The 288,358-nt window shown below is 34.0% G+C and overlaps 2 protein-coding genes across 5 annotated transcripts; both read right to left on the bottom strand.

Annotated features, from left to right (window-relative positions):
- Positions 1-84,297: 84,297 nt before the first annotated feature.
- Positions 84,298-193,353, bottom strand: CALCRL (calcitonin receptor like receptor). Of its 4 annotated transcripts, none has more exons than XM_057746673.1 (16): positions 193,016-193,353; positions 174,355-174,422; positions 125,700-125,790; positions 125,440-125,528; positions 124,299-124,386; positions 121,923-122,058; positions 119,786-119,896; positions 119,574-119,686; positions 118,082-118,173; positions 102,808-102,934; positions 99,806-99,959; positions 98,426-98,486; positions 98,276-98,342; positions 92,752-92,970; positions 92,555-92,596; positions 84,298-87,397 (listed from the first exon to the last, which is right to left on the bottom strand). In XM_057746673.1, exons 5-16 carry the CDS (start codon positions 124,347-124,349, stop codon positions 87,182-87,184), a joined length of 1,389 nt encoding a protein of 462 aa, XP_057602656.1. In that variant the 5' UTR covers positions 124,350-124,386; positions 125,440-125,528; positions 125,700-125,790; positions 174,355-174,422; positions 193,016-193,353; the 3' UTR covers positions 84,298-87,181. The 4 variants fall into 4 exon arrangements, with proteins under 4 accessions (XP_057602656.1, XP_057602657.1, XP_057602659.1 ...); XM_057746674.1 differs by having other exon boundaries at positions 125,440-125,523; XM_057746676.1 differs by lacking the exon at positions 174,355-174,422.
- A 26,209-nt stretch (positions 193,354-219,562) lies between these two features.
- TFPI (tissue factor pathway inhibitor) lies at positions 219,563-284,441 on the bottom strand. The gene is made up of 7 exons (XM_057745832.1): positions 284,280-284,441; positions 253,313-253,435; positions 238,787-238,984; positions 233,567-233,611; positions 230,185-230,361; positions 229,427-229,522; positions 219,563-219,729 (listed from the first exon to the last, which is right to left on the bottom strand). Exons 2-7 carry the CDS (start codon positions 253,431-253,433, stop codon positions 219,602-219,604), a joined length of 765 nt encoding a protein of 254 aa, XP_057601815.1. The 5' UTR covers positions 253,434-253,435; positions 284,280-284,441; the 3' UTR covers positions 219,563-219,601.
- Positions 284,442-288,358: the final 3,917 nt, after the last annotated feature.

The following is a 288,358-nucleotide window of genomic DNA, read 5'->3' as shown; positions in this document are numbered from 1 at the left end:
ATGTTCCTGTAAACAGAGCCAGTATTCACAAACAGGGGAACATGTATTCTCAAAACGATACTGAACAAAACAGTGTCATTAAATATTTGAAGAAAGCAATGAAAGAGAGACACCTGGGACTTTTCCCACTACAATTCATTTAACAGAAGAAGATATTAAAGTATCATGTCTACAAAATGAGAATAGAGGGAGAGAATTAGAGATCTTAGAGATAAAATAAAATCATTAAAAGAAGGGCTGAAAGGAATAGCTATAGCTGCTGAGTAAATTGTTAACTGAAAACTGAACTGTAGGCATCTCCCAGAACAAGTTAAAAAAAATGCAAAGTTGGCAGTGTGGCATAAAAGTTAAGAGAAGTGGAAGTAATCTCTAAAAGTTTCAACACACCTTTAGTAGGAGTTTCAGAAGGAAGTAACAGAGAAAAATGGTGGAGAAGAAACAGATAAATCATAGAGAACATTTCCTAGAACTGAAGAAAGATTAGAAGGCATTAGCTTTGGGAAAGGGGGTTGAGCAGTCCTGAGCAAGTGAGTGAAATATGAGGCCACCCCAAACTAAAAGAGATATTCCTCATAGCTTTTGGAAGGGAAAATCAGGTTACCTACAAAAAAATTAAAAATCAGGTTGGCATCGATGTCTCATCGTTAAGACTGGTGATTAGAATACAATGGAGAATTATTATCAAAGAATTAAGGGAGAAATTATGTTGGACCTAGTTTCTCATACCTGCAAAAACATTAGTATTCAGGTGAAATGGGAAAATAGATATGTTTCCAGAGTTTACCCACTCTCAGGCCTTACTTGATATAATTACATAAATATGCACACTGATAAAATGAAAAATGAATTAAAGACAGGATGATGTGGTATTCACGGAAGTGTACTGAACAAGAGCAACAACAACAGCAAATGAACTGTGAAGTGAATCTGTGGTTAAGTCTAAGTTACTACTGCATAACATTAAAGCAAAACAAGATAATAATTAACAACTAAAATCTTGGAAGTTTGAGCGCAGGAGTGTGTGTATGCACGAGTGTGTACAGGTGTGAGTGGAGTGAAGGATTTAAAGGCCCAAGAAGACTCTTGTCTTATTTAAGGGGAAGTCAAAGACTGATTGATGGTAGATTTTGATAGAAAATATAATGTTAAATGGGTGTGAAAAATTTAGCATAACCACTATTAAAGATTGAAATAGAATATTTCAAACTATTAATGCGGAGAAGCCAAACTACTTCCAGCTAACTAGAAGAAACCACACAAAAGACATTCTATAGAGTACATATAATTAATGGCTAGAACTAATGTAAATAAATTGGTATTCACAATAAAAAAGTGGGCTGTTTAATTCCCATAAGTCAATAAATCTTACGTGGGATAAAATTATAAACTTGACTATAGTTTATAGGCAGGCAGGGTTAGTTCAGGAAAATCTCACTTTACACCTGTTGCCAGATTTCCTTCATAAAAGTTCTGTGCCTTGGGGAGATATTAAACAGCTTATAGAAAGAGAAGAAAGTTTCAATATTTGCATATTAACAAGGTGATTCTAGCAATATATGAAGGAGGAATTGAAGAAAAGGAGCAGTTGAAATACTCTGGAAATTCTGAAGTTACTGTTTCAGTAACTAAGACAGTATGTTGAGTAACAGTAATACTGAAGAATGCTTGTAGATGTTACTTTAAAAATTCCATGAAAACAGTGCTATTAAATGCTGTGGTGGGAAAGTATGCTATGTGGGCTATAATGGTATATAAAAGAGGGAGTAGAATGACCTGTGGGATAAAGAAAGTTTCCCAGAGAACCTAACTTTAGATTGTCTCCAGCATGATAAATAAGCATTAGCTGGGGGAAATGGGGGTTGTAGCAGGGAGCAGAGTGCCCCAGGAAAGGGAACAGGAGGTAGAAAGAAACATGGCTCTGGGACTGAAAAATTACCTCTGTGACTGGCATGTAGGAAAAAAACGTGCCATGGGATTAGGGTGGAAAGATAGGCAGCGTTTGTGTTAAGGGTTTTTTTTTAAATTAATTTTTATTGGAGTATAGTTGACTTACAATGTTGTGTTAGTTTCTGCTGTACAGCGAAGTGGATCAGTTATACACTTACATATATCCACTTAAAAAAATTTTTTTAGTAGTTATTTTTTTGGCTGTGTTGGTCTTCATTACTGCGTGCAGGATGTCTCTAGTTGTGGCGAGCAAAGGCTTCTCTGTTGCAGTGCTCGGGCATCTCATTGCAGTGGCTTCTCTTGTTGTGGAGCACGGGCTCTAGGCATGAAGGCTCCAGCAGTTGTGGTTTTCAGGCTCTAGCGCACAGGCTCAGTAGTTGCGGTGCACGTGCTTTGTTGCTCCATGGCATATGGAAATCTTCTCAGACCAGAGCTCGAACCCATGTACCCTACATTGGCGGGTGGATTCTCAACCACGGCGCCACTAGGGAAGTCCCTATATCCACTCTTTTTTTAGATTCTTTACCCATATAGGCCATTATAGAGTATTGAGTAGAGTTCCCTGTGCTATACAGTAGGTCCTTAATAGTTATCTGTTTTATATATAGTAATGTGTATATGTCAATCCCAATCTCCCAATTTATCCCTCCCTCCCGTCCCCCTTGGTAACCATAAGTTTGTTTTCTATATCTGTTGAAAAACTTTTATTTTGAGAGTAATGAGAAGTAATTATAGGTTTTAAAGCAGAGAAGTGTTGATAATCATAGAAATGTGTCTTTAAAAGAACTCTCTAGTTTCTGTGTAAAGAATGGAGAGTTTAGAGGATGTGTCAGCAGGGCTATTAGAAGTCTAGATAAGAGATGATGGTGACTTGGACTAGGATGGTAGTTGATGAAATGGAAAGAAATAAATTTAATAAGTGCAAAATAGAATTAACAGGAATTGGTGATGCTGGGATGTGAGTATGCTAGTTTTCTATTGCGTAACAAATTACCACCAATTTAACAACCTAATACCGATTTGTTTGCTCACAGTTCTGTAGGTCAGAAGTCCAGCAGAATGTGGCTAGAAATTCTATTTAGGTATCACAAGGCTGAAATCAGGGATTTCTTATAAGCTTTCTGGAGTTTCTAGGAAAAAAAATGCACTTTCAAGTTCACTCATGTTATTGGCAGAACAACTTTTCTCGAGGTTGTAAAATTGAGGCCCCATATTTTACTGGCTGTTAGCTGCGAGCTGTTCTCAGCAACTAGAGAACGCTTGTATTCCTTGCCAAGTGACATCCCTTATTTCAAAACCTACATTGCAGAATCTGCCTACTATGGAATCTGTCTACATTTCAGATCCCTTTTGGCACAAAGTGCCTATCCTTTTTAAATACTCACGTGATTTGATTTGGCCCAGTGAGGATTAATCTCCCTTTCTCATAGTCAACTGTGCCGCACAATATAACATAAGCATGGGACTAATATCCCATTATACTCACTGTTCTCCTCCACATTCTTAAGGAGGTGATTTTAAAAGGGGCTGGGTCATCTGGGACCTTTTAGAATTCTACCTGCTACAGGGAGATTTAGGGATGGGTCTAGGATAACATCAAGCTATTGGCCTTGGCTCATTGGTCAGATGATGGTGCCATTTCTGGGATATTATTTGATAGCATGAGTCAGTTTGGGACATTTTTGAATTTGAAAATTCTTGTCTAAAGAAACATTCAGAGTAGTCATATTGATATGAATATGTGAATCAAGTGCTTAGAATTCTTAGAATACAAATGTGCACTGTGAGTGTTCACGTGTATACCACCTTTCCCAAACATGGTTGATTAAATTTCACAGAGCATTGAAGGACTAGTGCTATATGGGGAAAATCACCTTAAGGTATAATTCAAAAGAGAGAATATAAAGAAAGTCATCAGTCACAGGGAGTCTAAAGATGATTTTTATTATCTATAAAGGATGTGAAGCAGAAATGCTACATTCTATCACAAGAGGTTTGCAAGAATACTGTGTCATTCAGCAAGAAGTATTAGAAAGGAAGCATGCTCTCAAGAATTGTATTGTGTTTTGCATTATCTTGGTTCATAAAGTGAATATAGTTCTAGAGTTTATTTTGGAAATTTTCTGAGATTATGGAGGGAAAGAAATTTCTGGGTTTTTTCTTTCCCTTTTATGAAGCTAATATTTTGTTATTTAGTGTGACCTTTCATGTAATTGCTTATGGTTTATGGAAATATGCTGAAGTGACAACAGAAAAAAATCCTAAAGGATAAGCTTTGTTAATTATGAGAAATTTACGATGAGTGATATGGAATAAAAGAAATCAAGTAAGAGGAAATGAGAGCTCAGGGATCTGTTTTACTCCCCTTAAGCCAGTAAATTTCATGTAGAAAAGAAAACAAATATACAGAGAGAAAAGAGAGAGGATGTTCCAGCAATACTGGAAGTGATACTGGCTTTTGTGAGTGTGAGCCATGGAAGTCCATAGGGATGTAAATTGCATGATTTTTTTTCTTAACACAACCAAATACAAATTATAGAAGGTGTTAGGGAGAGTTAGTGAACCCTTGATAGGAATGTAAAGCAGCAAGGAAAAAAAAACAAGTTCTCAATCCCAAAAACAAAAAAATATTTGCTTCAGTTAAGATTCACATTCAATAATAGCGAATCCAATGAATGTTTCCAATGCAACTCAATAGTCAGTTCACATTCAATAATTGTGAATCCAATGAATGTTTCCAATGCAACTCTTCCATGGTTTATGAGGAAAAAAATTTTTAAATTACCAGTATATATGTATGGTCATAAGTTTTCCTCTGTTATGTATGCTAAATAAGCAAGTAATAGAAAATCATGTAATTTGTAACTGCTTTTTCTTAAAAGCCAAAGGATTGAGAAGTGTTAAAAATTTGTTTATATTAGATAGCCACACTTTTGTTAGAAAATTAGAAAAAGGCACATGAATTCACAAAATTATTTTTCACAGTTCTGAGATTCTATGCCTATAGATGACTGCTGTCACATTTCATTAATGTGTCATTCATAAATAGAATTGGTAATAACCTTGTTAAACGAGTCGTCTATGTCTACCTAAGCACCAGTGGCAGCTTCTACCAATGTTAAGGGAGGTGATGCCATTGATCCACTTTCATTTTATTGAATCAAGTAATCAAAAATTGTGCAAGCAGTTTTAACTGTGTTCATGTGTGCCCAACATTTTTTCTTAACAGAAGACTAGTGTTTCTGTGTCTTAATGAGTTGAGACAAATTAAATTAACTGAGACTCTTTCCCTTCCTCCAATAATTTAATAATTTAGGATTTAATATTCCTATGAGTATATTGATCTGGGCAAGAAAAGAACAAAAAATGGAAAATATGTCAAGGATTTTGAGACCAGCAAATTATATTGAATTACTGATGTGAGTTACTGATGTGAATCATCCTGTAGCCAGGTCTTTATCTTGTAGGCAGAAAAGATGTTTTAAGCAGGAAGGTCAATGCTTTGGTATTAATGTTCTTGCAGGTATGTAAACTTTGTGTTTTTACTAATGTGACCTTCTTTGGACAGATGGTGTTCAGAGTGGGTATAAAAAAAAGATTGTGACTTCACATAACATGTATTAAAATTCTGGAAGCTGCATTTACAAATTGCCTAAACTTATGAAATATTTTTAATCTTTTGGGTATAGGTTTCTTTGCACTGAATTTGGAACTCACATGGTTGCTATAGGAAATAAATAAAAAGTAAAGAAGGAAAACCAGGAGAACTAGAAACAGTGATGTATAACAGTACTTATTATGATAGGCCAGTTTTTTATCTCCAATATATTATGCTTCTCATCCTACACATTCTTCCTGGGTGATTACATACAAGTCTAATTACCATATATATTTTGATAATACTCAAATTTATATCTCTAACCCAGATCTCTAAGAGTCCAACTGTTATAAATACATGTATAAATTTCCATTTCTTTATAAACACATCTTTTTTTTTCCTGCCAGGAAAAAAATTAATAGTAACAATAAGTTGTTTTTTTTGTTTTTGTTTTTTTTGTTTTTGTTTAGCAGAAAGGCTCAGTCCATCTCATTAATAGTATCCAAAGTTTCCTAGAAAGTTCATTGAGGTATCTTATTCAGGGTGACAGAACTGACTCTTCCTTCTTACATATTGCTTTTTCTGGTATTCTCTCTACATTTTTTTTCTTTAATGCTAGAAAACCTGGATCCCTCTTGATTGTCTTAAGTGCTTCATCCATTGTACATTATTGGTCCCTGTCGTTTGTTCAGAGTTGCACATGTGATTTTTTGTTGATATAATAACCAAAGAAAATTTCAAGAGCTTTTTGAAATTTAGGTATACAAATGAAGCTCTTGTTTGAAATTACTAGGATGTGAGACTGGATCTGTTATTGCCACTTTGTCACTATGAGAGAAAAAAAATGCCTGAAGATAGAGCTAAGTTGGGGGAAGCAGGTCTGGGATACGGAACCAAGGCAATGCATGATGGTGACTTCATTAGTGCCTCATCAATTTGTGATTATACTTAGGCTTTTTGTTCCTTTTTTTGCTTGTGGCATTTTGAATTGGGTTCCCCGGCACTTGGAACTGAGGGATTCCTGGTTTACGTGCATGATTCTCCATCTTCATCATTTCTACTTTAGTTCAGGATTTCATCATCTCTTTTATAGTTTGCTCCAAAGCATCCCCTATTGATCTACCCTGCTGTCATATTTCCCATCTGTTCTATAAGCCACACAGGTCTATGAATGACCTAGTGAATACACAAACCTGATCGTGTCGTGTCCCTGCTTAAAATATCTTTTCTGGTTATAGAATAATGAGCAATATCTTTAACCTTGTGTTTGAAGCTCTACAAGATGAAGCTCTGCCTAACTCTATGACCTAACTTATTATCTTTTTTCCCCTCTCAATATTTGTGTTTCAGCAGCACTGAATAACTAGTGTATTTCCCTTACAAACACACTGCAGTGTTTTTCAGTGCTTTGGCTTTACTCATGTCTTCTTTTGTGTCGAATACTCTTTCATTTTGCCTATTGCGGATGCTAACTGCTACTTTTCATTCTCCTGTTAAGAATCAAATTATACTTACGAAAACTCTCCTGACACCTCACATTCCTCCAAACCCAGGTGAGTTTCTCTTAATCTGTGCTTTTCAGAGACCGATTGTTACTTTTACTATTGTATTTACTATATTATACTGAAAGCATCTGCTCATCTCTAATAAACCCCCTTCCTTCCACCATCATCCAACCCACATATATGAACATGTCCTATTTTTCTTTGAATCCTTAGCACCTTGATAACTTCCTGGCAATAATGACCAATGAATATTTACTGACCAAATGAATGTATGAAAAAAGCACCACCTTGCTTCTTGGTTCTTACATTAAAGGACTTTGTAGTTGAGCAGAGACCATGCAAATATATTTAGGAAGACAATATTAAGAGAACACTATTTCAGTATATAAAATATAGGATCAAAAGAATTATTTTTCTGGTCCAGGGGTAAAAAACATGATTACTACTGTTTCTTTCAACCACCTCAGAAACTGTGACATATAATTCTACTGAAGAAGAGAATTAAATATCCTGGCCCAGTCTGACAGAAGTTGAATTTGTACATCAACTTAAAAACCAAGTTTACACTAATCTTCCATTACAGATGAATATATCTACGGTATTCATCTATTAAAATCAAATTGACACTTCTGTTTTCAATTGAACTAATGTATTGCATTAAAATTTCCTAACCTTATTATAGCCTGCTGGTGGCTTAATGACTGCAGTATATTTCAATTTCATAAGAACAGAAATTACAGGAGGCTATTCTAAATTTTATTTGATACACCCTTTCCATATGGCCACAAGAACTACTTTTTCCCCTATTGCTCCAGTTGGGATTTTCTTCCCTCTTCCTTTTTATTTCCTCCTTTCATTCACAACAAAAGCCATTGATGCCCTCTCTCCAATTCTCCCAAATCCCCGCTCATAACACATTCAATCCTTATTCTTCACTTCATCTCAGTATTATTTCAGCACCTTGTAGATTAAGGTTCAGTGTCAAAGGACTGACAGGATTTCTGGGTGAGGTGAAAGAGGAAGAAACCCTCTGTGGTGGTTGATCCTTGTACTGACCTTTCCTCCAATGCTGCCCCAACCTGACTCCAGTGCTATATTCACCGGGAGCATTCAAAACATCACGCTCTTTGCATTTTGATTCTTAGAAGATTGTGGATGGACTAATAGGACTCTTAAACTGAAGTCAGCTGAGATCAAAACATCATCCCCTGTTTTCTAAGCTGGCTGTATGAATTTATAATCACCCCAACAATCTATGAGAGTTGCCATTGCCAAATCTTCACCAAATCCAGCTACTATCAGATTTTATAATTTTTGCAAACCAAGGGTGTATAAAAGTTGAAAATTATCCTAATGGTCATCTAAATGTGCTTTTCTTCTCTCCCTTTGTTTTAATGATAAAAACAAAATCCACAGACTATAAGAGACACACAGGTAGTATAGTGGGTTGAATAGTGACCCTCCAAAAGATATGTCCGCCCTGAACCTGTGAACGTGACCTTATTTGAAAAAAGGGTCTTTGTAGATGTAATTAGGGTAAGCTCTCAAACTGGGATTATCCTGGGTAAGTGTGAGCTCTAAATCCAAGGACAAGTGTTTTGATAAGAGAATGGAAGTGTAAGGGAAAGAGAAAGGGAAAAGAAAAGGGAGGAGGAAAGGACACATAGGAGAGAAACCCATGTGAAAATAGAGATAGAGACTGGAATTAAGCAGCCCCAAGCAAGGAAAGATTCTCCTGTAGAGCCTTCACAAGGCTGCCCTGCCAAAATTTTGATTTTGTAATTCTGGCATCCAGAATTGAGAGAGGAGAACTTTCTGTTATTTTAGGCCACCTAGTTTTTGGTAATTTGTTGTGGTAGCCCTAGGAAACTGTAAAGCAGTTAGTGTCTGAGGACTAGAACATTATCTCATGATTTCTAGTTGATGGTTTTCCCCGTTACAAGACCTAAAACTCCTTTTCCTCACTCCAAATTCTGCATTCCAGCACTTGTGACAAAACACAGCAACAAACAACACAATTAAGTTTTCTTCTAAATTAGAGGTGATGAAATGCACTTCCATCCTTTGTTTACTTAAATATGCACCATTAATTTCTCATTAGTATTTTGAGTTTCCTTATAGAGGTTTAATTGGAAAACAGGTAGAAGAGAAAATTTTGTATTCTGTTTCATTTTTATGAAAAAATCTCTAAAATATGTTTATTTCAGATATAAGGAAGCAAAGAGTATTAACTTCTATTACTATTGTAGCAAATTACCACAAATTTAGTGGCTTAAAAGAACACAAATTTATTATCTTACAGTTCTGAAGGTCAGAAGTCTGAAATAGTTCTCATTGATTAAAATCAAGCTATCAGCACGGCTGAGTTTCCTTTAGAGTTTTTAGGGAAGAATCTTTTTCCTTGGCCTTTCCAACTTCTAGAGGCTGCCTGCTTTCCTTAGCTTGTGGCCCTCTTCCATATTGAAAGCCAACAACGGCCAGGTGTCTTCTCACACTGTATCATTCTGACATTGACTCTTCTGCATCCTTTGTCCACGTTTAAGGAATCTTGTGATTACAGTGGGCCCAAGTGGGCAGTCTAGGATAATCTCCTCACATCAAGACAGCTGATTAGTAATATTAATTCCGTCTGCAACTTTAATTCCCCTTTGCCTGGTAACCTAACACATTCACAGGTTTTAGAGATTAGGATGTGGATATCTTTGGAAGACCATTGTTCTGCCTACCATGCTGTGAAACTTTTTTATATTCTAAGGAAATAGGGAAGGAGATACATTTCAGAAAAAGCAGAGGAAATGACAACAGAAACAGAAAAAAGGCAAATAAATCCACAAAAAGAAACAAGCCTGGGACCATGAACACTGGCTGGAAGCTACACCCACCATGGTCCCCACTATGAACTCATACCCTCCTGACTTGTAATCCCATGATGCTAGAGGTCCTGTCCTGCTATATAATACCTGCCACCTATGTTTAAAGTAGTCTTTATTCCCACTAAATAATTCCATGAAAATTGACCTTGAAAAAAAATCTTGTATAATTGAATAAAAGAAAACTTTACTTGCATTATTATTTATATTACCTTATGAATAGGTACCTTCTTGTTTCAAGTAATTATTTCAATATATTTTATTCAAATATGGGTACATGGTGTGCTTTTGTGATTTAACTTAATTTGGTTTTTAATAAGGTTCTTCAAAGAAATAGAAAACCAACTCATTCTGGATTTAATCATCACAGGTTGTATTGTTATTACCTCTGAGGATAGGAATAATAAATGAACATTTTACCTACTGGGTTTTTTTTCTGCCTCTTGAGATATAAAACAAAAATTATGATGTTATTAGATAATGTTTAATCTGAAATATTAAACTACAAACAAGCATATAGAACTGTAATTGATAGAAATGTTGGTAATGAACTCTCCAGATTCCTTCTGGAAGAAACCCAAAGCACTAGCTGTTAATTAAAACACAATTTTCAGCCATATTCTTTTCTTGTATGAGTGCTAGAAAGGAAACAGTGCTACAGAATGCAAAGAACATTGCATGTGGAGTTAAAAGACATGCCCTGCATTCTAGGACATTGTTGGGCCAATTTTCTCTTCTATAAAGTGAAGACCATAATACCCACCATATCTGTGTTGCAAAGTTGCTCTGTGAACTACATAAGATAAAGAATGACAAAGTATCTTATATTTATAAATGTGTTATAAGGAGTAAACTTTTACTGTGTTGTTTTAAGAAATTCTGAATTCTGATATTAAATTTGTAGGTCTGAGATCTGAAAATGTTTGAATAAGGATGTGTGCAAACTAATGTAGGAAGAATGTCTACTTAGTAGTCATTAGAGATTCTTCCCTTTTATGCAATTATATGTAAGTATACGGTTTGGAAGGTGCATTTGGCTTATGAGCATCCACATATGAGACCAAAGTAAGTCTGAATAGGTGATGGGTGACTATTTTCACACCATTACCGTCATTATCTCTTGTGGAAATGATACCTTTACTGCAGGGAATGATGAGATACAAATGAGTCATCTCTCCTTCTCATGAAATAGGGAGAAGTTACACAATAACCTTTATTTGTCCTGCTGCACTAGGAACTATCTTTAGGTGGCTTGACTTCTATGGAACTGGGAGACTCATCCACTGAAACTGAAGAGATGAAGAGCTTGTGATTGCTAGAAAACTAGTATTTCCTCTCATCTCCCCTCCTCCTACCCCAAGAACTCCCCAGAAACTTGGGGGAGAAAGAAAGATCTGAGTGTCCCAAGGTTAAGTAGAAGTTGCTCCACTTGGTTTAGAGCAATAGCAATAGCAAGAGATCCAAGACCTTAACCCATCCCTTTTTGCTATCTATCAGATTGAAGAAAATGTACAAAAACATGTTGATAACTGATACCTGAATGTCCCTAATTTTATATACATTTTTAATAAAATATTTTGAGACAAATAAAATAGTTATATTTGGGCTTTTAGTATATTTTTAGATTATTCATGTAATGATATCTTTTAATAAAATTTCATCTTGGCATAATCTTGGCATAATATAGATTAAATATCTTTTATTGGGATAATCATAAACAAATTACTATTTGTTGCATTGTTTATAAAGAAAATTATATACAAAGTTTCACATAAATAATAATTAAAATATTTTTTGAATGTGACCTGTTTGTAAATTGGAAAGTATATGCTAGTTGTAATTTTCAGTGTATCTGATTATTCCTGTTGCATACTACAATGTTTTTAATTAAGATATTTTATATTTTACAGCAGTTTTAGGTTTACAGAAATTGAGTAGATTGAACATAGTTCCCATATACTCCATTTTTTTTCCCCTGCTCATAGCTTCCTCTGTTATTAACATTATGTTGGCCAAAAAGTTCATTCGGACTTTTTGGAAGATGCTACAGAAAAATCTAAACAAACTTTCTGGCCAACCCAATATCTTGTATTAACATGATACATTTGTTAAAATCAACCAATACTGACATATTATTATTAACTAAAATCCATAGTTTATATTAGGGTTCACTCTTTGTGTTGTACACTTCTATGTGTTTTGACAAATGCATAATATCACATATCCACCATTACAGCATTATACAAAATAGTTTCACTGCCCTAGAAATTCCATGTTCCGCATATTCATCTCTCTTCCCTTCTCTTCAAGCTTCTGGTAGCCAATGATCTTCTTACTGTCTCTATAGTTTTGCCTTTTCCAAAATGTCATGTAGTTAAAATCATATATAGCATTTTCAGACTGGTTTTCTTAGCTGTAGACATAGGTTATAGCAATAGGCATAAGGTTCCTCGGTATTTTCAAGGCTTGATAGCTCATTTGTTTATATGGCGGAATAATATTACATTGTCTAAATGTACCACAGTTTGTTTATCCATTCACTTATTGAGAGACATCTTGGTTGCTTCCAGTTTTTGACAATTATAAATAAAGCTGCTATAAAAACACATGTGCAGATTTTTGTAAGGTCATAGTTTTCAACTCAATTGGGTAAATACCTGGGAGTGCAAGTGCTAGATCCTATGGTAAGAGTCTGTTTAGCTTTGTAAGAAATTGCCAAACTGTCTTCCAAAGTGGTTATATCATTTTGTATTTCCCCCAGCAATGAATGAGTGTTCCCGTTGCTCTATATTCTCACCATTATTTGGTATTGTCACTTTTTGGCATTTTAGCCATTCTGATAGGTGTGTAGTGGTAATCTCATTGTTTTATCTTGTAATTCCCTAATAATATATGATGTTGAGCATCTTTTCATATGCTAATTTGCTATTCGTAGATCTTCTTTGGAGACATGTCTGTTCGTATATCTTTTGCCTTTTTAAATTGTTTTGTTTGCTTTCCTATTATTGAATTTTGAGTTCTTCAGATATTTTGTACACAAATCCTTGATTAGATATGTATTTTGCAAGTATTTTTTCCCAGTCTGTGGCTTGTGTTTTCATTCTCTTACAGTATCTTTTTCAGAGAAGTTTATTTTTTAATTTTAATGAAGTCCAATTTACCAACTTTTTTTTCTTTTATGGATTATGCTTTTAGTGTTGTATCTAAAAACTCATCACCAAATTCAAGATCACCTAGATTTCCTTGTATGTTATCTTCTAGAATTTTTATAGTTTTGCAGTTTACATTTAGGTCTGTGATCCATTTTGAGTTAATATATGAGTTTTTGTGAAAATCATGTCAGTGTTTAGATTAACTCATTTATTTTTGCATGTGGATATCCAATTTTTCCACCACCATTCTTATTGGCAAAATCTAGCCTAGAACTCTGCTGGTAAACATTATGGGAATTGTGGTTTCTACGCTTCCAACTCTTATAATAAAGGAGAAAGTATGGATGGTGACTACTAGCACACAGTTTATTTTTCTTAAAAATATTCAAAAAATATTCCCCAAATTATCAAATGTAAGATAGGATTATTTGATGATTAAAAACACAGAGGTAGGTGTTTGAAATTAGCTTTGAACCATCTCCTCACCCTTCTGTCTTTTCCTTTCTCTATTCTCCTCCATCTTTTTCTACCATCCTTCTTAACTCTTAACACCCTGCTCATTCCTGTCCTGTTTCCCCAGTCCTGCCAAAGTTTTCAAGGTGAGTGGTGTTAAAGGGTACTGAGCCATTTTAAACATAAAAGCCAAAACCAAGCTTGGAACATGGTTTTATGGAGAGTAGGGGTAAATTTGGTAGGCGCTGGCCTAGAATGGGTGACCTGTCCCAGAATTTCACTTACTAATGCATTTTTCCATAAATGAAAACTAGACAAGGTGAAAGGAGATCCAGTTCATTGTCACTGGCTACTTGAATGAAATTCAAGCTAGAGTTCTGGTCAGAGAATGGAGTTCAAGGCACTCTATAGGAGCAGGAGACACAGATCAACTGGGAACAGAATACATGGGATTACCAAGATCACTGCATGGAATCACCATCTTGGTGATCTTTATACTCTGGACCCAATAGTCCTGTCTCTCCTACTCTATATGCCAATGCTTATATTTTTATGAAATAATTTTACTAGATGCTTTATAATATATTTTTACCTATATTTATTAGAAATGTATTAGCTATTTGGTTTTACTGTTTTATAAACTCTGAAGAGAATTACATCAAATATGGCACATTAATACTGATATCTTGGTATAGCCTGAAATAAATTATGCCATTCATATAATATTGCCACTTGGCTCAAGTTGGAATTACTAAACAAAACTAAGGCCCATCTGTAACCCTAAATTGCAAATACAATAGAGTAAAAAAAAAAAAAAAAAAGGGAAAGGGAAAAATGGCTGAATATACTACCCATGACTGAAGGTTTGAAACAAATTCCTCAAAGCAAACTTTTCGGTAGTAGGTGACATACACCCTTGAACAAAACTGACAATATTTGGAATAATGGGAATAGAAAAGTGAGAACAGCTGGAGTTAGGAAATTCTCAGCTCTAATTTGGCCCAAAGGAAGCAGGGTAAATGCAGTGGATGAAAAATCACACAGATAAGATATGTTTGCAATCAGCTAGTAAAGGAGAAAGAGATTCTGAGCTATATACTCTACAGTCTCTTTTGCCTGGGAGAAATAAATGCAAAAGCTGAGACGAAGTGAGAGAGTAGCACAGACATATATATGCTACCAACTGTAAAATAGATAGCCAGTGGGAAGTTGTTGTATAACAAAGGGAGTTCAACTAGAGGATGGAAGATGACTTAGAGGACTGGGACGGGGAGGGTAGGGGGGACTCCGGAGGGGGGTGTCAAGGGAGGGAGGGAATACGGGGATATGTGTATAAAAACAGATGATTGAACTTGGTGTACCCCCCAAAAAATAATAAATAAATAAAAAAATAAAAAAATAAACACACAACTGCTCAAACGTAATCATAAAATAAAATAAAATAAGACTAAGTGATTAAGCATTACACTTAGGCACATAGAAAAAGACTGAAGGATGAATTCAAGAAAGCAGAAAGAGTTATTAAATATAGAAGCTGAAAATAATTGAAAAATAGAAATAAAGAATAATTCAAGAAGTGATTTTTTGAAAAACAGAAAAAAGTAGATAAAGATTTAACTAATTGAATTAAAACACAGCTGAATAAGTATCATGTAATATTGTTTATATGTGGAATCTAGAAAAATAGTGCAGATGAACTTATTTGCAAAGCAGTAGTAGAGTCACAGATGTAAAGAACAAATTTATGGTTTCCATGGGGGGAGAGGGGGTGGGATGAACTGGGAGATTGGGATTGACACATATACACTAGTATGTATAAAATAAGTGACGAATGAGAACTTACTCTATAGCACAGGGAACTCCACTCAATGCTCTGTGGTGACCTAAATGGGAAGGAAATCTAAAAAAGATTGTATGTATGTATATATATATAACTGATTCACTTTGCTGTACAGGCAGAAACTAACACAACATTGTAAAGCAACTATACACCAAAAAAAGGTTAAAACAAATAAACAAACATAGCTGGGAAAGTGTTAAGGATAAATTGCCAACCTAGGAAATGAAAATAAATAAAAGAATAGTAAGATCTGTCATCTCTACCCTCTACAAATAAAGTTGAGACCATAGTGCATAGTTACCATCTTTGTTTTCCTCACTGTCCAATGGAGAAAGCATTTAATATTTCATCATCATGATGATGATCCCTGAAGGTTTTTAGTAGATAGTTTCAAGTTTAGTAAGTAATTTTAGTGGACTTTACCAAACTAAGGAAGTTCTATTCTATTCTAGGTTTGTGTGTTTCTCTAATGTGTTGAATTTTATCAAATATTCACTTTGTATCAAGTGAAATGATCCTGTGGTTTTCTCTCTTACACTGTTAGTGTGGTGAATCATGGTTACTGATGTTCAAATGCTGAACAAACCTTGCACTGGTGAGATAAGCCCCACTTTTTATGAACTTTCTAGAGTCTCTGAATTCAATTTGCTAATGCTTTAAATATTTGCACTGTTTTAAAAGGTATATAAATATGTGAATTTATTTTTGTTATACTGTTTAAAGTTTGGTATCAGAATTTTATTGGACTTCTACAGAGTTTTAAAAAAATTGGAGGTGAAGAGTTCACCATGAATATACCCCACACTGGATTTTTCATTTGGGGAATTTCTTAATTACAGAATTAATTTACTTAACATATATAAGACTAATCAGATTTTAAATTGCTTCTTTTGTCAATTTTTGAATATAAATTTACTCAATCATTTAATTATGAATGAATGAAGTTTAGTAATGAATGAAGTTTATCTTTATTGTTTCTAGTTTAATTCCACTATAATCAGAGAATATGATTTGTATTTCATTTCTTTGAAAATTCTTGAGGCTTTCTTTATGGGCCAGCATATGTTTCATTTTAGCAGCTGTGTGATATATACTTGCAAAGAAAAAAAATGTTTTGCTGTTATCAAGTGTTGTATTCTATATGAGTCAACTAGGTAAAGTTGGTAAATCATAATGAGCAAATTTTTATCCTTGCTAAGTTTTTGTCTGCTTATCCTGGCAATTACCAAGAGAAATGGGTTAAAATTTCCAATTACAATTACCATACGTTTGTCTGTTTTTTAAAGTTATATTAAAATTTGCTTTAAATATTTTGAAATATATGAAATTTTCTTTTATCCGTAGCGTTATGTATTACTTTAAAGAGCAACATAATGCAATGATCAACATAATTTATCTAGCCTTTACTTTGTCCCATGCATCTTCTAAGTTCTTTGCAAATATTAGCACATTTAACCTTTAAAACAACCCTAAGAGATAACTATTTTCAGTTTTTCAATTTTACACATAAGTTAACTGAGGTTCAGAGCAACTTGTAAGTTCACATAAGTAGTGAGTCACACTGATGGTATTTGAACCCAACCAGTCTAGATCCAAATTCTTTTAATGGCTATAGAATACTGAATTAAATTTTCATGCCACATATTTGATAGACTCTGAAATTACATTCTGGCAAACTATTTTTGTTGTTATTTAGGATCAAAAAGTAAATATTTTAGGCTTTTGTGGCACATGCAGTCTTTTTTTTAAATAGCACTTTTAAAATATAAAAAAATTCTTAGCTCACAAGCCATAGGAAAATAAATCATTTGCCAGATATATCATGAACAACTTTTTATTGGAGGAAATAAACTACCCATCTACTCTCTCTCTCTTCTCTTCTCTCTCTCTCCATATATATAGATATGAATATAAAATGAATATATATGTATATATGTGTATATTCATATATATATATTTGAAATTTTAGAAAAATTAACTTGTCATAGGAAAACACAAATAACCAAATTTTAACCCTGGAAGAGAGAAATTCTAAATAGAACAATTTTTATGGAAGAAAAAAACATTAAAGCGCTACATTCCTAAAAGGCAGCAGGCTCAAATATTTCATCAGTTAGCCCTGTCAAAACTTCTAAAACAGATAATCTGGTGATATTTAAGCTACTGCAGGAATAAGACAAATAGATATATTTATTTGTGCTGATATTAAGTCTCACCAAGATAAATTAAGTGTATAATAAAGATTCCTGACAGTGCTTACAGTATGCTCCCACTTGAGTTTTCAGAAAGGCATATTTATATACACTTGTAAGTACAAAAAAATTTCTGGAATTTTACAAAAAATAATCTGTTCCCAGTGGTTGCCTTTGGGGAGTGAGCTTCAGAAGGAGACTTGCTATTCACTTTATACTCTTTCATTCTCATGCGAGGCAATGTCCACTTTTTATCATGGCACATTTAACTTTTTCAGTAAACACAATGTTTTAAAATAAATGTTAAAATTCTGACAAACACAATGACAAGAAGTCAGATGTTTTGGGAAATGCATTTCAGAATAAAAGAGCTATACAGATAACAACCAAAATCATGAAATACCCAAGTAGGAAAGTGAACAATTCAGTTCATCATTCAGATGTATTCTTTTCATAATGCTACATCTAGACATTTTGAAGCCCTTGACAATTCCATACTTTGGTGTCATGTAGTCTTAAAATTAGTAATGTTTTAAACATTAAAAATGTATTATGATATATTTAATACCCTCAAGATGATGAAATAATATCACAAACACACACTTTCATCAACCCATCACAAATTTTAAGCAGACCATTACCAGTTTAACTGAAGTATCCCCAAATGTATCCACTTCTACCACTCTCCTCATCAGATCTAGCCTCCATCCTAGAATTCCCCCTTCCTTCTCTCCTTTTCTTTGTGATATATGTGTATGTATATAATATATATTTCTAAACATACACTTCTAAGTAAACTATTGATCACTTCTGCTGTTTGAAATGTACTAGAAGGTATTTGCTTTTATGTTACTTCAGCATTATTAACATTCAATATTACTAGCTTGTGAGAGTCATTCATGGGGGTTGTTCAAGAGATACAAGTAGCACTACTTAATTTGTTTTCACTGTCCAATAGTTTCTATTATGCTTCCTTTCAAAATTGAATCCTCTTTCTCTTGAAAATGGATATTTGTGTTATTTCAAGAGTTATTGCTATTAAAACAATTCTGTTGTAAACATTTTTTAATATGCCTCATTCATTTGTGCAAGAATTTCTCTAGCCAAAGCAATTTACAGTTGGGTTGCTGGGATATTTTATCTTTATATAGTATTTCATGAAGTCTAAGATGCCATCTGTTGTAGGATATTATTATTTTATATACTGATATAAAAGGAAAAATACCAACTACTGTGGTTTATAAGATGTATCCTGATTACAGAAATGATAAAATGTGAAGTATGCATCTTAAAATTAATGAAGTATAATTGATAATACCAGAGTGCTAAAGAAAGAGTATTTACATGCATATTTGCAAGAAGTTTGTGAGAATATCTGTTGCTCTACATCCTCACCAATATTTGGTATTATCAGATTTTATAATTTTTCCTGTGTTGTGAGTATAAAGTGGTATTCTGGTTGTAGCTTGCATTTCTTAATTAATAAGAAACTTATTTGACAACTCATACAAATCATGTATAATTTCTAATATTTTCTTTATTGACCTTCCCAGAGAGTCTGTTATTCTTTTCAAAAGGAGATAAATTTAGGAGAATTAAATTTTTTTTTAATTTTATGAGTTTAAAATTATGTTACTGTGTTACTGCATTCTAACCATGGCATAGGGGCAGAGAACAAATTCTGTGTAAAACCAATTCTCTGAATTTTGTTGAATCTTGTTTTATAGCTTATGCTTGATCAAATTTATATTACAAGTTTGAGTCAAATGAATATTATCTAGATATAACATTCTATATATATCTGTTGACCAAGCATGTTAATTGTGTTATTCAAATCTTCTATAGTTTGAGAAATTCAAAGACATTTTTATACAACAATGCAAGGTTATCCTTCTTCAAGATTAATTTGGTCAAACTACAAAGTATTTTTGTAAATTCAAAGTATTTTTGTAAATTCAAAGTATTTTTGTAAATTCTTGCACAAATGAAGGAGGTATTGTAAGACTGGCTTTTAATAAATTTTTATCATACAACGTATAGTTATTTAGTATTTCCAAGTTTCATTGTTGTTAATACTTTTTTTGGAAAAATCAATAATTGTATTAAATTTCCAAAATTTATAAAATGGCAAAATTGATCCTTTTTGGTGAAAAATATAGTTCATGGTTTATTTTTTCATGTGTTAGCTCTTTTACATAACCCTTGTGTTTTGTTTCAAATATTGAAGATTTATTGTTGTTTTAAATTACATTTATACTACTAAGGTTTTATCATGAACTGTTTTAATCATAGATTGAATAGCTCTTTCTGAGAATTATCTACTCAATCTCTTAATGAGATGAGTAGTCAATTCAAGCTTGAAAGGAGTCAAATTTGAGATATCTACGATTTTATGTCACTCTTCTGCCCAGAGACCCAAAACATTTTACAAATGACAAATATAGATCAGCAGAAGATTAAATGTAAATTCAATAGCTTAAGAGCCTAATAATTTTGAAGGACATTACATATATCAACTAAACACAATACATGTCATTATGGAAACAAGAAAGCAGACTGGAGCATTGGTGCTAATTATATTTTTTACAATCAGCTTTCAACATAAATGGGTTAAATACTGATAAATTCATTCATCAACTTGATATGTTCTTAATTTTGAAAAATGATATAAGACAAGAAAAATTGTTAAACTATAATATCAGGAAATTACCTCATCTGCAAACAGCATCTGGTGATAAAAAATGAGTAATATCCTGGACAGCCTGTATTGTGGTTTAGAAGTATGTTGTTACATAAAGTATTTTATCACATGTTTCCACTTTCTTGAACTCTTAGCCAATCTATCTTCATTGTTACATTGCAGTGCTAAACAATCTATGGAATAAGTGTTATATATTATGTGTTATATATTATATATTATAAGTATACAATATAGTATATTTTATGTTATAGTGTTTATTAACTTTCATAAACTCCTAATTATTCTCCATGCCTTAACTGTTTTTTCTACTAGATACAATTTCCATTTTAAAGTACCCTATATAAGATGACTATTCCTTTAATCCCCATTGCTTGAACAATTAAATCCAAACATACTATCCTAGGATTAAAGATCTACTAGAAATAACATGATCATACTTCCTGGTATGCCTGAGACAGTCTAGCTTTATACCTGTTGTCCTGGCACAGTTATTAGTAGTGTCCCTTTCACTCTTGAAAGTGTCCTGTTTCAGAATATATAGCATCCTATTCAAACCATATTCCAGCCAACTTTCCCAGTGTTATCTTACATTAGAGTGTTTTGTGCATCTCATTCTAAACCCAGAGTAAATTGCTTAATGCTCCCTATGTATTTTTCCTTCTCTTTTCTCTTCTTGTGCCTCTGCTTTTACAGTTCTTTTATGCTCTCTGAAATGACCTTCACCCTCAATTGTTTTTGTCTCTCCAACATTTATCCTAGATATTACCTCTTTCAGAAAAGCTTTTCCTGAGTCCCATTTGGAGGCAAGCTTTTCTTTCTCCAATTGGTATAGTATTTTATCTAGATGCAATTAATGCTACAATTTCCATTTTTACTTGAGGTTATTTAGTAAACGTCTGATCACCACTACTTGATTTGATGTTTCTTCAAGGCAGAATCAGTGCCTTCTTGTTTTATCATTCATAGTGCCTGACATCTAGCACAGGCTCAGCAAATACGGTTGATTAAATGCATGAAAAATTTAAAGTATGTTGAAAAGGTTTTACATTCAATCAATTACACTAATCATTGTAAAGGAATTGTGGAAAAAATAAAATGAAATTTAACATTATTGAAGATTATATTAATTAGATTTCTATCTCTTAAATTAATGGGGATTTGACCTTATAATTCATATGATATAATTACATAATTCAGAATTTTGAAACTCACATCTTTTAAAATTTGTAAGGCCTATGAACTGCTATTATTATTTTGTGATAGTTTTAACTTTCTCTGACTACTGACCTTTAAACCACTAGATTCTACCCCAAGTGATTACTTAAAATCAACAGCTTTATATAAATAATTTACAAAAGATTTGAAGTCCTTCATCAAGCTTAGAAATTATTCGGTATTCTCTTAGCCCATCTATGTATTTTCAAAGTTGTTTTCCAAGGAAAACACTATAATAGTATTTATAAATGTAACAAAAACAAACAAAAGCAAAACCCCTTCTCTAGCAAAAGGAAACAAATTTTTGAGAAAAAAATGCTTTTTTTCCTATTCTAACATTGACTTACCATTAAAGGGTTAATGCCATTGTAGATCATGTATTTGGAAATGAAATGAAAGAAATACAATAATGAAAGACATTTTCTGAAAGGTGAGTATTAATTTTAAAAGTACATCCCATTAAAGAGAGGTTTGTTGTGGACTATTTTACAATATTTCTAAGGCTGTAATGCTATATATATAATGTTAGAGAAGAATTTACTGTTCTTTAGGCAAATGGAGAAAACCTTGTAATGAATTATGTTGTTTTTAAACACGTCATAAAATGTATGAGACAAATCATTATTTTAATATTACTTTGTGATGTCATTTTCTTATTTGCTCCTCACAGGATATTATAAATAAAAATCTTTTAAAAAGTTAATTCATATCTCAAGCAAAAAGGTAGATATTCTAATTTTTAAAATTATGACATTTTACATATTACTAGCATTAGAAAATGCTTCCTGAGCTACTGAAAAGAACTTCTACCCTCACTTTGAAACCTACTGTCTGAGGGAATTCCAGCCAAACCCAGCATCTGTAAGCTTTACTTTTCAAGCCAGGTTTCTTCAAGCTTTGTGCTTTAAAAACTGCTCAAGATAGAGCCTCCACTGTAGACCTGGGATTGTAACAGTAAATTCACTGATTCTTAAAGTCAATGAATACTAGACAAGTAAGAAATCAGATCTTTTGAATTCTAATTTGTTGTTTTTGTTGTTGTTGTTTTTCTATGTCCAAAGTCCTTCTCACACTGTAGAGTCTGAGGAAAATTATATATAAAGTCAGAGAGAAATTATTTTGTATTTAACTAAGCCAGCCCCCCAAATCAAGAGATTTGATAATAAAAATCCCTTGGCACTAGATTAATGAATCAGTGGCTACTAAAAAGATGCATTGTGATAAGATCCATAATGAGATTCAGAGTGAAAAAAGATGCAGTTTATTCAAACGTTTCAGCTGTTTCATCAGGGACAGTAGATAAAAAGGAATTACAAGCCTTGGTTCTTGGACTGACTGTCATTTTGCCAAGGCGATTAAACCTCTTGACCTCTTTACGACTGGCTTTTTGTACCTTCAGCCGACATGGACACAGGGGGAATACTAATGTGAATATTATTGTAACTAAAATATGATCAAGTGATGATATAGAAATATCATTACTTTACAAGAAACTTTTCACATCACTCAATAATTTAGATTAAGTATTTTACAAGTTAAAAAAATCATGGCCAGAGGTTTAAAAAGTTTAAATTTATTTTACATTTCTTATGCAATGAACTGATATTTTCTATATCCTTTACACATCACTTTCCATACATATACTCTTCTATGTAGTCTATACTCTTCTTATAACATGAAATTTCATCCTGCATGCCAGACAGGATTAGAGAAATAAAAGCTCTAGTCCAAAGACTGGGAGAATGTATTAAATTTAACCAGTATTGTTCTGTTTTTAAAAACTGATTGTTAAAAAACATTTTTTTAAATAACAAAAATTAATTATGGGCGGTGCTTAAAAGGTGTTGTTTATCATTTCAGATATAGTAATATATAGTCTGTTTATAGGTGTCTATAAATATTCTTAGTGTTCTTTTTGATCAGTTAGCTTCCTTTCTGCTTGAATGATACTATGCGTTCCTTACACAAGCTGTTGATCTTTCTACTGTAAGCCACGGTGATTCCTTTTACTCTGTTTTTTCCAGCTTTTCTGTAAAGCCTTCCTCTTTTCGACTACTTCTTCACCTCAGTCTTGCCTTTCTCTTTTTCTATACGAAACCATTCAGCTATATTAAGTCCAGATCAATTTCTATTTATGGAGTATTCACTGTTGATTCAAAGTTAATTTAATTCAGCAGTATGTGTTGTGCATATTATGTATTTATTTCCTAATTATATTCAAAGTAGCACTCCATTTTATACTATCTTGCACTGTGCTGTAAGTCTTCCTAGCACATGTATATCTTCTCTTTCAAATCAGATTATAAGTAATTAGAAGTTTGGAATTAAAAACAGCAAACCACATATAGATAGATTTTTATATGCTTTTTATATTTACAGATGTGTTTGACATATTACAGAGAATTTGTTTTATGCCAGAGGTGGTTCTTTAAGACACCATTCTGTGCTTTGGATAAATTTCTGAAAGATACTTTTGTAGAAATTTTACTTAGCAGGTAACAGCAAAATGGTGAAGTAGGAGAGACCAGCGGTCTCCCACACACACACAAAAATAATTGGATTGCTCTCAAGTAAGAAAGCAGCTGGGATGATAGTTGAAAATCATTTTTAAATTCAGTGACAAGTATTTTGAGGTCTTATTCTTTGGTGGAATTGAGAATTTTCTTTTTCATAGACTTGTGTACAAATACTCCACCTAACAACTACTTGTATTTCCTGCTAGTGACTGTGTAAGGTTAATTCCTGAAAGTTTAAAAGTCACTTTGTTATTTCAAAGCATTTGTCCACAATATATACCATCTGTGAAAATGTGACTAGGGAATGATCTAAGTACTTTAACACTGTGACAAGCAAATAATATCTATGAAATAAAAACTTTGGTATACTGGCCGTATTTTTGAATATACAAGGGTAAGTCAAAAATTATCTGCACTCTGGCTGTAGAATTTATAGATGTTTTACTGTAGCCAAAGTGCAGATTATTTTTGACTCACCCTCCCACATTAAATAAACGTATAAAGTAGCATAATAATGTTTACCCTTTAATCACCCATAATTATTTTATTCTTATCTGCATTATAACAGCCATGAATGTTTGGTAATTTTATTTCTCTGATAGTTGAAGAAATATGATTTGCTTATTATATTCATTCAGTTGTCTCCCAATGAGACATTCGAGCACTGTCCCAGCGATATGTAGGTTCAAAAGTTAAGTGAGATACAGAATCAACAATAATAAGTAAGACTTACAGATACCTTATCTGAGACAGAAAAAAACAATTTTGTACTCTTTATCCTCTATTTCCTTCATGTCTTGGTTATTCAAGCTTGTGCAATGGCCTGCTGTGCACTGTGGTTTGAGGGCTTTGAGGACCTATTAATCCCCAAATATTTGTTTTCTAGATCCACACAATGCAGTTGTTCCAACCCACATGGCCTGATAGCTTCACCATTAGAACAAGTAGGTAATGAAATACAAGAAAGTGCTTCGTATTGTGGGATGGGAGTGAACATGGACAGAGTTTGGAGAAGTACAGGCCATTTTTAAAGCATGTAAAATCATGAAGAAGGATTTTCCTTGAGATATAGCATAGCTCAGAAATAAGATGAATACACCATTTACCCAGGTATGAGGTGAGAAGGGGAATTGGGAGAGCAGCTCAAATGAACTTTTCCTCAGGCTGGATGCAAATACTGTACTAAGGAAACATTTCTTTCAGACATCTAGGATACTTATGGTATCTGGCTCAATATCTTTAGGCTTAATATTTTAGAAGGATTGACCAAACTAACAGTGATTGAGGGCAGAACATCCTAAGCACCACATATGCAGTCACTGGGAAAAAGCATTGTACTGCTTATTTCTAGAAGATAAAAACTTTGTCTCTTTTCTTTCCTTGGGCAGGAATGACTTATGTTCTACACTGTATATACCTTGCATTCCAGTCAGCAGAGAAAGGGGGCATTGGTGCTCTACTACTATAGAGAGTTCTCATGGGAAACAAAAAACATTGGCCCAGTGAATGAGAACAGCCAGATAAAGCGATTAAAATCTATTGTATCACTCTCTGAGTCCACCCAGTTATGTCATGGGACAGGAAATACATATGTATACAATGGAATTGGTATTCAATATAAGAAGCATTTTTTTCTTGACTATTTTGAGTATATAAACAGTAGAGGTTCGTTTGTGGATTTTGTTTTGTTTTGTTTTGTTTGCTATGTGTGTCTGAATACGTACACAGAGATTGCTAGAAAAAATATCTAATCTGATGTAAGATATACTAGGTCAAAGGGTCATTAGAAATTTTGTTCCTTCCAAAATTGTGTGTGCAAACTTTTAGAAATTATATTGGCTATATTGTACTGATCTTTGATATATTAGTACTTTAAAGAAAGATTTTCATTGTGAACAATGGTATTCATACTGTTTTTCTTTCCTGGCTATATCAAGAGCTTTTGTTCTTTTCTATTAGGTGGAAAGAGCAAACAGACTATTTCTATTTCAGCTAATAAAGTTGTACGTGCAGACTTTCACATCATTTAGAAGAAGTACATAATGGGAGTCAATTTATTTTGCTGTCTTTTTTCCAGTTGAATTTTTAAAAGTCTGTGCCAAAAGAATACTATGGTTTATTTCATAAGCATATATATTTCTTTCTTAGAAAGTTAATGTTTTCCCTACATTTTTATTGGCTACTCTGTGTTCTGATGCCTAAAATGCATAGAAAGCTCAGTTTAATTAAGCTTTTTAATTTTATTTATTTATTTTTGATTTCAAGAAACTAAGTCTCAATTAATTTAGCAGATTATAGGTTTGTTGGAAACACACATATCCATAGAGAATCCGGAAAAATCTGGACACAAAATAATTTGTTAAAGTTGAGCTACACATAGATCTTTGAACTAGTGGCTTTTTTTTTTTTTTTTTTTTAACAATAATTGAGACACAGCTACACATTTCCATTTTCCTGTCTCTACCATTTGGCTTCTTTATCCTCTTCTTCATATCTTTTCTCTACATTATTAGTTTTGATTACTTATAATTTTGATAGCCTTATAACTTCAATTTATTAAGCCCTTCACAACCCGCCCCTCATTCTGCATTCTCTTCCTTAATACTGTTTAGTTTTTGCATCTATTGATGCCCTGATACCCTCATTTGACACACTTGGGTCCCAAACCTAATAATCTATTGGCTAATCCCGCCTTTCATTCCATCACAAATGACTGTTCAATATGAAGATTACCACCTTTGTTGTAGGTTAGTTGGCCATAGGTGCATGGGTTTATTTCTGAGTTCTCTATTCTGTTCCATTGTTCTGTGTGTCTGTTTTTGTGCCAGTACCATGCTGTTTTGATTACTGCAGCATTGTAGTATAGTCTGATGTTTGGGAAGGTGATACCTTTAGTTTTTTTCTCAAGATTCCTTTGTCAATTCCGAGTCTTTTGTAGGTCCATATGAATTTTAGGATTATTTGTTCTAGGTCTATGAAAATGTCATGGGTATTTTCCTAGGGATTGTGTTAAATCTATAGATTGCTTTAGGCAGTATAGCCATTTTACCAATATTAATTTTTCCAATTTAAAAGCACTGGATGTCTTTCCATTTCTTTATATCATCTTCAATTTCCTTCACTGTTTTATACTTTTCAGAGTATAGGTCTTTCACCTCCTTGGTTAAGTTTATTTGTATGTATTTTATTTTTTTTGATATGATTTTAAATAGGACTTTTAAAAAACTTTCTTTTTCTGACAACTCATTATTAATATATAGAAACACAACAGATTTCTGTATATTAATGTTATATCCTGCAATTTTGCTGATTCATTGGTTCTGATAGTTTTGGAGTGGAGACTTTAGGGTTTTCTATATAAAGTATCATGTCATCTGCAGATAGTGACAGTTTTACCTCTTCCCTTCCAATCTGAATGCCTTTTATTTCTTATTCTTATATGATTGCTGTGGGTAGTATTTCCAATACTATGTTAAATAGAAGTGGGAAGAGGATATATTTGCAAATGATATGACTGATAAAGGGTTAATATTCAAAATGTATAAACAGCTCATGCAACTCAATATCAAAAACACAAGCAACTCAATTACAGAATGGGCAGAAAACCTGAATAGACATTTTTTCAAAGAAGACATATAGATGGACAACAGAAACATGAAAAGATGCTCAATATCACTAAGCATCAGGGAAATTCAAATCTAAACCACAATGAGATGTCACCTCACACCTGTCAGAATGGCTATCATACAAAAGAGTACAAATAACAAATGCTAGAGAAGATGTTAAAAAAAAATAAGGAACTCTTGAACACTGTTGGTGAGAATGCAAATTTGTGCAGCCACTATGGAGGTTTCTCAAAAAACTCAAAATAGAACTGCCATATGATCCAGCATTTCCACTCCTGGTCATATATCTGGAAATAATGAAAACACTAATTTGAAAAGATACATGCATCCTGATGTTCATAACAGCATTATTTACAATAGCAAAGATGTGGAAATAATCCAAATGTCCATCAAGAGATGAATGGATAAAGAAGATGTAATACACACACACACACACACACACACACACACAATGGAATATTAGCCATAAAAAGAATGAAATTCTGCCATTTGCAGCAATGTGGGTGGACCTAGAGAATATGTTTAACGAAATATGTCAAAGAAAGATAAAAACTATATGATATCACTTATATGTGGAATCTTAAAAATAATACAAGTGAATGTACATGCAAAATAGAAACAGACTCACAAATATAGCAAACAAACTAGTGGTTACCAAAGGGGAGAGGGAAGCAGAGGTGCAAAAAAAGAATGGTATTAATAGATACCAACTACTATGTGTAAAATAGATAAGCAACAAACATATATTGTATATCAAAGGAAATTATAACCTTCATCTTGTAATAACTTTAAATGGATCATAATCTGTAAAAATACTGAATCACTATGCTGTACACCTGAAACTAATATAATACTGTAAATCCACTACAATTAAAAATCTGAAGATTGTCTGCCCTTGAATCATACATTGATTTGTGGTCCAGTCCGTGGCAGGGGCTAGGTCATGTGAGTTTAAATATGGGTTAACATTTTGTCGGTGGGAAAGCTAGGGCTTTTTCCTTTAGGAGAAATTGTGGGCTTGGAAGGAACAGTAATTGGAACATCTGAGATAAAAGATTCGGTCTTGTGTAACACAAAGGAACTGTGCTCCAATATAATGCATCATCTTTTATGTATATTTTCTTATTTGGCAATTCAATTTATACATGATATACATAAACTATTAATTTAGGATAGAATATATTCGATTTTATACCTTTTCCTCATCCAAGTATAAGGATACTTTATGAGAGTGGTTTATTAAAGTAAGTTATCAATGAGACTGACTGATGTTATGTCCCCTGAAAATCAGCTCATATAACCTTATATGCTACATTTTATTAGAGGACCCCCCCCCAATCCCATCTATAATCATCAAGAACTTTGCCTGCTGGTAGGCATATAGTTCTTTAAGGATCACACTCCTTGGTATTTTGCATCCTAGGTATATCAGTAAAGACTTCGGTAAGTGCCCTGGTGCAGAGGGAATTATAGTTCCTCCTAGTCCAGATTTTTCTTGGTATATTTGGAAGTGACAGTATGTTGATGTTCGTATCCCATTTTCTCATCATAGTTATCATTTCAATATCTTCTTGATACTCATTGCTGCAATGAGATTTTTTTTGTAATAAATGGATGACAGTTTTTAATTGATCTTTACTTATTTGTTTCCCATAAAAAAGAGAATAAATCCTCTATGCAATATGCACTCTGATTTTAAGATTTAATGCCAAGGCATTAATATAAACATTATTAATATGATGGAGTTACATAGCTATTATTAGCAATTGTGTGTGGCAGTCTAAGCTTTGTATAAAGTAGACATATTACACAGCATTACATGTGCTTTAAGGTTAATGTACAGTTTTACATTAAAAATGTAAACATGTAGTCACATAATTCCACAACACTACCAAATTTTAATCTGAATTTATAATTATAATCTCAATTTGTAATTCATTCATTTACTGATCCCTTAAATATTCTTTGAAGCCTTATTGTTTTGGGCCCTTATACTAGATGTTGGAGATATAGATATAAAAATGAGTATTCCAGAGTTTTCAGGATTCATAATTTGCTTAGTGCTTGGCAAGACAATAGAATAAGTGCTGAGAAGAGACTATATGCATGTCATATGGAATCACATATGGCCACTTAGCCCAGGGAGAGAGAAGTTACTGAAGAGTTTCCATATGGAATCATTTTTAGTTAATTTATTGAGGTATAATTTATGTACAATAAAATGGATTAATTAACTCTACAGTTGACTGACAAACATATACATCTGTGTAAACTCGACCCCAATTAAGATATAGAACTTTCAGTATTTAGCAAAATTCTCTTGACCCTTTTCACTCATTCCTTGTGGACCCTTCCCCATCAGCCCTCCTAGCATGGGTGATTTTTTTTTAATAAATTTATTTATTTATTTATTTATTTATTTATTTATTTATTTATTTATTTATTGGCTGTGTGGGGTCTTCATTGCTGCACATGGGCTCTCTCTAGTTGTGGCAAGTGGGGGCTACTCTTTGTTGTGGTGCTCAGGCTTCTCATTGCCGTGGCTTCTCTTGTTGCAGAGTACGGGCTCTAGGCACGTGGGCTTCAGTAGTTGCAGCACATGGGCTCAATAGTTGTGGCTCACAGGCTCTAAAGCACAGGCTTAATAGTTGTGGCACATGGGCTTAGTTGCTCCGTGGCATGTGGGATCTTCCTGGAGCAGGGATCGAACCCATGTCACCTGAATTGGCAGGCAGATTCTTAACCATTGCACCACCTAGGAAGCCCCTAGCATGGGTGATTTTTGAAATGAGTTTTTAAGAGGTCTATGAGTAGTTAATTAACTATGTCAGAAGAAGGAGAAGGGAAAGCACCCAACTGAAATTAGGGCTTCTACAAGAGTGTGTAGAAAAATGAGACTAGGGCAGTTAGTAGGATTAGATTATGGACACCCTGAAAGCCATTTCAAGGTTTTCAATTTTATCCTTATGGTAATGGAGAGTCTTTGAATGGATTTAAGCTTAAGTGAGTCATAATAATAGTGGTAAGGTTAAAAGTTACTGATAATAATAACAATAATAGTAATAATAATGAGAATTGTGAGTGCTTACCAAAGGGTAAACACTTAAAGGCATGACAATTTAATTCTGTAATGAAGATACTTATCCATTAAAAATGTGAGAAGATAGAACCTCAGAAATATTAAATGAAATGCAGATTCACAATTAGTAAGAACTCCTGGGAAGATTTTGCACAAAAGCCCATGTCAGTTCATTTTCAATATCAAGTGTTTTTAAAACATTAACAGTAAATGGACAGATAAATCGAAATCAGCTGGGCTGTAATATACCTTTATTACAGCCTGGGCTGTAATTATATGTCTTGTAGCAGAGGTGTAATACAAATGAAAAGTAATGAGGCCTGTACAATGGAGGGGAGGAAATGTCCAGTTGGAGAGATAAATAGGAGATAGAATATACAGGACTTAATGATAAATCATTGGGGGAAGGATTTAGTGAAGAGAGTACTAAGGGTCATTCCCAACTTAGGTGATTAGATGGTATAATTACCTAAAATACTGAGAATAGAAAGAGAAACTAGTGTGCAAATGACCAGTTCAGTGTTGGCATTGCTGATTTTGGGTACTTTATGTTGACTTCCAATCTTAAAGGCTGGCAGGAAGTTGGAAATATAGGTCTAAATATCCAAAAAGATTTCTGGACTATTGAGAAAGATATAAAAATCATTAGTTTATAGACCTTGGTTAAAGCCAGGGAGAAAGTAAGTGATTAGCATTAGAGTGCAAAGAATAGAATTGGGAAACATGAGTTTTTAAGAAATGCTGGGGAAAAGCAAAAGAGGATATATAGCAGCAAAACAGGAAGACGTATAATAGAAAACAGCATCTCAGAAATCAAGGCCTGGTAGGTTTCATAATAGTTCAGTGATACCACAAATAGCATGGAGTAGTGAAAAGAAAGAAGGGATTAAATATATTCATTGCATTTTGAATGCAGGTAGTCACTGACAATTTGAGTAAAAGTAAATCCTTTGACAGGGGAAGAAATCAGATTGAAATGCAGAGACATGAGTGGGGAAAAATACAGACAATGCATGTGGAAAATTCAAGATGCTTGACTATGAGGGAAGGGAACAGATGGGAATATGGTTATAGGAAATCATAAAACTGAGGGAGCTTCTTTTTTCCAATGGGAAATAGATGATGGATTTTTTACAAAGGGAATAGAGACAGGAAACAAAAGAAAAAAAGAAAAGGTGGTGAAAAAGAATACTTAGTAGAGCAAAGTCCCTGAGAACATAAGGGGCTCTAGCATTTGAGCACAGATGGAGGGAGCGGCAATGAGGGCACTGCAGCTCAGTCATTGGATAGATTGACTGAAAGTGGGTTGGAGAGCAGGCATTTGTATTTGAGGCAATTTCCCAATCCTGTGTTTATGGAACTTCAGAGTGTGACTATCCTCCTTTGGTGGCAGTGGGGTGGGGAGCTTCAAGGAAAACTGTGTACTCTGAGGTTCACTTAAGGCAAATGTTGTGGACAGCACTTTCTAATGAGATGCAGATTTAGAGGCAATAATTATGATGAAATTAGCATCATGGTGCAGTGAAAAATTTTTGAGAGGGAGGAGTCTTATTCAAAATGGAAACTTCTGTTTTAAGTTTTACTTCATGAAGCATCATTTCCAAGTTCAGAACCCTAGATGGCCTCTAATTGTTATTAATCACCTCTCAAGAGCCATGCCTGCTTCCTCCTATTAAGTGTGTGTTTTTGCTTGTGCTATTCTGTTGCTTAGACTATTTTCTGTGGTTCTTCTTATTGCTTTTTCATTGAATTTTCTTATCTTTTCTCACATTTGTTTCCTTGTGATAGAGCAGGGCTCAGTCCTCCTGATTCTTTCAGTAGCTAGCTACATTATACTTCTTTCAATGAAGACATTTTTTTTTTTATTAAAAATTTTTTTTTAGTTTGGGGTGAGGGTTTTTTGGTAGGGGGAAGAAAAAGTGTTTCTAGAGAAGGAGAGGGTATGGGTAGAAATGGAAGTGGGGTTCTATCAGTAGGTTTTTATCTTCTGTCACTTTTTTTTCCTGAAATTTTAGTGATGACGTTTCTGATAATGTTGGTAAAAATTTTATAGACCCATTTTTCCCTAATTTTTAATATATGTAAACATCAGTAAATTAATGTTTCAAGTAATACTATAAGTTCGAGAAGTTAAAAAAGAGGACACACTTCCCTAATAAAACTTGAGAAAATTTGAGAGCTTAATTTCAATTCCAGATGGAAATATTCTTTTTGTGAAATAGGTAAGAGTTTTCTGTAACATGTAAAATGAACTATTTTATATAAGCATGGCAATAGACAGATTTTCTAATAGCATAAACATCATAAAATAAGTAGAATACACAAATGTTGTGTGAGAAAAGTCAATGCCAGCTAGAAATCATGAAGAAAGTTAACTTACCCAAGTTACTTTACTTTAAAAATTTCAGCTAAATTTTTAATTTTGGTTATGTAGTCTTCTCAGAGCAGAATGGGTATTTTTCTTTTGAGAACAGGCAAAGATTTTACCACAGTATATCTCAGAAGACATGGTACAAGCTTTTTTTTGTATGAAAAATAATGTAATTTTTTAATAGTGTATATATTTGTTTGAAAGTATCTGCAATTCTGAGTGACTATATTTGGATCATATAATGTGTCTACATAGAAAACAATCAAGAAAGGTCCTGCCCCACCAATTCCCACCCTTTCTTACCACTTCTGTGGCAATTCTTCAAAAGATTCTTGTTTTTCTGAAGAATAGTACTCTGATTTATTTATTTATCCTCAACATTTAGCACAGTACCCATGAGGTAATAAATTCTCAACAAATAAATGTTTGTTGAATAAATGAATAAAATTGGAACATACTGTTCTAACTTAATTTGGCAAGTTTTTAGGTAGAATTTTTAGAGATGAATGAGGTTTGATTTTGAGTCTCAGAAAAAACTAAACATAATTAAAACAATCTTAGTTTTTAAGTTTTATTTGAAAATGCTAATTATATAATTAGTTCATGTTCAATTCAAGGAACTGCCTGTTTTACTAAACAATGGTTACGTGTTTGGAAAGCAGTAACTATACCATTTCTTTTAGAGTGAAAATCCGCACTGAACTGTTATAACTTTCCCACCTCATGACCAATGCTATAAAAATTATATATATATATATACATCTCTTCATATTTCCAAAAAATACATTCCCAGAGGAGATTTTCTGGGAAGAAGAGTTTTCCATATTAATGTTTTTGATGCACATGTGGTTCACAAGCTCACTTTCTTTGCTTTTTCAACCAGCAGTTAAATGGGGAAAGAACCTAGAAAAAGCTTATTACTGTCTTTAGTTCACCATCTATGAAGTGGCACCCATCAATTCTGCTCTGAGCTTCTAGCAATTCTATGGTAAAAAAAAAAAAAAGACTCATTTGCATGAATATTTTTCTTTGTTTTAAATGATGAAGAGTCTGCAGTGTGATGGGTAAGAGATATCGGTAAGGAATAGTTAAAAAAATGAATTTATAAACAAGTTCTAGCTTAAAAATTGAACTATTGCAATTGGCTGCCTATTGTGACTTTTCTTGTTTAAGCTGCTAAATTATCTAACTTCAAGCTTGTAGACATCTTCATGAAAAAATGCTTTGTTATTATGTCCCTACATTTGTACTAACTAAATTAGCTATCTCTCTCTGTCAAGAACACTTTTCAGTACAAATTATGTCATAATTAAAATAGTTAAAATAGGTGAAAATAGGTAAAAGAAAAAACATGATTAAGGACATATCTCCCATCAACTGTGACTGTATTTAAATGGGACCATAATTCAGAGTATCTGTTTTTCCCTTTATGCTTTGATGTTTTTGTTTGTAGTTGCCTTCTTTAAAGTATATAAGAATATGCAGATAAACTAGAGTAAAATTAATGAGCGTAACAAGTTTTAGGTAATTAGTCTAGCTGGATTTTTTTTCTAGGAATAGTCTGTGAATATACTTTCACAGTCTTAAAGTTTTAGTAGTTCAGCAGGAAAGAACAAACTTTACCACATTAAATTAAAAATAGAATCATTTGTAAATTAGTTTTCAGATTATTTTTACTGATTTTAATGATGCAGATATTGTCCCTAGTAGTATACTTGAATAAACTATATCTTACATAAGCAAAGCTCAACAAAGATTTTTTTTGTATCATAATTAAACATTTATGTACAGAAATGTTTGGTAATCAAATTAGGCTAGAAAGTTTAATTCCAAGTAGCAATTTGTTTTCTGAAAATGTCTGATAGGTTTTTAAATCATACTTCCCACACAACTCCTTAACTTTGATATTTTATTGACCAAACAATATCATGTAATAAGTAATATTGTTCAGGTAATCATATCCCCTTGGATAATATAAGCAGTATAGTTATTTCTGTTTCCGTGAACTTTATGATTATTAATTTCTAAGACTATCAGATAGTCAAAAAGCATAACAGTCATTCACATTCAATTGTTCCCATAGTATAAGGTCTTAAGAACTCTCTCTCATATATATATATGGCTATATTAAGGCAATTAAGCTTGGCACTTTTGGAATTCATTTTGTTAGCTTTTAAATTTTTTTTTGAAAAATAACAGAGGATCAAAGGAACCTAATCTGTTTCCTTTTCTCCTGTAAGTAATACAGCCAAACAGGGGAGCAGGGGTATGGTTAGGTGGTGGATGGAATAATGCCCCTGTACCATCCTCATGCATGTTGCATCTCCAGAAATCATACCATCTATCTATGTTAATTCCATGAGACTCTATTGCCATTCTTTGTGAAAGTTTCATGAAACAGAGCACTATGTCTCTTCTTTCTTCCCAGGAAAAAATAGCAAAGATAGTAAACAATATTTTGTATCAACCGTCATGAAAATGAGAGAGGAAATTTTGACGATAAAAATAATCTCCAGTGTTTGTACCTCCAAAATAGGTTTGGGATGACAATAGGTATAAGTATAATATAAAAACTATAAAAACTTTGCAAAAGAATATAAAAAAAAGCAAAAGAATATCATATTTGAAATGTTTAAGCCTAGAATTGTTGATCACATTGTGATGTGAACACCAAGAAATAAGTTTTGATACAGATGTTACTCATTAATCAATCCTGCTATTAGTGTCTACATTTCCTTAAAATTCTTTTTTAAAGAACAGAAACTATCAGAGTGCATCTCACATGGAAAATCTAGTAATTGTAATATTTTGTTTCAGATATAGTGGATAGATAGATAGCCTAGTTATATATTTCTACACTCAGTAGTAGTTTCATAGTTTAAAAAGTTAGAAAAAATTCAGTTGAGAATTTGTTTCATTTTTGCACATGATGGTCAATTCAAATGGAAAAATAGCTATGCACATCATTCATATATTTTATGTGAGGAGCAAGCCACTGAATTTTCAGGTTTGCATAGAAAAGATGGTGACTAGTTGTGAATATCCCTCTGTTTTGAATCTTAGTTTTATCCTTAAACATGGAATGTCATACTGAGAGGAAAGGAAAAATGGACTTGAGATAATCTTCAGTATTATAGAAGGAAATTGCTCATTTTTCTTATAAGGTAACATTCTGGTTCCTAGAAATATATATTTACATATATATCTTTTTACTGTTATGTAAATATATATTTCTAGGAACCAGAATGTTACCTTATAAGAAAAATGAGCAGTTTACATTCTACAATACTGAAGATGATTGTCTCAAGTTCCTGATCACACTGATGAGAATGGTGCCTATCACACAGTAATGCAACTAAGTTTGAATCTTCTATAATTAACAATACTATACAGAAATAAATTCTTATTCCATAATACTCTGAGTTATTGTAAATGCATCTTTTGCTTGAAATAAATTAGCTTCTTGTAAATCATAATGAAATCATATTGCTTGTATATGATGTGTGGAGAAAAATGTTGCACAAAGCTCTTTCAAAGCACAGAAAATTTGAAAAACATGACTGTTGAGAATGAGGCAGTGCCCTTGTTTACAAGATGAGAAGCTCAATTCTACTTTATTACCATCTTTAATCAATTTGTTTTATTACAGCAAGAGATACTGGGATTTATTTAGTCTCAACAATAATGAGAGAATCCTGGCTCAGGATATCTTTTCCCTCTTTAACCTTTCCTGTGTAGGTACAGTGTCCAAGCAGAAGCTGTACTAAGTATGTGTTAATGCTTTGCTTCTCAGAACTTATTAGATCAATAGAGATGACCCAAACTTTTTCCATCCCCAAATTACCTCTAATAAGGTGGAATAAATATGATAATTTATGAAGGAGATTTGATTCATAATACTTGGTCATATCAACACATCTACAAGTTAAACCTCTCTTATGTGCTAAGCACATAATTCCCTGCTGAGGGAACTGCCTATTCTCTCCTTAAACATTCCCCTGTGTCTTTTTCCTTCATCTCTTTATCTAACTTAAAGGAAATTGCTAATCTTTTGATTTTGATTAATCTTTTGGTTAATTTCTCCAATCCTACTTTGTTTTGAATTCATTAGGCCAGTTTTCTTCTCAGTGTCTTCAACTTCTTACTCTTCAGCTCTCTCTTCTAAGATTAAATGTTTTTAAGAGTTCTCATCCTATAAAAACATTTTTTTGTTTTGTCTATAATTTTAAAAAGTACTATTCTATGTGTAAACTTTTATTCTTAACTAAACCTCTTGATAGTCTACAGTCACTTGTTTCTGCTTCCTCACAAATCATAAGCATCTTGAATTTGGCTTTTACTACCACTTCTCTACTGAAACCTATTCATGAAGGTTTAACACATTTTACTCTCAATTGTCATCCTCTTTGAATTCTTTTTTTTAATATTTAATATTTTAATCTTTTTTTAAAGAGCTTTTATTGAGATACAGTTAACATACAATAAAATGCGTATATTTTGAGTGTACAATTTGGTATCCCAATCTCCCCATTCATTCCCCCCCAACCCTCCCCGCCTCTTTGAATTCTTAAAGCATCCATTACTATTAGCTGTTTGATACGTGGATGATTTGATGGGACTTGATAATGTTTGACTAGATCCCTAACACGCTCAAATTCTGCTTTGCCAATCACTTTTCTCTTGATATTTTCTAAACGAGGGACATCTAATGAATGGGAAACAGATTATTACATTATTTTTAGCTGAGCCAGTGCCAATAATTTCCATTTCTAAGCACATGTAGAGATAGATTATTATATGTCCCAGTCCAACAGTCTATAATCACCTCTTTTGACCACTTCAAATTCAAAAGGAAAAATGAAAAAAAAAATCCCAGATATCACACAGAGATATTAAAGTTCTCAAAAAGGAACTTCTCATCTGTGGATAAAGTTCCAAAGTAACTGAAGTTCACTGTCTGTTCTTATTGTCTTATTTTGTTCAGACAGATTTTTCATTCAGATGTCTGGGTGGTCTGAATTCTTTCTATACTATTTGCAACAAGGGCCATTTTCACTGGAATCAGTGTGGCCATTTCAGTGCATCCAAATTTGATTTATTTAATCCCATTTCATATGTGTTCCACTCTTCCAAAATTTCAAGAATATCCAGGTTCACAAAAATATCCCTATGCTCAATAAATTTAGAATGCAAGAAAGACGATAGAACTGTATTATCTAAACTCCAATTCTATTATATCAATGCAAAATAATGTACCCAGGGCCCAATGACCATTACATGGTCTTCTTATTTTAGTCAGTCATAGATCACAGCTAAGGCTCACAGTTATTTGAAATGAACAGGATACAGAGAGAACATGTAAGACAACAGCAACAATCCAAACAAACAAACCCTAGAATCTTCTTGGTTTCCTATTCTTTGGGATACTGGTCGGTTCATGCCACTTTTCCAAAAGCCATAACTTGTGGACTTAAACTACATTGGGTGAAGTCTCCCTTCAAAAAGCTGATTATCTTGTTATAGAAGTTTCTGGTTTTCTTAGCTTTGTAGTGACTACCATAGAAATATTCCAAACCCAGAGACTCAGAGGAAATTCTGATAAGTAGCATTACTTCCTCCCAAAATCTGTTTATCAGAGTTTTAATTGCCTAGGTTCTGATTAATTTTCAGTATGACCATCCTTTTCCATCAGCTTTTCTTTTTTCTTCAGTTGTAGAACCTCATGGTCTAACAGAGAAAAATGTCATCCTTTAGTCCTGTCTAAATACTGAAGGAAGAAAAAAGCAAGAAACCATCTAAAGCAATTTTGGAGCATCCATTCTCATGTTTCTTATCAATCCACATCCCTATAGAGATGCTGGTTGAAAGCTCATGAACTAAACTTCAGCTAAAGATAACTTTAGTCAGTGTGGACAGTAGCCATTGTTGAGAATACATCCCTATACTAAAGACAGGTGTATTTTAAGGTGATAATTCCTTTTCTTATCAAGGTCTTTACTTTTCCACAAAGAGCTACAAAGTCCCAAAGAAATGGAGCTTCCATTATTACCAGAATCCCCAGGCAACTAGCTTCCATCAGTACTCTTTTACCACAAATACTAACTGCGATCACACCTAATATTAGTTTTAACCCAGACTACTAAACACTTTTGAGCCTTAAATATACCTGTGTAGTACTACTACACAGATAGTAGTCTATGGATATGACATTAGTGAGACTATTTGGATATATATAAGAAATAAGGATGAGATTTTGACGGAATTTAAGCCATCTCAGAATTATTCTGTGTGCTGGATAGTGTATCCATTTATACTCTATCACTGGGATGCAAGACAGAAAACTAATTTAACACTACCTGATTCCTTCTTATTAGGGTTAGGGTTACACTAGTAGGTGGCACTGAAAGAAGATTGGAAGGAGGCAAAAAGAGACATTTCCTTTCATTGGTTTATAAAATGCAAAGCTCTTATGTTTTTCTAAGAAAAGCAGAGGAAATAACAGCTGTCCAGCAACTCAGCCTCACACTTGATAAGCTTTGCTCCCTTTTGCTTTTGCAGTACCATTTATACCATGTGGTCTTTCAGTACTACCAGAAGCTTTGTAACCAGTTTTATGACTTCAATCATCACTGTCTACTGGATTTGCAATTACTATTTTTCCCCTGACTGAACAATGACTGATAGAGTTCTTAGTATCAGAAATGGAATCAAGAAACATATCCACCCACAAAGATAGGCATCCAGGAATTGTGATTTGATTTAATCAGATTTAAGTGAAGTGATAACCTCATTGCTAGTGGAAAATTGGAGGTTGGTAGTTAAAATTATGCAGTGGAACAATAGCCATTCAAATAACTTTCTGTGATTGTCTTGTATGAAGTTCCTAATGAAGACAAAATTTTGGGAGACCAAGAGTCTGCTGCACTTGATCATAATTGAGTAAAGGATAACTAAATGGAGGGTTAGGGCAACTGCCTTTGACTTAACTTGAGAGACTATGGAAATAAAATGTCAAGCTGAGTATTTTAAACAGCTCAAGTCATTGTCAGACAACCAGAGAGCTTCTAACATTGCCCTAAACTTATTTATTTTCTCTAATAATTGCAAGGTTGCTGCAGAGAGAAAGGAGACTCAAAAGTTGATTCTGTGGATCAAAGATAACAAAGTAACTTGAATTCACAGTATTGCCGGTTTTTATTTGAAAGTGTAACCTAGGAAGACATAGCTTATACACAGTATAATGGCACTAATTTCTGCAATCAAAAAATGTCCAGTTTTTATTTTGGCAGGAACTTTGAGAATATGTATGGGAATTTTTTTCTAAGGCTATTAGACCAAAGAGAGTAAAACATAACATTTGAGTCAACTTTATCAACGTTAGTACACTTACCAGAGATTCTTGGATTAATATGTTATCTTGAGCAGCAGCTCTAATGTTTTGTTCAGTTGATTGATTGAAGCTATAGCCCATCTTCAGTGAGGTGTAGCTCCCAGTATATTCCTTCTATATACCTCTTTAGAATAACAGAAAAGAGAATCTCCAAAGACTTATGTTCATAGGAACATTAGAGTGAATTTATCATGTGTGACTTTTCACTCTGATCCACCAGCAGGTCTAGAGGACATTCCCTTTAGCAATGCACTGAAAAATCTTAAAAATCTTTTCGTTGCTTGCTCTCTGAAATTTAAGGGTGTTGATGGAAGGTCAAGGCAAAAAATGTATTTCATGATTTCAACGGAAATGATAGAGATGGCAAAGACTAAGTGGTGGTGCTTAACTGACAAGAGTCAAGGTGGGCATGGTTACTACAAAGAACAGAAGGGCTTGGGTGGCTATCAGAATGTAAGAATGTTTTTTCCTTTAGCACTGGCTAATTGTTCAGTTTCTAGGACTGAAATAGATGGGCAGCCTTCTAAAATATATATTAAAACTATTAATTAATTCATTAATATATTAAAACAAAACCAAACACAACCAACTCTAGACCTTACTTACATCATCAAAATTGGCATAGTCCAGTTTCAAAAACTTAGCCATCTTACGTACATTTGCCAGAACAAAATACCCAGAATCTCTTGAATGAAAGTGAGCTTAGTCACCTTGAAAATGGATGTGAGATATCACTACAAGTATGTACTGTTAATTTTTGTCTGTGCTTTTCCCAAAGGGACCAGTGGCCATTTTTCAGAATTATTTTTACATTGAAAAAATGGAAATACTCAGACCTTTATAGGATTATTAGAAGCTATGAATTGGCTTTAATCACTGGAGATCTGAACCATCATTATGGTCCATTGATCAGCGAGAGGAACTATTGATGACAGGTAATAAATGTTGCTTGGAACTAAGTCCGTCTCACAGTGGATCCAGTGGGTCTGTGGTGACAATGTGTGGCTATTTTCCCTATCTGTAATGAGGAGTTGGAAGACATACTTAGCAGCTGGCACTGCCCACATGGCTTCCCAATCTGTGGAGTAAGAACTATTACAAAAAGAAAGATCATGTAAAAAGCTTTGAAATGACCCTTCTTACATGAGTAATAATAATGATGCCTGCAGCATGACTTTTCCTCTCCTGTGCTGTATTGAAGTGATGGTGACTGGGCCGTATTACAAATATATCATTTGTTTAAAAGCAAATGCAACCCAAAACAGATGTAACCAAAACCAATATTCTCTCCTCAGTAGAATTGTAGAAATTAGTGCCATCCTTGAAAACTTGAAAGATGTATGTATGATTACAATCACGTTTCAATTTTGCTCTTTTAGCATGAAAAATAATTACCTGCAAAATAACTACATGAAAAAGGTGTCTTCAAAAATTACATCAAATTATCACAAAATTAACCAAATTTCAGATGCTATTCTAAATATGATCTCTTTACTAGACAAACCAACACTGTCTTATTTGTATATGTTATTTTTTCTTATTCTCATGATTCTATTGCCTGCATTCTTGAACAGCACTAGTGGCAGAACCTCATTTTGCGAAGATGTGTCTCTGGGTAGTCTATCTGAAGCTAATTCTTTTATTTCCTTTTCTTTCTTTTTGAGTTTAATTATTATTATACTGTCTTCCTTGCATTTATAAAATATTTCACAATTTGCGAAGTATTCTCTCGTATATTTGCTTTGTCTTTAAACATATTTTGTAGTAGATATTTTCTTTTCATTTTCCCAATAAGTGAACTAGTGTTACATATATAAAATCTCCATAGTTTTCTTATATATATTTAATAACTTTCCCAAGAGCAAACATGTAGCTAACTAAGAAGAGGAAACTTCAATTCAGATTTTCTTAAGCGAATCCCAGACACTGTATTCACTGATGAAAGAGCAAAGGGCAGGTGAAAATACATCTCTCTAAGGAATTGCAAATTAGGAAGAACCAGAAAGACTTCAAGGATCCAACCCACTCATTTTACAAACAAAGAAACTGTTACAAACAGTTTGAAAAGCATTACAAATAAACACCAAGGGGACAAAAGTTTCTTTTCCTAATCTAGTACATAAAATTCTAGAAGAAAACAAAAGGTTCATTTTTTCAGTGATTCTGGTATATGACTCATTTATAATGATAGTATACTTTTAATAATGTATCATCTCTGAAATATTTCTTAAACTTTAGCTATTATTATTGTTATTTTGGCTATTTCTAACCCTATGCAAGTAAAGGAACACAAGTGGCATTGAAGAGATCAAAATAAAGCAATTCCAACTAATTTTTGTGGTTCAATATGTCAGGGTGTCACCCCTTTCCCTCTTGAAATAGTTGCAAGAAGCTAAGGCAAATAAATAGCAATTAAATGCTGTATGGAGTCAAGACAGCTGGTATTTGTTAACAGTATTCATGGGCTGTATTAAAGTCAGTGGGAAGAAGCAATGGGTGGGGAAATTTCTTTTTTCCAGATGGCTCCTGTAGCTTAGCCTGTCATAATTAAAGCCTGATGATGGAATATGAGTGTGTACATTGAGGCTTAAGCTTACCAAAGCTTTGAGTGGACAGGAAGATGTTCTTCAATACCTTGGGCCCATTCTTTATAGCCTTTGTCCATTTTGCAGAGAACACAGACATAAGCATTAAAATATTTAGGTTCCAGTCCTGTCTGTGTGGTATTGGGCACATGCTTTCTGCTTTAGGCTAAGCATCTTAATCCATAAAAGAAAGGAAAAAAATAAAATTAATAGAAATATTATATACCCAAGACTAGACAGTGATAGTGAAATTGTGAACTATTAATTGTTTCTTAAATTTTAATTTAATAAATATTACATATATATATATATGTACATAGTGGATAGAAATCAAGGATGAGTCTTTTCTAATTATTTCAAATGTATAATGACAACTTCTACTTTTGGAAATAATTAAATAGCTGGTTCAAGTGGCTGCCCACCATAAATAATTTAAAAATTGTAGTTAATATATTAAATAATTGTTTTCAGATTTTGAACAAAAAATTACAAAACTACAATAGCTAAGATAAAGGAAATGAATGGGATAAACTCCAGAGTAGCTGTTTTTCTGCCTGGAAGCACTTTCTAGATGTCAGCACAGAGATGGGGAGTTCAAATAAGAGCATGGCAGCCATGCTAAGCAGAGGAAACAGAGATTGGTCATTTATAGCTTCTAAAGTGGCTGGAAATGGTGGGACACCAAAATAAAGAAAATTTTGCAGAGAAACAGCAGGAGAATTGAGAATAGGAAGTCGTCTACCATTGATTCTGTAACCTGCTCCAAGTATTTAAGTCAATCACATACCATAGGGAAAAAAATCTATCTGAACAGTTTTTGATTTAGGCATCATTGAAATATTTCAGAATATCCACTCTTCTGATTCTTTCTGGATTTGGGACATCTAAATCTCATATTGTTCACTCGTACATTGACTGTTAAGAAAATCTCTTACCACTGTTCTAAAAAAAGATGCATAGGGTGAAAAAAATACCCTAAGGCTCTAGGTCCAAAGAACAGCTCAATCAATATGTTAAACAATCAGAATTCAGATATTTCTTATGAAAATACTCAAAATCCTAGTTTTCATGTCTCTTAAAGATGTGCTTCTATGAAACAGTACCTAATTTGTGTCATGAGAATGAGTGTCATAACAAATGTCTGTTACTAATATTCTTTATATTCACAGATCATAGCACAAGTGCCAAAGCTTCTATGTAAACATTAAAGAATGAATTTTTTCAGCTTAACTAACATTTATGATTTTTATGTTTTCGTATTCATTAAAAAATATGAATTACTTCAAGCACACAGGGAAGTAAAAGAGAAAACAAAATAAAACAAGTTGTGTAATGCAGTGATTAAGAACAAGGCCTCAAGAGACAAAATGCATGGGTTCAAACCCAGTTCAACATTTTATTTACTGCGCAATTTTGAGGCAACTTATTTATCTTCCCTGCCTCAGTTTTTATTGTATAAAATGGAAAGAACATAGTACTTTTCTTATAGATTGTTATGATAATAGATATAAAGCACTTAATGGTCTTAGTAAACTTCAATAGATAAGAGCTGTTTTAATACATAATATTCAGTTTTGTCAAATCTTTATTTGTTTATTTATTTATTTATTGGCTGTGTTGGGTCTTCATTGCCGCACATGGGCTTTCTCTAGTTGCGGTGAGCAGGGGCTACTCTTCATTGTGGTGTATGGGCTCCTTACTACAGTGGCTTCTCTTGTTGCAGAGCCGGGCTCTAGGCACTCAGGCTTCAGAAGTTGCGGTACAAGGGCTCAATAGTTGCGGCGCACGGGCTTAGTTGCTCCGTGGCATGTGGGATCTTCCTGCAGCAGGGATCAAATCTGTGTCTTCTGCATTGGCAGTTGGATTCTTAACCACTGTGCCACCTAGGAAGTCCCAGTTTTGATAGATCTTTATATTTGGCTATATTTGTTTTAGATATGTCTCATTTTTAAGAATTAAAATATAATATATAGTTCAAAGTCCCTCAATTTTTCCTCTTTTTATTTCCCTACAGGTGGCAAATGAGTTTGGCTTTTATCATTCCCATGACTGTTAATGTTTTTATATTTTATGAAACTGTAATTAATTTATATTGTTTTACATACTAAATTTAAAATTCCACACTTAGTGCCCAATTTTAATAAATGAGGATGTTGATTTTTCAAAATGCACTTTGTTTAAATCACCCTTAAAAACAGGAATTGGGCAATTATATCTTCTATTGAACAAAAGTTCAGCTTTTTATAACTTGGTGTACCAGATAAAAAGTCAGACAAATAAATAGTCTTATTTATCAGAGGATATATGTTTCATCTGTTAAAATATGTCCCACAGTTATAAAATTATTAAACACAGGCTATCAGAAATAACATTTTAGTGACTTAAACCTGGAAAGCATTTGTTTGTAAATAATCTTGGGTTAATATAGTTGATTCCTATCCAGCTGAAAGATGGGTTTGAATATTGAGTTGCATATGAGGAACTGATAAGAAATTGGATATTGCTAACTGGAAAAAATCAATAAAGTACTATAATACTCTTAAGTAACAGCTGAGAGAGAGAGGGAGAGGAAGAGGAAAGGTGGAAGGGGAGAGAAAGAGAGAGAAGGAAAGGAGAAACAGCTTCAGTTAGACTATCCAGAGACGTGTCTTAGCAAAATGAGCTTCTCTTACTAGTGCTGTTCAAGAATGCAGGAGATAGATATCATGGGAATAAGGAAAACAGTGCCTGAATGGTGCATCAGTTAGACTTGATGGACCCCTAGGGCTTTCTTGTTCTTGTATGAGAATGTGCTTCTGTGTTCATTCATCAAAGGTGGTGCTATAGCATTTCATCATAACAGAAACATGGTATTTTAAAATTGACCTCTCAGAGAATTTGTTATAAATGGTCTCTTCATAAGACACATATGGTTTTTCTTTCTGTTTCCAAGGTAATTGTCTTATGTAACCCACCTTGAATTTTATTTACTCTACTTAGCCGCAATCACATAATATATGGGATTTTACATGCCAGAAAATAGTTGCCTAATGAGATCTTATGAATCAAAACAATCAAAACAGACATTTATTTTCTCAGTTTCTCCCATCATATTAAATGATTGTTCAGAATTATTTTAAAATTAGACAGCTTTATTTTCTCCTTCCATCTCTTCTTTATTCTCCTTCTTTCTCACTCTGTTATTATTTTCTGAAAACTATTTTGGACAAAGACCTGTGCTAGGAAATTAAAGTCGTGAAAAAAAAGCAAGTGGTATAAACCAGGTATTCAAGTATATTTTAATCTAAGTAAAGAGGGTTCAGACAAATAAAAAAAGAATTGTATATAAAATGTAAAGATGTATATACAATAAAGAATAAACAAGCTGGTATGAGACCACTCAGAAGGGGTAAATCATATGCACTGAGAACACTATAAGATTATGAAAGAAGAAAAATTAAGATAGTTTGGAAAAATTGATAGAAATTTAGTAATTGAAGATGGAAGAGAAGTAGGAACATAGTGATTTGGGGTGGGGGGGATGAAATCCACTTTGGCTGCTGTAAGAGATGTGAGGAGTAGGAAGAGAGTAAAATGAAAGTAGATCATCCCTCTAAGATCAGGAACAAGACAAGGATGTCCACTCTCTCCACTACTATTCAAAACAGTTTTGGAACTCCTTGCCACAGCAATCAGAGAAGAAAAAGAAATCAAAGGAATCCAAATTGGAAAACAAGTAAAACTGTCACTGTTTGCAGATGACATGATACTATACATAGAAAATCCTAAAGATGCCACCAGAAAACTACTTGAGCTACTCAATGAATTGGGTAAAGTTGTGGGATACAAAATTAACACACAGAAATCTCTTGCATTCCTATATACTAACAAGAAAAGATCAGAAAGAGAAATTAAGGAAACAATCACATTCACCATTGCAACAAAAAGAATAAAATACCTAGGAATAAACCTAACTAAGGAGGTAAAAAACCTGTACTCAGAAAACTATAAGATACTGATGAGGGAAATCAAAGATAACACAAACAGATGGAGAGATATACCATGTTCTTGGATTGGAAGAATCAACATTGTGAAAATGACTGCACTACCCAAAGCAATCTACAGATTCAATGCAATCCCTATCAAATTGCCGATGGCATTTTTTTTTTTTTTTTTTTTTTACACAGAACTAGAACCAAAAAATCCTAAAATTTGTATGGAGACACAAAAGACCCTGAATAGCCAAAGCAATCTTGAGGGAAAAAAAAAACAGAGCTGGAGGAATTAGACTCCCTGACTTCAGACTATACTACAAAGCTACAGTAATCAAGACAGCATGGTACTGGCACAAAAACAGAAATATAGATCAATGGAACAGGATAGAAAGCCCAGAGATAAACTATGGTCAACTAATCTCTGACAAAGGAGGTAAGGATATATAATGGAGAAAAGACAACCTCTTCAATAAGTGGTGCTGGGAAAACTGGACAGCTACATGTAAAAGAATGAAATTAGAATACTTCCTAACACCATACACAAAAATAAGCTCAAAATGTATTAAAGACATAAATGTAAGGCCAGACACTATAAAACTCCTAGAGGAAAACATAGGAAGAACGCTCTTTGACATAAATCACAGCAAGATCTTTTTTGACCCACCTCCTAGAGTAATGGAAATAAAAACAAAAATAAAGAAGTGGGACCTAATGAAACTTCAAAGCATTTGCACAGCAAAAGAAACTATAAACAAGACAAAAAGACACCCCTTTCTGGGAGAAAATATTTGCAAACAAATGGGAGAAAATATTTGCAAATGAATCAACAAAGGATTAATTTCCAAAATATATAAACCATTCATACAGCTCAATATCAAAAAAACAAACAACCCAATCAAAAAATGGGCAGAAGACCTAAATAGGCATTTATCCAAAGAAGACACACAGATGGCCAAGAAGCACATGAAAAGCTGCTCAACATCACTAATTATTAGAGAAATGCAAATCAAAACTGCAATGAGATATCACCTCACACCAGTCAAAATGGCCATCATCACAAAACTTACAAACGATAAATGCTGGAGAGGGTGTGGAGAAAAGGGAATGCTCTTGCACTGTTGGTGGGAATGTAAATTGATACAGCCACTATGGAGAATAGTATGGAGGTTCCTTGAAAACTAAAAATAGAATTATTATATGACCCAGCAATCCCACTACTGGGTATATACCCAGAAAAAAAAATAATTCAGAAAGACACATGCACCCCAATGTTCATTGCAGCACTATTTACAATAGCCAGGTCATGGAAGCTACCTAAATGTCCATCAACAAATGAATGGATAAAGAAGATGTGGTACATATATATAATGGAATATTACTCAGCCATAAAAAGGAACAAAATTGGGATAATTTTAGAGGCATGGATGGACCTAGAGACTGTCATACAGAGTGAAGTGAGTCAGAAAGAGAAAAACAAATATTGTATATTAATGCATATATGCAGAATATAGAATAGTTCTTTTTTTTAAAGAACTTTTATTGAGATACAGTTAGCATACAATAAACTGCATATATTTAGAGTGTACAATTTGGTATTTTTTTTCTTATTAGTAATGTATATATGGCAATCCCAATCTCCCAGTTCATTCCCCCCCCCCAACCCTCCTGGTCAATAAAAGTTCCTAAAAAAAAAAAAAAGAAAGCAGATCATAGGGAATCCTGAACACCCAAAGTCTGAATTTCAGTAGGCAATAGGGAATATGTTTAGAATTTGGTAACTGACTATTGGACAAGCGTTTGAAAAAGCTTCCATTTTGAAAACATTTGAAATTTTCTTTATGTCTTCCAAATTTAGAAAATTGCATGTTTATATGTGGATATGGATGTTTCCAAGAAGTCTGTATTCTGTTCATTATTTTGTTATTGATTTCTAGTTTACTGCATTGTGCAATATACAATTCTGGTCTCTCTCTTTGTTTTGCATTCTTCACTGTTTCATTTAAGGCTTAATGTACCTTCTCGATGTGTCTCAATTATTCTGCATTTGTACCCCTAGTTTAATTGCCACTGTCCTATCATCCCACACTTTAGCCTGTCAGCCAAGCAGTAGTTAGAGATTCAATTCTAAAATGCTATTCTGATCACATTACTCCTCTACTAACAATCATTTAATGATTGCTCCTTGCTTAGTTGCTTACAGATTTAAATCAAGGTCTTTTACCAAGAATTCAAGTACCTTCATGATCTGATTCATGGCTTTCTTTCCAGCCTTATTTCCCAGGTCTCAGACATTTTTTTCCTATGTAAAGGTCATAAAGAATTAATTTCTTTCAATGGCATACATTTATGTCTTTGAATTTGCCATTGTCTCTACCCAAAATATTTTTATCCTCTTTGTCTGTTACTTTATCTTTTTTCCTTCCTTGGTAACGCATTACAAGTATCCAGGAAGGTTTGTTTTTTTTTTTTTTTTTCTACTTTTGTAGGCATAATTACTTAACCCTCCTCTGTAATTTGTTCACATAACTGTCTTATTTTGGTTTTTGAAATGCAACTGCTTGAGGACCTATGTATCTGCTTCACTAGACTGTAAGTTCTTTGAGTCAGTGCCTTCCTTACTACAGACATATAGCAGACATATAGCAAACAGAAATTTTTGTTGGTTGGATGAATGAATAAATTATCCATTCTACAGGATAGTAGTGGGTACATAATAAAAATAAATATCTGTTGAGTGGATGAATGAATATATCCATGGCATATTAGGATTTTTGTAACCCCCAAATAAGAAACTTATATGTGTTTATTATAATTAGTATATGCCTATTTATACTTTTATCTTGAATCCTCATTTAATTATGGGTCATTTCTGAAATTTGTCACAGTTGAAATGATCATGAAGATAGGATAACTTTTTTTTGCTACCATAAATTTAGACAATTACAGTGCTTTATCCTATTATTGTATATATTCAGCATGCTTCAATAGACTGGGAATAGCAATTATTACTATAGGCAAGGATATAAAAGATGGCTATAGCAGACCTGAAAAGAGTTAATTCTAGAGAGAGCCTAAAAATTGATTCCTTTCTGCCAGATAAAAACCATGACTATAGATCAGAAGAGGGCAGCAAAGTGCAGCCCAGGTCAGAAATACAGACTTGACAAAATGGCCTGAGATGAGGTGGAGTGTATGCCTGGAAGAACCCTGGAGGGTGGGTGCAATTTATCAGTGCAGAAATATAGAAGACCCAAGAAACTAATCTGCTGTATTTGTATCAGGGAGAGTAGCTAATACACTAGATAAAATAAAAAGAATATAACACTATTGCTTGTACCCTCATTACCACATTTTAATCTTTGGAAAATTCTCTGTGGTATAGATAAGAGGAGGGAAATAATACCCACAGAGGGAATCACTAGGAAAGAAAAGAGCCAGGACTTCTCTCATATAACCCAACTAAGACAAACATGAGAAAGTCAGATTGATAGAGGCAGAGGCAGTAAGGTTTCAACCTAGAAAGCAAAGGCCAAGAACAGGGTCCAAGTAGAAGAAGCAAAAGGAGAGCAGCAGGAGGCCATAATTAGGATACTGACTGAGAATCTTCATTCAAGATAGCTTTTTAAAGGGATGGTGGGGATGGAGTCTGAAGCCTTGAATAGCATTCTTCTTGATTAAAGATGCTTTGTTATGCCCTCAATCAGTGTGAGACCTTACATGACCAGCAGATTTGTCTTGTTGGAACTCAAATCTTTTGACATCTCTTCAATGCCCAAAGTTGTAGCATGCTTTAACACCTCAAAATGAAGTTTTTGCAGTGTGGGTAGAAGTGTGCGGACATGCACTGTCATGCAAGATCACAACGCCCTTGGATAGCATTCCTCTGCATTTAATCCAAAGTTTAGGCTTCAGCTCTTCAATAAGCATCTCAGTGTAATGAGCACTGTTGATTGTTGAACTATGTTCCAATGCTGGCCCTTGAGAATCCTAGAAAACTGTAAGCATCAATTTTCCAGCTGATGGTTGACTTCTGAAAATTTTCTTGGTCAGCAGTTGAGGATATTTCCATTCCATACTCTGCTGTTGACTCTCAGGCTTGTAGTGATGAATCCATGTCTTGTCACCAGTAATGATTCTCTTTAAGAAACTTTCACCTTCCTTAGAGTATTGGTCCAAATTTTGTTTGCAGATATCCAAATGCTTCTGTTTACGCTCTTCTGTGAGTTGTTTCAGTACCCATATCACACAAACTTTTTGAAACCTAAGTTTGTCATGATTACTTCTTTTTGAGGTGTTAAAGCATCCTTCCTATAGTCCTGATCTTGTACCATTGGACTTTCATCTGTTTGGTCCCCTGAAAGCAGACCTACGAGGATGAAGATTCACTTTTAATGAAGAAATGAAGACAGCAGTGCATTCGTGGCTATCAGCTCAGCCCAGAACATTTTTTATTGAGGGAATATAAAAGCTTGTTGACAGATGGACAAAGTGTATTGAAAAGCAAGGAGATTATGTTGAAAAATGATGTATTTGTCCTTTCTAAAAGTTAATTAAAATAAATTCTACAGAGTGTGGATAATTTTTGACTCACCCTTGTATATTAACATGGACAAATAACTTTAAAGTAAAAAATTGACCTAAGGAAAGGAAAATAATTCTCATTAAGTTTCTTTCCATTCACATCTTTTGTAGTATATTTAATTTATATTGATATAGAAACATATCCATCCACTACAATGTGTATTATTTTTAGATCTTTGATTTGGCAAGACTTCTTTGTAGTTTTTTAAAAAGCAAAATATTATTTGGAGTATGCATGTGGACAACAACACCTCCATTTAGAGAAAACACAAACAGGTGACCCTCAAAGAGTGCTTTTCTGTGTGTACTAGCTTTGCATGGCAAAAGTTCAAAAGCAGCAGGACTCTCTCATCTGTTTGCAAGCTGCGCTGGACAATTTGATTCACAGAAATTCCATTTTCTATTGGGAAATTGCACACTTCTCTAAGATTTGAAGAAAAATTCCAGTGGTGCTCAGAAGGAGAAATAGGTACACAATAGTAAAATGAATAATCCTTTATTTGGTAATGCTAATAATTTTACTTTAAAAACAAAATACAACCACTATTAATGTGGTTGATTGAAGAACTCAGAATAAGCAAAAAAAAATGAATAATTTGGAGTTATTTGAAATCACAATATTCATGTGATAAAATGGATTACAAAATATATAGAGGATTCAATCAATCATTGACAGCTTTTTGGAGAGATGTACGCACATGCACATACACTGACACACACACATTTCCTTTACACAGTGGAAATATTGCCCTTGTGTTTAGTACCCAGTTTTATCCCATTGTTTTTGAAGACCAGGATGTGATTCATTCTAAAAATAGCCCTCTTCAGTATAAAGTGTCTGAATAAAAATAGTTTGTTGTTGTAGTATTCAGGAAAGTCTAAAGACCGTGTGTGTGTGTGTGTGTGTGTGTGTGTGTGTGTGTGTGTGTGTGTGTGTGTGTTAACACTTAGCAGCCTCATAACACTGGTAAAGAATCACCAGGTAATAAAGTACACTATACATAGAAGAATGATTTAACGGCTTAAGATGTTAGGGATTTGAAAGAATATATTGATTTTTAGATATAATGGTTATCTGATTTATGTATCAGTCTTTTCTATTAACAAATAAACAGAGTTTACTTCATTTTATATAATACCTTTTAATAATAACCTGGTCATATTTTATATAAACTTTTAAAATATTACATTTTCCCACTTTTAAGTATTTTGTATGTTTTAGGCAAATCAATATTCTGCTAGGGAAGGTTTCCATATTTAATGTCTCTCATTATTATTGTTTATTGTATGATTTTGTAGTGATTCTTTACTTTTAGCAACTTTTAAATATAAAAGGAAAAAGACTTTATGGCAAAAAAAGGCAAATAAAATGAGAAATTGCTTATCTGTGAGTACTTCTTTTTTACTTGTTTATTTTGTTTTAAATGAGATTGTACTTAATTTTACTTATGGCAAAAGATTTTTTGAGCTTTCTTTTCCAAATTCAACAAATGTGTTAACCAGAAGCCTAAATTATGTTAAATAAAATATCCATGTAGTGGGAGTTGTAAAAAAGCTTTTCACCTCATACCAGGAATCATAATTTATCTGAAAAAGACTCTACTCAGCAAAACAAAAAAAACTTTAATGTCATCAAGAGCAGGGTGTTGACAATGAAGCTCATCTTCTTTTCAGTGATTAAGAGAATACTATCCTAGCAGTTTTTTCTGCTGAGGTCCCAAGTGACCATTTCTTTAGTCTAATTCAGAATTCATTCAAGGGATTTTAAGATGAATACATACTAATACTAATGCAATAAATTGTATTCATGAGTAATGGCACAGTTCTGGAGCAAATGGAATATTATTTGAAACTAAAATTTTGTGACATTAAACTTCTTGAATGATTTTTATAATTACAATTTCATACCCCTCCAATCATTTTCCCCCCTCACCTTTGCAGGGAAGTTTTCTTTCGTTAATACCCTATTAGTGTAATTCAGTGTTCAAACACAGAAAGCAATCATTAACAGTTGGCCAAATTGTCATATATGAAAAGAACTGAGAGTTTTCCTTGTTATTCTATCTTTGCAAATGGCGATGAATATTCATTAAGCTAGGGAAAGATTTACCAGCTGCAAATCTTTGCAAGGTGCCCTAGTGCTCCAAGCCAAAAGGAAGACAAAGATGATAAAGAGTCTATTTATGTGCATCATAAAGGATGAAGAAAATAATCTAAGAAAAGTATTCTCAGGGAGAAAGAATGTTCTACCACATATTTTAGAAAAACGTACTTTTTTTTGTGAAACTGTGATTTTCAGGTTTTTTTTCCCAAGATCATCTTAAAATGACAAAATGGGAAGGATATCTTATAATTATACTAATCTTTAATTTTATCTCCCTTCTGTTATACAAGGGATCTAGATAAAGACTAAGGTTTTTGTGTTTTTCTTAACAAATTGTGAGACTCTTCAAAGTAGCCAACACCTTATATTATATTTAATCAATATGAATGAGGATGGAGCACTTTTGGCTTATAGGAACCATATTTTTCTTATAAAAATCTGTGTTAAATTCTTGGATATTAAAATATTTGAGTTAATTGTGTCATCTTGTGTTGAAATTACCACATTTAAACTGAAAAGAACTGTGCTCATGCGTTTGAAAGATATGACATGTATTTGCTGAATCATAGTGTATTTTCAGATTCTATATTTCCTTAGCTAAGAATATACATTTTAGGGAGAAAATATTTGTGAAAGAAGCAACAGACAAAGGATTAATCTCCAAAATATACAAGCAGCTCATTCAGCTTAATACCAAAAAAACAAATAACCCAACCCAAAAGTGGATGGAAGACCTAAATAGACATTTCTCCAAAGAAGACACGCAGATGGCTAACAAACACATGAAAGGATGCTCAACGTCACTAATCATTAGAGAAATGCAAGTCAAAGCCACAATGAGGTATCACCTCACACCAGTCAGAATGGCCATCATCAAAAAATCTAGAAAAAATAAATGCTGGAGAGGGTGCAGAGAAAAGGGAACCCTCCTGCACTATTGGTGGGAATGTAAATTGGTACAGCCACTATGGAAAACAGTATGGAAGTTCCTTGAAAAACTAAAAATAGAACTACCATATGACCCAGCAATCCCACTACTGGGCACATACCCTGAGAAAACCATAATCCAGAAAGAAACATGTACCACAATGTTCATTGCCACACTATTTATGATAGCCAGTACATGGAAGCAACCTAAATGCCTATCAACAGATGAATGGATAAAGAAGATGTGGCACATATATACAATGGTATATTATTCAGCCATAAAAAGGAATGAAATTGAGTTATTTATAGTGAGGTGGGTGGACCTAGAGTCTGTCATACAGAGCAAAGTAAGCCAGAAAGAGAAAAACAAATACCATATGCTAACTCATATATCTGGAATGTAAAAATTGGTACTGATGAACCCAGTGACAGGGCAAGAATAAAGATGCAGATGTAGAGAACAGATTTGAGGACATGGGGTGGGGGCCGAAGGGGAAGCTGGGACAAAGTGAGAGAGTAGCTTTGATATATATACACTACCAAATGTAAAATAGATAGCGAGTGGAAGCTGCTGCATAACACAGGGAGGTCAACTCGATGATGGGTGATGACTTAGAGGGCTGGGATGGAGGGGGTGGGAGGGAGTCGCAGGAGGGAGGGGATATGGAGATATATGTATAAATACAGCTGATTCACTTTGTTGTATAGCAAAAACTGGCACAACATTGTAAAGCAATTATATTCCAATAAAGAGCTTAAAAAAAGAATATACATTTTAAAGTATCAGCCTAAAATGCAAAATTTAAAAGTTTTAGCTTCCTTTTTCTCTATGCTTCAGACTGAGTTAATAATTCTTTAAAATCTATGCTAATTTGTATTAAATAAGCATACATTCACTTTAAGTCATAGTTAGGAATAGTAAAACAATTATTTTGTTCTCAAAATACTTATTTTTTAATTAAAATTATTAAAAAGCTTTCCTTTTGGACAGAGAAGAAAAAGGGGAGTTTCCCACAAGCTAACAGTAGCTTACTGATTGCTTGGAGCCATTTGGTTATACCACCTCAGGCCATGGTCCTTTTTTTGGCAATTTGCATTAAGGTACTTACATAAAATAGACAGTGTCTCTTTTCCTAAATCATTACTGTCCAATTGGTTATTCTTGCTAAACTTCTCCATTTAGGAAATTATTGTGATATACTTTACACAGAACATTGTGCAAGTTTAAGGTATACACTTGATATACTTATATATTAAAATATAATTATCATCATAGCACTAAATGACGCCTCTATCATGTCACACAATCACCATTTCTTTTCTTTATGGTGGAAAAAATTAAGATCTAGTCTTTTAGCAACTTTGAAGTTATAGTACAGTGTTGCTCTCTATCATTATTATGCTGTATATTAGATCTCCAGGACTTATCTACTGGTGCAAGTTTTTACCCTTAAAGAATATCTCCCCAATTCCCCCACCCCCAACCACTGCCCCTGGTAACCACCATTCTATTCTCTGTTTTCACAACTTTTGACTTTGATAAACTGCTCAGTCTTAAAGAGGATTCTCTGACTGTCTACAATTTTGTGCGAATTCCAAGTGTCAATATCCTCCTTTCATGAAAATGAAAAATAGATTCATTTCTGAAAAGAGTGGAGACTTCCTGTTTGTAAAAGTATGCTGTGTGTTCTAAGATGATACATTAGATGATCCTTTGGCTATAAAATCACTGTAGTACAATTAGGTCAAAAGGACTCAACTCATACTTACAAATATTTTTACTTTTATAGGATATTTGGAAGATACTACTGATAAATTGTTTTTGTTCTCTATAATGTACTTATATCTATACATAAACATTTAGAGAAAGCATATTGAATTTAGTATAGTATATGTTAAGTAGATTTCAAATTTAACTGAATTTTCAAATCTGAATCACTGGATTTGGAACAATCTCCCCTCTACCTCTCACCTGCTTGTTTGGCTGCCTTAGAGCTCGCTCTAACTGTGACTTCCTCAGGGAGGCCTCTCCTAGCCTATGTGAGATATCACCTGTATTTCCTCTTTCATCGCACTGGATGCAATCTTTATTGTTTGGTTGGTAGTTATATTCCACCCTTCCCACAAATAAATTGTAGTGATGGTACATACTCTATGTATTCTATCCATCTTACCCATACTATATCCCAAGCACCTAGCAAGTTGATTGACATGAGGTACTCAATAAACATTTGTTGAGTCAATGAATAAATATGTTGTTTTTAATCTTACTGTTGGAAGAAGTCAATCTGTTATATTGATTTTTAGTTTCATGCTCATACACACATATTACCTGATTGCTATATCTTTACAAGTTGCCTCCAGTAATTGATGAAACTGAAAATAATAGATAATTACGGCCACATCAGCAAATTAGAATAACATCAGATAACTAAACAAATAAGTATTCCATGTGATTATTACCAATCATTATTACATGCATTCATTCAAGCAATGTTTACTGAGTTTCTATCTCTAAGCACAAGGGACATAGCAATCAGAAAGATAGAAAATATCCCTGACCTCATAGAATCTACATTTTAATGGAAGCAAACAAACCATTAGTAGGTAAGCAAATAAATGAAAACATAAAAATAATTGAAGAAAAAGTAAACCAAATAGGCTAATAGGATGAAGAGTAACTAGATGGGGAAGAGGAATGGGAGGACACTTTGGGAGACTGCTCTGAGGAAGTGATATTTGTGCTAATTCATGAAAAGCCAGTCAATAAACTTGTTATAGCAAAAAATTCTACTTTTTTCTAAGATCTTTAATAAAATGATTGATTGCATGAAACACACCTAAAGAACAAACTTTAATCATTCATTCATTAAGTTCACAAATTATGGTTTTTTGGAATAGAAACTTGAGAGTAATAGATTATAAATTAAAAACAATTAATTTGTAAATTAAATTAGGTGAAAAATTTTTCATTATTTTTCAGGATCTTAGCAAAGAATATGAGAAATCTTCTTGTTATTAGTTTCAAAATTGTTACTGATACAATATAAGACCTATAAAAACCATAGTAGATTTTAGGAGATTGAGATAAAGCTAGAGATACTATTAAAAGCTTCTTGACTGATTTTTTTTTTTTTTTTAGTATTTCCTCGACAGCCACGTTGTCATCCATAGGAAAATGTTTTTCCTTAAATGCAGAGAGTTGAGAATAATGATGTTATCATTTACGGGATTTGCTTTGTGTAGTAGTCATGTGCAGAGGATAGGAGTGGAAAGATAATCCGGTCAGTTTAGTTACTGCTAAAAAGTGGGAAAACTTTAATATGGAGTTAATGGAATTAATGACATCAAAGGAACTTCTCACAATGTCTAACTCACCGAAGAACTGAATTGTAATGTGTATAGTATTGCTTTGTCTGATATTTTTTGGATCCCAAGTGTTCATTATGAATAGAAATCCAAGTGTTAGCTAGCATGTTTCAATTCTGTCAGTCTATATTTAACAGAAACAGTTTTTATAAGAACCATGTCACTTTTTGATGTTCTTAGTTACACCTACATAAAACTGTGATTCAAAATTTTATATCATTATTGCAACACAAGAAAGAAGCACAAACTGATAAAGAAATATAGAGTTAAACATAAAACCACAACTCTTTGCCTTCAGAATGTGAGAAAAAATTTTTGGAATGGTTTTATATGGCTATTTTTAGCTAGTATTAATTTCATTGATATTTGTATTTTCAAGAATTATAATGCTTCAGACTGTATCAGGGAACAAAAGGGCATCTTCCTCTCTTCCTCTTCCTTTTGTCTGCATATTTAGGTACATTCACCCTCTGAATGTCTGAAATTAGATATTCTCACAGTCTTTCTTGGCATTTCAATGCTAGATATGAAAATATCAACAGTAGTTATCTGTGTTCTTAATGTAACTGCTCTTTGATTTGATACTTGCAAAATCTTTTTCCCCATATACTTAAATTATAAAATATGAATATAAACATAAATATATGTTTTGTTTTGTTTTGTTGGTAGGGACTGGTTTACAAACAAAAACATCTGCTCTTTATCCTGTTTTGATTTTTTGTCTCTTTAAATGGTGAATGCTTTCTTTACTCCAGACCTCTGCAGGCTTCTAGAACCATGATGGGGGCACTAAGTCTCCTTTATTAAGCTGTACAAGGTCAGTACAATGTATGTACTAGTAACACAGGCTTCAGGGGCAGAGGACCTCCATTTGAATCCTGGATCTTTGACTCTATATCTCTGCAAATTTCTGGAAACTGCCTCCTCTGTACCTTTCTTCACTTATTGATAAAATGAGGATCATACTATTGCATTACCTTCATTAAGCTGCTGTGAGGACTGAACTAATGTATGTAAAGTGCTTGGAAATACCCTGGTATAGAGAAGCACGACACTAAATGTCACCTGCTGCTCTTACTCTCACTTCCCTCCATCTGAGAGAAGGGAAATATATAGAGCATGTTATCCCATTTCTATTGGTGAGCCCATGGGTAATGCAGTGACACATTAGGGAATGAAATTGTTGTAATATCAGAGAAATTGTAAAGATTGTGTTGCAAAGTACTTAGGAGAGAACTTGATATGTAGAACATGTAAATAAATGTGTTCACCTAACTTTTTTTTTCTTAGTGCATAGAATTTATAGATTGTTTTTTATTGAAGAATAATTGACATATAGCATTATATTAGTTTCATGTGTGCAACGTATGATTCAATATTTGCATATATTGCAAAATGATCATCACAAGTCTAGTTAATATCATTCACCACAGTTACAAATTTTTTATAACTATGTATAGATTATTTTTGATTCATTTACGTTTTAACCAAAATAGTACAGTGCTGAATGGCGAAGAAACTTAATTTTTGTTACTGTTTCAAAAAAGTCCCCCAGCATTTATTGACCTAGGATTTTTTTTTTAAATATGTTAAATGTTCTGGCCAGTCATGTCTGGGATGAATGCTAGCTCTGCTGTTTCCTAGTTATGTGATCTTGGCAAATTGCAAAAGCTTTGTGAATCTCAATTTCCCATCTGAAAAATGGAGACATAATAACTGTTTGAAAAATTTATTGTGAAGATTAAGAAGATAGATTTAGAAAACTTAGCATCATGTCAAGCACATAGAGTAACACTGAATAAATGGTATTAGCTGTTCTCTAATTTTTTCCTAACAGTCTAAATGATAATTTACTGTCTGGTTAACCTCGGCTTTTCTTCTTGCTCTTACATGGCCATTCCTCTTCCCTATCAAGTCAAATGAGGTAACGTGCTTGTGAAAACACTGATGACACAAAATGCACTATACACATGTTATAATTTAAAATTAGCATTAATAACTTCTCTACTATGGCTATTATCAAGTTTGACCTTAGACCATCTGTTTTCCTTTAAATGTTCTCTCACTATTCCTTCTCTTGCATGACTTCAGTGATCATCTTTCCAGGCCCTTGGGCATAAAATTTCAGTCTTCCCTATCCCCTCCTTCTCTCTCTTTTCATAATCAAAATCTTACAAAATATTTCTCTGTATTCCTCTGAGAAAAAATTTTTATTTTATTTGTCCCCTTTTATCTATCCTAGCAGGATGATCTCTGGTGAAAGTTTAGTCGCATCATGCAGTTTTCTTTCCAATCAGTGCTCTTTTATCCCTCATAAAAATTCTCCACCTAACCCACTGATTCTCTTATTCCTAGACTTTCAAGTTCGTTGCTGAGCACCTCAAGGTCTTATATTTCCTCGTTCTCTATATGACTTTTCTTTTTCTCTCTACTGACGCACACACACACCTTTTTTCTTCAACTTTTTGTTCGAGAATTGAGTAATTTTAAGATTCATTGGGATTATTGACCATTTTCTATAGTCACCAGTGATATAAATATGATTTTAGTTTGTATTACTGAATTAATAATATTGTTTTGAAAATTGAGAAATATAAAGATCAACAATTTTTTATTTGTTCAAATCTAGTAAATTATAACTCAGGGCATAATTATTTTAACATCAGTTAAACATCTCTCAGAAACTGCCATCTAGAATAAATGTACATAAATATGTTTATAATGATGTAATAACCACAGTTTTTAAGCAAAACTAAAGGAATTATTTTAATACAGATGAAAAGCCACATATACAAAAAGAAAGTTGTTTTCTGGCTACGTATGCGTTTGCTTAACTCAGTGGACAAACAGTGGCTGGGAAAGTACAATTCAATCTGTGATTCCTTTGAAATCGTGAGTGATTCCAATTTGATGAAACAAGGAAGGGGAGTGGGGAAATAGGAAGTGTTTGAAAAATATTTTTCCAGTGGCATTTGTCTTTTTTGCTAATCTTAATTTTTGCTACAACAGATTCATAAATTTATGACTTTCTGGGTTGGATTGAATTCAGCTGTTTAGAGGAAAGTACTTATGACTATTGTCCTCAAGCCAAGATAACAACACATCAATTGTGACTAGCCAAGAAGCCTGGAATTCACAAACCGCCTTATATTTATTTATTTCTTCGTGTTGGCTGTTTATCAGGAAGTGACTTCAGTAAAGAAGAGCTGTAATTCATTTATTAAGTAAACTCTCAAAACTCTGAAAAGGATGGTACATATGCTATATTCAAAAACTACTCCTTCAAAATATATAGATGTTATTGCATTTAATTTGACTAACACCTTTTAATCATTTGGAAAAATAGGTCAGAGTGACGTGGGTGAATTTGATTTTAATCTCTTTGCTTCTGAAACACCTTATTGATCCATGTACAATACTTAATTTACATTATAATGATGACATAAAATACAAATTACAACTTCAGGCATCCTTAAAAGCAAAATTCAAAGTAAAGTTTTTATGAATAAACCGAAGGCAAGTCTTGACTGAGATGATTTTGATAATTGTAGATGTAAAAATACTTTCCTGAAAGTTGTTTGTAGCAAATGCTAAAACATCTAAATGACAGAGGAAGTTTTCTCTGTTTCAGTTACCCCTTTATCTCTATTCCAAATAGTAAACAAAATAGCAACATTTTTGAGAGCTAATTATTTTTTAAATATCCTGTTTTATTTTGGAATTCTATAAACTTTAAAAAAAATTGGACTCTCAAAAGTACTCCTAATTATTGCCTTGGACTTATTTTATCTCTGATGTATTTCCCTCTCTCTCTCTCTCCCTTACTTTCCATCTTTTTGGGTTCTTAAACTTCTGGGTAATTATAGGTTCCTTGGAGAATCTGATGAATGTTACTGACTCTTTCTCCATTAAAAAAAATACTGCAAATTATTTTCATGTCCTAAAGTCCATTTGTGGGGCCCACGTTAAGAACCCTTGTTTTTCCATCTCACTCTTCTTTCTCATCTGTATACCTAAATGCATATTAGTAGACAAAATAATATCTAACAACCGTTCATCCTAATCACCATAGGGCGCAGGAGCATGTTGATCATGTTTATTAGAATTGCCTTGAAAACTGCTTTATTGTAAGAGCTTCTGTATTACAGTTCTAGACTGTATTTTACATGTATATTCACACTGTCATGGACAATTTATTATTTGGGGGTGAAGAATAAGAAAATGGATGTCCTTTTCCTTTTCTATATTTCTAATATGAATTTGTTGAATTTGTGAAGGTTGCTCTTTCTTTAAGATAGATTACCTGGTGGTGTAATTGCATAAATAAAACTTTCCCAATCACCTCCTATATACCTTTTAAAACCTTCACATCCCACTTTTTTAATAGCTACCTTAACTACTGAATTTCCTAACTTCTTTCTCTTTCATCATACATAGCATGCTGACTTCTTTTTATCTAAAATTTTTGTTAATTACAGGAATTTTTAATGATGCATTTTTAGCACTGCAGTGCTTTGCAAATCTCCTGGCCAATAGACCTAATAATAGTAGACTGTAAATGCTGTGAGGACAGGCACACTGTCTATCTTTGTTCACCATTGATTGCATCTGTGGAACAGTACCTTGCACAGTATAGAAACTGAATAAATATTTTTGAATACATGTGTGAAGTAAAAATAACATAATTACAAGTCAGGCAGGATATTGCAACTGAATGGAAGTTAGTTACTGTAGTTCCTAGTAAACATCAGTATTCCTAAATATTACCTTTGCAAGGAAGTAGAATAGATGATTGAAATACCCACAATATCTTTCATAAAATTCCATCTGTAAAGCCATAGATTTTATTCTCTAAGGCCAACAGATTCCTCCTTGAGGGGTATTTATTCAATTATAACTTACTTATAATATTCAAGCCAAATAAATTTTAAAAATTATACACGAATAGGCTGTAACTTGTAGACTTAGCAATAGTAAGAGAAACTGTAACTAATAACCTATCATGAAGGCTGGCACAGTAAGACTAAGAAGCAGATCTATGGTAAGAGATGGAATTCATATTGATGAATCTATGCATGCCTGAAAGGTGGCATGCAGATTATATTAGTGAACATCATTCTTAAAACTATAAAATATTTAAATAAACCATTTATTTTAAATAATTAAAATTACATTAGGGTTTATTTTACCAATATTTTGAACTAAGTAAATCATTATTACACTGACCACTATAACATTAAGCTGAAAGGACAAATGAAATAATTTTAAAAGCATATTTGAATGAAATTTTGGCCTGCAAATATTCATATATGTGTGCATAAATTCAAATTACTGTACAATTATTATATTAGAGATGGAGGCACAAATGAATAAAGCAGTGTAATGGAGAAGACAGATTTCAAAACCAATTACTGCTATAGCATGTAACCACTGATATAATCACTGTGTGGGCATGACTCCTTTGGGAGAGGAAATCAGAACAACTACTTGCCTGAGGGAGTGAGGAAAGGCCACGGATGAGATGCATTTGAACTGGCGCTGAGTGAAGGGCAGGAGTTTGCCAAGAGGAGGAGATGGAGGGGGGTATTCCAGGCACAACATTCTGAAAGCATGTTGTGTGTTCAGGGAACAAGGAGGTCAGTGTGCTTGGCACAAAACCATAGAGAAGGGAGGAAAAGGTGGATAGAGAAATAAGTTGTAACCGGGTTACAAAAGCCTCCCTCCCTCCATGTCTCCTTTCCTTCCTCTCTCCCTCTTTCTCTCTTTCTTCTTTCTTTTCTTTTTTCTTTCTTTCTCTTTCTTTCTTCCTTTCTTTCTTTCTCTCTTTCTTTCTTTCTCTCTTTCTTTCTTTTTCTTCCTTCCTTCTTTCCTTCCCTCCCTCTTTCTCTTTAACACCCTCCCCCCTCCTCTTTCTGTTTTTTTCTGTTTCTTCAAATATAATACTTGAAACCATGGCACTGATTGGGGTCACTCAGAGAGTGAATATAATTGAAAAAGGTAATTGAGGGCAATCAGCAAAAAGTTGAGCTTATGAGATGGTTACAAGAGGAACAGTCAGTAAAAGTGACAGAGAAAACAATGATCACAAAACTAGGTAGGGAAACAAAAAAACCAATAACATCATAGAAGTTAAAGAGAGTTTAAAGAAGTCAACTTGTCAAACTTAGCAAATTCTACAGAGGTGGAGGAGTAAGAGGACAGTAGTGCCCTTGGTAAAAGCAGTAAGTGTGAAAGATTTTAATCAACCCATTTATTTATTTATTTAATAAGCATTTTTGAAAAGTCTTCTATGTGCTTGGGATTGGCACACAAATATCGACAATATATATCATGATATATATTGCAGTGAAATGAGGAGATTTCTCCAGTATCAATAATTTTGTCAGCAAAATAGTCCATTACAGGTAGGCCACTATGCTTAGGTTCAGGCTTTACATTGCAACCCTCTCTCTAAGAATGACATTTCTGTTAAAGATGCATTTCATATAACATCTATCACCATCTGGTCCATAACCTCTTTTTAGCGAATCAAAAACCTGAACTGAATGGGATTTAGTTCTAACAAAATGGGGATTTCCATCAAAATGTTTACCAAGAGCTGGTTACTTGAAATGACAGTTCTATAGAAAATTCTCCCAATTATCCCCACCACTCACCCACTATCAACAGCCACACATTATTACCTAAAATTCTTATATAAAATGGGATTTGCATAAGTGAATTTTTAAATGCATCAATTAGAAACACAAATGTTCTCTTCATGTTTTAACTACTAATCTTTAAAAATAAGTAATATGGACTTCCTAGGTGGTGCAGTGGTTAAGAATCTTCCTGCCAATGCAGGGGACATGGGTTCGATCCCTGGTCTGGGAAGATCCCACACACGGTGGAACAACTGAGCTGTGTGCCACAACAATTGAGCCTGTGCTCTAGAGCCCGTGAGCCACAACTATTGAGCCCATGTGCCACAACCACTGAAGCCCATGCACCTAGATCCCATGCTCTGCAACAAGAGAGAAGCCACCACAATGAAGAGCCCGCACACTGCAATGAAGGGTAGTCCCCACTCACCACAACTAGAGAAAGCCCATGTGCAACAACGAAGACCCAATACAGCCAATAAATAAATAAATAAAAATAGAAATTAAAAACAAAACAAAACAAAACAAAAAAACAAATGATACATCCAATTGTAAGCAGTATGAAAGTCTGGCCCCAGATATAATCCTTCACTTTCTCACTTATGGCTACATGACTTTTAGACAAATGACTTAATTTCTCCACAATTTCACAGTAGGTAAACTAAGAATTAAAATACCTGCCTTGCAGTGTTATGAATTAAGAAGACATGAACTAATATTAAAGAAATAGTTAAGAAAGTTTGGCACAATTTTGATATAGTAATTATTATAGTAATTATAACATAATGTGTCTAGCAAAATACATAATACAATAGCAGCTATTTACCAAGCCTAATTCTAAAACTGTGTTCACTAAAATATCCTCCAGTTCTTAGCACCCCACTAGACATTATAAATATCAACTAATTTAATTCATACAAAGTTCTAAAAGTTGCCATTTATGCCTTCTTGCTGAGGACCAAAAGAAACAAAGATACAACCCAAGTTAATCAAATTGGCTAAGGTAGAAAATGACAGAACTAGAATTAGCACAGTGGCCTTTCTAACGTGGAATCCTGTGCAGCTGAACACTGCATGACCCAGCCTGCTTCTCCTTTAAAATTCCTCCTCACCACTGCCTTCATCTTTTGATCTAATTTCTCTTCTTATATTTTGCATTTCCCACCAATTGTTACCAGGCATCCAGAAAAGCAATTGTTTTCTGAAACTCCTTTGGTATGTGCTTGCTCTCAAGATCAGTTACTTGGGAAGCCTCAGCTTACAGTTTCACATAGAGGTACTCAACCGTAAAATCCCTTTAGGGGTTTCAGTGATTTTTATTAGATTTATTAAGATTTGTATATATCTAATAGTTCAAAATATTTTCTGCAAGATTGAGATTTTCTCCCTTTATGACAGAAACACTAAGTATTCTCTATTTCACTGAAGGCAATCACTTTAAAAAGTGGATTCAATGGACAAGAAAATGAGAAAACATGAAATGATAACTAACCCCAGCCATTTTGCAAGTTTCAGAGCTACATTATCTTTTCCTTGTTTTTCATGAGAAAGAGAAAGATATCAAATTAATCAAGTGGTGAGCTATTATCATTTACTACCTAATAAGTGTTCATCTTCCTTTCAACACTTGGAAAAATCAGAGATGATGATTCTACTAATACTTTTCCCAGCTCCTTATTCTCTGAACTAGAATAGTCTTGGAATGTCTTAGAGATTTTGGATGCTAATGAAAACTTTCATTTATTTTGATAAGAAAGGAAACTAAGAAGTCATTTTCCTTTATAGTTTAGCATCTGCATTTCAGACATTTTCCTTGTTGCTTCTTTTGTCAGTAAAAATTAATGTTTAACAGTGAAATGATCCAGGCCTTATCCTTTGAGAAATCTAAGTGATTTTCTACTTGGGATTCTCAAATTCTAAATGCCTGCAGTCAAATTTGGCAGGACTTATTTAAATTTACTAAACCAGGAGCGAAAGATGGTGGTGGAGTAGAAGGATGTGGAATGCATCCCTCTCCACAGATGCATCAGGAATACACCAAAAGACACAATAATTCCCACAGAAAACCAGCTGAACACCAGCAAATGACCTCGGACACCAGAAAGGACTGCAAAGATCCTAACATAACCAGGTAGCACAGAGGGGGAAAAAAAAGGAGAAAGAGGAGAAGAAAGGAAAGGGACAGGTCCCACACCCTAGGGTGGGGGGATCTAAATCAGAGGGGAGATTGCCCAATTTGGGGAAACATCCCTTATCTGATGGGGAAACCCCTTCTCCAATGGGGAATTTCCCTGGGTCAGAAGGGAAGCATTTAGGACTGTTCAAAGAGGGTGAAGTGACTGAGCTGTGGCAGACGGGAAAGAGTGAGAAACACACAGAGTGTCCCCACCATGGCTCAGCATGCCTGGAATGAGATGTCGATTCACAGCTGAACAGGGAATCTGGGAGCTGGAGAGTGGGAACTGGAGAACTGGTTCAGGGTGAGAAACGTTGGCAATGGGCAGATAGACTGAGAGGACAGGAGGGGAGAAATCTGCAGTGGAGAGTGCCTACCACAGAAAGCTGAGAGGCCATAGTGGCAGCTGGATACTGCTGACTCACAAGCAGGGGGGAGGAGCTGTGGGCATAGCCTCTCTCTCTGTGCCTGCAATGGACAGAGGAAGGACACCTGTGGGCCTAGCTAATGCACTCAGGGATAACAAAGGCCCCCGGGCGCGGCTGGCCTAGAGTTCCTGCAGCTGAGAGCCAAAAGCTCTCAGAATGGCCCAGCTCTGGAGACATTCTTTTTACACCTGAGCCACTGGCATTCCTCTACAATAGGCACCACCATGGCCGACTGAACCACTGTGACCCAGGCAGGGCACCTGGCAGAGTTGTAGCAGGGGGAAGGAGCTGCAGTTGGAGTCGCGCTCTCGGCCTGAGCCGCCCAAGCCGCCATGACCCAGGCAGGACGCCACTGTTCACTCACTCCCAGGGTAACGAGCCACTACTGTACCCTCTCTCTCACCACACACCAGTGCTTACAGACAAATAATAAAGGAAGTTCTGCTGCTTGCAGAAAAATACAAAAAGCCCAAGGCAGGTAGAATGACACAGCAGAGACCCCAAGGAAGCAGAAATATTAGTAATAATTCTATTGATCTGATGCATTCTGGGGTCAGTTCTAGTTTTTTGTTATTTTTTTTATTAATTAAGATCATAGTCCTAAGGGATCTACATGTTTTATAACATTTTTTTATTTTATTTTTTATCCTATTTTTATTTTTAGCCTTTTTATGTATTTCTATTTCTAAGTTTTTTGTAGTGCTGACTGTATCTCTTACCTTCTTTTCATCTATCTTTTATACATTTCTATTTCTTTCTTTTTCTTTTCATATTTCCAGTCACACTATGCTCTTCTGTTGCCCTGTCTTCTATCCTTTTTTAGTTTATTTATCTTAATGTACTTGTAAGCAATATTATCAGTCTGCTCTGTTTCCTTGCTTTATTCTCCAGATGACACACTGCTTTGGTATTTACTATTAGGTTTTTGCCTTTATCTTAGTTCTAAGTATAATTGTCTGATTTCATTCTGATAAGCTTCAGTCCATCTGGCAGTACTCTAGCTCTTTATTATGTTTGATTCCAGCTTTCTGTGTCTCCCTGGATTTGTGTTTGTGTGTGTGGTGTTATTTTTTTGTTTGTTTGCTTGTTTTTGCCTTTGTTTTTGTTTTGTTCTGTTTTGGTTATGAATTTCTGTTGTTTTCCTCTTTCAATGTCTGATAGCATACTGGGGTTCTTCAGTCAGATCTTTGTAGTGACTTATGTTCTATTGGATTCAGTATTTGTGTGTCTTATACATGTGTATGTTTCCTTGACTTAGTATTTGTTTGACTCAACACTCTGCCATTAGTCTGGGGCTTGGACAGTCTTCTTAAAACCACTTTATTGCCAGGTCAAGCAACCTCTGAAGGTTGGACTACTATGAGAAAACAAAGAAACACCATGTAGGCAAAGGAACAGGAAAAAACCCACAAGAACAAATAAATGAAGAAGAAAAAGGAAAATTGCCTGAAAAAGAATTCAGAGTAATGATAGTAAAGATAATACAAAATCTCAATAACAAAATACAGAAAATACAAGAAACAGTTAATACAGATTCAGAAGAACTAAAGAGCAAACAAACAGTAATGGAAAACAAAATAACTGAAATTAAAAATACTCTAGATGGTATAAACAGTAGAATGACTGAGGCAGAACGAATAAGTGAGTTGGAAGATAGAATGGGGGAAATAACTGCCACAGAGCAGGAAAGAGAAAAGAGAATTAAGAGAATGCAAGACAGTCTCAGAGACCTTGGTGACAACATTAAGCACACCAACATTCAAATCATAGGCATCCCAGAAGAAGAAGAAAAAAAGAAAGAGTCTGAGAAAATATTTGAAGAGGTTATAGTGGAAATCTTCCCCAACATGGGAAAGGAAATAATTAACCAAGTCCAAGAAGCACAGAGAGTCCCATACAGAATAAACCCAAGGAGAAAGACACCGAGGCACATATTACTCACACTAATGAAAATTAAATGCAAAGAAAAAATATTAAAAGCAGCAAGAGAAAAGCAACAAGTAAGATATAACGGAAAACCCATAAAGATAAAGCTGATCTTCCTGCAGAAACTCTGCAGGCCAGAAGGGAATGGCAGGATATACTGAAAGTCCTGAAGAGAAAAACCTACAGCCAAGAATACTCTACCCAGCAAGAATCTCATTCAGATTTGAGGGAGAAATCAAAAGCTTTCCAGACAAGCAAAAGTTAAGAGAATTCAGCACCACCAAACCAGCCTTACAACAATTGCTAGAGGAACTTTTCTAAAAGGAAACACAAGAGAAGGAAAAGACCTACAAAAACAAACCCAAAACAATTAAGAAAATGGTAATAGGAACACACATGTCAATAATCACCTGAAATGTAAATGGATTAAATGCTCCAACCAAAAGACAGAGACTGGCTGAATGGATACAAAAATAAGACCCTTCTATATGCTGCCTACCAGAAACCCCCTTCAGACCAAGGGATACATATAGACTGAAAGTAAAGGGATGGAAAAAGACATTCCATGCAAATGAAAGTCAGAAGAAAGCTGGAGCAGCAATACTCATATCAGACACATTAGACTTTAAAGTAAAGACTATTAAAAGAGACAAGGAAGAACACTACATAATGATCAAGGGATCCATCCAAGAAGAATATATAACAATTGTAAATATCTATGCACCCAACATAGGAGCATATCAATACATAGGGCAAATGCTAAAAGCCATAAAAGGAGAAATCAACAGTCACACAATAATAGTGGGAGACTTGAACACCCCACTTACATCAATGGACAGATCATCCAAACAGAAAATTAATAAGGACATACAAGCTTTAAATGACACTTTAGACTATCTTGACTTAATGGATATTTATAGGACATTCCATCCAAAAACTAAAGAATACACTTTCTTCTCAAGTGCACACAAAACATTTTCCAGGATAGATCACATCTTGGGTCACAAATCAAGCCTCAGTAAATTCAAGAAAATTGAAATCATATCAAGCATCTTCTCTGACCACAATGCCATGAGACTAGATATCAATTACAGGAAAAAAACTGCAAAAAATACAAACACATGGAGGCTAAACAAGATGCTATTAAGCAACCAAGAAATCATTAAAGAAATGAAAGAGTAAATCAAAAAATATCTAGGAAAAAATGACAATGAAAACACAACAACCCAAAACCTATGGGACGCAGCAAAAGCAGTTCTAAGAGGGAAGCTTATAGCAATAGAGTCCTACCTCAAGAAACAAGAAAAATATCAAATAAACAACCTAACCTTACACCTCAAACAATTAGAGAAAGAAGAACAAAGAAACCCCAAAGTGAGCAGAAGGAAAGAAATGATAAAGATCAGATCAAAAATAAATGAATAATAAATGAAGGAAACAATAGCAAAGATTAATGAAACTAAAAGCTGGTTCTTTGATAAGATAAACAAAATTGATAAACCATTAGCCAGACTCACCAGGAATAAAAGGGAGAAGATGCAAATCAACAGAATTAGAAACGAAAAAGGAGAAGTAAAAATGTATACCACAGAAATACAAAAGATCATGAGAGACTGCTACAAGCAACTATATGCCAATAATTTGGGTAACCTGAAGAAAGGGATAAATTCTTAGAAAAATACAATCTTCCAAGACTGAACTGGGAAGAAATAGAAAATATGAACAGACCAGTCACAAACACTGAAATTGAGACTGTGATTAAAAATCTCCCAACAAACAAAAGCCCATGGCCAGATGGCTTCACAGGCAAATTCTATCAAACAGTTATAGAAGAGCTAACACCTATCCTTCTCAAACTCTTCCAAAATATAGCAGAAGGAGGAAGACTCCCAAACTCATTCTGCAAGGCCACCATCATCCTGATACCAAAACCAGGCGAGTGTCACAAAAAAAGAAAATTACAGACCAATATCACTGATGAATTTAGATGCAAAAATTCTCAACAAAATACTAGTGAACAGAATCCAACAGCACATTAAAAAGATCAAACACCATGATCAAGTGGGGTTTATCCCTGGGATGCAGGAATTCTTCAATATATGTAAATCAATCAGCATGATACATCTTATCAACCAATTGAAGGATAAAAACCATATGATAATATCAAAAGATGCAGAAAAAGCTTTTGACAAAATTCAACATCCATTTATGGTAAAAACTCTGTATAAAATGGACATAGAAGGAAATTACCTCAACATAATAAAAGCCATATATGAGAAACCAAAAGCCAACATCGTTCTAAGTGGTGAAAAACTGAAAGATTTCCCTCTGAGAACAGGAATAAGACAAGGGTGTCCACTGTCACCATTATTATTGAACATAGTTTTGGAAGTTTTAGCCACAGCACTCAGAGAAGAAAAAGAAATAAAAGGAATCCATATTGGAAAAGAAGAAGTAAAATTATCACTCTTTGCAGATGACATGATATTATACATAGAAAACCCTAAAAACTCTACCAGAAAACTGCTAGCACTAATCGATGAATTTAGTAAAGTAGCAGGATACAAAATTAATGTGCAGAAATCTCTTGCATTCCTATACACTAACAATGAAAAAGCAGAAAGAGAAATTAAGGAAACTCTCCCATTTACCATTGCAACAAAAAGAATAAAATACCTAGGAATAAACCTGCCTAAGGAGGCAAGAGACCTGTATGCAGAAAACTATAAGACACTAATGAAAGAAATCAAAGACACACAAACAGATGGAGGGACATACCATGTTCTTGGATTTGAAGAATCAACATCATGAAAGTGACTGTATTATCCAAAGCAATTTACAGATTCAATGCAATCCCTATCAAATTACCAACGGCATTTTTCACAGAACTAGAACAAGAAATCTTACAATTTATATGGAAACGCAAAAGACCCCGAATAGCCAAAGCAATCTTGAGAAGGAAAAATGGAGTTGGTGGAATCAGGCTTCCTGAATTCAAACTATACTACAAGGCTACAGTGATCAAGACAGTATGGTACTGGCACAAAAATAGAAAGGAAGATCAATGGAACAGAATAGAGAATTCAGAGATAAATCTAAGCACATATGGGCACCTTATCTTTGACAAAGGAGGCAAGAATATACAATGCAAAAAATACAGTGTCTTCAATAAGTGGTGCTGGGAAAATTGGACAGCTACATGTAAAAGAATGAAATTAGAACACTTCCTAACACCATACACAAAAATAAACTCAAAATGGATTAAAGACCTAAATGTAAGGCCAGACACTATAAAACTCCCAGAGGAAAACATAGGCAGAACACTCTATGATATCCATCAAAGCAAGATGCTTTTTTGACCCACCTCCTAGAATAATGGAAACAAAATCAAGAATAAACAAATGGGACCTAATGAAACGTAAAAGCTTTTGCACAGTGAAAGAAATCATAAACAAGACAAGAAGACAACCCTCAGAATGGGAGAAAATACTTGACAATGAAGCAATGGACAAAGGATTAATCTATAAAATATACAAGCAGCTCATGAAGCTTAATACCAAAAAAGCAAATAACCCAATCCACAAATGGCCGGAAGACCTAAATAGACATTTCTCCAGAGAAGACATACAGATGGCCAACAAACACATGAAAAGATGCTCAACATCACTCATCATCAGAGAAATGCAAGTCAAAGCCTCAATGAGGTATCACCTCTCACCTGTCAGAATGGCCATCATCAAAACATCTAGAAACAACAGATGTTGGAGAGGGTGTGGAGAAAAGGGAACTCTCCTGCACTGTTGGTGGGAATGTAGGTTGGTACAGCCACTATGGAAAACAGTTTGGAAGTTCCTCAAAAAACTACAAATAGAACTACCATATGATCCAGTAATCCCACTACTGGGCATATACCCAGAGAAAACCATAATCCAAAAAAAAACATGTACCATAATGTTTATTGCAGCACTCTTTACAATAGCCAGGACATGGAAGCAACCTAAATGCCCATCAACAAATGAATGGATAAAGAAGATATGGCATAAATAAACAGTGGAATATTACTCAGCCATAAAAAGGAATGAAATGGAGCTATATGTAATGAGGTGGCTAGACCTAGAGTCTGTCATACAGAGCAAAGTAAGCCAGAAAGAGAAAAACAAATATTATATGCTAACTCATATAAATGGAATATAAAAAAAAATGATACTGTTCAACCCAGTGACAGGAGCAGAATAAGAATGCAGATTCAGAGAACGGACTGGAGGACATGGGGTTGGGGGGACGGGGCGAAGGAGAAGCTGGGACGAAGTGAGAGAGTAACATAGACACATATATACTACCAACTGTAAAATAGATAGCCAGTGGGAAGTTGCTGTATAACAAAGGGAGATCAGCTCAATGATGGGTGATGCCTTAGAGGGCCGGGACATGGAGTGTGGCAGGGGAGTCACAAGAGGGAGGGGATATGTGGATATCTGTATAAATATAGCTGATTGACTTTGGTGTACCTCATAAGCTGGTACAAAAGTGTAAAGCAATTATATTCCAATAAAGAACTTAAAAAATAATATAAAAATTTACTAAACCTATTTGCTGATTTTCCCACATATTTATTGATGTGTCTTCCCTCTGAGCTCTGGCAGCTGCCCACCATCCTGGGAATGTTGTTTGTGTATATACATTTCATCTCACTAGCACACATTAATGCTAGTCCCCATATTTTTTCTCACTCTAGCTCCATCTATACTCAGTCAAATGTTACCTTTTCCTTTCTTTTTTTAAATTAATTAATTAATTTAATTTTTGGCTGCATTGGGTCTTTGTTGCTGTGCACGGGCTTCCTCTTTGTGGTGACCAGGGACTACTCTTCGTTGTGGTGTGCGGTATTCTCATAGCTGTGGCTTCTCTTGTTGCAGAGCATGGGCTCTAGGTGCATGGGCTTCAGTAGTTGTGGCATGTGGGCTCAATAGTTGTGGCTCGTGGTCTCTAGAGCGCAGGCTCAGTAGTCGTGGCACACGGGCTAGTTGTTCCACTGCATGTGGGATCTTCCCAGACCAGGGCTCGAACCCATGTCCCCCTGCATTGATAGGTGGATTCTTACCCACTGCACCACCAAGGAAGCCCCTACCTTTCCTTTTAATATGTAAGCTAAGTTTGAATAGAATGGTAGTATAGGCAAAGAGCTTGTGTACACTGGGTCCAGGAGAATGAAATGGTGTTAGAATTCTGAGCTGGACATCAATTTCTAGAACATAGTGTGTAGAGAATACCATGTGTATTGATTCGCACCATCTTGTTCCCTTTTAACTCCTGTCTATGCATCTGTCTCTTCCTTCTGCTAGGAAAAGTTGTTAAATGTATAATCTTATCCATTAACACTCACAAATATAATTCAGGAGCTAATGTTAATTAAAAATCTACAGTTACAAGAAGAGGCTGTAAAACAAGAGTTTATCACCACCCAAGTTTTTAAAGTTACCTTTGCCTAAGATGAAATAGACATGCTCAAGAGGAAATTAAAGACTCTAGAGGCAGCTAATCTAATTTGGAGCAAGACTAACTCTGAATTATAAATACAAAATCAAACTTCAGCATTTAAATGAATTATAAATGTAAAGCCCCTTCATTATTCATCAGTTTATATTAAGATATGCAATTGGATTTAAAAATATCCTGTCTTGGACAGGTTTCTGAAAAGTGACCTGGGTAAGAATAAGAGGAATAGAATGAGTTCTCTATCATCACAATGGATCTTTCATCACTCAGAAGCTAGCCTTCACATGCATGGTACATTTAGAGATGCTGTGTTTTGAAGGATATACATTTGGATGTACGTCTTAACTTTCAGATTTCTTTCCTTAATCAAGGAAAGGTAAAATTGTGTTTTATCTTTGTTAATGGTATTGATGTTTTCTATTGATTTATATTGTTATGAGAGAAAATAGCTGTTTAAGATATAAATCTTCATACAATGGATTTGCTGTGCTCTGATAGCAAGAAAATCATCTGAACATTTTAATGTGTGTGATTTTCAAGTTTTTCTGAACTGTTCCTTGCCAACATCCCTATAATATTTTTAAACAATCCTAGGCTTTGATTTTAAGAGCTGCCCATTCTTTCTTCCAAGCAATACTGTTGCATTCATTTAAAAAGTATAGTCCCTGGACCAATTGAATCAGCATCACCTGAGAACTTGTTTGAAATGCAAGTTCTCAGGTCCCCCCAGACTGGCTGAATCAGAAAGTCTGGGGATAGGGCTCAGAAATTGGTGTTCGAACAAGCTCTCTGGGGTTTTTGAAACATGTTCAATTCTGAGAACTACTGCTCTTCTAAACTATGGCTTGTAACTATTTTGTGTATTTTTTAGCCCTTTTGCAACACAATAAAGCCTATGGATCTTTTGTCAGAATAATATTTTTAAATATCTGAGATAAAACACATAGTGTACTAAAGAAATAAATTATATGGAAATTTAGTTATCCAAATATTAAAAACAAATTTGTAGTACCATAATACATGTGCTTCCTTATTAGTAAATTTAACAAGATCCAAGAGCAGTTGTTAGACTATCCTAGTTTTAAAATATTGGTGATCAAAAGTTCTTCCAGATATCTGCAACAATTGCAATATAATATGACAATATCTGTGATTTACATTGTGACAAAGTCACAGATACTACTAATGCTATTGTGGTTTATACCTACATTCGTAATTGAAGGAGATACTGAATTTCAGCCAGCAGTTAATGAAAATAAAGATGCATCTAAATTCGTGTATCCCCTGAATTCTACCCACAAACCCCAGGGCCATAGAAGCCTTGCAAGAAGGGTGGTTTTTAGCCCATCTAAAATATGCTTATCTTGTAATCAGATAAATATAATATTGGGTTGGCTAAGAAGTTCATTCGGTTAGTGCATATGTCGTTCAATAAAGTTCTTGGTGAAAATGAAAAATATGTCTTTTATTTTTACTTAAAAACTGAATGAACTTTTGGGCCAACCCCAATACATTGTGAAAAACAACATAGGAGACAGGATGTGAATCAAATGTGTTCTGGAAGCCATAGAATAAATTGTTCTTCCCCAGGGTACCTTGTGGGCTAACACCTGTGACAGTTAAAGCATGGCTTATTTAATAGTTTACTGGAAGTTACCAACAGTACTACATATTTTCCTGCTTAATCATACAACATCTTCATATTCATTAGAGTTTAAAATTTCTTTCCACGTGCTTTGCAAATCTTTACCTGTCACTTTATGTCTTAATTGACACCTCTCGATTCTTTAGAACTTCTTAGAAACAGTGAGTTTTCTACTTTTTGTATTGTTACTGCTGGCTTCATTTGAGGAAATGTATATTCAAAGATCACATAAAAAAGTCAAGGTCATGGAGCACAGTTCAGGGTCATGACTCCCACTTGGTTCCATATTTCTGGTTCTATGTTCTGACCTTGCTGCGCATGGCTCCAGAGTTAGGCAGCCAATGAGACCTGACCTGGCCACCATGTGAGAGAGCTGAGTGGCCATATCAGTTGAATGAAAAGAACAGCAAAGGATTCTTTCTATTTCAGCCACTGATTGACTACTCAAATAGGAAGGAATCAGTGTATAAAAGGATGAATGTACTTTCATTGTGAGATAGAAGAGACAATAGACTGTCAGGAAAAGCAATGTTCCTGTTTTGCAGATGGGACATTGTACTAAGGAACTTTTGCCAGTTCCTTATTTTGGAAGCCATTATTTTAAAACCATGTCTTTGCCTTTTGGCTCCTTTTTATTTGACAGATTCTTCCCCTAAACCCTGATTATCAAGTGACAGCAAAAGGTCTTCTGAGGGACTTTCTTGTGAAATAGTTTCTTCTATATTGTCTCTTTTTGGTATGAGCAGTTTGATACTGTTTTTAGTATCAAATACTGACATTGATTTCTAGTCTTAACTTTATATTTTGAAAATAGTATGATATTGACATAATTTTGCAAAGGTTTGATTTTATTAATCAGCTGAGGATTACATTTGCCTTACTGCTTCAAATATATATTTTTAAATAGACGAGGAAAGAGAAACCATATTTATTGAGTGCCTTCCATGTGCCAAGTTCTTACAATATAGAGGAAGCAGAGTAATATAGGGAATAAGGTAATGCATCTGATTGGGCAGGTAAAGTAGAGCAAAAGAAAGTCTCTGCAATTGTTACAGCTATTCAGGGAGCCTGAGGCAGTGAGGAGCCACAAAACAAGGAGACTACAGGGCAGAAAGAACCCATGAACATCTTAGTGGGGTGTAAGTGTCTGCAAAGGATCAGCAGTAGCAGGACTCCAACAAAGTATTTTGGTCATGCAGAGTGCTGTGTTTTCTCCTTTAGCTTTAGACAGGGGTATAGAAAAGTCTGCAGACAGCTACAGAAGGAAAGTTTAAGAAAAATAAAAGACAGGGCAAATCTGTCTCACATGGAACAGAACTGAGTGCATTTTTTTACAGCAGAAAGGGAAGGGAAGGGAAAGCAGTGTTTTCTGTTAGTTTCTATTTATCTTACATAACATCTACATTTAGAGCTTGAACACAGGCATAGAGGAGGCACAGTTTCTGTGCAGGAGGGAGTGGGAGGATCCTTTGAGGAAGAGCCTTCTTCGTGAGAACCAGTGTCTCCAGAAAAAGAACAACAGCCCCCCAAATTCTGATGTTTAAGTCAATGTTTAGGAATGCAGTAGATGTTTATTATTGTGTTAATACCAGGGAATAAAGACTTTTCAACCATCTTTAGAATAGCAGTGAATCTGGTTTTAAAAATATATCAGTGGAAGCAACATGACTTTTGGAGGAACCCTATTGCAATTCCACTTAGCAAGTCAAAGACAAAAATTGTTGGTTACCTTCAGAGGTGGCCCACATGTCACAGGACCATGCAGATATAATATTTGATCAATAGAGTTATTAGAATAACGTGAGTAAAACTAGCTGTTTTCATGGTTATTTTCAAGAATTATTAAGTTATGACTGATTGAAAATAATGGGAAATTGTGTGGTTTAGTGTGCATAATAAAAGGATGAAATACATTTATGGGTAAAATAGAAAAGGAAAAGAAAAGAAAGGTTTAACTGTTTAATATGTACTTCTCAATTGGGGTCAGGGAAGGTTTAGAGTAGAAGTGAATAAAGGAACATGTAATTCATATCCAAACTAATAAATGTTTATTCTAAGAAAATTGTTCAGGCTTTTCCCTAGTATCTGTGGAGACTGAGGCAAGGGTACAAATTAAAGCCTGTATATTTGACATATTCCAAGTACATAAAGGAAGCCACAACATAATTTGGTAACTTCCTATACCTATATTTACACATAAATATTCAAAACATCCAGGAAGATATATTCAAATTTAGGTTTCTCAGAATTCTTCGGATCCTTGGAGTTTTGTATAGGAACATGCTGGTATGGGATGAACTGGCACCTGGCCCTCAGAAGGCCCTTTTTTTGTCCATCCCCAATTCCTCCTTGCACTGATGGGGCCTCTCATGTGGATGTAAATGCTCATTTCAGCTTGCACATCTGAGTTCTGTTCACTTCTCAGTGTAAACACCCTCCCATGGCCCCTTCTTGAGACAAGGGATGGGCACAGAAGAGGCAAGGTCCATCATATGAAAGGAGAATCCAGCCAAAAGACTCATGCAGTTCCTGGATATGAGCATACACCGCTGGGGCTGGAAGCTCTGGGGTCCCAGGGTTCTCAGGGTATGTTAGAAGGGGAGGGTTAAGCTTTAGATGGACATGTTTCCTTGTCACATGGGAAGGGATCAAGCTAGAGTAAAGCCAGAATTAGAGTCTCTAAAGTGCTAGAAGAAGAACATAGCTCCTTTCTCATGGATCTGAGGCCAGTACTGCAAATGCTAAGCTGGAATTGATGCCAGGACAATAAGCAACAAACCTAGACTTGAGCAAACAAATGTATATGGTTACCCTAAATTTATGGAGCACACACTGGAGTGTAAACTGCAGTCTAGAAAGCTATCCTGGATGTGTAGACCTGGATCAAATAGTTTTTTGTGTGTGTGTAGAAAGAGCTCTTTGTACATCCTCAGAGATGAAGAACATTCTTATACAGACTTTGTATGACTAAGTAACAGTGAAAATAAGACTGATACAGCTGGGCAAGCTCCATGGACACAGAATCCAAAGGAGAAAAATAATAACTGGCTGCATTTGTTACATGAACACAAAGAAATAAAAGTTTAAAGTAATCAAAATGAATCTCAAAGGAAAGAGAATTTGAAGCCTGTGAGGAAACTGGTCATCCAATGAAGAAGATCAAGTAGGTAGCCATCAGCAACTGTCTGGAAATAGACAAGAAATGACATAATTTTTGCAGAACTCATTTCAGAAAAGGGGGCACTATCTGATTTACAGAAGGAATGAAAATTTTAGTTTGTTGTTATGTTTTGTTTGCTTTATTATGAGGTAATGGGTTTTACACAGAGAACTTGTAATGAAATAATAGCATGTTAGCACTGAGTGTTTGTGTCCCTCTCAAATTCATACGTTGAAGCCCTAACCCCGAGTGTGGCTGTATTTAAGATGGAGCTTCTAACAAGGTAATTAAGGTTAAATGAGATCATAAAGGTGGGGCCCTGAAAAAATAGGATTAGTGTCCCTGTAAGAAGAGACATCGGGTAGCTCACTCCCTCCACATGCCCAAAGAAGAGTTCATATGAGCACACAGCCAGATGGCAGCTGCCTACAAGTTAAGAGAAGAGGACTCAGAATGAAATTTTAATCTTGGCACCTTGCTGCACCTTGAACTTGGACTTTCCATCCTCCAGAACTGAGAAATAAATTTCTATTGATTAAACTATGGTATTTTTGTTATGGAAACTGACCAGACTAAGATGTAACAAACAGCAAGAGACTAGGGATTACATATATAAATGTGTTTCCAGAAGATTTAAGACAATAATGGATGGAATATAATATATAGCCTGAGATAAGATAAAGAAAAAAAAGGTCAAAGGAAATTTAAAATCTAAAGGACAAATTGAAATAGCAACATATAGAAACAAATAGAAACATCTTAAAACAAAGTTGTATGATGAAAGTATTTGAGCTTTCAGAAGGCCTGAGAAATTGCTCCTAGCTGGGGTCTGAGAAAAGAGATTATAGATGGAATTCAAAAACAAAATATCCATTCAACTTTGCTGAAAATGTAGGCTAAAGGGATTTATTTAAGGTTGAAGTACTCCTAAGTCATTTGCAGGAGTAGTTTGGCATCCATGAATCTATGAAATCACTGAAATTATATGCTTATAACTGTAACTTGAAGAAACAAACAACTGGTAACTCCACTTTTTTCCCAGGCAAAAATTAATGAGGAGGATGGTTTTTTTCTACAGACTTTTATACTTAACAGGTGATAGTTTCAACATGTTTGCTGTTTTAAAGCCAAGAGAGAAACCATTACCTGTTATGCCCATTTCTTATACCTGGTATTCCAGAGGTGGGTCATTTTTAAAGAAGAGAAAGTGAGAAAGGACAAGAATTAATGATTCTCTGGGTGATAATGTCATTCCACTAGTTTCTGCTTCAAATATACTAAAGACCTTAACCAGGAATGTCATTTTTGAGAATTATGGTTGTTAAATTATGGTAATTTGGGAAAGAAAGTGTGATTATTCTTATGGAGCCAATGACTATAAAGCCCTCCTAGGAACACTGGCTTGGTGCTTGACTTATAGGTCCCACCCAGGCTTATAGGTGGTAAGGAAGGTCAATTCCTAGCATGCTAGGAATTGTATCACATGTGGGGGTACCTTGAGAAAAATGGAATTCATCCAAATTTATAGATATAGCAGGTGAAATCTGTCATAGAGACTTTTTTTTTTTTTGGTGTGATTTATTAGTCCCAAGATGGCAAAAAATATACAGGTTTTAAAGAATCCAATCCAAGATTCCTTATAAAATTTCCAGGCAAAAGTTAAGTTTGTGGCCTTAGTGGTTGTTCAATACTGTGTGGTTAACAAATTTGACAAATTATATCAGGCGGACACAGTTCTAGAAAAACATCAATTACCAAAACTGACTCAAGGAGAAATAGATAATCTGAATTGACCTATACCAAGTGAAGACATTGAATCAGTAATCAAAAAACTGCCCTTATCTGGTCCAAGTCCAGATGGCTTTGCCACTGAATTTCACTAAACATGCAAAGAAGATTTAATACAAACTCTTCAAAGAATTCTTCTTCACAAGCTCTTCTAAAAATAGAAAAGGAGGGATTACAATCCAAATTGTTCTATGAGGCTAGTACTATTGTGATACCAAAAGCAGACAAAAACATCACAAAGAAGGAAAACTACAGGCCAATATCTCTTATGAATATGGATGCAAAATTCCTCAACAAAGTACTAGCAAACTGAATTTAGCAACATGTTAAAAGAATTAAACACCACGAACAAGAGAGGTGATCCCAGGGATGCAAGATTGTTTTAACATCTGAAAATTAAATAATGTAATACATCATATCAATAAAATATAAAACAAAAATCACATGATTATCTCAAAAGATGCAGAAAAAGCATTTAACAAAATCCTTTTCATAGTAAAAGCTATTACCAAAGTGGGAATAGAAGGGAACTTCCTCAACTTGATAAAGGGCATCTACAAAAAACATACAATTAACATACTTAAAGATGAAAGACTAGATGCTTTCCCCTAAGATAAGGAACAAGACAATGATGTGTGCCCTCGCTGCTTCTATTCAACATTTTACTGAGTGTTCTAGCAATGGCATTTAGATTCGTGTTCAAAAGGAAGAAGTAAAACTATATTTGCAGATGGCATGATCTTTTGTATAGAAAATCATAAGGAATCCACTAAAATATATTGTAACTAATAAATATATTATAACTAAAATATGTAACTAATAATTAAATACATTGTAACTAATATAAATTAATATTGATCTTACATCCTGCAACCTTTAATAAAGGTTGCAGGATGTAAGATAAATACACAAAAGTTAATTTTATTTCTATACACTTACAATAAGCAATCCAAATGTAAAATTAAGAAAACAATTCCATTCATGAAAGCATCAGAAAGAATAAAGTGCTTAGGAATAAATTTAACAAATGAAATGCAAAACTTACTGTGAAAACTACAAAGCATTATAGAAAGGAACTGAAGATTTAAATAAGTGTAAAGTCATCCAATGTTCATGAATCAGAAGATTTAACATTAAGATGGCAATACTCCCCCAATTATCTACAGATTTAATGTAATCCCTATCAGAATTCCAACAGGCTTCTTTGCACAAATTGACAAGCTCAGTCTAAAATGCATATGGAGTTGCAAAAGACCCAGAATGGTCCAAACAACTATGAAAAAGAAGAACAAAAATAAAATGACTCACACTACCTGATTTCAAGACTTTCTACAAAGCAAAGTAATCAAGACGTGGTTTGGACACAAAGATAGACCAACAGAATTGTTCAGAAATAAACCCATAAATCTATGGTCAATTGCTTTTTGCTAAGGATACCAAGGATAGTCTTCAATGCCAAAAAATTATATTTTCAACAAATATTACTGAGACAAATGGATAGCCACACGCAAAGAATAGATTTGGCCCCTTATCTCACACTGTATACAAAAATTAACTCAACATGGACCAAAGACCCAAATGTAAGAGCAAAAACTATAAATTCCTTAGAAGAAACCATACGAGTAGATCTTCATGACCTTCAACTTAGCAAAGGATTTTTAGATAAGATACCAAAAGCCTAAGAAACAAAAGAAAAAAATAGATAAATTGTATTTCATCAAGATTATAGACTTTTGTGCAATGAAGGACACCATCAAGAAAGTGACAAAACCCACAGAATGGAAGAAAATACTTGCAAATTGTATGTCTGATAAGGGACCTATATCTGAAATACATGAAGAACTCTTTCAACTCAGCAATAAAAGGCAAGCAATCCAATTAAAAATGGACAAATGATTTGAATAGACATTTCGCCAAAGATATACAAATGGCCAATAAAAATGTGAAAAGGTGCTCAACATCACTAGCCACCAAAGAAATACAAATTAAGACCACAAGATACCACTACACACCCACTAGGATGGCTAAAGTATAAAAGACATAATAACAAGTGTTGGGAAGCATGTGGAGAAACCACATGATGGTGGAAATATGAAATGGCCCAGGTGTTTGCAAAACAGTCTCAGACATTTTTAACATATGACCAAACATTTCCACTTCTAGATGTATAACCAAGTGAGATTAAAATATATGTTAAAAAATATCTTGTAAACAAATGTTTATAGCAGCACTATTCATAATAGCCAAAAGATGGAAACAACACAGATGTCCATCAACAGACAGACAGATAAACAATATGTGGTACATCCATACAATGGAATAATTTAGTCATAAAAAGGGATGAAATACTGAAACAAGTTATGAAATTGTGAAAACATTATAGGTGAAAGAAGTTAGTCACAAAAGATCATATTCCATATGATTCCATTCATATGAAAATCCAGAATAGGGAAGTCTATTGAGACAGAAAGTAAGTTAGTGGCACTTAGGGTGTGGGTGGGAGCAGGGATGGAGGATAGAGGGGTGATAGCTAAGGATACATGGTTTCCTCCTAAGGTCATGAAAATGTAATAAAATTAACTGTGGTGATGTTTATACATATTTGAATATATGTAAATATACTATACCAATATAACACACTAAAAACAACTTTAAATGAGCAAATTATATTTTAAAAAAGTTCTTTTCCTTCTTTTTCTTTCTGCTGTTCAACACAAAACTATACAGTGGAATATAATGGAGAAAGAAGACAAATCTCTGTGCATTTTTCTATTTCTGGGCATCTTTTCCTTTTTTTCAGTCTAGGAAGGAATTTGCATACATTGTACTTTATATGGAATTTTTCTAGCTTACAAACCAAATTCATAATTTTAACAAATTGGTTTATGGAATAATTTACAGGTTTATGGAAGACTTCAAAGAGGGTAATGGTGATTAGTCATTGATTTTAAGTATTCCACTGATTGCTGTAAAGAAGTATATTTGTAATTTAGATTATTCCGCACTCCAGTAAACATGAGTGAAAATCAACTTTAGCTCGTGACTTTAATATTTTCATACAATCAAAATATAGAGATATACATTAGGCATAACACAAGTTATTTTAATTGATCAGATTATCTTGGGTATATTTTAGAAATAAAAGAAATGGTGGTTTTTATTAGCATATTAAAACCAAGAGAAAATATAAGTTCACATTTAAAAAAATAATCAAGCAATAAATACAGCACTATAGTTACCACTATTTCTATGTACATTGGATTACATTTGAACAAACACTAAATTCCAGAATGAATATTTTATGAATAAATGCACTAAATAACTTTAGAGATTAAAAAGAAATGACAGACTACAATTTTTTAAAAATTAAAATGACTTTCACAAGTACTTACAGAATAGTAGCAGATTTGCATTTTAAAAGTTAGAGATTCCCCAAATAAGTTTTTAGATACCAAGAAAGTTTGCTTTTAAAAAGTACTGATTTTACTCTTTCTTCATGAGCAAGATACAAAGAGGATCTTAATTATTAGTGCTTCAGTTTTAGAGAAGTCTAATATTTAAAAATATTACTTCAAAAAAATATGGGTACAAAACCAACACTGATTAATCATGGACTGTCTACACCTAAAGATGTTACAATAGATAAATCCTGGCCACAAAGGTAATCTGATCTAAACCTAATATGATACAATAAAAAATACTTGAAAGTTACAGTGTTTTTTTAATACAATGCTCACTGATAATTTGACATTTTCTACTGTCATTTATGGTTGAGACTTGACAGTTTGTCTGGAAGAATGCTGAAATATAAACAGTGCTAACAAAGGATTTGAATCTGTGTCTTTGAATAATAAATAGCTAAAAAGTGAGTTTATTTAGAGGAGTTATTGTATAATTTAGGCTTTAGAAAGTCCAGAACAGCCTGTGTTTCTTTTTATGACAGATTGTTTTGAAATCCATGAATCTGAAACTAACAATACAGCTTTTTACATAGGTATAGATAAATCACAAATCTATTGACTAGATCCTTTAAGTTAATTCTTACTAATTTAGATAATTTACCTGGACAATTTCAAATGACTTCCAAACTTACCATCTATTGACAGCTTAAGAAATAACCTATGATGACTAAAGCACTAGTTTAATACATTTTAAGCAGATTGACACACTGCAAAACAAAACAAAACAAAATACACATAGATCTAATGAATTCTCCTGCCAAAACTGACTTACTAATTAAAGGCATTTTGTTTTTCAGAAATTTCAGTGGAAAATGACATAAGGGACAATGAATCCCATTTAAATATCATTTTAATTCATTAGCGAGGATTTCTTCCATCTTAATTTAATTACTCCATAAATGTTCTGACAACAGTTCTTCCTTACTGATACATTCAGGTCTTTCACTATATTGTATCATCATACATAGTATCTCTATTAAAATATTAAAACATTGTATATGATATATATTGTATTCCTCTCCTTTTAAAAAATAGCCTGCAGCAATTCCAAAGCTATATAACTTCATACAGTAAGTCAGAAAAGTAGTATTTCTAATGGGGTAAAAACCATAAGAGTAGCAGATTGGCATTTATTACAGGAGTCGTTTAAATTTTCTGGATTAGAATGAAAGTTCATCGTCAAAATAAAAGGAGAAATATGTTGAACATACCTATTATTAAGGTATGAATCACCAAAGCTAATACATGCAATAAAACAATGGTCTTGAGTATTTCTTAAATAAATATTTTATATCTTATCCTAGATATTTCTCAAAGTTAGTTCTCAAACTTCTGATGCTGTCATCTGGTTGTCTTTAAAATATTTACCAAATATAGAATTCCAGATTCTATTTTATTATAAAATCAGCCCAGATACAGTATCAGATATTAACATGCACACATTGTTACAGTAAATATTTTTTTAAAAAAATTACCTAGATTGTATATATTTGAGGCTATAAAATAGAATAACAGAGTATTTACAAGCTCATTTTTCACAATTTTTTTTACAAAATTTTAAGAAAATAAGAAATCCTTCATTGATTTCCTTCACGTAAAATAATTGCGAACTTGTCCACATAGTAGTAATGGAAGGGGCAAAGTTTCTATTTACAGGTACATGGACATGAATTCCTTCCCGCTTGTGTAGTAAGATAGGAAAGTATCAATGGTTGACAACATGTTTTGTAGTAGCAACCAAGATTTCTCCCTAATGATACCAAAGTAGGGTCACATATCTTACATACTATTCATCAAGTCTCAAAAATGAATATGACAAGGGGTATAACTGTGCTGAATCACCACAGGAATAGCCAACAGCAATTCTGCTCAGTTATTTTTTGGGGGGAGAAGAAGGTAAGCAAACAGGAATAATTAATTCTTTATCTGGTCCATTTGAAAAAATAAAAACAAAAAAGGCTAGAATATTGTCTGGGCAAAAAATGGAAACTTCACCAAGGAATACGGGATAAAGATTTTAAAAAACAAATGAAAAGCTCATTTTCCCTCCAACTCTCTAGGCCTTAGCTAGGTCTCTGGAGTTGTGCTCATTGTGTCTATGAACTTACAGTTGATTTGTGGATGCATACAGTGGTGTACTGGAGCTGGCTCACACCAACCTACAAGAATTGATTGTGCTCATTTTTACCCAATTATACATTGAGAGATGTCAAGTTGATAGTTTGAAATCAGCCATGATGGGAGTATTTACACCATAAAAACTGGCAAAAATGACAAATCAGGACTGTTTATCCCCATGGAGCTAGTGTGAAACATTTATCAACACACTACTGAACGCATGTGAGGGTTTTCTTTGTTGCCTTCAAATATGTAATTAATATTGAAGTCTTCTGGTTGTAAAGTCATAGATCCAAGTCCTTGAGTTAGGAGTGGCACAAAACAGTTCAGTGATACATGCTCTATTATCAATCGTATAACTTTTCCGGTTTTATGACAAGGTTATCAAAATCATGGATGCTTTTTCCATTTGAGAGTTCACTTGGACAGTCATGACTGTACCCTGCCCCATCACTGATTGTTGACACTGTGTAAGATGCACTGCGGAGAGCATCTGAGTGGGAAAAGCTGTTTCCAAATTGGATTTTATATTGATTCCAGTTTCTTCTCAGAATTGCTTGAACCTATAAAACAAAAAGAAATAGAAAGGGTAAGACTAATTCATGAAATGAAATTAAGATAATATAATAGTATAATAAAATAAGTTATGTACAAAACCTTTTTAAAAAATTAATATTGAGTGAATAATATTACTTTGTTTTCTTAATTAAAAAAATGAAATTGAGTAAACCATCTTTCTATTAGGAAATCATTGCAATTATTCTGTACTTTAGTACAGACTACAGAAAACTTCATAGTTTTCTTTCTGTGCCTTCTCTTTGAAGCTCTAAAAATGCACTTGAATGTCTTATCAAATACTTAATCTACACCCTCACTTACAAACTGGCGTGTGCAACATTTAGTTTTGTATCAATATTTTTATTAAAACAATGAGATAATTAGTGAAATAAAAGAAGAGAGAAAGGAGATAAAAGAAAAAGGGATACAGGGAATATAAATCCATCGTCATCATCAACAGCCTCAGCAACAACTTTTACTGTGATTAGTGTATGCCAGGTACTGAGCCAAAACAAAGCAGGGTTCTTGTCCTCATGGAGCTTACCCCCAGAGGGAAGAAAGTGTTGAACAGATAATTACAAGTGGGATGTGTATTGTGAAAAAAAGTTTAGGAATGTCACCACTCCACCTTTTTGTATTTAGATCCCCCTCTGCCTGGATAAATTTGAAGTTTAATGACTCTTCCGTCTTTTCTACTTGGGGCTAGAGATCGGAACTATATACAATGGGAGGCCATATATCATGATTTCAGTTTTAATTGAAAGTAAGACAGATGATTTTCTTCCTATTGACTCAGTGGGCATAAATGAGAATGTTCAAATACATCTCCAACTCGATCATCTGTACATTTCAATGTCTGATAAGTGAGCAGAGCTGCTTGGGGCTGTCTGCTTCTAGGTTAAGAATGTATTAGCCTCATGTTGTGACCTGATCTGTGTCTCTGCAAAGCATGTATAGCTTTGAATTATCCTCCCCAAATTTCTACTGCTCTTTGACCATTTGATTGTTTTCCTAAAGGGAATCTGAGCATCCAAAAGCAATTTTCTAGTAATTCATGTCTTACAAACATACTCATGCAATATTGTTTAACTTTCTACTAATTACATAAATTCAACTTTTTATTCATTACATTCATGTGTACAAATCAATATTAAACTTTAAAATAGGGCTGCTTATTTAAGTCTTTTCATTTTCTTGTCTCTTCTCCAAATTACAAACAATCTATAGCAAATAGGTATTCCCAGGATGTCTGCAGCTCTGTGGGATACTCCTCTACTCTGTCGCTTAAAGTGAACACAACATTTTACTGTCTCATATCATGTTTTGACATGTAGAAAAACAAAAGAATGAAGTCAATGAGTTTCTTAGCAAGAATTCAGAATGAATTATTAGAAATTCCAGGAGGCTTTTCCCTACTTTATAATTCAAAAATTACATATTTAGAAACGCAATGCATTGGTTTATTAATACGAAATTCAGAACTTCAGGAATTTCAAGCTTACTTCTTTACATATGGTAACTATATCTGAAAGAAATAATTTCTATTCATACAAACTTTCTTTGACATAAAAGCAATTATAGGAAAGTAAATACATTTATCTTATAAAAAGTATACTTTACTTCTCTCATGGTTTAGTAATGTATTTCTAAATTTTCCAAATAACATGTTTAAATTAAGGTAATTAAAAAATAACATCTGCATCTGTAATATCTTCAAGAACATAAGCAAATGACAAATGAAATGGCTTTAGAGTGTGACTTTTAAATAAATATTCAGAGATTTAAAACAAAAATGACATTTGGCCAATTTTCTAAGCATTTCTAATGGGAGTTGTTTTTGATCCAGATTTTATGCTTAATTAACGTCTCACTTTGTTCCTAAAAGCTGGACTGATTGAATCCATGTGCTATATAGTTTCTGGTTGAAAGGAAGTGGAATGTAGCTTTCTACAAAAGATTCTACATAAATGTTGGGAAGAAGCTGACATGAAGAAATATTTTAACTGTGGAAGTAGTACTTATAGTCTTAACAAGGAAAGCTTGAAAAATTCAATTCTAAAAGAAAAATGGCTTTTGAAATATCTCACTGTTTGCTCTTGAAATATCTACTTTAAGATCATCACTCTATTTCTTCCTTGCAACTAAACTGTCAGAAAAACCATGAAAAGCCAATTTCCTGACTTATTTACTGAAGTTAAATATAAAGCTAATTAAAGACCCATAGGCTTTGTAGACATCTGTTTGTTTATGTTACTCTCTATAAGGATGTTATTTTTTTCATCTGCATTCCCTAATACAACATCACACCTGTTCAACAGAACATCAAAGTAGTACTCCTAGTAAACTTTCAATGAGAAGAATGTAATAGGGAAAGATAATAAAGAAAATTGCCATTGGAAGGGAAAAGAGCCTGCCTGGTGTTATTAAGGATATGAAAATGTTTTCATTGATTTACACATAAGTGTTATATAAATAGTAAGGCCAACTTTTTACAATGTAACACTGCAATATATAACTTTATACAATATACAGAATATGGCTTTATATGACCATGAGTACCTGATAAGAAACCAACTCTATACTGCTTAACCTAAATCAATTAAAATATGTTTAATAGAGCTTTATATAAAAATTCTACTTACTTCTCATCACAGAATGCAAGTTATTCTCAACAAATCTTTTTGTTCACGATGTAAAAATACCTACTCTCAGGTGTTATTAAATATACACTTCTGATGATGAGTCCCTAGTTTATACTAACAGTGAACATTTTTTTGATTGAGTGAACTAGAGATGAGATGAAAGTGACCTGAGTACTTGTCAAGCCACAGCTATTTAACTAATCAGAAATGCAAATAGGAATATTTTGTCTAAGAAATAAAAATAAAGCATAAGAATAAAAAATAGAGAAATTAAGATAAAGACAAGCTATTTGAGCTAATGTGGAAAGCAAGAAGAAAACTAAGCCTGAGCAAATGATTTTGAGGAGTACATGACATAGTTGGAACCACACAAAATGACTCTGGCAGCTGTGTCTTCATGTTATGAGAGGGAAAAACTAGAGGCAATGAGACAAAAAAGGAAGGGTTATAGTATTTCTTAAGATGAGAAATGAATCATACACAAACAGGGACTGTATCTAGAGATAAAGAAAAGGGGACAGATATTGGAGATGTTGTGAGGAGCTGAAGGATTTGGGAACAAATTGGCTCAAAGATTTTGTATTATTGTAATTTTCCAGTGCCAACATTTTCTCAATTTCAGGACATGGCAAAAAATCAAGGCCTGTCTCTCTCTTGCTTATAAGACAGAGTATAACAAGAGTGTTAGGCATTAGTTTAGATATTCCCTGAGTACTCTTTCTAAATATAAGGGCCAATTTGAGATTTGATTCTGATATGATTAATATTCCCATTTGTACATATATGTTTGTAAATGAGTGATTTGACAAATCTAAAAGGGAATCTATGATGTACTGAATATCTACTGAGGGTGGAACATGGTGCTAAAAACTTCATATTCCTAGCTTATGTTAATCCCTGTGAAATTTGTGTAAGGAACTTGCTTTTACTTCCCTGTAATAAAAGTACACACTGAGACTCCTGGAAGTTCAGAATATTTCCCAAGGTGTTATAGCAGGAAGAAAGTGGCAACTGGGTTTAAAAGCATTGCTGTGTCAGTGCCTTTATTCTACACTGCCTTTCATCACAAAATATTTTACTAGTGATTATATTTTGTACATTTAAAAAATACACTTTATAAAAATCAGGTGTTTCTGCCGATGCAAAGTTGTATCTTTCTTATTTCATACATGCTTTACGGCATAGTCTATAGTTTTCTCGTCTATTTTTAATTGTAAAATCCTATATAGGCAGAAATTGGATTGTCTAATTCAGTTTATACAATAACAGATTTATGGAATTACACAATAAATGCTTATTTGAATTTTATTATCAAAACAATGTATCTATTCTTCCTAATTGCATTCACCATCCATACTTCTCACTGGCTTCAGAAAAAGTCACGCTTGTCCTCTACACAGCAGAAGAATCATGGAGACACCACTTAAAGATATGAAAGATAGTCTACTATGTTTGATAGTTCAATACACCATTATAAACAAATATATAAAATAAATATCTCTATCTTAAAATTTATTAAGAAATCAAATATGAAATTTATTGTATGCTGAGAAAGAAGTAAAACATTACATAAACAAGGGAAAAACAATATTTTATAGTTTTTCATGACTTGTACATGATTTCTGACATTGATTAGTTGCATAGAAATGGTTCTTATGAAGTTATGCCAACTGGTTCCATGTGTTGCCCATCTGACACTTTGTGATAAGCTTCACAGTTACCAAGTACATCAGTTGCTGTCTGAATTTCTAAACTTTGTTGAATTTTGCCAAAATCCTCCAACAGGTTAAAATTTGTCAAGTAGAGTAAAAACATATAAAGAATTAAACTAAATCAATATAGCTCAAACCACTGAGTTATAACTCTATTCATACGCATAAGAAATATGATACCAGTTTCTAAGATGCCTGAAACTTCCCCATTAGAAAAAATACCTTGCATAAAAATATTGAACTATTCAAGAACACATTGCCATGTTATGAATCAGAATGCTCCATTCTGTTTCCTAACCCACTGCAGCTTTTCCCTGCGTAACTAGTTTTAAATCTTTTTAATCCTTTTTATTCACCATAAAAGTGTTTCCAACAACCATGTTGTGGACGAGGAGAAAAAAACAAAAGCAAAAGCAAAGAAAGGGAGAAAACAGAAATGAGCCAATTTTATTTCCTATGAGAGTGTGTGTTCTCTGAAGATAAGGATTGCCTAACACTGTACCTAGGAAAAAGTCCAGAATTAGTAGGATTAGTTCAAAAGGTAGGTTGAAAGGCTAGATGAATAAAAGTCATTGATGGAATATTTTAAAGTGAGGCTGAATTTGCCCTAGGCTTGAACTCCACTATGACCTGAGCTTTTGGGAAGGAGGGTTGCATCTAGTAAAAGAGATTCCATGTATTTTTTTTCCTGACAGAAATAGAATTTGAAATACTTGTTCCTAGGGAATTTAATATTCTATCTCATTTTTTAAAGGAAAAAATGTATTGCAAATACAAAATGACAAGAGGAATAAAATCAACACCATACCTCTCCATTAAAGAAGCAGAAAATTGTGGATACCAAAAGACCCTGTAAAAGAAAAATAGAATTATCTGATGCCAAATGGAAAAGATACATTATTCGTAACCAATTTGCTGCATATATAGTTAAAAATAAAACCAAAGCTTTATGTAAGTTTAAAACCAAATTTCACAAGGTGCCTTCCTGATGCAAGGACATCATACCTGATAGTGCATGAGGATGTGGATGATGTAATCATATACCTCCTCTGCAATCCTTCCTTCAGGTTGCCATGGAAGCAGCACAAATTCAATGCCAAGTAATGGCACCAGGATAAGCGTAGCTCTCACAGCTTTCATGTACAGATTGGATTCTGCTTGGTGAGTAACTTTTAACTTGGTGATAAGAACACGTACAATATTTAATAGGAAAAAAAGATTCACCTAAAAGAAAATAAAACAGCATATGGAAATTATTTCACATTTAATATTAAGAATCATTATTGAAGGATCTTTGATTTTATAAATCTTAGCATATTTTCAGTACACAAGAATATGTTCTATTGAAGAGAATATTTGTCTAAATATTAATTTGTATTTCTGCTATTGAATTTTTTTCATTTTTTTCCCAGTTTTACTGATATAATCGACACTATATAAGTTTAGGTTGCATAACATAATGATTTATCTTACATATACCGTGAAATGATCACCACAATAAACTTAGCTAATGTCAATCATCTCATATAGATACCAAAAATAGCATATATATTTTTTTTTTTCCTTATGAGAACTTAGTATTTACTCTTAGCAACTTTCGCATGTATCCTACAGCAGTCATACAGCAGTGTTAACTATAGTCATCATGTTGCACATTACATCCCTTATTTCATTTATCTTAAACCAGGAAGTTTGTGCCTTTGACCACCTTCATCCAATTCCTCTTCCCTCACCTCCTGCCTCTGATAACTGCAAATACAATCTCTTTTTTTCTATGAATTTATTTGTTTAGATTCCACATGTAAGTGAGATCAAACAGTATTTTTCCCTGTCTGACTTACTTCACTTAGCTTAATGCCCTCAAGGTCCATCCATGTTGTCTCAAGTGGCAGGATTTCCTCATTTTTTATGGCTAAATAGTATTCCATCGTGTGTGGTGTAGGCAGATAGATAGATAGATAGATAGATAGATAGATAGATAGATAGAGATCATAACTTCTTAGGTTGTTTCCATGTCTTAGCTATTGTGGATAATGCTGCTATCAACATGAGGTGCAGGTATCTCTTTGACATAGTGTTTTTGTTTCCTTTGGATATTAGACTTGTGATTTATTAGTTTAAAAATACATCAATTTTAATGGACTTGGGTTTTAAAAAAAATAAAATTATTGTGGACCACATTCAGTTGAGTAATATCTAATTGTTTTGCTTAGTTCATTTTCTTATGCAACATTTTAGAATTTTGCTCTGATTAAAAAAACCAAAGCTTTTGAACATTTTCAGCTCAAAGAAAGGAAATAATTGTTTGTAACAAAGGCTAATTATTTTAAGTGTCTACTCTGTATTAGTGTTCACAGTAGGCACTTTCCAAATATGTATTATACCATAATAACCATTTTCATCTTTTTGGTTTATCCTTCCTGAGTGTTGTGTGTGTGTGTCTTTATGCAACAACAATCATCACAATTCCCAGTAACAGTACTGTAATCCTCTCTATCCTTAAGAGGAGGCTGAATCACACACTTAAACCAGTTGACAGTCAACCTAGATCATCCTAGAGTTAAAAAAAATTTGGCACCCAACAGGGCCTTCTGTCAATTACTTTCTGTAATTATAAACTTACTATGAGTTAACAACTTTCCCCAAGAGAGAGCATTCTCTTTGAAAGGGAGACATGAAACTTTACAAGTACAGTGTTCAGGAAATGAACAGAGTTCTCCTGAAATGCATTTTCTCTCTCTCTTCCGGAATACTGTATTCTCTCTTTCTTATCTTCACCCATGTCAATATTTGTTACTTTTATCTTTTTCCTCTATGCCCGTTGCTTATGCCTTCCATAGAATTATGGACACTAGCCCCAGAAAAGTCCCTTTGGGCTCTTATTCTACCATGCTGTTCTCTTTCCTTTTTTCTCACCCTGACTTCTAGCACCTGTGCTTTGTTTAATAATCTAAAAATTTCAAACTGCATACTAATATGCAATTTATATCCACATACCTTGATTGGAAAAATACTGGTAGTATCATGTTTAATACAGAAAGCAATGAACAAATAACATACATTTGCTGATTCAAGGCATGTGTTATGAAAATAACTGGGCCTAAAAATATTCTACTACTATTCTTTTAAAGAATTCAATGGAACATATGCTTCAAAAATAAACAGCTAACTATAATCCTGATGGAAACACATCTATGAAAAGTAACATGGTTACAGACACAGGAATGTCTCTGCTAAAGACAAAAGCAGAATAAGCCATTTCAACAGGTGTAAGAATGAAATATGATGAATCAACACATCAGCTGTTATTCTACCCTCCTACTGTATTTCCTTCCTAAGTATTCATTGCCGTTTTAAAAGTTTTGACTAAGTGGAAATTACTACCAGCTCATAGAAGAAGAGTAATAATGCCATTTTATCTGCCTATAAACTTAGAATTTAGAATATTTTATATACTAATATGCAAAAATTATAAATTATAAAAATTAGTATAAATGTTGCAATTTAAATGCCCATTATATGAAAATTTCTAAATGCAAAGTGCTTCTCCAAAATGGCAAGTCGGATTTGAAATGTGAAACTAGGGACTTTCTAGGTGGTGCAATGGTTAAGAATCTGCCTGCCAATGCAGGGAACACGGGTTCAATCCCTGCTTCAAGAAGATGCCACATGCAGGGGAGCAACTAAGTCCGTGCACCACAACTATTGAGCCTGCGCTCTACAGCCTGTGAGCCACAACTCTTGAGCCTATGTGCTGCAACCACGGAAGCCCATCCGCCTAGAGCTGCACAACAAGAGAAGCCACTGCAATGAGGAGCTCACACATCACTATGAAGAGTAGCCCTCTGCTCACCGCAAATAGAGAAAGCCTGTGTGCAGCAACAAACAACCAATGCAGACAATCAATAAATACATTTATAAAAAAAATAAAATGTGAAACTAGAAACTAGAAAGTCATCCTGCTTTATTTTCTGCAAATAATTCCATTTATTATAAATACAAATAGAACAAGAATTGTGAATTTCAGATGAATTATATCTAAATCTCATCTACGTTAGAGAAAAACTAGGTAAAGAAAAGAGAAGAAACTTGTTTTTACTCCAACACTCAGAAAACTCACATAGATGGTAGGTACAACAGGACATTTTCACATCATGATACCACCTAGGGTCTTGGCAGGAAGCCCTGTGAATCAGCCCAGGGGCAGTATTCCTGGATTTCAGGATTCCTGGAAGCCATTCCCCTATTAGCCAGGAATCATTTAACTATGCACTGAAGTGAACTAAACATCTCTCACTAAACACAAATTAAATGTATCCCCTCTCAACTTCCCCTTAGCAAGATCTCAAAAGTGCTGTACACACTCCAATACCACCCTGCTCAAGGGGAAATGGCACAGAGGAAGTCTGAGTGGAAAGAAACTGATTGTGGTTAAAATATCTTATTTATAAAAATCGTACAAAAACATGTGACCATAAAAACAATTGCTAGAGCTCCTCCCAAGACCTTGGAATTGGCCAGGACCAGTGAGGAGACCTAGAGCTTAAATAAGGACAGAACATTTTATCCTGGTAGAAAAATAGGCTCCTACTATTTTGTTAGGCCAGAAAAATGGAAAAAGCTTTATGCAAATAATGTGGATTTTCACTTCCTTTCTTACTGAGCAGCTTGATGGGTTATATTCCTATGTGACATTTTATCCAAACTGCACAGTCTACTCTTCCTTCCCAAAGTTGTTGTGGACAAGCTCTTCCAAGAATTGCATTAATTGCTGTCACATTTTTCATTTGTTAGGTGCTTTTACTTATTTCCTGAACCTCTCTGATTTAGGAGTTTGAATCACACACCCCTCTCTCGAGTCAGATCTCTTATATTTTGCCTTGTATTTGTTCTGTAAGCTCCTGAATGGCCCCCCAAAATAATCTTAATTTCTTTGTATTTTCCTTAAAGCAGAATCACGGTATCATGTAGAAATTACAAGTGAAGAATCTTTTAAAAGCATTTTTTGAGAGTTTATTATATTCTAGGTGCTGTGTTAATTGCTTAACAGGATACATTTCATTTAATTCTTAGGACACCCTGCGAGGTATTTATTCTTATTATTGCATAGTCATAGATAAGAAAACAAAGGCATAAAGAGGCTCAAAACAAAACAAAACAGAATTTGCCCTAAGATACACAACCAGCAATAGTAGAGCTAGGTTTCAATGCCGGTTCTTTCCAAGAATACAAAGCTAGGACTTCTCAGGATACTGCTTAAACAGTGTGTTATACATGTTCCTAGTATGTGCAGGTAGCAAGGGAAGAAAATGCTTCTGCCTCTGAAATTTTCATGGAGTCTGCATTAAGGTACATTAAAATTTCCTTGAGGTAAAATAAATTCCATGTCTTGATTTTTTGAACTGGCTGTCTTGTGTAGCCAAGCACAGACCAGAAATTTGACACTTGCTCCATGCTTTATACATGCCAGGCTAAGCACTTTTTGTGTATTAACTCATTCAATTTCTTGTTAAAAAAAAAAAGTCTCTGTTATTACATTCTCTATTTTGCAAATAAGGGACTTGAGGACCAGAGTGATTAGTTTAATTGCATAAGGTCACACAGCAAGTAAGAGGCAAAAGAAGAATTCAAACCCAGGCAATCAGCTTGTAGAATTTACCCTCTTAATTATGACACTCTTTTGAAAATAACAATGATACACCTGAGAATGGCTTGAACAGTGTTCTAACATAGCCACATACTAAATTGCAGCTAGCAAATATAGTAAAATAATAGAATATTTCTCTAAAAAAAACATAAGAATCTGAAAACAAGGGTTAGGAAGCTTTGAATTTTGACTGAGAAACATGCCACCTTCATCTTTTTATATATAATTAAATATGAGCTGTAATTACAGCCTTAAAGACTGTAATTGCATTCTGGTCTCTAAAGCTCTATGAGAGAAAGCATGCTAGTTTAGATTAATTTATTTCCCCATTGAAACAATGTAATAAAAGCACTGAATCTGACTTCTGTTTCCCTGCAACCACACTTAAAAATGTCCAGCTGGTGCGCTTGGAATAAGTGCTGATCATTAACATGGTAAAACAACAGTGTAAGTAAGACTTTCTTTTTCCAAATTAAAGTCTTTTCTTTATGGGAATATTAGTTTTATTACCATCAGAGGTGTGTGGGTTTTTCCTGTTTGCCATGCCTACTCACTAGATCCATCCTTTGCCCTTCTCTGCTCAGCTCTGCTCTGTGCCCCAGGAGGCTCTGAGGCAGCTCTGAGGACTGTATCATTACAAGGCTTTCTTGCCGTTGGCATTTGCTGCATTTGACCAATGGGAGGAACCAAGAGATCAGAGCATGGGAAGAGAGAGAAGTCTGAGTATTTCTTTTTCCTCTTCATTAAACCCTCTTTAATCAAACACTGTGAGTATGCCATCTATGTCCACTGAGATCCTGAAGGATACCATAGGCCAGATGTTTCAGGAAATAAAGTTGAAATATGAACAATGATGAAAAAAGGATCATTTTAATTACATACCAATAAAGCAGCACAAATTGGGCCATGGATAATGTAGAGGAGGTTGGTAACAGAACTGATCCAGCAGCTAGGGGAAAAAGCAGGGAAATTATGTTGAAGATTTTCATTGTAATTACTTCCAATTGAAATCAAAAAAAGAGATTTTCTTACTTGTCATTGTAATATAAGCTTCTGGCAACAGCATGTATACAGGCGGGAATCAATGGAAATCCTGTAAATACCAAACAAAAAGAAAATAGGCAGCTTTCTCTATAGATGGAATTCCTAAAACACATCATGAAATATGAAACTCAGAGATAATCTAGGAGCAAAAATAACTGGTCACTATATGCTTATTAAGTAAATATTATCTGTCTAGTCAAACAGTAAATATGGTAAAGTATTAGGTATCTATATTTTCAGGTTTGTGTGTATGTGTGTGTACAGTTTCTTCTAACATGAGTCATTTCGAATCAGTGGACTCCAGGGCCTAAGTCTATAAGTGTGCTGCCTATGCTTAAAAGTTTAGAAGACATTCAGCGTCCACATATTTTCTGTAAGATGGAATTGGCCAATATTTTGTAGATAATCGTAGATGTAGATATTTGTATATGTGGGAAGAAGTTGAGACAGACTATGTGAAGAAGAAGAGAAGGAAGAAAGTTGGTTTATATTTCAGAAATTTTGCATGTTCTTAGCATTCTAAGTCAGATTTTTCAAATGTAAAATGAATGTGCTAACAGCCTCAATATATACACACATATAATTGAGCAAAACTTGGACTCAGCAAACATATATCTGACATTTTTATTATCAATAATATCAAACAGCCAATAGGAACAATATTTCAGTAAAAAAATACAAAGATGGGGTGTGTGTGTATACATACCTCTATATATCTACATGTATTATCTGAGTGGATAAATAGGTAGATAGATGGATAGACAGATGTGCAAGTATAATTTCAGTTATGTTTCTGGAAACTGTCCTATTGAATTCATTTTCAGCATTTTATGTTTTGCATTATTCTGGTTTTTTAAAAAATATGCTAGAAGTGTATTATTTTTTGCTTTGTGAATAATACCATGTCAGGAGATTGTGTGGAAAAAGCAGATTTTTTTTTTTGGCTGTCTTTATTCAATTACTGATCCCTCTATTCAAAATAAAATAATATTTTTTTTAAACAAGCATTTTTAGAATGGAACTTCAAAGCTGGTTAAGCCCAAAGCCCTCATTTTATACATGAGGAAAAAGGAGATTCAGAATAGATCCCTAATTTATGATTCTAATTCTATTGTTTTAGTCACTACATATTCAGCCAAAATATACACTGGAATATCAGATAGAAAAAAATTGTATTAATAATTGACCTGTGGTTACTGAAAACAGTGAGTCAGTGGTACTTTAATTTACAGCAATAAGCAAAGGTTAATCACTTGATATTGTGTAAAAAATGATTAATAATAAGTCTATTTTTATTACAAAGGAACTCTGCATCCTCCAAAAGCTTTCTTAAAAGATGAGTCAGTAGATATGCATGATGGCACTTACCCCAGCCAAGAAAATAATACCACATCAAGTGCTGCTTCTCGGCAAACACAGCCACCACAATAAGTGTGTGTAGGTAAATGCCTTCACAAAGCATCCAAAAGTAGTTACAGCCCATCAGGTAAAGATGAATGAACTGGAACACTTTACAACTAACCTATGAGGAAAAAAAAGAAAGCAATCTATAAATAAATTAAATATATATTTTGGCCATGCCTTGCGGCTTGGGGGCCCTTAGATCCCCAACCAGGGAATGAACCCAGGCCCTGGCAGTGGAAGGGCGGATTCCTAACCACTGGACTGCCAGTGAAGTCCCAGAAAGCAATCAATATTTAGTTGTTTATAAATGTACATGTAAAGGAATATTTTAGTTTAGCTTAGTTGCACAGAAATACAGAATTTTCTCTCCTCTACACAAAATTCTTCCCACTAATGATTCAGATTTATAAAAGCCAGTCTCCATCCCCATCTAATGGTGCCTCTAAAGTATTTAGCCACTGACTTCAGAGATTTATAATCATACATCTCCCAGGAAATGTGTAAATTCCAAATTTACTACATTTAGTAGGTGTATATTTTCTTAATATTATTTTAGTTACTTTGTAATTACAAGTATAAAAGTTTCGCACATGAATGAATTTACATCTATTTTAACTTTGTCGTGAACTCCTTGATTGTTGCATTCTGCTGGAAAAGTCTTAATAATTATCTTAATAATTTTAAAAGCAATTCATGAAAAGTGCCAAATACGTAGGAAGTCTAATATGCTGTATGCGACCAGTGCAGATACTTCTTAAATAATAATCTAATGAGACCATTCTTTGTTTTATTTAAATATGGGGTTGGAGGGTTTCATGTAGGTAAAAAGAAGAAAAAGTTACTGTTTTACTTCCTCTTTTCCTGAGGTCTCCATTTTCTTTTTTTTACTCTTAAAGAGACAGGAAGAGGGAGGTTTAAATATCGGGTAAAGAAAACACAAAGGAGTAGGAGATATAGTTTACTCCCTTAACAAGGGTAGTAAATTTAAAGCTCTCCCAGACGTACATGGTCAATTACTCCCATTAGCTCCAGTTTCCAGACTGGAAATCAAATATTATCATTGTTTTTGAAATAAATATCTTTTTCACTAGGAGGAAAACTGGAAATTAAATGCACTAGAAAATAAATATTGTATTATAGAATAGTAGTAATAAATGAGTTAGCTTAAAAATATTTTAATATGTATTGTTCTCAGTAATTCCTAAAATAATTCTGTGAGGCATGATTTATCACCAGTCACCTATTTTATAGGTAAAAAACTGAGTACTGGAGAAGTTAAATGATTTTCTCTTATTCATACAACATCAATCAAAGCTATACCCTGAACACAATTTTTTCTCGACCATACATAATGCCTTCTGACTGAGGATATTTATAAAACTATTCTTTTATTAAATACATCTGCCTAATGCATAATATTAAATTTTAAATATTGTACATTAATGTCAAACACATTATATGAAAAAGTTCTCTCAAAAATAAAGCTGAGTTATTTAACTACATATTATATAGAAATGATAGGCTTCAGCTTCCAAATTTCATCTGTATAATTTTTAGATACTACACAGATCTAATTGGGCTTCCAACTCCTGATTTCATTTAAAAACTAATCTATAAACTATTACGATAAAAAGAACTTAAAGCATGCTTTAGAAAAATATTTTTATGATGGCATTGATGATATAAACAGACAATAAATTTTCCAAGAATATATTAAAAGTAACTATATTACATTTTGCAATTGGTGTGTTAAACAGAATATCCTTGTATATACATGTAAGATTTAGAGTCTCTTTCTCTGAAGCTTTGTGACAAAACTCCAAATCTCCTTGCTCTAGAAAAATGCACTCTAAAATGGCAGGATATTCGCCAGTTTTTTATATTGCTAATTATACCCCAGTGTTTCCTCACCCAGTGACTTTAGAGTAGAACACATACAAGATTAAGCAATCCGGATGCACACATGAAACAATGAAGGGAATTTTAGAATTTTGGAAATTACCATAAAAACATACATAAAACACATATGAGAGTATTGTTTAGTGACCAATTAAGTGACAAGTCCTTCCCTTCCCTGATTTTAGTAACTAGATAACTTAATCTTTAAAAAACTACTTTATATATACATATATACACACCCTTCCCCAAATCTACATCCAAAACTGTAGTATAGATACTACAAATACTACAAAAGCAGGCAATTAAAAAAACTTGAATATATGATTACTATTTATGCAGGTATTTTAATTTAAATATAGCTTACATACATATATAGCTTGCATAAAATATATACATTTGTATAAGTAAATGTTAGGTTATGTTTTTAAAATATAGCTTTTATATTGTGATCGTATCTGTGCTTGTTTTTGTGTGTCTTTGGATATTTATCCTAAAACCTGTGTTTCCAAAGGGATTGTAAGAGAATAATTTATGAATGTTTGCTGAGACAATTAGGATCTGGTAGAGCACTTTAAAAATTTTATGTTGATAAAGTTTAACATTATATAGGTATAATTCATTTTCCCCCTGGTTTTATTAACTCTTTAAAGTAAGCCTGATACCAAACATATAATTTAAATTGTTTTCCATTTTCATGTGCTGTCTTTTTTTTAAGTACACAGAGTGAATCGCTTAGATTTTTTAAAACTTGACTGAGTAAATGTTATGTCCTACCAGCAGCAAGACTCTAACCATAAAATGAGGTGAAGACATGTAACATATACAGATAACTGAAACAAAGAAAGTATTCTTCCTTTTGCTATTCGTTATTTACAACTTGGGGAATTTAAGATATATTTACCTTTCTAAATTGGAATATAGCTACATATACATACTCTTTACACGTCAGACATAAAATATACATATATTAGTACTTAATAACATCCGTATACATGTATCTATCCCCACCCCCACCTCTCCTGTTTCTTCCCCACTAACCCCTTGAACCTAAACCTCATTTTACTTACGGGATTCGTGGCCACTAAGGCCGGGTTGTTGGCCACTGCAGTGAGATGAATCATTGTTACAATAGAGTTACAAACAAAAGAGAAGAATAAATTTTTGTGCAAGGTAATCCTTTGGCAACTTAGGCTCCTGAAAGGCAAGAAAAACCAAAGTGTGTTGACATCATAAAATGTTTCCATATTTTGTATTAATAATGATTCAAATAAGATAGATTCACAATACATAGCAGCTGATCCAAATTTGGAAGAATTATTTTTTCTCCCCAATATTCACTTATGATAAATCTTAATTAGGGAAAACCTAACATTCCTTAAAGCATAGAGACACATGAGCTGCTTCAGTGCAGGTAGACATATATAAGGACAGGAAATTTGTCTGTACAAGGCCTCTACATAAATTTCTTCCCTTAATCTCTCATCATGATTAATACTCTAATTCATTCTGAAGATGTAGAAATTGAAATTCAGTGAAGATAGATAATTGATCAAAAAATCATGCAGCTAATTAATTTGAAAAATTTGGATTTATCATCAGATTCTCACATTGATAATGCTCTTTTCATTATTTCATATAAGCTGTTCTATTTATATAGCCTGTTTATGGTTATTTACGGTTGTTCTGTTTATATAGCTCCTGTGTGGTAGTGGTGATTATGTAGACCAATCATAAGAAAAATAACACTGTATTTAGAAGAAATGATAAAAGTATAGATTCAGCAACCAATAAGGTTTGCTCAGCTTTACTGAATTTTTTTTCAGTTGGCCCAGCCATACATAAGATATAAAAATATTACCTCCTTTTACGGAAGGTCCTTATGTGTAAAACAAAATAAAAAAACTGGCTAAATGGAGTTCATATAGAAATAGATTTCAGGAGCAGATGTCATTAATGACAAGTAATGCTGCTCTTCATGTTGAATCCACATCTGCTCTACAAGACTGTATATGACTGCCTTATCTATGATCAAAGACCAACTCAAGTACTACCTCTTTTATGAAACATTACTCAAGGGCTTACTATGGGTAAGGTTTTAAAATAATAGAAAGGAATCCATTTGAAATTGAATATTTAATAGCAAAACAAAGCATATATATGTAGGAAGACACGAGGAATCATTTCATTACAAAGATTTAAAAGCAAATTTTGAGTTTTACACAATTATGCAATTAATATGGTCAACCTAGATAATCTATCCTCTGTAACTCAAACCAATGACTGCTACTTTGGAAACTTTAAGGAGATTTTAACCTAGTTTTACCACTACATAAACCTTATTCTAAATAGACTATGTGCCCAGGATATTATAGTTAGGCTGGGATGCCAAGGTTTTGTATATTTTAAAAGGCAAAGTTTAGGCTATATTGTCTATGAAATTTCTTGCAGCTATAGGTCTGTGATCCTATATGTAGCTCTACTATTTCAAAGGATCTGAGAGTGAATCCAATCCAAATCAAAAGTTATAGAATTTCAATATATGCCTCTCACAGAAGTGTGTTATCAGGGAAACTTCTTTGAAAGGCTTCATGAACAAGACAGCCCTCAGATCAGTCACTGTGTGTGAGATAGTCATATAACAATAATTGTGAAGTCCAGCTGGAGTCCATCCAAATAGAAACAGCTTAGGGCTGCGAGTATTTTCGTATTAAAGAGTCTTTACTTTGACTTGCCTTTGCAGTACATGACAGTGGTGAGAAGCAGGCAGGGATCAATGAACAGTATAAAAGTGATACTCTATAGAAGAGAATCTTTGAAAGTTTTTGAATAAAGGAGTAGCATGAGTCCTGCTATTTAAGTGAAGGCAACATTGAAGGCAAAGATGGCTCTATTGTTGATACAATGCCACAGCGGTGACACAAGTGCCTTGTGTTCACTGAGAGTGAAGAGAATTAATGACTATGAAGAGCTGTCTAAGAAATACTTTCAAGTCATTTATACATATTATGTGTAGTTCATTTCTTGTAATTGATCACTCTTCTGTGTTGAAAATTATGAACACATAGAATGTGTCCACATGGTCTTATTTTAAAATGCCTGTCTTGAGCTTACCCTGTGTCTATAGGGTGCCCACTATTGTTTAGGGAGAAACTGCTTACCCATGCAAATATAAAACACCCGTGCCCTTTTTTAGTAACAGAATTTAGATAACTCAGCGACCATCATGGGAAAAAAAAATAAGATGGTTTTCTTAACTGCGTTGTTTTGCCCTTTTCTGCTGAACACATTTATATCCAGGTCCATTGGTTAAGACATACCTATATAAACAAAATTTCATAGTTTTCAACTTATGACCAAAAGACTGGAAGGATTTGCTTAGACAGCAAGTCAGAAATATTTGTAAAGAGCAAATTGGAATGAAGGAAAACAAACACTGAGGAAGGCTTTCAAAATAGCAATTCAGGATAGAAGTAACAACGGAAAGATATGAGCTGAGGAACATAAAACAAACAGCATTTATATTATAAATGTTGATATTTATAATATTCACATGTGAAATGCTTGAAAATAAGTAAAATTAAATCCCAACTGTAATTAGTTGAAAAACAAGTTCATTTTCCTTGTGTTCGTTTAAACTTCCTACTCTTCTTTATGATAGTCTGTACCTCTGTTCATCTGAGAATTCCCTCTTTTCTAATGACTCTGCTCCCACCTCAATCTGGCCTGAAAGTTAAAGACTTAAAAATGAGCTGCTGGACTTCCCTGGTGGTGCAGTGGTTAAGAATCAGCCTGCCAATGCAGGGGACACGGGTTCGATCCCCGGTCCGGGAAGATCCCACATGCCACGGAGCAACTAAGCCTGTGAGCCACAACTACTGAGCCCACATGCCCCACCTGCTGAAGCCCGCCTGCCTAGAGCCCCTGCTCCACAACAAGAGAAGCCACAGCAATGAGAAGCCCACAACGAAGAGCAGCCCCCACTCTCCACAACTAGAGAAAGCCCACATGCAGCAACGAAGACCTGATGCAACCAAAAATAATAAATAAAGTAAATTAATTAATTTAAAAAAATGAGCTGCTGGTATCTATTCTCTTCTAAAGATGTAATTATTGTGAGTATAGTCACCAAAAAATTGTTTCTTATTCTCTTACTATGTAATAAAAGAATATACCTCATTTCCCTCTTTTAGACCCAAACCCACCATATTATGGGCAAAATTTTGAAATGATAGAATGAAGTTCTATTGTAAATGAATTATTGGATATCAAAACCAAACAAATATTTAAGAGGATACATGAAATCATTCAATAGACACATGAAGCTTATTTTGAGTGTATTACAAAATTATCCAAATAATATGGTCAATATAGATAATCTACCATATATAACTCAAACCATATACTTCTGCTTTAGAAACCCCGATATCCCATTTAGCTGTCTATATTGTTGTAATATACTGAACCATTGACAAATTATTTCACTTTGTATTGTGCAAAATATGTCCTACTATCTACAATACTAGCCTATAGCTTTGGTTTCTTCTATTTCTTCCTCCAGGTTCTGTGCAACTTAAATGTAGACAAATGCTATCTGACATGGTTTCTATTAATGTCTAGTGGTAAAAATGGTTCAGATTTTTCTAGTGATGTGTATTGTTTCCTTTTAAACATATTCATTAATACATATAAGTACATTAGGACAAATAAAATCAACTTGAAAATGAAAACCAAAATATGTACTTGATAAACACACTGGTTTACTTAAATGAAATACTAAAATATTTGGGTATTTCTTCAAATGCTAACCTGCAACCAATTTAACCTATCCTAAATTTTTTAATGTGATTATTGTACTCAAAATATTTTAAAACTTGTTTTATAGGCTTAGAGAATGTTTTACAAAAATCTCTGTCTGCTTTCTTTAAATATTATCCTAGCATAACCACAGAATAGAAAATGTGGTTTGTGTGTCTGGATTATTTCCATTTCATATTCTCTACATATAATTATTTTAGAACACTATTTCAATATGCAATTTTGACAAGCAGAGCTATAGAGGCAGTTGGCATAAGTGTGTCAACAAAACCATTACACTTCATGTGTAATATAACCATGCCTTTCAATTCTCTTTTGGAACAATTAGAAGCAGGTAGCATCAAGTCAGTACAGGTTGTTCAGGGTGGGTTTTGAAACCTGACCTGAGACTAAATCTGGACTGTGCCACCTCCTGAAAGTTTGACTTTGGATAAGTTATTTAAAAACTCTAATCCTCAGTTTTAGTTATCTTTTCTGAAATAATATAGAGATAATAATAGTATTTCATAGGATTGGCTGGAAGGTTAAATGGGTTAAATCATGTCTAATGCTTTGAATAATATCTAACCTATAGTGAACATTACAAGTTAAGTTAACTATTAGTTTTAACATAGTTTTCATATGGCTAATTTTAATAGAATTCTCTAATGGTTTTCTCTCACAAATGATAAAATAGCATCAAGGTTCGTGTGAGTAATATAAAACTGCCCATGTTTTAATTAATGCAATGAAATGGTACATGTCATCTACATTGTTAGAAAACACAAGAATTTAGCATCAGAAGGATAATTTCCATGTGATGAAGGGCAATAGATAAAGCAACCTAAATTATCTGCCCAAGGAATTTTATCCTTCCCAGAGTTGTCTGCAAATTACCACTTTCTTTATCATACTGACACCAGGTATTATACTGCTCTGCATTCAAAGTTCTGCCACAGTATGAACAAAATACTTGCCTTTGCTTCCCACTTGGTTTTGACATGAGGTAGAAATTTCCAAACTACTTTCCTCAGTACTAATCCTAAGCAAAACTAGTCATAGAGGGAGGAAATACAAGCAATAAAAGAATAGCCCACTCTACAATGTACTGCTTCCTTATGCTAGTTTATCTAACTTAATTTCCAAGTGCTCAGCTTTTTCCGCAAGAAAACGCAAACCATGTATCCGAAAGCAAAGCCCGTGCCAACCGGAACACTGCCAAAAACAACAGGCAGAAAGCAATAAATGTACTAAAAGAATAAGATAAGCAGTATGGCTATCTTTTGTCTACTGGGAATGGAACTTTGAGTTGATGGAATCACCTGGTTATGTGTGACACAAAGTGGACATAACCTCTAGCATTAGCTCTCTTTTGGAGGCTACTGGTGATCCATCAGCTAGATTAGAAACAGTCCAAGAGTGTTTCAACCAAGGTGCTCAGTCAAGTCCTGCTAGAGAGGAAATGACTGCTCTTTTCCCATCATGCTCCCTCCTCCGCTGCCCATGCATTTCAAAGTTGCTCATTTAGTATTACCTATAAGTGCAGACTGCATAAGGAACAGACATGCTCATTTTATGTGGCCAAATGGTTTGCTCTCATGTGTGAGCTGCCCCAGTACAAGTGTGCTTCCTGGTCTCCTAATGGGCAGACAACTAAAGAGGAAATAGTCTGGCCTTCTGAATGCCTGTGATTCTTCCACTCAGAAACAAAACAAAACAAAAAACAAAACCAAAAAACCAAAAACCAAAACCAAGAAACAACCCTTTTAGAGATAAAATTCATAATAATATAGCAGACACCATAATATTGAGCCTTTAACAATATCCCAGGTACAGAGAGTACTTTACATTCATTATCTCATTTAACAACTCCCTGGAGTATCATTATCCATTAATAAAATTGAGGTAAGTTGCTCCAGGTCACAATCCTAAGTGATCTTTTGAATTTGAATGTTTAAGTTTTTAATAAAGTATCAATAATAAGGCTTTGGTCTCCTTTAATATTCATTTAGTCACTTATAACTATTTTTGATGCATAATAATATATTGTACACTGTTTCTAGATCCTGGGGAAACAGTTGTGAACAATACAGAGCAAGATCCCGATCTCACGTTACTCATGGGATAGTGGAGGGTAAATAGACACACACATTACGTGCTGTTATTCTGGATAGTGTTGTGTGCTTTTTAGAAGTTAAAATAGGATGCGGAGATAGATAAAGACGGCGGCCACGGTGAGGGGGATACTCAAGATAGAGTTGAAACAGGAGAAGATAGGGGAGAAAAGCATTTCAAGCAGAGAAGGCGTCCTGTGTGGAACTTTTTTTAAAAAAGTTAAAGCTTAAGATTTTTGAGGGGCATGAAGGACAGACAATGTGAATAAAGCATACGGCAAATCTCCACACTGTTTTTTTTTTTCATACTAAAATGAGGAAAATTAAATTCAAAGAGCATAACTTAATGACTTTTTAATTCTGCAGCTCATACTCTTATGTTACATCTTAATGTTCCATCAGCAAATGTTAGCAATGTAATATCCAGTCATTCTTGGGTTTTGTTTTTCCTAACTACTAAAAAGATGCTGTAGTTGGGAGGGTTTACTTTGCTTTCTCCTCATATACAGTCATATCAATGGCTACAGTCTAGGAAATAAACTATGTCTGCAAGAGTGGAAAACCAGAATTGCAAAACGTATTATGATTTGGGAAGAAAGATGTTATATTATTTATGTTATGTATTTCAACTTACAAAATTTCAATCCATTCAAATAACTGTATAGTTTTTATAACAAGCAGTGGATCATTAGCATTCTTAAGATGATTTGTCATTTTGTTCCTATGAAAATTTAATTATGCTTAAATAGTACTTATGTTTAAATATACTTTATAAATATACTTAAAAGAAGTTGCATATTTTTAAAAAATCAACAGAAATATGTGATCTTTAACATTTAGTTACAGTTGAAATAATAAATTTACTCTTTAAAATAAGTCCAAATTCTTTAATTCAGTTGTTTACTTTATATTTCCATGCTTGGGACCCTTCTCCACAAATCAGTACTAGCAATTACATTATAGAGGAACTGGTTTTTGTTAGAGTAAATCCATTACTTCTTGCACCAATTTGTCCTTATTTAAATCTGATACTCTAATGTGGAGATGGAATGCTTTTATTATATAATTACAGTGGACATATTTAAAAAGCTTTCCAGCCAAGACTCACATTATTGAATAGGAATGTTTTCAGTTCTCATCATGTTCCGTTTGAGAGGGAAGGATTTTTAAGCACATTGATTAAATGCATTAATTTGGAAATAGGCTCAATGAATATGCTTTAATAAAACATTATATGAAAAACTATAGTTAATTTAACAATATCCAATGTTAAGCTGAAGGAAGCCTAGGAATCATAAAATAGAATAGAATGTATATCAGAACTATAGTGCACAACAAACTTACAATGGACACACTCTTAACACAAGAGTGGAGAAAACAAGGATGGTCCTGGGTAGGCACTCAGAGGTATATTATTCAAGGACCATTACGTGACTGTTTCTGAGCTCAGCCACTGTCAAACTTCTGACAGCTCACACTTGTCAGGTTTTAAACAACTTATTTAAGTGATAATTCTGATTTTCAAAAACAGGTACATCAGAATATGATTTGTAGAGAAAGACTATTCTCTGTTTCAATGCAGGATTTCTTTAAATAGTTAGCTTTATTTAAAACCAATTTAAAGACTGAATTATGAAGAGTTTTCAGGAGAATAATTATAGCTTAAAGAAGAAAATCATACTTGTTCTAATTCAAGATATATATGAAGAAACTGGAAATGAGATAAAGGTTCACAATATTGATTGAATATTTTCATATATTATCTAAAAAAGGTGAGAATTTGGTTTACTTGTCCTGAAAAGCAGAAATATAAGCATTAAAGGATCAGTTTATTAAGTTGAGAAAGCTTTGGCCTACCAACTGAATAGATTTTCTTTCTGAATTTTATTCAGGACTACTGAGAAATGATATCATTGTCCATATAGTTGCAAATATGCAACTTGTCTTAAAATTATTTAGAATTACTGTTTAAAATGTCAGCAAAATTAAGATGGTTAAAAAAAAAAGAACTACCTTTTTCCCCATGCAAGTTACATGTGCTCTTCTATGTGCAAGAAGATGGAGCCCTTTGTCTGGGTTCAAAGTAAGAGCAAGATTTGCTATGCTCTCAGATTTTAAACAGTAATTAAAATATAATTTATAACTAATTCTGGTAAAGCTTATTTATTTTTTTTATCTAAAGGGTTCTGCTTTGTTTTTCCAAGGATCATTATGAGTAAGAGTCATTGCCTCTCAGGGCTTGGCAAATCCCAAAGTTCTGTCTCTCTCTCTTCCCCTCCCTTTCTGTTCCCTTTCTTTTTATCTCCCACTCTGACTCTTTCCTTAAATTGGCTCTAATATAAAACTGAAGTATATCTGGTAAATAGTGTTTCATGTTCTCTGTTTCTAATTTAAAGCATGGATAAGTAGTAGACTTTTCTTTTCTCTAAATAAAAAATAACAAACAGTACCCTAAATCAACTTTTTGTACGGTCTTTTTATTAGGGTGGATCAGTGACCCTCAATTAACAAATGAAAAAAAAAAGTTGCCTCTACCCTAGACTAAGCAAGAATGACTGCAGTGTGAGGAACTGGGTTCAGAAGCAGAAAGGAGATATTGATAGATTTTTGTACACACAATGATTTTATGTGAAACATCAGTTCTCCTAGGAATTGTTTCCAGGTTAGCTGGAAGAAAGCTAAGATTTCTATTGTTCCTGACTGTATGAACAGGCTTCATTAACCATTCAGTTAAGCATTTTTTGAGATGGCCTTGGTCTTCTTTGGATCTAGCTGCAGGGTATCCTATATTATTTTACACAGATGCTTCTACTGGTTAGAATTGTAAAGCGTCTTAGTCTAATGTCTTTCTTTGTTGATGGAGGCCAAACTCAAGGGACTTGTCCAAGGCCACAGATAAGTCATGGGAAAGTCTGTCCTAGAATGTTTCCAAGTCAGTTCATGTCTTCATTCTTTGAAAATGTATTAAAGTGCCTACTATGCACAAGGTTATGTACTAAGCTCTGGAATGTATAAAGAAACAAAGCAGTGATGATTCCTGCTCTCATGGAGCTAACTGTGATGTTCTTTCCATTATTTCCTGTTTTAGCAGATAATTGTTTTGGGTTGATAGTGGCTTTTCCTATTTTAGTAGATAGTTCTGGGGAGTATATATTAAAAGTGCCTTAAAATCAAAGACTACAAATTCTTTAATACAATTCAAGTACTGAATAAGTTATGTGGTATCTTGTGGGCATTAAAAAAAGTTTTATTATCTTTGACTAAATTACTTAACCACAATTTTTTCTGATATAATTATACTATTAATTTGGTTTATAAAATTTTTCATGCAATTGTATACTTATTTTTCTATGTGAATGTTATAACAATATCTTTACAAATGTGGTCCACATAAAACTAGAAATTGAGTTCTTTAATTATGCTTTTAAAGAGCCTGCTGTTAAACTATCCCTATCAGGGCTAAATATTGATATAAAATCTTTTTAATGGACTAATAAGAAATAGCAAGAGTGATAACTATGCCAACAATAGACAGTGTTTTCCAAATGAGATGCTCCACTTAATAATGCATACGTATGTATTACTATTTATATAAGGGTAATGTTAGATGACTAAGTGAGTATAGTCTGTGTGCCTATATGATTGATATTGTCTAATGACAAAATCAGTACCTTTTACCATTTATTGAAAGATCACTACATGCCAGGTACTATGTGAATCTTCTCTGCCCAGTATTTTAACCAATGTTATGGCTCATTATAAAGAAACAGGCTAACTGAAAAACAGAAATCAGGATAAGTCCATACTATTAGTAAATAGTGAAGGCAAGATTTGCATATATCCCATGTTTTTAATTACTGTATTACTCTATCCATTAAAATTAACTTATGCCTGAAATCAAGCATATATCTATCATGCTAACTCACCTTTAAAGATTTTTTTTAGTTCACTATAGAAAATGAATAGTTAATTGTAGTTTCAGGATAAACTCTAAAAATAAGCAATGCAATTAGTTGAAAACCTTAATTTTTCTTTTATGTAGAGGCAAAGAACCAAATTCCATATATTGGCAAGATATTATTTGCTTTTGTAGGTTTTGTCTATGTAGCACGCCACGAATCTTTTTTTAAAGCATGGAAATTTTTAGAAATTAGCATGTATATATATCAAGAATATTGTATGCAATAATATATATGTTGCATATAGTATTCTTGATTAAAAAAAAAGAAAACCTGCTCTTTTTTCTGAATTAAAAAAAAAGGCCATTAATATGTTGAACATAAAGACAGTGGGGCAACATGAAGTTTTTAGCCTCTCTTTTAAAATGAGAAAAGTCTACAGATTGTATCTTTAAAGCTAAAGTAATTTGCATGTATATACACAATTTCAGTTTTTTAAAAAGTGTTTTTCTATGGAGAAAATAAATTAATTCTGAAGTTTAAAATTTTAAGACTTCAATTTAAAAATACCTGTGAGTATTGGTTGAATAGCATTTGCTTTTTTAACATAATTATGTAAATACAGATACAAAAATATTGAACTAGATTTTCTTTTAATTCCTAGTCAATAATAAATATACTTTGTGTAGGTTGCTTTCAGCCTACAAAATACTTTCACAAATGCTAACTTTCCTGATATTGAAATTATATATTTTGTTCTAAAAAATTAACTCTTTCATTCTAGTCTTCTTTCCTAAATTATAGACTTGGGCTTGGAAGTAGCAGTAAAGATCATTAGGTGCAGCTATGAACCCAGTATAGAAATCACCTATTTCAAAATTCCTGATACGTTGACATCTAATATCTGAAAATCTTGGGTGACAGGAAAGTCAACTATTTTGACCAATTGGTCAAAGTGAACAGTTTGTCCATCGTTCAGTCTATTTTGTTTAGCTATTAGAATTTTTTATTTTTTTAAATTGAGCCAACTATTTTTTCTCTCTATGTTATTATACAAACTCTATTCCCATTTTTAGCCTTTGGATTATTGAAGTCATCTGTTGTTCCCTGGTTATTTTGTCATTTAGCCTAACATTGTTGGTACCTTGACTTCCTGATCAGCAGATATTATTTTCTTCAATTTCCTCACTGTCCTGATAAGTCATTTCTTATGACATCCTCTTTTCCTCTTACAAAGTCAGTCCATAGTGGACAGAGTAAATGACTGGTCTAATTACAGATCTGAAACTCGATACTTTGCATTTATGTATAGTCTCACTTGCAATATTGTTTTCACTTGGCAGTCCCACTATAGCCTCCTTAGTCCACAGCAAGCATCTGCTCAGTTAAATCGTGGCTCTTTTATAAAGAAACTGTTAATTTTGCATTTGGTTTTATTGAATTAGCTCAGAACTTTATTTATATCCTTAAAATTCATACTTGATTGGAGCTATAGGGCTTGGAATTCTAGGACACCCTTGTTCTCTTTTTAACTACTGATTTTGGCATGCAATATAATTGCTACACAACTTTGTGTCCTTCAGAAATTTAACGACGGAATATTTTGGCTTATTACATGCAAAATAAAAAGATCCTTTAATCTGAAGTGTCTCAGCTGTATTAGTATTAAATCTGCAGAGATAGTGGGCTTCTAAATGGTAATCAAAAATTTAGCACAAACTACTTGTAGTTTCAAAAATACTACAATAAAAAAATCACAGAGATTTCACTGAGGAAATGATGCTAAAGTTTAGATCTGAAAGATAAATACATTTAGCTAGACTAGAGGAACAAGGAAGAGAATGGACAGAATATTCAATTATAGGATACATTAATGACTTTGATTTTATATAAATTACAATAGGAAGTCTAAAATTTTTAAAACAAGGGATGATAAAATCAGATCTATATTTAACATAAATCTTTGAAAATATTCTGGCTACATTGTTTAGAATTGAATGAAGGTAGTGAAAGTGGACTTACTGAGGCTAGATAAGACTAGGTTGGTGGTGGTGGCAGAAAAGATGAAACAAATTGGATAGATTGGAAGGCTGTTAGGAGATTTTATCCACAGGGTATGAGGAGAGAATGATAGGGAGGAAAATTGAGGAGGTATCAAAGATTGCTCCTAAATTTATGGGTTATGCAACTAGATTTCTGGTGGTGTTATTTGTAAAGATGGGTCACTCTGGAAGAAAAACTGCTTTGGATTAGAAGAAGGCAGATACTATGAATTTGTTTTGAATATGTTGATTTTGAAATACTTTTGAGATGATATGTTTCAAGAGTCATAAAAAGATATATACCCTTTCAGCAAGAAATCACAAATCTCTGGGAATGTAGCCTAAAAATATAGTGTAAAATATGGGAAAAGTTATGGCTGAAAATGTCCATTGCAGTGTTTTATATTAATAGGAAACACTGGAAGCAATATTAATTTTCAAAAATAGAAGAATGATTTAGTAAATTTTTGTCAACTTACTAAATGGAATATTAGTTAGCCAATTAAATGGTTGTTTAAAAACTTCTTAGTGACATGGAAAGAATTATATAATGCTAAGTTGTAAAAATAGTTAATTTGTACATTACAAATAAAACTGAGTAAATACAAATGAGTATGAAATAAAACTGGAAAAATACATGAAATTGCCCAACAGGGTATTAGAATTATAGGTGTATATATTTCTTTTCTTTATTTAAAAATTTATTTCAAAAAATTAAATTGTTTTCAATTTTTTAAAATAGTGCAAATTTAAGGGCAATTCTTATTTCTCAAGTTTACAGTTTGTTTTTAATTAGTGGTTGCATTCTTTTTCCTGAGGTTAGAAATATTTAGACTATAGCCTTTTTCCAAAAGGATTTTTAAGATAGTCTTAAATAACTCTTATTATTTCTATTGTATGCCTTTAGGGTAGAGGCTGATCTACTTTATACTAAGTCATAGTCATAAAAGTCTCCATGTTAAAAAAAGAATCTTAGCTGATATTAGTTATATTTAAATGAATCCTCTCTATGTGTGGTAATATGTAATTTTAATGAACTAAAAATCTGAGTTCTAGAGTACTGCATAGATTTTAGGGAATTACTTGCATCATTTAGTTCTAAGATCCAAGAAAGTCATTTTTTCAAATTTAGATACTTTCATTTTTAAATTGTAAAGATTTTGTTTTCAGGAATACAGAAGAAAAAAGAACGATATCTTTCTTAAACTTATACTAAGTGAGATTTTGAAATTTTAATTTCATTTTGTGTTTTTAAATTTACTAAATTAAATGTTAAGTGGGTTTTAGTGCCATATTTTACCAATAAGTTTGTTAGCATCATTAGCATAATTTCACTTTATCAATTAGTGTAAATAATTTATCACTGTAGACCTGAGGACTTTATTTAAAAATTGTCACTTTGGAAAGTTATTTTCCATTTTTAATCTATTAGGCAGTCATAATGAAGTTTTATGTACTCCAAAATATTCATTTCAAAAATCTTTCATCAGCTAAGAGTATATTCAAGAGTAAAAACATGAAGTTTTATTAAACTGTATATAAGCAACTGGTACTATGTAACTATTTAAAAAGGCAGTGACTGAGAATTAACCGTTTGTTTTAAGCAAAAACATTTTGCAGTTTGTTACAAAAGAGTAAATTTAATTCTTTAAGCAATGTTTTCCATATTTTAGGATGGAAGAGAACTTTTATTATCTTCAAATTATTTCAATGCATTTTTTACATAATTTGGTAAAAAAATAAAGTCACATTTTACAATGTACACAAATGTTGAATTAGCTTTATTCAGAGTGGAATTTTTTTAGTCAGTTTCTAATGGTGCCTAGATAATGTCATAAATCCAAAGTGCCATTAAAATTCCCCAAAGTCATAGTTAAGGAGTATGGGATGAACAGATGTACAGACTGCTATATTTAAAATGGATAACCAACAAGGACCTACTGTATAGCACAGGGAACTCTGCTCAATGTTATGACACAGCCTGAATGGAAGGGGAGTTTGGCAGGGAATGCATACATGTATATGTATGGCTGAGTCACTTTGCTGTGCACCTGAAACTATCACAACATTGTTAATTGGCTATATCCAATATAAAATAAAAGTTTAAAAAAAATTCCCCAAAGTAACTGATATTGAAGATTCTTAAGAATGCGCAAGTTTCTAAAAACAGCAATTATGATGCAATCTCTAGATCCCATGATTTTGAACCTATGAAAGATAATTGTTGGTTGGTTTTTATATTATTTCATGTACTTTGAATATGTGCTGAATTGTGGGCTTAAAGCTGGTACTCCAGTTACAAATGAACCTAACATCCAGTTGTCTAATAATTTCTGGATTTGGATTATTTTGATATGCTACTACTTTTGTTGGTTCTGAAGCTGCTAATGTTCCAAGGTGATTGTTGAAGAAAAAGAAGGAGAAGGAGGAGGAGGGGAGGGGAAAGAACAAGAGAAGGAAGAAGAGAGGAAGAGAGAGACAATGACAATGGCAGTGGTGATGAAGATACAATAAAATATAGCTACTCTCTCTTTACACTGCATTATGTAATTACTGGTGGTGATCAGAATTATGAAGACCATGTTAATGCATAAGATACTATATTCATGTTGTAGAATTTACTTTCCTATCAATTTAAAAAATCACAGTTGATCGGTTGAATCAAGAAATTGGAGGAGGGGAGATAAATTGGGAATTTGGGATTAACAGATAACACTACTATATATAAAATAGATAAACAACAAGGTCCTACTGTATAGCATAGGGAACTATATTCAATATCGTGTAATAACCCATAATGGAAAAGAATCTGAAAAAGAATATATATGTGTGTGTATAACTGAATCACGTTGCTGTATACCTGAAACATTGTAAATGAACTATATTTCAATTAAAAAAAAAAGAAATTGGAGCTGACTCTCTTTCTTGCCTCAAAAAAGAATAAACTTCAAGTAAAATACAAAATATAATTTAACCATTTTAAAGATGACCCCCCCACCCCCGCAAAAAAAGCAGTAAAATTAACCTAACCATAATATATTGAAATTATTATTTTTAATAACATATATTAAATGTCATTGCTATTTTTGCACAAAATATCAGTTCTTGTAATGTTCCACGTATACTGATACTAAAATTGACCAAGAAGCTGAAGATTTAATTGGGAAGGCCTATAATATTTGGCAGTTTCCAAAGCAAATAAGGATAGGTTTACATATTGATTTTGGCTCCCTTCTTTCTGCATGACTTCATTCTTATATGAGTATTTATTTTGTAAAGTTAGCCTTCAGATATTTAATCAATCTCCTTTTTCTATATTTTATAAAGTCAAGATAAAGTCAACATATTTCAATTTATTTCAAACATTTATTTTAAACATTATAAATCATCTATATTTCATATATTTTATCAGCACATGACATAAACATGCATATGACAGTGCATTCACCAAAGATAATCAGTAAATTAAAAAAATATTTTATATGTACTTACTTGAAATAAAAGAATATACCAAGTGAGATAAGCAATGATGCAATAGATAATCCATGTCCAATTATAGTCAGGTAAAATAAATTCATTGCAGTCTGTAATTTGCATGAATAAAAAAAGGGTCATATTAATACTATAATTCTACATATGTATAGGCTCAGTCAATAAAATAACTTACTTTTTAAAAACATGTGATCTGGTAGCCTTACCATTCAGCTTGCAAGCCAATAAGTATTTGAATACATTATGGAATGAAGAATATCTATGAAAATTTATCAGGTGATATCAAAATTTATAAATTGCTCTTTTTATTTAAGAAATTAGAAGTCATATTAAACACATAAAAAAATAAATTTCTTGATCTAGGTTGTATAAAATTTGAAACCAGCCTTTATAATTTTGGAGGACATTGACAACTTTCACTCAATTTATGTACCTTAAATGATTTTTGTTTGTTTGTTTAGACTTAAATGCCAGATAAGGCTTTCTTTCCCAACTGGCTTTTTTTTTTCCTTTGACAAATTTGAGGCTCCAAAACAAATCTCAATATAGTAATTTATAGGAGCCTCTGATCTGTACAAATAAATTATTTATCTTGGTTTTGACTTTTTGATTTTTGTCTTTATTCTATTCTAACTTACCATTTTATTATGTATTTTTATAATTTTCTTCAAACCCTTCCCTGAATAAGCAAAGAATACATAGTTTATAATTATAATGATAGCTGGCAGTTATCAAATGCTTACTATAGGCTTGTTAGTTTTCTAAATATTTTCCTTGTATTAAGTCAATTCTTATGAAAACCTTGAGGATGGATTTGGTATCCTCATTTTACACAGGAGGGGACTGAGGCAGAGACAGTTTACAGCTTGCCCAAGGTCACAGCTGGTAAGGAGCAGAAACAGGAAGTCAGAAATCAGAACTCAGTTTTAATCATTGTTGACAAACTACCTCGACAAACACAAAGGTGCAAATATATGTAGGCACTTTGTATCAAAGCTTTGTTGTTGTGACAAACTGTGACTAACCTTGACTTTAATGTATGATGTTAAGAGAGGGAATGCCAGTGAGGGTGACCTAACTGCCAGTCAGAATGAAAGCCTTCTGCTGAGGGACAGATAGAACCGCATAAACCCCACTGGGCTTATCTTGCTTCCTTGAGCACAATTCCTGATCGTAATTATAGGAATTCCACCACAAATGAAATTTTTCTCTTTTCTTACACTTTTTAAGTATGTTTACTTTAGAAAATTCTAAACTCCAATACTGAGACATTAAATTGTAAATACATTATTACCAAGCAGAATTGCTTCCTCAGTGTAATGACTGAATCAATAATAATTATTTCTACGAAGATATTTTTCTTCATTGTTTGCATTATGATAAGGCTTTACAATGGAATGAACACTAACTAAATTTTCTCCAATATTGTACCAGTAACTAACTTTTTAAATAGATAGTGTAAATTAAATTTGAATTTATAATTATTACATACCTTCACTTTCTCACGTGTGTTAATATTGCATTGGGTATAATTTGTCCATGTTCTGTTGCTCGCTGGATGTCTAAACCAGTTTCCATCTTGGTCACAGATTTTTGTAACTTTTTCTTTCAAATTAAAAAGGAAAAAAGGAAACAGTAATTTAGTTAACCTAGAGTTTATTAAATAGATGTCAAGGATATTTGTATGTAAACTTCTGCTTTTACCTGAAGGATCAAAGTCCTGAAAGTAATCAGGGCAGTGCTGCATGGATTCCGTTCCTGCAGCAACATCATTCCAGCACAGCCATCCATCCCAGGTTCTGTTGCAATAAATGCCTTAAGGGGAGAGTAAAAATTAAGACTTACTAACTCCCTCTAGTTATACAGAAAGACATAAAGTCTTAATGGTGGACTCACACTGACATGGAATAAAGACTGTCTACTGAAAATGAAGACATCATATAAAATCTTTATAACAATTAAAATGACCAAAATATTCCAAAGTTATAACAGTCTGTAATCAAAGAGTAATTTTCAGTCTTGTTAGATAAGCACACATAGATAGAAACTTGAATATTGCATGAGATGTTTATTATTATTAACAGATTTGTACAGCAATCTCAGAATAAATCTAGGCTTCATGGATGTAGAAAAAAATTCCATTGGCCTGAAAATCTAAATAATTCTAGTTAAAAACCCCTCAAAACTCAATAGTCTGTTTTCCCTCCTGTGATTTTCAAACTTATTTAAATAGCTTGCATCCACATATAACTAAATAAAATGCATTTTGTGGCCTATCAGAGAAAATTTTCCTGATACCATTTTAGGAAGTTTTTCAAACAAGTCCTTATACCACTCCAAAAGATTCCACAACACTGGCTGCATGATAGATTGCAAGGTCTAGAATTTTTCCAACTGTGTTGTACGGCATTTAAGTGAGACATGAGCAGGTAGTCCATTAAAAAAGTTTCTGTGGTCAAATAGATTTGGAAAACATGAAGTTAAACACATTTCTTTATTACAAGATTTTTAGAGTATTTAAAATTACAAAGTGCATTATGAATCTCCAAGAGGAAGATTTATTTTGCAGTGATCCTGAACTTGTTTTATCACAAAATTCTTTTATAATTAAACCGTCGTAATTATATTCCTATTGTTAAACAATTAGATTTGACACATATCTAGATGATTTGGAAGGCATTAATTCAATAATTTTAAACTAGTTAGATTTTAGTGGAATAAAGTGAGAAGCCAGATCAGTTAACACAGAATTTGTATACAATTTTAATTATCTGATAATTCAATCCCTATTGAATATGTAACTAATATCAGATAGTTTGTCATAGTCTGGCATATTTTAAAGACATGTTTTAACTGGGTGCATATTGTAATAAAAATATTTGGGCAGATATATCTAAGTACTTCTCCAAAGATGAACAAATTATGTTGTTCAGTTAGATTAAGATTCCAAGAGTTGACCAATGTGGGAAAATTGCTTTTTTTCTCTTTCTCCCAAGCAAGTTCATTTTGACAGTTACAAATATTAATAACAACCTACTTTTAACATTTCATGTATACAACAAACGTATTTTATACTATCACATATTTTCCCCAAAATTTAAATTCTTTGTTTCCACTGATGGTTTAAAGATTTAAAAATATCTGAGGTCTTCACATTTTGCTTTGTTTCACTATGAATTCAGCATTTTACATTTTGAAGATAACCCTGCCTATAGGCTTGCCAGATAAAATACAGGGCTTCTTTTTGTTTATGCTTTTGGTTTAGTTTTTGGGTTTTGGTTTTGCTAAACTTGGCAACTCTACTTATGCTACTCAGAATTGAGGCATATATATGGCACTTAGTAGGCCCTCAGTAAATGTTTCAGAAATACCTTAAAAATATCTTATTGGAAACAGAAACTCTTGGATTTCATTAGCTTTGCTACCAAGTGTATTATACAAAATGTGTTATGCAAAAAAAAATTATTTGTCATCTTATTAAGCTATCAAGGAGCTTGTGAAAAAAAGAAATACAAATCACATAAACTAAAGACCAACGGTCACTGATTTAATTCGACATTTCATTCAAGATACTTATTTGATATTTTAAATATCTTTATACCATAAAAAATGTTACTAAAAAATCCCTGTCACACATATTTTTATTACAATTTTTAAAAAGAAGCAAGATAAATTACATCATAAAATGTTCTTTATAAATACCTAATTAAAACTGCACATATACCAGAAAAACTAGCAACTTACCCATTTTTAAGAATGGACCTAAGGGACCTGTAATAATGTGGTGGTGTAGTTTTCTTTTAAAAATATATCAAATGCATTTAAATTTAGTCATGTTTACCTTCTATTTGTTGAACAGGGTCTTGCATAATTTTTTGGTAACATTCATATTGAGCTGTCATGATTTTATTTCTAGTAACAGTCAACTGAATTAAGTCATCAGGGTTCTCTTCTTCTGATTCTGCTAAGACAAGAATCTAAGGGATGAAAGAAAATAAAATTTCAGAATTGTGAGAATATCTTTCAGAGGCAGTCTGTCACAGTGGAAAACAGTAAGTGCAGTGATGTACTGTGTGGTCAGCAGGCTCTGGGGGGAAATTCCTGATTCATGTTTGCCAGTTTCCTTGGTGCAAATATCCCCACCACATCCAATTTCAAACCACCACCAAGAGTTGCCAATGGCAGCATTGGGAAGCACAGTCCACAGTTCCCTCTCAGAAGCCTGTGGGAGCCAGCTCCAGGCCATGTAGTCTGGAATGCAGACAGCTGTATTCAAAACCCACCTCTACTTTTTTACCTGGGAATGTGGACAAGATGTTAACTGCTCCCACCTCAAAACCTCTGCTTTCTTATTATAAAATGGGATAAAATAGTATCAAGATAACAGAGGGGAAGTATCTGGCCCATGGTAAATGCTCAAAATCATTGCCATTTTTATAATTACATTTTGATAATCAAAATAATGACAAGTTCATTTATGATGTTGGTAAACAGAATTTTTATTGTATGCACATCAATAAAGGTTTTAGACAAGATATGTTTATATTCTTCCATTTTAGTCGCATTATTTTAAGCTTCGCTTATACTTCAATTTCCACTTGACTTTTTTTCCTGTTTTGTTGCGTGAAGCCTATGTAAACCTCTCTTCAACCTTATTTCTTCTTTGCTTTCGCATTATTCCTATTAATTATTTTCCATAAACAGTTATCTTTCTACTCCTATTTTGTTTCCTTATTCTTGATTTTCTGTTCTCTAGCAGGAAGTTAATTTAAATTTAAAATAAATAGTAATAGTCCCTTAATGTGTGGTACCACTCAAGTTTCACCATCACCTCACCACCATTTAACATTAACTTTTTTATTCTTTGATTGGTTTTAATTTCTTAATAAAGATTTATGCAGCTGTTGTGCTGCACAAGTAGCAAATGGAAATTTATAACATCAAGAAAAAAATGTTTTCCTCCTGTTCTCAGTTTATAGAATTGCATAAAATCAATTTATTCTTACTTCAAAACACAAATTTGCATATTGTCTGAGTGAATTCAAGAGAAACGGTCACAATTGCTTAAATTACAATAATCAGATTGGTCATCTATTACAGAATTACCTGCAGGGAACCAACTTTGGCCTGTGCAGCTCACTGGCATGCTCAGTGGAGGGTGGGAGCTGAAGAAACAGGAATCCTATTTCTTGAATTCTAGTTTATTTACCTAAGATAACATCTAAGAAGTGCAGGATTTGGACTACTCCTACACTTGAGAATGTTTTAAAATACAAATGCCGACAGGAAAGTATTTCCCCGTTTCGATTTTCTATATTTTTCTCGAGTTTCTTTGTTTAAATCTTTGTAGGGTTTACTTGGAAACACCACAAGAAAATTATTTGCTGGCACAGAATTAGATGAGATTATGTCTGTGAGTTTCTCATACATATAATGAGATTAGTCCCTGTTTTAATGTGAGACAGAGAAAAATAGGAACAAAATATCTGTAAATAAAAATAGAATTAAATGTATAAGACCTATGATGCCTTCAAGGATAGCAATTGCTTTTTAGTCATCCTTAGTCTACCCTACACTCCAGCCCCACCTGCTCTGCGTAAACAAGCAGAGGCATGCAGGAGTGCACATACTCACATACACATCTGCCCCAAACTTAGCATCAATGCCTGTCTGAAAATGGACACAATACTTATTTGAGTGAATGGATGAGGAAATTTATTTAAAACATAGTGCAGGGTTCTGAATTGCTTTTCAGTCAATACAGGTCAATCAGTTGGCAAAATGGGAGAAAAATCAACAGGTTGGAATTGCTTTTTTAATAACTCTAACTTGGGATCAGCATGTCTGGTTGAAAATATTTCATCTATTATGTATGACTATACTATAGAGCCATTCCATTTTTTTTTTTCAAACTCTGGTAAATACTTTTCTCCAGTGTCTGCACTTTTGTATGCATCATCCTTCCTCACTTTGACACCCCCACCGACACTGCACCATCATACTCTGGTGCCTGTCATAGGACTAAAAGCCTAAAAAACATACACTGAAAGGAAACAAATTATTGCTGTGTTGATTAGATACAAAAATGTACTTAACTTATGCATCAGATAACTACATGTGATTTTGTGTTATTAGCCTTTATCAGTTATGGATATACTGGAAGTTAAAACAGAAATAATCATAGATAGGGAGATATATTACAGAAATTTACACTTACCATAAAAAAAGGCAAGAGAAACAGAAAATACAGGATACACTTTTTCTCCATCACTAAAGCCAAAATGAAATGTGCTATATAAATCAAACTGCAATAGAAAATAAAAGAAATATAATTCAGCAATATTTATGAAATAAATATAGATGGCTCTCAATGGAAAATTTATTTTAAAACTACACAATAATTTTGCTTTAAGGATTTGATTAATAGTCTTAAGTATTACAAATATTAAGAGCATCATGGCTTAAAGTACTAAAGAGCTTAATTAAATACATTTTTTAACTTAATTAGACTTACAAGCAGGAAAGCTTCTTACAGATGTATTTTTAAGTAATTAGAAAACATTTCATTTTCTTTACCTTTACCAAAATTGAGATAAAATGATAAAAGTATCAAAGTAGAGAGTTTCACAAGAATATAAAAGCACAAATTTTGATAGCATATTTTACTATGAAGTTTACCTTTATTTCTGCTAAGTATTAATCTTATTCTTAATTTTATGATTCTTCAACAATATAAGGGAAAAATTTGTATGTGGGCCAATTCCTTGAGAGTTAACATCCATAAGTCATAAAAATGGCCTTATAAGTTAATAGAAATTATTCTTCACTGCAGGATTCAATTTTTTTAATCAAAAAATAAAAGATTCCCTAAGTCATCTATATTATTAAAATAAGTTTACAGGAGATGGGCAATACCAAATAAAAGTATTTCTGTTAAGTATTTCTAATGATAGATACAGTTCCCTGATAACTTCTTAATTCTGAGACAAACATTGCAGGAGTAAAGTGTATAATGCTTACTCCCTGTAAATTCCATGAGCAACCTACTTTGGCAGTATTTTTATGAAATATAAATGACTATGGTTTAGTCATAAAATATAATATTTAGTTAACTGAATGAGTAAAAAATAATTTTCAAAGGAGATAAAAATATAATCAATAGATGTTTGCCAGTGAACTATGAACTTAGAGTTAATTTTGTTAAGAAAAGTGTCATGATTTTTATTATAGGGAAAATGCTAGAATAAGAGTTATAAAAACCTTTTATTTTACTTATTTGTATTATTGCATGCAATGAGAGCACACCTTTAACTAGCACACAGAATCTATGGCATTGCCTGCCCTCATCAATGACTTACCTAGAAGAAACTTTTCTTTTTATTGTAGCAATCTTCCAAATAACTTTTTCTCTTCAGTCAGCTACACTGCACTTTTATTATTAGCTGATCTTAAAAAAATACAACCAAAAAAATAAGAATTCTGTTAATTTTAGATATAAAAAAATCATGTTGTAATAGAAAACTATGAATCAAAGTTTTTGCAATTCAATAATTAATGATTTGATATTTTAGTTTTATTACATGGTACCATAAGAAAAATCTGATTTTCTGATACTTACACACACAATTGTCTCCAGACTCAAATCACATTTTCTCTTGGATCATATTCAAAGCTGTCTTGAAGAATTTCTTAAATCTGGGGGTCATGACCTGAAATATTGATATAATAATTTAATATTATTTTAGTGAGCCAAAATCATTTCCATGATGAAGCAAAATTTTCAAAGACAATGCCACTAGTAAAATGATATTTTTATTAAGCTACTCCAATCTTTTAAAATCTCTCTTGCTTACAATATATTTGAGTTTTGTCACAAATATTTGTTGTTTTCCATTATATGGGAAAACTTACATTAATTTTCATTTATTGAGGCTGGTCAAAACACAGAACAATCAACTGAATATTTTACTTAAGTAAATTTCAAAGAACTAGAATATGATAAAAGGACTTTTGACTTAAACTTTAGTTTAAACTTCCTCTGAATAATTTTTTCTAATATTTATTGGAATGTGTTACTCTTAGTTACTTACATCTATTTCACTAGCTAGTGTGTTTTCTCACAGAGAGAAACCATATCTGATTGATCTTTTCATCCTTTGTGTCTGGCAGTTAATTTACATTTGCTGTATAAGTCAATAAATAAATGAAAAAATGAAACAATAAAGTACTTTAGGATTTTAAGCTTACAATCAGTAACACTAATCATAACTATTAGTGAACTGTCATTTCTTCTATTAGAAGACTTTAAGTAGTGTTTGAATCTATACTGACACTGAAAATTGGGGAAAAAAGGTTTTTATATCAGCATGTTTACTTTCTGACAAAATAAGAAAGTTTTTGAGTTCTTTATTCAGTTTTTGAGTTCTGTGGTTGTTTGGATATTGAATAAACAGTAGTTTACTGTACTGTCTTTGGAAGTCATAAAGCTTAAGCCAAATTTAAAACATTAGTAGTCCACATTTTTCTGTATTAAATATGTATAAAACAAATTTACAAACAAGAATGTAAAGAAATATTGATATTATTTGGAAATCAGATAGGTTTTTGTGAAGCAATGCTTTGACAATTTACATGAATCAGGATTAAGTTATCTTCAATGTGTACATGGGCTCAAAAATTGAAGGAAAAAAATGCCTCAAAAAACATGTTTGACGTTTTCCTACATCCAGTATATTTGAAAACATTTCACACAACACTAGCAGTTGTTTTTGTCACTTATCTAGTTGGTTACAAAATCAGAATTCCAAAAAATATCTTAGTGAAGTATCTCTTAGCATGCAGTAGATCATCCTGGCACCAATAATTAAGAGGACTTTACTTAATTCACAAAATATTGATCAGTGTAAGTAATTCCACTTTTATAGCTTTCTTTCATCACCTATTCCCTAGTGACCTGGAAAATGGGCTATGAGGAACAGGACTGTATTCTGCACTGTGTAAACTGGTAGCATGCCTCACCAAGGGGGCAGGTTTGTGATCCCTGGTTTTATCAAGGATGCAGCAGAAAGTTTGGGTGGCAGTCTTTCAAAAACATGGTGGATACCTACACTCTTCATTAGATCTGGCAATGTCCATATTATGTGGTGATCCAATTCCTTTGAGTCATCTACTCTACAAAGGACTCATCAAGTTTCCCTACCAGCAGACACATGTGGTGAGTGGTAGTTATGAAAGAATCACCTCTTTCATCAAGAGTTCCCTTGGTCAGTGATGGAAAGATCATGACTGAGCATGTAGATATATAGATAACACCATTGCAGACACATATGAAGATCAGTTCAGATTGAGCCTCATATTTGCAGGTGTAACGGCATGATTATTACCATGAGAAGTATGTCTAATTGTACTCCTAGGTTTCGCTTATTGATTCTTTGTATACTGCTTCTCGTATATTCAGTCAGCAAGTGGTTCTTTCCTCTATGTTTAGCTTATTCCAAATTTATCTTTCCTGAAGTTCACTTGATATTAATTGACCAAATCTGTTAAGTAAATCATTGTAAATTTCTCAGATCTAAACTATTTACTGACACCTCAGTTACATGTTGTCTGGTGAAATATAGTAGTTCCGGTTCAATTTGGAGGAGAGATCAAGTACATAATTAAAGGAGGTCAAGTTAAATGACTAAATCTGGTAGTGGATTTTTCCAAGGGAGCTTAGGTTTGTTTAATGGGAAAAGCACTTCAAAACTGAGAAAGCTCTAATTTAAACTCTTAAGTGACTCTGTAATCACAGTGGTACTAGCAGTAGTTACTGCATTTTCTCTTTCTAACTGCTAGCCTCATGGATCCTATAAATACTATTTTATTATCACACCTCAAAATTAAAGGGGAAAGACTTGATTCTACTACTGTACACATGAAATAAAAAATAGGTTATAAATAGACTGTAAGATTCTTGCCCAAAGAATCACCAAAATAAACTTAAAATGATTTATTTCATCACAGAAAGAACTTTGAAGACCTCAAATAACTTTTGAAATATAGCTTCCTAGTCACTCAAGGCTTTATGTAGCATCATTCTGTGTTCATTTCTTAAAAGTGTGGTAGATCTGCAACACAAGACAATTCTACATTTTTTTAACAGTTCTATGTTTCCAAGTCCACACATTTTAACTAATCTTCTTGGCTTACTTCAGTGTAAAAACATGTTTTATTTTACATCAACATAATAAATCAGTGTGACTTAATCAATACTAATTTACCAGAACACAAAAATATAAATCCAGTGCCTTTCAAACTTGCTTCTTATCGTCTCAAATTTTTATTATACATAAATACACTTTCTGCTAATTTATTTTTCTTAATAATAATTCTTATTTTTAGTTGAGTCACCTAACCCTAATATTAAAAGTGTATGTTCACTACGAGATTAAGGAAAGAACTCAACTTTTGTCTTCCACTCCTGCATTTCCAAAATATCTTGGATTTTTACAGGTCCTAAGCCATATTCTCTCCTCTGTTTATTTACTCAGTCAGTATAAAGTTGGCTAACAGAAGCACTTCCCACACATATCTCATTTGCCATTAAGTATCCTGAACCTTTGTACGAGCAAAGTGAGGCTGTTTCCTATCTAGATACACGCCTTCCTTTATGGAATATTAAATAAGCTACATTTCTCCTGGATCAAAACAAGGAAAAAAGCACTCTTCAATCCCAATATTCTACACATCTAGGGCAAATGCAAAACTTCCTTCTGTCATTCTACACTATATGGAACAGATTGTGTCACTAAGAAAAGTGTCCAAATACAAGATCCTGGTTACCTCTTATTCTCTCCTCACTGCTTGTTTTTTGGCAAAACCGAAGTCTTTGTTCTGGAATGATTCTTGCAAATTACTGTCTTTACTTCCACTAGAGTCTTTGAGAAAGAAATGCCAGTATAAGTTTCTAATTCCCCAACCCCATCCTAACCTGGACTGTTCCCAACACTTTCAATCCATGAAATAGTAAGAAAATTAAAATATAAAGAGACTTCCGTTTCCTGAATATCTGTTACTGATGTAAGAAACTCAAAGTGTAAGTCCTTTTTTATAACATGACTTGGGGTTTTCATTATTTCATGAACAGTTACCAAATTACTGTTGTAACATAAACCAGAGTTCCTCACAATGTGGGTTAAGGGATCACCTGTATCAGAATCACCTCCAAAGCTTGCTGAGCACGTTAGAATGTCCAGGCCCCACAACAGAACCTCTGAATCAGAACCTTCAGAACTCAAGAATCTGCACTTTCTGCAAGCACCTGAGGAAATTCATGGCCTGCTAGTTTGAGAAGCACAGTATAAATACATCATCCTCATTTGGCCATGTTGAAACCTGGACACACGTATTCCTCTGTCTCTAGGTAATGGCCAGACTATTTTTAAAAAACTATTAAGCATAAAACAAGCAAACTATTCTGCAATGTTCTCAGGCACAATTACTATCTGAGAACTCCCAGAGCAAGTTATTCAAATGTCTATTTTAAAACATTTCATGTTGGGACTTCCGAGGTGGCACAGTGGTTGGGAATCCTCCTGCCAATGCAGGAGACATGGGTTTGATCCCTGCTCCAGGAAGATCCCACATGCCGAGAGCAACTAAGCCCATGTGCCACAACTATTGAGCCTGTGTGCTGCAACTACTGAAGCCCAAGTGCCTAGAGCCCATGCTCCACAACAGAGAAGCCACCACAATGAGAAGCCCACGCACCACAATGAAGAGTAGCCCCCACTTGCCACAACTACAGAAAGCCCGTGTGCAGCAATGAAGACCCAATGCAACCAATAAATAAATAAATATAAATGAATAAGTAAATTTAAAAATGTCAAAAACCAAAACTATTTCATGTAATGTAATTATTCCTTTTTGCTGTTTGTGCCTCTAGATTGTGAGCACAGGAAGACTAGGACATGCATCATATTCATCTCTTTGACTCCAAACCCTAGCAAAGTGGGCACATAAAGAGGGTATACGTAAAGCATGTTCTGAGTAGGTTACTTACACAATGAATTTAAGCAAGTTGAAGAAACCTGGTGTTCTCGGATGTTCTCAAACCTCTCAGGCATATTATAATTTTCTGACACCTTAAAAAAGTCATTGCCTGGATCATAGTCCAAGAAATTCAGATTCAGTTCATCTTGATTGTGGCCCATGGATAAGCATTTTATCAAGTTTCCTAGGTGATACAGGAATATACAACTAAGGTTGAGAACCAGTGGTGTAGACAGAAAAATCCTGTGGTAGGCAGAATAATGAGCCTCCAAAGATTTCCGTATCCAATCTCCAGAATCTGTGATTTTCAGGTTATAGACCTTATTTTTTTAATACATCTTTACTGGAGTATACAAAGCACTGAGTTGATCTCTCTGTGCTATGCAGCAGCTTCCCACTAGCTATCTATCATTTGGTAGAGAATGGACTTGAGGACAAAGAGGGGTAAGGGGAGGTTGGGACTTAGTGAGAGAGTAGCATTGACATATATACACTACCAAATATGGACCTTAAAATAGGAAGATTATCCTAGATTACCATGAATTATCCTGGTAAGCCTAAACTAAGCCTTTCAAAGTAGAAGAGAAAGTTTAAAGAGTCAGTCAGAGTGATGCAGCAGAAGAAAGGAAGCAGAAGAGATATGGCAACATAGGAGTTGATGCACTGTTTCTGGCTGTGCCATGCAGGTGCTCATGTACAAGGACCAGAAACAGGCCTCTAGGAGATAAAGGTGGCCCTCACGCTAACAGCCAGCAACCAAATGCGGACCTCAACTGTACATCCATCCTCAAGAAACTGAATTTTGCCAACAATCTGAACGAGTCCAGAAGTAGATTCTCTCCAGGACCTTCAGAAGAGAACACAGTTCTGCCAACACCTTGACTTTGGGCTTGTGAGAGTTGGAATAGAGAAACTAGCCAAGCCCAAAAACTAGATACAAATCCTTACCTGATAAAAAAATTAATTTTCCCATCAAAACTAAGTGGTAATTTTCTGCTTCCCAACTGGCCAGTCATTCCTCCTAACTCTAGAATACAGATCTTTTTCAATTTATGAAGGAATTATCTCCTGATAAATCATAAATTGAAAATATCATGTCAAAATACAGATGATTCACTTTGCTGTATAGCAAAAACTGGCACAACAGTGTAAAGCAATTATATTCCAATAATGAGCTTTATAAAAAAAAGAAAATATCATAAATCAAAAGTGCATTTAATATACCTAACCTACTAAACACCACAGCTTAGCCTAGCCTACTTTAAACATGCTCTGAACACTTAGATTAGCCTACAGTTGGGCAAAATCACCTAACACAAATACTATTTTATAATAAAGTGTTGAATATTTCATGTGATGTATTGAATACTGTACTGAAAGTGAAAAACAGAAGGTAGTATGTGTATAGAATGGTTGTAAGTGTATCAGTTGTTTACCTTCATAATCTTGTGGCTGACTGGGAGCTGCAGCTCTCTGCCACTGCCCAGCATCACAAGAGAATGTTCTACCACATATTGCTTACCTGGGAAAAGATCAAAATTCAAAAAAGTAGGGTTTCTACTGAATGTGTATTGCTTTCACATTATCATAAAGTCAAACCATTGTAAATTGGGGACTGTCTGTATGTCCATTATACTGCAAGGCAGTCACATTAGCCAGCAGAATATCTTTCTAGATGCTCCTAAATTGCCGTCTGATTTTGAGAAAATTGACTCAACTTTTTTCTGCATGGTTTACCCAGCTAGAAAATGGGTTCAGCGTGATCTTTAGCTTCCTGTTTTCTATTGCATCCTTGTTAAAAGGTGTATATTGGCATCAGAGAGCTGTATCTTCAAACTTAAGCTCTTGCAACACTTAAACTAAGTCTATTTCCTGACCTGAAAGTGGGTGTACAAGTAGTGGCTTAATCAATGTTGCCTAGAATTTTTATCATAACTCATCTTGTGTGTTAAGTTGGATAATAAAGAATTTGTCTTATAATAAATACACAATAAGTGTTAGCTTTTGCTATTATCATTATTACTGTCTTATTTTAATTAGTCATCACAATGCTAATTTCAACTGAATGAAGCAGGGAAGTCCAGAATACATATTTTAGTGACTTGGCCAAGGTCACATAGAAGCTTAGGGCTGACACCAAGCTAAGAATTCAGATTCTCTGACCCTAAATCTGAGCCCCTTTGTCCTACAGTATCCTGACTTAGAGGATTGAGTCATTCACTTGGATAATTAAGGTTTAAAAAGTGCAGAATACATTTCTATTTTGCTTGTTCAGTAATTTTACTTAACCATCCATTCATTGCAGTGCATACTACTTTTATTCATAAAACACATTTATATATTTTTTTCTCACACAATGTCTTTTAATTCCTTTCCTTAGAAATGTTGTAACATTTGATTTTTTTTTTAACTTACATTAGTAAATGGCTGGACAACTCAGACTTGCCATTCTAAGGTACCAAAATCAAAAGCACATGTATTGTTTCACTTTCAAGCATTTTAAAATGCAGTTAGATTAAGAAATACTTCTAGAAATTCAGTTAGTCATCTTACCCTATTTATTGAGCAACTACTTTCACCTAGTTGTGCACAGAGATAGAAGGGAACACAAGTTAAGATTTCTGCTCTCAATGAAAATATTTACCAAGTTAGAAAGTGGTAATCTTATGCTGATTTTAGAGGCTTAGTTCAGTAATTTTAAACATAGCCCATAAGAGTCATTCATGAGGTTCAAAAAAGGGATGATTTCATGACATTTAAGACAGGAAGCTAGTGCTGGGCCTCAGTCAGTACATGGTCAGCCAATGAGCTTGAGCAAGTTACATACCTTCCCAGGTGTCTTATTTGTAAAACAAAGGAGTAGGAAGTGAAGCTTGTAGCATTAAGGATCAATTGAATGTCCTGGGACACAGACTGTCACCATGGGTGGCATCAGGAGCCAGTCCCAAAGGTCACATTTTTGAATTCCTGCTTTAATGAGTCTGAAATCCAAACTGGAGTTTGGAGAAATGATTATTTGAGACTCTCCCTCCATTTAGACTGGAGAATTGTTTTTATCCCCCCTAAGAGTTTCATGTGTTACTCCAGGGAGTTCTCAAAGGAAGTGGGTTGGCCTCTAATACATAAGAACATGGATGTTACCCATGATGTTAGTTCTCTCTCTGCATGCATTCAAGAAGCTAGGGGGAAATACTTCATGCACTTAAAAATAGCCGTCTTCAATTTAATTTAAAACAAGTTTGCTAATATTTAATTTGTGTTTATGTTTTGTATTTGGGGTGCATACACACATGTCACAGTGTGACCTCTGGATCTCTGCTCAAAATCAGAAAGAGTGACAACTAAACTTCAAAAGCACTGCCCGTTTTCATTTGGTGAACTTCAGCATCTGTTCATTTAGATCCCCTGTGGGATGAATGCAGGCGTGATTCTGGCAGGACCACTTGTACATATTTGGCCAAAGTGTTTAGATAATGTGGTTCTGATGATTGCTATGCGTTTTCAGTATCACTGGATCCCTCAGTCTTCATCCTTTTATAAATGTGTAAAATCGGGATGAACTTTCAAATTTACATGGTAGAAAGAAAAGTAGGACATTATTGCCATACTGTATGTCTTAATATTTAACTTATTCTGAAATATATTCTGTACTATTATACACATTTGCTGTTGTAGAAAAGAAGCTTAATAGGTCCTATGAAAGGAGACTGTTTCCTGAAATTCAGCATTTACTGTACCCTAAAAGTCCATGGTTGGGAAAAAGAAATTGATTTTGTATTAAAACTTCAAGTTAATCACCTTTTTAAACTCATGGTTGGTTTGAGTAATGAAAAAACATCCTTAAAGACAATTGAGGAGTTATAAGAGATACTATTCCTCTGGCCCAAAGGTGAAAAAAGTCAATAACCTGTTACGGATTACTTCAACATTTAAAAAAAAATAAATGTGACAACTTAAAACTTGTCTCTGCTTAAAGTGAGATGTATCTTTCAACTGTTTTGTTACCCAGCTGTTTAATATTCTAGTGTTCCCAAAGTGGAAAAATGTGTATACAAATGATTTTCCATGATTTAATAAAAATATGATACACATTTTGTTTAAAAAGGCCAAAAAAATAAATATTGAATAAAGTTTCAAAATTTATATAAAAAGAAAAAAATGGGTAGTATAGGAACAGTTTTGTTGAAAGTAACCCAAATCCCAAATATCCTTGAAACCAAGTCATTCCTGACACTTTTTTCTGGCTCAGGAAGGCTTTCCCTAGGTCTCCTACTACCAATTGCCCCTTAGGAGTTTGAGTTTGAATCTAAGTCAGTGGAAAGTAGACCAGTTGGCTAGATGCTTTTTCTTTTGTTACATGAGAACTTAGGGAAAAGGTACCTAAGCCAGAAAAAAAAAAAATCTCATCTTGATTTCACCTCATGCATATACTGCCTCTTTTTAAGAGCCATTCTTACTCTTGAAAGGCCATTTGCAAAAAAAGTCTAGTTCTCTCTTCTGCACTGCAGAAAATTGAAATTAGAAAAGCAAACAAACTTCTTCATGAGCCCCCTTGCCAGGCTTCTCAGAATGGAATCTGATCAGTGCATCTAGGCCAAGCTAAACTTATTACCATCATCATTGGAATAGCCTTAATGCTCCCAATACTGGGTTTTTATCTCTTTTGCATTGAACAGAAAATGACCTAGGTAAAAATGTAAAAATTCATAGAGTGCCACAAATTACAGGACATTTAAGAAATGATTCAACAATAAACCCAACAAGTTAATTTAATGAAAGAGTAAGAAAGATTATTACATTTAATTCATCAAAATCCTACGAGTGACTTAGTATATAAAAGCACATCTAATATTTAAAAAGGCAATTAAAACTCTCATAAATAACTCCAGAACATGTTTTATTTTTGAAGAGACACCTTAGTTTAATAATAACTATTAAATTCCAAATGCTAAGAAACATATATTGTAAATATTGTCCCATTGACTAAAGATACTGTTTTCCTTTCTCCAGAGAGTTATTGAAATAAGGAAACATCCAACTGATATTTATAATTTGCATAACTGAGGGACAATCTGTGATGTCAGTTACAAGTAGAGGCAGCAGCTGTACTGGTTACAAATATGAGTTAGACTTCCTGATTTTAAAACCTAACTTTTAGCCGCACTCTTGCAAGCTAAACAACTTTGGTAAGAATAGTTTTCCCATTTGCAAAATAGTTTTTAAACCAGAAGGCTATTGTGAAAATAAAATGAGATAATATACCTAAACATTTTAGAACACAGTAGTTATTGTTATTATTTCACATTGAAATTTTTAGAAATATAAGTTCACACATGCTTTAAGTTATTTGCCACAATTTCAATTGCATTATAGGTGAAAATTAATCCTATATTGCAAGGTGATGGCCATGAGTTGACTTTTTATTTTCTGCAAAAATAATGTTTGTTTCTATTCTGTCATTAAGTCAGTTATGAAAATATAAAGTTAAGGAAATGATAACAAGTATATTCCCAAATATGATGTCCATCTAGTTAATAAATAACTGCATATTTCCTAATACTGAGCTTATATAAACTAAATCTCTAGCAAATTGTACGCATTGTAATCAGTCACATTGTAAAGCATATAACATGCTAATCCAATTATAAACAAGATATAAAACCTCTCAAATTTGACTTTAATTTTGGGTTGACTGTAAGAGCCTTTACTAACACTGTATTGGAACCAAAAAGAAAAATATTGACTCTATGCTTACTTGCTTATCTAATGAACATTCCGGGTTGAATAGTTGAATAACCATTAAGAGAGATAATATTGTGATTAAATTTAGGACTTCATTTTATACTCTGAAGTATCTACTCATGGGAGTAATTTTTCCATTGTGGGCATAATTAGCCATTTCCGGTGATTTTGGTCAACCTCTTTTTATTTGAAAGAGGCAGGTGGCCAAATATCAGCCCAATTAGTAAAAGGTAGGAGGGAACCCGAAAAAAAATGCTTTGTACTTGATGGAACACTGTCTCTCCAGGAGATCTAATATGGAAAGAATTGCTTGCCCAAGAGCATAGAAACAAAACACATCTTTCCAGCTCTTTGGACTGCGAGCTTTATACCTATTTCCCTTCCTCAAAGTCAGGAGTCAAATTCTATGAGAAAACATGTTTTCTTCCTCAGACAATAAAATCAGAAAGTATATAATTCTGCCAGAATTTTAATTTAAATTAACATAGTAGTCCATCATCAAAGCTATGGTGCTTTTTGTTATTTGGCGTTTTCAATCTTTCTCAAAAAAAAAATTTTATACAGCACCTACTAGCATATCTCAGCATTTTGGAAGCATGGGAACTCTGTTGATACTGTCGGCCCAGCATGATTTCTTTTTTTCCCTAATAAAATGAACCTCTCTTTCCACTGGAAAATCTATTCCTTCTCGTTCAAGTGAGGCTGCCCTACTGAAGTAGAGAAGTGACTGAAAACTACTCAGATTAGCACAATCCTCTGATTTAGGTTGATTTAAGCATGGAAATGTGGTCCAACCTATACCATCAGAATTCTCTCTGGGACATTTCTTTTAATGTTAGGGAAGATTTCCTGTTGTGGTTGCAAAGCAAGTAAGGCATGGTTATTGGGCTATCCACATGTGTCCTTCCCCATCAGATGGAGAAAACTTATTTTATTTTAAAAATGAAGCCAAGCAGAGGCAACTGGCTGAGAGCTGGAGATTTGGTAGAGAATCCCATGATATTATTAGAATCCTTAAATCTGGCCATATCTGAAATCAGCTACAAAGATGGACTTTGTCATCAATGTACCTATCAAGTTACATATTATGCTTAAACAGGATTGATTTGTAGTTTTGCCTCTTGCAACCAAAATGTTTAACTAACACTTTGAGAAATGCTAGTGTAGTGGAAAGATTACTTTTGCATTCTGCCTAACTTTACAGAGCCTAAAGATTCTCAGGTTAGTTACGTTGCCAGCCCCTAGCTTCCTGACCTGTAAAATAAGATGACTTCAATCTCTCTTACACCTTGTAATCTAAATATCTGCAAATCATTTTCTTTTTCACCAAAGCAGGATATCATTATTCATTTCCAAAGTATATTCCAAGCCCAGCCAATAGATCCATGATGTAATTGTTTTTTCTAAATCTGATATAGACTTAGCAGTACATGCCCTCGGATAATTCACAGCTAATATGTGCCTGCGACAAGATATTAATAGTTAGCTCAAAAAGTAAATGCAACTCTTACATGAAAACAAATGAATACATTTTTTGCAACCTTGGGTTAGGCAGTGTTTTTTTTTTTTTTTAATTTACTTAATTTTTTAAATTTATTTATTTATTTTTTGGGGGGTACACCAAGTTCAATCATCTGTTTTTATACACATATCCCCGTATTCCCTCCCTCCCTCAACTCCCCCTCCACCCTCCCTCAACTCCCCCCCATCCCAGTCCTCTAAGGCATCTTCCATCCTCGAGTTGAACTCCCTTTGTTATACAACAACTTCCCACTGGCTATCTGTTTTACAGTTGGCAGTATATATATGTCTGTGCTACTCTCTCATTTCGTCTCAGCTTTCCCTTCACCCCCCGCCCCCCCCAAACCTCGAGTTCTCCAGTCCATTCTCTGCATCTGCGTCCTTGTTCTTGTCTTGTCACTGAGTTCATCAGTACCATTTTTAGATTCTGTGTATGTAAGTTAGCATACAATATTTGTCTTTCTCTTTCTGACTTACTTCACTCTGTATAACAGACTGTAGGTCTATCCACCTCATTACATATAGCTCCATCTCATCCCTTTTTATAGCTGAGTAATATTCCATTGTATATATATGCCACATCTTCTTTATCTTAGGCAGTGTTTTTTGATATGATACCAAAAGCACAAGTGACCAAAAAAAAAAAAAAGATAAATTGGACTACAACAAAATTAGAAATTCTTGTGTTACAGATGATACCATCAAGAAAATGATGAGGAAACTCATAAAATGGGAGAAAATATATGCAGATCACATATTCGATAAAGGACTTGTATCCAGAATATAAAAAGAACTTTTACTACTACTGGATAATAAAAAGACAATCCAGTTAAAAATGGACAAAATATCTCAACAGACATTTCTCCACAGAGCTATATGCATTACCAGTAAGCATGTGAAAAAAATGCTCAACATCACTAGTCACAGGGAAATGCAATTCAAAACCACAAAAAGTTATGAGTTCATACCCACCAGGATAGCTGTAATGAAAAAGAGAGACAATAACAAGTAGGAAAGGATGTGAAGAAATTTTAACTTTTATACATTGCTAGTGGGAATGTAAAATGGTACAGCTGCTTTGGAAAGTAGTTTAACAGTTCTTCAAAATGTGAAACATAGAGTTACCATATAACCCAGCAATTCTACTCTAGGTATTTACCTAAAAGAAATGAAATATATGTCCAAAAAACCACTTGTACATGAATGTTCATAGCAGCATCATTTTTAATAGCCAAAAAGTGGAAACAACTCAAATGTCTACCAATTGATGAATGGATAAACAAAATGTGATATATTCCAAAAATGATATATTTTTTGGCAATCAAAAGGAGTACTTATACATACTGCAACATGGATAAACCTTGTCAACAGTAAGCTAAGTAAAAGAACCCAGCCACAAAAGACACATGTTATGTGATTCCTTTTATGTGAAATGTCCAGAACAGATAAATCTATAGAAACAGAGACCATATTAGTGGTTGCTTGGGGCTGGGGGAAAGTGGTGAAGGGGAGTGATTGCTAATGGGTACCGAGATCCTTTTTTAGGGTGATGAATGTTCTAAAATTAGATTGTGGTGATAGTTGCACGACCCCGTGAATATGCTAAAGCCATTGAATTATGCACTTTAAATTGATGAACTATATGGTATGTGATTAATGTCTTAAAAAGTAAGTGCCAAAAAAAAAGATGTGTATATCTAAGGGAAGATTTATGCTCAGTAGAACATCTAGTCTCTTTTCTCTCTTCTTTGTGAAGGGACAAATAATGTTCACATTGTAAAACAAAATACATTGACCAGAAAACCTGCCTAGCTTACCTGGATGTATACTCTGAGTTGTTCCCTCAATCTGATGCATCACCTCATGTTCACCAATGCCCAATCAACTCTATTTTACAATTTACAGTCTATTTAGACTGTTTTGACTTGTAAGGAAAAGTACATTTTCCTTGAAATTTGCTTTCACCTCATACACAAAAATTTTATACTTCCCCTGAGGAATAAATGTGTTTATTTAAAATAACCATTATACACAACTGAGCAAAAAGTATAATGATATCTAAGAAAATTTCCCTTAGTTTTAAATAGGATCTGTAGTTATTTATCTCTTTTCTCTTAACAGTGATTTCTTTTCTCTACATTTCTATAGTATTATTTCATTTTCTTATAGTAATGGAAAACTGACAATTTGTATACAAAAAATGCAGAGATTTTATCCCATAGAAACAGCATACAGGAGTATTAGCAAGAAAGAGAAGAGAAATTATTGAACTTTAGTTCATTCTTGGAAATAAACCCTGGCTAAAAATCTTATATCCCAAATATTTCCCTTTTATGAAGTTATTAATAGGTAAAAGAAAAACAAAGGAAGAATAGAAAAAAAAGGAAAGAAGGAAGGAAAGAAGAAAGAGGGATGGTGAGAGGGAAGAAAGAAAAACCAATGTGTGTGTCTCAGGTAAATGCATACTTTATTTAAAATTAATTCTATTTTTCATTGCTTTTAAAGAATCAAATAGAATGTTGATAACATTGAAATCTGTTCCTTTACAGATTTATTTTTCTCATAACCTTTAAACATAATTCCATCTTAAAATTTTTAGTATATTCTTTTTTATTCATTCATTTAAACATTTATTTGAGTATAAAATTTGCTTGAAATATATATTTCTAAAGCTATGTTAAGCAGTGGATATCCAGAAATGCTATAATTTTTTATCTTAGAGATAGTAAAAAACTTGTAGGGGAAAAAAGATGTACAAATGTAGCTAATAAAGTGTTATAGGCAGTCAACAAATATTTGTAGTGTCTGATTGGTCAGATAGAATGATGCATTTTACATGAGGGAAGTTGCGTGTGTGTGTGTGTGTGCGTGTGTGTCTGAATGCTCATGCATGTAGAGAGAAACATATAGAATATGACACAAGTGGAGTTTCAAAAAATCAGTAATTTGGAAGTGGCAGGTGCTAAAATGATGCAAGTACATAAGAGATATGGCTTTCTTGAAAGACAGGGATGCAAATTAAAGATGGTATCTTGTGTCATATTGAAGAGTTTTGATTTAATGCTCTAGGCTAGAGATTTTATCTCTTTGCCTACTCTGATTTGCTGGTGATGGCAGGCAGCACTGCTGCACTGAGCAGTGATGAAGTTGAGTCTAGGCTCAGTGAGTGTCCCTGATGCATCAGTGATGTCTGCCATGGGCACCATCCTGAGAAGGAATGACATGTATTCCAAGTATTTGCTAGCCCAGCTGCAAAAAAAAAAAAAAAAAAAAAAAAATTAATAATTGTAGGAGGATTAAGCAGTAGAACACTATGTCAAGATTTTCATTTTACAGAGTAGGAGGATTAAGTCAATGATGGTGACAAGGGCAGTTGTACAGAGACAAATTAGAATACCACAGTGACTTCTAAGTAAGTGAGGCAAGAAAATACTGCAATCATGAAGGCTGGAACTAAGATTAATAATGATGGAGATGAAAAGGAATATTTAAAAGTCAGAGACATTAAAAAGGTTTAATCTATGAAGATATGAGAATTTAGTTGAGTGTAATTAGCCTAAATGGATTCCCCCAATTCTAATATGAGTATCAGGCTTCCAATCAGTAATATAGGGGCTACAACAGAGGAGGAAAACAGGTGGCAGAGAAAGATCTGAGTACAGATGAGATATTTTGAAGAAGAAAGTGCCTGAGAGTGTTTGTCTAGATAGTTCTGGAAATTAGTAAGAAAAGGCCTTGAAGTAAAATGTTAACACTCATCATCATATATTAGAACAGTAAAAGGTGCCATTTTGTCCAAAAAGACTGTCTATAATGGGAAGAGAATAAACCGTGTACTCTAAGAGATGTTTGTGGAATTGAATTAGAGCACATTTCAAAACACTGGTGGAATTTACGGAATTCCTTCCTTCAAAAGGAAGACTGTGTGTTGATAGAGAATAGAGGTAGAGGTTTCTAGAGACTAAGAATTAGAAACACAAAGGCATAGGTTCCTAAAAGAGCAAGGCTCATGTGGCTAAGGGTAAAGGTGCAGGCCTGCAGAAACTTGAGATTCTTTAGGAAATCAGTGCGGGGGAACCTGGATATGTGACTTGAGACATTTCCTAGGCACCCAGTCCCATGATCTGCTCTACAACTGCTGTAATTTTGCACATACCAAACACAGCTTATTTTTAATTATTTAGTCCTGTGACTAAATCTGGGTTGTAATTTAAAAATAGATTTTCCAGTGCAAAAGAAGCTACACAGGAAGAAGCTCCTTGCTGAATTAAGCCATGTTAAGTGAGAACCGCTGCTTAAGAACAACACGTTCCCTGTGAAAAAAGACGGCCAGTCCCTTTCAGCGAGTCTAACCTTTATGGAGTGCTATTATCAACTCAATTGTATGTTTTTTCCTGTTTCACAAACTTGTTCCCAAAAGACTTTTAAAATAGCTTTCTTTCCTGCTAAATTGTTGTGCCAAGCACTTTTTGTGAATCTCAGCTCTAACTGGACCAGGATGCGTTAAAGAAAAGAAATGCCCTGTCACACTTGACGTGGTGTAATAGGCCTTAACAACAACAGTAAAACATATTCCTAACCTGACTTCCCCTCCTCTTAAGACAGTGCATTTTCATGAAAATGCAAAATACCTGTTAGAAACAACCGAAGAGACAATTTACCAAAAAAGTCACCATTTTAAATCAAGTGAAAAATCTGTCCACTGAAGTAGGAATTTTTTTCCAAATAAAGAGAAAAAAATTACTACAGAAAATAAATGTTAGTTTTGTAAAAAGGTAAAATAACCTAAAAGAAAATAAATTAGTCATATGAAATGGTTCCCTAGGTACCCAGTAAGTTGATCTTTTTTTTTTTTTTCTTGGAGGAAAAGAAAAGAATCACAACATCCTGAAATCTGTCTCGGTCACTTCAAAATGAATTCCATGCATTGTTGGGGCACGTTTGTCAAGCGTGCAACTCAGGTTGTCATGCTATGTGTGTCTGTCTTTTCAGAGAGTAGTGTTTCCCCACCAAAAGTCTCTCTAAACAGCAATCAAAATAGCAATCTCAGAAAAGAAAAGAAAAGAAGAAAAGAAAGCAAAGGGAAGAAAAGAAAAGAAAAGAAAAAAGGAGAAGGAGAGGAAGAGAAAGAGGAGGAGGAGGAGGAGGAGGAAGAGGAGGGGGAAGAAGAGGAAAGTAAATAAAAGATAAATACAGCCTGCTAGCCACTTTGGTGGAGGCTGGAAAACTCACATGTGGCTTTCTGGGACAGGAGTCAATGCAGCTATCGGAACAGTATGCTGCTTTTGGCAGTGGATAACAACAACTTTTTAAAAATAACAGTAGTGGACTTGTGTTGGGGAAAAAAAAAGACAGGAAACCAGTAGAAAGCAAGATGCAGGGCAGAGAGCACAGGTTTTTGTATCAGTGGGTTCTGGTTTTGGATACCAGCTGTAGTATTTACAAACTGGGAATGTAGGCAGAAACCTAACCTGCAACCTTTGCCTGGGTTTCTGTAGTTCTCAGATGGGCATGGCACTTCTATCTTAAGTATCCTTGTGGGGGTTAAATGTAACAATCCACACAAAATCACCTATTGCTACAGGAAAGTGATAAGTACTCAGAAGGTAGTGATCTCTCTCTTCTCCCCTGCAGCAGAAGAGATGCCATGGTTTGCTTTAATTGGTTCCTGTGACAAGACTGCAATTTTGGATAAAATTATATGTGAATATTTAACAATGCCAACTCTCTCAGCTTTCTGTAAAGGAGGAGATTATTGGCCATCCAAGTCATGGGATTTAACGTGTTCAAAGGGGAGTGACAATGGACACTATATCCAAAATCACTTATTTTCTTATGAAAACTACTTTGCTGTCTACATGACACTGCTAACCCTTGCTCTATTAGGAGGTGCCATTTCATATACATATGTGAAATATATACATCAGGCCTTTTTTCTAAGAAGGTAATAAACACCAGGGCTCAAGTCTCTTTTTTAGATCTCCAGGACAATATTATGAAGGAGGTGAAATCTTTTATGCTTTGTCACAAACACATACCCTATGCAGATTTCTACATCTTCATTATCGATGAAAAAAACAGTAAAACTGAAGGTATCAAATATATTATGTGGAAATAGCAGGGAGTTATTAGCTGGAGACAGAATCGTGCAAAGATACAAAATGTAGTTGAAGGAAAAAATAGTTGAAGAAGACAGAATGGTGCAAAGATATAAAAAGAAAGAAAAAACTTGCAGCAGTTTTTAGTTAAGCTTATTTTGTTGTCCAATACAATTAAAATTTAATACAGACATATAGATTACACAAAATAATTACATTAATAGTGTATTATTTCTTAATTGAATAGTGTTATCTGTGTTTTAAAACATAATGTTGCCTTTTAATATAAAATAGAATGAATATGTGGCTGTAAGTAGCTGGGCTCTATCACTTCATTCTTATCGTCAAAACTTAATTTTGGACCACCTCATCACCATCCCCAGCCAAAAAAGAAAAAGAAAAAAGGGAAAAAGTTGATATGTTTGTATGTGGCAAAGAAATAATAAAAACAATACTTTATCATCTAAAATGATTCTTTTAAGCTTGAAAATAATTTCTTATTCTGTAAAATTGCATTTATTTGATTTAGCTTTATTATTTTATGAAAATTATTTGTAATTATTTGATTTAGCTCTTACTTTTTATGAAAATTATTTGTTAGCTCTTACTATTTTATGGAAATTAAATGTACTTAAAAATTGGAAATAAATTCATTAACCAGTGAAGATGTTTAGAATATTCCAATCACAATTCAAACTTAAATTTTATGTTTGATATCTTTATCATGAAGAAAATCTTAGGAGGATTCTACCTCTGCATAATGGTGGGTACAACTGTTAAGAAAAAGGAGGAAAAAAGAGGAAGTATTGGGGAACTTACTATTTGTTTGTCTGTTCGTTTGTGTATATCTATGGTCTTTTAAAGTAATCATTGCTTATAACATTGTGATTGGCACTTAAAATAAGCAACTAATATGTTTTGAAAGAAGATGCGGTTTGGTGCTTTTGTGTGAGTGTGTGGGGGGGTGGTGTATTCTTACATAAGAGAGAGAGATAGGGAGAGGAAGAGCGAGAGAGATAGAGAAGGAACAAGCTAAAACTGGAAGATAGAAGGACAGGATTTCCCATTTTATTTCCTACATAGGAAAGGAGTAATGGAGTCCACATCATTAAATACACACATTAACTACTTAACCTGAAAATCTTTTAGTCAGATATAAGAAGAGCAGAATTCTCGAAAAAAATAGAACTCTTTTGTCCAATAATTCTAATGATGCTTTATGAAAGATCTAATTACTGTCTTCTCAGGACTTAACTTTGGCTCTCTCATCCTCAAGAAACCCTCTCTGAACTCCTTTTGTCCCTAATTTTCCCACCATAAAGAGACTGCATCCTCTTAAAGCACATTATCACACTAGACTTAGTTCAGTCTGGTTTTATCCTTTCTTCCACCACATGCGAGTGCTATTTGAGGGCATCTGAGGGCACTGCCTTACTAACCTTTGGGTCCCCAGGACATTGTCTGGTGTGTAGTAAACTTTACCATTATTTTTAATGAATAAACAAATGAAATAAATATTCATCACAAAATATGGGTCTATAGTTATAATAATTAACATCGTTTTAATGATTTACAAAGACTGATCACAGCAAAATTCATGTGTATTTAGGAAGAGTATAAAACTAGTTAAAATGGTTTGTCTCATCCATTTGTCAAATAAGGAAAAGCACTTAAACTAGTCCAAAAAAGTTTTCTCTCATACCATTGAAGAAAATTTTTAAAAATTAGTGGGTGATAATATCATGGCACTCAAAGTTAGCAAGTTGTGAACATTTTCAAATGAACTATTTCTTTTAATTCTAAAACAGAGTATGCTCAAAACTTTAGAAGTGTATTTTTGCCTGTTAATCCTGGAAATCTGTGCTGAGTTTTATATTCTAAGAGAAAAAACCCAAATTTAAAAATAAAAGAATGGGAAACCTTTCAGCATAGGTAAGGGCTGAGATACAGTGAGATATAAATAGATGCTGCTTGACATTGAAGTTCTCTTTAGCGTTAAGCATATATTTAGGTAAAATGTTGCATTTTAAAACTTCGAATAGCATTGGGTTGAATGTGAATAAACTCAGGGTTCTAATTTTAGCCAAACCTGGGGATCACAGAGGAAAAGGCTCTAGCAACACCAGATGTGACATAAAGCTTCTTGTGCATAGTGCATTAAGGTTACTAGTATTTCCGTCTCTATATGTTGTCTTGCTTTATGTCACTAAAGAAGCTCTACATAGTTTGAATAAAACCATTTATCTTTGGTAGTCTCAGTTTTTTTTTTTTTTTTAAATCTGTAAAATAAGGGTATTGGACCAGATTCTTAAGGTCCTTTTTTGTTCTTTAATTCTATTGTTCTGAGGGGAAATATCATTGTAATTATACCTGACATTTTTTTAATGCAAATCCCATGAAGTATTGAAGGTTAATTAAAGGAAAATTTTCCTCACTAATTTATTTTGGATATACATGAAGCAAAATATTACAGTTTGCAAAATAATGCTATTTTGATATTTATTTATATATTTAGAAAACATTTTTGGATCTTGTTTTTTAGCTATAGTGAGTTTTTTTCTTTTCTTGCCTCCTCCCAATGACTTAATATGACTTAATACATGAGTAAGGCAACACTTTTAAGAACCATGACAGTATATTTTAAAGTTTATTTAAAACATTATTATGAATTAGGCAATCTATTGATAGAAATAAAACAAAGATGTCTAATGTCATATTCATAAAATTATATTACATAACATATATCTTTCTTTTAAAAAGGTAGGAAGATATGGAAGCCCAAACACCTACTAAATGAAATAAATGAATTCACTATAACCTTGCACTGGAGTCTCTGCTCTGTACAAATGAAAATTTTAAAACTCCCTTCCACAGCTGTTTTCTGTTTGTTCGTTTTTTTTGTTTGCTTTCCACTCTCTTGATAATCCAGAACAGATCTTGAATTTTATTATAATTTATATACAAATCCTCCCATCTCAGAAAAGCTACCAAGGAAATTTTAGTAAAAGAAATTAAGTAATTTAATCACTGTATGGTTGAGTGAAATGACTGTACTCCAGTGATAGCTAAAGAATAGCTCAACCAAGAAAAAAAAAAGATTTACAAATGCAGTTTTTTCTTTGACACTTTTATTCTATTCTTTCTTCCTCTATGCTCTATATAGTTCATAACTAAAATATTTTATGGAAATATAGAACTTGTTTTTTCCTAAAAATTGCATAGCAGTTACATTTTGAAGAAAGCACAAATTAATTCAGAGCACATAAAATGTTTACAGTTACTCTTGGTCTTGGTCTAAAGTCTTTTTCTTTCTTCCGTTTTTGTCTTCTCCCCAGTTTTCTCCCAGGACTGCCAAAGTCACTATGAGCTCTTTGTAAAGGAATGTTTTACATGTGAATGCCTTTAATTGACTCTGTTTACCAAATAATGATGGATAATAGCCTTGAAATCCCTGGGAAAATGTTTACAACACTGAAGTTTTTTTTTTTTTTCTTCCCTTTCATTGGATCAGCTTTTCAAACTTATTTGTTTTGATTTAGGAAATAACCTTAGTAGTGTCAGGATTTTCCTCTGGACCTATAAAGGAGATATTATTGTGATCTAAGTATCTATCAGAGAGAGAATGCGAGAGAGGAAGAGAGAATATTCCAAATGGGGGAAGGAACAAGTGCAAAAAAATTTTTTCTAAAGACAGGGAGAAAAGCATGAATATCAAACAGGCACAGTATTTATCTCTTAGAATTTTGAATTTTAAAGAGATTCAAACATTCATTCTGTTTTCCTTGACATTGTATATTATTATATGTGATTATTGTCAGCTGTTATATTTTAAACCTCACAAGGTAATTGCTACCTATCTGTTGGCTGCTCTACCATAATTGTTATATCATATTTTTTCATTAAATTTTATCTCCCCTCCATGTGAGGAAAGCAAGAGAATGTTATAGGACTATAATATTATTTAAGATGTTATTCATATACGAAAAGGACAAAAGTAGGTTTGGGGCTACTAACTTTTCAGCAAATAGTAGAAATTATTCTTCTCTTCAGCAATTCTGATAGAAAAACTCCCCGAAGTAATTGTTATTGGCCTGACCTTAAAATGATCTTTATTCACGCTAAAATTTGTATGTTGACAGCACCAGGACTCACACAAAACTTGTGATTTATGTCTCAGTAGAAATAAAGTACCAGAGAAGGCAACCCAGAGTTGCTTTGCTCACATTTACATCTAGGGGGAAGTGAGAAAGACTATTTTTATAGAGTTAGTCACTGATTGAGTCTGTATTTCATAAAGCTCTGTTATAAACTGACACTATGTATCCATGTAACTTAGGCAAATCATTTTATCCCTCTAACTTTGATATCTACATAAAATGTGAATAATTGTAGTATATCCTATTTAGGACTGATGTGTTAGTATGCAGTGAGCTAACATTTTCTGACACATTAGTAAGCACTCAATAAATGTGAATTATTATTATGATACAATGTTAATATTGGATATCATTAATTTTCACACAGCAGGAGGAATGGGAAGCACCATATCTTAATAGGGAATCAGCATAGCAAATATTTTATTTATGCAAAAATTTCATTTATGGGAAGAAAGTTTTGTTTTCTACCATGTTTTATTGGGGTGCAAGTATGGAAAGTTGTAAAAGTGTAGTTGCCTAAGAGGTCAATCAGCATATTCTTAGCCAAGGAGGTGTTTGAATCCCTCAACATTAGTCAACGATAATTCATTCCTAAATATGAAAGTAACTTTAAATAATAAAGTTATAAATAGATGGTCACATTTTAAACTCACTGTTCACATATTAATGTAGGCAGCAGCATGTCATAATGAACTCATTTAAAAATTAACTTTGCACTAAGAGAGGTCATAATTATTAGCAGCTAGATCTGTAGGACAATCTTTCCTTCATCATAATAGAATACATAATGTCTAAAATCAAAGTACACATTAATCTTGGCTAAAAATAGCATCTAAATGGCAACCTATGCACTGTATGCCATCTGCTATCTTTACATCAACTACACACTGAATACACAGAAGTTGAAGAAAAACCCATGGACACAGAGACATTTAAGACAGATTTTCCCAGGACTGTGGAGGCATTCCAATTAATGTAGAACTGGACTCAGAAACAGCCAGTGCCAACCCAACAGACAAAAAATTGACACACACACCATCCCAAATTTAATATCTTCTCTGAAGCTCAGAGGATTGAGAGCTATACTCACCAGGAAATCAGTAAATGTAAGTGTTTTTGTTTTTCAAACAAAACAAGGCCAGAGATATGTGTCTCTTCTTTTTGTACATTTTTTCCCATTTATCCAGGAATTCTATTTCCCAGAAAACAAGAAATACATTTTCGTTGTTGTTGATTGACTGATTAATTGATTTAGTTAGGAGTAGACACTGGTGCTGTCTCAATAATCTCTATGGTTAAGGCTTAATCCCATAAGACAAGCCCTATGTGAAAGGAAGAAGCAGCAAGAGACGTGGTGAAGAGGTTTTTATGCATTCTATTGGTCGAAGTGTGAGCGTTCCAGATGATCGTGTTAGTTAGTCAGACATTAGCAGCAAGGAGGTGGCAGTGACACAGAGAGACAAAAGAGGAATAATCAAGTCACCCCCCAACCATCTGGGAAACCTCCCCTGACGTTAGCAGCAAGGTGGAGACAAGAAAAGATGAGGGAAGTAGTTAAGTCACCCCCCAACCATCTGGGGATTCTCCCCTGACCTCACCCAGAACTGGCGAAACTATGGTCTGGGTGGTGGGCAACTTATCCTGAAAAAGAGTAACACAAGGGAACTTCCCCAGGCTGAGCGTGCCCAGACCAGACAGGTGTATGACCTATAGTAAACCCAAACTCATGACACGATCACGGCAATAAAATCTGTATGTGGTTTGGCTCCACGCCCCACCACCCCCCACAGCTTGGGCTTTTCTTAGTGAATCAAGGGTCAGGGCATGCATAATAATGAACTTGCTACGTGGGACTTTGGCTACAAGCTATGCGTATCTGCTTGCCTTTAAACTTCTGACGTGAAAAGGGGTATTGATGAAACCCTAGAGAACAGTGAGCACAACCAAGGGAAACTCTCAGGCTGTCGGTAGGCAAGCAGACCTATTTTTAAGCCATGATCTGTAAACACAATAAAATGCATTTTTTATAAAAGGGGCATGCTTGAAACATATCGAATCACAAAAGAAAGGGAAATCCTTCAGAAGACTCTGAGGAAGAGTATGGATTTGAAAAGTATACTGACGAACATAAACACCTTGTTATAAGCCATTGTGGCATCTAATAGTGTCTATGACAGGAAACTAGCAGTGTTTCTGACATCAGTTTGATATTCAGCCATGAAAGGGTTTTTAATTATGAATGGTTTACAAAATATTTGGCTAAAAGTTCTTATTGAAGGGCTGGTTTGTAAGAAGCTCTTACATAATTTAAATTGGGGAGTTACTGGATGTAGAAGGTATCAAGTATAAAAATTAATAAATAGAAATCTCAATTAAAATAGAGCCAGGAGGCCAGAAAGGGGAGCTCTAATGCCCTACAATGATAGAAAGAAGGCTTCACCTTCTTTCTTGGCAAGATCTGAGCCAACAAGAAACTGTCACAACTCAGCCAATGAAAAACCAGGGACTCTTTGTTTACTATAGCCTTCCCAACCTCCTTTTCTTCTCTATAAGAGAGGTCTCCTCTCCATTTTTGTGGGGAACTTTCACAAAACCAAGCACCAACTGCAAAGTTTTTTCAGGTTAGTTGGGTTATTGCCAGAATTGGATTCCAAATTTCTCTCTTATGACCAAACCTCTGTATGTTTTAGTCAACAACAATAACCCTCATCCAATTTGGGGGGAAAAACTGGACAACACAATCTTTAAGGCCCTAAAGGAGAGTCTGATGAACCCACTGGCTCTTGGGCATCTCAATTATCAGATTTCCCTTTTTCTTTTTTGTATATGAAAAGGAAGCAAATGGCCTTGGGATATACCTCTTGCCTTTGAGCCATTACTGCTACTGCCCTTTTGGTTAAGGCTACTGAAAAAAATTGTTGTGGGATTTCTCCCTAACCATTTCTGTACCTCATGCTGTAGAGGATCTCCTGAATTCTCATCACACAACATTTCTCAATCAGCCACCTCACCTCCTATGAAGTCCTTTTTTTTAAAACTGCTCCTCACATAACTCTTTCATGTTGTGGTAGTCTTAACCTTGCTACTCTTCTCCCCTCTCTCCCTGACAAAGTCCCTCAGAATTGCTTAATGCTGACAGTTCACCTCCGACTGAACTAATCTGCAGGAAATTCTTTTGGGGAGCACTGACTTATGCTTCACAGGTGGTTCTTATTTAAAAGGTGACAATGGCAATTATTGGGCTGGATATGTTACTGCAACACCTTGTGGTACTGTTGAGGCAGCATCTTCACCTATGTCTACTTCAGTCTAACAGGCTGAATTATATGTTCTCACATGGGCTTGTACTTTAGCCAAGGGCAAAACTGTCCATTTTTCTACTGATAGTAGATATTTTCTCAGAGTTACTCATGATTTTGGAATGTTGTGGAAGCAATGTGACTTCTTTACTGTCAGGAAAAATAGAACAAAAAATGGCCCTTATGTTCAGAAATTACTAAATGCAATATTTTTTACTTGCCACTTTAGCTATTACTAAAATTCCAGGGAATTCTAAACGTGACTGTCTGGGAGCTATGGGAAGTCACCTTGCTGACATTTTTATAGGGAGTGCTTTCCTTAAAGGAACCAAAAGCAGCCAAACCTCTGTCATGGTCCAAAGGGATATTTCCCCAAATGATAAGTTATAAAAACTGGCTAGAGAAACCCAACAATTGGCCTCAGAAAAGGAAACAACAGATTGGAAATTCAGCAATCGTTGGTTTGACAAAAAGGGAAGGCTCTGGTTTGGACTAGAAAACAACCCAGGCCTATTGCAGACTTTCAGATTCTCACTCCTCACCATTGTACATGCATTAAACCATTGGTTTACTGACAAAATGATGGCATTCATGAATCAATATGGGTGGGAAAACATTAACAAGGCTGCAAAAAGCGCTCATGTCGTTTGTCCCACTTGTCCAAAATACAACCCAGAGAAGCCTGTTGGCACTGCTCCTGAACAATTTAGACTTCATAATGGATCATTTCAGGTCTGGCAGATGGATTTCATAAAACTTCCTTACTCATAAAACAAGTGAGTTTTAGTTAGGGTCTGTGTTTTTACACTGGACTGAAGCCTTTTCTTGCAGACAGACTGCTGTAGCGAAGTCCTTTCGGAAAAGATTGTCTCTACCTGGAGGACTCCTCTCAAATTTCATAATGATCCAGGAACTCATGAAGTACTAGGTCAGGTACTTCAACAAATCTGTGCTATTTGGCTGGTTTTACAACACTTTCACTGCACTTACCACCCTTAGTCTTCTGGTTTAGTGGATGCACTAATGGCACTATTAAGACTCAACTGGCAAAGTTTGTGAGGCCCTCCAAATACCTCGTCCAAAAGCATTGTTGTTGGCTTTTCCAAATGTTAGATCCACTCTTTTGGAACTCATAAACTTTCACCATTTGAGATGGTCACAGGATACCCAATGCATTTGGCTCCTACCTCTTTTGACCCACAACTGATAAATGGAGAGATACTCCAGTATTACAAAGGTCTAATTGCTTCTAGTAAAAATAATTATGTTTTGGTAGAGCAATCTTTTTACCGTGCAGTCTCAGGAGATGAAGTCCTTAAGCATAACACCTTGCAAATTGGAGATTTCATCTATTGGAAAAGATACCAACAGAAGGCTGTCTTCAACCTCATTGGAAAGGCCCCTTTCAGTTACCTCTAACCAACCTTTGTTCTGCCAAATTCTAAGGAATAGACTCTTGGATTCACATGACACACCTAAATAAAGCACCAAACCCTGATTTACAGGCATATCATCTGGTGACCTGAAAGTAAAGATTCTCCAGAATTGAAGGAAACAACATCTGATGAGATAGCTTTCCCAAGATATCCAGACCAGGCCTTTTGGAAGTTCATCTGCCAAACCTTTGATTATGACATAACACTTCAGATGACTATGATCTTGATAGCATATGGACTTTAAATAAAAATTGCCTGAGAGCTCTCCCTCCTACTGCTCCTTTTTACTTGAATATGACCTCAATAGGTTTCCAATCTGTGCATTTTCCCTTTGACAAGGGACACTACACCCAGGAAAGTTTCTTCCTGGCACTGAAGGACAAAAAACTACTGGAAGTAGAAAAACTGACTCTTGACTACAATCCTTTTAGAGAAAGATCTTGCTCAAAAATGAGAAATGTAGAAATTGATAAACAGAAACCTCAATTAAAATAGAGTCAGGAGGACAGAGGCAGGAGGTCTCACACCCTACAACTATAGGAAAACCCAACAGAAAGAAGAAAGACTTCCTCTTCTTTCCTTGCAAGAGTTCAGCCAATGAGACTGTCATAACTCAGCCAATGAAAAGCCATGGACTCTGTTTACTACAGCCTTCCCAACTTCCTTTTCCTCCTTTATAAAAGAGGTCTCCTCTCCATTTTTTGTGGGTGACTTGCATGTGGTTTGCCATGATTGTAGACCCTGAATTGCAATTCTCTGCTGATCCTAAATAAACCCTCCCCCATTTTTTTTGCTGTAGAAATAACTGGCAGTCTGTTTTAAGTCAACAGGATGATTGGTTTTTTACTTAGGGCATAAATCAGTTATTACCTGGGATTAATACAAAATTTTCAATAACTCTTACCAATTTCAACTCTATTATCTTTGAAATAATTTCTTAGAAGTTCTTGGCATTTCAGAGTAAATTGTCCCCCCCCCCCCCCAAATTTATTTTGTTGAAGCTATAACCTCCAATGTGACTGTATTTGGAGATGGGGCCTTTAAGGAGGTTATTAAGGTTAAATGAGGTCATAAGTGTGGGTCCCTAAACTGATAGAACTGATGCCCTTAAGAAAAGAGAAAGAGACACCATGGATGCTCACACACAGAGAAAAGGCTGTATGTGGACATAATGAGAAGGTGGACATCTGCAAGCCAATAAGAGAGCCTCAAGAGAATCAAACATGCCAGTACCTAGATATTGAATTTCCAGCATCCAGAATGGTGAGAAAATTAATTTCTGTTTCTCAGGCCTCCCAGTCTGTGATTTTCTTATGGTAGCCAGAGCAGACTAATACAGTTGGGTTGAGTTAGTTCTCAGAGCTTGACTCCAAATAAAACCTGAAGAAAAATCTCCCAGAATTTTACAAAGGTATTTTTAAAATTATCTCATTTTAAACATTTTCTTGTTGATAAATGACTATTTCATTTATTCAAAATTAAAACAAGGAAGATATTTTCATATGCTAAAGAGCTATTATTTAAAGAAAATATTTAGTGTGTGTGAAGTTAAATTAATATGCAGTAAAAAGGCCTTCCTTAGACTATTTTAACTAGAGGTATAAAACTACTTCTACAGGATCTATGCTCTCTGCCTGAAGGCATGATGGAGATGAATAGCATAATATTAAGCCATTAAACACAGCAGCTTAAAAAATGCTATGATTCATAACTATTAGTTCAGGAGCCACATGCTAATCTTTTTGGAAGCAGAGACTGGCTCATATGCCGACTTAACCTCTGTTTGCCCTACTAATCATTGAACTTTCAGTTGCCACTGTCACACTGAACTATACATTCCTGATAGAAATTACTCTAAAACCTGTAAAATGAAATAGATGCTAACATTTCTAAAAGAGCCTTCATAGTAAGAGTATGAAAAATCTTTTTCATATATTGCTTGAAGTTAATTAAATCTGTTGATATTTCATGTGTATCTTTGCCAGATGAATTTAATAAAAGTTTCTGTATTTTGTGACAAGAACCAGTCTGATTAAAAGAATCATTTAAGGAACTAATTCTGGAAGAGATGAAATTTCTTTCACGAGTTTGTAACATACTGTTCATAATGCATATCTTGGAGAAAATCTCTTCTTTAATGAACCACTTTGTTTTCAAAGTGTAAAAATGACATTACAATGAAACTGGTTGAAGGTACAGCTCAAATAGGCTAATGGTCATAATTATATTTCTTCTTCTGAAATGTTTTAAAAGGAAAGAATTGGACCAATAGGGAGAGGCAGCTGTCCTATGATGAAGATCATTGCAGAGCATGATTCTTTGCCAGGTTTCACCTATTTGCCTATAGCCACAAATAAACCTCAAGGCAGGCTAAAAAATTTTCTTAAATCTAATAAAAGAATACATTGAAAGCAGATATGAATTCTTGTCAAATAATGGCTGGAGGAAACCAAATCATTAAAGGCCCCATGCAGCTTAATTTGGAATCTAAACTTGGCAGGAGATAACATGAGTTTACATTTCAGGAGTACCGTATGTTTGAGTGGTATCTTGAGTAAAAAGAAAGAAGAATTTTGAATTGTACGTAAGAGAGAAGAGGTGTGGGGAAAGGCTATTGCTCAGAAAGGAAGATGAAAGAAAGAAAATTTTTAGTATCCACTCTTGGATTATTTACACATAAATACAGTAACAATACATGTCTAGAAGTTTTTTAAGTAACCTTAATATAGAGCATTGAATGCTTTGTATGGATTTTGAGAAAGGATTAAATTAAAGCCATTTGAGAATTTCCTCTGAACACACTAAAGGGAGGGTATATGTGAATGTCGATTTACGAGAATTTACATGTTACCATTCTTAGGTAGAACTATCTAAGCCATTAATAGATTAATCTTTAGGATTACATAGATCAGTAGCAGGACCTCCCATGTGGAAGTAGCTATATTCATTTTTTCCCATCTGAAAATAACTCCTAGGAAATATCCATACCTCTTTATTGCCAGGTGACTCATGTAAAAGCTCAAGGTACCTTAAATCAGCTGGGTAACCCCGTAATTCACTTACAATTTTCATAAATTCAAACAGTTTGAAACCTACTCTTAGCTCCATATTAGTTAAATATTTATCTTAATTATATCTAAATAAACTTTTCCATAATTATTCTTGTGACTGAAATCTTGTTAGGCTGGAGAAGCCTCTGGATACCAAGTTGTATTATCAGTAACCCCCAAATTTCTAATTTTGTCTGCACCTTAGAACATGGGACTTCCAGCATCCTGCAAAGTCCCATGTGACTCTTGAAATCACTAACGAAATGCTTCATAGGCCAGTCCCTTTCGTAGGCTCAACAAACACCCTTCTTTCTCTAGCACTCTGATCTCTTTTTAATCTGCTCTCTGCCCTTAAAATTACTAGAAATGCCTTTACTCTTGATATTTCTTACTGCTTCATCCTGAAAATGATAACACAAAGGCACTATCTCCTGATGCTCTCAAAGTCTTCAACTCTTGGGGCCAGAGACCTGCTGTGTTCTGTGCAGAATTTGTGGAAAATTGTCCTTATTTTTACCCTCTGCTGTGTTGCCACCTGGGCTCTATCCAGAGTTTTACTAATACTCTCAAGAAAACATTTCCTTCATCTTCAGCTCCCTAGCAGCTCCATCCAATTCATGCCCAGTAAAGCATAAGTGCCATGCCAACCTCTGAGTCTTTACATCCTCATCATCGTAGGTTAGGTCCCATAAAACAAAACAACCTCTTCTTTCTTTCTTCAACAACATTCAAAATCCCCTGCATATTACGAGGGTGAGTCAAAAATTATCTGCACTCCGGTTATATTAAAACTTCTCTTGGTCACAGTGTCTTATCAGCGCTTTTTGTTCAAGGCTACTGTCTCCCCAGTCATTGCTGTGCAGGTGTGAACATGTTACATCAGTTCATTTGTAACTGCAATGTGAGCAAAAATGCATGCCCCACTTGTGATTTGTGTGAAAGAAGAGCAGTGTGCAGTGATTCATCTTTTGTGGTCTGAGGTTGTGCACGTCCACACACTTCTGCCTACGCTGTCAACACTCTGCAAACTTCCTTTTAAGGTGTTAAAGCATCCTTTCTATAGTCCTGATCTTGCTCCATCGGACTTTCACCTGTTTGGCCCCCTGAAAGCAGCCCTACGAGGACAAAGATTCACTTCTGTTGAAGAAGTGAAGACAGCAGTGCATTCGTGGCTGGCAGCTCAGCTTAAAACATTTTTTAATGAGGGAGTACGAAAGCTTGTTGAAAGATGGACAAAGTGTATTGAAAAGCAAGGAGATTATGTTGAAAAATGATGTATTTGCCTTTTCTAAAGGTTAATTAAAATAAATTCTACAGCCAGAGTGCAGCTAATTTGTTTTTAACTTTTTATTTTTTTATTTTTTACAATAAACTGCATATATTTAGAGTGTACAATTTGGTATCCCTGTCGCCCAATTCGTTACCCCCCCCAACCCTCCCCGCTTTCCCCACTTGGTGTCTATAAGTTTGTTCTCTACATCTGTGTCTCTGTTTCTGTCTTGCAAACCAGTTGATTTGTACCATTTTTCTATAGTCTGCATATATGTGTTAATATACAATATTTGTTTTTCACTTTCTGACTCACTTCACTCTGTATGACAGTCTCTAGGACCATCCATGTCTCTACACATGTCCCAGTTTCCTTGCTTTTTACAGCTGAGTAATATTCCATTGTATGTATGTATCACATCTTCTTTATCCATTCATCTGTTGATGGACATTTAGGGTGCTTCCATGTCCGGGCTATTGTAAATAGTGCTGCAATGAACATTGGAGTGCATGTGTCTTTTTGAATTATGGTGTTCTCTGGGTATATGCCCAGTAGTGGGATTGCTGGGTCGTATGGTAGTTCTAGTTTTAGTTTTGCAAGGAACCTCCATACTGTTTTCCATAGTGGCTGTATCAATTTACATTCCCACCAGCAATGCAAGAGCGTTCCTTTTTCTCCACACCCTCTCCAGCATTTACGGTTTGTAGATTTTCTGATGATGCCCATTCTAACCGGTATGAGGTGATACCTCATTGTAGTTTTGATTTGCATTTCTCTAATAATTAGTGATGTTGAGCAGCTTTTCATGTGCTTCTTGGCCATCCATATGTCTTCTTTGGAGAAATGCCTATTTAGGTCTTCTGCCCATTTTTTTATTGGGTTATTTTTTTCTTTTTTGATATTGAGCTGGATGAACTGTTTATATATTTTGGAGATTAATCCTTTGTCTGTTGATTCATTTGCAAATATTTTTTCCCATTCTGAGAGTTGTCTTTTCATCTTGCTCATAGTTTCCTTTGCTGTGCAGAAGCTTTGAAGTTTCATTAGGTCCCACTTATTTATTTTTGTTTTTATTTTCATTACTCTGGGGGGTGGATTAAAAAAGGTCTTGTTATTTACATCGAAGAGTGTTCTTCCTATGTTTTCCTCCAGGAGTTTTATAGTGTCTGGCCTTACATTTAGGTCTCTTATCCATTTTGAGTTTATTTTTGTGTATGGTGTTAGGGAGTGTTCTAATTTCATTCTTTGACATGTAGCTGTCCAGTTTTCCCAGCACCATTTATTGAAGAGGATGCCTTTTCTCCATTGTATATCCTTGGCTCCTTTGTCATAGATTAGTTGACCATAGTTTATCTCTGGGCTTTCTATCCTATTCCATTGATCTACATTTCTGTTTTTGTGCCAGTACCATACTGTCTTGATCACTGTAGCCTTGTAGTATAGCCTGAAGTCAGGAAGCCTAATTCCCCCAACTCCGTCTTTCCTTCTCAAGATTGCTTTGGCTATTCAGGGTCTTTTGCATTTCCATACAAATCGTAAAATTTCTTGTTCTAGTTCTGTGAAAAATGCCATTGGTAATTTGATCAAGATTGCATTGAATCTGTAAATTGCTTTTGGTAGTATACTCATTTTCACAATGTTGATTCTTCCAACCCAAGAACATGGTATGTCCCTCCATCTGTTTGTGTCTTCTTTGATTTCTTTCATTAGTGTCTTATAGTTTTCTGAGTACAGGTCTTTTACCTCCTTGGTTAGGTTTATTCCTAGGTATTTTATTCTTTTTGTTGCAATGGCGAATGGGATTGTTTCCTTAATTTCTCTTTCTGATCTTTCATTGTTGGTGTATAGAAATGCAAGAGATTTCTCTGTGTTAATTTTGTATCCTGCAACTTTACCAAATTCATTGATTAGCTCGAGTAGTTTTCTGGTGGCATCTTTAGGATTTTCTATGTATAGTATCATGTCATCTGCAAACAGTGACAGTTTTACTTCTTCTTTTCCAATTTGGATTCCTTTGATTTCTTTTTCTTCTCTGATTGCTGTGGCAAGGACTTCCAAAACTATGTTGAATAGTAGTGGTGAGAGTGGACATCCTTGTCTTGTTCCTGATCTTAGAGGGAATGCTTCCAGTTTTTCCCCATTGAGAACGATGTTTGCTGTGGGTTTGTCATATATGGCCTTTATTATGTTGAGGTAGGTTCCCTCTATGCCCACCTTCTGGAGAGCTTTTATCATAAATGGGTGTTGAATTGTGTCAAAAGCTTTTTCTGCATCTATTGAGATGATCATGTGGTTTTTATCCTTCAGTTTGTTAATGTGGTGTATCACATTGATTGATTTGTGTACATTGAAGAATCCTTGCATTCCAGGGATAAACCCCACTTGATCATGGTGTATGATCCTTTGAATGTGTTGTTGGATTCTGTTGGCTAGTATTTTGTTGAGGTTTTTTGAATCTAAATTCATCAGTGATATTGGTCTGTAGTTTTCTTTTTTTGTAGTATCTTTGCCTGGTTTTGGTATCAGGGTGATGGTGGTTTCATAAAATGAGTTTGGGAGTGTTCCTTCCTCTGCAATTTTTTGGAAGAGCTTGAGAAGGATGGGTGTTAGCTCTTCTCTAAATGTTTGATAAAATTCACCTGTGAATCCATCTGGTCCTGGACTTTTGTTTGTTGGGGGATTCTTAATCACAGTTTCAATTTCATTACTCGTGATTGGTCTGTTCATATTTTCTATGTCTTCCTGATTCAGTCTTGGAAAGTTATACCTTTCTAAGAATCTGTCCATTTCATCCAGGTTGTCCATTTTATTGGCATATAGTTGCTTGTAGTAATCTTTTATGGTGCTTTTTATTTCTGTGGTGTCTGTTGTAACTTCTCCTGTTTCATTTCTAATTTTATTGATTTGAGTCCTCCCCCTCTTTTTCTTGATGAGTCTTGCTAGAGGTTTATCAATTTTATTTATCTTCTCAAGGAACCAGCTTTTAGTTTTATTGATTTTCTTTGTCTCTATTTCATTTATTTCTGCTCTGATCTTTATGATTTCTCTCTGTCTACTCACTTTGGATTTTGTTTGCTCTTCTTTCTCTAGTTTCTTTAGGTGTAAGGTTAGATTGTTTATTTGGGATTTTTCTTGTTTCTTGAGGTAGGATTGTATCGCTATAAACTTCCCTCTTAGAACTGCCTTTGCTGCATCCCATAGGTTTTGGATCGTTGCGTTTTCATTGTCATTTGTCTCTAGGTATTTTTGGATTTCCTCTTTGATTTCTTCAGTGATCTCTTGGTTATTTAGTAGCGTATTGTTTAGCCTCCATGTGTTTGTGTTTTTTACAGTTTTTTTCCTGTAATTGATTTCTAATCTCATAGCATTGTGGTCAGAAAGGATGCTTGATACAATTTCAATTTTCTTGAATTTACCAAGGCTTGATTTATGACCCAAAATGTGATCTGTCCTGGAGAATGTCCCATGTGCTCTTGAGAAGAATGTGTAATCTGCTGTTTTTGGATGTAATGTCCTATAGATATCTATTAAATCCAGCTGATTTATTGTGTCATTTAAAGCTTGCGTTTCCGTATTAATTTTATGTCTGGATGATCTGTCCATTGGTGTAAGTGGGGTGTTAAAGTCCCCCACTATTATTGTGTTACTGTTGATTTCCTCTTTCATAATTGTTAGCATTTGCCTTAGGTATTGAGGTGCTCCTATATTGGGTGCATATATATTTATAATTGTTATCTCTTCTTCTTGGATTGATCCCTCAATCTTTATGTAGTGTCCTTTCTTGTCTCTTGTAACTTTTTTTATTTTAAAGTCTATTTTATCTGATATGAGTATTCCTACTCCAGCTTTCTTTTGATTTCCATTTGCATGGAATATCTTTTTCCATCCCCTCATTTTCAGGCTGTATGTATCCCTAGGTCTGAAGTGGGTCTCTTGGAGACAGCATATATATGGGTCTTGTTTTTGTATCCATTCAGCCAGTCTATGTCTTTTGGTTGGTGCATTTAGTCCATTTACATTCAAGGTAATTATCGATATGTATGTTCCTAGTACCATTTTCTTAATTGTTTTGGGTTTGTTTTTGTAGGTCCTTTTCTTCTCTTATGTTTCCCGCTTAGAGACATTCCTTTAGCATTTGTTGTAAGGCTGGTTTGGTGGTGCTGAATTCTCTTAGCTGTTGCTTGTCTGGAAAGCTTTTGATTTCTCCCTCAAATCTGAATGAGATCCTTGCTGGGAAGAGTATTCTTGGTTATAGGTTCTTCTCAGTCATCACTTTAAATATATCGTGCCACTCCCTTCTGGCTTGTAGAGTTTCTGCTGAGAAATCAGCTCTTTACCTTATGGGAGTTCCCTTGTATGTTATTTGTTGTTTTTCCCTTGTTGCTTTTAATAACTTTTCTCTGTTTTTAATTTTTGTCAGTTTGACTACTATATGTCTTGGCATATTTCTCCTTGGGTTTATCCTGCCTGGGACTCTCTGCACTTCCTGGACTTGGGTAGCTATTTCCTTTCCCATATTAGGGAAATTTTCAACTATAATCTCTTCCAGTATTTTCTCAGGTCCTTTCTCTCTCTCTTCTCCTTCTAGGACCCCTTTAATGCGAATGTTGCTGCATTTAACATTGTCCCAGAGGTCTCTTAGGCTGTCTTCAGTTCTTTTTATTCTTTTTTCTTTATTCTTTTCCACATCAGTGATTATCACCATTCTGTCTTCCAGATCACTTATTCGTCCTTCTGCCTCAGTTAATCTGCTATTGGTTCCTTCTAGTGTATTTTTCATTTCAGTTATTGTGTTGCATATCTCTGTTTGTTCTTTAATTCTTCTAGGTCTTTGGTAAACTTTTCTTGCAACTTTTTGATCTTTGCATCCAATCTTTTTTCAAAGTCCTGGATCATCTTCACCATCATTATTCTGAATTCTTTTTCTGTAAGAGTGCCTATCTCCTCTTCATTTAGTTGTTTTCCTGGTGTTTTATCTTGTCCCTTCATCTGGTACAAAGTCTTTTGCCTTTTCATTTTCTCTATCTTTCTGTGGCTGTGATTTTCAGTTCCACAAGATGAAATAGTGCTGATACTGCTTGATTCTGCTGTCTGCCCTCTTGTGGAGGAAGCCGTCTAGGAGGCTCTTGGGTGCTTCCTGATGGGAGGGACTGATGGTGGGTTGGGCTGAGTGGGTGGAGCTCGGTAAAACTTTAATCCAATTTGGTGGGTGGAGTCAGTGACACTTTAATCTGCTTGTCTGCCAAAGGGTGGGGCTGTGTTCCCACCCTGGTGGTCATTTGGCCTGAGGCAACCCAGCCCTGGAGCTTACAGGCTCTTTGGTGGAGCTAATGGTGGACTCTGGAAGGGCTCATTCCAATGAGCACTTCTCAGAACCCCTGCTGCCAGTGCCCCTGTCTCCTCAGTGAGCCACAGCTGCCCCCCACCTCTGAAGGCAACCCTCCAACACCAGCAGGTAGGTCTGGTTCAGTCTCCTATGGGGTCACTGCTCCTTCCCCTGGGTCTTGGTGAGCACACTTTTTTGTGTGCCCTCCAAGAGTGGAGTCTCCATTTCCCCCAGTCCTATGGAAGTCCTGCAATCAAATCCCACTGGCTTTCAAAGTCTGATTCTCTGGGGATTCTGCCTCCCATTGCTGGACTGCCAGGTTAGGAAGACTGATGTGGGGCTCAGAACCCTCAGGACTTCTGTGGTATAACTGTTCTCCAGCTTGTGAGTCACCTACCCAGCATTTATAGGATTTGATTTTAATGCGATTGCACCCCTCCTACCGTCTCATTGTGGCTTCACCTTTGTCTCTGGATGTGGGGTGGTTTTTTTTTTTTTTGTGAGTTCCAGTGTCTTTCTGTCGATGGCTGTTCAGCAGTTAGTTGTAATTCCGGTGTTCTTGCAAGAGGGAGTGAATGCATGTCTTCCTACTCCGCCATCTTGATTCTCCTGATTCCAGAGTGCGGATAATTTTTGACTCACCCTCGTATTTCAAGCATACAGATGCTGATAGAAGGAAAGGGGGAAGTGGGGAAAAGAAGGAGTATTTGGACTAAGCGTTCCATCCTAGTTCTACTAACTAATAAAAGGAAATCAGAAATTGTCAGGAGTTCCTTGAGGTAGCATTCAGAAATCTATTAGCAAAATATAAAAAGTACGTAGTAGGAAATAAATTATTATAAATCAAGGCCTAATTTGGTGGTTTTTGCAACAATTTAAATCATAATTACAGGATAATTTAAATAGTAATAGCTACCATTTACTGAGTATTTACTGTGTGGTAAGCACTGTCCCAGACACTGTAAGCATGCTATCATATTTAATTCTAAGAATAACAAGTTATTGCACTCTCCCTTTTATTTTTTCAGATAAGGAAACTCAAAGTCATCTCACTAATGAAGTCAGCAGCTAGGACTCCAGGCTGTGACTCTGACTTTTAAACATATGCTCTCAACCAGAACTTTCTCTGGACCCTGATGTATTTCACTCCCCCAAATCATCACTGGCTATGCAGATATTTATCAGCAATATTTTAAAGTTTATGTGAAGCACATGCTCCCCCACAGAGCAAAATCATCACTGAAAGACCAATGTTTATGGAGAAATTCCTTACTATAAGCCCACCATCATGCTAGATCCTAGAGGAAGGATGTTAAAATGAATAATCCTCACCATTCTTTTACATCCAATTTTGTTTATTTGCTTATATTAAGAGCATTAAAGTATACTTCAGGAAAAAATGGACCATATTAAATAATGTTATGTAATTTCTATCTTGAAATTATTCATTTTATGAGCAATCACATAAACTTGAGATCTTTCTGATTCCAGAAAGAATCTCTTTTTCAGAATTAGAAAAACAGTATACAACATGACTTTGGAAGTATATGCATTGTGTGTTTGTTATTGTTTAAATATTTTTTCACAATATAAATAAAATCAATTTGGTACAAAAATTTACTTTATAGATGAGGGCTCTTAATACAAAAGAAGTGAAATATCACAATCACATTCATGCGACATGTCCGAGGCAGAGGAAAGACTAGAAACATGTCTCCTAACTCAAATCCCTTTGGGTACCCTATGCTACCTCTGGGAACTTAACCTAGGTATGCAAAATTCTGTGAAATGAGCTAATAACATCCTCAAGAGAAAATATGAACACCTAATTATACCCACAAGTGATCAAGTGATCTTTATTACTGAGATTTCAGTTGAAAATTAGTATTTTAGACTAATGTATTCACATATGGGTTCAAGCCAATTTAAGAATCAATGACTCGAAAGAGTTACATTTAGTGAACAGTATGTGCTTTATCTTTGTTTTTGTCTACTTCACCAGTTTGAAGTCAGCTTGATGGTCCTGCTAACAAGGCCAGCTTTATCTTGTGCAATAGAATATGTATTTTCTCAATCCTTTTTCAACATAAATACTTATTGCATAATCAGTTTCTTAAGACCCTGGGACTAAACAGGTCCAACTAGCTACATAAAGAGAGAAAAATAAAATAAAATGGCAATTGAGAGACCTTATACAGGCAGAGTGGCTACAAAGTCTTTGAACACATGTGTGTGCTCTCTGTTAATTGAGTAGTACCCTCATCATGTCAGGATATGGAGAGCAATTTCAGAAAGTTATTTGATAGGGCCAAAATTTTTCAAAGTAGAAATATCAATCACACTACTTATTTGGTCAGGGTTTGCACTGAAACTGCACGAGAGATTCTGTGGCAACAACTACCTGAAATTTAAGATACATCAGCATATGTGATCCCAGTTAAAAAAGAACTTGACAATTCAATGGACAATGGATAGAACATGAATCCAAAAATTGGGTAATTTTTTGAAGTCCAGATTTAACAGTACATGACAATTTGTTTTAGGACGTCATAAGAGAAGATATCAAATCTGTCAACAATAGTGATGATCTTAGAGTCAATATCAGAGAGTGCTTTGTTAGGTTTCAAGTTAAACATATAAAAAAATGTCCAGAAGAATATTGGGGAAAATTAAATTTATGTGAAGAATGGAGTGTTGCTTATAGATATTTCCTAAAGGACATGATTAGGTAGTTACAGCCTTTTAAAGAATAGTCAATACAAGTGTATTGAATAAAAATGGATACACCAGGTTACCATTTTGTTTCTTTTTAAATAGTCTTTTTATTTGCCTGCTTCTCAGTTTTTCATTTCAAAAATGTGGAGTTGTCTCAAAAAATTCTAAGAATCCATCTAGTCCTACAAAGCTATAAAGTTAATGTATTAGAAGATTGAATATAGGGCTTTTTAAAGTTCAGTGCCCAGAAATGGCACCAAAGACTTCCAAGCAATAGAGTTGTAATAGAATAGAAATTACAATTTACATTACAATATTTAGATGGCACTTGTAAGAGAAAAAATAACTTCCCTGTTGACTACTAAAAATTTTTAAAGATGCAGTTAACCTTCAAAGACTGTAATAGAGAATGATAGACATTAATAATAGAGTATACTAAAAGAATTGTTCTGGCTACAAAGATATACCTTTCCAAACCAGCCACTACAAAGTGTGAACCCAAAATAGTCTTATTCTTTTTAATTTCATATATCTTTGTGAACACACTTCTTTCTCTTTATTTTCATTGCATGTATTTTTTTCTCAGGATGCATTTGAATTTCAGCTAATGTGTTTCAAGTTACATGTATGTATGTATGTGTGTATTCATATATAATTTCCAGCAAATATTCTATGAAATAGCAAATAGAATCTGAGAATTTATAAAAGCATTCAATGTCATTTTCCCCCAGTAAAGAAAACACAGAAACTATCTTAATAGGATATTGTTGAGGAATATGTTTATGATTTGGCTGAAAAATAAATTCTAAGGTCTGCTATGATTCAGAAAACTTACTTTGATAGTAAGATTCATTCTAAAGTATTTTGTGATTTTATGTGTACGCGTGCATTAGTATTTCCAGTGATATGGCAGTCTTTGTGTCACACAGCACTGTTTTCTGGATCCTTTATTAAATGTCCAAAGGCTTTGGAAAAAACTGAGAGTAAATACGGAATAATAAACTTTTTCAGGAAATATGTAACTAAGATTAGCACACTCTATAAAATGCAGTTCCAAATGATTTGCAGTTAGAGTTTGTTACTAATTACATAGTAAATGTGAAAAACAAGTTTACTCTATATGTGAGATAATAAAAAATAATAAATTCAGAATGGCCATAATTTTTTCTTTATAGACAAGAGGTCTCTTGCCTAAAGCCTTATTAACAATAGCTGAATTTAATTTAAAAGATGTGGATAGGCCCAGTGAGGTAATTTTTTTACCATTGGTAGTTGATAGTTACTAGTTACTCAAATTTCTCTTACTTAAGGTGATATTTGGTGTCATACAGACAAAACATTTGACAGAGAAGTGTTGAACTTTCACCTGGAGGTTTTGGTGTCTGTAAAAAACAACCTAGAACAGTAATAGTGCATCCAAAGGCTGTTGAGTTATTGTTGCCAAGTGTATTTTCCAGGCTCATTGAATCACAGCATTTGTTTCCTTTAAATCCAGGGTCTGTTTCTCATTGGCAGGCATGCTTTATATTCAGCATATTAAAAGCTACAATTATCTGTGTTGCGTTTCCTTTTGTCTTATATCTACAGCAGTCTGAGAGAGCAAAGAACTTTTAGTCACAGCAGGAACTTCCTGTAAAATACAGTAACTGTCTGTGTTTTCCTCATATGCCACACCCTTTATTCTTCCTAGGTCCTAGGCATTTCTCCACTACTTTAGGTAGAAATATGCTCAGTTAAACAGGAGTCAGTAAATGTAAATGTGTTTTCATTTATTTTCAATAACTAGTAGACATATAAATAACATATCATTAAATATATTAGTAAGACTATACATTAATGGAATAAGCCGCAAAGTGGAAAAGCTTGCCCATCTGGCTATTTTTAAGTATACTGGGACTGAAGGATTAACACAGAAAATTAGATAATCTAGGAAAGTTATGAACATGGGCAGTTTAGGAAGAACTGGCTCAAAGCTAAAAACAAGCAAAATTATAACCCCGACAGGTATAAATGAACTGTGGCAGAGACTGATTGATAATTTTGCTTTGTTGTGTTCATGCTAGGGTCTGCATAATTTGGGAAGAGGGAAAATTTTGTCAAAATTGATCTATTCCATAAAAGGATAACTAATTTACTTTGAAAGGAAGCTTAAGGAAGACCTGGGAGATAGGATAGAAGACAAATGAAACAATAATAAAATATGTAAATGAAACAGACAGGGTTTTTTGTGGGGTTTTTTTATTTTTATTTTTTTTTTAATGAGGGTTTTTCCTACAGAGGGGAAATCCACACCCTGATGACTATCAGAATTAATGTGGAGTCTAATGGACTCTGGCTCAGATTTGGCTGAGGGATCTGATTCTTAATCATAAGTATGGGTCTATCCCACTAAACAAGCTTTTCAAATATGATAAAAAAAAAAAAAAAAAACTCTTTCAAGATAGGTACTTTTTGTTCCATTGATTGCTTTTTTTATGGGTCAATGCATCTTGGAAAAAGACTGTGGCATTTTCCCACATCTAATGACAACCTCTTATGTTTTTGCAAATGATCTTCATTATTAAAAATAAAACTTCATTATCAAAAAATAAAAGTAAGCTATTTGTTAAATCATAAGTTACAAATATAAATTATTACACATTGAGTTATAAGCTCCAGTTGCAAAGGACCTTTCTTAACCTCCTTATAATTTATTATCCTTAATGACAAAAGAGAAGCCCTTATGGTATCTTCCAACCCACTGCTTGCAAACCCTTATATTTATTTTCTTACTAATAGCACCAAGAGGTCATTTCCATGTGATATATGTAGTATCTAGTCATCTTACCCCAGATCCAATACATCCTCCTGTGATTAAGTCAAGAACATAAGGTTAGTTGTTGTGGTTACAAATCCATGGTACAATGAAAGATGTGTAAGTTATATGATAAAAATGTTATATGCATATTTATTAATAAACTTATTTTAAGTGTATTTTTCATGAAAGAGGGAATGTAAAGAAAATTAAACATGCCAATCTAGTGCAGTGTTCTTCTAACTTTTCTGTTAACACTATTTCTAAAATAATTTTTAAAAAACTTCACCCATTTAAGTTACTAGGTCATTTGCAAAACATAATTTTGGCACATTTTAAATGTTGACATTTTAAACTATAACTGTTATATTATTCTTTTTCAATGAAATATAAATGCAACAACAATTTAATACCTACACAATCATCTGTAGAGAAATGAATGTTCTCTTCTTGACATCAGAAATTTTGCTTCATTTCTTAATCTCCTTGACATCATATTCTACTCCACTATCCACCCTTCCCCAACAGAATTTTACTCTATTGAAATATATTTTTATTTTTCAAATTCTTTTAAGTGACCACATTGAAAGAGAACCAGGGAAAAGCATAATATGGAACTAGAAGGAGTAAAGACAGAGTAGAGCAGGAAAGATGGAGGGAGGTGGAAATAGATCACTGAGTGAGCAGGTAACATTTAAAAGCTATAGTGTTGCAATATCTTCCTTTTCTTTTGAAGTGTTTACGTGGCTACTGTGCAAACCTCTCCTAATCTTTTTCTAGGAAATTTTTCAATGAAGTCTTTTCTGCTCAAAATCTTTTATGCAATAAAATATGTATACCTAGGTTGAAATTTCATTTAAAAAATTTCCTGTCTAAATTAATGTTTTAAAAGTCCTTCCCAATTGTATTACCATTACAATTTTTATTAGAAATAATAATACTAACAATGATGATAATACTAATAACAACAATTTTATTAGAAATAATAATACTAATAACAATGATAATTTATTAGAAATAATAATACTAATAACAATGATGATAATAGTAGCTAACACTTTTGGAAGGCTTACTCAATTCCAAGCTGTGATCTAAGCACTAAATACTTCCACCTCTACTTCTATCAGTGTGTGTACAGAGTGGCCACCAGGTCTGGAAACACCAATGACACATAAGAGATGATTTATTTTATATTATAATACATGAAAAAGTAATATTTACCTTTTTTAGACTTTATGACCGCATTATTAAAAACATATAAGGTACGTACTATTTACCCCAAGTTTACCTATGAGGAAATTGAGGCACAAGTAGGTTTGTTAACTTCATCAAGTAATTTAAAAAATTGTTTCATTCAGGATTTGAACCAGATAGTTTGGCTCTAGAGTTTATACTCTAGATCTAAACATAATAAATTTATTATAAATTTTGATATATAATTTTTAAACACAAAAAGTAAAATTTTATTAGAAATACATCATTAATGAGATGAAGAAAATGGGGAGGTCATGTGTCCTTTTGAAGAAGGCTTGGCAAACATCAGTATATCCATCGTCCCTGTCCCCTTGTTTATGGCTTAGGAGATTGTTATATCCTGAAGAAATGCTTTGTAGTTAAGACTCAGAAGGGTGAAATAGCACACGTGTGTGTGTGTGTGTGTGTGTGTGTGTCTGTGTGTAAAGAAGTAAAAGGAATCCTATGAAAGAAAAAATAAAAAGAGAGAACTGGCCTGAAGCTTAGACCTTAGGAATTTTCTATGGCAGATCAGTTTTAGGATGGAGTTCAAATGAAGGTTAAGAATCTGGAAGTTGATTTCTGTAAAACAAGCTGTTTCTGCCTACTCCTTAGGGGTATGCATACCCCAGTTTGTAGATCACTGGTCTAAAGTGTAAGACATATTAAATGAAGAAATTCTATTCTACCAAAAATAAAAATGCATTGCATTTGAGAACTATTATTCTGGGCACTGTAGTCAGAAAAATGAATAACCCAAATTATAATTTAATGTAAAGCAAATGTGAAAAGGAACAAATGATAAGTAAATAAATGTATGAAAGTTCATAGTATCTACATTACATATAACCTGGTTCTCATGAAATTTCAACAACATATTTTACCTGTTAAATTAAATATTAAATAATTGTCATTATTAACAAATTGTTACCATAACTTATTAAATAATTATCATTAACAATGACACCAGAATTCCTCTTATGGAAGGAACTATTTTTGTGTTGTGTGAAATACATCAAAAATAACATGGGATAGAGCAGCCACACGGCCATAAATGTTAGCAGTTGCTCAAATATAAGAAAAAGTCTCCTCTCCATGAATCAAGATTAGAAAATGTGTTATTTTCACTCCTATAAGGGAAGCAGGAAAATGAGTGATAAAGAGGAAGAGAGTGGATCCAGAAAGATGGAGAGAGGCTGGAAATAGATAAGATATTGGAAGAACCAAGTGACCTTTTTAAAATGGTGATATCTACCACTTGATTTGAAATTGTTTACATTGCTAATCTGTGCATCTCTCCTGAATTATTCACAGGAAAATCTGCAATGAAGTCTACTATGCTCAAAAACAATTTATGTGTACAGAATTTTTTCTGGAGGTCAAAGAAAGGACTATTTCAGGGATCAATGCAAAGTAGAACAACTTTATGCACTAAAAGAGAGTCTGATTAAAAGAAAGTTAGCAAGCAGGTTTCAGAGAAGTGTATTTGTAAAGAATACCACCATTTATAGGATACATAATAATACAAAAATCTCTTAGAGATTAGAAAGAATACTAGTAGAATTTTTTGGCATTGAAAATGAGACCGTCAAGCCACTGGATCAATAACAATACTAAATTATTGAAGTGGTGTGTTACACTTAGGCTAATGCTTTATTTTGTATGTGAGATATGTAAGTTAACATAAATGACATGTATATATAGCAAATGTTCCTCATCAGTTGTGCTAAACTCATTTTATTGAATCCATAATTTTTATTTAAATGATTTTTATTGGAAACATGGCTCATTACACAGAAAGATGAGAATAGGTATTTTTTGGACATTCTGTTAGAAAATTGCATCTTTTGGCTCTTTAAAAAATTACATTTAAAAATATATGTTACATATATTTTTATACCTACTTTTTGTAACAAGTCATTAATTATGTCTTCCAGAATAATGATGTCTCTTAGTTTACCAGTTTTTAACTCTGAGCAATAAGACAGTGTGCTATAAATTTTTCAAGGGATGGAAGACAATTATGCATGAAGTTGATCTATAAACATAGTTTAAACAGTTAAGATATAATCTTGGGGGAGCATTTTAATATAATTTGTAAAAGTACTTACTGAGTTTACAGGCACTATAAGGTGTACTACAAAGAGGTTTAAAACAGCTCTTCACAGATGCTTCTTTAATGTACATGCCAAATTAAAGGACAAAAGACAGAATGTAAAATGTACCCTTTGGGGACAGAGACAAAACCATGAGCCAAAGTGACCAGGAAGAGTTAGAATTAAGGGGGATCTTAGAGTTTATTTAGAGCAACTTGTTTTTTTCTTTTTCTCAGATTTAGTTTAATCTACTATTTTACAGATGGGGCAACCAAACTCCAGTCTATTTATGTGACATGCATAAGTCAAAAGCTTAGCTAGAACGTGAGATGTGCTACACAACAGACCAGCCCTTAGTGGCCAGTCTCTCATATTATGTATCAGTGGCCCCCTTGCTCCTTGTGTACCCTTACCATCTTATCAGATGAGGTGTAGTAACCAAATCACTGACAACTTGGGGACTTATATGCTATGGTCTTGGATTAGAGAAAACTAACACACTTATAGGATTCCTCTTTTACAAAACCAACACCAAATCATAAACACAAAATTATATCCAGGGTCTTGAGATGGTCTTATTTGAGTGAAAGTCCTGGAATTTGTTTCATTAGTTTAATGGAATACCAATACTTTTTTTTCCAAATTTACCTTAATTTAGTTCTCACTGTTCTAACCAACCTGACTCATTCCTGATTCTCTGAACTATTCATATTTTGCTGAGAAAACTTTCATCTTGCTCTGTGTAAAAGTCTTCTCTGATCTTTAAGAACAAGGCACTCCTCCTACATGGAGAGCCATTTTGAAGAAAATATATAATTATCTTATGAACATAAGATGATTTTTAATAAATAGAGACTTTTTATTAATACATACAAAACTAAAATGTATAAAGATGCTTAATTTTTTCACAAATAATGTATAAATGTAATGCAATCAAGGTGATAAATAATTTTAAGCTCAGCTAAACAAATAACAAACAACAAGACAAATGGATCCTAGAATCCAAAATAATTGTGTTAATATAATTTAGTAAATTGAACAATTTAGTTATGTTTCAAATAAGTAATAGAAAGGATGAATTATTTAATAATAAGTGTTGTTACAGTTATCCATCAATTTTGGGAAAAAATTTATATCTCAGATTCAGTTTCAGTTAGTTTAAGATTTCAATATGAAAATGCACCTATTAAATTATTATAAACTTAAAAGAATATTTTTACTATCTTGGAGTCAAAGAGAATTTTCAATAAGAATATAATACTTTATAGTGATAAATAGAAATGGATGGTTCTATTCCCAAAATTCAGTCTAGCCAGAGATATTCTCCTTGTTGTTTCCTCTTTCTCATCTCTTACACACTTGTTGAGTTTCAGAGTCTCCTGAATGATTATGCAAGTAAAGCAACGCAAAAATATTTGAAGTTAGAGGAATTGAGCTATTACAAATCATATTATTTGTTACAGATGATATTTTATTTCCAGCTCCTGTCCTTAATTCAGAGTAGTTACAGTTAGAGGATCCAGAACCTCAGAGCTGGAGTGGACCTGAATGTCTCACAGTATAATCTGCTCATTTTACAGATTTAGAAGGTGCGAGTTCAGGAGAATTTAGTGATTTGCCTCACGTCCCACAGCAGAGGTAGATGAGCTGAGACCAGGAATTCTCTTTCCTAAGTCTCATTTCTGTGCTTCTTTTATTCGGTTAAAATTAAATCACATGTGAATCAAACTAATATGATAGCAAATGGCAATCCTTGTTCTCAGTTATATTTTTTAATCTCTCCAGAGATCATTTTTTCAACATCTTTCTTGCTAAAATTTAAATACATATCCACCTTAAACTCCACTTGTTAGAAATACATTAGGCCTATTAGTGTCTCACAAAAAATCATACCAATACTCTGCAAGTCAGAGATCAATTTAATAAAGAGAATGCAGCTTAAGTTTGGACCTTTCATTTTCAAGCCACTTCCAATTTATCTCCTTCAAACTATCCAATATATGTTAGAATTTATAAATTAGAAAGACACTTAGAAAAAAAAAGTAATCCGCTTATTTTCCACAAGAAGATGACTGGTACTCACAGATAGTGGAAGTCAAAATCAGTTTTTGCCTAGTAAGTGAATCTTCTTTCATTTTATGCTCTTTCTTATATGTCTTCAATAAGCAAAATTGGGGCTTTAAAAAATTGATCTGGCACCACTTCACATAAAAAGTTCAGGAAGAAAAATCCAGCTGTCAGATATAAGTAGGCATTTTGAGTATTCAGACCATGCTCTAAGGAACAGTGAGTCATATGAGATGCAATGTGCAAAGGAAGCTGACACATAAAAGGATAGAAGAACAACAATGATGAGTTCCCAAAGACATGCTGTGGGACAAAGAATAATTATAGAGGGTCTATTTTTGGGTCCAGCAGAATGACTTGGAAATTTAAAATCAGAAGAAGGAATTATGCCACTCAGCTTTGAATTTAAGATAAAATAATTCAGTAGCCTTTATTTTTCATTAATGCTATTATAGTTTATTGGGATAATGCATGATTGAATGGTTAAATACTTTGCAGTCTAAAAATAAGTGAGGACAGGAAAGCTACTTTAATTTTGTCAGGAAGGAGGTTGTGAGGTGTAATAATAATCACATAATTAATATCTTATCTGATATGGAACTATAATGCTGAATATAAATGATACATCTGTCTGCAACAGTAATCTTTTGGGAAGCACCAATGCCTCTGAAGCTTGAAATTAATGCCCAGGATTGAAATTTAAACTGCTTTGCCAGGGAGTTCTAAAAATAGTATCTAGAGCTGCTTAAATCTTTAATTCAGCTAACCCCCCACTTTCCTGTTCCCTTATTTATAAATGATATCCTTTTACGTTCCAATTATGGGAAAGGTTTACAGCCATTTTTAAGAATATAATAGTGACTATGTGAATCAGAAAACAAAGAACTCTACAGAGGAAAGGAATTTAGTTCAAAAGAGCAAACTAGCCCTATTATTTTGTACATGGAACATAACTTGTCTTTTATATATATGTATATATAGAAACATATACATAGTTTTAGTTAAAATAAGATTAGCCATAGACATTATATATGTATGTACATTTGTGTGTGTGTGTGTTTGTGTTTGATGTTTGTGGCTAATACTGCCAAATTGTTAATATGAATAAATCTTATAAGACCCATTCGTATTAATTTAACATTCCTAGTCCTCTGGCCGAGGGAACAAAAACAGGGGGGATAAGTTCATACTCAGAGGTCCCAAGGAAACGAATTTGTAAGTTTGACAGATGTCCATAAGTCCATTTTTATCAGTATTTTGTTAGATTGCTTTTCAAAGTTTTTCTTGTTTCAGAAGTTATTTGGAATTATGTATCATTCTGTGAAATCTTTCTTACGATTGCTAAGACGTTCATATTATTCTCAACTTCACTAGAAATCCAACATGTTACTTTCATTGTCATGAATGCTCTTTTGTAATATATTCATACTCAGTACCTGAAAGTAGGGCCATCCATAGTTTTGACAGGTGGTAGCACAAGTGGTTGGTGTATCATCATAGGACCCTGGATGACAAGAGAACATTCCTGTGAATTTGGTAATATTAATAGTGGATAGTGGGATTTTACGCAACTTAAAGTTGTATACTAGTGTGTTTTTTTAAATCACAAACATATGTATTTTAAATGTTTCATTTTAATGGGAAGTTGGAAGGCGTTGTTTCAGGCACATTTGGTTGCCACCATGCTAACATGAAAGTAATCAGCAATTTGGACTTTATTTCTTAAGAATGAGGATTTTAAGGAGCATGAGCATGGAGGGTGGTCCCTGTTTTTCAAGATCTTAGTGCTAGGAAGTGGTGGATGCCCTGAAATGTTCAGGAGAAAGGTTGTTCTCAGAAGAAAGGGTGGCTTGGTCAATGGTTCTGAGAAGGGAATGACATGGCTGGTTCAAAGTACATAAAGAGAGCCAACGTGATCAAACTGGAGTGAATGAAGGGGAAAGAGTGGCACAGATCTTGTCAAAGAGGAAGCCAGAGGCTAGACCATGTCAGTGATGAGATTAAACTCTCCTTGAACATAGGGCATCACTAACAAAGTGAGATTCATCCACCACTACACTAAGCGTTAATGTACATAAACATGGTTTACATGCATCTTTTCAGACTGAAAATAATGTTAAAGACAAGTCATAGCTATAATCTAGTTTACCTTGCTTTGCATTTACACAGTATTATTTGGACTTGTAGAACTTTAAAGATGTCAAATTTGCATTTGCAAATTTTTTATTTCCATTAATTTATATTGTGATTTGAGAGGCTTTAATTAAACTTGCTCTTATAGATCATCAATTTGCTGCTACTTCCAACAATAATTTCTGAATTATTGTCAAGGATTTCCCTGAAGTCACTAGGGATCCTCACATAAAAACGCGAAAGTATTAAGAAAGCTTATATTAAAAGCAATCTCTGTAATCAAATCTTTTTTATATAAATTTTAAAAAGTTTTGAATTACCTTGTAAAATTACCTTGTAGATTTTTACACCTTCACATATTTTAATAATTTATTACATATTTTAAATTGTCAGGGATATGTTGTAATTAGGATCATGATCTGGTCATATTAAACATCAACAGACAGTCTGCATATATTTTTTTTACATCAACAGACAGTCTGCATATATTTTTACATCAACAGACAGTCTGCATATATTTAGAATCTGGATTTTCTACAAGCTATTTTGGAAAAAACAAAAACTCTTGTCAGTCTCAGACTTTACTGGCATTCATATGGAATTCACAAGGTTCAAAGTTGAGGTTTATTCTGAATATTTTCCAAACTTGCTAGAAAATGCCACTAGAAATAGATATGACCACCGAGTGCTTTTTTTTCCTGCATGGTTCTAGAAATTTCAGTTTTCATCCCAGCTGAAAATGCTGTGAAAGAGTATGTCCACCCTTTTTGTGATAAGGAATAAGTAGAAAACAAATATGTCGACGATTACGTCAGACTCTCAGTAAATGTATTGATGAGTTAATTTTGGTTACTAAATACATTGCACATATTAGTAAAATATAATGTATATGTCAGCATGGTCTTACTTTCACTCTCCTCTGAAAATATCTGTATTTTCCATCCAAGAAGAGAAGATACAAAGAAAATATAATAAAGCCTTAATGAAAATGATAGAGATACCTAGAGAAAATTTGAAAGAAAGCTAATTTTATGCAAGTAGCACCATTGACTGACATGATTAGACAATGAAATCAAAATCAACTAAACCTTAGAAACAGAAAATAAATATATTACATAAGAATACTGGATAAACTTTCTTGGTGTACCGTTGCCATGGTGAAGCACAACAATCAAGCTAAAAGGAAAAAAAATGTAAACCTAAGTGTATTTATTAAGAGGAAATCAGAATCTTGAAGAAATATATTAGTTAAATTCAGCAAATGGATATAAGGGCAATCAAGTAATTTCCACAATGAGGAATTACATGAGAGATACAAACTCCAATGCCTTCTACAATATTTTTATGTATAAGAAATAATTTTTACAACAGTAGAAAAAGAGACATTATCTCTTTCAGGAGACTTGTAAGCTCCATGAATGATTTAAAATGGTCAAAAGATTATAAAAAACACATAATCCATGTCATGTTACATTTGTCCTAACTCATAGAATGTACAACATCAATGGTGAATCCTACTGTATTCTGAGTGGGCATGATGTGTCAATATAGGTTCATTTGTTGTAACAAATGCACATTTAGGGGGGGATGTTAGTAATAGAGGAGGATAGGGAGAGGGGTTATGGAAAATCTCTCACCTTCTACTCAACTTTGATATGAATCTAAAACAGCTCTAAAAAATAAAGTCTATTTTTTAAAAAGCGCACATTCATCTGAATGGAATTATTCATTTTCTTCCTCTCTATTTTTAATGAAGATATGTATTTGATGGGGTTTTTGAATAAAAGTAAATGGAAAGTCTGGGGTATGATTCTAGGCATTATCAATCTATGTTCTTGGTCATAATGAGAAATGCCATTCATACAATACCCAGTTTTAAAAGCAATAAAACAATCTTTCCTTTCCCTGGACCACCTAACTGAAAATAGTCCTTTTCTTAAATAATTATAAGCAAAAAGTGGTTTAACTATAATTCTACAACATCAAGTCACTGCTACCCAATTAGAAACAGATGTTTCAGAGGAAAATTTTACTTTGTTTTAGATGCAAATTTGCTGTGATTCATAATTAGGGCAATGCAAATTAAAACCACAATGAGATACTATGTTACACCCACCAGGCCGTCAAAAATTAAAAAGTTTGACAGTAATACAAAGTATTGGAAAGGATGTGGTGCAATGGAACCTCACACACTGTTGGTTGGAGTATAATTTGGTGCAAGAATTCCTAGGATCCTGAAATCCCACTCATAAATATATTCCCTAAAGAAATGCAAACATGTGTAACAGGAAATATGCTTATAAAAATGTTCATTGCTTCATTGTTTGTAATAGCAAAATGGTAGAAGCAATCCAAATATCCCTCAGCAGGAGAAAGGATAAATACATTGTGCATGCATACTGTGGACCACTGCAGCAGTGAAAAGAAGACCACAATTACACACATTAACACTGATGCACCTCCAGAACATGATACTGAATGATACAAGCAAGTCTCCAAAGACTATATTCAGAAGGATTCCACTTTCACAAAAGTAAAACTAAAAACATAAAACTAAATAATACATTGCTTACAAATACATATATGTGTGGTCAAACCATAAAGTAAAGCAAAAGAATGACTAGTACAAGTTTAGGCTAATGGTTTACTTCTGGGGACATATGTGTGACTTAATCAAGGAGGAACGTGATGGACAAGATGGGTTCTAGGTATACAGGCATTTATTTATTTAAACATATATTTTAATAATCTTTCATGTGCATGGAAATTTTAAAGTTTAAAAAGCTTTTTTAGGACAGTGTGCAGAGTATGATTCCTTCCTTTGGAATCGTGTACTTGTTATGGAACTATGGATCAAAACATAAAAATGCAATGTAATTCAAATGGGTCTGGGGTGTTGGGTGGGAGATGGAGATGCCTCATACAGCACTGATTCAGTTTTAAAGTTTACTTCCTTTTGTCAGAATGTTGTTGAGATTAGACCCCTTTCAAGATTTCACAGTTAAATCATAGTATATGCACAATTTAAACACTTTGTGAATTTTACAAATATGATTTAGGTGTGTGAATTCTATTTGACTTTAGGTTAGTTTCTTAGTTATATGGAGGGAATTTTGGAATGCCAATGGTGAACAATCTGTGAACCAGTGTGTGTGTGTGTGTGTGTGTGTGTGTGTGTGTGTGTGTGTGTGTGTGTGTACACTTACCCTCAAGTCCAGTGGAAGAAGGAAAGGGTAAGTAAAGTTGTATTTTGGATTATTACTAAGTTTGTAAGACTATTAAGTTATAATGATTTGGACTTGGAAAGTGTGCACCTCCAATCAGAAAACTAATAATTCTCAAAGCCAGAATTAGAAGGGAAAGCGATATATATCTTCTTATTTATGTGTAGTTCAGTGTGAATTTATACTTATTATTTCATTATTTAGAAAACTGCTTGATTTAAACATGTGCCTGGTTCACTCTTATTTTGTTATTGTAAATTTGAACCTAATCATGTTATCATTTCTTATTCTCACAATGTCCAGTGTAAAGAGAAAGCAGTTTTCAGAGCACACAGGACTCCTTTAAGTATCACCTCCTTCTATATGCTGAGCCACACCAGATTGATTTGGTAGATTTGGAATGAGCCAAGAGATTTGCAGTTAACCAAATGTCTGCTGTTTTAAATGTGGTATGATTAATGTAGCCCAATTTCTGGGCTACCTTTTGAGAAACTATCCTAGACAGACTAAGATTTCCCAGTGGGTCAGCCTCTGTGAACCCTCCACTTTTAAAAGTAAAGTCATTATCTTGACCAATTGGACCCAAGTCTTCGAACATGATTAACACCCAGGAGGTGGTATTTGCTTCTTACAACTTCTTCATAAACACTCCTCACCTGTTACCAGAAGGAATAACCCTTAGGGTTAGCACTCAACCCCCTTCTTCAAACAAAAGAGCAGATAAATTTTTCCTATCCAAAATGTTATACCAAGCAGCTGAAGTTATTTGTATACTAACTTTTTGTTCATGACCATGTATCCAAAGTATCTCCACATCTTGATGCAGTTCAGTGCTGGATTTTTATTTCCTAACCTTTCTGGCAAATAATATGTGTCTTATTGAACCAATTTATCTTCTTTTATAGCTTCTCCTTTTATCTTCTCCCTCTTTTTCTCTCTTTATTCTATTCACTCCCCTTTTCTTTTTCTGGTTTATTTTACTTATAATCCCATTCCTCACTCTGGCTTTATATCAGTTTTTTTTGACTCAGTAAGCAATAATTACTAAGTTAATTACATTGTTACTTCATATATATTTGGTCTCTGGATGAGAATTTTTCTGAATCTTTCCTGTTCTCTGTTCTAGTGATTAGTCCTTAACTCCCTAATCTTGTTCCTTTCATTTCTAGTTTCATCAACTTCTGGTTGAATCTCTAAACCCTTCATCTTGCCATTTACCCAGACACTGTCACCAGACCTGACCTGGTTTTACTTCAAGGCAGAAAAGTTTAGGATTTTTATAGTTTTTAAATTATATGTTTAAAAACATGCAATTAAAAACATGATCCATGCAACAAGGAGAGCACATCCACTCCTTTAGGAACAAATGAGGTGAGGACCTAGTAGGTAGGAGGAATTAGTTAAAATAGAAGTAATCAAGGAATTGCTAATAGGGACTTCCCTGGTGGTCCTGTGGTTAAGGCTCTCTGCTTCCAGGGCAGGGGGCCTGGGTTTGATCCCTGGTTAGGGAACTAGATCCCACATGCATGCCACAGCTAAAGACCCCCACATGCTGCAATGAAGATCTCGCATGGTGCAACTAAGACCCAGTGCAGCCAAATAAATAAACAAATACTTATTAAAAAAAAGAATTGCTAATAACATTTGTTTGTGGACAACATCATAGATTACAAAATTGATTTATGATCATATTCCATACTATAGGCTAGCAAGTTTTGCCTCTAGAATAGTGATACTTAACAGAGTCAAGGAGATCCAGCATATATAAGAGCTGAAGAACTACTAAAAATGAAAATGAATTTTGTTCTATACCCTAAAGTCCAATTTGCAATGAAGAGTCAATTACAATAATTAGCAAAACTCTTTCAAGTTGACAGAAATTTTTTTAGGCTTAATTTAGTATTACACAATTATTCAGACTTAAAAACAGCTTTTTCATCCTACAAGTAGCACTCTATTAGAAAGGGCTCTCAAGAATACATGGTACCTCTGCTGAATCTAGATGAGAGTAAACAAATACTTTGGCATGCCTTTTTCTGAACAGGACTACTGGGAGTACCCATTTTTCATTGTAGGGACTGATTCTAGCTTGACAAAGTGTGAAGTGTCTCTGCTCACTGTGAGAAATTAGTTATTTTTGCACTCTAATTTTAAATGCAAAGTACTTGAACTGAAAATTCTATTATTCTATTATTATATAAAGTTTATTTTAAGTGCCCTTTCCACCATTTCATCAAGCCCTTCTAGATTAGAAATTGTCACATGTTGGTCTCTTAAAAGTTATTGTTGCTTTCATCTTTATTTTATTATTATTTATGTTGTTTTTTAGCTACTTGGGACAAAGAAAATGTGTTATAGAACATTGCATTGTCATGTTATATATAAACATACCAGAAATGAATTGAATGTAGAATCATTCTTAAAACAAAATACAATTTTTGTTAGTGTTATCATTTATATTTTTAAATAAGTAACTTTATTATAACTTTACCATTCGTTAATACCACATTAAAGTCAGAAGAAGCTATTTCACAACTTTTATGTTTTGAGCAATACTTCATTGAGGACAGAGAGTTATTTAATTCAAACTAGTTTGTTGCTTGTGGTTTAAAATCCAGTCCTATTAGGTAATATATTGAAGGACAGTAAAATTACAACCTTGATACATTTAGTATACATATTTTTTTCTGAATACTATGGACATATTTTGAGAATCAGTCTTTTTCTCAAAGGAAAATTATTATTTCCCTGAATGATAAACACTCTGGACTCAGAAGGAAAAAAAACTCATTTATGATATTTCTAGGTGAATGAATGACTAGCACCTGTTTTAAAAGAAAATAAAGTTAGCTATATGAGTCTCAGACACATGGAGAATCTTAATTAGAAAAGTATTGTTATAACTTATGAGTTGTGTCAATTAGGAAGATATATGTTGTGAAAATTCATCATAAGGCTTTCAAACAAATCATGATTTTATTTAATGACAAATATGTATTTTAATTTATAAAATAGTCCTTGGCTTTAAGTTTAGAAAACTTCCAAAACTATAAAATGATGAAAGGGCATTGACAGTTGGCACTCTTTTTAAAATGATCTTTAAATATTTATAGGGACTTCCCTGGTGGCACAGTGGTTAAGAATCCACCTGCCAGTGCAGGTTCGATCCCTGGTCCGGGAAGATCCCACATACCACAGAGCAACTAAGCCTGTGCCTAGAGCCAGTGCTGCACAACAAGAGAAGCCATCACACTGAGAAGCTCACGCACTGCAATGAAGAGTAGCCCCTGCTCACTGCAAATAGAGAAAGCCCATGCACAGCAATGAAGACAAAATGCCACTAAAATAAATAAGTAAATAAACAAATAAATAATTTACAAATTAACACTTAAAAGCTTGATAAAATATAGATTTACAAACATGTAACTCTTCACTTATCAAACAGATATATAATTTTTTGGCAATTAAACAGGATTAGTATTCTACCCTATATGCTTTTCTAAAAGATTGATTTACTTTCTTTCAATTTCACTGTCAAGCGATTTTTTTTCCTCCTACTATAGACTTTTCAGTGCTATTGTCCAAAAAGGCAATAAGTAATGGAGGAAGACTTTTGTTGGGAGGCAACAGTGGGCAAGTTTGCCAGTTTCAACAAGAAATTCTGCCAATTTCAGCCATTGTTTTGCCATTTGGGGAAATGCTTCAACATTTTGTGTTAAAACACTGAGCAGCCTTCTCATTTACCCCAGTTTGAAAGGTCACGCCTTGGAATTCAGTGAAACCTGAACACTAAATATATTATGGAAAGCATCTTTATTAATTTATTTTCCTTTACAAAGACAGTGAAGGGGTAAATATTAGGTTGACCTAAGAATAATAAAATGGTAATTAGTTTCTGAATATTTTCTCTTTGGCAATGTGTAGTGATTCTAACACCTTCAGAATTTCAGCTCTGACACCCACTGTGTACTGCATACAAAATCACAGAGTAACTATTTTTCTGTGGAGATTGCTATAAAGAAACATATTCATTCATTTAATCATTTATTAAGCAATTTTTAAGCACCTACTAGTGCAGGCACTTATCTAGGTGCTTAGGCTATATTAGTGGAAAAAAAGAACAGAAATACTGGTATTTGTCGATGCTAGTTGCATCTACATGCTAATTGCACGGACAGAAAAAATAATAATAACAGAAGATATGTAAATTATAATAGATGGTTTGTTGCAAGGTGATTGATGTTATAGGAAAAAGCAAGGACATGCTAAAATAGATAAAGATGAACAATAGGGTTGAGGTGGTGTAGATATAGGTTTATTTTAAATAGTGATTAGTTTAGGCCCCATAGAAAAGTTTTTATCTGAGCAAAGACTACAGGGAGGAGAGGGACTTGGACGTTTGGATATCTGGGAGTAAAGCATTCTATGCTCATTAAAAGAAACTCAGATAAATTTTTATCCTCTCTTACATAATGTGTTGACCTTCCCTTGAATTTATGCCAGTTTATGTATCAGAAGTACTAGCAAGAAGTACACTTGTCTGGAGGCGAAGGACTCAACAAAAGGAAGAAGAGCTATTAAAATCTGGAATCCAGGAACTACAGGCCCACAGATAAGAATGATTAGTGTTTTTTTTTTCATGTTTAGATGCTATAATGACGCATATGTGATTGAGTAGAGAAAGGGAGACACAATAAACTTAGAAAGTTAGTTAAATCATTCAAATAGGTATTCCTTCATTAATTTCCATTGTAATTTTATATCAGTAAAGTAATATGATACACAATGATCTTTGGTTTATTTATTTATTTATTCATTTGTCATGTCATGCAGCTTACAGGATCTTAGTTCCCCAACCAGGGATTGAACCTGGGCCCACCGCAGTGAAAGTATGGAGTTCTAACCACTGGACAACCAGGAAATTCACTGATCTTTGCTGCTTATATAAATTTTAATTCCAAAAAGTTATTCAAATTGGAATTGGTATACTGTGATAGCTCTCCAGATAGAAAGGCTTACACATTGTATTTACAGACTGTTTCCCTTTCGTGATAATAAAATTATGCAATTATGTGTGGAAGAAAAACATAGACCAGGATGTAGGACAATCCTTGAAGTCTAAATGATTTTGAGTAATTAGGAGCACAGTGCTGTCTCAGTATAAAAATCTAACTTTTTTTTTTAAAGCACATGCTATTTCAAGACCTACATCATAGTTACACTTAATGAAACCCTCTGAGGACACACTGAGCTGGAGTCTGCTGTTTCTAAGTTAGGATCCCATTAACTGGATTTATTTAGCTTATTCTGGCTTCTAGGTTCAGAAACTACATGTAACATTAAAAGTTTTGAACATGTAATTTTTCGTGGTACGTATAGTACTATAACTGAGAAAGTTGAGATTTTGTAGCCTTAAATATGTAGTGTCTTATGGTGCTAAAGTTGTGACAGTTAAGAATTTAGTGAACTGTGAGCTTTCAGGGTAATCTGAAAATTTACACAATTAGTAGGTTTTTGAAGTATGTTTACATTATAAAAAAAAACTCTAAAATAAACCCTTTGATTTTGGTATATTTATTTTGAAGGAAGTAGGTTGGAATCTGGTTCATTAAATATGGACATATATTAATTTTATGATCAAAGGGCTTAGTTTCCTAATAATTTTTGAACTGATAACATGGAACACAGTACAGGAAATCCTTTTGGAAAGTGTATAATTAAGGAAGTTAATTCATGTGAGGAATTCAATTAATTAAAATATTAAACGATATTTAGGAAAATCATTTTATGGATTTCACCTCTGTCAGTTTGCTCTAGACCTTAAAACTTGCTCATATCTCATTTGAAGGCCTTCCTGTTCAAATTAATGAAACCAAACATTCTTCAAAGCATTATTCTTAACAATATCACTTTCTTTAACCACATTCTTTTTGTCTAACAAAATGAACAATTTCTGCTACACAACCATGGCATTTGTGGTGGATTTAGATGCAAGGAAAACTTTCTGTTAAAATTCAAATGGTCAAAGTTATATCAGAAGCAGTTGAAAAGAAGATATTTCAGAATATCAAAGCACATGCCATTGTGAGCTAAGTAGAATCCATTAGATTGTTATTTCAGGTTTTTTTTTTTCTACTTTTAATCTATAATCCAAAATTTCTTAATTATAATAAATATATGCAGAAAATATCTGCTTTATCAGGTTTTGTCACTTTAGAAAACCCCCCTGTTAAGGCATTCAGTCCTGGTCTTGTGACAAGATGAAAAATAGAGTGGCAGCCAGCAGCATAGACTGAGTTAATAGGTACTTTAATCAGCACTGTCTTAACACTGCACCGAGGTGGAGCTGATGCTGTCCAGACCCGGGGTCTTGTCTTGCTTCCCCTTAACATCTAACATAGGGTCTGGCACATCGTGAGTGCCTAAACTAAAGATGGTGATGTTTAACCTTAGCAACCCTAATAGCAATAATGGCACAGTCACTGAGTTAAACTACAACTGTTCTCTGACAAGATTAAATTCTGGAGTGAACAGAAATTTTCCCAAATAAAATATATTGCAACAAGAACATATTTTAACTTGTTAAGAGGAAGAGCAATTCTGTAAGGTCCTATGTGTGTGTTATCTTTTCCTTAAAATGTGGAAACCTTATATCATTTCATATCTCTTTACCCTCCCCCATGTATAATATATTTTTATATTATAATATAAAATACATTTCTTTTAAATATATCCTTAACATACCTTTAAACCCACATTAGACTGCTCCCACCACCCCCCTAAAAAAAAAGTTCTGAGTAGCTAGAGAATATGTACTGTGCTCATGGTTGGATGACAACATTAAGATGTCAGTTCTTGTCAATTTTACTAGTGAATTCAGTACAGTTCCAGTTATCATTCCAGAAGGAATTTTTGAAGAATTTCCCAAATCTAAAAATCTAAATAATTTTGGAGAAAAAAGAGCAAATATGGGTGAATCCCCCTAACTAGTTATGATGGTTAATTTATGTGTTAACTTGGCTAGGCTAAGGTGCTCAGTTTTTTGATCAAACACTAGTCTAGATGTTGCTGTGAAGGTAGTTTGTAGATGTGATTGGCATCTACCATCAGTTGGCTTTAAGAAAAGGAGATGATCCTTGATCGTGTGTGTGGGCCTCTTCCAATCAGTTGAAGGCTTTAAGAGTAAACAGTGAGGTTTCCCAGAAAGAAAGCATTTTTCTTCAAGATTGTTTTTTCCATGCTACTCTTGACCATCTGAGGCCAGAAAGTAGCTGCTGAGTATTTGGTTTGGAGGAAGGTAAGGACTAGACAGGTATAGGGGTAGATATAGAAACATAGTGAAAGAAGAAGGGTGCAGAGAGGAGACAGAAGATTACTGATTGCAGATTCTACCTACTCTGTAGTTTTTTCCTACAGCCCTGCAGTATTGCCCTCTAGTTGATGGAAATAGTCTTATAGGCCATTTGTTTCTGATGTTCATGTCTGTTTTTTGAATTCATAGGTACTTATAAAAGTATCTGAGGTAGCTGAAACATATATATACACATATAATTTACCTTATTCTAGAAGAAAAATTGTCATTTGAATTAATTAGCAAGTTTCATAAATGACATCCAAGAACTATTCATGGATCCATCAAAAAGAGAGATCCCATGAAACTCATGCAACTATATGCAAAATGTGTGTCTGTATGACTGTAGATTAGTTGGTCTTGTTCTGGAGAAAGAGTTTGTAGTTTTCATTATATTCTCAATGTGGGCCATAATTCATAAAATATTCAAAAACAGATTTTTAGAATAAATTATCTTAAACCAAAACTAAATGAATGTTCACTATCCTATTGCACAGGTACTCTTTAATCATATTTCTGAAATATAATACATAAGAAAATATGTGTCCACCATCAGGCAGTAGTAAGAAGGTCCTGTAATAAAGATGCTCTTAAAGAAACATGATAGCCACCAAAAACTTGGAGCCCTACAAATGAAGTTTAATTTGACAATTCTAAATGTTCTTTAAATTTTGAGTTTCTACAGCTGCTATAAGTAGTCAAAACTAAAAATTTCTTGATAGACATCTAAATTTATCTCTAATGTACCATATTCCACAAAATCCACATAACTAACACAAATAAACATACATTTATTCTTTTCTGTTAAAAGAAACTGAGTTTAAATCTGGTGGATCATTATCCTTATTCAACTTTGTGCAACAGTAGTAATAAGAGATCTAATACACAATAGTGCAACAAAATAGGATTCAGAGTCACAGTAGATGTATGTTAACACCAGAGCTTTGTCAATGATGATCATTTGACTTTGGGAACACCAAGTACTTCATTGGGCTTCATGTGTAAAAGAAAGGAAAAACCGATAATTTCTGTATAATACACCTTTAAAATTCTTAGCATGAAGATACTTTTTAAGTGCTCAGGCTCTGTAGAAATGGTGATTAGCAATGTCAGTTTTATTAGGTTCTGGCATATATTATATGATGATGGCAAAAATGTGATCAGTCTAAAAACTGATTACAAATCACACTTGTTAACTCTCCCTGTCTGTATGTTGATTGTTTGGAATGAGCTTCTGCATGGACACAAGTTATGTCCTCAGTCTTGTTCATGAAAGATTTACAATGAGCACTAAAATGTGTTGAATTCCTACCAAGTGCCGGGTGCTACACCAAACATTTTCAACGTACTGTTTCTTGGATTCCTCACAAAACTCTATAAAGCATTAAGATCATCATTTCCATTTTATAGAGGAGAAAGGGTAATTAAGAAATGGTAAAGTTTGGGTTCACATGGGAATGACCTGAAAGTCCATCAAGCTGCACTTCTGTAATACAGCTCATATTTCAACTGTGGTATTGTAATTTTTTCTTTTCATTTTTTTTTGCAATTGATAAGAAAGGGGTGGGAAGTAAAAACCTACTTAAAAATTAAACTCATGGACTAACCTGGAAACCTAAGATTATTTACTGTCACTGTTTCAAAAGGATTTCAATTCATGCTGTACTTAACCTAAAGTTCCAGGAACAGCATCCCTTTGCAATAGGGATGATGATACCAGCTGCCAATGGGAAAGGGAATCAGAGTGGTTCAGAGCATGAGCCAGGATTCAAGTCCTGGTTTTGCCACTTGATAGCCATATGACCTTGGGCACATTACTTAGGAGCTCTGTGCCTGGGTTTTGGAGTTTCCTACCTGCAAACAAAGATAATAATATTTGCTAGGGCTTTGGGAAAGATTAAATGGGTTTATACATGAGTAATTAATAATGTCCATGGTACATTGCAAACCTTCAAAGAAATTAGCTAAATCAGTAGCAGCAAGCCACCCTTTAAAGGAGGGGTTCTCTTGTATGAGTGCAGTGTGGACAGATTCACCCACTGCTGACTTTGGGAGGGAATGCTGAAGCAGGAAAGGCAGACTCTACTGTTCGAGGCAAAAAAAAAAAAGTTTTTTGTCCCTCAGGGATAATAAGATAGATGTATCCAACAATGCATCCTTCATCCAATAATGCATCCTCATCTAATAATATCAAGGACCAGAAAGCAAAGCTGACAATAAATATATATCATATTTACCCAAGGACACCTGACAATTCCAAGACGTTTTAGTTAACTGGGAGTTTAACGAAATTGTGTTTAATGCATTTAAAATGTAGCAATGTTCTACTAAATATGATATAATTGTTGTCTAAAATGTACTCCATTCCAGTCAATTGCTTCAAACAGCAACTATATCTAAATTTCTAAAACGTGAACCCATAAGTTATATTTTTGCCTTAGGTAATAAAGTATATGGGCACGTTTTAAAAAAAAGATTTAAAAAACCAAAAACATTTCATTGAAAACAGACATATTAATAAAATATTTTTGTGTTACCCTAATATTAGAGTTGCATTACCTAAGTAAAAACCTCTCCCATTTTGCCTCACATTTGAAAATAACAGAATTAAGAAAAAAAGATCAACAATTTTGTATTGATGACATTCTTTTCCCACAGTTTTAATCCTCCTTATTTTCTGCTATAACATTATTTACTCTTCTCTAGTACTCACTGAAGTTCCAATTTTCTTTCCCTTCAAATTATCCTTGGGAAGGAAGCCAAATTGAGGTTCATGCACAAATATTTGCATAATAATTGGTGTCAGGTTAACTAATGGTTATGGGTTCAAATTAATACTCATTTGTAAAATGTATGAAATCAGTGCTTGGATATAAAACAAATTTATCTTAGTTTTGATTGATAAAACCAAGCCTGTGTGTTTATGAATATGCTAATGACCCCCCAACTGTCTAAGCTGGAAGGAGAGAGACACCTTGTAAACCAGCTAGCTGCTATTTTAATATATCACTGCTATTTAATACACCAAATGACATGCTCACAAGTCACTATGGTTTTATGAGAAGCACAATTGAGTTCAGGTTAACCTAAACCTGAATAGAGAAATAATGACAGATTTATACAAAAGTGTATGTCATATTAAGATTTAAAAAAATATATGGTCCATGTTAAGAGGAATAAGATTTCTCTGAATATTGGGCTCCATCCAACAACCTCAATAAAGTATAAAGCAATAGCCTCAACACCACAGAGTTGGGTTGGTTAATTGTTTATTTAGATTTATATTGGGTTGAGTTGAGTTTTTGTCCTTTTCATTGGTAGTAAGGTAGAAAACATATGATACAGTTAATTAAACCATGAAGGAAGAAGAAGGTTAAAACTTGTTTTGTGTTTAAAACTAAATACACTCTTTTGACCATTTTTGCATACGATAATATATTGGCATGTTTGTTTTGTATAATACTGTCTCTTTTAAGTAATCAAACTAATTTAAAGGAAAAAAAGGAAGAAACATGTTCTAGGAAAGTATTTACAACTTATCTGATAATAATACTGGTAACCTAAAAAACATAGAGCCTAACTCAGTTCACAGCCAGTGATTCCATTTAATTTTTTAATATTAAGAAGACTTTTATTGGGTCTTTAAAATCCATTTCTTCATTTTTTGTAAATAACATTAAATTAAAAAACAAATTAATTTGGTTTTAAGTTTACTCAGTATGGAAAAATGCAGATTATTTGATCTAATCTAATGAACAATATTATAATCCAAATTATGCATTAAAAATAATAATCTGCATTTATTGAGGACAAAAAGTTTGAATTGTTTAAATTACAATGGCAATAGGATGTATAAAAGTATATTTCCTATTATTGAAATGGGTTCTGTTGATTTAATTATCATATATCTAATCATGTTGTTTTTTCTCAAATCACACTAGCTCAATATTTATATTCCAAAATTTACAATTAACTGTATTCTGTATTATTTCTTCAATTTTATACTAATTAAGACTCTATATCTTCAAAATTATAAGCCAACTTATAAGTAGGTAAACTAAAATTAGGGTGTGAAAACTATCCAGTTACTTTGAGTTGCGTAACTACTCTATTGATGAAAGAATTTGGGCAGGAATGGTTGTCCATGTGAATAAATGGGAAAATGATTGAGATATCTGGTTAATATATAGACCTTGTGTTTCTGGAAAATATTTGTTTTCTACCTAATTGCATCAGAACATTTTCTGATATTAAATAAATTTCTTAAATTTAATGGTGCAGCATGGTAGTAGTAGTACTTTGGTACCAAAAGAGAGATTTCCTAAGAAATTATAAACATTTATATGGTGCATCCATGGACTTCAAAACCAGACACAGATAAATCTTTTAAATAAGTGTGTACCGATTTTCCATCTTAAGTATATTCTCTGATGGTCTGATTAAGTCGAGAACTAAGAGACACTACAAGTTTGACTCTTTGAGTGTCTGTCTTTAACACCGTTGCAATGATATATCTTATGTTTATGGGTTAAGAGCTTCTCTGAATCCTAAACAAAGATAAGGAGTAAAACCAAGGACTTCAAATACTGTTCTTTAAATATATTTATTTTCTGAAATGTTGACACCATTATCATGTTATTTCTAAAAACAGAATTATTTTTTCAAATTGTGTTCAAAGTCATGCATAGAGTATGAAATGTTTTGTTTAGTGAATGAATAATTTGATCTTTAAAAACTTTATTTTGTTAATTTTTCTATAGCACTCTCTAAGGCAATTCTTTTTTTTTCCCCCTAAGGCAATTCTTAAAAATTAAGTAATTATCAAATTTTACCCATGGAGTTAAAGATTGAAAACAAAATATTATCATAATGGTTACAAATATGATCTAAAGTATAAATATGTAATAATACTGTTACTGAATTCTGATTAGTTTTTATGTTTATCAAAGAATTTTTCCACAAAAATAAAGCTTATAAGGTAAACTTTTTGTCTTAATATTATTTTGAATTTTTTACTGAAGTACATATCTGTTATGCATAAAATAGTGATAAAATATGTACAGGTGAATGTGAAGGTTCTCATAAGTATGCTAGGGTGTTGACACCATTTAAACTGCAGTATGTCGTAGGCATCACCAAGGAGTAAAGTGCATACACCTTGGCCATTCATTTAACATAGTTTTTAAAATTACAGACCCAGTTCTAATTTCTTTTTAATTTTTTGTTATTCCTTTTTTTTCAAAGTGAATGAATACTCTTATATATTCTAAAAATTTACATAGTCTAACTAACAAAATAATATTTTGGCATGTGCCAAGATATATGGGGGAAAAATAACTGGTAGCAATAACCAAAAGTATATTCTTAAAAATATCTAAATATTGCAGGTAAAACATACTTTAGCTCACCTTACCCATGTAAATTTTCTATTCTATGTCTTATCTTACATATTTAGAATGGGCATTAAGATTCTGTGCGTCAATTTTATGATTCTATAGGGTAATATCATCCAGAAAAATAAATTAATTCTTTATGGCTGAAAGCATGCATTGATGCTCTGATATTCTCTTACCATTAAAGAAAGCAAACTGTAGAGTATAATAAAATGAATTCTTATTTCAAACTTTCAATTATTTTCTCAAATAATAAGGGTTTGCCAAATGATCCTCAATACTCATTGCCTAGTGTTTTTCCACAGTATTTTTTGAAAATAAAGGTTATAAACCACACTATTAGAATAGTTACAAAAAATGAATTAAATTATGCAAGAAAATTATGGAATTTTGGTAAGCAACTAAATAAAGATTAGACAATTTGAGGGAGTTCCTTATTATAAAATACGATATTAACTTAATGTAATACCTCCTTCTTAAGAAAACAGTCTCAATTAAAAATAACGTTATTTTAATTTTTGTTACTAACCCATGGCATTGGGTTAGGCATTTAATGTGTTCTTTCCATTTCCTCCCCTAATTATCTAATGGCTATTTACAAAGTCACATTCTAAAAACACAGTCCATTTCCACAAATGTTTCAGGGAACTCAGTACAATTAATGAATGACAGGAGATAGGAGACCAGCCATAATATTTTTAAAAAATCACAAAAATAAGACAATTGAAGTTTCCACTATTTGGAGAAATTTGTGGAAAAACTGAGTAGAAAATTATGAAGGAATTACTCAGAATGAGTTGGTAGTCCACCGTTAATGTGCCAGATTATGGGTGATTAAGTACAGGATTTCTCCATTGAAGGACAATTTGCAGATTATAATTTCACTTAGGTAAGAAAATATGTTAAAATTGTGTCAATCAATATAATTTGAACCCAAATCTGACATTTAATTTTTCTTAGCAACAAATTTGTCATGTCTTTATACCAACAACTTATAAGTAGATACTAGTTTCTTAAATTGTCCAGGACAGTCTGTACTGTTGAAAGAAGCATTAACAGATGTTTTATCTCAACATTTCAGTAAGTTTTATCCTGGAAATTCTTTTTTTAATATACACTTTAATTTCTCTGTTTAATAATCTATGTCCATTTGGGAAATTTTTGTTACTTTTCTGTATCCACGGTTATCTCACTATCACACCCCCCCCCCCGAAAAGCTTGCAGAGGGATACCAGACAAATGGAAGTAACACATTTTATTAGCTAATGAGCTCTGAAATTAGAGTTAATATAGAAATATCAACATTTTCTCGACCCTAGATGGTTTTTTTCCTTTGTTGCTCACCCCATGATCCAATAGAGCGGAAACAGTTCAGAGTTAGTAAAAGAGAGATTTAAACACATCTGGCAACAGCGAACAATGAAAATTCCATTGGTTCAATAGTTAAGAGATGTATGTGTAAACAGAGGTAAAGGCAAATAGAAGACAAATATATAAATCCAAAGTGATTACTTTTGTTTAATTTTCTACTGTGTTCAACTACAGAATGAGTGAGACTCTGGGACCCCCATAAGTAGTTATTCTTTCACCCCCTTTTTAGAATACTGATTATATGGAAAGTTTAAAGACTCTTCCTGGGGAAAAGGTTTTCCAGCTGTCAAAATTTAAGCTTAGCTAATAGTAGAGCTAATTTTAAAAGGCATTGTTCCCTAATTAAGATATTTGTTCAGAAGTATGCCTTTTAATCCACTTAGATGTTTTATTACTTGCTAAATTTATTTTTCTAGAATATCACTGTACATAATATTATCTAGTAGCAATAGGTATTGTGTACATCTAAGGGAGATATACTGTCGTTTTTCTAACATGTGAAATAAATGAGAATTGTTTCAACATAATTTCAATGTCACTAACTAAATTCTATACTAAAAACATTGTCAAACCACATGAGAATACTACTCCAAATAAATATATTTATTATGAATAATGCACTTACCCAGCACAGCTCCTAAGGAAATTCTTGGAGAAATATTCTTAGGATGGAATTTGATTTTCTGAGATTCCGCAGAAGAATGTACCCCCCAGACAAGGTGAGGAAGGGTGAAAGCCTTGCAATGTGATCCTGCAGGCAGGGTGAGGTCCAGTTAGCAGAGCTTGATGATCCTAAGGCAGGAGGTGACACTCTCTGCTGGAGAGAGAGGGTTGTTCTGAGTAGATTGGAAGGGTTGTCACATTGTATGTGCTCAGCAGCAGAAGGGAAACATCAGAGCTTCCTGTTACATCACTCTGACCCCGCCTGCAGTTAGTGTTAGGTTACTTTCTTTCTCAAATAGCATACCCCAGGAAAGCAGCACTCCTTTTTTATTCTGAGACAAGAGCAAGAAGCAGCCTGAACAGACAAAGATCATATGCTGTATGAATACACTGTTGGCAGCAAAAGCTGGCTGGATTTCACCTTGACTGAGTTCTGTTAGAACTTGTCAAACAGAGCTGCCTATGATTTGAAGGAAATCTGAATATAGTATTCTGCTCAAAGAATTAAAGGAGTTAGGGAGTGTGTGTGTGTGTGTGTGTGTGTGTGTGTGTGTGTGTGTTGAATTATACTTTACAAAGCATCAAGGGAATTTTTAAATTTAACATGTCTTTCTTCATAAAGGAACATAGAAAAGTAATAACTATTTTTCCCTCATAATTAGTTCTGTAATTTAACTCTTGCTAATTTGGATCTCTGATAATCAGAGCTATTCCCTGATCAGTTTTCCACAATTAAATGATGAAACTCTATCCTGTAGGTTTTTAACATGTTTTTTTTACTTTTCTCACAACATAGGTGTGTGTGTATGTGTCATAACCAAAACCACTGTGTGTGTGTGTTGTGTGTGTATACATTTACATACATAATTATTTTTCATTATATATAAATATATATTTTAGAGAAAATAACCTTTTGAGAATGTTTATAAATTTAAAATAATTGCACATATTTCAAAATATTTGACTCAATTGTTATCACCTATAAAATAAAAAAGTAGTTAATACCACTACACTTAGACCTCAAAATAGCCTTAACAAAAATGCAGATAATCTATAAATATAAATTATGAAACAAGGTAAAATATGTAACAGACTTTAATATTTTAGAAAAAGTTTTGCCTCAAAACATAATTTTATTCTGTGTGTTTAATAAGTCATTGGAAGTTATCAGGCAAGAAAGTTTTAAATTTGAAATGCACTTTTTTTGACAGTATGGTGTATGTGGGAGATACAGCAATATAATATCTGAAACCTAAACAGCACTAAATGTCACTTAATTTATCTGGGCATCAATTTTCTATCTGTAAACTAGAAGAGATATATCAAAGAATATCTAAAATCCCTATATTTTTAAGTTTCAATCAACAAATTAGGTAACATTTAGAAATAGATATGATGATGATTACTCAATTCTTAGTAAATCTGAGATCAGAGGCACTGAGATATTGATATGTTACTGCAATTCCAAAACAAAATGAGATTCTCACTTTCCTTGTAGAATAACAAAGGAGGACCAGGCAACATAAATTAAAGAGAATTCATGTTTTTCAAACAGTATGTTCCTGCTGAGATTTTTATTATTTGGATCCACAGAAGAACTTATTACACAATTGTTGATCTTAAGATCAGTAGGATCAAGGTCAATAAAAATAAATACATATAAAAATAGGAGACATATGAATCTCTATCAAATTATAGTTATAAAGCTTGTAAGTAACTTACACTTATTTGGTTACTGGGAAATAGAAAATAACCAGAGATTGCAATATTGTTATTTCCAGTGAGGGCTTGGTTTTGCTTTACTTTGGGAGTACTGCTGAGAGTACTTTATTTTGAGTTATTTCTTTCAGGTAATTAAAAAAAAAGTCAATGTTGCAGATTATGACTGACTCCACAAACAGTGGTTCTTTAATCAGAATACTGAGGTGGATATTGCCAGGTGAAAGTTTCACTGAATTCTGCTGTGGAGTGAATACACTCTTCAGGGAACCACTAAGAAGAAATGCAAAGCACTGGGACTGGACAAAGAGACATGAAATCCCAGTCCTGGTTCTAATACTTTCTAGTGTGAGCTTTGATAAAACTTTCTAGGTCTTGCTGTTCCCATCTTAAAATTCAGAGCAGAATCAAATACTAGACTTTAATATGTGCCTGAATGATCACTGTCCATGTCTTTTCATCTCTGATGCTTGCCATGTCATCTGACTCCTAGAAAGAGATCGATACATAGCTTTTGAATTTAAGTTATGAAAAACTAAAACTTTTGCCAGTAAGTTTGCAAAAGTACTAATATTTTTTCTTCAAGATTCATTGATTTCATTTGCCCAACACTAGTAAAGTCTAGGGAATGAAAAAAATCTATGCTTTGGACTTAAGTCCTAAGATGCTGAAACCAATCCTCTTCCTCCTCTACTATACATCAAGTTCTATACTAAGTGGGAAGTCTAATAGAGGTTATAGTATTTATATTTAAATTATTGGTCAGGCACATGGTTATACTTCATGAAGTCCCTTGGATAATTTTTATTAGTTATCATTTAAAAATCTTATTTAGAAATAACAGGCAAACTGCATCCCACTAATCAGATTCTTCAGAGTTGCCATTTTATAAGCTCCAGATGAAATAAATGGCATGAAGACTTTCAGGGAGCCACTCTGGGTATAAAGGGACAGGTGAAAAGATGGATCTCAACACTGAAACATGACAGCAAATATTCGGAAAAATTCAGTAGAACAAAATGAAAATATTTCCATAATTAATGAGGTGATTTTTAACCAGTGAGGCATTAATAAATATATTAATCTAGCCTTATGTATTTTATTTATAAAACAATTTTTTTCCAGAACAAATGATTAAAGATGCTTGCAATCATTTAGTAAGTGATCAAACCTATGATTTGAGCTAGATACTGTACAAGTTGTATTGGCGAGTTAAGAAAAATTAGAATGTCTTCTGTTATCTAGTTGTTTACAGCATAAATTGACTAGCACATGAGGAATCAAGTGCCAAATTCTCTGAAATTAGGAACTAACTGCTGCCAACACAGTCTAAATGTAACCACGCAGAACACCGTCAATAAGGTTTTCTATAGAACTCAGGAATGACGTGCAATGAAGAATGACCTATATAGTAATAGTCATACTTGTCCATTTCAGAATCCTACACACAAGATTGTGCCTGCATTTGTGGTCCCATGCAAGGTTCACAAGAGCCATAGTCCTCTAGTAGTGAGTACTAATTACCATGTGAAATGCACTTTGACTAACACCCAGGACAAGGCTATCTCAAAATCTCTAGATGATTGTTTATATTATTTGACTAACTTAGTCAGATTAGACCAAAAATATGGTTTGGGTTAAACTGACCACTTATTTTGAATTCGTGTGGCTACTGCCTTGGAGCATAGTTCTACTACAACAACAACAATGAAACAAAACACTTAAAACGAAACATATTATGGACAGACTGTCCCTGGTGAGAGTGCAAGAAAGAACTTTAAAAATTATTTCTATGAAGTTTTTCAGGTATTGTGTGGTGAATTAATAATTCCTCTGTGTTCTCAATTGTCTGAAAGTCGTTACTCACACTCAGAAACTTTATGCAGCAACAAAATTATGTATACTGCGCTTTGTTTAAAATGCACTCATAATTTGAGGAGAACACACAATTTTTATAATCTTTAAATCAAAAAAACCCTAGTAAGCAAGGCAACATTTCTATTATTTTATCTAAATTGCTTAGCATTTTTCAAGTTATTTTATTGCTAAATGAATTGCATTAATAAAAGGACCGAGATCTCATGGCTGGCCATTGAGAGAGAATAGGCTGTTTTCCATTATTAAAACCAAAGGGATGATTTCACTGTAATTGTATACACAATTTATCATTTCAGGGAAATTGTAATGTTGCTTTAAAATATTTACTATATGGGCTTCCTAGGTGGTGCAGTGGTTAAGAATCTGCCTGCCAATGCAGAGGTCACGGGTTCGATCCTAGCTCCAGGAAGATCCCACATGCCACAGAGCAACTAAGCCCGTGTGCCAAAACAAAACAAAACAAAATATTTACTATAAATACAAATTTGAAAAGAGCAGAAAACTTTAAATTTGAAGTGAGTACCATGACATTGGGTCCATATATGGATAAATAAAACTATTTTACTAGCTTATACGTAGTATTTTTAGTATTTTATAATGTGTTTCCCCAAGAAAGTCCAACAACATATCAATAACAATTGGCTAAAAACCTGCCTATTGTTTTCATTGATTCTTACGAAGTTCTGATGGATTTGGATCTTCCAAAGAACTCAATAGTTACTTACAGATATGAATGAGTGTTTGAGCCTCTCCTCCTTCAAAAGGGCTAACTGTTGCTAGAAGAAAGAGCTAACACTGGCAAATGAGATATGTCATGGACTAATTAAACATTAATTTTAAAATACAACAAAATCATAAATGCTCACAAAATGAACTTCCTGAGGGTGAACTCCCCTAATCACGGTGATCATATGCCCTAGTTGGCGAGGTCAATTTATATTTTTATGCTCAAGTGTCCTGGTTTGGATGAAAAATGATATATGGTCACCCTAGCCACACTTATCTATACTGCATTGACAAGTGGTACATAAATACAGAGAGTGAGTAATTCATCTGGGAATCTCAAATCGCTTTTCCCAGAAGAGTTTAAAATAGCTCTTATTTCTAAGTAGTATTAGTTGGCATTGAAAAAGATGCCCTTTTCATCTCTGGATATGTATTGTGAATTTATTCTGAAATGCTTCTTATTTGCTGAATATCAATCTTCATTGTGAAAATAAATGGTTTATTTAACTTTGTGTTTATGCATGTTGACTTAAGCAGCATTTAACTAACCATCTTATATTTTGCTTAAAAATTTAATTATTAAGTTCTAAGAATGCCAATAGTATGAAAGTTTTCCCGATATAGCCTATTTTATTCAGCTATTGTCATATTTACATAACTTGTAAAATTATTAGGAATTTATATTTTCTTGTCAATAATTTATTTGTTTAACATCACTGTTATACACAGTGAAAGCTTTTAAATATAAAGGAATGTGGAACTATATATAATGCATATATTAAAGCATAATACACTGTATTTGCCTAAGAATTAACACCTTTGAGAAAGTATCCTTTTTTTTTATTCTTAGCTTTGAGTTGGATATCTACAGTCTCATCCTGCCATCTAGTGTTAAGCATTCTCAAATTGCCAAAGTTGCTCTCTAAGTGAAATAATAATGAAATTCTGTCGTTTTTTCTCTAAATAAAAATCCCAATTACTAGGGAAGATTCCTAAGAAAACATTCTGATGCACTTGATGACTAGAGTTATAATGGGCAGGTAATACAATTACAGTATCATTTTATATACAGTGAAAAGAATATGTACTTCATACAGTATTTAGATGCAAAGGCAAACAATCATTAAATAAATGTTAAAACATAAGTGAAACATTACAAATTAAAGACATACCACCTCTTGTCCTCTAATGAATGTACATACCATGTATACTTAACATACATACATTTAAATATTTCAAATGATCTAAAGCTAGGCAAGTCTGAAGCCTATGGCTGGGTTAAAGTGGATTAACTCCTACATATCTGATCAGGAATACAAATCGGGTTTTCAAAAGCTCACAACAGAGTGAAAAGTGTCTTTCACATCTGTTAAAAAAAGGCCCTCACTATAGTTAAGCATGAGAAATATTTTTTTACCACAATGTGTAAGGGGAAAAAAATCAGTGATTAATTGGTTATAATCCTGCTCTGGCTTAATACAGCTAACCTTTGAGAGAGTATTGGGGGCATATTCATTACCCCTAAGATCTACCCCTCTAAACAGTTGTGTCTTCAGAAAGCAAGGTTTCTGAACCAGAGCCGTCCATTGGATGTTAATTGAGCATCAAATTAATTGATCTTTGCCATGTGCCAAGCATTTGGATAGATACTGGGAGTACCAAGTTTGATAACAGAGACATGGTCCCTGCTCTCAAGGAATCTGCTTTCCATCCACAGGTAGACATTTAGAAAAATACACTTATTTTCACTCCTTGCTCAAATACTCAGATTGCTAAAAAGCAATATATTCAATGACTGAAACACAGCAGGACTGAGTAAGTTAAGAAGGTAGGATGAAGGGAGGACACTTCCTGTAGAAGAGCATTTTCTCTGAAGGTAGTAATTACTCTGGAACCTAAAGTCAAGAAATATGAGGTATTTCATGGGTTCGAAAGGCGTCTGTTCTCCATAGGGCCCAGAGGCAGAGCTTCAGAGAAGGATTTAGGTTTCCATCACTTACTGAAGGAGTGCTCTGTAGACTTTAGGAAAAAGCATTAAGGGAGGGAATGAAACAAGATTGGAAGAATGAGATGAGCAAACACGTGGTCTCAGGTAAAATCTGGATTTGGCCTTGTGCATAGAGCTAGGGCTCTGGAGTGTAAATTGCCTGTCAGATTTGTCTTCTCTCACTGCACAGGAGTCTGTCTTTCATAAATTCTTCTAAGTCAGTCCTTGTGTGAACCACTCTGGGAGAGAGAGACATAATTTCTAGGGAAAGTAACTACTATCAGCTGAGGACAATTTGCAGAAGGATGCAGCTGGGAGCTATTAGTAGCCAATTCTCCCAGCAACAGGGAGATGAGTGCACCAGCTCAATATGGGTGGTAAACCAAAACAGAGTTTACTAGGAATACTAGTGCAAGTAAGCAAAACCTGTTCAAGTGCTGCACCTCAATTGTTCCTGGAGCCTGGGGACCAGTGAGCAAGAAGAGAGTTCCAGGACTAGTATATCAGGACATGGTAAGTAATGCCACATAGGTTGTGATAAGAAATTTGTATTTTAATCTATTTGCAATGGCTGTGCACTCCAAATCAAGCTTTATGCTGTATTCTGTGGGGCTGGGTGGGGCTGGGGTAGCGGGGTTGGTGGGAGTAGGCAAGTACAAAATTTTTCCCTGGGAAATGTTTCTATGTCTTTCTGCAGAGTTATTAGGAAGTTAAGGTCCACAGTGTTAACCATGGTCTCTTATACATGGTATCCTTAAAATACATTTCTTGTGATATTAGTCACTATTCAGAAAATAAAAAATACTATGGTTGGAGGACCCTCTTTTTTTTGGATTAATTGTAAGGAAGCATAAAAACAAGCAACTTTGGGTTGTATTAATTAGTGTATTAATTAATTAGAAGCAATCAATTAGTGCTTCAGGGGTCTCTGTTCTATTCTAGGGGAAGCTAAAGAAGAAAAGTAGCATTGTTGATGACTGGCATTTTTCCAGAAATATGCTTTATGCTTTAGATATTTTCTTTAACCCTGAATAAGATTTTATTTTCACTTTTCAGGTGAGGAAATAGAGTCTTAGTAAATTTCCACTACTGGAAATTGGTAGAACTGGAACTTGAAACGTAAGGTGTTTAGTTTTCAAACCAGTCCTCCTGTTTCCTGACATTATGAGTAAAATATTTAATCTGGCAAACTACTTCAGATATTTTTGGAAGAAAATTGTATGGAATATAATTCAAATGATATTAGTTACTGGGGTTTCAGTTAGATGATCCCGCACTAAGAAAAAGAAAATAATGAGTACTAGCAATATAGGAAAACACAAAACAGCATACAGAAAGTTTACATTAAAGCATCACCACTAGCTTGGCTATCTTTCTATTTAAATATATTTATAATCTGGTTGGTTTTTACCCCTTTTATCCATGTTCCATATTAAAAATTTTATTAGCAACTCTTAGGCAATTATCTCAAAAACAAGTTATTAAACATTTTAAAAATTCTAAATACACAATTTTTACATTTTCCTCCATTAATCTTGTTAACAGTAAAGCCACATATATTAATCTAATTTCTCATATTATAAAATCGTTACTTTATCAAGCAAAATTTACCTAAAATTTCCTACTCTTTTAATTGCCTAACTTTTTTGAATAATTGTTACAGCTCAAACTATATTTTAAAACTATATTTTAAGACTTTGGGAAATAATAAACATTCAACACGTTGTAATATCAATAGCTATCATCTTATTGGATACTTGTAGCAAACACTATGCTGAATACTTTACAAGTATGCTCTCATTTACCCTCATAATCATTTCATAGACAAAGAGGAGAGAGTCAGGCTTATTGAGTGCAAATCCAAATTGATTTGAATCCAAATCCTAGACTCTTTATTATTGCATTTGATTTTGTTTTATGTTTTTCTACTACAGTGCTTAAAATATTCTTCATTTGTGTCTGACGGTTTACTGGAAGCCAGTAGATGAAGAGAAACTGTGGGATTTACTAGATTTTAAAGATTTTCTTCCTAATTAAAAGATGGTGTGTGTGTGTGTGTAGCTTGTGAAGGAGAAAAATAAAGAGAATATGCAAAAGGTTAAATAAAAATTTTCCTAATGTATACTTAGCTTTATAATTCCACAAACTTTCTCATTGAACAGTGGCAGACATTTTGAGTAAAAAAAAAAGGTAATTGTTTATTTCTTCATCTCTGGAGTAAAAACTTCTTGGCAAGATGGGTCATTTAGGTAGCTCACAGCTGTTCACATTTTGAAACTCTTGAAATCTCCCTAGAGTCATTTACAAATTTTGTAGAACATTCTGTTGAGAATGGGGAATATGTTAAAAAAAATTGACTTTTGAAAGTCAAAATTCTTTCTTTCTGATTCCAAAAATTGACTAAGAAGGAAGTATTGAATAATTTCCTCTGGCTTCTGACTTGAGAGCACCTGCAGCTTAAAAAAAGAGAGGTCAGTAAATTGGAATTACACCTTTTATGAAAATACAGTTTAAATATGGATTAAAACCCCAAAGACATTCAGATTCATAACTGACCTTAGCTGATATAATCTCATGATAAGTGCAAAAGAGCAAATTATCAGTAATGTTGACAGAAATGGCTTAATTTTGGTTCAGTTGAATTTGCTTAAAACTTATTGGTTAGAATAAATTGTAGATTGAAATAAAATATTTTGGTACTAGAAATAATTTAAGCATCACTAAATTTTGCCAGCTCTTTTAAGAATTATTACAAAAAAGATTAAATACTTTCAAAATTGTTTCAAAACTTTTTATGAGCTTAAAATGCCATATTTATTATCAAATCATAAGTACATGCACTATTTTCTCTAGAATGTATACAATCTTGATGGAAAAAAAGTTGATGGTTCAGAAAATTTTTAAATCATAAGCAAACCCCAAATGTTAAGGCATTCAGAATCTTCCAAAATGAGTGGGCCCCCCCATTATAAAGTAGTAACTTGGAAGCTTCCCATAAAAAAAACTTCTGTTGTTTATGGGCTAATCAGGCACTAAAAAGGGAAATCTGTTACAGGTGTAGTCAGTTTGGATGAGGCAAGCTGCATCCACATAGGCTAGTTTTGGAGCAATAGCAGACCACTGAAAATAACTTCCTTAATCTACAAGGAATGTGGTTATTACCAAGAGAAGAGCCTGGCCAATGATGACTTTTTTTTAAATCACAGAACATCTTCACTTTTTTTTTTTTTTTTTTTGTCTTGCCATATATTGGTGTTGGAGGCTTTTAAATAGGAAGCATTTTCATAAAATTCTAAAATGCCAAACTGTAAGAATTCTTATAAGCAGTCAAGTCCAAAACACTCTTTCTAAATATGAGTAAATGTGGGGTAAACAAAATTAGATGACAAATTCATCCACCAGGTAGTGTCAGCATTCCTACAAGAAACAGTGCATCTTAGTTCACACTTCAGAACTTTTCCCCACAGCCTCTGATGGAAAGTGAAAGCCTTAAACAACTTTATATTTATTTTAATTATTGTCTATTTTCCAGCCATGCACTCCAGGCACATAATTGAAAGATCAATTTGCACTAAAGGTGTATAACAAGTAAACAGCTGTTCCTCATCCCTCAAACTTCCACATCCAACTTTATTCTGGCTCCCTTCCATTCTTTCCATTGTGATGCACAATTCCTTTTTTATTTCTACTTCTCCGTATGTGACCTATTCCTCCACATATTTCCCCCATCCATTAGAATTTTCTCTTCATTTCTAGTTTTCGAAATCTTTTTTGTGTGTGGGTGGGGAGTGTGCTGGGTAGGTTTTCCTTTGTTGAATACAATACCCCATTTCAATAAAGGAAACATGATATTAGTTCTATAAAATTTCCCTCCCCTCAATTTTATCTCTTCAATTCTGTTACTTGAATTGAATTCCTAATTTTCTTGCTCTTTTTTTCTAACCCAGCTTCCTTTTCTATGGCTGTTTCTTTCCATAGTTTAGATATTTTCATCACTTTTCTATCTAGTTTTTTAATTTAAAAAGTTTAGTGTATTTTAGTGTTTTTTCTTCATAATCTCGAGTTCTTATTGTGTTCTTTCTCTGCAAATACTAATTATAAGGGTTACAATAAATGGAAAGGTATTTAGCTCTTTTTATGTCCCTTAACATATTGAATTTTTCTGTGGGGTTTTCCTCTAAAAATCGTTTACACTTCTTTTGTGGGATTTACTGTTAGGTATATTAGGGTTTTTGTTCTACTGTCACTAGTAAATATTTTCTATTTTTCTTGTTTTAGATTTATTTTTAATTTTATTGCTATTTTCCTATTTAGCCTACAGAAATACTATCGGTTTCCTAAGTTGAAACTGCGTAAGTAATTTTGCTGAACTCCAGCGTTCTGTTGTTTCAGATTCTCTTGGATTTTCAATTCAGACAAGCATATTATATAATAATAACTGTAATATCATTGCACTATTTATACCTGATTTCTGTTTCTTGTCTTTTTGCTTTGACTGTAAAACTAAGACTGCCTGGATGTGTTAAAAGTAATGGTAATAGAGAGCATCTTGCTCCAGTTCCTGAATTTAACAAGGATGTTTAAAATTTTACCACTAAGTATTATGTTATGTTTTTTGGTAGATATCCTTTACCAGATTAAGGAAGGTCTATTCTCTTTGCTAAAAGTTTTTAATCATAAAACAAGTATAGAATTTAATCAAATGATTTTTTATCTATTGAAAATGATAATTTGGCTTATACTTTTTGTTAATATTTTTCATTACATGAAACAACAATTGCATTTGAACCATCTTTATATTTCTTGTAAATCATCAGTATTATTGGTTTTTTCTTTTGCCTCAAATAACAATATGACAGTTACTGATCCTGTATTTAAAAAATTTTTATATTTTCATCATGGATATCTGCTTTATTTTTGATTTAAAAAATACTACATTACAATATATTTATCTCAGTTACTGAGATTTTTTTTACATCCCTTCAAATTTTGTGCCTGAGGCAATTGTCACTTGCCTCACTCAAGTCCCCACCCTGCCAGTCAGATCACAAATTTCAGATAGCGCTGATACCAACCAGATATTTGGGAGTAAATGTGTGAATCCAACCTGGTCAATCAGAAAGTCACGTTTCTCTAAACATGGTATTTGGCTCAAGGTTGGCCATAAGACATTTGGGTCAAAGAGAGTGAGGCCTGGATTTGTTCTTAAGATTTTGTTATTATTATTATCACTACTACTACCACTACCACTACCACTACTACTACTACTACCACTACCACCACTACTATAATCATTATAGCAGTTTTATGTTCACAGCAAAATTGAAGGAAAGGTACAGAGTTTTCCCATATCTCCTTTACCATAACATATGCATGGCCTCTCCCATTATCACTATCCCTGACCAGAATGGTACATTTGTTACAGTTGATAAACCTACACTGATACATGATCACCCAAGGTCCATAGTTTACATTATGGTTCACTCTTGTTGTATATTCAGTAAGTTTGGACAAATATATAATGACACGTATCCATCATTATGGTATCATACTGAGTATTTTCACTGCCCCCCAAATCCTCTGTGCTCTGTCTATTCATCCCTTCTTCCCCCATGCCCCAACCCCTGGGGCATGATATTTGATATTTTTGCTGTCTCCATAGCTTGCCTGTTCTAGGCAAATGAGATATATTTGGAATCATACAATATGTAGGTTTTTCAGATTGGCTTTTTTCACTTAGTAATATGCATTAAGGTTCCTCCATGTCTTTCCATGGCGTAGTAGTTCATTTCTTTTTGGTGCTGAATAATATCACATTGTCTAACTGTAACACAGTTTATCAGTTCATCTACTGAAGGACATCTTGGTTGCTTCCAAGTTTTGGCAATTATGAATAAAATTGCTATAAATATCTCTGTGCAAGTTTTTGTGTGAACATACATTTTCAACTCCTTTGGGGATACCAAGGAGCATGATTGTTGGATGGTTTAGTAAAAGGATGTTTAGTTTTGAAAGATATTGCCAAACTGTCTTCCAAAGTAGCTGTACTGTTTTGCATTCCTACCAGCAATGAAAGAGTTGCTTTTGCTTTACCATATCTTTTCCAGCTTTTGGTGATGTCAGTGTACATTATTTTAACCATCCTAATAGGTGTGTAGTAATAGTTCATTGTTGTTTTAATTTGCATTTCCATGATGACATATGATGTGGAGCATCTTTTCATAAGCTTGTTTGCCATCTGTATATCTTCTTTGAGGTGTCTGTTAAGGTCTTTGACCCTTTTATAATAGGGTTGTTTTCTTATTGTTGAGATTTAAGAGTTCTTCGTATATTTTGGATAACAGTCCTTTATCCAATGTGTCTTTTACAAATATTTTCTCCCAGTCTATAACTTGTCTTCTAAGCTCTTAATATTGTCTTTTGCAGAGCGGAAGCTTTTAATTTTAATGAAGTCTATCTTATCAATTATTTCTTTCATGGATCATGCCTGAGGCCAGGACTTTATTTCAATTCTTTGAGGTAAGAAAGCCCAAACTTTTTACTCTGAGAGGTTATGGGACTTAAATTCTGGAAGTCATCTTGAAAGCCTGTGAGATTAAAAAATAATCGCAAAAAGTGTTGGGCAGCAGAATCAGAGATGATAGACCGAATTTCGATGACAATATGAGGCCCCGAATCCATCCATACTGAAGTCAAATATCTTTGATTTTTTTCAATTGCATGATAAAAAAGAATCCCTGTTTTGTTTCAGACTGTGTGAGCTAGAATTTTTCTCATTTGTAAACAAATTGATGAGGAGATTGTATCCATTGTCCTAAAGCTCTATTTTATTTATTGTTACATTATATGATTAAATGCCTGTGCACCTCTCTCTCTTTGGTAAGATTAATTATCATGTATTATCACTCCCTTTAAAAGTGGTCTGAATAATTCTAGCTTTGCGGTTAGAGTAGTTCAGAGGTTCGGCCTGAGGGGCTGACAAGATCAAGGTTTCCTGTTCTGCAAAGCAGAATGCAGGGAAGGCAACTAAGATGTGTCCATGTTCAAGTCCTTGAGAAAGAACTAAAAGTCAAAAATTGGAAAAAGTAAAAATACTAATGCTAGTTTCATAAAAAACAGACAAAAGCAGGAACAGCTAGTGAAAAAATCAGAAAGTCCCCTAAATAGTTTGTTACTTTTAATGTCATTTTCTTCTTTCTTCTGGTATAAAAATTGGACAGGCCACTTTTGATAGTCAAGATTGGATGTCATTTATATAATGTATTGTCATATGATATATATTTAAATATATTATCATATTTATACAGTTACATGAGATGATTGGTATAAATACATATGGAATGGAGTGAATGTAGAATATATGGATTATAAGGCATAACACACTAAATTGTTTGCTGAATAAGAAATCATAATACATGGATGCCCTTTTATAATTGAAAAGATTATTAGCAAATTCCAGTTAAAGGAGGTAAGTAGAGTGGAGATTGTGGAATAATTTTTTTGTCTTAGACCTCTTTATCTTTGCAATAACTGAAGAGCATTAATTTTTATTTTTTGAAGTATAAAAAACTCATAACAGTCATACTTTATTATTCAGGGTAATATATTTTATTTCTTATACCATAAAAAATAAAATCATTTGAGCAATTTTCAGCATAACCTGTTAATTTTGAACAGAGAATAACAAAGTAAATAAGCATTATATGCTGTATAATGTAATTCTATTTAAAATTCACAGTTAGATGAATTTGATTATGCAAAATAAGGGAAAACAATACCACCAGAGACAGTCTTATTTAAAAACACTGTAAACATAAAATTCACATGCATTAAACATTGCAAACCATCTCTCAGTGTGTGTCTTTCCTGACTAAGTAATGAAGCCATGAATAGTTGTTGGGGAAAATAGTCATCTCACCAATGTGCTGTTTACATATCCTTGCAACTTGACCTAAGGAGACTTTACCCTTTATTTAAAGCTATTGCTATCCATGTATAAAAGACAACAGACATATTTCACAAGAGATTTTGATTTCCAAAAGTTTCAAATTCCACAGCAGAGACTCAATTTAAGTCAGTTACTTACGTACTGCATATTTCAAATCAAGATATAAAAATTTTCTTAATTGAACAAATTGACAATATTATGTAATGATATAATTTTTATGCCATAGGGTTTATGTTAGAACTTTTCAAATTATGCCTCAGAATACAGTGATTTTATAGTTCACATCAGCTGGACCCTGACTCCACATGCATGGTCTGGAGGGGATCATATTTTTAAATAGGAAATCAGCACGAGTAAACTAAGTAAACATATATTCAGTGATCAGTGAATACCATTTTAACTAAACTGAAATAGTCATGAAAGAGTAGTGTAGTTAAGTCCAAAAATATATATACATATATCAAAGTCAAATTGGGGGGATGGGGTGGGGTTAAGTACCAATTAGTGAGTCACTGACAGATTTTGAGTGGTGGAGAAATATACGAATTCTTAAGAATTAAATCAATAATGATGTGAAGAATAAAGCAGAAGTAAAAAGCCCGGGAGTTAGGGGAACTTTATGAAAAAGGAAGCAAAATTGGGTTCAAACTTTCAAGCCTGAGGAACAGGCAGAATTATGACACTATAGCTAGAGAGAAGTAATTAAGTAATTAAGATAAACTAAATGGATAAAGTGGTTAGTTGTTTCTAGATGACAAGTTCAAATTTAAATATGAAATTTGAAGTGAACACTACAGAATCTGAAATATCTAGAAGGCTGCTGAGATGTCAGACTGTACATGACTCAGCAGAGAAAAGTATGCATCTAGATAAAGTGAATTAAGTCCAGAGAAATGTTAGTTAAAAGCCTGAGGCTGAATAAGACATATGTTTTCTAATAGAATCTGCCTTGTTGATACTTTTCTCTTCCTTTTCTACAGAAATAACATGACTTTTTAAAAGCATGAATTACTGGTTGCATTGTGTGCAAAGCCTAATTATAAATGAATAGGTTTCAGGAGTTTTAAATATTCTTGCTATTTTTGGTAAGAGAAAATTTTGTCAAACAATAAAATCAGGAACTACATAAACAAATTCCTTTTGATTGCCATTAAAAACTTCCCTTTCCCACCAAGATTTTTCTTACCATGATCTGTATTTAACACACAACTATTCAACCATCTTTACTGATATGATGAGCCATAAGCAAATAAAAGTTACATCAATCAAAATCAGGCAGGCACATGACCTAGAGTTGACTCTCTTTGTTCAAATATGGTTTGGCTTGACTGTTTGAGGTACTGGTTAATACAAAAGGAGAAAAAGTATGTTTAGGGAGGGAATCACATGATAGAATTCTGTTATTACCAGCTCTTTCCAAATGCCCTATTGAGTGATCTTTATCAGAAGAAGATGCTTGCCACCATTTTAGATGTAAGACCCCAAAACCACCTGATCTTTAACAGTTATATTTCTCAATCTGGACATAGGCTATAAAGAATATAATTGTATACATGATCAAAACAAATAAGTGACAACATAGTCTCAAATAAGATGATCACCAAATGGTAAAATGGACTGATTTGATGTGGCCAGTAGTATGATAAATTGTAGTTAAATGGCAGATGGTTAGAAAGGGATCAAGAGAATAATAAATTCATAGTAGACAATAAGTTATAGCCATAGAATAAGAAATTTGACTAGATTAGAAAAGGAACTCGGATGCAAATGTATTAATAGCAGGTAATATATGCATAGAAAATTCATGAAAAATTCATTAAAAAGATTTCAGGAAAGAAAAAATAGGAATCATAATGAAAAGTTTTATCCAAAATATTTAGTAAATATAATGTTGTAATGTAACAAATTTATATCTTTTTGACAAAAATTTCTTCATATACTATTTTCACTGGCTGCTTCTTTCTTTTTCTTTTGGTTTTAATTAATCCTCCTTTTGATATCCTTTGGATGAAGCCTACAAAAGGAAGATAAATTTATGCATAATAAAGTAACATAATAAAACATTTAATCTAAAATTTCTTCAAATTATCTTTTAATGTTTAAAACCAAAAAAAGTAATTGGTTTAAAAGTCTTTAATTTGTCTGTGTCTTTGTGTAGAACAACCTGTTTGTAAGGATGTCACTTTGCATAAATGGGTAAACATTATTGATTTTTATTATTCGTTTTCAGTTAGAAAATAATGCTCATTTTATTAAAGTGGACATGTGGCTATATATGGTTAGTGGCATTATGTAGATGATTTTTATTTACATATTAATACTATAAATATGCATCATTTTTATTTTCAGAAGAAAATAAATACATTAAAGATTTTTGCATTAGAAAGCTTAAAGATATTTTGGTATAATACTTTAAAATGAAAGCTTAGTATGTAAATATTAAAAGAATAAAATGTTTTGTTTAAAATTGATTTTTTTCTATGAAGACATTAAAAGGAATTGCAGTTAACATATCTGGCAATATTATCAAAATATAGTTGAAAAGGGGACACTTAGTTAAATCATAATACTGTTTCTTGTCATAAATAGAACTCATTTCATACTTTCATAGGTTAAAATTCATTCATAATTTCAATATAATTATTATCTTAAACACTAGTGAATAAATAGGAAGAATGTCCTCTGTACCTTTTTTACAAGTCTTAAGACATGCTCTTTTAGAGGTAAAATTGTTTTCATTCCCTCCACATCCACTGTACTTAAATGGGCGGCATCTCCCAATGATTGAATTGTAGTAGAATCTGCTTTCATTGGCTTGACATAATCCTCTGTCTGCTGGGGTCAAACACCAGGAGGGGCCATAAAATTCTAAAAACATCAAGCAAACATGGTAAGCCACATATGATAGTGAATCTGAAACTTTCATATTTATTGTTTGTAGATTAGTCTTGTGGCATGTTTATGTAAAACAGTAATCTGAATGAATTAAAGTAACATAAAATTCATGTATTTCAATTTCAAGAAAATGCTTAACCCATCTCTAAGTGTCCACTATACTGAGACCTTTCTCCAATAAATGTAAAAGTAGGTACATCTGTTAGGAAAGTGGTGGGATTACTCTTTATATGACAAAACTAGTCGTACATAATACAAACAACCACTATTCAACAATTTAATTTGTGAAAATTTATTACCCATATGAATTTTTTAAAAATTATCATTGCTTACGTATCATTTGCTCACGAGTATTCAACTTTCCAAAAAAAGTCCTGTGGAGCAAAACCCTTATTCATTGTTTGACACAAACTGAAGCTGAGAAAGAATTCCTTCCCTGACTAAAGTTCTGAATGGTGTAACATATCACAATTTAAAGTGCAGGGAACCAGTATAGTAAATTCTAACCTTAAGCTTTGGAATAGGAGCCCAGAAGAGATGATCTGGCTTAGTAATAAAGTTTTCTTGTGAACTGAACCATCAGTTCTAGATGAGTTAGATATTTTTGCAAAGGAAGGGATATTGCTAAAGGCAGGTAAGATCAAACATTTACAGGTTTAAGTCAGACAAACAGGCTTTAAACCAACCACTTTCAAAAACAGAAGGTTAAAAAACAAACAAACAAACATGCAACTAGAGTAATGAAAGGATCACTCATTTCCTTAAGGCAAAGCAGAAAAACATTTTTGGCCCAATGATAGTTTTTAGCTCCTTCTGGAATTCCTGTCAGTGAGGGGAAGATGGTACTCTTTAGTAGCAGAGCTAAATTGCTTGATATTATTAGTAAACCAATACTGCTGGTAAGTTGGTGGATGGTCAGGAATCAATAAAAGAGAGTTTGGTGGCTTTGCCAAATTGTAAGATGTGGTACAGCAAATGTAGGATTTGCTAAATGTACATCGCTGGTAGAAAATAGAACTTTGAGGAATCCAGTAGCAATGAAGGCAAATTGTGCAAAAAGCAAAAAAAGTTGTCTGTTGGCAAGTGAACCCCAGGTGAATAGACTAAACAAGAAATAAAACAATTTGAGAAAAAAATGAAAAAGATCTTCAATTGATAAACACAATTTTATAAACTCCTGCTTTCTAGGTGTTTAAATATTAGAGTGTCCTGATATAATGTCTCATGTAAAAGAGAAATTTTGGAAAATATAAGAGAAGGAATGGGGATACTATGGGAAGAATTTATGATAAAACACTTTAGAAAGGTGACATTTTGTGTCACAATTCAAGAACTGAAATCACATTAAAATTTTTTGTATTATTTAGTCTTTGACTAGGTGTATAGATACTGATTTTAAAAGAAACTCCGAGGATCTGTAAAACTAAAACATCATTCAAAATCATGTAGTCTAATTTACATTTGGCCTCACCCCATTTGGAGGTTATAGTGCATGATTATTGCCATCACAAATCAAAATTAAAAAGTACTTGGTGAGAACACGTGCTTAATTTTCTAGAAAATGTTGAGGTCTTTTTGCCGCAACAATGGCTCATGTAAGAGGAATTTTCTAACAACCAAGGGGAGGAACGTTGTAACTGAGCCCAATATTGTTCAAGCTTTTCCAATAGGTGTGCTGTGGATTCTCATCAATCCACAGCCAAGAATATGAGATGGTTATCAGTTGCCACCACTTCTAATTCTGTGAGTCATCCAAAGTCATCACTTATGTTCAGAAACAAATGAAATACTCCACAAGCAATTAGCCTGATTTGAGAAATAGAGAAAACAGAGGAAATTGCTATTCTTTTAAAAACTATCCTCAGAAAGCACCCACAGATGCTTCATAGTAGATGTGTAAGCATATGATTTATACATCAATTTCACTTCAGCATTTTGTGCACAAGATGTATTAGCCCACAGCAAGTTAAAAATAATAATATGAATGTACTTGTAAGTTGTACACTTCTTTACAAATGTTAATTATCATGTCTTAATAGCAATGCCCTACCTAAAGGTCCTTATTCCAGGACAGAGGTTTCTGATGACAGGGAGCAAAATCTTCCTTCTTTTGCCTAACACACAACCCAACAAAACCAATGCCATTTCAACATAAGCGCAAGCTGGCTAGGTATATCTGGGCCTGCAGCCCCTAGGTTAAAAGTAACAAGGGATGTGCCTCCGTTATCATAGGCCAGGAGCCTGGAACATCAGATGAAAGCTAGAACCAAAATGGTCTCTCCAGTGGAACAGGAAACCATGGACCACGCACCACAGTTTTGGTGGAGAGATGTACTGTAGCTTCTGTCTTCCTTTGGCGACCCAGTCTTCCAACAGTTTGAAACACTGTTCAAATCTACTCAGAAGCTAAAGGAAAGAGCAAGAAGAAGGCAGGGGATTCGTTTGAAAGCAAACAGAGTTGACAGCACAGATCCATCAGAGTTTTACTACCGATTAAATTGTCCCAGGCATCAGATTGCCTCTACCTGAAACCCTTTGTGACTTCTGAATCAGAGGATGTGTGGAATACTGCTTTCTGGCAGCCTAGGATTTGGCGTGCAGACTTGAATTTTTCTTTACCAGACAGTAGCTCCTACTCAGAAAGTTTCTGTCCATGACTGACTCGATGACAGTTGTTTGTCTATCTAATTTGTTTGTCCTGTTTTAATCACTACCTACACAGATCATCAAACACAACTCACATTTGACCCATGTTGATATAGAGAAATAAGAATATTTTGATTACGGGGTTAAAGCTTGAGATTAATCACTAAGAATGTTGTATTTTAAATTAAAAAATTATGTATTTAATAATGCAATAAATTATCATCAGTTGGGGAGTCTTTATAAGGCCATGACTCCTCAGAAACATGAATTATACCCACTACATAAACTAATCTATCCTAAAATCATTTGAACTCTAAGCAGTTAAGACTATCATTGGGTTACTCTAGCATAAACAACAGAATTAAAATAATGAAGCAGATAGTTTCTCAAGGACATTTTAGCTCCACATTTTTTGCATCCTTAACTATCATCTGATTCAATCTCCAAAGGTGAGGAAACTGAAATTTTTTTGCCCCCTGTGAGGAGATAAGCTTGACTGTTTTCAATTAACGTATTTATTCTAGATAAACATAGGCACTCACCTATTCAAAATCCAGACTTTGATATCTACAATGAAAGAAAATATAAAGGTTTTGAAGTAGTTGCACAATGTAATATTTTGGTCTAGATTATAATTATTCACAGAAATTTAAGATCGAATAAAAAGACACTAACCTGACTTCTGTTCATTTCCAAAGGAATTTAATAACCAAATGCATTCTGTCTTGATCTCGCCATTAATAACAAGCTGGATAGCTTCCATTTAGAGGGTCTATGATAGCTTTCAGAATTCAGGATCCACTTATATTCTGCCAGGAACTGCCATGATGTAGTATGACTGCTAAACTATAAGGTGATGCTCCAGAGCCAGCTTTACATGTAAAATGGCTCATGCAATTGCTTTGAAACTTACACAGTAAACTCTGAATTTTGTACTCACTCTGAATCTTTATTGTGGTGTCTCTCTTACTGATCCATTTTACATGCCTATATTTAGGCTTTTATTTTACCAACTGACTTAGATTTTAGGAACCACCTCATCACTTGTTGAATATTATTTTTTGTCTTCTGAGATTGTTTTAGGGAATTGAATAACAAATCTTTCCTTTGAACAACAAATTCTTTCTTCCCATAATTGTAGAGTGAAGAAAAATACAAAGATTTTTATTTTCTAATTACACTTTGTCATTGTAAAGTGTTGAAATAATATAAAAGTATGACAAATAGAAAATAAAAGTTCTCCATAATTGACTCTTGTCTTTTAAACCACCACCAGTGGTTTGGGAACATCTTCCTCCAAATTGTTTACATGTGCAAACACATATAAGTATATTGCTCTGTCTCATTATTATATTTGATAATATTTTGTGGCTGTTTCCACACTTCTTCATTTGTATACCTCATTTTTTTAATGTGTGCATGGTATTTAATTTTTTTAATTGACTATAGTATATTTAATCCATTTCTTGAGTATACATAGATTACTTCCATTTATTTTTTCAACTCCAGACAGTGGCTCATGAACATCCTTATATACTGGTTCAGATATTTCTAGAGGAGATATTTCTAAAATTAGAATTGTGCAAAAGCTATATTCAATTTATAATTTGGTAGATGCTATTGAATTTTCCACTAAAAGTTTGAATAAATTTATACTTTTACAATAGTGTTTAAAAGTGCCTAAATAATTTAACAAAAAGTGCCTAAAAATTTTAACAAACTTACACCTTACTGCATTGTATTTATTTACCATTCATTGCTTTTATTTTCTCTTCATACCCACAGAAGTGGAAGTAATTGCTCATTATGTAAATGTTCTACAAAATATAATTTACATAGAATCAAAGGTGGCATTGATTTTAAGATGCAACATTATTTTATGCACTGCTTATAAAGAAAAAACACAATTACACTATTATATACAATAAATTACAAGTTTCATCATGATTTGAACCATGTTAAAACATGGAAAAATATGCACTTCAGAATCAATAAAATATGATGGTTTATCTTTTTGTGTCAACACACCAAAATTAAGCCCATACATACACACATATACATATATAAACACACACAAAAAGCTGAGAGGTATGTAATCAGTGGGAAAGATGATCATTGGAGAGATGTTCTTATCAGGTAGGGAGCTTAGAGTCTACAACTCTACAAAATAGATTGTTTTGTTCTAAGCCTATTCTATACTGCTGGGGAGACTCCAGAAGCTACTTTTCCAGTGTTTTATTTACTTCATGATGAGTTAGAAAACAAAAATAGCAAAGAAATAGTAAAAGGAAATATGCTAGAATATTAATGTTGAGTGTCTCTGTGTAATGCAAATATAGCTGATTTTTTCTTCTACTTTTGTATGTTTTGCAAGTTGTCTGCAATTATAATGCTCAAATTATCTAATAAAATATAGTATATAATAAATATTAGAAAATAATATTATATAATAAAAATATTTTTAGAGGGACCCCAGTGTTATGGGGTCATAAAGAAAGGCTAGTGATTGGAATCTATTTCTGATTAGGAATAGAGAATAAACCTGTCACCTGTAAATTTACTGTTTACAGATAGTAAATTTGTACTACAGGGAAAGCATGTATCTCCATTCACTAGGTAGAACTGATGTTAAAAGGACAGAAACTGACATGCCATATAGGAAAGAGGACAGGAAATGGGAAAACAAGTACTATGGAACTTTTTTTTTTTCTTTTCTGTGTGTACTGGGCCACTTAGCTGAGGTTGAAATGTAAAAGGTAGGCTGCCAGGGCATTTGAAACTGAAAGGTCATAGGGAAAGACACTGTGAGAAAACTTGCGCAGACAAGGAAGCCCCCACAGATTAAAAAGAAAGAAGAGAATATTAGGTAGATATTTATTGGGTTGGATTTCCTTGCCTAGATACTGCCCAATCCATGGACAGAGTTCACAAAATGATCTTCATTCAGGGATTTTCTAAATAAAGCCACAAAGGAAGAAAGCCATAGTCAAATTATAAATTATGAGACTCTTATTATGTAAACTTATACTAAGATAATTATACCTTATAATACATCAGAAATACTTTTCTTCATATCGGCAACATTGAAAACCCTACAAGATTTTAGTAAAAGGTGAAAAGTAATGCTTATTTAGTCCCTTGATCAGCTTTCAAGGAAGAATGAAATTTCAATAAGCAGAGGAAGTAGAGGAAATATAGGTGAAGGAAAGCACAGGGTCAGAATATTCCTGGTTTGCTGAGGTACTTCACAAACTCCAAGCTATCTGAAGAGTGGAGTGTGTGAAGAGTATAGTGGGATGCAAGGCTGGAAAAGCAGATTTAGACAAAATTAAGCAGGTCCTTGAATACTAATATATTTGGTTTTTATGCTGTAGACATTAATAAATGACTGAACATATAGACGGATGAAAGAGACAAATTCTGATCTATCTTTATACCTGAAACAAACTCAACCAGGCATGTGTCAGCTGAATCCAGTAGGAGACTTGCAATAGAGGAGAATATATTATAATCCTAACTGAAGCAGTTATAGTGGGAATGGCTAAAATTAAGCACCAGAGTGAATGTGTGTAGGGAGACAGTTGGAGAGAAGGTAATTCTAATATTTCTAGACTGGTTGACTTAGAAGATGGAATATTTTCTAATGTATTATGAAATTTAATTATAGCATAAAATATAGTCAATAGTTTCAAAATTTGTAATTTTATCATGGCTTTTTTTCAATGTGGCTTTACTTAGAAAATTCCCTGAATGAAGATGGAATGTGAACTATACCTATGGATTAGCAAGCAAGTCCAATATGTTAGATAGAAGATAGAACCCAGGTTTTGAGAAGACAGAAAATTTTAATTTTGACATCCTTCAGTGGAAGTACAACATCATGACTCTGTCCTCCCTTTAGCTATGTATGCCCCTATTTCCCAGGCATGCCTGTAAAAGACAAAATTACCCTCTTATTTATTATTATTAGACTCCCAGTCTGCATGACAAATCCTTTCCTATAGGAGGCACTCAATATTTGTTGAACTGAACCAAAATTTGGAAATACAACAGATCTATACCTCAAGTCATAAGATAAAACTGCAAACACAGGTTTGCAAGTCCTCTGATTAGAAATAAGACCCAAAGACATAAAACACGTATTGGTATTTTATAATTATGTTTGAATTTTACAAGCGCTTTATGTTATTTCAGGTAATCGTAGTATTAAGTATATTAAATGAAGATAACTTCAAATCAAAGTTACATACTTTAATTGTACTAAAGATTATTACTAATAAAGTTTATACAAATGATACCCCTGATTATTTTTTTCTGCTTTAAACCTCTACTTACTTTTACCTCTGATACTGGATAACAGATGATACCACCATTGTGAAAAATTCAAATATTAATAACTTTGAGCTCTTATTTGTGCTAAACACTGAGTCAATATGTCATTACAATCTTCACAAAAATTTTAAGAGCTATTACTCTTCACATATAGCAAATGAGGAACCTGAGGCTGAGAGTTGTGTAATTTTTTTCAAGGCCACAGAGGGAATCTGCAAATAGAAAAACTGGAACTTAAACCACATCTTTCTGTCGATAAAACCAATGTTCCTAACCACTATGATATGTCTTCTGAAAACTAACTAGAAAATAAAAATAACTGAGGAAAGATATTTTAATAATTATCAGGTAAAATGAAAGTTGTCACAACCTCCCCTTTATATTTGATTCTCAAAATCTCTCTCCTTTGAAGCTCATGTACAGAATGTCTTAGACACTTCTTACCCTCAGTTATATGAGTAGAGTTAGAATTTATCAAGTTTAAATAGGAGAAAGATACCTAACCAAAACAGGTCATCAAACAAGGAGGTTGAAAAAAAGTTTTGGGAGTAACAGTACTCAGCCAAACAGTATTCAGAGAGCTTAAACATTTGAAGGCAAGAGTTACTGAATTGGCATGTTCAACCTGGGCAGATTCTAGAACAAAGTTCCAGGATTTTATGCCTTCTCTCATTACATTTGCACTGGCCATTTGGATCTATTTAATAGCATTAAGATGTGATGGAAAACTAGAAACCTCATCCTGCTGTGTCTCTAGACACATTTTATATCAATGCTTCTCAGATTCATTCCAGCAAAGACTGTCCAACATTCAAATAGAAAAAGAGCAGTCAAAGAATTACATACAACATAAAGTATCACAGGCTTTTCTAATCTATTCCTATCTCATTCCTAACCTGTCCTATAGTAGCCCACACCTAAAATCATATTATAGGAATTTTTCCCTTTTAGCAAAAAAATGTGCCATCAAATAAATCAATGAATGAGTATTATTAATTTATTAGTTTGTAGTTTGTATTGTATCATTGTGAATAAGTTTTGATTTATAGTTGTATAATGGTCACATGCATAGAAACTTATTCCTACCATTGTACTTGTTCATATAAAATTACTGTCATTCAAAATAATTTGGTTTTCAAAATGGAGGTCTGTGAATTTTTTCTTTTAAAGGTATCTGTATATTTAGAAACATTTCTCTGGAGGAATCTTATGACTGGGGCAAAAAATTTATCCTTGTTAAAGTCAGAGATGGACCAGGAAAAAAAGGATTAGCAAAAGTAGTCAGTGGTCACCTAGAGTGACTGTATTCGGATGGCAGCACTCTTGGCGAGATGAAGTGCTACATTTTTGTTTCTTACCAGCTCTCTGGCCAGGAAGTAGAAGGTCTGATGAATCCTTACCACAAGTTGTTATCTATTTTTGTAAAGTCAGTTTGAAAGCACCAGATTCTCCATGCAGGCATATTTAGATTATGAGGGAAGTTTCTGTGTTTCTTGGTTTGAGAACTCAGTATATAAAACAGGATACTTCTTTGGGACTATGGAAGTGGGTTGTTAATGAGTGGGGTTTTCCAGAATTGCTGACAGTGCTTGGTGATTAACTGTGGTATACAGCTAAGTGTGTAACTCTAGTTGATGGGGGTTATTTTCTTTCCAAAAGATTTCCATGGTTGTAATATTCTTCTTTATGTAATCACATCTTCAATAAGAGGCCAAATAGGTGACAATATTCTCTTGCAAGATCTGTAAATTGACTGTATCAGTAATGGTGTTTGGTGTCAATCAGGCAATTTCTGAGAATAACACCTTTTCCAGAAGGCTAATGATAACCAAATTTTTTTAAAAGGTGTGTGTGTATGTTTCTTTTCTACCCATTTTTGATCTGACTACCAGGTCATACAGCAAATACAGTCAGGAGAGAATAGACTTCCAATTACCCAAATGGCCTTCAGGATACCATCCAATCATTCTCCCCTGACCTGGAGGCTTTCAGGAAGCAACACGAGACTAGGTCAGGTATATAGATGTTCTTTTACTTAGTCAGAGAGCAAGTACCAGAATGGGTTGGCAATAGGCTTTTGATGTCTATTCAAAGTGTTTTTTTCCAAACTATCATATAGCTCATGTAGTCCCAAGGCAGCTATTAAGAGCTGATATACAGAAGCAAAGGAAGCTATGAGAAGCAGAAGGATAACTCACTTTTTTCATGAATGAGTCAAGTTCACTCAAAAGGCCCAGAACCAATATGAACACTTGAAAACATTAGTTTTTCTTTGCTAGTTAGACATTTATCAAAGAGATATATTGAGAAGAATATATTAATTCTATGCATATAAATATTAAAACTTTATTGATAGTACGCTATGGAAGGCATCGCATATACCATATAAATATTAAAGAAATGTCAAAACACAATTATTAACATATGCATAAAATGCTATGTAATCTTAAAATGAACATGGATGCATGAATGCAGAAGATGTTCAGAAAGACTTGGTAAGTGTGATCAGCATTCTTCCAACCATCATTTGTTCTTTCTGTTGTAACTGTGGATTACAAAATTAATAAATAAAAAAATGAGTCATATGTCCTGTGCCTAACAGTGGGATAAACACTAGGGGAGGGGAATCTACAAAATATATAATCCATGATCTCTTCCTTCAAAAAACTTGTCATCTAGTCAGTAAGGCAGAGCTGACATAACATCAAATAATATAAATATTAAATGTATCAAAATAAAAAGCCAGGAGAGAGAGGAAGAAATCTTCCTTATGGTGGTGAAAAGGCAGCTTAGACACAATGAGGGAGGCCAGTCAATTTTACGTGGGAGAAAGCAGTGGATAATTCGTGTTTAATAATAATGAAGCGAGTGGATAATTTGTGTTTAATGATAATATCAATTCTGAATGGACAGAAAAATGTTTTATTTACAGGATAGTGAGACAAAATCTGGAATAGGTAGAGTGCTAAAAGATAACAGACAAATTTAAGCCAAGTGGATCAGGCTAAATTAACACAGGGAAAAAAATGTATCCATTAAGTTAAAATTTTTTTTGGTAAAGCAAGAGAAATACGTAAATTTACTTGATTAAAGATAGTCTGACTCTAACATAATAGATGTATGGAAGAAGGACAGTCATGTTAAAAAGGTCATATCTAATACATGTTATATATAGCTCTCTCATTCTCCATCTCTGTCTTTCCTGTCTATACATATATACACATATACATAAAATGTTTTATTTGACTTATGCCTGATATATGACTATATTAATAATATAAATAGTATATCTGAGTTATAGCTGACCTCTGTGATATCTATCTATTTATCCTCCCTATCTAATGTCTATAACATCTGATTTGTCTGAGCTAGTATTAGTTCATGCTTATTTTTTTGGTATATCATGTTCCAGCATATAAGTGATTTTTGAAAAATTGAAATACATTTTAAAATAAAGCCATATTATTATCCACCAAAATGACAAATCCAATTTTCTGTCTACACATACATATTTTAAATAAATAAATTTTTTTTAGCATTCTCCTTTCATTTTCATTAGCATCCCAGTTTGGAAGACATATGATTGTTGTAATCTAAACATGAAGAATTGATAATCTGAATGAAACCGGTAAGACTGAAAATGGAGAAGATGAAAATGGACATTTCATCAGAAAAAGCAATAGAATTTAATGACAGACTAGAAGAGAAGTGATCAAAAGTGATTATCAAATGCTCAAGCTGGAATAAATGGAAAAATGGTGGCAGAACTCTGAAAATTTGGAAAGCTGAAAATATTGAAAACCATAAAGAAAAATTATACAAATAAAATTCTTTTGGCTTCAAAGCCCCATGATACTTCTGCATGCCAGTGTTCTCAATTTGTTTCTAGGAAACACATTGGAACTAAGTCTCCACATATGTATTAACTTAGATCTACTGTGAAGTCTCTTTTAAGGGTTAATCATAATTTTATTACTGTATGAGTATTGAAGCACTTATTTGAATAGAAATTTTATAACATTTTCCTGCAAATGCAAACTTGCAAAGAGTTGTTTTACAGATGAGAAACTAAGGCCTGGGAACTAAGAGTTGTACTGCTCTGAATCAAATGGGTAATAATGATAAATCACACTTAAGTAGCACTGAACAGGTTATCAGGCACTGTCCCAAGTGAGTTAGGTATATTGACTGATTTCACCTCACAATACAACCAATGAGGTAAATACTATATTATTACCATTCTCATTTTGGAGTGGGAAAAATAAGGTTGTGAGAGGTTGAGAATTATCTTAAGGTTGCACAGCTGGTAAGTGAAAGAAATGGGGTCTGAGCCCAAGTTTTCAGGCTCAGAGTCATTCCTCTTATCCACTATATTATAGTGCCAATCGCAGCAGGAAAGTCAAGAAGAACCAATTGTGACAGTCTTTTATTCTGAAGATCATAAACAGAACTGCATACATCTAGAGATACTGTGTTAGAATTACTTCTCTCCCACATGTACTGAGCACACATTTATTGTAAAAACAAGGAGATCCTCATAATTAAGGACAATAAATCAAACTCAAATAATTTTTTCTCACTTCTGCACAGGGGCATGCTTACAAAACATTTATAAAAATCTCTTTACTGGAAAGCAGACACCAGAGCCCCCCAACAGGAAGCCTACTCAAAACACTGGACAAACCCCACCACGGGGGGCAGAGGGCAGAAACAAGAGGAAATACTACTAGGCAGCATAGGGAAAGGAGACAGCAAATCCTATAAATTAGACAAAATAAGAAAACAAAGAAACACAATGGAAGCAAAGGAGCAGGAAAAAACCCACAAAACCAAATAAATGAAGAAGAAATAGAAAAATTGCCTGGAAAAGAATTCAGAGTAATGATAGTAAAGATGATACAAAATCTCAATAACAAAATACAGAAAATACAAGAAACAGTTAATAAGGACTCAGAAGAACTAAAGAGCAAACAAACAGTAATGGACAACAAAATAACTGAAATTAAAAATACTCTAGATGGTATAAACAGCAGAATAACTGAAGCAGAAGAACCAATAAGCGAGTTGGAAGATAGAATGGGGGAAATAAATGCCACAGAGCAGGAAAAAGAAAAGTGAATTAAAAGAATGGAAGACAGTCTCAGAGACTTTGGTGACAACATTAAGAATACCAACATTTGAATCATAGGCATCCCAGAAGAAGAAGAAACAAAGAAAGAGTCTGAGAAAATATTTGAAGAGGTTATAGTGGAAAACTTCCCCAACATGGAAAAGAAATAATTAAGACCAAGAAGCACAGAGAGTCCCATACAGAATAAACCCAAGGAGAAAGACACCAAGGCACATATTACTCACACTAATGAAAATTAAATGCAAGAAAAAATATTAAAAGCAGCAAGTGAAAAGCAACAAATAACATATAAGGGAAAACCCATAAGGATAAAGCTGATCTTCCTGCAGAAACTCTGCAGGCCAGAAGGGAATGGCAGGATATACTGAAAGTCCTGAAAGAGAGAAACCTACAGCCAAGAATACTCTACCCAGCAAGAATCTCATTCAGATTCAGTGGAGAAATCAAAAGCTTTACAGACAAGCCAAAGTTAAGAGAATTCAGCACCACCAAACCAGCCTTACAACAAGTGCTTAAGGAACTTCTCTAAGTAGGAAACACAAGAAAAGGAAAACACCTACAAATACAAACCTAAAACAATTAAGAAAATGGTAATAGAAACACACATGTCAATAATCACATTAAATGTAAATGGATTAAATGTTCCAACCAAAAGACACAGACTGGCTGAATGGATACAAAAACAAGACCCTTCTATATGCTTCCTATAAGAAACCCACTTCAGGCCAAGGGACACATATAGACTGAAAGTAAAGGGATGGAAAAAGATATTCCATGCAAATGGAAGTCAAAAGAAAGCTGGAGTAGCAATAGTCATATCGGACAAATTAGACTTTAAAGTAAAGGCTATTAAAAGAGACAAGGAAGGACACTACATAATCATCAAGGGATCCATTCAAGAACAACATATCACAATGGTAAATATCTATGCCCCCAACATAGGAGCACCTCAATACATAAGGCAAATACTAACAGCCATAAAAGGGGACATCAACAGTAACACAATAATAATAGTGGGAGACTTGAACACCCCACTTACATCAATGGACAGATCATCCAAACAGAAAATAAATAAGGACATATAAGCTTTAAATGACACATTAGACCATCTCGACTTAATGGATATTTATAGGACATTCCATCCAAAAACGACAGAATACACTTTCTTCTCAAGTGCACATGGAACATTTTCCAGGATAGATCACATCTTGGGTCACAAATCAAATCTCAGCAAATTCAAGAAAATTGAAATCATATCAAGCATCTTCTCAGACCACAATGCCATGAGACTAGATATCAATTACAGGAAAAAAACCGCAAAAAATACAAACACATGGAGGCTAAACAATTCACTCTTAAACAACCAAGGAATCACTAAAGAAATCAAAGAGGAAATCAAAAAATATCTAGAAATAAACGACAATGAAAACACAACAACCCAAAACCTATGGGATGCAGCAAAAGCAGTTCTAAGAGGGAAGTTTATAGCAATACAGTCCTACCTTAAGAAACAAGAAAATTATTGAATAAACAACCTAACCTTAAACCTAAAACAATTAGAAAAAGAGGAACAAAGAAACCCCAAAGTGAGCAGAAGGAAAGAAATCATAAAGATCAGAGCAGAAATAAATGAAAAAGAAAGGAAGGAAGCCATAGCAAAAATTAATAAAACTAAAAGCTGGTTCTTTGAGAAGATTAACAAAATTGATAAACCATTAGCCAGACTCACCAAGAAAAAAAGGGAGAAGATGCAAATCAACAGAATTAGAAATGAAAAAGGAGAAGTAACAACGGACACCACAGAAATACAAAAGATCATGAGAGACTACTACAAGCAACTATATGCCAATAAATTGGATAATCTGGAAGAAATGGATAAATTCTTAGAAAAATACAATCTTCCAAGACTGAACCAGGAAGAAATAGAAACTATGAACAGACCAATCACAAGTACGGAAATTGAGACTGTGATTAAAAATCTCCCAACAAACAAAAGCCCAGGGCCAGATGGCTTCACAGGTGAATTCTATCAACCATTTCAAGAAGAGCTAACACCCATCATTCTGAAACTCTTCCAAAATATAGCAGAAGGAGGAACATTCCCAAACTCATTCTACGAGGCCACCATCACCCTGATACCAAAACCAGACAAAGATGTCACAAGAAAAGAAAATTACAGACCAATATCACTGATGAATATAGATGCAAAAATCCTCAACAAAATACCAGCTAACAGACTCCAACAGCACATTAAAAAAATCATACATCATGATCAAGTGGGGTTTATCCCTGGGATGCAAGGATTCTTCAATATATGTAAATCAATCAACGTGATACATCATATCAACAAATTGAAGGACAAAAACCAGATGATCATCTCAATAGATGCAGAAAAAGCTTTTGACAAAGTTCAACATCCATTTATGATAAAAGCTCTCCAGAAAATGGGCATAGAAGGAAATTACCTCAACATAATAAAAGCCGTATATGAGAAACCAAAAGCCAACATCGTTCTCAATGGGGAAAAACTGAAAGCATTCCCTCTAAGAACAGGAACAAGACAAGGGTGTCCACTCTCACCACTATTATTCAACATAGTTTTGGAAGTTTTAGCCACAGTAATCAGAGAAGAAAATGAAATAAAAGGAATCCAAATTGGAAAAGAAGTAAAATTGTCACTCTTTGCAGATGACATGATATTATATATAGAAAACCCTAAAGACTCTACCAGAAGACTGCTAGCACTAATTGATGAGTTCAGTAAAGTAGCAGGATACAAAATTAATGCACAGAAATCTCTTGCATTCCTATACACGAACAACAAAAATGCAGAAAGAGAAATTAAGGAAACTCTCCCATTCACCATTGCAACAAAAAGAATAAAATACCTAGGAATAAACCTGCCTAAGGAGGCAAAAGATCTGAATGCAGAAAACTTTAAGACACTGATGAAAGAAATCAAAGATGACACAGACAGATGGAGGGACATACCATGTTCCTGGATTGGAAGAATCAACATCGTGAAAATGACTGTACTACCCAAAGCAATTTACAGATTCAATGCAATCCCGATCAAATTACCAATGGCATTTTTCACAGAACTAGAACAAGAAACCTTACGATTTGTATGGAAATGCAAAAGACCCCGAATAGCCAAAGCAATCTTGAGAAGGAAAAATGGAGCTGGTGGAATCAGGCTTCCTGACTTCAAACTATACTACAAGGCCATAGTGATCAAGACAGTATGGTACTGGCACAAAAATAGAAAGGACGATCAATGGAATAGAATAGGGAACTCAGAAGGAAGCCCAAACACATATGGGCACCTTATCTTTGACAAAGGAGGCACGAATATACAATGGAAAAAAGACAGCCTCTTCAATAAGTGGTGCTGGGAAAATTGGCAGCTACATGTAAAAGAATGAAATTAGAACACTTCCTAACACCATACACAAAAATAAACTCCAAATGGATTAGAGACCTACATGTAAAGCCAGACACTATCAAACTCCTAGAGGAAAACATAGGCAGAACACTCTTTGACATCCATCAAAGCAACATCCTTTTGGACCCACCTCCTAGAATCATGGAAATAAAATCAAGAATAAACAAATGGGACCTCATGAAATGTAAAAGCTTTTGCACAGAGAAAGAAACCATAAACAAGACTAGACGGCAACCCTCAGAATGGGAAAAAATAGTTGCCTACGAAACAATGGACAAAGGATTAACCTCCAAAATATACAAGCAGCTCATGCAGCTTAATACCAAAAAAGCAAATAACCCAATCCACAAATGGGCAGAAGACCTAAATAGACATTTCTCCAAAGAAGACATACAGATGGCCAACAAACACATGAAAAGATGCTCAGCATCACTAATCATCAGAGAAATGCAAGTCAAAGCCACAATGAGGTATCACCTCACACCAATCAGAATGGCCATCATCACAAAATCTGGAAACAACAAATGTTGGAGAGGGTGTGGAGAAAAGGGAACTCTCCTGCACTGTTGGTGGGAATGTAAGTTGGTACAGCCACTATGGAAAACAGTTTGGAAGTTCCTTAAAAAACTACAAATAGAACTACCATATGATCCAGTAATCCCACTCCTGGGCATATACCCAAAGAAAACCATAATCCCAAAAGAAGCATGTACCATAATGTTTATTGCAGCACTATTTACAATAGCCAGGACATGGAAGCAACCTAAATGCCCATCAACAAATGAATGGATAAAGAAGATGTCATATATATATATACAATGGAATATTACTCAGCTATAAAAAGGGATGAGATGGAGCTATATGTAATGAGGTGGATAGACCTACAGTCTGTCATACAGAGTGAAGTAAGTCAGAAAGAGAAAGACAAATATTGTATGCTAACTCACATATACGGAATCTAAAAATGGTACTGATGAACTCAGTGACAAGAACAAGGATGCAGGTGCAGAGAAGGGACTGGAGAACTCGAGGTTTGGGAGGGGGCGGGGGGTGAAGGGGAAGCTGAGATGAAGCAGGAGAGTAGCACAGACATATATATACTACCAACTGTAAAATAGATCACCAGTGGGAAGTTGTTGTATAACAAAGGGAGTTCAACTTGAGGATGGAAGATGCCTTAGAGGACTGGGACGGGGAGGGTGGGGGGGACTCGAGGGAGGGTAGGGGGGGAGTCAAGGGAGGGAGGGAATATGGGGATATGTGTATAAAAACAGATGATTGAACTTAGTGTACCCCCCGAAAAATAATAAATAAATTAAATTTAAAAAAAATAAGTAAAAAAAAAAAAAAAAAAGAGGGAAAGGGGTCAAACTGGCTAGAGGAATTTGGATTTTGAAACAAATACATACAAAAAAAAATAGTTCTTTAAACAGAAAAGGAGAGCATTTGCCCTAATTTTAAATGCAGTTACTATGAAAGAATTATCCCTTAAGTGTCTATTATTTGAAATTTTAAAATCCCTTAATATTGTTTCCCTTTAAATTTTTTTTGTTTCCCTTTAAATTTACATTGTGAATTTTACTGCTTCCTTAGTGAATGATTTGCTCTTATAACCATTAATTTATTACACTTTTTAATGTGCATCTACATAAAAGGGAGGACATTTATCAAACCGTATTTGAAACTCATTTATTTTCTCATACTTATTTTCTTTATTTCCCCCTTTCTGTTTTTGTAGTGTGTGTGCCAAAAATCATGCTTTTTATACTTAATAAAACTTCAAGGCAAAACCATCCCCTAACTTACTCTACTCATTTTAATGATAAATGACTGAAGATCTCTATTTGAATTAAAATAACCCAAACGAAAAAAAATTGAAACACTGAAAACTGATTTCATACATTCATTTGTAGATACATTTATCACATGTATCTTTAAATTCAATAATATGTATGTTATTCTAAACTTTCACATCTTTCACAGCAATAAGAACATGCTTTTCAACATGTGTATTTAATTGGATAAAATAAAATGTCATTGAAAGACGCAGGGCTGGAAGGACACAAAGAAACAATGCAATGAAATTAAATTCACAGGTTAAAAAAATCAGAAGTACAAAGATACTTATGACTATCATTATTACAAAATAGCATTTAAAAATTAGTCAAATTCATCTGGTATTTAATTTCCTGCTGTAATTATAAATTCTAAGGACCTGAAGTCATTTTGAATATACCATATTGTCCAACTCTCTCTGAAATTTTACATGTCCTTTATGACATCACAAGTGCTATTGGAACATTGCTTGAATGCCTACAATTTGGGGAATTTAGCCCCTGAAGCACTCATTTATTTTTTATGACCACACATTAAAAATAAGCACTTCACAGAAAGAAATTTGTACTTTAGATTTCATTCATTAATCCTGATTCTTAGGCTGGGCTGAGGGAATAGAACAGGGGATGTGGACAGGGAAGTGAGGCATTTACAGAATTTAATTCTCCTTTCACACAACAGTGTTTCAAGTACTGAGAGTATATAAAATATTCTCTCTTAGATCTCACATTTCCTTACACTTTTCAGTCCTTCTAAGTCTCAGTCCAGTGACTTCTAACATAGGGCATTTAGGGCTGAAGCAAGTCCACAGACATCATCAGGTCAATGTAGGAATATATTCTGCATTCTAGATAAATCACAGTCAACACTTGCCGTCCCTTAAATCTATCTGGGCAGAAGTTTTGCTTGCCTGTTTTTTGTAACAAAAGATACTCAAAGACATTTTGGTTCTGAACCCCATCTGATTCTGACGTATAGCTGGGGTGGAGAACCCGTGCCCCAGATGCTATGTTTCTTTTTACCCTAGGCTGCGATTTTAATAGTCACAGAACTCTTTCAACGCATGCCAACTTTATGTTTAACACTTTTATATGGACTGCTTCTAAACAAAATCTCCAATTTCAGAATGAGCACGTTATTTTTTTAAATTTAGAAAGACCCTTACCTTCATAGCATTAACTCAACTTTTTAGGCTGTTTTTGTCTAGATATTTGTGGTGTCTCATTATGTTTTCCAGTATTTTCACTATTTTTCTAGCTCTGCATTTTTGTGGGCATATTTCCAGTGTGTTTGTGTAAATTTGACAAACATGTTGACAGGACAGGGTCCAGAAAAGAGTTCTGCATACATCCAAAAGAAAACTCCCTCAGAAGGACATAACCTCAGGGATGGTTAGTCACTGAATTCCTAATCTGTCCTGTTTATGACACCAGAGACATTACCCAATGCTATGTTCAATTTAAGAGCACTTTAGACTGCTTTTGACACACTGCTACCATTGCAATGATTTATAATTAGACATGAGGCTGATAATTCCTAGCATTATTTTATAAGATAAATTTGGCATAGAGTTAAATATCATGTAAAACTTGTCATGTGATATGTAATCAAAAGCCTACTACAAAGCTTACTTTAAAACAGATTAGGAAATTATCACTTTTCTGGGTCTAAACGTCTTAAGCAATTTTGACTCTCAGTATTTCAACGCACCTATTATTAAATAACAAAAGAGGTATAATTTTCTAAAAAGCATAGTTCTCATATACATTCTGTTTCTATTGTTACCATGATAATATTTTTCTGGCAGCAATTAAAATAAGAGCGTCTTACCAAAGAAGCTGGGCACCTTGGTAGGCTGGGGAGTCAAGGAGTTGTTATTCATAGCATCATGCTGGGTTGTAGAATCATCCACCTGGAAATCATTCACTGGAAAAAAGTATAGCCAATTGAAATAGAAGACACTGTCACAAACTCATAAATGTTCACAAAAAGCAAAGCACAGAAGTTGTGTTAAGAAAAGTAGATGTCTAGAAAATTGGTATGTTAAATTAGTGAACAGTGAATTATATATATTATATATAATAAAAATATTATATATGTATATAATAAGAATATTTCCACAAGTAATTCTGTGGTTCTTTGTCAAAAAACAAAACAAAACAAAAAACAAACCGGTAACAGTTAATGTTTCACAACTTTAATTAATTTTATGGTCAGATAAAACTGACTGATTTCAGGTGGTAATTTCCAAAGAACCATTTGCCCTCAAATTTTTATAAACCTCAGGGATTTCAGCAGTCCTACTCTTGTGTCTAAATTGTACTACAGTATTCTCAGAAAGGAAAATTAAATAATGTAACCTAAAAACAATTTCTATGGAAATAATTTCCACTATAAATTTCTTAATTCTCTGTTTCTTAAATAAATTAACATAGTGACTAACTTCTATCAGCTTTAGAGTGAATACAGTGGATCTTCTTTTGCATGGCTGCAACAAAATCTGGGTAAACCTAAGCATCCTCTAAGATGACTTATTTTAAAAAGAACACCTATAAAATGAAGTAAAAGGAGATGTGAAATGAACGTACATGTGTCCTCACAGGTGTTCTTGCATTCTTCCAGTGATTCAAAGTTGTTGAGATTGCCGAGGCACCCACCATACTTGAAGCGTTCACACAGCTTTGATTGATTGTTATAAAAATACCTAGTAATATAACCTCGACAGATTCCAGCATCTTCTTCCAAAAAGCAGAAATCTGGCTTTTCTGGAAATTATAAAAATGTCAGGAAGCAATATTCCTTTTTGTAAATAATTTAATTATGTTAATTAAAATATAAATAATGGTTAAGTTGAAGTTATTTAAGGAGTAAATATGAGAAGCTAAACATAAAAGGTAAAAATATAACTTCATCCACAACTATGCTATATCTACTGTGACATTTAGATAAGGAAGATACAATTGTTGTTACACATTGTGTCTATTGGAATTTCAAACTCTAAATTTCTCATAGTAAATTAGTAGGTCGCTATCATCTCTTTCTTGAATTGAGAGAATAAAAGATATTGGGGGTTTTTTACCCTTGGTTTGGAAGTACAAAATATTGTAGCAAAAAAATTGGTTTAATTATTTTTATTAAGCTTATGTGCATCAACATTTAGGAAAGATCTACAAATATTTCATATTTTTTAGGTATGCAGTCTCATTTAAGTATACTTTGTTGTTTCATTAAGAACGGTTTCAATTTTTAAAAAATGGAGAAGAAGCTTTGAGCGGTATGGAAGCTTTCATGGCTATACTTAGAAGTTCCTGAATTCTTATGCTGAAATTAATATCTGTATTAGGTATGACATCCTCCACTGCTGTGTCTCTTATTTTTCTACCAGGCATTGGAATGATTCCAATAGTGCAGAGGCAGAAAGGAAATACATGTTCAGGGACTGGAGAGGCTTTTTAAAAAATTCTAATACCCGTTCTTTGATAGTGCTCCAAACCAGGCTAAACACAGCTGTCATAAAAGTTGTGCCACTGTGATCTACATTATAAGCCTTGTTTACATGCATACTCTGTAAAGAAGAGCAATACATTATTTTCAAAATTATTATGAGTGCAAGATATATTGGGCTTGAATTTTTTAGGGCAAAGCTCCAATTTCCCCATTTATTCCCCCTGCAACTATACCTTACCATAGCAGCAAAAATGAACAGTAGTATCTTTTCACATCTTAAAACATTTATCTCAGGGAAGCAATATTCCTGAGTGTTTTATTATAAAAAGAGCATGTATTTAATAATGAATTATGTCTGCAACAGTAGAAAAACCAATTCCCTAAAAAAAATTGTTTTATTAAATAAAACATCCTATTTTAATATAGAGTAAAATATCTATTTTCTATGACTTCTCCAAGTACCAATTTGAAAGTTATGTTGTTTATTATTTACTGCCCCTTGTTTCTTAAGGTGAATGTTACTATTATTCCCATGGTAATGATTTGTGCTTAAGTTTAATATATGGAACAAGGAAAAACCCTACTTCTTTAAGTTTTTATAATATACTATATCACAAGAGAAAGAAAAATACATTTGATCACTAATTTGATTTGTTTAGGTCTTAGTATGTACTTATGAAATTTTAAATCATATTAACAAATAATATAAGAATTCTATGCTTAACAAAAGGGAGTAGGTAAAAAATATTGCATATAAAGAAGAGCAAAGGGTAACAAATTATGCTGAGAATATAATTAAGGAATTATACAACTGGAAGTTCCTATTATTTATATGAGGCCCCATTCTAGGGCATACATTTATTTTAGGAGTTGAAATTGCATACTTGTAAAATAATTTTGCTTAGCCTACAGTTTAAAATATCTACGGTTACAAATTAAGAAATTCATTCCCAATATTCCTCAGATAAATCGTTTTAACATTTGTATTGAATCTTCACGCATAATCCTTGCTCTAAATTGACGCTCAGCTAAAATCCAGAACGCAGGCTTTAAGCTCTAGGCCAGCTTCAGCAAACCACATTATTTTCACTATTAACTTTTGTTTGAGGCTGCATACTTGGCAATTGTCTTGAATAAAACTTTCTCCCAAAGAGGCTGGAAAGAATCCCTATTGTCTTTGTAACTGTTCTGATGCTGATTCTAGGAAGCATATCACAAAGTTAACTTCAAGTCTATATGCTTAAGGGTCTTCATTATGGATTGGCTTTAGCATCTGAACATTTTTTATACATGTGAATAGGATCGATAGCTTTATTCTCTAACTTTCATATATAATACAAAATAAGAATGATTGAATTCTGAATCATTAAATATAAATTAAGTAGCATAATTTTCTAGTAAATTTCCCCTGCATATAATTTTTTTCCTAATTACATTTTTGAAAAAAATATCTTAACGTTTAAATGCTGAAGATATCATCTTTTACTAGATGGACCAAAAAAACCCTATGTATAAATATGCTGTATTCTTTGATATTACAGATAAGAAGAATTTCACTTAATTGAAGTACTGAACACTTTTGTAAAAATTAGTTCAATATTTATAGAAAGTTATTTTAAAACTTGTAAATAAATACATTTACCTAAGTTGTTTGTATAAACTTTGCTGTTGAATATATTTTATGTTTTGATTGAAATTATGGACAGTAAATTGTCAAGCTTATCAGTGAGTCACAGAATTTTTCAACTCCTTCCCACACAATTAAATCAAAGTCAGTAAAACTAAAATTCACTTTGAATTGTGTAGCTCTTTTATGTCCTGAGTTAAATAATTGGATCTTTTTGTTCAATATTTTCTCATTCAAATGTAAATGCTGTGAATGGTAATTGAGCAAAGTCAGTTTCTAGACCTTTATTAAAAGGAGCATGTCTTTCTTGATCTCTTGTAACATTTTTCTTGTACTGATATAATATATTCACCAAAAAGTAATTATTTTTAGCTAAAAACTATAAATAATTCAATCACAAAAGTTACAATATGTAAACACTAAATAATGTTGACAAAAGCAATTATTTATTGTTAAATATCTCCACTTATTTTTACATATAGACTGTTGAAAACTCAAAGGCATATATCCATTCAGGGTCACACTGGATGAAACTTGCTAAAGCCACACAATGCTGAGATTATCAAAGGATTAGAGATCTGAGAACCAAAGTAAGAACAGCAACATCTAAATCACTATTTGGGGGATATTAAAATAGCATGTGCATGGCTTTGGATTGTTACTGACCTAATACCAGATATCACACTGCATTAGAATGAGTAACCACAGTGTTTGAAGTTCTTCCCTTCCCAAACATCATGTATGTTATTTCTATTTTTTTATTATATCCAGTGAAACAAAACATCATTTCAAAGATCACATGGATTTATGATGAATCTCATATCAGAGAAACTAAGAATTGAATTTCCAAGCACCTTATGTAAACGCTACTAATTAGCACACAAATGGACGTTCACCTTTTTGCAATGCTGTCTTTGTCCTTCTAGGCTTCTTTGGATAACCTGCAAGAAAATCAACATATATGTATCAATTACCACAATTTATAATATAATATTATGACTTTCAATTTAATAAACTGTGTTGTTTTATAGAGAAAAGCTTTGGTCAAGGCAGCTTATTATTAGTTGTACAGCCAGAGAGACATAAAGGGAGGGGGGGAGAGAGAGAGAGAGAGAGAGAGAGAATGTGAGTATGAGTTGGCTTAAATGCCCCTTTCAGCCAGTGATCAGTCAAAATGTCTCCAGACATTTTGGAGAGTAAAATGTCTGAATAAGGTGATGTGGTTCATCTCCCTTTTGAGCTTTACTATGTTTTATTCAACAGTATTTTAAAAAAGATGTATGTGTATGTGTGTGCGTGTGTAATTCTAATTGCACTTTAAATGTTAAGAAAATCTGATTTTTTAAAATTGTGAATAACCAACCCCCCAATTAATGTTTTTTAGATGGTGGATTGTTATAATAAGCTTACATTAAAATACTTTAATGTACAATTATGTTACATTTTTAATTTATGAAGGTACGGAAAGAATATATACATATAAACAGTATGTAAGACTAGAGTGCTAAGTAATCATTTTTACTCTGTTTTACCTACTGACAACAGCCACAGAACAGGAACATAGACATGCCTGATTTTAATGTTCGTGCAATACTAAAAGAGAAAACTTATTCCTTTCTGGTTTCATCACAGGTCAGTGTAATTCATCTGGTTTATGCACAAACTAATTCAAATAATGTGTTTTAGCACATTTGAACTTTAGGTGCATTTAAATTACCAATGATTATCTTTGAGGATTCTGAAAATAACAACCATGGACACTCTATTTAGTTTATTTTTTTGCCAAATACAGTCTGAAAAAATAGATCACGTTTACAGCAAATTATCCAAGTTACCATATTTTCCTAGATTTATGTAGAATATAACATTTATTAATGATGTCATAAGGAGTACTAAGAGTATGTTCTACTAATCCTTATTTTAGTAATTCCTTGAACTCCAATGTATATAAGTGCACATTTTTAATATTTCATTATGAATATTAAAATTAATTAATTCATAATTACCTGATACATTTTAACCATTGTAAAAAAATTTTTTTTGCCCTATTCTTTCTTCATCTTTTTCTTTTCTGCTGGGAAAGGGGAGGGTAAAATCTGAATGCTAACTTTTAATGTTTATTATTTGTTGAAGTCAGCCTAGAATATTTTCTAAGTAGATGGGAAAAGACTCTATGGGCAGAATATTCTTGTTATTGGGTAGGTCCTCACTCTTCCAAACCAAATAAAACACGAAATAAAGTTAAAAATAAAGAGAATGGAAAAAGTATTTACATGCTCTTTAATTCCCTGTGGAGAAAATTCCCACGTAAATCCCCATGAAAAGCCACAAGTGCTTGCATAGTATATGTTTTTTCATCTTTTCACTTTTAACCTCTGTGTGTCTATATTTTCAAAATGTCTTTCCTGTAGACAACCTGTAGTTAGTTCATGATTTTTTTTATTGTCTACTATAGACCTTTTAATTGGAGTGATTATACCATTAAAATTTAATGTAATTATCATTATGGCTGTATATAAATCCCCAGGTATTTGTTTTCTACTTTTCATCTGTTTTCTGTTCCTGTTTCTCTCTTTTCCTGTTTTCTCTAGAATTGGTTGAATATTTTAATTACAATTTTATCTTCACTATTGGTCAATTTGCTATATCTGTTTGTTTTATTTTTTTTAGTGATTGTTCTAGGCTTTTAACATGCATCTTTAATTCATGGCAATTTGGCTTCAAGTAGCTTATGCCACTTTCATCTGTAGTATCAGAACCTTACAACAGTAACCTCACATGTTTCCCTCCTTTCTTGTGTGCTTTAGTTTTAATCCTTTACTATTACTCATGGTGCAAGTCTGCTAGCAATAAATTTTCTCAGATGTTGTTAATCTGAAAAAAGTGTTTATCTCCATTATAAGGGTATCTTTAATAGATGTAGATTACTAATTAGCAGTTTATTTTTTCCTTTAGCTGTTTAAAGAAGATGTTCCATTTTCTTCTCTTGTGAATTGTTTCTTGATGAGAAATTTGGGATTCTTTTGATCTTCCTTCCCTCATGTATCATTTTTCTCATTTTTTTTGATTTACTTTTTAATCCACAATTTTCAGCAATTTGATTATTATATTCATTTGTGTGGACTTATTTTTCTTTTTCTTTTTTTTTATTTTGTCAAGGCTCTTGGTTCTACAAGTTACAGTTTTCATCAAATGTGGATAATTCTTTGCCATTTTTTTGTTCACATATCTTCTGTCTCAACTGCCAGGACTCCAGTTACACATTTTGATAGACTTCTTGATTTCATGTCATGGGTTACTGGGCTATATTCTCTTTTGTTTGCTTGTTTAGCCTTTTTTATCCTCACTGTGCTTCATCTTGAACTGTTACTATTGCTCTGTCTTTCTGCTTTAAGTACATCTGGTGAATTTCTTATTTTATATATTGTATTTTTCAGGTTTAGAATTTCCATTTAGTTCTCTTTTATATATTCCATTTTTTCCTTATTATAGTCATGTTTTCTTTAAATCCCTTACCATATTTATAATAGCTGTTTTAAAGTCCTTGCCTACTAATTTTGTCACCTCTGTCATTTCTCTATTTGAATTGAGTACTTTTTTCTCAATTATGCATCACAATTTGCTGCTTCTTTGAATGTTTCGTATTTGGGGCAGGTGGTATTATAGATATTTTTGAATATTATACTGTTGGCTGCTGGATTTTATTGTCTTCCATTAAAGAATGTTTTACTGTCTTCCATTAAAGAAGTGTTTTTTGGCAAGTACTTTAGTTACTTATGAATCGTCTGGAATTTTTAAGGCTTGGTTTAAGCTTCACTATGGCAAACCTAAAGTACCTTTTACTCTAGGTCTAATTTGGTCCTAATACTAAATTTGCAAAATTTCTTCTAGTCATGTGGGGGCTCTTGGAATTGTTCCATTTACAAATCCCTATAATTACTTTCTCAAACTCATGGAATTTCACCAAGGGCATGCAGTTTTATTATTCAGTAATAAACTCAGAGGGACCCTTATCCAAATTTTTTAGCTTTTTCTCTACGTATGTCCATTATCTCTCACATATTGTCCTTGAAAACCTAGCCACCTCTGTCTACCAGTCTCCCACCTCCACATCCTCCTCCATGGAGAATGCCATGCTGCGCCTGTATTTACCTCCTTTAACTTGCTCTGAAATGCCATCATACAGAATGCTGGGGAGACTGGAGGGCTCATTTCATGTGTTTCCTTTCTCTCAGAGATCACAATCTTGCACTGCCTTTTGATCAATGTCTATAAACAGCTGATTCATATATTTTGTCCAATTTTCTAGTTATTTACATTAGGAGAGAAAGTTCAGCTCCAATTACTCCATCACAGCTGAAGGTGGAATTTTCTCCTTAGGTGATTTTTTAAAAGTTTAGTAATTCTTTTTCTATATGTCAGCTATATCCTTAAAAGTAACTTACTATATAAAACACTTGGCTATTCAAACAATAATATCAAATGACTTTTGAAGAGATAATGAGGATATGGGGGCAAAAGACATGTAGTTATGGTAGGCAGTAATGATGTTTGAGAAAACATTACAGTAGGACATTCATTGAAGAACAAAATGATTATATTTGATTAATTTCTGAAGAAAAGGGTAACTTTTCACAATGGTGAAATAAAAGATTTGTAAATTATAAAAACTAAATAGGTATGTAATTCAGGAAAGAGGCCAGTTGATGAAAATAAGTAGGCTGCTACATGAGAAAGAGAGGATTACAAAGAATGAAGCAACCAGGACTCTAGCCAAGGTGCTGAATCTGAGTGATACTCAACACAAAAGGATATTTGGCCCAGTATGGAAGAGAACAGGGTATAGAAATCTGTGACGAACGGAAAACGAGCAGGCAATCATAAAAACCCAAGGTACCACAGAGAACCACTGAACTGCCTAATCTGTGTTAGTAACATTTCTAGCACATCTATAGAGAGGAAAGAAGGAAATAAGTGTTCTGAGATAAAGAAATATATTCACATCAATTCTTTTCTCTCAGCTCTGAAGCATATAACAGTCCCAGAGGAGAAAAGCTCTCTGTTTTCACCACATTCACATTTTCCCATAGGCCGAGGGCATCATGATGCCAAGGTTGCTCTGTAAAAGCTGTTTAGGAAAGCATTACCAGAGTGAAAATGCAGAGCTGCGTGCTTTGGAAAAAACAAGGCAGCAGTGTTAACTAAAGATACCATCTCTATAGCCCTACAATTTAATTCAACTGTCTCTAAGTACATGCAATGGGGAAATTTGGGGCTAGAAACTGAAGAAATAAAGACAACTCAGGATTTTCTCTCTCTCTAGTAGCTCTCAATTCAGAAGAATAAAACTGAGATTAAAACATTCGAAATTTTGACGAGTAATTGTTTGGAATTTATCTCAGTCTAAAGAGAGAAAACCACATGAAACATTATAATTTGTAGCATTTGCAAAAAAACCCCAAAAAAGTTGTTTTAATAGGATTAAAAGAATAAAAGTGTTCAATAAAGATTAATAATAGAATGTGACGTGCTTTTAAAACTTATAACTTCGTAAAAGTATGAAAAGAAAAGTTGGGTTCAGTAAGGTCTTCATAGGTCATCAGGGATGATATTTTCTATATTATTTCAAGGTTCCAAAGAGAAGGATTTAACTTTCATATATATTTCTATAATTTTCTAATTAGTAGCTGTTGAGAACATCAAAATGGATTAATTCATTATCTTGACAGGGAAACAACTGTGAGATCATTGTATTGATAAAGGAAAGTCTAAGTCACTGTGAATAACAATTTATTTCCTATGAACTCATAGCTGCCCAAGAAGGCTGAATTACACTTAATTTGCTGCAGATATAAAAACCTGTTCTACAAACCTAAGGGTTTTCTTCCCTCTTTATTATGGAGAAGAGTATAGGACAGTAAGCTTAATGTATTTTATAATGACAGATGCAAAAAAATGAAAAACAGTAGTTGAACATTAAAGCTAAAAAAGTGAAAAAAAAAACAATTCCTTGGAATGTTAAAAGAGTTTTAACATTTTTTCTAAAATTATCAAATCTATGAATAGATCTAATAACCCTAAAGGTTTCTGGGTGATAAGTATCTCCAGAAACCTACCTCTTGTACATTTCTCTTTGCACTCTTCCAGACTTTCAAATCGATTCTGATTTCCTTCACATCCTCCATATATAAATTCTTCACATTGGTGAGTGTGAATATTGAAAAAAAACCTCTTTATCATTGCTTTGCATGGGCCATCATCAGCTTTCAGTGCACAAAATGAATGTATAGGTTTCAATGGTAGCAACTTAGCATCTATGAGATAAAAATACAAGAATAACATATAATCCTTCATCAACACTGTAACAATGTAAATATCCTTTTCATTTTCTTTAATACATCTTAATTTTAAGGAGAAGTACAACAATAATAAAACAGGGTGCTATAAGAAGCTATGAAAAGTTATCAAAAAGGTAGATAAAATACATAAAATCACCAAATGAGACAGGTCTTATCAACTTTATTAAACTTTAATAGTTGATTATTAACCAACTTTTAAGGGAAAATATCAAATATCTTTTTCTAGACTCTTGTAAATATTGCTTAAACTTATACCAGTTGACCAATATGGAACTGAGTAGTAGTTATAAGGTAACTGATGTGTCTCCCTAATCTACAGTTATGTCATTCTTACATACAAAGCAACTCTTTAAAAGCAACAACATCAGGGCTAGTACATGACTGTGATTCTCATGAAAAAAAAAAGCAACAAGATGTTTATATTCATATATGTATATATCATACTATATTAAACCATTCCCTAATTAAGAAAATTTAGGTGTTAAATATTATAAATTACGAATAATTTTCTTAAATTATACACACAAGTACTTCTTTCTATAGAAATTAATAATATATAATATTGTATATGTCTGTATATAAACAAAAAATGACATGAAAAAATATATTTTCCCCTCATCACTGGTTACAACTGTCAATTTGAATTAAAAAATAAGTGAAAATATTTTCTGAGTAGTACATTTATGCATAATTGTGAATGCTATTTATATTCCTTTCTTTACTTAAAGATTGATAATTCTATACCTGACATTCTGAGCTGTTAAAAAGTTGTGAGAAGTTAGAAAGCTTTGCATCAAGGACCCTAAGTGGTAAATCTGACTGAGATATGGCCACGATGTGTCACTGAATTAGCACTTTATGTTTATCTGCTCTAGATACATTTTTGTAGGGCTGACAAAAATTTGACCTATCAATTCTATAAATATCTGATCTTAGAATCAGATCTCAGAGTCTCAGAAGTCACATAAATAATTTTGAGAAATGAGCTAGAATAAAAATATTCTGACATTTTCGAATCTTATGGCTATATACCATTATTTCAAAAATTCCTGTAGCACTTGTCATACAATATGGCGATCTTGATTCCCAAGTTAATGTTACTTTAGAACTTCACAGACATCAATTCACTGAAGCAGTGCTTCAGACAGGCACCTTTAATACAGGCCACCTGTAGGCCATAGACAGCTTTACCTGAGTTGCCAAATACTGTATACTTAGGGAAACTATGTCTTATAAATCAATAATCTATCAGATTCTTTCTCATTATTTCCCCCATTTTTGTCTTTTCATATATTTGATATTCCTTACCATCATGCCAAATCTTTTACATTTTCTGTGTTAAGAATATTCCATCCTATTTTCCACCTGCTATTTAGTAATGGTGCCACCAGGTGGTGGCAGTGCACCACAAACACAAAAGATATCACACCATAGTTGTAGCACTTGTGCTGGTAGTAACAACAGCTAACGTTTACTGGGTAATTACTGGGCTCCAGACATTTCACAATTATATTATTTAATGATCACAACAACCTTCTGAATTAGGCATTATTATCTCCACTTTAGAGATTATAAAAGAGCACTGCAAAAATTAATTATTCATCAGAGAGAAAAAGATGGCGGCGAAGTAGAGGGACGTGGAATGCATCCCTCTCCACAGATGCACTGGGAATGCACCAAAAGATGCAATAATTCCCAGAGGGAACCAACTGAACACCAGCAGATGGCCTTGGACACCAGAAAGGACAGCAGGAATCCCCCGACATAACCGGTAGGGAGGCAGCTACGACAGCTCAAGAGGGTGAAGCGGCAGAGCTGTGGCAGACGGGAGGGAGTGAGAAACACACGGAGGGTCCGCACCACAGCTCGGCGTTCCCAGAATGAGACGTCGATTCACAGCTGAACAGTGGGTCCGGGAGCGGGAGCATGGGGACTGGAGAGCTGGTTCAGGGTGAGAAAAATTGTTGCCGGAAAGGTGACGAACCAAGAGGACAGGAGGGAAGAGGTCCGCGGTGAGAAGAGCCTGCCCCTGAGTCAAGCTGCCCGGCCATGATGGCGGCTGGATGCTGCAGGCTCATGGGCGGAGGGGAGGAGCCGCGGGCATAGCCTCTCTCTCTCTCTTTCGGTGCCTCTGCAACAGGCAGTGGAGAGACGCCCTATAGGCCACCTAAGGCACTCAGGGATAACAAGTACCCTCAGGCCCTCGGGCGGAGCTAGAATAAAACCCCTTGGAACTCTGGCAGCAGGGAGGCTGCCAAGAAAAAAAAAAAGCCCGAGACAGGCTCAACTCTGAGACTTTCTGTTTACATCTGAGCCACCAGCGCCCCCCTGCAACAGGCACCTCCAAGCCTGACTGAAACAACAGTGCGCCACTGCTCACTCACTCCCAGGGAAAGGAGCCACTACTGTACCCTCTCCCTCCCCACACACCAACGCTTACAGATGAACAATAAAGGAAGCTCTGCTGGTCACAGAATAATGCAAAAAAACCTAAGGCGAGGAGAAGGACACTTACAGCTGAGACTCTAAGGAAACAGAAATATTACTATCAATTCTATTGAACTGGTCCATTCTGGGATCAGTTCTGGATTTTTTTTTTCTTTTTTCCTTTTTTTCTTGTTTTCCTTTATTAATCACAATCTTAGTCCTAAGGAATCTACAAGTTTTACAACATATCTTTTTAATGCTATTTTTTAATCTATTTTTATTTTTTGCCTTTTTATATACTTCTATTTCTAGCTAAGTTTTTGGTAGTACGGACAATATATCTCTCATACCTTACTTTCATCCCTATCTTTTATACATTTCTATTCCTTTCTTTTTATTTGCATGTTTCCAATCACACTATGCTTTTCTGTTCCCCTGTCTTCCATCCATTTTTAGTTTATTTTATCTTAACATACTTATAAGCAACACTATCGATCTGCTCAGACTACTTGCTCTATTCACCAGATGACACATCACCTTGGTATTTAATATTAGGCTTTTGTCTTTATCTTAGCTCTTAGTACAATTGTCTAATTTGATTCTGAGAATCTCCATTCTGTCTGGCGGTACTCTAGCTCTTTTTTATATTTGATCCTAGCTTACAAAATCTCCCTGGATTAGTGTTTGTATGTGTAAGGTTATTTGTTTATTTGTTTCTTTTTGCTTTTGTTTCTGTTTTGTTCTGTTTTGGCGGTCAATTTCTGTAGGGTTTCTCTTTGAATATCTGATAGCATACTGGGGTTCTTCTGTCAGGTCTTTCCAGAGCCATATGTCCTTATGGATTCAGTAATTGTGTCTTATACATGTATGTGTTTCTTAGACTTAGTATTTGTTTAACCCAACATTCGGACATTAGTCTGAGGCTTGGATAGTCTTCTATAAACACCTCTATCACCAGGACAGGCATTCCCAAAAGTATGGCCTACCATGAGGAAACAAAGAAATACCATGCAGGCAAAGGAGCAGGAAGAAAACCCACAAGATCAAATAAATAAAGAGGAAATAGAAAAATGCCTGAAAAAGAATTCAGAGTAATGATAGTAAAAACGATACAAAATCTCGATAACAAAATAGAGAAAGTACAAGAAACAGTTCATAAGAACTCAGAAAAACAAACAGCAATGGATAACAAAATAACTGAAATTAAAAATATTCCAGATGGTATAACCAGCAGAATGACTGAGGAGGAGAACGAATAAGTGAGTTGGAAGATAGAATGGGGGAATAACTGCCACAGAGCAGGAAAAAGAAAAAAGAATAAAAAGAATAGAAGACAGTATCAGAGACCTCAGTGATAACATTAAGCGGACCAACGTTTGACTTATAGGCATCCCAGAAGAAGAAGAAAAAAAGAAAGAGTCTGAGAAAATATTTGAAGAGGTTACAGTGGAAAACTTCCCCAACATGGGAAAGGAAATAATTAATCAAGTCCAAGAAGCACAGAGAGTCCCATACAGAATAAACCCAAGGAGAAATACACCAAGGCACATATTAATCAAACTAACGACAATTCAACACAAAGAAAAAATATTAAAAGCAGCAAGAGAAAAGCAACAAACAACATATAAAGGAAAACCCATAAGGATAACAGCTGACCTTTCTACAGAAACTCTGCAGGCCAGAAGAGAATGGCAGGATATACTGAAAGTCCTGAAAGAGAGAAACCTACAGCCAAGAATACTCTACCCAGCAAGAATCTCATTCAGATTCAGTGGAGAAATCAAAAGCTTTACAGACAAGCCAAAGTTAAGAGAATTCAGCACCACCAAACCAGCCTTACAACAAGTGCTTAAGGAACTTCACTAAGTAGGAAACACAAGAAAAGGAAAACACCTACAAATACAAACCCAAAACAATTAAGAAAATGGTAACTGGAACACACATGTCCATAATCACCTTAAATGTAAATGGATTAAATGCTCCAACCAAAAGACACAGACTGGCTGAATGGATACAAAAACAAGACCCTTCTATATGCTTCCTATAAGAAACCCACTTCAGGCCAAGGGACACATATAGACTGAAAGTAAAGGGGTGGAAAAAGATATTCCATGCAAATGGAAGTCAAAAGAAAGCTGGAGTAGCAATATTCATATCAGACACATGAGACTTTAAAGTAAAGACTATTACAAGAGACAAGGAAGGACACTACATAATCATCAAGGATTCAATCCAAGAAGAACATATCACAATGGTAAATATCTATGCCCCCAATATAGGAGCACCTCAATACATAAGGCAAATGCTAACAGCCATAAAAGCGGACATCGACAGGAACACAATAATAGTGGGAGACTTGAACACCCCACTTACATCAATGGACAGATCATCCAAACAGAAAATAAATAAAGACACACAAGCTTTAAATGACACATTAGACCATCTCGACTTAATGGATATTTATAGGACATTCCATCCAAAAACGACAGAATACACTTTCTTCTCAAGTGCACATGGAACATTTTCCAGGATAGATCACATCTTGGGTCACAAATCAAACCTCAGCAAATTCAAGAAAATTGAAATCATATCAAGCATCTTCTCAGACCACATCGCCATGAGATTAGATATCAATTACAGGAAAAAAACTGCAAAAAATACAAACACATGGAGGCTAAACAATTCACTCTTAAACAACCAAGGAATCACTAAAGAAATCAAAGAGGAAGTCAAAAAATATCTAGAAACAAATGACAATGAAAACACAACAACCCAAAACCTATGGGATGCAGCAAAAGCAGTTCTAAGAGGGAAGTTTATAGCAATACAGTCCTACCTTAAGAAACAAGAAAATGATTGAATAAACAACCTAACCTTACACCTCAAACAACTAGAGAAAGAAGAACAAAGAAACCCCAAAGTGATCAGAAGGAAAGAAATCATAAAGATCAGAGCAGAAATAAATGAAAAAGAAAGGAAAGAAACCATAAGAAAAATAAATAAAACTAAAAGCTGGTTCTTTGAGAAGATTAACAAAATTGATAAACCATTAGCCAGACTCATCAAGAAAAAAAGGGAGAAGATGCAAATCAACAGAATTAGAAATGAAAAAGGAGAAGTCACAACGGACACCACAGAAATACAAAAGATCATGAGAGACTACTACAAGCAACTATATGCCAATCAATTGGATAACCTGGAAGAAATGGATACATTCTTAGAAAAATACAATCTTCCAAGACTGAACCAGGAAGAAATAGAAACCATGAACAGACCAATCACAAGTACAGAAATTGAGGCAGTGATTAAAAATCTCCCAACACACAAAAGCCCAGGACCAGATGGGTTCACGAGCGAATTCTATCAAACGTTTCGAGAAGAATTAACACCTATCCTTCTCAAACTCTTCCAGAATATCGCAGAAGGAGAAACACTCCCAAACTCATTCTAGGAGGCTACCATCACCCTGATACCAAAACCAGGCAAAGATGTCACAAAAAAAGAAAACTACAGACCAATATCACTGATGAATATAGATGCAAAAATCCTCAACAAAATACTAGCTAACAGACTGCAACAGCACATTAAAAAAATCATACACCATGATCAAGTGGGGTTTATCCCTGGGATGCAAGGATTCTTCAATATACACAAATCAATCAACGTGATACATCATATCAACAACTTGAAGGATAAAAACCATATGATCATTTCAATAGATGCAGAAAAAGCTTTTGACAAAGTTCAACATCCATTTATGATAAAAGCTCTCCAGAAAATGGGCATAGAAGGAAATTACCTCAACAAAATAAAAGCCATATATGAGAAACCAAAAGCCAACATCGTTCTCAATGGGGAAAAACTGAAAGCATTCCCTCTAAGAACAGGAACAAGACAAGGGTGTCCACTCTCACCACTATTATTCAACATAGTTTTGGAAGTTTTAGCCACAGCAATCAGAGAAGAAAAAGAAATCAAAGGAATCCAAATTGGAAAAGAAGAAGTTAAATTGTCACTCTTTGCAGATGACATGATATTATATATAGAAAACCCTAAAGACTCTACCAGAAAATTGCTAGCACTCATTGATGAGTTTAGTAAAGTAGCAGGATACAAAATTAATGCACAGAAATCTCTTGCATTCCTATACACGAACAACAAAAATGCAGAAAGAGAAATTAAGGAAACTCTCCCATTCACCATTGCAACAAAAAGAATAAAATACCTAGGAATAAACCTGCCTAAGGAGGCACAAGATCTGTATGCAGAAAACTTTAAGACATTGATGAAAGAAATCAAAAACGACACAAACAGATGGAGGGACATACCATGTTCCTGGATTGTAAGAATCAACATCGTGAAAATGACTGTACTACCCAAAGCAATTTACAGATTCAATGCAATCCTGATCAAATTACCAATGGCATTTTTCACAGAACTAGAACAAGAAACCTTATGATTTGTATAGAAACGCATAAGACCCCGAATAGCCAAAGCAATCTTGAGAAGGAAAAATGGAGTTGGTGGAATCAGGCTTCCTGACTTCAAACTATACTACAAGGCCATAGTGATCAAAACAGTATGGTACTGGCACAAAAATAGAAAGGACCATCAATGGAATAGAATAGAGAACTCAGAAGGAAGCCCAAACACATAAGGGCACCTTATCTTTGACAAAGGAGGCACGAGTATACAATGGAAAAAAGACAGCCTCTTCAGTAAGTGGTGCTGGGAAAATTGGCAGCTACATGTAAAAGAATAAAATTAGAACACTTCCTAACACCATACACAAAAATAAACTCCAAATGGATTAAAGACCTACATGTAAGGCCAGACACTATCAAACTCCTAGAGGAAAACATAGGCAGAACACTCTATGACATCCATCAAAGCAACATCCTTTTGGACCCACCTCCTAGAATCATGGAAATAAAATCAAGAATAAACAAATGGGACCTCATGAAACTTAAAAGCTTTTGCACAGCAAAAGAAACCATAAACAAGACTAAAAGGCAACCCTCAGAATGGGAAAAAATAATTGCCTATGAAACAACGGACAAAGGATTAACCTCCAAAATATACAAGCAGCTCATGAAGCTTAATACCAAAAAAGCAAATAACCCAATCCACAAATGGGCAGAAGACCTAAATAGACATTTCTCCAAAGAAGACATACAGATGGCCAACAAACACATGAAAAGATGCTCAACATCACTAATCATCAGAGAAATGCAAGTCAAAGCCACAATGAGGTATCACCTCACACCAATCAGAATGGCCATCATCACAAAGTCTGGAAACAACAAATGTTGGAGAGGGTGTGGAGAAAAGGGAACTCTCCTGCACTGTTGGTGGGACTGTAAGTTGGTACAGCCACTATGGAAAACAATTTGGAAGTTCCTTAAAAAACTACAAATAGAACTTCCATATGATCCGGTAATCCCACTCCTGGGCATATACCCAAAGAAAACTATAATCCCAGAAGAAACATGTACCATAATGTTTATTGCAGCACTATTTACAATAGCCAGGACATGGAAGCAACCGAAATGCCCATCAACAAATGAATGGATAAAGAAGATGTGGCATATATATACAATGGAATATTACTCAGCTATAAAAAGGGATGAGATGGAGCTATATGTAATGAGGTGGATAGAACTACAATCTGTCATACAGAGTGAAGTAAGTCAGAAAGAGAAGGACAAATATTGTATGCTAACTCACATACACGGAATCTAAAAATGGTACTGATGAACTCAGTGACAAGAACAAGGATGCAGATACAGAGAATGGACTGGAGAACTCGAGGTATGGGAGGGGGTGGGGGGTGAAGGGGAAACTGAGATGAAGCGAGAGAGTAGCACAGACATATATATACTACCAACTGTAAAATAGTCAGTTGGAAGTTGTTGTATAACAAAGGGAGTCCAACTCGAGGATGGAAGATGCCTTAGAGGACTGGGGCAGGTAGCGTGGGGGGGACTCGAGGCGGGGGGAGTCAAGGAAGGGAGGGAATATGGGGATATGTGTATAAAAACAGATGATTGAACCTGGTGTACCCCCCAAAAATTAAAAAAATATAAAAAAAATTAAAAAACCAGATGATCATCTCAATAGATGCAGAAAAACTGTTGACAAAATTTAACATCCATTTATGATAAAAGCTCTCCAGAAAATGGGCATAGAAGGAAATTACCTCAACATAATAAAAGCCATATATGAGAAACCAAAAGCCAACATCGTTCTCAATGGGGAAAAACTGAAAGCATTCCCTCTAAGAACAGGAACAAGACAAGGTGTCCACTCTCACCATTATTATTCAACATAGTTTTGGAATTTTTAGCCACAGCAATCAGAGAAGAAAATGAAATCAAAGGAATCCAAATTGGAAAAGAAGAAGTTAAATTGTCACTCTTTGCAGATGCCATGATATTATATATAGAAAACCCTAAAGACTCTACCAGAAAATTGCTAGCACTCATTGATGAGTTCAGTAAAGTAGCAGGATACAAAATTAATGCACAGAAATCTCTTGCATTCCTATACACGAACAACAAAAATGCAGAAAGAGAAATTAAGGAAACTCTCCCATTCACCACTACAACAAAAAGAATAAAATACCTAGGAATAAACCTGCCTAAGGAGGCAAAAGATCTGAATGCAGAAAACTTTAAGACATTGATGAAAGAAATCAAAGATGACACAAACAGATGGAGGGACATACCATGTTCCTGGATTGGAAGAATCAACATCGTGAAAATGACTGTACTACCCAAAGCAATTTACAGATTCAATGCAATCCTGATCAAATTACCAATGGCATTTTTCACAGAACTAGAACAAGAAACCTTATGATTTGTATAGAAACGCAAAAGACCCCGAATAGCCAAAGCAATCTTGAGAAGGAAAAATGGAGTTGGTGGAATCAGGCTTCCTGACTTCAAACTATACTACAAGGCCACAGTGATCAAAACAGTATGGTACTGGCACAAAAACAGAAAGGAAGATCAATGGAATAGAAAAGAGAACTCAGAAGTAAGCCTAAACACATATGGGCACTTTATCTTTGACAAAGGAGGCATGAATATACAATGGAAAAAAGACAGCCTCTTCAATAAGTGGTGCTGGGAAAATTGGCAGCTACATGTAATAGAATGAAATTAGAACACTTCCTAACACCATACACAAAAATAAACTCCAAATGGATTAAAGACCTACATGTAAGGCCAGACACTATCAAACTCCTAGAGGAAAACATAGGCAGAACACTCTATGACATCCATCAAAGCAACATCCTTTTGGACCCACCTCCTAGGATCATGGAAATAAAATCAAGAATAAACAAATGGGACCTCATGAAACTTAAAAGCTTTTGCACAGAGAAAGAAACCATAAACAAGACTAAAAGGCAACCCTCAGAATGGGAAAAAATAGTTGCCTACGAAACAATGGACAAAGGATTAACCTCCAAAATATACAAGCAGCTCATGCAGCTTAATACCAAAAAAGCAAATAACCCAATCCACAAATGGGCAGAAGACCTAAATAGACATTTCTCCAAAGAAGACATACAGATGGCCAACAAACACATGAAAAGATGCTCAACATCACTAATCATCAGAGAAATGCAAGTCAAAGCCACAATGAGGTATCACCTCACACCAATCAGAATGACCATCATCACAAAATCTGGAAACCACAAATGTTGGAGAGGGTGTGGAGAAAAGGGAACTCTCCTGCACTGTTGGTGGGAATGTAAGTTGGTACAGCCACTATGGAAAACAGTTTGGAAGTTCCTTAAAAAACTACAAATAGAACTACCATATGATCCAGTAATCCCACTACTGGCATATACCCAAAGAAAATCATACTCCAAAAACAGACATGTACCATAATGTTTATTGCAGCACTCTTTACAATAGCCAGGACATGGAAGCAACCGAAATGCCCATCAACAAATGAATGGATAAAGAAGATGTGGCATATATACACACTGGAATATTACTCAGCTATAAAAAGGGATGAGATGGAGCTATATGTAATGAGGTGGATAGAGCTAGAGTCTGTCATACAGAGTGTAGTAAGTGAGAAAGCGAAAGACAAATATTGTATGCTAACTCACATATACGGAATCTAAAAATGTTACTGATGAACTCAGTGACAAGACAAGAACAAGGACGCAGAAGCAGAGAATGGACTGGAGAACTCGAGGTATGGGAGGGGGCGGGGGGTGAAGGGGAAGCTGAGACAAAGTGAGAGAGTAGCATAGACATATATATACTACCAAGTGCAAAATAGCCAGTTGGAAGTTGTTGTATAACAAAGGGAGTTCAACTTGAGGATGGAAGATGCCTTAGAGGACTGGGACTGGGAGGGTGGGGAGCGAGTCGAGGGAGGGAGGGAATACGGGGATATGTGTATAAAAGCAGATGATTGAACTTGTTGTTCCCCCCAAAAAATAATAAATAAATAAATAAAAAATTAATTATTCAGTTTACGCCATAAGTGTTGGCTTTAGAATTGACCCCCAGATAGTTTTATACCAGATACCTCTCACCTCTTAATAACTGAGTGATATTGTCACAGATCTATATGACTGAGACTCCTCAACTGGCATTAGGTCAAGCACATAAATTCAATTTTACGATTTCTACTCAATCAATTTTTCTAAACTTCATTTCATAAAAATTAAAAACAGTTCCAATGATGAAAGCAGGTATTGATTTTATAGCAATATCCTAGAGAAAACACTAAGAATTAACTTTGATTAATGTATTTTACTAATTATTATCTAATTGTTCACTTTTACAATTCATATTTTATCATATTTCTTACATGAATCCTATATTAGAATATTCCTTGTGCAGTGAGCTTGCAACCTCCTACTTGGGCATGGCATTCCTGATTTGGGGGAGTGATCAGGGGGCCTCTTTGGACACACAACCATACCTCGCCACTAAAAAGGGATGAAAGTCTGTCTTGTTTTCATTTTTTACTTTAGATAAACCTTTTCAAAAGTTAACAGTCAGGTGTTGATCATGTGTGTCAGGCACTGTGCTGTCATGGCAGATATGACAGTAAATTAGGTGGCAGAAACTATCCCCCTTACAGAGCATGCAGACATTAAAGACTTACTTATATAAATATTCAAGTAGTTCAGGATGCTGTGCAAGTGCATAATAAGATACTTAAGCTTTTCTGAGGGGATCAAGGTAACTTTCCTGAGACTGGAAGAAAGCATTGACTGTGACAAGGACCTACCTAAGGTCATAAAACTGGAAAATACATACAGGACAATGTAACAGGAATTTAGTCTGATGTAGCAAGATAAATAGAATTATGGTTTATATTTAATCATTTTCATAATTAATTTCTTATATTGGGTTTGGCCAAAAAGTTCATTTGGGTTTTTTGTCTTACGGAACTTTCTGGCCAACCTAATATTTTCTGTCTCACAGTCTCAGGGTTAAAATCTTACTCTTCCCTCCCCCTGTCCTGGGATGTTGAATGGAAGGCTCGTGATACTATGTGGGGATGTGTCATATCCTTGACTGTTAGAATCCTCATTCTCCTGGAATTTGTTTGGGAACCTAGAGCTTTAAGGCTAACTTACTATCTAGGAGTCTACATGTTACTTGACTCTCTGACTAAAAGATTTGATTTCTCTAAAAGGAAGAACACAGACATGTACTCTGTATTCTCTGTGCTAGGAAATGTGCCAGATGCATTTATGCAGTTTACATAACAACCATTTGAATGTAGTTATTTAGATCACTTATTTATAGATTAGGATACTGGCAGTCAGAGAGTTTACATAAACTCATCTAATTTTGCAAAGCTGCTATGTGGCAAACTACACATGCATACTTAGGTCTGTCTGATCCTAAATGTTATGAAATATACTTGCCTTTCTCTAGATATTCCGTACTAATCTTGTCTCTCCCAGTCTAAAGGGATTTTTTTTTATAAAAGCTTATCACCACTATTTTGTATCATTTTTGTCTTATCAAAAAGTTTCTCTATTTCATACTCCCTGCTGGTTGAACTAATTTTATAAAGTCTACTTGTGAGAGAAGCCATAAAATCTTATAATGTTTTTCAATAAAATGCTAGTATGCTATTTCAATGAAATGGCATACTTCTATAAAATGATGGCATGACCTTGGCATAGTGCAATAGATGGTATCTCCAAAATTGAATTGATATAGACAGAGGATCATGCTATCACAAGATTAATTAAAAACAAAACAAAATCAAAACTGCATAAGACTCTTCATCCAGTCAGCTAAGTGGTCTTCAAATCTAGTTTTAAGATCAAAATTTTTCCTTATCCAGCTGGGTTTGGTCTGGATTTACCCAGAGATTTTAAACTTGGATTTAACAATTGATGGGTTTATTCTGGTTTCTTGGCTGACTGCCGCAGTAGCAACAACTTCAGGAACTTCCTGGTTAACTGGCATGCATTTTCTCAGCCTAATTGAGGGAGCTGGTACCAGGTGAATATTGAGAACACTTGGACTCTTTCTCTTCCCACTTCCTAAGATGGGATTGCTTGCTTTTTCCCTGTTGGAACTTACTTTTAACCTCCACATGCCTTCTCTACCCCACCTCCAGAATGAGAACTTCATCCGTCCCTTTTGAAAAATGAGTGGAATGAAGGATTAGAGCTCATCTCATAGTGCCCACCTTCCCACTTTCAAAAGGCACATAATGGTTTTTACTTTATCAAATAACATTCCATCTTTAGGAAATTTTCTGGACAATACATGTATTTTTTTTTTTTGGTGGCATATAATAATAAGCCTTTATTTTTCATTCACAGGTAGGGTGTGAGTGGCCTTTCTGATCCCAGCTAGGTTTGCTTCTTGTCAACAAGTCAGCTGGGGGGGCTTCCTAGGTGGCGCGGTGGTTAAGAATCCGCCTGCCAATGCAGAGGTCACGGGTTCAGTCCCAGCTCCAGGAAGATCCCACATGCCGCGGAGCAACTAAGCCCGTGTGCCAAAAAAAAAAAAAAAAAAACAAGCCAGCTGGGGCTGATGTAGACTGGGCCTGCCTGGGCAGGTGGACTTCAAGCTGTGGGTCCAGTTGGTACAGACCTTCAAATTTGCTCCCAGTGTCACATATTTGGGTGCAGGCTGAAGTGATGTAGCATGTACCACCTGGCCACTTCCCTGTGCCGAGCTCACAGATTGCCAAGCCTAGAGGAGTCCGATTCTTCTTTGTATCAACAGCTACAGCCTGTGGATGCCCTATCACTTCACTTAGTACATTACACTGAAATAATCTGTCTACAATGAAGTCTCCCTTGTGAAACCATGAAATTTTAGAGAACCTAGTCTCAGTCATCACTTCTTCTCTAGCACCTACCAGAGTTCAGGCACGAAAGATGTATTTATTCAATCTTTATCAAAGAGAAGTACACGGAACACAATCACATTAAAGAGCTGTTAGAGATACAAAATCAAAATGTATTTATGGAAATCTTACTTTGGACCCATCTTAGAAGTTCTTATTTGAGGAATAAAGGCAAGGAGAGAATGACTGAAAACTCAGATGTCTGTAGTTTCCTTTTCCTTCTCACACTTTTCCCAGCCAAAGGGTGACATAAAGATTCATAGAAAATTGTATCTATATCATTTTGCTCCTTGCAATTTTCCAGAGATACATCAGTACTTAACATACAGTCTGAGAAAAAAAGAAATCTTCCTTGCTTTTTTTGGACTAAGATTTTGGAAAAATGTCACTTCAATAAAAACTGATTTTTCTATAAGATGGAGAAAAATATATTACATTTTTGGATTCAAATTGAGAGCTTTGACTAGCTTAAAAAGATGAATGCTTCTAACATTTTACCTGTAATGTTTGTATGTTCTTCGCCTTCCTCAGGAACAGCATTAAGAGGGGCAGAGGCACAGCTAAGCAGCAGACATATAGAAACCCCCAAAATCTGTTCTTTCTTCATTGTGTCAATCATCTCTGAAATACAGAACCCAGATATATCTAATAAATAAAGTGTTAATGTGAATTTATATATGGACTAGTAGGAATCTTATGCATGTAAATGTCTATGACATTTAATATGTATTCTCACACATCTCTGTCCACAAATTCTACGAGTTATATTTAAAACATATATTAGCATTCAATATTGTAGACACATAATTTCAATGCATATAGCTAATAATATTCAAGTACACAGGTCATATTTCAATCTTGAAAATACACATTAAAATGGCAATAATTGAGAGACATGGGTAATGCTGATCAACATGACGAAGTATACATTAAGACCCATTTTCATATGCAGTTCTGTTTGCCACATCTTTCTCACAACTATTCTTTTTTGAGTCAGAACTAATTTTATTTCAATTTTCTTGCATTTTTTTATTTCGTTAATGAAACTTTCAATTTCTGATTTCTCTTTCCCTTTACTCCTGTGTTCAAAAAAGAAACATTTCCAAATTTTCATCTTTGTTTCCTTTAAAATATATTTCTGTGTTTATAACCTATTTCCTAACCAGTTTTTCTATGAGATTGCAAACAGAATTGCTGAAAAAAGAAATGTCTAACATTCTAGCCAGTGCTTCAGTTCTTCTCCCTCAACTTAGGGAGTTATCTCAAAAGAGTTTCACAGAAAAGTGACTTTAACTGATAAATCAACACATTTACACTCTATAGGAAATAGATTTCAGCAAGAGACTGAGACTTCCTGTTTCAAAATTATTTAAAGATACATAGCAAAAAATAATGGAAAACATGTATAAATTTTTTTTCTTTCAGGCTATTTTTCCTTTGGATTCAAAAGTGGAAAGAAATGTGTAATGTTCACATGGCATGGGAAGAGGAAAAGAAGAAAATGCACTCACGTGCTTAGCCACTGATGCTATCAGAATCAGGAAGGAAAGAGCAATGTTATCAGTAAACATTCACAAATTCAGGAACAGATATTCCATCAAAAACAATTTAGAGAGTATTCTATTTATGTCTGTAGTGGATCACAGCTGCAATATACATCATTAAAGTGTAGTCATAAATATAAAGTAATAAATGACGTTTCCTTTAAACTTCATTAAAATCACTAGTGAAATGTATAATCTATTTTCTCACACCACTTTGGAAATGTTAACACATTTTTGAATTTTAGTCAGTAGCAGTGTTATATACCTGTTAAATCCTATCAAAGTATTTGAATTCACAAATACATGTGTATTTAAATGTATGCACAAATATACATATACACCTTTGACCAACATGGATTTGAACTGCATGCATTCACTTATGCGTGCATTTTTTTCAAAACTAAATGTTAGAGTGCTACATGATCCACGGTTGCTTGAATCCTTGGATATGGAAACTCTGATATAGAGGAATTGTGGATATGAAGGAATTGTGCATATGGAGGGCCTAATCGAAATAGTGTGACTACTTCTCTTCTTGGACTAGATTCACATAGCTTCAGCATAGCACTGATGTTTCAATTTGGAAGTGTCCCACCATTGGACCAATATATTTGAGGTGGAAAGCTACAGGAGACTAGCATAGATTTGGTGGACCCTAAAAAAGTTAGAGGTCAGGGAATAGGAAAATGTCAAAACGCTGCAAATATTAATGTAAGTATATGAGTTTAAGGGTGGAGTAGACAGGTGTAGCTCCCAAGAGGAGTGGATTATTGCTTCCAGAAGAAAGCAAGAGTGTTGGGCTGAAAAAACTATGAGTACGCTCTATAGCAAGACATAGCTAATTAATGACTGATACAGAACTTTAAGTGAGCAGATTGCTAGTTCAATACTTTTTCTTTTCCACAATGTTGCCTCTGAAAAGTGACCAAAAGCACTAAATATTTCAATATCTGAGAGCAGTATAGAAGACTGGTTTGAGTGCACCACTGAAAAAACAGTACAGCTTATAAAACTATAATTTGTGGAGATCAACTAGAGTGAACTGATGTAATTATATGTTATTGTAATTAACTTATTTTAAGTTTCAAAATGCATCATTACATTGTAAAATGCAAACAAGATAACAAACCCAAACTGAAGTTGTGCATTGATTAACTCACTTCTTACACATCCTTATACCTTTCTGCACGCTACCTTCTTAAATAGCTGGCCCCATTAAAAACATGTACTACCTAACCTGGTATCATACCCAAAAATTGATTCAAGAGAATTAAACCATCTAAATGTGAAAGATAAAACATTAAATTTTAGGAGAAAAAAGATAGGAGAATATATTCATGATGAGGCTGGCAGGCCTTTCTGAATCAAGATATAGATAGCACCAATTAAAAATAAAATACTGATAACTGGAATTCATTAAAATCAAGAACGTCTGTTCATCAAAAGAAGCACCATTAAGATACTGAAAAGGCAATTTGTGAGGAACTATTTGAAATTCATATATCTTAAGATTATATATTGAAAGTGTATAAAGAACTACAAATAAATATGCAATTAAAAGTGGATTAAAGATTGTAAGGCACTTTTCAATAAATTAATACATACAGCCAATAAGCATATTAAAAGATGCTCAACATCATTAGTAATCAAAAAATACAAATTAGCACTATTGTGAGATACCACAACCAAAATTAATAAAAACTGACAATGCAAATGTTGGCGAGGATGTGGACTCTAACATTGTTGGTGGGATTATGCTATGGTATGAATGTTCCTGTTGGCCCAAATCCTTATGTAGAATTCTAACTCCCAAAGGTGATGGTATTAGGAAGCAGGGCCTTTCAGAGGTGATTAGGTCATGAGGGATGAGATTAGTGTTCTTATAAAAGAGATCCCACAGAGGTCCCTTGTTCCTTCCATCACGTAAGGACACAACAAGAAGGCACCAGCTATGAACCAGGAAAAGGGCCTTCACTCTTGCTAAATCCCCTTTAATTTGTAATCTGTCATCAGAAGTTATTTAAGCAGGAATATATTACATGAATGTGTTGAGTCAGTGACTAGTTGTGCATAATAATAATGTTAGACACTAAGGGAGATATAAAAATCTAGAGAAAGCCTTGACCCTTAAGGAATTTATGTTCAACCAGTTGAATTAAATACAAATGCAATGTTACATGCCAAGATGAATTGTGAGAATATCTTTGCAAATACCAGGCACACAGTAGTGGACAATAAATATATGTTAAATTACTTACCTTGAATAAAAATAGTATTTATACATTAAGGCAATAAACTAGAAATTCTAAGCTCAGCTCTTCCAGGAACTTAAGTAACCTTCAGAAATTTATGTTTCTGAACCTGATTCATAAAATACATGACTTGGGCTAGATTGTCCTTAAATTTCATTTCAGTTCTAAAAATTTATGCATTTGAACTAACACATTTTACTCACTTTGCAGACTAACTTATAGTCATATTGTATTACTTACATTTTATAGTCACTTTAATGAAAATTTGCAGCATCAATTTTAGGCTTTTAGGTCAAGGTATGTTCTTAGAATACCAGTTCAGCAAGATGTTATTAGTTGTTACATTAAAAAAGTGTTCATAGGTTAATATATATTTATATCTAATTTTAAAAATTTATATAGGTTTCTCAACTGTAGGACTTTTAAGAATCCTTAATATGGTAATGTGCAATAGCATCTTCTATGGGAGATATAGTAACTGCATTTCCAAATTTATATGTCAAGGGACTATTTTCCCATAAATATTTTTGGAAAATATCTTGAGAGATAATGTTACAGATAAGAAAAAGTCAGTAGGTTTTCTGAGCCAGAAAAATATTAAAAAGTATGATGTGCTTTGTGCATTAATAAAATCCAGCATGTATGGAAAGATGTTGAGAGGGCAAAATTATAAGTGGAATTAACAGCTAGAATGTTGCAGATCAGATTGAAGAGAAAAGGGGGTTATCAGTAGAACTACAGAGAAAGGGGCAGATACTTTGAGTTAGTATTGATAAAACTGAGTCACTGAATAGATACAGAATATGAAGGACAGAGGATTCAAGTATATTCTGAGTGAGTTGTTGTACTAGTCACACAACTTGGTAAATTAATGTAAATATCGATTGGTGTACATATTAGGGACAAATTCAGTCAGGACAGATAACATTTGAGGTTATGTTTTCTAAGTGGAACAGTATAAACGCAGTTAAAGACACAAGGCAGGAGTTGGGAAATGTTTTGTTATATCCCCAACATCATCATGAGGTAGGATCATTTCAACAAGGGGAAAGGTGTCCAATAAGTCATTCCCAGCTCCCCTTTCACCTTTATTTCCTGTCAGTCTTTCCTGTAATTACTTGACTTTATGGATACTGGCTACTAATCCCTTTGTTCCACTGAAGCTGTTGATTCTTGAACAAACCATACTCATTCTAGGTTTAGCACTTTAAATTTATTTCCTGTCATGGGAACACTCTTCTACAAGATCCCAGAATGACAGACTCCCTTCTTTTAGTTAGGACACTTGTCAGATATCCTCTCTCCAAAAGATCTTCTTGAGCACCATATTTAAAAAATAACAACCACCAATTCGTCTGTTACTCTCTATCTCAATAAATTTTTCTTTTTAATAAATCTTTTTTTAAGATACTTTTTGATTCTCTTTTTTAATATATTTATTTAATTTGTTTATTGGCTGCTTTGGGTCTTCATTGCTGCACATGGGCTTTCTCTAGCTGTGGTGAGCGGGGGCTACTCTTCATTGTGGTGTCCGGACTCCTCATTGCAGTGGCCTCTCTTGTTGCAGAGCAAAGGCTCTAGGCACATGGGCTTCAGTAGTCATGGCACACAGGCTCAATAGTTGTGGTGCATGGGCTTAGTTGCTCTGTGGCATGTGGGATCTTCCCAGAGCAGGGCTCAAACCCGTGTCCCCTGCATTGGCAGGTGGATTCTTAACCACTGCGCCACCTAGGAAGTCCCTATCCCAATAACTTGAGTTTTGTTTTTTTTTTAAGATTTTTTTTGTCTTTTCATTATTGAATTGTAGAAGCTACTTATATATTATGAATATAAGTTCTTTGCCAAGTATATATAAGTATTCTATCTTGGTTTATGTCTTATCTGTTCAATTTTGTACATGTCTTTCGATAAGCACAAATTTTTAATTTTGATAATTTTGATTTTAAAAATATTTCAACAGCTATAAGTATATCCACAGAGTTGTATAAACATCACCACAATCAATTTTAGAACATTTTCATAACCCCATAAGGAAATTCCCCACCCTTTAGCCATCATTCCCCAGCAATTTCCCCATCCCCACACTCCTAGGAAACCATTAACATAATTTCTGTTTCTATATATCACCTAATTATAGACATTTCATATAAATGGCTTTTGAGTCTAGCTTCTTTTATTTAGCATAATGTTTATAAGGTTCACCCATACTATAGCATATATCAGTACTTATTTTTATTGCTAAAAATATTCTATAAATATACCACAATTTATTTATCCATTCATCATTTAATGAACATTTGTACTGTTACCACTTATTGGATATTATGAGTAGTGCTGCTATGAACAGGTGTACCCAAGTTTTTGTGAGGACATATGTTTTTACTCCTTTTAGGTATATACCTAGGAATGAAATTATTGGATCATATGATAGTTCTGTTTAGTCATTTGAGGGACTGCCAAACTGTTTTCCACAGCATCTGCACCATTTTATATTCCTAAAAGTAATGACTTGCTTTGTTTTTGGAATAGCACTTATCAATACATATATTTATTTGCATATATGGTCACTGTCTTTCCATCACTAAAGCATTTTCCATATTTAGCATAACATTCACAATTCTATGTTGAATACCTAAGATAATGACTGACATAAGGATAAATAAGCGAATTAATGATAAACTTTGTGAATTAAAATTAGGTTACAATATGGATCATTGGATATATTCATACAGTTTTCTTTATTTCTACCAATCCCACCAAAAATGAAGAGATTAGAATCAATGTGATGGATTGGCCATCTATCCATATTTATTTTTCTAATTGTCTTTTGTATTGCTTATTACACTTTTCTGGAAGTATAAAATATTTTAATTGAAAATTTTGTTTAAAAAGAAATTTTTCGGACTTCCTAGTTGGCGCAGTGGTAAAATATCCACCTGCCAATGCAGGGGACATGGGTTCGAGCCCTGCCCTGGGAAGATTCCACATGCCACGGAGCAACTAAGCCCGTGTGCCACAACTACTGAGCCTGTGCTCTACAGCCCATGAGCCACAACTACTGAGCCCATGTGCCACAACTATTGAAGTCCACATGCCTAGGGTCCATGCGCCACAACAAGAAAAGCCACTACAATGAGGAGCCCCCACTCGTAGCAACTGGAGAAAGCCCATGTGCAGCAATGAAGACCCAACGCAGCCAATAAATAAATAAATAAATTTACTTAAAAAAAAGAAATTTTTCAAAAAAAGTAACATGAATAGATTTCATATTTGTAAAATATTGCTTAAATGATAGGTAATTTGAAAATCAAATGAGGAAGAGAGGGTGATTGCTTAAATCCAATCAAAAGAGATGGTGAGTATGTAGAAGAAATGACTAAAGAAAGATGTGCTTAGAAAAGAGGTAATTAGGTGAAAGAAATGTATTATTTTTACTTTACTATTTATTTACGATATTAATTTTTTTTTGAGAACTTTTATTGAGATACAGTTAACAGACAATAAACAGCATATATTTAGAGTGTACAATTTGGCATCCCAATCTCCAAATTCATTCCCCCCCAATCCTCCCAGCTTTACCCAGTTGGTGTCCATGTGTTTGTTCTCTACACCTGTGTCTCTATTTCTGCCTTGCATTTCCTCTTTCATAGTTTTTAGCATTTGCCTTAGGTATTGAAGTGCTCCTATATTGGGTGCATATATATTTATAATTGTTATCTCCTCTTCTTGGATGGATCTCTTGATCTTTATGTAATGTCCTTTCTCGTCTCTTGTAACATTTTTTATTTTAAAGTCTATTTTATCTGATATGAGTATTGCTACTTCAGCTTTCTTTTGATTTTCATTTGCATGGAATATCTTTTTCCATCCCCTCACTTTCAGTCTGTATGTGTGCCTAAGTCTGAAGTGGGTCTCTTGTAGACAGCATGTATATGGGTCTTGTTTTTGTATCCATTCAGCCAGTCTGTGTCTGTTGGTTGGTGCATTTAGTCCATTTACATTCAAGGTAATTATCGATATGTATGTTCCTAGTACCATTTTCTTAATTGTTTTGTTTTTGTTTTTGTAGGTCCTTTTCTTCTCTTATGTTTCCTGCTTAGAGAAGTTCCTTTAGCATTTGTTGTAGGGCTGCTTTGGTGGTGCTGAATTCTCTTAGCTGTTGCTTGTCTGTAAAGCTTTTGATTTCTCCCTCAAATCTGAATGAGATCCTTGCTGGGTAGAGTATTCTTGGTTGTAGGTTCTTCGCTTTCATCACTTGAAATACATCATGCCACTCCCTTCTGGCTTGCAGAGTTTCTGCTGAGAAATCAGCTGTTAACTTTATGGAAGTTCCCTTGTATGTTATTTGCTGTTTTTCCCTTGTTGCTTTTAATAACATTTCTCTGTCTTTAATTTTTGTCAGCTTGACTACTATATGTCTTGGCGTGTTTCTCTTTGGATTTATCCTGCCTGGGACTCTCTGTGCTTCCTGAACTTAGGTAGCTATTTCCTTTCCCATGTTAGGGAAGTTTTCAACTATAATCTCTTCCAATATTTTCTCAGGTTCTTTTTCTCTCTCGTCTCCTTCTGGGACCCCTATAATGCGAATGTTGGTGTGTTTAACATTGTCCCAGAGGCCTCTTAGGCCATCTTCAGTTCTTTTTATTCTTTTTTCTTTATTGTTTTCCGCATCAGTGATTATCACCATTCTGTCTTCCAGGTCACTTATTTGCCCTTCTGCCTCAGTTAATCTGCTATTGGTTCCTTCTAGTGTATTTTTCATTTCAGTTATTGTGTTGCATATCTCTGTTTGTTTCCTCTTTAATTCTTCTAGGTCTTTAGTAAACTTTTCGACCTTTGCATCCAGTCTTTTTTCAAAGTCCTGGATCATCTTCACTATCATTATTCTGAATTCTTTTTCTGTAAGAGTGCCTATCTCCTCTTCATTTAGTTGTTTTTCTGGGACTTTATCCTGTCCCTTCATCTGGTACAAAGTCCTCTGCTTTTTCATTTTCTCTATCTTTCTGTGGCTATGGTTTTCAGTTCCACAAGATGAAATACTGCTGATACTGCTGTCTGTCCTCTTGTGGAGGAAGCTATCTAGGAGCCTCCTGTGTGCTTCCTGATGGGAGGGACTGATGGTGGGTAGGGCTGGGTGGGTGGAGCTCAGTAAAGCTTTAATCTGCTTGTCTGCTAATGGGTGGGGCTGTGTTCACACCTTGCTGGTTGTTTGGCCTGAGGCCACCTAGTGCTGGAGCCCACAGGCTCTTTGGTGGGGCTAATGGTGGACTCTGGGAGGGCTCACACCAATAAGCACTTCCCAAAGCCCCTGCTGCCAGTGCCCCTGCCTCCTCAGTGAGCCACAGCTGCCCCCCACCTCTGCAGGCAACTCTCCAACACCAGCAGGTAGGTCTGGTTCAGTCTCCTATGGGGTCACTGCTCCTTCCCCCTGGGTCCTAGTGAGCACACTTTTTTGTGTGCCCTCCAAGAGTGGAGTCTCTGTTTCCCCCAGTCCTGTGGAGGTCCTACAATCAAATCCCGCTGGCTTTCAGAGTCTGATTCTCTGGGGATTCCTCCTCCCGTTGCTGGACTCCCAGGTTGGGAAGCCTGATGTGGGGCTCAGAACCCTCACTTTAGCAGGTGGACTTCTGCAGTATAACTGTTCTCCAGTTTGTGAGTCACCTATCCAGCATTTATGGGATTTGATTTTAACACGATTGAGCCTCTCCTACCATCTCATTGCGGCTTCTCCTTTGTCTCTGGATGTGGGGTGTCTTTTTTGGTGAGTTCCAGTGTCTTTCTGTCGATGATTGTTCAGCAGTTAGTTGTAATTCCGGTGCTCTTGCAAGAGGGAGTGAGTGCACGTTCTCCTACTCTGCCATCTTAATCCTATTGCATCTCACGATATTCATATTCTTGAGAGGGTACGTGAAAGAAAGGCAAGTGGTCTGTGTGAATCTAGTAAGTGAGGGGCCAAAAATGGAAAGGAAAAAGGAAGAACTTTGAGGTTTTCACTTGAGGATATGAATTCATCTATGAACTTCATATCAACTATAATACTCTTAAAAATCCTATCCTATATGAAATATTACACCCATGTTAAGAAAACTGAAGCTCAGAAAGGGAATATAATTTTTCCAAATAGAGTGAAACTGAGCTAATATTTGCACCTATATCTGTGTACCTTCAGAGCTCATGGTCACATCACCATATCAAGCTGCTGTCCCAAGAATTGGTCAATCTGTCTCCAGCATTGTCTAGAAAGCATCGTACCTCCTGCTGCCTTCAAAGTTATTCTGGTTTGCTTGACAAGTATATCACTGTGGTAGTGGTGTCTATGTCCCATATAGAAACCAAGAGCCATCAAATCAATCCAAGTAATGCCCCATGCCACAATCCCAAGTAACATCTTTCTTCCTCCCTTTCCTCCTCTCTCACTCGCTCGTGCACTCACTCCTTCCTTCCTCCCTCCCTCCCTTGCTCCTTCCCTCCCTCCCTTCCTCCCTTCCTTCTTAGCCATGTTTAGTTGTTAAGAGGAGGGATCTGGAATTAGACTCTGATATGAGCTGAATTGTGTCCTCTCCAAATTCATATGTTGATATCTTTAAACCTCAGTATCACAGAACTTGACTGTATTTGAAGATAAGGCCTTTGAAGAGATCATTAAGGATAAATGAGGTCATTGGTCATTGGGGTGGGTCCTAATCCAGTATGACTGGTGTCTTTATAAAAAAAGAGTAGAATGCAGATACACAGAGAAAGACCAAATACCTATAAATCCAGGAGAGAAGCCTTAGAAGAAATCAACCCTGTTGACAACTTGATCTCAAACTCTAGCCTCCAGAATTGTGAGGAAATACATTTCTGTTGTTTAAGCCACCCAGTCTGTCATACTTTGTTTATGGCAGCTTTAGTAACCTAGTATAGACTGTAAAGCTTCAAATACCAGTTCTGTAACTTACTAATTATGTGAATTTGACAATATGTTTATCCTCTCTGTGCCTCTATTTACTCTTTTATAGACTGGGTATTTTACTAAAACCTATTTCATAGGGTGTGAGGATTAAATGGAAAAGTCCTAAGAATGACTAATTCAATAAATGTTAGCTAGTATAATCACTGTAAGTAATCCTTGACATCATTTTGAGTGTACTGTAAAAACAGAAGCACAATATTCATGGAGCTTATTCTTTGTTGAGAATGTTATCTCAGACTCTTTGAAAGTCTAAAAAATTGAAAATATAGCACTGATTTGTTAAGGCCTTAGGCCCAAACTGAGAGACATTTTTGTTCTAATTTGGTTCGATATGGAGGTTTGCTGGGCTATACGTTGGAAGGGGAGGCAGTACAGATCTTAATGTAAAGGGAAAGTTTTTCTAAGAATCCAAGTCCATTGGAGCTAGAAATGTGTTGGCAATTTGGCTTTGGTGACTGGAAGAGAGCAACTCAAAGGAAACGGCAGTGGATGTTGATGTGGATGAGAACTTGTGGCAGGATTCAAAGAGCAAAAAGCTCACAGATAATGGAAAAGACTAATAGTAGGCTGGAAGGATAGCATTAAATTTCTAATACATCATTTTGGGAAAGGCATATAACAACATGTAGGCAGTTATTATTCTATGCTGTTATTAGTTTTGGGGTACACTTGTTATTTTATCATCTTACATATTTATCTGGGAAAATCACATGTTGTGTTTACATGTATATTATCATCATGGTGCTTATATAATTTCAACTTCCTAGTTTAAAGTTCAAATTTTCTTTATCACGTATCATTGAACTTTTTCTTTTTTAAAATTTTACTATTAATCTCTAAGTTCAATGAGTACTTTGCCACATCTAAAAGAAATTTCATGTTGGCTGCTTATTTATTTGCAGTATGCCAATGAAAGACAGGAGAGACAAAACCTGACAACCAGAAAAAGAGAAAAAATATAACTCGAAAAATAATTCCAATTTTCTGCTCAGCAGTGACTGATGTCGTTATCCTCGTGGTGTTTAGTACTTCTCTCCACTCAATTTGGCTGATCTCTGGGGGGCTGCCCACTAAAACCTGGAACCTGTTTTTATCTCTAACCTTTGTGCTTTCTTGGCTGTTTCTCATTTTGGGTGAGTATGCAGCATCCTAACTCCAAGGATAACAAAAGAAGAAAGGCAACATGAGAATAAATCTATAGTAAGGGGAGGGAGACAAAAAGCCCTATCGATATTCTTACAGTTTCTACTTTTTTTTTTTATGCTTTGAAGTTCATTTTTTATAAGTAGTATTTTCAACTGAAAGTTCCCAAATATTCATAACAATTAGAGTCTGGAAATAGATTTTTGTTAAATACATTTCTCACTATACTTCCAACCCTTGTTCCTGAATAGAGTTACTGAACTTGTATAATCTCAGTGATAGGTTTGAGAGCCAGATTTTTCTCAGGAAAAGAGTATTTTCTAAGTAAATACATTGTGTAAATGCAAATGTTTGGGCAGTTTCCCAAGAGGGATCTAAGGCTGTGTAACTGCACATTTGCCACATACCAAATTCTAACAAGTCAGTACAGAGATTTCTTTATCTCTGTATTAACATCCCCCTCCTGGATCTCACATTCCTGAGGCACTGAGTCCTCACTATAAGCATTATTTTGGCATCAGGATTATTTATCCATGACATAGGATTAAAATTAAGATCAAATTTCCTGAGGCTCTGGTTGTATGGTATATTCACCACATTTATTTTAAGAATAATAGAAGTACAAAGATATATCATTATAAAACATTTGTATTTTGTAATGATTTATTATTTTTTGAAGTGGTTTCTTACCTATGAGGTTACTATATCTTGACAATAACGCTGTGTAGCCAGTGGAGCAGGTATACTGAATTTATGTTAAAGATAAATATTTGTTTTCCAATCTCATATGCATAGGTGGCTAGTAAGTGACAGAAGCAGGATAGGATCCCAGAGTACCGTTAAAAAAAACGAGATTTGTGGAATAGAGACTGAATCCAATACCGGAAACTATAATTAAGTGTATCAATTACTTAGTCTGTCTATGTTTATTTCTTTTTGAGACATATCTTTATTGTGACTTGAAGAAGATGATTAGGCAATATGACCATGGGAACTACGGGATTAAAAATTGATTTGTCAAAAAAAAATTGATTTCTCTGGTTTGCTAATCCTACAAATACAATTAACTGACCAATATAAGATTTTAGTGTGATTATAATTTTTGATTCAGTAAATTGCCTAAATGTTTTCTATTCCCAGCTTTAACTCTACACTTTATTAGTAATTATACTTATTACTGTAAATATTTCCACATCACTCTATCCATACATATGGGTAGCTGGTTTTTGGCCCAAACCTTAGTGAACCATATTAGAGAAGGGAATAGGTCACAAACCTTAGAAAATTTAGGGGTTTGCCTCTCATATCTGGGAAAAGGACACAGAAGTTCACGCATGAGTCAAAGCCTGAATGAATAGATTAGAACAAGCCTATACAAGGGAACATCTAAAAGAGGTACTTGAAAAATCTGTTAAGTATCATATTTTCTCTTTTTTCCCCAAACTTTAGAAAAAATAGAAACCACAGATACATGCATTTAAGAAAATTTTTGCTAAAGACCAGAGTTGAAAAGAGCAAATTCCTATTTTATTTAAGCCCCCATTTCAAACATGTAATTCTAGTCAGTTCTTGAATTATCTGGGATTAATTTTCATATTGTAGATTAAATCTTTGTCTAGATTTTCTCTCTAGATGCCTGTTTTTAAGCCACTGTTTTTTGTTTTGTTTTGTTTTTACTATGGGGTGGTTAAATTAGAGTTTGTCACTTTAATAATAATAAATCATAATGTGAAAACCAATTTCCATAATGAGCTTTAATTATTATTTCTTTCTCACTTATATTTCACTCTCACTCTAAGAGAATATTGTTAACTTATTCTCATTTGATAGAGAAAACAAATAGTGGTTCAAAACGATAAAATAACTTTTCAAGAAAACAGCTTGTAAGTGGTTGCGCAGATGTACTAATTCTAAAGCAAATGCCTTAGTTATTGCTTTATACTATCAGATTAAAAAAAAAGTCTTGGTAAAAGAAAACTTAAACATTAGTAAAAATTACATTTACACATTCCTCTGTGGATTGATTAGTGTGATTTGTTGTAATAAAAATGGTAAGTAAAGATTTGAAAAAGACACTACAGATTTGATTAAGGCAGTCACCAACTTACAATGGAATCATGCTCCAAACCATATTGGCAGTGTAAGTGTTTTGGAACTCTGAGCATGCAATATTATAAATGAAGTTTATGTTGATAGGCCAGCTGGTAAAAAATGAATAAAAGAGCCTCAATGCTTAAGGTAGGCTATCACCAATGACCTAGTCCAGGTTTGAAGTCTGGCAAGAATGCTGAATTAGACCTAGTTCAAGGTAGTTTTTCTTTGCTATCACTTCCAACCAGCCAACAAGGCTTGAAATGGATCTTTGTTAGGTAAGGATACAAGAGATTTTGTGGATAAAGCTCACAGGAGCTATCTTAGTCTACTACGGCTGAACTAGATGGCTTAAACAACAGAAACAAATTTCTCACAGTTCTGGAAGGGAGTCCAAGACCAAGGCATTGGCAGAATCAGGCTCCTGGGGAGAGCTCTCTTCTTGGCTTGCAGAAACCACCTTTTCTCTGTGTCTTCACATGGCCTTTCCTCTGCATGTGCATGTAGAGAGAGAAGGATCTTTTTCCCTTCCTCTTCGCATAAGGTCACCAATCCTACCATATTAGGACACCACTCTTATGACCTCATTTCAACATTAATTATCTCCCCAGAGTCTTATGTCTAAATACAATCATACTGGGGGTTATGGTTTCAACATAGAATTTGGGGTGGGAGGGACACGATTCAGTTCATAGCAGGAGCCCTCCTAGTTTCTTAAGAAGTATCTCTAAGCTTGGTTAGTAAATTTGTTTCAGAAGCAAGGGTCATTTCCTTTTTGTCATTAGGCTGTGGGAAGAGATACATCAGACTAGAGTTTGCTTTTTAATGTGTAACCTAATTCTTTTCCTTCAGCACAGTTACAGACTACCTTGTTCTATTTCTTGTTGCTTGAAAATTAAGCCTGAGGCAGGACTGGCCATGGCCTGCCACGTTCCTATAAGAAATGTAGAAATTACCTATACTATAAGGATGTTTAGTATCCAGTTCTCCCAATTTATGTGCTTTTGTTGTGTTTTTGTTGTTATTTACTAACAGGGGACATGTATTCTCTACAATCTCTTCTAGGAAGAAGGTATCTTTTAAAGTTCACAACAAGAAGGGAAGACCTGGAATGTAAAACAGACCCTCACTGCCTAAGCCCTTCTCTGCTTCATTCCTCAGCTGTAATCGCAAATCATAAGTTCCAGAGCAGAAAGCACTGCCCTGGATGTCAGTCCTTATAACTTAAAATTAGAGAATTTTCACTCAGCCCATTCGTATTGTGGGCTACGAAATTACTGAGAAGTTTCATTATAAGATTGGATTTTTTTCATAATTTTGCATAATAAAGTTTATTAAATTATTCTAAGGGCCTGAAAACTAAGTGTGTACCATTTGCTGCAAGATTTTAGGAAAATGAGAAGTTATGATTACTATTATGGAAAAGGATACTCCCAACCGCAGCAGAGAGGAAATTCTCTGGTAAATCCCTACTCACAGGGTCTTCCTTACCTCTCCACCCCTGGAATCATGCTCTGACTCAATCTCATAAATGCTATGGATATACTGGTTCTGTATCAAATGTCTGCTCAAATGGTGTCTTCTCAGAATCCTTCCTTGAACACCTGAGACAAAATAGCTCCAAGATTATGTTCCTTTCCCTTTCACTTCTTTTTATCACTGCACTTATCTCTATGTAACACATTATATATTTATTTGCTTATTATCTGTTTTCTCTGTCCTTAAAAGCAGCAATTATATCTGTTCTTTCTGGTATTTAATAGGAGCTCAATAAATGTTTATGGAACAAATCAAGGAATTAAGGGTTCTGCAAAAAGAAAGTAAAAAGTCACTGGAGAAATTTAAAACAAATCTATAAACTAAAATTATTTAAAACTGTATTAATCAAAGGGAACATAATGGACTTCAATTGTAACAATCCTTTATTAGAGATGACAATAAGTATTCAACTAATTATTTCTTCCTTTTCTCCACCCTTACTTCTAAGAAAACCTGCTGATATTCTCTACTCATAAAGTCTGTTCTCCAAACTTCCACTGAGTGGATAATAATGAAGTCACATTAGCATCTGGCCAGTGTGGACTTGCCAAGGGGTAGACAAATATATACTTAGATGATCTGCTGGTCTACAGTGAGAAGTGTGGTGTAGACTTCTAGAGAGGGCCAAATAACAAGAGCTAGAGAGGCTGGGATGGTGATCTTAGCTGTTTACATTCTAGTCTCTGCCCTAGCTCATGACTGTACGTTCTCTAAAATACTCCATAGTCTATTAAGGAATTCCAATTGTGCTCTTGAGGTCTTATTATATGTGTTGTTTATTTCATCTAAATGAATCTTGTTTTATGACACATTAAAATGTGATATATTTTATCATCACCATAATTGACACAATGGTCAGTGTCCTTTGTTTTTCTTAAAAAAAGTAAATGTATTTATAGAATTTTTATGTGTATTTTGCAACAATTTAGCTATAATTTTGGTACCAATTTAATTTTTTCATTCAAAAATATCTATTGTATATTCTTTTAATATAACTTTAAGACTATAAGCTTATAAGTTCTAGATACCTAGAAATTTTATTTTTCCCATCTTTACAATAAGAAAAATACAAAAATTTTAACAAAAAACTATCCAGAAATTGTCTATTTAATTTGTGCTTGATGCCATTTAGCAAAAATGTAGTTTGGTTTTCATCTAAGTGATATATATGTATAAATCTAAAGTAAGCATTCTATGGAGGTTATTTGAGGTTGAGGGATGGAAAATTGGGGAGATGTTGTTTAAGGGCACAAACTTATAGCCAGTAGATAAATAAATTGTGATGATCTAATGAACAGTATAGTGATTATAGACAACAGTACCGTATTACAAACATCAAAGTTGCTAAGAGACTAGACCTTAATTGTTCCCACCACAAAAAAGAAATGATAATTATGTGACGTGATAAAGGTGTTAGCTAACGCTATGTTGATAATCATATTGTTACGTATAAATATATCAAGTCTATACATCATGCACTTTAAATTTATGCAATGTTATATTTCAAGTATATCTCAATAAAAATAGAAAAGTAAGCATTCTACTTGGTATTATTGAGATAGTATGAATCATAGTTAGGCAAAATTTTACTATGACTATGTATTACTAATTATAATAGATTTAAATAAGTATTTTCATCCAAGGCAGGAAAGTTTTAAGTATTTGTGAGATGTTCATTGGAGCCATCAAATAAGAAGCTCAATAAGTAGACATGGAGCTCAGGGTAGACATCTCCATAGAGACAGAAATGTGAAAATCAATTTGAAAATGATAATTATTTCTGCAGAGTGCACGAGGTTGATTTGATTAACAAGTACTTATGTAGCATTTGATATGAAGCAGGTATTCTGTCTGTGATTTTACAAATATTAATTCACATAATCCTTACACTGACTCTATAAGATGAATACGAAGATGGGGAAGGAACACCCTAGAAGTGAACTGTGGAGAACAAGGCTGAGGGAAAAATAGGTCTGAGAAGATTAAGAAATAGACAGGGAAGCAAAGGAAAGCTGGGAGGCTGTAGTGATATAGATGCTAAGGAAGTAAATACTTCATAAAATTGGCACAAGTTAACAATGTCTAGAGCACAGAGGGTTCAAGTATAAGAGTTAAAAAGAAAACAAAAAATAACGCCCCCCCCCCACACCCCGTGCATTTGGTTTAGTGACAATGGCATTGTCAGTAACCTTGCACAATGCAAAATAAAATTTGATACAGTGGTGGGGGCAGCAGCTGGTGACCTGAGGAAGGAATTGGAACAGAGGCTATGAAAACAGCTATTAAAGGTGTCATTTTATAAATATATGCTGAAAAGTAAGAGAGGGCGTTTGAAGGGAAACTTTTGTGGAGGGCTTAGTTTAATACGATTCTGCCACTAGAGAGGAGACAAAAGCTAAAAATAAAATAAAATAGAGAATGAGATCCTGGACACAGCGAAGAGGGTCTAACCCTGGCCTGAAGAAAACAGTAACTTCCATTTTCCATGAGGTTTTCTTTGTGGGGAGAGAAACAGGATACATTTTCAGGGGTGTGTGTGTGTGCGCGCGCGCGCGTGCACGCATGTTTTGCGATGGAGTTGCTGAAGAGCAGACAGAGGTTGAAGATTTTCTTGCTGTGATTCAATTTTCTTTGTGAAGAAGAGGCTGGGATTTTCTGTTCAAAATGTCAAGAAATAATGGACTTCTAAAAATGTGAGGGTTTGCCATTTTCTCGAGGTGAAATAAAACGGCATATCGAAAATCTTAAAGGATTATGAGCTGCTGGAGTCCCAAACTATAAACTCATAGTAATTTGTGCCTTGAAAATTCAGTGCTCCTTCCCTCCAGATTCAGGAATTAAACTTTTGAAGGATTCAGAGTTGGATTTTATCAACTGGACAGAGACACGGGACAAAAAAGGCAGGACTTTGAGGACTGTTGGCAAGAGGACATATACAAGTGGCTTATTATTTAATCGTCAACAAATAGTTTTTCCTAAATGTGTACTTTCTTTGTTAAAAAATGTAGATGATACTTTAAGGTAGTGATATCACACTTGGGATTTCAAAAATATGAAAATGACTAAATGCACATTCTTTTTTTTAGAGAAGTAATATTACATTTTTAAACAATGTAGGTCTGCAACATTATGACAATTATTAGATATGGTGGCACGTCCATCCACCAGATGCAATATTACAAAGTTAAATTGGTAATGATAATGACTAGAAGATTAAGCGGGGATTAATCATGGTAATATGAATTTTAAAAGCTGTATACAAAAATACATGTGTATTTTAAGATCAACTAAGCAAAAAGTGGTGTTTATACAGAAAAATATGCTTTAATAAGGGAAATTAGGTCAGTGAGATTATGGATATATTTTTTGTCTTTTTTTTTTCAACTTTGTAAGATGTTATTTCAGTCATCTTTTTTTGCTTATGCAACAACCGTTCTCTGCCACTTTTCATTGATAGGTGAGCTGAATATGTTCATAAGTCCAGTGCTCAGGAAAGGATAGCCTATGCCCACCTAAGGAATAAATTTATAAATAATAAAGTCCTCATTAATCCACATTAGTCATGGTGATTCCATTTCCCTTACAGTCATTGGTTTAGATATTTCTATGTGATAAATCTCTGACCAATGAGATGAAAAAGGAAGTATGCTATCTTCCAGGGCTGGGGAACTTTTGAAAAAAGTCCTTGTTTTAAATGGAGCCACATAGGAAGGGCACCCAATGTTTTCTTCCACTTGTTTTGTCTGTATGTGATGCCTATGACTGAAGCAACTATCTTGTAATGTTGAGAACTATCCTTAGATAAAGATGACCTGCTGTTAGTGATGGAAATAAAAAGATGGAAAGCACTTAGATCTGTGTTGATTAACAAATCTTGAAGCATCCTCTGTGCTTTGCATAATGTGAACTAGTAAATGGCCTTGTTTTTAAGCCACTCATGCTATGAATTTTTCCTTCTAGCAGCTAAATGTAACCTGACAGTTATTTTGCTGTTTTTGCTTTCACAAAATAATTAACCAATTATTTCAGTGTTTTTGACTGGTGGATGCTTGAAGGATGGGAAAATAATATCATTACTATAAAGCTTAGGTCAGAATCCCCTTTTCTTATCATTAAAATTATTTTGCCATTAAAATAATGCCTGATGTTTTGCTTTATAAGAGTCACATCTTCAGATTATATTTCAGACTAAGGATAAAATATGGGAAACAATGAAGCAAAACATTCTGAACCTGGTAAGTAAATTAATATTGGAAACACAATAAAATACAACCAAAACAACAGCAAAAAAACAAGCCTCCCCAAATAGTTGCCGACTATTGACTCTAATCATGTTTACTAAAAGACTGGCCAGTCCTCCAGGAAACGTCTATTAGATCTTGCTCTTTTTACAGGAAGTCATATTTCTGGAGAACTGCTTAACATGGAATTCCTTAATGTTAGTTAATAGGCCAAATCATAACATTTATCTGTATTTTAGATTGTGACAATTTCACTGAAAAAAAGTTTGTTACTCTCTCTCTTTTGGATACGAAGTAGTTGTTAGGTATGATTTTATAAAGCAGGGAAGTTTCTTCTAGGAATGAAACACTAATGAGAACGTGCCATATAGCACAGGGAACTGTCCTATGATTCACTGTACAGTAGAAACTAACACAACATTGTAAAACAACTATACCCCAATAAAAAAAATTTAAAAAAAATCTGTTTATTGTGTAGGCCTAATTTCTTGTCATTCGTAATATGATGAGAAATAAAACAAAAAAAAATCCCAGAGAAAAGAAATAGCAATGCTGGGAGAAAAAAGTGAATTATTTTCATGTTACAACCAAATAGCATACAACATATGTAAACTAAGTTTATTTAAAAACTAAAAAAAACTGAAATGAAGGCCAAGGTTACTACAGGGATAAGTATCTATAATATTCTGGGTTTTTTAATGAAGAAACCAAAGCCCACAAACCAATATTTTCCCTCCAAAGTCCTATACTTGCATACTGGCAGGGCTTCTACTCAAACACAGGAATTGTGACCATCCCAAAAAAGGGCAACTGCAAGCCTAAGAAAGACCCACTATTTTCACAAATATCTTCTTCTTTCTTTTTTCCCCTACACTCTCTAGAAATTAGCAATTCATCAAATCCTAAGTAGGAGATTTTTATTCTCTATTTTGGACCAAAGTCCTATAAGTAAAATCAAGAAGCCCACCAATTCTTTCTTTTTAATTTTGTGTTTATATTTTTAAAAGGGAAAATACTCTCCCTCTAAATAATAATAGGGAATATTAATTCTTATTACTAGCTAAGAGAGAAGAGTGAGAGACCTGGATGCGGAGAAGGAAAACTGAGAAGCAATAAGGGAGAGTGGGAGAGTAAAGAGATAATTATAAAGTTAAGCATACGGGAGGGACTTCCCTGGTGGTGCAGTGGTTAAGAATCCACCTGCCAATGCAGGGGACACAGGTTCGAGCCCTGGTCCCGGAAGATCCCACATGCCGCGGAGCAACAAAGCCCATGCACCACAACGACCAAACCCATGTGATGCAACTACTGAAGCCCACATGCCTTGAGCCCATGCTCTGCAACGAGAAGCCACTGCAATTAGAAGCCTGTACACTGCAACTAAGAGTACCTCCTGCTCACTGCAACTAGAGAAAGCCAGCGTGCAGCAATGAAGACCCAAGGCAACTAATAAATAAATTTATTAAAAAAAAAAAGAATCAGGGAAATGTTGGGACTTCCCTGGTGGCACAGTGGATAAGACTGTGCTCCCAATGCAGCCGTCTGGGGGTCCCAGGTTCGGTCCCTGGTCAGGGAACAAGATCCCATGTGCATGCTGCAATTAAGAGTTTGCATGACGCAACTAAGGAGTCCGCCTGCAACAACTAAGACCCAGCGCAACCAAATAAATAAATATTAAAAAAAAAGAATAGGGGAAATATAAATATGTAAAAATATTTCTGAAATTTGTAAGTAAAGTCCAAAGAGAATAGCATATATTTTACTAATAAAAATACAATGAACAAAGGAAAATAAAATAGAAATACATAATGAAAGAAATAATGCGAAAGATTTTTCCTTATATAGTTGCCCATATCTACTACAACTCTTAGAAAAAAGGTGGGGAGGTATTTTGTTTAGGTATTACAGTTAACTTTGTAAGACATTTGTCAAAAAGGAGGTGGCATTCATTTCTTTGGATGAGTTCACCTTTCCTCATTAGAGAGACTCAATCTAATCTAGCTTGTTTAACAGCAAACATCTTCATTGTATGCTGTTTTTATTTCTTTAAGCAGGAAAAAAAATACGCAGATAAATAAATAAATAAAACTTTGTATTACATACCTAAACCAAAATGGAGATTTCTGAGAATATAATTTTGCTCAACTACTAATGCCAGTAGCCCCAAATAGAAGGAAGTAAAACACACGAAAACAAAGAAATACAAAGAATTTTGGTGTGAGAGAAGAAAGAAAAGAATTGAATATATTAACTATGTCTTTCCCTATTATCATTACGGTCCATATTAAGAAATAAAATTAGATAGAGACCTATGGCTACTTCTGTCTATTTTTTCTCCTGTTTGTATCTGCTCTTCTAGGCATGCATTATTTAGTAAGATAAGAAAATGGTATATCAGGACCATTGCTTCTCTGATATGTCTATCAATCAATCTCCTGATTACATAACTAATTCTAATCCATTAATTAATATTGAGTATGACACCTTAGGCAGGAGGTATATGTATTTTGGAAAGACATGGAAAGACAGCTGAGACCTTCCTAACAGGGTTCTAATTAGAACCTTGATTCACAACTTATGTAATTTAGGTAGATGTTACCTTTTTTCATTTTAAAGATCAATGGATAAAGTCTGCTCCCTCATTTCCCCTCAAGGTCTGTTACCATCTTAGATTTTGTCTCTGTTCAGACAAGTATACTGGAAACAAATCAATTTTCTGCATTTGATAGTATCAGTTGTGGTATGAGAAAAGGAGAACAAAATGTTAGTCCATGTATCGGAAATTCCCACAAAATGTTCCTATACTCTCATTTTCCTTGAGGGAAAAAGAAGCAAAATTTATATTCAATATACCTGAAGCTAGATATTTATAACACTTTGGTTTCAGATAAATGATCAGGTAACTTTGTTTCTGACTATGAAAGTGTTATGATTCCAAATATTAGCTAAAGTTTTTATACTTAAGTACAATAAACATGTTGAACCAATAATGATCAATTTTCTCCCTCCTGAGTAAGAGAGTAATTCTGTGGGTGAAATAAGTTCTAATGTGAAAAACCCAGGATTTCTGATTATGCTTTAGTGGAAAGTAACTGAGCTTAGTTCAAGATTGGAACTGCAGCTGTTGGTGACTACACCCATGTGTTTAGATGACATCCTGAGTTCAACTTTCTGAGTCATCATTGTAAAGGAACAGGGGGCCCCAGGCAGCTGAGTCATGGTCCTCCAGCAACCATTAACATGTTAATCTTCAGCCACTTCCATTCAGAGTGTAAAATGTCAGACCCATGAAACAATGAACTATGGACTCAAGAGAATGAAAGGAAACTGGTGCTACTTCCTTTTTTACTCATAGCATCCAATAAATAGTTCTTTTTGTCCTTTGGTTCCTCACGCTGAATGCTCATTATTTTACATTTTTATAAAAATCTGCTAGTTTCTCTAAATTGTCATTCCTTTTTCTTCTATCCAAATTCTACCTAACACATAATCAGGAATTAGCATGTTCTTGTTAAACGTGCTGCTTAATTCCCCTGATTGTAATTTTCTGAGAATGAGGACCACAGTTTTGATTTTGTGTTAAGTTACTTCAAATCCTCATAATTAGGTTAATTTATAAATGATTCAAATTTATCACATTGTACACTTTTTGTACCTTGCAAAAGATCTAATATATAAAAGTATATAGTTAATGCTCAGCTTTGAATATACTAAAAACTGAATCTGCTTATTCAAGTGTAATGATTGAAGATTTTAAAATAATTTAATCTCTTCCTAGGCTTCTCAAAAAAGATCTTTTCTCAAAGACTTCTTATGCATAGGATAACTTATCCAGCTCTCTCCCACCCTTATGCCTTCTATGTCAAGTTTATCTGCCTTTGAAATCTTTATCTTGCCTTCTTCAGGATATATTATTATTTGATACTTTTTTTGATTCTAATGCTCTATACTGTTTTCCTTGGATATTTAATCATGTCTCAGATATATTTTTCATGGTGATGTGTAAGCCCCTGAGAGATCTGAGGGAAAACCATGGATTCCCTTCTAAAGAGCAAATACACACATGACTCAGATATTTTTTCACACATATTTTGAGGACCATCCATGAATGCCCATTAACTCATATCTTTTCAGATAAGGCTTCCAGTACCTATTAGGAAGGATAGATTGTCACTTGTGTCTCTTTGGCCTCTGAATAAGGAGACAGTAATATGGAATGCAGGCAAGTGATGGTGGGGAGAGCAATGTTGACATAGTAGTGATAGGGCAAACCCTGGTACCTAAGGAACCTTTTACTTTCTTTAGGGATATAACTAATAAATGCAAATTGGCTTTAAAGGAGTTTCGTCCAGAGTTTACCACAAATAGAAAAAACCCAAAAACCAAAAACCACAAAACACTCTCTTGCCATGTGAATTATGTGAATTGAGGCTAATCCAAATTCTCCCTAAACACTTTTCTTCCACTGGAACATTCTCCAGCAATTCCTTAAGAGAAAAACATACAAAAAGAGGTTAATCCTGGGAAATCTGAAACTTGAAAAAAATTATTGGCACTGAAAGAAGGGCCTGAGTGTTTCTAAGGTAAATTGCTTATCCCATAATTTTTTTATGAACCTGCATTAGTGTCATAATGCAGATACCATAATGATTTCTTTATTGTATACCTGTTTCCCTTTCCTCCGGACTGACTTTAACTGTTAAAGGAGACTAAAACCACAAAACTCGAATAAAAGATGCATAGAAACTTCAATGATGTACACACTCTTACATAATTATAAAACAAATTCTAATGCTAAATATACATATTGTTTACAATATTTGTCATTTGAGATTATCTGTTTATATCAATTGGTACATATAATTAAGCAGGAAACACTTGAAACTTCCTTTCATAAAAAGAGAAAGTCTTAATTTGTGCTGTCAATGAACTTTCCCAGCTTTCAATATGTAGAAGTATCCAGGAATCAGGGGAGGAAAGATAATTATGAGAAATTGTGATAGGAAACTACCAGTAAAGGCAATCTTTCATTCGCTACAAAACCCAGGAGGCTTTAGGTAAATAACACTCAGCACTCAGAGTTTGGAAAGCCCTGTTGAACAAGTGACAACCTGATTGGTTTTAAGCTTGTAGAATTAATTTGTCATTTAAAATAGGAGAGAGTAAAATATTAGCTGCTTAAACAGTTACTGTTATCAGATAATCATAATGAAACAAACTGCTTATCTGAGATGAAATAATTATTTTTTAGCAATAGAGAACATAAATTTTTTATTGTATAAACAAGTAAATATATTTACTCATCTAACATAGTTGCTGAGATATAGCAGGCAAAAAATGTATTTATCTTATCCAGGCCAATTAATGAATTACAGTTTATATGCCCTTAAAACTTCTTGCTCTATGTTTATTTTTTGTTTTGTAGGATATCATTAAAATGTAATTTTAAAAAAAATAGGCTTTCCACTGCACAGCAAAAGCAACCATAAACCAAACAAAAAGATAAACCACAGAATGGGACAAAATATTTGCAAATGATGCAACCGAGAAGTGATTAATCTCCAAAATATATAAACAGCTCATGCAGCTCAATATCAAAAAAAAACCCAAACAACCCAATCAAAAGATGAGTGGAGGACCTGAATAGACATTTCTACAAAGAAGACAAACAGATGGCCAAAAGGCACATGAAAAAATGCTCAACATCACTAATTATTAGAGACATGCAAATCAAAGCTACAATGAGGTATTAAATTGCCTCACACCAGTCAGAATGGCCATCAAAAAAAGCTACAAACAATAAATGCTGGAGAGGGTGTGGAAGAAAGGGAACCCTCCTACACCGTTAGTGAGAATAGCCACTATGGAAAACAGTATGGGGGTTCCTTAGAAAACTAAAAAATAGTGCCACCATATGATCCAGAAATCCCACTCCTGGGCATATATCTGGAGAAAACCATAACTCAAAAAGATTCATGCACCTCAATGTTCATTGCAGCGCTATTTACAATAGCCAGGAAGCAACCTAAATGCCCATCGACAGATGAATGGATAAGATGTGGTACACATATATGATGGAATATTACTCAGCCATAAAAAGAATGAAATAATACCATTTGCAGCAACACAGATGGGCCTAGAGATTATCATACTAAGTAAAGTAAGTCAGAGAAGGATAAATATCATATAATATCACTTGTATGTGGAATCTAAAACAGAGATACAAATGAACTTATTTATAAAACAGAAACAGACTTACAGACTTAGAAAAATTTATGATTACCAAAGGTGAAAGGCTGTGGAGAGGGATAAATTAGGTGGTTGGGATGAACATATACACACTACTATATATAAAATAGATAACCAACAAGGACCTACTGTATAGCACAAGGAACTCTACTCAATACTCTATAATAACCTATATAGGAAAAGAATCTGACAAAGAATAGATATATGTATATGTACAACTGATTCACTTTGCTGGACACCTGAAACTAATACAACATTGTAAATTGGCTATACTCTAATATAAAATAAAAATTTAAAGAAAAATAGCCCTTCTACTTCCAGCCACAATGGATTAACAATGGACTTATCCTCCCACCTGAAACAACTTAAAAAAAATAAAATAGTGAAAAGGTGTTAAAGGATGGTCTTCAGCTAACTAAATCTTGGTCAGAGAAGAGCAGTGATCCCATAAGGATGGGCAACACGAGTTCAGCCTTACGTTTCGATTTGCTCCAGCACAGTGACTGAAGGGAGTTTCCATGTCCAAGTTCAGGAAGAAGAGGCTCTGGAATTGCCCAGTGGTCTCCCTGAGTTTAGGAGAAAGCATTGTCTGGAGAGGCCAGGGTGGCTAGAGTATGCAGGGCTGAGTAACAGGGTAGAGAGCTATACAGAAAGAGAGATCCAGAATATTCAGATGACCCTCAGGTCTTCAGCTTAACATTGATCAGTGAGAGAAAAGTACCCAAGTTTGGCTGAAGAACCACTTTAAAGGGCTAGAGGGGAATAACACATAGAACACATGTAAAGCTGTAAATATTTCTTGTCCCTAAATTGCAGAAACTTCCATTCATGGTGCATTAGTAGAGTAGTCAGAAAGTTTTTTTCTCAGTACTGGGGAAAAATTAACCATAGAATAAACATTTCTCTGATTCTACCTAACAAAGCCTGACAGTGAGATAGCAAAATACCAGATTGTTTCCAAGTAATTAAACTGCAACTCAGAACAGAGCTCAATATTATTTATAGGAATACAACATATTCAAAACTTAAGGTAAGATTCATAATATCAGGCATTCAAATAAAAATTACAAGGCATGCAAAGAGCACCAAAATATAACTTATAATGAAAAGAATCAAAATGACACAGAAATGACACAGAAAATAGAATTAACAAAGATATTTAAACTAAAATTTTAACTGCATTCATATATTCAAGAAGGTGGAGAACATATTGAGTGTGTTAGATAGAAAAGAAGATAGAGACTCAAACTGAATTTCTAGAGATGAAAACAACATTATTTGAGATGAAAAATACACTAGATAGGATTATAAACACATTGGATATAGAAGAAAAGATAAGTAAATTTGAAGACATAATGATAGAAACTATGTAAATTGAAACAGAAAAAACCCTAAAATTATTAATATTTTTCTCTCACCATTTTTGATTGTGGTAAAATAAATACCATGAAATTTGCAATTTTAACTATTTTTTTAGAGCACAACTCAGTGGCATTAATTACATTTATATTTTTGTGCAATCATCACCACTATCTATTTCCAAAATTTTTCATTACCCCAAACAGAAACTGTGTATCCATTAAGCAATAGCTCACCATTCATTCCTTCCTCTAGACTCTGGAAACCTGTAATCTATTTTCTTTTGCTATGACTTTGCCTACTGTAGATATCCCAAATTCGTGAAATTACACACTATTTTTTTGTGTGTGTCTGGCTTATTTCACTTAGCATAATGTTTTCAAATTCATTCATGTAACATGAATCAGAAGTTCATTCATTTTATAGTCACGTATATTTGAAATTGGTTGCACATAAAAGTGAACAGGCATATGATATTTTGATATAATCATTTTGATTCATTTCCTGGGATACTCTAAAGTTTATTCCTAAAAGAGCTTTAAACTATTACCAATATTTTGCAACAAACACTACTATTCTGGGGACTCACCCGATTTCTGAGATTTACTCCATTTCTAAGCCTTGTGAAGTAAGGAATGAGATGATGCTTAGAGATGGGTTATTACAGGATTCAAGGATGAGATAAATGTTGGTAAGAAACATGAATAGGAGAGACAGAATGAGGTTGGCAGTAGGGTGGGGTGGCACTGAGGGTGTGGTACAGTTGAAGGGGGTCTATGGCACTCTATGCTTGATAATAACAACACCACATTATATCAGTGCTATACTGATGGATACTTTTACATTCCTGATGTTGAAATAGCCTGATCAACAACATGTAATATTTATTCAGTCTAGAGAGAATGCTACCATCACATTTTGATTGAGGAATTCCTGGCAGTAAGTCTATGTCTCCCCAGGCACCTGTGGTCTATCACATGGGACAATTGGGGTAGAAATATTGCAGGATTGGGACTTCTAGCATGGATCATGGACCTCTTTGTTTTTAAAATACTTTTAAAATATGGTTGTTCCAACTAAGAAAAAACATAGAATCCCAAAGGAAAGCCTGAAGAGAGATGAACATAGCAGATCTGACATACATCCAGTGCTTTTTGTTACTGGTGTTGAAAAGAAGAAAAGTGAAAATGACTAGGGTGCCCTCATCCTATTGGTAGCTGAATCATAGGCTCTGGTTCTATATAGCACCTGCCACTGGGAGAAGTGAAGACGGGGAGAAGGGTAATGGGAAGACTGGACTCCTGGAGATGATATATCACACCAAGAAAACAGTCATTGAGGATCTCAGTGACCCAAGAGAGGTGGTCTAGCATAAAGAGAACTCTCTGGAATAACTTGCATCCTTTCTTCATTTTGGCGAGATTTAATATCCAGAAACAAGGACTTTAATTGTCACTCCATGTCTTGAATTCAGATTTCTCTGAATGCACATGTTAACAATCAGAAAAAATTATAGTATTGACATGTTTCTATAAAGAAAGAATGCATTTAAAAGTATTTTTGATTTGTGGCTTCCCTGGTGGTCCAGCTGTTGAAAGACTCTGCGCTCCCAATGCAGGGGGCCCAGTTTGATCCCTGGTCAGGGAACTAGATACCACATGTACAGCTAAAAGATCCCAAGTGCCACAACTAAGACCTGGCACAGCTAAATAAATAAATAAATAAATAAATAAATAAATAAACAAAAAATATATCTTTTTAAAAATATGTTTTGTTTAAAAAAAAGACCAACTCTGCAAATTAAATTCCCTGAGTTAAATGATTTAGATGGTAAACATAAAAAGGGTGGCTAAAGACAGCCTTTATTGAGAATAGATGAGTTAGATAGTAGTACCATTCTTAGATCATGTCTACATAGCAAAAACAGATATAAGTAACTAATTTTAATCAATATTATTATTCTGCTTATTTAATTTATACCAATAAACAAGATTTTTTTGAAAACCCTATTCTGAGTACTTCCCTTTCCTTTTCATATTGTCTCTCCTGTTCCCCCTACTCCCTCTTTTATTTTGGCAAGGATGTTTATTTTACATATTTTTCTTCTATTAAGTAGAGATGTCAGTTGAAATCTGTATTAAAAGTTTGTGACAGTGAATTTAGTAAACCAACAATTCCTAAAGAATCTATAGCACATCTACTATTTGGTTAGATTGTCAGGTGTTCTGGGAATAAATAAAGACTTTTCAGCTTGACTTTTTTCCTCTAGTAGGAAAAAAGTTTATCATCTGTTCAATTATGGTTTGAATTTGAAGAATGTAGATAACTAAGATCAGGAAATTAATTCTTAGGAAGGAGTAAATTAGTGTTATGAAAACTATAGTTTAATACAAAAACAATTTTCCATTTCATAGATTATTTTTAAGTTTAGTAATACTATTTACATTAGAAGTTTCTAGGCAAAATAGTTTCACAATCGATAAGTAAATGAAGCCTAGAGTTAGGGACAACCAATCAGACCAGCAAGCACCAGGTGATGGTACAGTCTATTTGAACAGGACCGCACTTCCCAAGGGGTTTTGATCTAGTCATTGGAGAGAAAACAAATGCTTAAAGAAATCACTGTACTTTTAAAAACAAAAAACAAAACTTGTACAAGTCAGCTTTCGTAATAAAGGAACCAAACAGTAGTATATACACCATTAAAGCTCTCTAATAAGACTGTACAGTTACCTGAAGAAGACAAACTTGGCTTTACAATATAACCATTCAAACTGTTAAAAGTAAATATTTTAAAGTTTTACTTACATCTATAATGTTAATTATCTGTATTTACATCAATAGTTTTCCAACTCTGTTGATCCCTAAGGATATTTTACATAATTTTATTAACCCATAGGTCCCAAATTAAAATTTCATACTCCAATACATTTTCAGAGATTATTCACCCTTCAGTTTAAGTATTAAGATAAAATATAGATTATATATCTTAAAATAATCATGCACTAGAATGGTGAATATAAAGAATCCTAAAAATGTTTTATAAAAGATTAAAAAACTTTGCAATATCTCAAAACTGACACAATTTTTCACCTCTGATGTAAATATTATGCTTTTACACATAATATATGACTCTCTGGGCTGTATGTTTCCTGCTTGGGTTCTGCCCTTTGTATTTATGTTATCACAATTATACAAAGTCATTTTGTGACTAATTTCCAGAGCACTGAGTCACAGTGTGGCTGTTGCTTATCTTTTTTTTCTGCACGGCACTGCTCTTGGCCCTCAGTTTTTCGTTAATTCTCATACAAACGAGTGCTTTCCATAATTAAATAATTTTTTGTTTCATTATAGTTCTGTGGTTGTGTACTTGTTATGTGCTTTCCTTTACTACCAGAAGCTAAATTTAATATTGTTTTATAAGCAACAAGAATATGACAGTACATCATATAGGTATGTAATCTATTGCTTTAATTTACATAATTCTACTATATATAGTGCAATCTTGTCTATTCTTATTTTAGTATCTTAGAATATGAGCTTTTGTTTTTGGAGACTTGTAAAATATTTCCTTAGAGAGATTAGTTAATGCTGGCATGAAATAGACTACAAGAATTGTAATGTTTATACCTTATTTTAAATAACACCAATTAATGGCAATGAAAGAAGTTTCTTTAAACATAAGGCTGCCAGACAGTCTCTTTATTATATTTCTTTATATGTTACTAAATAATGTTTAAAGGTTATAAAGAATCTTCAGAAAATTCCAATTAAAGACACGATTAATAAAGAATTGCCACTACAGGCTTAAAATTATAAAACAAGCCTACATCTCATCAACTCTTTATATTCATGGTCTAAAAAACATAATCCTATATTGCATATATATTTGCTTAAAACTAAATGCAAAATGCTGAGAATTTAGTTTTGCATTGCAATGAGTTTGTTTACAGAGAAAGGTCGATTTTCATTGTAGTTACAGACAATGGTTCTCCCCTACAAGTCTTTGCCTCTCAGCACCCTGCTTTTCCCCCAAAGAAAAAAAATAAAAGTTATTTCCATGGACTAGAAAGTATATTGCCAAGTACTCACGAGTGAAATCTCTGAAGAAAGTTCTTGGAAAGATTTTTTCAAAGTGGAGTCGAGGTCATTTTGTTTTCCCTTCCAGGCATTGAAGAGAGGATTTATCTTTTCTACTTCTTCTTTTAAACAGATCAAGAAACTGCAGAGTGGAGAATAATGAAAGAAATGCAATCTGATCCTGCCAGCAGTGAAAGGGTGAGGTAAGAATTTGACTTTTATCGAGCGCAAAGTTGCTCCTGTCTATTGGAGCAAAGAAGAGCCTCAGAGCGGGTCTCAGAGATCACTCACAGCTGGGAATAGCCAGGCTTCCTGTTTAGGTCACTCCAACACTTTTTAGGCTAATTTTGCCAAATTATTCAAAAGCCTTTTCTATTATGGAGGAAACAGACAAAGGAATCAGCTTACACTAAGATTTCAGAATTACTATTCTTGAATAAGTGTTTCTTTTACTTTCCAGGATTCTTTTTGCAATCAGTTTAAAAAAAAATACTTTTTTCCCCCCAGAGCTATATATTTTTAAACATTATATATTTGCCATCACATAGTTACTTAATAAAGTGAAACTTTTTTTTGTAGTTTATTTCTTCTTCAAATTATTTCATCCAGATTGTCAATATATTTGTGAAGAACATCTGAGGGCTATTGAAGTTCCCTTTGATTGCAGAATGTCAGGCTGTAAACCCTGCCTCAGCTACTTACTCGCTTTGCAACTTTGGTCAATTATTTAAACTCTCTGTGCCTCAAGTTTCTTTTTCCCTAAAATAATGATAAAATTTCCTAGGTTTGATGTAAGTAGTAAATGGATTAATACATAAATATGTATACATATAGACATATAAGGCACTTAGGTCTCCACACATAGCAAACCTTCAATAAATGTTAACTATCATATTTATTGCTGTTGTTTATATAATAATTATTATTTTACATGATATTTAAAGGCATCACTCACCTTGCTCTGCTGTAGGTTGCTCTCACTGGAGTTAATGCTTAGTATTTCCATAATGGGATTATGGTCATATCGGACTCAGATCACTAGAGATTTCATAAGATGGCAGAATCTACTCTGCCATGGTGGCTCAAGTCATTGATCAGAAAATCCACCAGTTTCTTGTTTTTTCCATATCTGATTGTCTTCGTGTCTTCAACTTTTCTTGCTTCTTTCCTTTGACCTCTGGGTAAGGGGTTGCTACTAAGTCCAAGCTCATATTGCTTGCCTCAGGACAGGCCAATAAATCAAGAGATGGGTTGTTGGGGCAAGGAATAGTGACTTTATTCAGAAAATCAGGCAGGCAGAGAAGATGGTAGACTCACATCCCAAAGAACTATCTTGCCTGAGTTAGAATTCAGGCTTCTTTTATACTAACAGGGAAGGGAGTAAAATCATATATTTCCTGGTTCTGGTCAGCCTCTGGAAGGGATATGTTAATTTCTTCCTGCCTGTAGTCATTCACAGGTGGACCTGGTCAGGATGTTTTCTTGTGAGCTAAATGAAAGTAGTTTAGCTTAATGCTCATTACCTGGGAGGCAAAATTCCCAGAGATTGGCCATTAGGCATAATTTAAGTTTACAGGCAACATCCCTTTAGTGATTAACTTGTAATAGAATACAAAGGTTCTTCCCTATTACAGGGTAACTTTTCCTCCTGTGTTTTTTTTTTTTTTACTATTTATTGAATAATTCCTAGGTGTCTGGCACATAAATTAACTTATTTAATTCTCACAGCCAGCTTGTGAAGAAAACCCTCTCTGCGTGAACATTTCACAGGTTTAAGAAGGTTGAGTATAGTTTGTTGAGCTCTGATTCAAATAATGTAGTCTGACTTCAGAGCACAGATACTTAAAATACTCTTCTATGTTTCTTTCTCACCCACGTTCTGGATTTCATACCACAACAAAACTTTGCTGGGTGTAGAAACTTTGGTTTTAACAACCAGAACTTTGCTGCCTAATTATTACCCCTTATTACCTGTTGCAACTCAAGCACATTCAATGTTCCCTCCTTGCTCAGATTGTTGAGGAAAGTTGCCTGTTCTTGGACTGGAGTGGACACTGATTCATTTTTTGGCCAATCTGCAGGCTCTACTAAGGTAGAGGTAAGCTCAGCAAATCAGATTACCTTTTTGGAAACTTGTACTAAGAGCTATAGATAAAACTATACACTGCCAGGCTCTTAAGTACAAAGCCAAGATAGAGGAAGTGCTGACAGCCATAATGGTGTGCTCCAGATGATTATGTGGAGAAAGCTAGTCGAGAGCGAATGGTGAAAGGAATGAACGAAAGAGGGTCTGTAAACTCTGAGAGAGAAACAGGGAAAGAATGAAAGCAAGAGCAAGACTGAGAGATGAGAGAGTGATGCCTGAGCTCTACAGTGACTGTCCTTCCTGAGGCCTAGTTCAAGTTTTTCTAAGTACTCAAGAAAATATACCCTTGTAATAAACCCTTTTTTCCCTCTACAGTCATTTAAGAAATCTCTTTTTCTTACTATGTAAAGAACCCTATCTGGAAGAGCCATAACTGAGCTGAAATTATTTTCTCAGAGATCACTGATTTCATCTCTAAGTTGCACTTGACATCAATGAAGACTTTTTACCACTTTGTTTCCAAGTAATTTACACACACTTGGGTATTCTTGTGCTGAAGAGAACGTGGGAACTTGACATATATTGTTAAGATAAGACAACCTGATGCTGTCCCTTAAGGGCTCTGTGGACTCAGCTTTTCTCTCCCTGAGGCTTGCGTAAGCTCCTTTGTGAGGTTTTATGACTAGTTTGCCTTTCTATTGTATACAAGCCTAAGTCTAAATTATCTGGATAAAAAGATTTTCTCACCAACAATTTGACTATGCCATCATATCTTAAAGTTCTTTGTATCTAATCATTATCTGGATGTTCCAAGTACCTACCTAATACTAAACATTCTCCTTTTCATTTCTCACCATGCTCTGTTAATTTTGTCTTTCCAACTCTCACACAGTTCAAATAACACTTCAGATTTTTATTAGCTTTATGAGAAGTTTATGAGTTTTATGATTCTATAGTTTTCATTTTCCTGCCAGATGATGCTCATGTCCCACATAAAGGTTATTCTTTAAAATTGGATCATAATAAAGATGACCCACATGCTGTACAATAGAAACTAATATAACACTGTAAAGCAACTATACTCCAATAAAAAAAAAAAAGATAACCCACAAAGAGGACTGAAAATAAATCCTTTCTTGATAAAAACACTGTAGATTTTGGGATAGTATGTTATCAAGCATAACTTAGGAAGAGATATATAAAATATTCCCTACCTCCTTACCTTCTTCCCTTAAAGATATGTTATTTTGCAAGACTGAATCAGGAAGAAATAGAACATATGAACAGACCAATCACGAGTAATGAAATTGAAACTGTGATTAAAAATCTCCCAACAAACAAAAGTCCAGGACCAGATGGATTCACAGGTGAATTTTATCAAACATTTAGAGAAGAGCTAACACCCATCCTTCTCAAGGTCTTCCAAAAAATTGCAGAGGAAGGAACACTCCCAAACTCATTTTATGAAGCCACCATCACCCTGATACCAAAACCAGACAAAGATACTACAAAAAAAGAAAACTACAGACCAATATCACTGATGAATTTAGATGCAAAAATCCTCCACAAAATACTAGCCAACAGAATCCAACAACACATTCAAAGGATCATCCACTATGATCAAGTGGGGTTTATCCCTGGAATGCAAGGATTCTTCAATATACACAAATCAGTCAATGTGATACACCACATTAACAAACTGAAGGATAAAAACCACATGATCATCTCAATAGATGCAGAAAAAGCTTTTGACACAATTCAACACCCATTTATGATAAAAACTCTCCAGAAGGTGGGCATAGAGGGAACCTACCTCAACATAATAAAGGCCATATATGACAAACCCACAGCAAACATCATTCTCAATGGGGAAAAACTGAAAGCATTCCCTCTAAGATCAGGAACAAGACAAGGATGTCCACTCTCACCACTACTATTCAACATAGTTTTGGAAGTCCTTGCCACAGCAATCAGAGAAGAAAAAGAAATCAAAGGAATCCAAATT

The sequence above is a fragment of the Hippopotamus amphibius genome, chromosome 8 (assembly GCF_030028045.1).
Source record: "Hippopotamus amphibius kiboko isolate mHipAmp2 chromosome 8, mHipAmp2.hap2, whole genome shotgun sequence".
NCBI classification, from domain to species: Eukaryota; Metazoa; Chordata; class Mammalia; order Artiodactyla; family Hippopotamidae; genus Hippopotamus; species Hippopotamus amphibius.
Note: the sequence above shows the minus strand (reverse complement) of the source record. Positions and strands in the feature narration are given on the sequence as shown.

Excerpts from the sequence above, each read along its gene's own strand:
- CALCRL (XM_057746673.1), bottom strand. The coding sequence starts at position 124,349 with ATGGAGAAAAAGTGTATCCTGTATTTTCTGTTTCTCTTGCCTTTTTTT. Across the intron at positions 122,059-124,298 it reads TTCTCTTGCCTTTTTTTATG|ATTCTTGTCTTAGCAGAATC; the intron begins GTAAGTGTAAAT and ends TTCATCCCTTAG. Across the intron at positions 119,897-121,922 it reads CCCTGTTCAACAAATAGAAG|GCATTTATTGCAACAGAACC; the intron begins GTAAACATGACT and ends TCTCCCCTTAAG.
- TFPI (XM_057745832.1), bottom strand. The coding sequence starts at position 253,433 with ATGATTGACACAATGAAGAAAGAACAGATTTTGGGGGTTTCTATATGT. Across the intron at positions 233,612-238,786 it reads CAAAGAGAAATGTACAAGAG|GTTATCCAAAGAAGCCTAGA; the intron begins GTAGGTTTCTGG and ends ATTTTCTTGCAG. Across the intron at positions 219,730-229,426 it reads CAAGGTGCCCAGCTTCTTTG|TTACAACAGAAAGAACAAAT; the intron begins GTAAGACGCTCT and ends TGTAATCCACAG.